Source organism: Lygodium microphyllum, chromosome 13 (genome assembly GCF_053477565.2).
Source record: "Lygodium microphyllum isolate KBCC chromosome 13, Lygodium_microphyllum_v1.1.10, whole genome shotgun sequence".
NCBI lineage: Eukaryota > Viridiplantae > Streptophyta > Polypodiopsida > Schizaeales > Lygodiaceae > Lygodium > Lygodium microphyllum.
Genome location: NC_141147.1, coordinates 14,371,125 through 14,659,482, shown reverse-complemented (window position 1 = coordinate 14,659,482; position 288,358 = coordinate 14,371,125). Strand labels below are relative to the sequence as shown.

General features: G+C 41.8%; 3 protein-coding genes across 7 annotated transcripts; all 3 read right to left on the bottom strand.

Annotated features, from left to right (window-relative positions):
- Positions 1-92,203: 92,203 nt before the first annotated feature.
- On the bottom strand, positions 92,204-93,998 carry LOC148026364 (uncharacterized). The gene has a single exon (XM_087690436.1). The coding sequence runs from the start codon at positions 93,807-93,809 to the stop codon at positions 92,556-92,558; it is 1,254 nt and encodes a 417-aa protein (XP_087546562.1). The 5' UTR covers positions 93,810-93,998; the 3' UTR covers positions 92,204-92,555.
- Positions 93,999-148,358: 54,360 nt separating this feature from the next.
- On the bottom strand, positions 148,359-281,846 carry LOC148026362 (DExH-box ATP-dependent RNA helicase DExH3-like). 5 transcript variants are annotated; one of them, XM_087690795.1, is made up of 19 exons: positions 281,531-281,845; positions 253,230-253,384; positions 253,054-253,141; positions 252,707-252,949; positions 252,532-252,627; positions 252,259-252,447; positions 251,928-252,087; positions 251,665-251,795; positions 213,450-213,617; positions 213,073-213,345; positions 212,742-212,936; positions 195,596-195,799; positions 195,402-195,471; positions 175,285-175,433; positions 165,029-165,337; positions 164,867-164,926; positions 151,773-151,925; positions 151,536-151,646; positions 148,359-150,021 (listed from the first exon to the last, which is right to left on the bottom strand). In XM_087690795.1, the coding sequence occupies exons 1-19, from the start codon at positions 281,690-281,692 to the stop codon at positions 149,572-149,574; spliced, it is 3,366 nt and encodes a 1,121-aa protein (XP_087546921.1). In that variant the 5' UTR covers positions 281,693-281,845; the 3' UTR covers positions 148,359-149,571. The 5 variants fall into 5 exon arrangements, 3 of the variants coding, with proteins under 3 accessions (XP_087546921.1, XP_087546924.1, XP_087546923.1); XR_015692826.1 differs by having other exon boundaries at positions 149,883-150,021; positions 151,781-151,925; positions 281,531-281,846; XR_015692827.1 differs by lacking the exon at positions 148,359-150,021 and adding an exon at positions 150,035-150,341 and having other exon boundaries at positions 151,781-151,925; positions 281,531-281,846.
- On the bottom strand, positions 184,377-185,310 carry LOC148026363 (uncharacterized). The gene is made up of 2 exons (XM_087690639.1): positions 184,941-185,310; positions 184,377-184,860 (listed from the first exon to the last, which is right to left on the bottom strand). The coding sequence occupies exons 1-2, from the start codon at positions 185,303-185,305 to the stop codon at positions 184,377-184,379; spliced, it is 849 nt and encodes a 282-aa protein (XP_087546765.1). The 5' UTR covers positions 185,306-185,310.
- Positions 281,847-288,358: the final 6,512 nt, after the last annotated feature.

Genomic DNA, 288,358 nt, shown 5'->3' with positions numbered 1-288,358 from the left:
TTTATCTCGGTAAAACTTTTTTCACCAAAGCTTAGCTTCGCCAATAAGACAAAGGTGAGCAGTCATGGACTAATTTGCAGCAATAGTTTCAGCGGCTAGGAAATAGTTGTCCCCAAAGCCTCAATCCATGCTTCTGGATCTTGCTCAACCTTGGGTCCTTCACTGCTAAACCTAGGTGTGGTGGTGTTTGCTTGAGAAGAAACTTCTTCTCTTGATGTTCCTTGTATGTTTCGTCAATTCGCACTAATTGGCGATTCCGATTATCACACAAGCTGAATGTTAGATTTGATTTTCCAAGAGTTGAAGTACATACTCTCTCCTAGTCAACTATAGAAATTAAGGTAATCTTTATTTATCAAAAGAGAAATACAATGGAGATCATTCATGGACTTCATGTAATGGTACATTTACAAAGTAAGGGGGTTTCTTATCTATCTCTAAGGCTCTATAAACTGAGGGTAAAGGAGGGTATCCTCTGACAGAATAGCCATTTCGGGCATGTCTCATGTTGACTATTATACAATTAGGAGGTATAATTTGGATGACTTGTTCATACACCCAACGATGTGGGGTCATTATCTCCCCATTAATTGTCACATTATCATTAACCCTTCGCCCTTCAAATAAGAAGCATCGAACTAGTTTTAGTTCTTCAAGCCATTGAATTCTCTTGAGATCAATCTTGAGGTTCCCTATATGATTAGGGTTGATCATGAAGAAGTTCTGAGCTATTCTTCATGGCATTCTTCTAACCAACCCCGTTGGATTTGGGTGTAATGAGGGCATGTCTTATTCTCAAGAACTGTCATCATGGATTCTCGAAACTCAATGTTCGAGGATTGATAGGCAGTGGAATACATTATCTCAAAAATCCATCGCATAAAGTGTACTTTACCATTTATCTGTCAAAGCAACTCAATTATCATCATAAGCTCATAACGCATGCTCTTCAAAAAAATAATAACGATACTTTATATTTATGAAAAGTATTTACAAAGATATATTGATCATATTTATGATCTACCAATACACCATCTCATGGATCCTTTCCTCATGAAAAGTATCAGGGTCTATGCTCTCATATCTTGGGGGTTTTCATGTACATGGCAAACAACATAATATGGGGGTTCCTAGGGATAACCAAAACATCCTGTATCAAAATAAGGCCTTCTATGTACTACAACAACTCTCTCATGTGGTACTATTTGTAGCACTTTCTGATATACCCACAAGGTTTGAGGTATAGGCTCATTCCCAATGTCTAGTAACCGTTCATCAAAGGCACTGAACAAAAGGTATATCTTAACTATCCTTAATTGTTCATCCCATCGAATCCTCCATAGTTCGTAATGAAGAAGGATGTTACGTCCACAATATGTCCCCATATGTGACCTATTCCTTGGCCAGAAATCTCTCATGTACCATGAGTTATGATGAGGTTGTAAAATAATTGGAGGAATACAAATCATCTCCAGTATCTCAAATATAGCCTCCCAATATGAGAAATTATTCGACCCTAAGGCTACTTGATACATGATGGGAAAAATGTCCCGCAAACGTGTAGCTTCCTCATCGCTAAGTTCCTATGGGCACAATAAGTATGCTAGTGTTAGTGCAAGATTGTTAACAACAATTTTCTTCAAACAAGTATGATTATTTTATTAATTCCTTTTATATGTTGACTACTTAACCTTAGACTAAAAGATCTTTTGAAACCTAGGCTCTAATACCATGTGTGAGGTGCCTCCTCCAATAGACCCAGAGGAGTCCTCTTAGTAGTCGGCTGAAACTCGTATCCATGCACATCACCATCCCATCTCCCCATGGGAAACCTTGGACTTACTTGAACATGGGAATCTCAATTCTACTTCACAGGGGAAGCGTGGACAAGTCACCCCTAACAGCAACCTAAAGCCCACCTAAGAAAGACCACTTTGTAATCAATCAAAGGTAGGAGTGAGGTTAACACCGCACTTGGTTCAAAGAGAGTGAGAGACGGGGAAGAGTGTAACTCGATCCCCCTACCCATAAGGTAAAATCTCAGCTTTGGCCCCCCAAAATGGTGTTAAACCTGGTAACTGATCCTATCGACATTGGGAGGGTCACGATTTAATCAGCTCTATCTAGTGTTGGCCGACTTATTGAGTCCACCCAACCATAAGCATCCAATCATTAAGATTGAAGCCTCCCGCTTTCCTCGATGGGTTTGCTTAGTTTTCTAATTAGCAAAGCATACTACCACACTGTTTGGACATATAAAATCAGCTACCTTTTATTACTCTATTAAACTAGGTTCAATAAACTCGATCCTTAGCACATAACAAAAAATTTGAAAATCAGATACAGTCTTTCACCATCACTCTACATAGTGATACAAAACCGTCTTTCCACAAAAAGACACCATCCAACATTGTAGGATAGGACCTTCCAATACCTCGGAATTGGGATGTATGTGATTGCACTCCATCTCTGCCCACAATCAATAGGGAATTTACTGGCTCAGAGCCCCTCTAAGCTTCCCCGAGCCTCCGGAGACGTCCTACATAACAGGGGCACTTACCACTTGGCTCTTTGCCCTCTCAAGTGCTTGAGTGATCAAAATCAAAAACACCTGCCTCCCTCAAGAGCATAGGACCCCCATCTGCATGTGAGTTTTTCCACACTCTGTAGAGTGTTAAGGAACGTTGGGTTAGGGATCCCAACGTCCCAAACCACCATAATCCACAATTCGTCCGTCTTTGCAAGCACGGAATCATAAGTGCCATAATTCATCATTCACAAATCCAAAAGCAGTCATAACCATAAGACATTTTTAACACAACTATCAATGTATGTGATGCATGGAATATATCCCCTCCATCAATTCCCATGTTCCTTCCTAAAAAGTAATTGATAATACTAACATGTTTCTTTTGCAAGTTTAATTATGTTCTAACTTTTCGTAATCTATGTAACGGACTAGCTTATCCCTCATTAGGAATGTGTAGAGTTGATAGCTTAAAAAGTAAACATTTTCTTATGTACTAAACACAATTATCTCTGTTCGATCATCCATCGTGATTACAATTTATGGCTGCAACCTCGATTAGTTGTGGAATGGCTGGTTCTTTGCTTTGAACTTCCGCTTACGCTTCAACATCGTGTTGAATTTCCTTAGTAGCAACGGCCATTTCCTCACGTTGGGGAGCTTGCTCAGCACCTTGACGTCTCTTGGGAGCCATGGAAGAAGCTTGATGGGTTCGAGCAGCGCTTCTACGTAGGGGTGGAGAGAGAGAGAGAGAGAGGCTTGACCGATTGCAAAAGAGCTTCATTACATCAATGGTAGCAGAGAGACTTCTCCATGGATCGTTGTGTCCTTGACATGACGCTCTACCCCTGTTTATATAGTAATGGGGGGAGGGGGGGTAAAGAGAGGGCACCTACTTTTTAGCATTTTTAATGACATCATTGCGTAGGACTAAGGCGGCGACCAAGGCATAGACCTTGGCATCTTGGCCTTGGCATACTTGGCAATGGGCTATGAAGGCTTCATTGGCGCCATTGGCTATGCATGAGAAGCTCCCACTAGCTTGTGGGAAAATCTTATCGGGAGGTCACCCATCCCGGCAGTACCGTCACCCAAGTGCACTTAACTACCAAGTGACTATCCACTAGGCTAGTTCTTTTTGTTGTTCTATACTACAAATGTAGTCTTAATAAGCTAGTCTTGGGAGGGTTTCCCAAGTCTTTCTTCCATGAACTGACATATAATACCTCATTAATAATAACAATTATCTTTGTAATTAGAGATAGTTTTAAAAATGTGTAACATAAATCACTTTTCTTTGGAATCTATACACACATGAAAACAAACTAAGTAATGGGGACATTACACAGTTGAAGGTGTGAAGCTTCAAGCTTTCAAGGTTCCATTTTTCCTAGCTATTATGAGGCCATCAACACACAAGCGCACATCGAGGGCAAGCCCCACAGCCACTGCCATGATGCTAGAGAGGATAGACAATCTAGTTAGTTATAGGATGAATTTTGGGTGCCATGCAGCAACTATTTAGATAGTTGTGCATTGTAGGGGAAAAAAAGGTATGAGTATCCAAAACTCAGTAAAATCTACTTCACACCACATGAAATACTTTAGGAGTATGGCATGAGCCTTGAGGGGAAGGTTGCTCGAGACTTGACCGATGGATGCTGATCTCCCCAACGAACAATGGCTCACAGTGTTCAAGTTGTAGCATCAAAATTATGCCAATATATACCTAAACCAATCTACAATGTGAATCTTTTAAGGACTACACAGAGTGCTCTTTCGCAAGGTTTATTAGGCCCCCCATCATGTGGGGAGATCATGGCAAAGTTTGCCAGGTGCTACACATTTGAGAGGTGTAGCGTTGCAAAAGAATACCCTTCCATGTATAAGATTGCATGGGAAAAGTTCGGGATAACCGTGGTGGTAGACATATGCAAAAGCAAACCTAGAGGGCTGGAAAAGAAGGTGGACAATTAAAGTAGGGAAAATAGCATACTTTGAGATGTCCTATATGCATTGAACAGAATGACCAACTACATGCAAGATGCAAGCAACATGTGCATTAAAGAGGATAGCATTTTAATTTAGGACCTTTTAAACTAGATCACATTTCCAATTTGAAAGGCATTGTTGAGAAGGTTTTGACAAGTTGCATGTAGAAGTTGAGAAGCTTACATGAGCTGAGGGCTTTTCTCCAATGAAAGAAGGAGAGCTTATTGAGGGTTGAGGGCTTCAATGCCATGGCTAAGAGAATTAAAGATGACATTACCATGTTGAGCAATGCGTGGAGGAGCTACATTGACACCTGATGCTAAAGAGCTAAATGAAGTGGAGGCAGATGTAAATGCATCCAAGTGTGTGCTCCATTGACTTGGAATCAATGAGGATTCGTAGCTTTTTGCCCAAGAGGTGGAAGCTCAATAGGTACTTTTGTCTTACCTTTTGGCATCGTCCTTTTCTTTTGGTAGCTATTGTACTTTGTTGGCCTAGTATTGTATTTAATTTGGTGCTAGTTGTGGATCATTTTAAAACATTTTGGTACTTTTAGTACATTTTTATTGAAACAATTTTGCACATTTTAAAACCTTTTGGTAGATTTTGATATATTAGGCTTGGTGAAAGGTGAGAAGGATCGAAGCTTGCACGCGAGCTATGGCGGGAGAGCAAGAGCAAGAAAGAGAGAGACAAGAAATAGGAACTCCAACAGTCACAATGTGTGACCGGGCCTTCCTTTATTCAAACTGTCACTAAAAGAATAAAGAATAAAGTGACGTGACGAGCGCCTGGCCACCTGCAGTGTGCAGTGGCGGGTACTGTCAGTGTAGTAATACACGGGGCGGCACGGCGGAGGCGCCTTTACCCCCAACAACCTCCCACTTAAAGGCGAATCTGCCCTAGTGAGAGAGAAAAGAAAAAAGAAAAGGCAGTATAAATGTACATAGGTACAAGGGATGAGGAAAGGCAGCATCTCATCCTATGCCCATCAATCTCCTGAGGAAGGCAAAGCGCTCAGTAGTGAGGCTTTTCGTGAGCAGATCTGCAGGATTCTCGTCAGTGGAGATCTTGACAAGGTCAACAGACTTGTCCTCCACAACACCACGTATGAAGTGATACCTCACCTCAATGTGTTTTGTCTTCGCATGGAGGACCGGATTCTTAGCCAACTGAATGGCACTCATAGAATCCGAATGCATTGTAGGTATAGCATCAATCCCAAGGTCAACAACTAGACGGCCTAGCCATATGGCCTCCTTGCAAGCCTCAGTGGCTGCAACATACTCGGCCTCAATGGTAGACAAAGCCGTACACTTCTGAACCCTGGACATCCAAGAGACAGCCCCTCCTGCATAGGTGAATACATAGCCAGAAGTGGACTTCCTACTATCTGCATGTCCTGCATAATCGGAGTCAGTGTATCCCATGACCCCTGTATCCTGGCTGCCATAGCAAATACACATATCTGTTGTGCCCTTCAGGTACCTCATGATACCCTTCACGGCATCCCAATGTCTGCTGCCAGGTGTAGCCATATAGCGTGCCACAACACCAATTGCATGCGCAATATCTAGACGAGTGGCTATCATGGCATACATCAAACTGCCCACGGCTGAAGCATAAGGGATCTTGGCCATCTCGGCCCTCTGCTCATCTGTCTGCGGACAATCGGCCTGTGATACCTTCACATAAGAAGGTAATGGACAGCCAATAGGCTTTACGTCATGCATGCGGAAGCACTCAAGGACTTTATGAATGTACTCCCGCTGTGAGAGATACAAAAGCCCCTGATGCCTATCGCGCTTAATGCGCATCCCAAGTATATGTGAGGCCTGTCCCAAATCTTTCATCTCAAAGCTTTTCTTCAGCTAAGATTTAAGAGCATCTAGCTCATCATGAGCTTTCCCTGCTATAAGCATATCATCAACATAGAGTACCAAGATAAGCAAACTGCCATCACGGGCTTTCTTCTGTAAAGACACGGATCCATAGCACTCCTGCTGTAGCCCTGTGACTGCATAAAGGCATCAAACTTATGATACCATTCCCTAGGTGCCTGCTTCAAGCCATACAAGCTCTTCTTCAACTTGCACACTAGGTGCTCCCTGCCAAGTTCTGCAAAGCCCTTAGGCTGATCCATATAGATCTCATCATGCAAGTCCCCATGTAGAAAAGCCGTCTTGACATCCATCTGATATAGATCTAAGTCAAGCTGTGCAACCAAAGCCAAGACTAAGCGCAGGGTGGTCATCTTAACCACAGGAGAGAAGACCTCATCAAAGTCTACACCATGTTCCTGCTTAAAACCCTTTGCTACCAATCTAGCCTTGTATGCCGGCTTGGGGTATCCAGGGGTACTTTTCAGCTTGTACACCCACTTGCATGGCAAAGCCTTCTTGCCCTTAGGCAAGGCAACCAAATCCCAAGTCTCATTCTTATGCAGGGAGTCTATCTCAGACTGCATAGCCCTCTCCCAGGAGTGACTATCACCCCTGCGCATAGCCTCATCATAAGTGAAAGGCTCTCCTGCATCTGTAACCAAAACATAATGCATAGAGGGCTGAAATCTGTCAAGTGGACATCTGTCTCTAGCAAACCGTCTCACCGCAGGCTCTGCTGCCTGTCTAACTGCCTGTCCAACACCCTGGCCCTGTGGAGAAACTGCTGTAGGCTGTACTACTGGCTGTGCTGGAGCTCTAGGCTCCTCCTGAAAGATCGTTCTGCGGATCTCAACCACCTTCTCAGGCTACCTCTGCATCTTGTCTTCATGGAAGACGACATCATGGCTACGTACTATTTTTCGCACTTGCGGATCCCATAGGCGATAGCCCATCTCTCCTGACTCACCATAGCCAAGGAATATGCATTTAATGCTCTTTGGATCCAATTTACTCCTCTTGTCCTTGGGCACATGGCAGAATGCCTCACATCCAAAGACACGGAGATGCGCATAAGAGGGTGGCTTACCAGCCCAAACTTCCTCTGCAACCTGGAAATCCAATCCACTGGAAGACGATCGGTTTATGACATGCACTGCCGTACTAACTGCCTCAGCCCAAAAACTCTGGGGTAGGCCTGCATGGCTAAGCATAGAGTGCACACGCTCCTGAATAGTCATGTTCATGCGCTCAGCCAAACCATTCTAGGGTGGGGTGTAAGGGGCGGTCAACTAACGCTTAATACCCCTGTCATCACAAAACTGCTCAAAAGCACGTGAGACATATTCTCCCCCATTGTCAGTCCTAAGGCATTTCAGCCTATACCCAGTCTGGTTCTCAACAAGAGCAAGCCAATGCTGAAAGACTGCCAAGACATCGGACTTTTGCTTTATGGGATAAGCCCACACTTTCCTAGAAAAATCATCAATGAAGGTAACAAAGTACTTCGCGCCACCCATAGACATGCAAGGGATAGGCCCACAAACATCAGAATGCACCAATGCCAAGGGCTCACTCATGCGTGGCCTACCCGATTTCTTATGCGTAGACCTATTCTGCTTACCATAAAGACAATGATCACAGGAGTCAAAACGTGCATAGTCCAAAGGCGGAAGATACTGCAAACCAGATAACATTTTCATTCCCTTCAAAGACATATGCCCCAAATGGGCATGCCAAAGTGATACATGTGGGATAGAGCTTACTGCCAAAACATGGTCTACAGAAGACCCAGATACAACAAGAGGATAGAGGCTACCAGCCTTAGCGCCTCTAGCAAGCACAAGTCTGCCTTTGGTAATTTTCCAGGCAGAATCCCCAAAACAGACATGAAACCCTGCATCATCCAACTGTCCTGCAGACATAAGACTGCGCGTAAGTGCAGGTACATGACGTACATCCCTGAGCAAAAAGGAACTGCCAATGGAAAACTGCAACTGAATATCTCCACAGCCCACAATATCAAGAGACCTGTCATCTCCAAGTCTGACTGATCCACATACAGTACGGTAAGAGTGAAACCACTCACGGTAAGGCGTCACATGGAATGACGCACCTGAATCCAATAACCAGCACTGTGCATACATACTAGATGTCTCAGTCAAGTGTGAAGCATCAGAAGAACTAGCTGCAAGTATAAACTCATCACCACCATCGGACTCCTCAGTCTGCGTGACATTAATTTCCTCAATCTTGATGCTGGACTTCGCAGGTACTATGCTGCGATCAGAGGACTTCTCTTGCACTTTATCTTTCCCCTTATCCTTGCGCTTCTCATTGCGCAACTCATGACACTGTGGTCTAATATGGCCCTTTTTCCCACAATGATGACAAGTGACATTTGCATTGCGCCCACGCGACTTACTACGCGACTTGCCACAAGATTTAGACCGACCCTTCTGCGAGTCACTGCCTCGGCCATTACCACGGTCATACCTGTCATTCCTGCCTCTAACTGTCAAAGCATGACTACCACGAGAGGCATCCAAGTTTTTGCTATTCACCTCTTCCTGAAAAAGAGCACTCTCAACATCTGTCAATTTTAGAGTAGCACTAGAGGCACAAAGAGCAGTGCGGAATACATCCCATGACTCATTCAGAGTCCCAAGCAAGAAAAGAGGAGTTACTTCCTCTCCAAAGGTGATATCCTGCGAAGTCAGGTTCTTCAGTATAGCATGGAACTGGCTCAAGTGAGCAGACATAGTCGCATTATCCTTCATGCGCAGATCCATAAGCTGCTTCAACCAGTACATCTGACTCGCCGAACTTTTCTTATCATAAAGATTCTTGATCTTATTCCATAGATCCCATGCACTCTGTGCTTCCTCAAATACATTATAATGTACCTGTTCAGTGAGAGACAATACAATCGTGGACTTGCATAGCTCATCAAGTTCAAGCCAGTCGTCATTGTCCATAGTTTCAGGCTACTCCCCACTCAACCGAAGTGGCTTAATCTGAGATTTCTGCACCAAAACCTGCCATATTTGACTCTTCCAATAAGAGTAGTTGGTACCATCCAACTTTGTAATGTTAAAGATGGCACTATCATGCGAAGATGACGCCATTATGCAGGCTGGAAATGCCCAAACAGTCCAAAACTGCTTGTTGTTTTACTGCAGAAACTGCCCAAAAATGACCAAAACGGGGTCCAAAGGGCAAGCAAAGTGTGCCAAAAGTTGCTGCCCACTTAGTACTAGGTGCGGTACATCAAATCAGGATATTTCAGCATGAAAAGTACACCTCAATCCACAAATAACTGCTTGCTGTAATAAATTGCAGGTATGCAGTCTAGAGAGCAAACTGTCCCAAAATAGGATCCAATGTCAAGCAAACAATGCTAGGTCCAAAGCCGGCATGAAACGGACATAAGCAAGGCCAATGATAGTGAAAAGAACATGAGGTCAACACCGAAGCATGTCAAAATAACATCTGCCAGTGAAAGGCACACCTCCAGACACTCTAGGCAAAGTGTTCCTGTAACTGCCAAAATCTGACACAAATAGGTGTCTGCTCAAAGAGAAAGATCCAAATATGAGACTCAGCTCATAAGCATCCTGTGAACCAAGAGTACATCAATGCATATCCATAAAGATCGGAGTATGATCCCAAAGTCTCAATGCGTATGTAGCTGCTCAAGACATAAACTGCTCCAAATACATGTAAGTGCTCCAATAGCATGCAACTGTCAAAGGTCAAGCAAGCATGTAAAATGCTCCCACTGGCACAAAAGGCGTACAAAGAAAGCTCAGAAGCTCAAACAACCCAAGAGAAAGCACCAATGATAAGTGACCCTGTCAATGCATCAAGTGCATCCAAGAGAGCATGACATACATAAAGCACCGGTCGTATTAACCATGAAGCAATACATAAGCCCAAATAAGCTCTCGGTCAACTCAATGACATCCAAATAGCAACCAAGATCAGTGATCAAGTAAGTCGGGAATGCTCAAATACATCCAAATCCAAGCTCCAAATGTCGGTATGGCATACACGAACCAAATAGCATATGTCACGAACCAAAGCATGTAATGCAAAAGCCTAACTGTCAAGCAAAGACATGAGGCATAGGCAGTCCACAAGCATGCCAAGTCGGTCCAAATGCTAGTGAAGACGGAGCTAATGCGAAGCTCAAAAGCATCCCATAATCTCATACATATGCTCCAAGTCGTCCCCAAATGTCAGAGACATCATGCCAAAGCTCAAAGCATACATCCGGTATCTGTAGATAAGTGCCAAAGCATGTAAAGTATCTTCAGCCCACTGTTATTCCAGCATGTATTTATTGTTCTAAACAGTAGATTTCAGTCCCGTATTCAAGCCAAAATCGCTCCAAGTCGTCCCCAAATGTCAGAGACATCATGCCAAAGCTCAAAGCATACATCCGCGTAGGAAGTAGACCGCATACGGGCATCAAATAGCTCCAATGGAATGAGGCATAAGCAACAAATGTCAATGTCAGGGGTGCTGCCCTGTTTCCAGCACTGTTATGCAGTGAATGACAGTTTCAAAACTGAGAATGATCAGCTCCCAACCTCAATGTCAAGCCAAACCATCAAAATGACATCCAAAAATGGCTCAAATGCCCTCCAAATAGGCCAATGATGAGTGCTCCATGAGTAACAAAGCATTCAGCTGTAAAACGTGGAGGTCAAAGTCTAAAAATGGGCGCCATATTCAGCGTGTTGAGGCCTGGAGTGCTGCTTTAATCACGTGGCTGAATGTTGAGTGTGGGGGGGCTCAATGATGGCCCAAGGTAGGCACATACCAAGCCATGAAGGCCCAATGCAAAGGGGAGGGAAGATATGAGCTATGGAGCTCAAGAAGAGTGGCTGCCCTTTGTTCCTGCCCTGTTTCAAACTGAGAATACACTCAAATGCCTGCAAATGCTGAAGCAATACCTCAAGGGCAAGGCCCTGATGAAGCTCAAGAAGGCCGGGATGGAGCTCGGGAAGCCGGGGAGAGTCGGGAGCTCGAGAGGTTGGCTATGGCTGTCGGGATGGAGACCCAATGCGTGAAACGAGTCGATGCGAAGGTCGGGAAGCACCGAGTCGAGCTCGAGCAAGAGAATGCCAAGCTTTGATACCAGTTGAAAGGTGAGAAGGATCGAAGCTTGCACACGAGCTATGGCGGGAGAGCAAGAGCAAGAAAGAGAGAGACAAGAAATGGGAACTCCAACAGTCACAATGTGTGACCGGGCCTTCCTTTATTCAAACTGTCACTAAAAGAATAAAGAATAAAGTGACGTGACGGGCGCCCGCCACCTACAGTGTGCAGTGGTGGGTACTGTCAGTGTAGTAATACACGGGGCGGCATGGCGGAGGCGCCTTTACCCCCAACACTTGGTGTTGATCCTCATGTGCACTGAAGGTCGTATGGGTCACCACCAAGTGAGGGAGGTCCCTCAATGTGGCAAAGGACATCCACATCACTTGGTGGTGACTCTCATATGCATCGAATACCCTACAAGTCACCATGAGGGAGTCCCTCATTGGGGCAGAGGGCCCTTTCATCAATTGGTGGTGGCCCTCATACACCAATCATCCTATGGGTCACCATCACATGAGGGAGGCCCCTCATTGCGGTAGAGGGCCGCCCATCGCTTGGTGGTGACTCTCATGTGAACTTTTTCAGAGGACTCCCCATTGCTTAGTGAAGGCTTATCGCTTGGTACTTTTTTGATATTTTTGAAACTGTTTGGTACTTTTTATTTTTGAATATCAAATATTGTTTGGTACTCGCCATCCCCTAGCGAAGGACCCCCATCTCTTGGGAGAGAAGCTTGATTTCTTGCTAATTTTTTATATTTTTTGATATTTTTGGTACCAAGGGTGAGAATCACGAGTGACAAGTATGATACAATATTGTGGGGGTGGTGATACATTATGATCTTTAGGTCCCAAAACCACCGCCAAATCAAGCTGAAAGCAAGAAGTACTAACCAAGTAATGAGTTGTCCATAAACTCAATGCAAAAGATTGTGAAATGGAGTGACTACTCGCATGAATAGTGCAATAAACTACAATTATAGTATGCTAAAAATGAAGTACAATAGTAAAAAATCAATGCCAAAGAAGGGCAATCACTAATACAAGACAAATTACAACTGCCATGAAATAGCTACAACTAGCAATGAGTGAATATGTGACTATTATAGATAACTATTAAAGGATCAATATATTAGGCTGAGATACATCCCATACGCATAACCAACATGCATAGAGTAGGTCTCATGCATAACAAAAGAGACCAACCAAAGGTACAACGGAATAAGAAATATAATGAAAGCTAAATATATAGCCAACCAAGATGCATACATCACTAAGTGTGACAGAGATATCATGAGTCCCATAGTCTCACTATAAGACCCTCAAGCCCAATTACAAAACCAAATGCTCAATGTAACATCCAAGTGTCAACTAGGCTCAATACATAAAGCCCAATAGCTCCCATTGTGGAAAAAGTGGAATGCTAGATGAGCAAACAAGGTTCAAAACATCATGTGGAAGGTAATCATATGCCCAATATCCAAGAGCATCCAACCCAAGTAACTTACAAAGCTCCTATTGTAGCATCCAATGACCATACATAACAATGAATGCCAACCAATGTCAAGAGTCAAAGCTCTAATCTCATCTCAAGAGCATGTAAAGAGAATAACAAAGCATGTAATATCAATGGCACTAGTGTAGCATTTAAAGTGCTCAAGAAGCATCCAATTATATTAGGCATACAAGATCCTTGATCAAATAGTATTCAACCTTGTGTATTCAAACAAGTAAAACCTCTCTGAAATTGAGCAAATGGAGGCTCAAACCAGGGTCAAAATCATCTCACATCAATTGCATAGTATCCCCAAACATGATAGCATCATGTAGGCATGAATAGGTATCATATGACCATCACCAATGAGCATGAAGCATGAAGACAGGGTGCTACCCTATTTCTCATAGCCTGTGGACTATTATTCATAGTCAATGAAGCTAAAGTATGAGCTCAACCTCAATGCCAATGTAATATCCCTGCATACGAACTCCCCCCTACAATTTTAATAAATTTAGTTTAATTTTTTTCCCACCCCCTACCGCCGCAGAACAGGTGGCGAGGGGAAGGAGGATGACACTTGATGACGAGGAAGGAGTGGAGAAAGCTTACACGTGGCGGAGGAAGATGATGATGGCGATTATCACGAGAAGGAAGAAGACAACGTGGACAAGGAGAAGATGTAGATGATGACGTTGGCAAAGAAGACAACAACGACGTAGGTGTTGACGATGATGTCAATGGGCGGAGGGAAATACATGTGCCACTTCTCTCCCCCCCACTATCTCTTTCTTCCCCCCAACATCAAGTGCATGGTGGCAAGACAAACCTAGCCGCCCAAGTATAGGGAAGGGCCTCCATATCACGCAATTCCCCCCCCCCCCCCCCCAATAATACCCCACCCATCCCTTAAAAACCCCCCTCCCATCATAAAAAAAAGGAGGAGATACCACATCTTCCCCCTGCTATCGAACTAAGGAAGAGACAGAGACACAGAGAGAGAGAGAGAGAGAGAGAGAGAGAGAGAGAGAGAGAGAGAGAGAAAGAGAGAGAGAGAAGAAGAAGAAAGAGAGGTGAGAAGAGAGAGAAGGAGAAGAAGAAGAGGCAGAGAGAGAGAGGGAGGGAGGGAGGGAGGGAGGGAGAGAGCCTTTTTGAAGGATCTCCTTCTTTTCCCCTCCTAAGAGGGTGGCCAAACGCACCAATATTTTTCCCTTTTCTGTGAGACTATTCTCCATCCGTAGCTTAACGATTGGCCCCACTATTTGAAAAGGAGATTGCTGAAAATCCCGTGGGAATTGTGCCTGGAAAAAAGGGACGTTCGTGAATGGCCCCCAAGCAAAGAATGTCGAGTGCAAGTGCAAATTCCACAATCTACACCGAAGCCTCGGGCAAGGGCATCACTGCCAATCCAACTGCGGTATCGGTCGTAAGTAATGTATTTCTAACTTGATGGATGATTGTTTTAGTTTTACATGAGACAAATCAGGCCCATACTGTGCCACACGAGAATGGGTTATTGAAAATGATAAATTCATCGCAAATATTCGAAAGATGGAGTTTGCGAAGTGCATGTATCAAGCAAAGTTAATTGCACCTAGTTGCATATTGCTTATTCGTTGATAGAGAAATTACAAGGAAGAATCGACCAGGGATTATGAATGGCATAATTGTAAAAAGAATGACATTAAGAATTGCGCATACAAGTGTTAAGTAAATTTTTCATAGAATCGCTCCTTGATCCCAAGGGGGAGAGCGAATATGTGATGGAATTGTTGTCACGTCTATTATTGCATTGTTTGGAAAAATGCTATGTGGCATTGGAAGATCCTATTCTAGATCAAGAATGGAAATCATGGTGCCATGTGATTTGGATCAGGTACTTCTACTCGGCAAAAGGGAATATATAATTTCTCTTGTATGGGCAGAAGATAAAGATTAACTTGAAGATAAGTTAAGGAACTTGCTTGTCAAAAGGATTGCTTGCTCTGTATTCGTCTCTGTGCCGTAAATTACGCAAATGAACCCCGTTCCCTAAAAGGCCTAATTAAGGAAGATGATTTTGAATGTCACACATAAATGTGATAGGACCTAATTAAAAAACTAAAGCTATCAAGGGAAGCAGGTGGGCGGAACCCCCGACAAGTCTATCCTACGATAGGGTAGTCCTAGAGAACTGGGAGGCTTCTCACAAGGTTTTATTGTCATTCAACCTTTAGGTATTGATAGGTTAGAACTCGATTCATGCCATTTTAGGGGACCGAAATGGGGCTATGCCCTACTAGCACAGAAGTTGAGTGGCGCGTACCTCTCGTTTCCCATTCTCTTTGAACCAAGTGCAGCATGGATCTACTTCGGCTTGGATATCTCTGCGTAAAGTAGGATGTCTAGGACCTTTGACACTAGAATGTTGTCAAGAGAACTTCACCCCTAGGAACCCAAATTTCATGTCAATCATAGTGGGTTTGCAGCTGCGAATGTTCCATTGTGAGACAGCCTCGCAAAACCTTAAGCAACAAACCCCGAAACATTCCATGGGAGTGTCGGGCAGTGATGGTTAGATGAGTTTCTCGATGGACGGCTAAAGCATGCTTGGACATCCAATAGGCAGGAACATTACAGTTGGTATCAAAGAAAAACTTCGTAATGCTACATGATTGATTAATGTATGGTTCATAGACATGTCCTAAACAAAATAACCAAAGTGGTATGGCTTGACTATCAAGCACCTGCTGCACCCACAAATGCTGACGTGCAAGAGAAGAAATTCCTTCTCAAGCAAATTAAGACACCCGAGTAGAAGGGATAGACATCGTAGTAGAGGCGGAGATATGGATTGAGTCAATGGATGATTATTTTTTGCTTTGGGAACTGCCTCTTCCAAATCAAGCAATGATAGCCAAACTTAAGTTAGTTGACCATGCTCGGATATGGTGGAAAAAATTGTGCAAAGATCAAGGTATTTCTGAAGCCACTGTCACTTGGGCTCAGTAGAAAGATGTTGTACATGGATGATACCTTACATCAACCTATCAGACTTTGAGGATGAATGAATCCTTCAAGCTCAAGCAGCAGGAATCAACCTTCGGAGCCTACTACTCAAAGTTTGTAACCCTATTAAAATACGCACCACCTATGGATATTGCGTAGCAAGTATCCAAGTTTTGCTATGGCCTAAACACTCCTCTCTGAACCACCGTCTTGAAGCAATGCAACCACAGACCTGCAAGATGCATTACTTCGAGCGAATCCAATTACCCAAGAACTTGGATCGGGAAATTGTGACAAAGATGACTCTCGAGATCGGGACAAGAGATGGCACATGGGCAGAGAGATAGGCCACATCCATAGGAGATGTCCCTACCGTCAATGCTTCCACTGCAATGGGCTAGAGCACGTCCAAACTGATTGCCCTGTGCGGAAGATATTGAGCCTCCAGGAAAACTAAGTTACACAAGTGCAGTCTTCAATTATATAGAGGAATCAAATGAAGACAAAGACTTAGAACCCACTACACCTCTTCAAGATGATTAGAAATCCTAGAAATTTTATTGGCATGAAATAGAACTTGTATTGGAATAAACTTTACTCTTGTAACTACAATTAACTCTAGTAATACGAGTTGCATCAATTTTGAGCCTAGAACTTACAAGTGATCAGAGATACTTTAGCAAGGAATGATAGTTATAACTTACAATGAATTTCTCCTAAGTTGTTTCTTCTCAACTAATATAGATTGGGTTAGAATATCAAAGCTTGGGAGTATTCTGTAGTATTACAAGCAAAGCCGATTGTCCATGGAGCTCAATCCGAAACTAAGAAGAGGACAATCTGGAAACAGAGTGGAACACTCTGATCCACTAAAAGGATCGTAGGGCAATTTGGTCTAAAGAAGAAAATCCTGCCAAGAACAACCAGGAATCTTGTGACCACAAATGATAAAGCTCTGCATTGTTTTTATTGCAGGGAGTTAGGTCATTTCAAAAGGGAATGTCTAAAGCACCCTAAACACCGATGCTTCAAGTGCCACAACATTGGGCATAACTACGTCAATTATTCCAACAAAACTCCAAGAAAACTTGAACTTACAAGGAATGAAATTGTACAAGCTCCACTGATCCAGAATATACCAGACACTTAGGAAAACCTTAGAAGATATTCATGAGATGTAACTATAATAAACTTTTCTCTTGTAATCTAGACTCGCATATATCTAATACAATAAGTGGTTGTTTTAAAAGACCATATGCTTATGAGTAATCAGAGTATGGAAACGAATGTGTCATGGGTCCTACCCCATAGGTTCCAAAATGAAATCCCCAATTCTTCCGAGATGAGGACATCTCGAGTTCTCTAAGGGGGAGAGGATGTAATATCCCTGCATACGAACTCCCCCCATACAATTTTAATAAAATTAGTTTAAAAAAATTTTTCCCACCTCCCTGTCACTGCCAAATAGGTGGCGAGGGGAAGGAGGATGATGCCTAATGACGCGGAAAGAGTGGAGGAAGCTGACACATGGCCAAGGAAGATGATGATAGTGATGATCATGCAAAGGGAGAAGACGATGTGGATAAGGAGAAGATGTAGATGATGATGCTAGGGAAGAAGACAACGACGACGTAGGTGTTGACGATGATGTCAATGGGGGGAGGGACACACGTGTGCCACCTCTCTCCCCCCACTATCTCTTTCTTCCCCCATGTCAAGTGCATGGTGGCATGACAAACCTAGCCGCCCAGGTGGAGGGAAGGGCCTCCATATCATGCCGTTCCCCCCCCAATAATACTCCACCCCTCCCTTATAAACCCCCCTCCCATTGTAAAAGAGAGAGAGAGAGAGAGAGAGAGAGAGAGAGAGAGAGGTGACAAGAAGAAGAAGAAGAAGAAGAAGAAAGCATGGTGAGAAGAGAGAGAGGAAGAAGAAGAGGGAGAGAGAGAGAGAGAAAGAAAGACAGAGAGAGAGAGGGAGGGAGAGAGCCTTTTTGAAGGATCTCCTTATTTTCCCCTCCTAAGAGGTGGCCACACTCACCCACCTTTTTCCCTTTTGTGCGAGACTATTCTCCGCCCGCAACTTAATGATTGGCCTCACTATTTGAGAAGGAGATTGCTAAAAAACTTGTGGGAATTATGTGTGGAAGAAAGCGACATTCCTGAATGGCCCCCAAGCAAAGAATATCGGGTGCAGGTGGAAATTCCACAATTCACAACGAAGCCTCGGGAAAGGGCATCACTGCCAATCCAACTCCAGTACCGGTCGTAAGTAATGTATTTTTAAATTGATGGATGCTTGTTTTAGTTTTGCATGAGACACATCAGGCCCGTACTGTGCCGCACGAGAATGGGTTATTGAAAAGGATAAATTCATCGCAAATATTCGAAAGATGGAGTTTGTGAAGTGCAAGTATCAAGGAAAGTTAATTGCACCTATTGCATATGGCTTATTTGTTGATAGAGAAATTACAAGGAAGAATCGATCAGGGGTTATGAATGGCATAATCGTAAAAATAATGACATTAAGAATTGTGCATACAAGTGTTAAGTAAATTTTTCATAGAATCACTCTTTGATCCCAAGGGGAGAGCAAATATGCGATGGAATTGTTATCACGTCTATTCTTGCATTTTCTGGAAAAATGCAATTGGTTTTGTGGGTTGATCAAACAACATCCTAAATGCTTTTACAATAAATTGATTGTTGGATTGTGGTTTGGATGATTATTCCAAGTGCTTGTGATTATGTTAAATGCATAGCAAAGGACTGTGATGACAAGCTGCCATGGGAATAAAGGAATGTTTTTTGAAAGATGATATTAGGGTTGAATGCCTTGTTTGTGCTTGTTTCCTAAATGGATTAATTAAGGAAAGGATATTTTGCACAAGTGGATCATCTCCAAGATCTCACCATAGATTAACCTGAGAGGGCATTGCTTGATTCATGGGCCGAAGGTCAAGTGGTGAAAAGGCCAACCACAAAAATTGTGTTTCACTCCTAGGTCACTTGGGGTCAAGTGGACCTCTGGACACCCCTTGCCTAGTCCGGAATGGAGTTGAAGACTACCATGAGCCCAATGTCTATAGCCTTGAAAGATCCTATTCTAGATAAAGGATGAAAATTATGGTGCCATGTGTTTTGGATCAAGTACTTCTGCTGGGAAGAAGGAAATATATAATTTCTCCTGTATGGGTAGGAGACAAAGATTAACTCGAAGATAAGTTAAGGAACTTGCTTGTCAACAGGACTGCATGCTCTATATTCGTGTCTGTGCCATAAATTACGAAAAAGAAACCCTTCCCTAAAAGGCCTAATTAAGGAAGCTGATTTTGAATGTCACACATAAATGTGATAGGATATAATTAGAAAACTAAAGCTAGCAAGGGAAGCGGGTGGGCAGAACCCCCGATGGGTGTGTTTTACGATAGGGTAGTCCCAGAGAACTGGGAGGCTTCTCACAAGGTTTTACTGTCATTCAACCTTTAGGTATTGATATGTTAGAATCAGATTCATGCTGTTTTAGGGGACTAGAATGGGGCTATGCCCTAGTGGCAAAGGAGTTGCGTGGCGCATACCTCTCGTTTCCCACTCTCTTTGAACCAAGTGCGCCATGGATCTACTTCGGCTTGGGTGTCTCTACGTAAAGTAGGTTCTCTAGGACCTTTGATGCTAGAATGTTGTCAAGAGACCTTCACCCCTAGGAACCCAAATTTCAAGTCAATCCTAGTGGGTTCGCGGCCACGAACGTTCACTTGCGAGATAACTCGTGAAACCCTATGTGACAAATCTCAGAACATTCCATGGGAGTGCCAAGCAACAGCGATTAGATTTGTTTCTCGATGGACCGCTAAAGTATGCTTGGACAACCAATAGGGCACATTAGAGTTGGTATCCGAGCAAAACTTTGTAATGCTACATGATTGATTAATGTATGGTTTATAGACATATCCTAAACAAAATAACCAAAGTGGTATGGCTTGACTATTAGGCACTTGTTGCACCCACAAATGCTGACATACAAGAGAAAAAATTCCTTCTCGAGCAAATTAAGAGACCCGAGTTTGATGGAGAAGGGATAGATGTTGTAGCAAAGGCGGAGATATGGATTGAGTCAATGGATGATTATTTCTCTGCTTTGGGAACTACCTTTACCAATCAAGCAATGGTAACCAAACTTAAGTTAGTTGGCCGGCTGGGATATGGTGGAAACAATGGTGCAAAGATCAAGGTATTTCTGAAGCCGTTTGTCACTTGGGTTGAAAGATATTGTACACGAACGATACCTTCTGCCAACCTACCAGACTTTGAGAATGAATGAATCCTTCAAGATCAAGCAGCTGGAATTAACCTTCGGAGCCTACTACTCAAAGTTTGTAACCCTACTAAAATACACACCACATATGGATATTCTGCAGCACCTTTCCAAGTCTTGTTATGGCCTAAACACTCGTCTAAACCACCATCTTGAAGCAATGTGTCCAACAAACCTGCAAGATGCATTACTTCGAGTGAATCCAATTACCCAAGAACTTGGATTGGGAAATTGTGACAAAGATGACTCTCGAGATCAGGACAAGAGATGGCACATGTGTAGAGAGATAGAGCACATCTGTAGGAGATGTCCCTACTGTCAATGCTTCCACTGTAATGGGCTAGAGCACGTCCAAGATGACTGCCCTGTCTGGAAGATATTGAGCCTCCAGAAAAACTAAGTTACACAACTGGAGTCTTCAGTTATATAGAGGAATCAGATGAAGACAAAGACTTAGAACCCACTACACCTCTTTAGGATGATTAGAAATTCTAGAAAGTTTATTGACATGAAATACAACTTATATTGGAAAAAAGTTTACTCTTGTAACTACAGTTAACCCGAGTAATACGAGTTGCATCAATTTTGAGCCTAGAACTTACAAATGATCAGAGATACTTTAGCAAGGAATGATAGTTATAACTTACAATGAATTTCTCCTAAGTTGTTTCTTCTCAACTAATATAGATTGGGTCTTACGAGAATGTCGAAGCTTGGGAGTATTCTTTAGTATTACAAGCAAAGCCGATTGTCCATGGAGCTCAATCTCGAACAAAGAAGAGGACAATCTAGGAACAAAGTTTCCGAGATAAAGGACCATTCTGATCCGCTAAAAGGATCCTGGGGCAATTTGGTCTAAAGAAGAAAATCCTGCCAAGAACAACTAGGAATCTTCTGACCACAAGTGATAAAGCTCTACACTGTTTTTATTGTAGGGAGTTAGGTCATTTCAAAAGGGAATGTCCAAAGCACCCTAAACACCGATGCTCCGAGTGCCACAACATTGGACATAACTACGTCAATTGTGCCAACAGAAATCCAAGAGAACTTGAACTTACAAGGAATGAAATTGTACAAGCTCCAGTGATACAGAATATACCAGACACTTAGGAAAAACCTAGAAGATATTCATGAGATTTAACTATAATAAACTTTTCTATTGTAATCCAGACTCGGATATATCTAATACAATAAGTGGTTGTTTTAAAAGACCGTATGCTTATGAGTAATCACAATGAGTAATCATAGTGTCACAACAAATGCATGATGGGTCCTACCCCACACACAAGTTCCAGAATGAAATCCCCAGTTCTTCCAAGATGAGGACATCTCGAGTTCTCTTACGGGGAGAGGATGTAATATCCCTGCATACGAACTCCTCCCCTACAATTTTAATAAAACTAGTTTTAATTTTTTTTTCCGACCCCCTGCTGCCACTGAGCAGGTGGCGAGGGGAAGGAGAATGATTCTTGATGACGAGAAAGGAGTGGAGGAAGGTGACACATGGCAGAGAAAGATGACATGGATGAGGAGAAGATGTAGATGATGACGCTGGGGAAGAAGACAACGACAACGTAGGTGTTTACAATGACGTTCATGGGAGGAGGGGCACATGTGTGCAACCTCTCTCCCCCCCCCCACTATCTCTTTCTTCCCCCCAATGTCAAGTGCATGGCCACAGAACAAACCTGGCTGCCTAGGTGGAGGGAAGGGCCTCCATATCATGCTGTCCCCCCCCCCAATAATACTCCACTCCTCCCTTATAAAACCCCCCCTCCCATCGTAAAAAAAAGGAGATACCACCTCTTCCCCCCTACTATCATACTAAGGAAGAGAGAGAGAGAGAGAGAGAGAGAGAGAGAGAGAGAGAGAGAGAGAGAGAGAGAGAGAGAGAGAGAGAGAGAGAGGGAGGGAGGGAGGGAGGGAGGGAGGGAGGGAGGGAGGGAGAGGTGAGAAGAAGAAGAAAGAGAGGTGAGAAGAGAGAGAAGAAGAAGAGGGAGAGAGAGAGAGAGAGAGAGAGAAAGACAGAGAGAGAGAGAGGGAGGGAGAGAGCCTTTTTGAAGGATCTCCTTCTTTTCCCCTACTAAGAGAGTGGCTACACGCACCCATCTTTTTTGCTATTCCGCAAGACTATTCTCTCTTCTCGTAGTTGAACAATTGGCCTCACTATTTCAGAAGGAGATTGCTGAAAATCCCATGAGAATTGCACGTGGAAGAAAGGGACGTTCATGAATGGCCCCCAAGCAAAGAATGTCGGGTGCAAGTTGAAATTCCACAATCTACAATGAAGCCTCGAGCAAGGGCATCACTGCCAATCCAACTATGGTACCCGTCATAAGTAACGTATTTTTAAATTGATGAAAGCTTGTTTTAGTTTCGCATGAGACACATTAGGCCCGTACTCTGCCACACAAGAATGGGTCATTGAAAAGGATAAATTCATCGCAAATATTCGAAAGATGGAGTTTGTGAAGTGCATGTATCAAGGGAAGTTAATTGCACCTAGTTGCATATGGCTTATTTGTTGATAGAGAATTTGCAAGGAAGAATCGGTCAGGGGTTAAGAATGGCATAATCATAAAAAGAATGACATTAAGAATTGTGCATACAAGTGCTAATTTTGCATAGAATCGCTCTTTTGATCCGAAGGGGGAGAGCGAATATGTGATGGAATTGTTGTTGCATCTATTCTTGCATTGTTTGGAAAAATGCAATTGGTTTTGTGGGTCGATCGAACAACACCCTAAATGCTTTTACAATCAACTGATCGTTGGATTGTGGTTTGGATGATTATTCCAAGTGCTTGTGATTGATGGTAAATGCATGGAAGAGGTTTGTAATGACAAGCTGCCATGGGAATAAAGGAATGTTTTCTAAAAGATGATATTAGGATTGAATGCCTTGTTTGTGCTTGTTTCCTAAATGGATTAATTAAGGAAAGGATATTTTGCATGTGTGGATCGTCTCTAGGATCGCACCATGCATTAACCTGAGAGGGCACTACTCGATTCACGGACTGAAGTTCAAGTGGTGAAAAGGCCAACCATGGAAACTGTGTTTCACTCCTAGGCTGCTTGGGGTCAGATAGAGCTTTGGACACCCCTTGCCTAGTCTGGAACAGAGTTGAAGACTGTCGTGAGCCCAACATCTGTGGCATTGGAAGATCCTATTCTGAATAAAGGATGGAAATTATGGTGCCATGTGATTTGGATCGGGTACTTCTGCTCGGTAGAAGGGAATATATAATTTCTCCTGTATGGGCACAATATAAAAATTAGCTTGAAGATAAGTTAAGGAACTTGCTTGTCAAAAGGACTGCTTGCTTTGTATTCGTGTCTGTGCCATAAATTACAGAAACAAACCTCGTTCCCTAAAAGGCCTAATTAAGTAAGTTGATTTTGAATGTCACACATAAATGTGATAGGACATATTTAGAAAACTAAAGCTATCAAGGGAAACAGGTGGGCGGAATCCCCGACAAGTCTGTCCTATGGTAGGGTAGTCCCAAAGAACCGAGAGGCTTCTCACACGGCTTTACCGTCATTCAACCTTTCCATGTTAATAGGTTAAGACTCGATTCGTGCCATTTTAGGGGACCAGAATGGAGTTATGCCCTACTGGCAAAGAAGTTGAGCGGTGCCTACCTCTCCTTTCTCATTCTCTTTGAACCAAGTGCAGCATGGATTTGCTTCGGCTTGGGTATCTTTGCGTAAAGTAAGATGTCCAGGACCTTTGACGCTGGAATGTTGTCAAGAGATCTTCACCACTAGGAACCCAAATTTTAGGTCAATCCTAGTGGGTTTGCGGCCGTGAACATTCCGTTGCAAGGCGGACTCAGGAAACCCTAGGTGACAAACCCCGAAACATTCCATGGGATTTCCGGGTAGCAACGCTTAGATTTGTTTCTTGTGAGCTTGGACAGCCAATAGGTGAGCACGTTATAGGTTGTATCAGAGAAAAAATTCGTAATGCTACATGATTGATTAATGTATGGTTCATAGACATATCCTAAACAGAATAACCAAAAAGTGGTATGGCTTCTTGACTGTCAGGCACCTTCTACACCCACGAATGCTGACATGTAAGAGAATAAATTCCTTCTCAAGAAAATTAAGGCACCCCAGTTTGATGGAGAAGGGATAGACGTCGCAACAGAGGCGGAGATATGGATTGAGTCAATGGATGATTATTTTTTGCTTTGGGAATTGCCTCTACCAATCACGCAATGATAGCCAAACTTAAGTTAGTTGGCACATGCTCGGATAAGGTGGAAACAATGGTGCAAAGATCAAGGTATTTCTGAAGCCATTGTCACTTAGGCTCAGCTGAAAGATGTTGTACCTAGAGGATACCTTTTCCCAACCTATCAGACTTTGAGGATGAATGAATCCTTCAAGCTCAAGCAGCTGGAATTAACCTTGGGAGCCTACTACTCAAATTTTGTAACCCTACTAAAATAGTAGCACCTATGGATATTGTGCAGCAAGTATCCAAGTTTTGCTATGGCCTAAACACTCCTCTCTGAACCACCGTCTTGAAGCAATGCATCCACAAACCTGCAAGATGCATTACTTGGAGAAAATCCAATTACCCAAGAACTTGAATCGGGAAACTGTGACAAAGATGACTCCCAAGATCGGGACAAGAGATGGCACATGTGCAGAGAGATAGGGCACATCCGTAGGAGATGTCCCTACCGTCAATGCTTCCATTGCAATGGGCTAGAGCACGTCCAAACTGATTGCCCTGTGCGGAAGATATTGAGCCTCCAGGAAAACTAAGTTACACAAGTGCAGTCTTCAATTATATAGAGAAATCAAATGAAGACAAAGACTTAGAACCCACTACACCTCTTCAAGATTATTAGAAATCCTAGAAATTTTATTGACATGAAATAGAACTTGTATTGGAATAAACTTTACTCTTGTAACTACAATTAACTCTAGTAATACGAGTTGCATCAATTTTGAGCCTAGAACTTACAAGTGATCAGAGATACTTTAGCAAGGAATGATAGTTATAACTTACAATGAATTTCTCCTAAGTTGTTTCTTCTCAACTAATATAGACAGTCTTACGAGAATGTCGAAGCTTGGGAGTATTCTTTAGTATTACAAGCAAAGCCGATTGTCCATGGAGCTCAATCTCGAACAAAGAAGAGAACAATCTAGGAACAAAGTTTCTGAGATAAAGGACCATTCCGATCCGCTAAAAGGATCCTAGGGAAATTTGGTCTAAAGAAGAAAATCCTGCCAAGAACAACTAGGAATCTTCTGACCACAAGTGATAAAGCTATGCACTGTTTTTATTGCAGGGAGTTAGATCATTTCAAAAGGGAATGTCCAAAGCACCCTAAACACCGATGCTCCAAGTGCCACAACATTGGACATAACTATGTCAATTGTGCCAACAGAACTCCAAGAGAACTTGAACTTACAAGGAATGAAATTGTACAAGCTCTAGTGATACAAAATATACTAGACACTTAGGAAAAACCTAGAAGATATTCATGAGATGTAACTATAATAAACTTTTCCCTTGTAATCCAGACTCGGATATATCTAATACAATAAGTGGTTTTTTAAAAGACAGTATGCTTATGAGTAATCAGAGTATCGCAAGGAATGCATGATGGGTCCTACTCCACAAATTCCAAAATAAAATCCCTAGTTCTTCCGAGATGAGGATATATCGAGTTCTCTAAGGGGGAGAGGATGTAATATCCCTGCATACAAACTCCCTCCCTACAATTTTAATAAAATTAGTTTCAACTTTTTTTTCCACCTGGCTACCACTTTCGAACAGGTGGCAAGGGGAACGACGATGATGCCTGATGACGAGGAAGGAGTGGAGGAAGCTGGCACGTGGTTGAGGAAGATGACAATGGTGATGATCATGCAAAGGGAGAAGACGATGTGAATGAGGAGAAGATGTAGATGATGACGTTGGAGAAGAAGACAATGATGATGTAGGTGTTGACAATGATATCGATGGGGGGAGGGGCACACGTGTGCCACCTCTCTCCCCCCCACTATCTCTTTCTTTCCCCCAACGTCAAGTGCATGGCAGTAGGACAAACCTAGCTGCCCAGGTGGAGGGAAGGGCCTCCATATCACACCGTTCCTCCCCCCTCCCCCCCCAATAATACTCCACCCCTCCCTTATAAAACCCCCCCTCCCATTGTAAAAAAAAGGAGGAGATACCACCTCTTCCCCCTGCTTGGTTGCTGGACTAAGAGAGAGAGAGAAAGAGAGAGAGAGAGAGAGAGAGAGAGAGAGAGAGAGGGAGGGAAAGAGAGGTGAGAAGAAGAAGAAGAAAGAGAGGTGAGAAGAGACAGAAGAAGAAGAATAGGGAGAGAGAGAGAGAGAGGGAGGGAGGGAGGGAGGGAGCCTTTTTGAAGCATCTCCTTCATTTCCCCTACTAAGAGGGTGGCTACACACACCCATCTTTTTTGCTTTTCCGCGAGACTATTCTACACCCCCAGCTTAACGATTGGCCTCGCTATTTGAGAAGGAGATTGCGGAGGAATAAAGGGACGTTCGTGAATGGTCCCCAAGCAAAGAAAGGTGGGTGCAGGTGGAAATTCCACAATCCACAAGGAAGCCTCGGGCAAGGGCATCATTGCCAATCCAACTATGGTACCGATTGTAAGAAATGTATTTCTTAATTGATGGATGCTTTTAGTTTCGCATGAGACACATCAGGCCCATACTATACTGCACGAGAATGGGTTATTAAAAAGGATAAATTCATCGCAAATATTCAAAAGATGGAGTTTACCAAGTGCATGTATCAAGGGAAATCAATTGCACCTAGTTGCATATGGCTTATTCGTTGATAAAGAAATTACAAGGAAGAATCGGTCAAGGATTATGAATGGCATAATTGTAAAAATAATGACATTAAGAATTGTGCATACAAGTGTTAAGTAAATTTTGCATAGAATCGCTCTTTGATCCCAAGGGGGAGAGCGAATATGTGATGGAATTGTTATCGCATCTATTCTTGCATTGTTTGGAAAAATGCAATTGGTTTTGTGGGTTGATCGAACAACACCCTAAATGCTTTTGCGGTTTGAATGATTATTCCAAGTGCTTGTGATTGATGGTAAATGCATGGCAGAGGTCTGTGATGACAAGTTGCCATGGGAATAAAGGAATGTTTTCTGAAAAGATAATATTAGGGTTGAATGCCTTATTTGTGCTTGTTTCCTAAATGGATTATTTAAGGAAAGGTTTTTCTGCATGGGTGGATCATCTTCAAGATCGCACCGTAGATTAATCCGAGAGAGTATTGCTCGATTCATGAGCCAAAGGTCAAGTGGTAAAAAGGCCAACTAGGGAAATTGTGTTTCACTCCTAGGCCGCTTGGGGTTAGGTGGACCTTTGGACACCCCTTGCCTAGTCCGCCAGAACGGAGTTGAAGACTGTCATGAGCCCAACATCTGTGGCATTGGAAGATCCTATTCTAGATAAAGGATGGAAATTATGGTGCCATGTGATTTGGATCGGGTACTTCTGCTCTGGGAAGAAGGGAATATATAATTTCTCATGTATGGGTAGGAGACAAAGATTAACTTAAAGATAAGTTAAGGAACTTGCTTGTCAAAAGGACTGCTTGCTCTGTATTTGTGTCTATGCCATAAATTATGCAAACGAATCCCGTTCCCTAAAAGGCCTAATTAAGGAAGCTGATTTTGAATGTCACACATAAATGTGATAGGACATAACTAGAAAACTAAAGCTATCAAGAGAAGCAGGTGGACAGAACCCCCGATGGGTGTGTCCTACGGTATGGTAGTCCCAGAGAACTAGGAGACTTCTCACAAGGTTTTACCATCATTCAACCTTTAGGTATTGATATGTTAGAACCTGACTCATGCTGTTTTAGGGGACTTGAATGAATGTGGCTATGACCTAGTGGAAAGAAGTTGTGTGACACATACCTCTTGTTTCCCATTCTCTTTGAACCAAGTGCAGCATGGATCTACTTTGGCTTGGATATCTTTGCGTAAAGTAGGATGTCCAAGCTCCGATGCTAGAATGTATTAGGAGACCTTGACCCCTAGGAACCCAAATTTCAGGTCGATCCTAGAGGGTTTGGTCACGAATGTTCCATTGAGAGGTGAACTTGGGAAACCCTAGGCTACAAACCCCAAAACATTCCATGGGAGTGCTGGGCAACGATGCTTAGATTCATTTCTCGATGGACTGCTAAAGCATGCTTGAGGCGGGCATGTTATAGCCAAGTGCTAAGCAATGCCAAGTATCAATGCTTGAGAGTCCAAGAGTGGTTTCAAGTGCTCAATCAACTACCACTGAGGAGGAAATGTTGAAGAAGTTGTGCTACCCCAACCAGTCTGAAAACATGTGTAAAATGGCATGATGCTACTATTGACCCACTTGAGGGCCCATGTGTGGATGCTTGATGAGTTGGGAGGATAAGGGGGGCACTAGGAGTACCCAAGGAAGCTTTTGGCTAAGTGCAATTAAGCTTGGAGCAAGCCAAGACTTCAAGATAAAGCATAGGTGATAGCTACTCTTGTAAATGACCTATTGAGCTAAAAATTAGCTCTGAGATGAGCTCAACCTAGGCCTACTGCTGATCCTCTGAGCAAGATCCAACAAGCCATGATGAGTGCCAAAGAAATAAGCGATCGATACAAACCTCAAGGAGTAGAGCTATGACTGCCAATGGTGAAACCTTGTTGTAGGTAACTCAAATGGAAGCTGAAGCAAATGCTAGATTGGGCTTGAGCTCTTAGGAAACATGGCTCTAATACTAGTTAAAGGGAGTGAGTCATGAAGTGGAAGCATACAGTGAAAGCAAGAGCTATGGTGGAAAAACCAAGAGCAAGAGAAAGAGACACACACAAGATGCGGGAACTCCAATAGTCAGAATGTGTGATCAACCTTCCCTTTATTCAAATATCACTGAAAGAATAAAGAATGAAGTGACAGTGATGGGCACCTACTACCTATAGTCTACAAGTGTGCAAGTAGCTAATACACACGGTGTGGGTACTATTAGTGCAACTAATACATGGGTGGCTAGACACATGCATCTTTACCCCCAATAATAGCCACATGCAAACTCAAACACATAAGCACACCAAATCAACTTTGTAATCCACATGTAAAATAACCATGATGGATAACCATGCACACTTACTCTTCACATTGCAATGCCCAATCATCCATACCTTTTTCACTATAGGTACCACAACGTTGCATCCTTCTTTCACACAAAACCCACTACTATGTAAAATTGCATTGAAATAAAGGGGGCAATATTGATGTGGACACTCAAGCATGAAGCTATCCACGATATGTGCCACTTACAGTGACTCCCCTCCACATAGCACAAATGCCAAACACATTGATGGTATTATATTTATCTACAATATGTGTCCTCAAAAAAAGAGGGTGAATCTCTTTCCCTTCTTCACATCAATGATCATTTGGTTGACAAAGTCCATATGGACCTACCCCTCCTTGCAAGAGGTCTCTAGCTTGTCATATTGTGAGTGTCAAGTGAAAGAAATAAAGAGGATTAAACTTATAAAAACAAAACATCATAGGAACCAAGCAGCAAGTACCAAAACTTCCAACCATAATACAATTATCACCATTGTAGCAATGATAGCCAATGTGCCAAATATACTAAAGAGCACCAAATGTCCACCAAAAGATACCAATAATAGCTACAAGAAGTAGCACCAAAGGAAAGCTTTGTATCAAAAATAGCACCAAAAAGTACCAATAAACACCAAAGGTACAAAAGAGTACAAGAAAACACTTAATACCAAAGGAACAAAAGGTACCAAATGTAGGAAAATCAACTACCTAAATCATGTACCATAGAGCTTGAAGTACACCAAAAGTACAAGAACCACCAAATTATACCTAAAAGAGATTGAGGTAGTACCAATTAGCTTTTAATGAAAACAGTTAGAGAGTACCTACGAGCTCCAAATAGTACTCGAATAATTTTCAAAAGTAACAAATGTATCCAAAAATGTAAAATTCTACATAGAAATTAAGAGAAAGTGCCAAAAAGCACTAATTGCACCAAAGGTTCAAATACCACCAAAAATCACCAATTGCACCAAAGATTCAAAAAGAATGTACCAAGTTCTATCAAATGCTTCAAGTACTAGAGAGCTTAAAATATAGCAAAGAATACAAGAACCACCAAAATATCTTGAAAAGTGTATGATGAGGTAGTACAAGTAAGCTTTTTAGTAATAAGGAGAATACCGAAAGAGAGTACCAAGAAGCACTAAATGGTACTAAAAGGGTTTTAAGAGTACCAAATGTATCAAAAACGACCACATGATCCAAAAGAAAAAAGAGGCAATAAAGCACCAATTCCAACAAAGGTTCAAAAAACACCTTACAATTCCAATGTACCAAAAACCACCAAATGCACCCTACATTTTCAAATTTACCAAATGCAACCCCTAAAACCAATGCATCAAAGAGAACCAAATGTATTAAATATGACCAGATCAACCAAATTCTTTGAGAATGTACCAAGTTCTACCAAATGTTTTAAGTACCATAGAGCTTAAAATGTACTAAAGAGTATAGAAAATACAAAATATACCAGAAAGAGCCAAAGTCTCTACTAATAAGATTTTTAGTAAGGATAATAGCCAAAGAGTTTTGCAAGAAGCACTAGATAGTACTGAAAGGATTTCAAGAGTAACATGTGTATCCAAAACCACCAAGTGCTCCCAAAAGATTAAGACACAGTACCAAGGATAAACCAAGATAAGGTACATTGAGTATATCTGTTCAAATTCAACCTCTTGTCTGAGCCATTTTATGTTCTCACACTGACTATAAGATATTGCAACATTCATTGGCTTTCTCCTAGGTTATCTTTCACCTCATTCACCCCTCAACATCATTACACAGAATTTGTTGCCGAAGCTCTTGGAGATGCACTTCATACACTTTAATGTTATCCTTTATGCGTTGCCGCTAGTGAAATAGAAATAGGCTTGAAGGTTAAGTACTTGAGGTTAGATGGAGGAGAAGAGTACCTCTCTAATGAGTTTAGTGACTTTTTGAGGTCTCATGGGATAGAGAGATACTTTGCTTGTAGGTATATTCCACAGCAAAATGGGTTTGCAAAAAGAAAAAATAGACATATTGTAGAAGTTGCACGGGCATTGATAGCTGAAAAGAATATGCCGCCAGAATACTTTTGGTCTAAAGTTGTCCATATTGTTGTCTATATTATGAATAGAACTTCCATAGCTACAATTCATGGAATGATCCCCAAAGAATGCTTTACATGCAAGAAGCTCAATGTGTCACACTTGAAAATATTTAGTTGTATTGCATATATTCATGTGTCAGATGAGCTACAAAAGAAGCTTGATCCAAAGATTGAAAAATGTATTTTTATTAGACATTCTTTAGAGTAGAAAGGGTATCATTGTTATAACCTTGTCATAGGTAAGTTTAGAGTGAGTAGAGATGTTATATTTTATGAAGTGAAAAGTTGGTATGCATCTAGTGGTAATGCATTGGATGATGATCATCATCATCATGATAGTTATGTGTAAAAAGAAAATCAAGAATCACAAAGACTTAGTAAGCCAAAAACTTAATTTGGGACTACATTTATAGTTAGCCCTTAGTTTGGGAGATTAGGGAGTAGGCCCACATCTTCAAGTGTATCTACAAGTATTGCAGGTAAAGACAAAGGGAAGAAGAAAGTGTCAGATGGTAATGATGCATCTACTAGTTATTTGGAATTTTATGGACATTCCAGTAGTTCAGAGAGTTTGGATGATGAGCTTGATATTCCTTTAGTCAGGACACCAAGTGTACAAAGAGCACATGGTAATGTAAAGGCTCCACTAAGTGATCTAATGAAAAGCAAGTCTAGTAGGGTGAGATACCGTGTTAAAAGATTTGGTTTGGAAGATTATGTACCTCACCATTATGCTTATATGATAAAGGTAGTTGAGGATGTTGATCCCACCTGTTTTCATGATGTTGTTGTTCATGCTTATTAGGATGCAGCAATAGATGAGGAGATGGCTACATTAGAAGCCAATAAGACTTGGGAACCAATGTCTTTGCCTAATGAGAAGAAAGCTATTGGATATAAGTGGATCTACAAAATTAAGCACAATGCAAATGGTTTTATTAGCAAGTATAAGGCTATGCTCAAATATATAGTATAGATTATGAAGAGACATTTAATCCAATTGCTAGGATGGCAATGGTTAGATGTGTGATTGCTTTGGCAACAACCAAAGGTTAGAGTTTGCAGTAAATGCATGTCAAGAATGCCTTCTTACATTGAGAATTACAAGAAGAGGTGTATATGGAGTAGCCCCATCAGGTTATGAGGATTTAGAGCATCCCATATATGTGTGCAAGTTAAAGAAATCACTCTATGGGCTGAAGGAAGCACCTAGAGCATGGTCTGACAAGTTCAAAGAGTATTTTGTCAAATTTGGCTTTATGTTTTTTCTGCTAATCACTCACTTTATGTGAGAAAGGGAGACGTAGGTTTGGTTATCATAGTCATCTATGTGGATGATTTGATCATTACAAGTGACAATGATAGTGGGATTGCTAAAGTTAAGGACCTTTTGAGAAGAATTTTAAGATAAAGGATTTGGGTGAGTTAAGGTACTTTCTTGGTATTGAGATGATTAGATGTGATGATGGTATATGACTATCCCAAAGGTAGTATGGCTTGGATATGTTGATACTTGGAATGAAAGCATATAAGCCTCTTTCAGTGCCATTGGAGCCAAATGTAAAGTTGAGTGCAGATGTTGGAGATGAGATAGAAGATCCTACTATGTTTGGGAGGATAGTAGGAAGTCTAATTTAAATGACTATCACAAGGTCAAACTTGAATTATGATGTTGGCCTTGTCAATCAATTTATGCAGATGCCTAGAAAGCCTCATTAGACAACTAGATGCATATTGAGGTATGTAAAGTCCACTTTGCATTATGGACTTCTTTAAGAGGTAAGTAAAGATATACAAGTGTTTGGATACCAACAGAAGATCTACCAATGGATTCATGTTTTCCCTTGGTAGTGCGGCAATTACATGGACCAGCAAAAAGCAACCTATAGTTGCTTTATCGACTACAGAGGTGTTGCTATGGTAGCACGTGAGGTCGTATGGTTGCAAAAGTTATTGGGTGATCTAGATCTGTAGGGAGATGGTCTAGTTGTCATTCACTGTGATAACATGAGTAGCATACAATCAACTAGGAACCTAGTATTCCATGCTAGGATAAAACATATTGAGGTGCATTACCACTTTATTAGAGAAAAGATACTTGAAAGAGAGATTGACTTGGTATATATCAGCACCACACAAGATCAAATAGCTAACATTTTGGTAACATGCCCCACTGTCTAGGCACGTTTTCAGCTATCCATTGAGAGACAAATCTAAGTGATGCCACCTGGCACTCCCATGGAATGTTACGAGGTTTGTCACCTAGGGATTCTCGAGTTTGCCTCACAATGGAACATTCGTGGTTGAACCCACTAGGATCGACTTGAAATTCGGGTTCCTAGTGGACAAAACCTCCTAACAACATCCTAGAGCCTAGGTCATGGACATCCTACTTTACACAGAGATACCCAAGCCAAAGCAAATCCATGCCGCACTTGGTTCAAAGAGAATGGGAAACGAGAGGGATGCGCCGCTCAACCTCTCTACCTGTAGGGCATAGTCCCATTCGGTCCCCTAAAATGGCATGAATGGGGTTCTAACCTGACAATACCCAAGGGTTGAATGACGATAAGACCTTGTGAAAAGCCTCCCAGTTCTCTGGGACCACCCTACCATAGGACAGACCCATCGAGGGTTCTGCCTGCCCGCTTTCCTCAATAGGCGTTCTTTAGTTATCTAATTAGGTCATATCACATTTATGTGTAACATTTAAAAATTAGCTTCCTTAATTAAGCCTTTCAGGTAATAAGGTTCATTCCTGGAATTTATAGCATAGACACGAAAACAGGGCAAGTGGTCCTTTTGACAAACAAGTTCCTTAACTTCTATTCAAGTTAATCTTTGCCTCCTGCCCATACATGAGAAATTATGTATCCCTTCTGCCCTGCAAAAGTAACTAGTCCAAATCACATGGCACCACAATTTCCATCCTTTATCTAGAATAAGATCTTTGAACGCCACAAACATTGGACTCATGGCAGTCTTCAACTCCATTCCGAACTAGGCAAGGGGTGTCTAGAGCTCCACTTGACCCCAAGCATTCTAGGAGTGAGACACAATTTCCATGGTTCGCCTTTTCACCACTCGACCTTCGGTTCGTGAATCGAGCAGTGCCCTCTCGGGTTGAAGTGTGGTGTGACCTTGGAGATGATCCACTGCGCAAAATATCATTTCCTTAATTAATCTAGATAAGAATCAAGCACAAACAAAGCATTCAGCCCTAATATCATTTTCCAAGAAAGCATTCCTTTATTCCCATGGCAACTTGTCATCACAGACCCATGCCATGCATTTACCATCAATCACAAGCACTTGGAATAATCATCCAATCACATCCTAACAATCAGTTTAATGCAAAAGCATTTAGGACGTTATTTAATCAATCAACAAAAACAACGGTATTCTTTTGCAAACATTGCAGGAATAGTCGCGATAACCTTTCCATTGCGTATTTGCTCTCCCCCTTGGGATCAGGAGCGGTTCTATATAAAATTTACTTAACACACCCTCCTTTTAGCTAAGGCATATGTTAAGGTTTCAAACACTGTACAAGACATAAGTTCTATTAATCACTTACATTGATCAATAACCCAGCCTTCTTCCCAACAAGTACAAAAGCATCGGTTTCTTTGACTTGGGGTTTCCTAATCCTTGAGCTCTTCATTTTCCCTGGAGTTGTTGTTGCATCTAGCCCAACCTTGAATATGATTGTTAAACATAGTATCTATTGGACAGATCTCAAGGCATCTTACTTTTAATCCTTATGATTTTTATTTGTGTTAGCTACGAACAACATCAAGATCCCAATGAACTAATAGTTCGAGATATCAGCAAGAGCTTGGGCAAAGATCTTAGAGTTTCAAGATTGAATTTCCTCTAGGCTAGATTACTTACCATGCAATCCATCAAGCATGCGAGCTACAACATACTTTCAATGTGGTGAAATACATGTCTATTATTTTCATGAAATCAATCATTTAGTGTGTAACCAGTCTCATAGTAGATCATGAGTGTCTCAAACTCTGTGTGTGTGTGTGTGTGTGTGTGCGTGTGTGTGTGCGTGTGCGTGTGCGTGTGCGTGTGCGTGTGCATGGGCGTGGGCGTGGGCGTGGGCGTGCGCGTGCGCGTGCGCGTGCGCGTGCATATGCGTGTGCGTGCATGCATGCGTGCATTCTAAAGTAACTTTTGGGCATTATTTGTTGAACCTTGCTAGATAATATTTTAGATTTTGAAATCACATATCCACAATTTTGATTTATAAGTATTTATAATGTTAATGATCATGAACATTTAATCGTTGTGAAGACTCTTAATCATTTATTATTAAATATCATTTAATATTCCATTAGTGGAGGAGGTTACATATTGTCCTCCTCTGCATGCAAGTGGGTGCATGGAGGCTTGCTTAGTTCATCCTAGGTAAGTCAATTATTATGTAAGATACAAACATGGAAGATAGAAGTCTTTAGGAAAGCAATGGAATCTCGGTGAAGAGAGAAGCTTGATTGGCATCCCACTAGAGAAAGAGGAGTGAAGATAAGGTGCAATCACCCCAGTTTAAAGATAGAGTGAATGAAAGTGCTTCATCACACAGAATTGTCTCCATTACTTCACAAAAAGACTACAATCTTAGGATCAAAGAGAATCCATTTGGTGTTTGAGATCATAATCACAATCTTTGACGAAACATGAAAGAGAAAAAGAAGCTATTAAAGGGTGGAATGGGATGCTAAGAAGAAGTATAAAAACATGCTCCATCTCAGCTCTAAGGAAAGTTGATCTTTGTCATGCTCTACGAGCTTGATTTTGAGACTATAAATAATAAGTGATAAGTCAATGGCCATGTGAGGATCATACTAACCAACCATCAACGTGCTAAATGTAGATGTGCAAACCTATCTAACTAGGTGGTCCACCATTAATGTTTGCATGTGTTGAGCTTGCCATCTCAACTCTCCTCCTCAAGCTTAATTGCATCTTTGCAACTCCAAGTAAGCTTTGAAATTTTCAAAGCTTCTCTACACCCAATGACTTGGTGAAAATGTCGACTATTGAGTAAAGTTTGCATATACATGAATAGCCTTTTCCATTAGTTCTCATTCTTTTTGTACAAGAAAAGAGTTTATCCATGTCCCTTGGGCATCATGTCCCTTTCATGGCCTTTCTAACCATCATCGCTCCTATTCATGATTCTAGACCTCAATTTTTAACCACAAATTAACCAATACAAATGATAACTTCAAAGTATCAACTACTTGTTATAATTTGTACAAATAGAATCCTAGCTCTCAACAAAACAATAACATAAGCTATTACAAAATCGTTTCTTTTTCTAAAATTTATAGGCCCATTTTCTCTCTATTCTCTCCTCCTAGATGAGTGTGAGTCCCATTACACTTACATGAAAGGTATAGGACTACTACTGGCAAGAGACTCTAAGATGTCCCATGATGGATCCTAGTGGGAAAGGATGGTGTGTTGTTGTAGAAGCACCCAAGATTAGGGTCAAAGTAGTAGTGCCAAAAAACCCGATGCTAGCTAGGTTATCTTGAAGAGGGAAGGAGTAGTGAATGGGACCAAGCAGTAACTAAGTGCAAAATGTCAGCAATAGTAGTCTCTAAGATATCAAAAAATATTTGTGGTAGCCAGTCTTCATAAGGTATTGCTAGTTGTTGCAAAAGTTTGATGAGTTTGAGTTAATTACATGTGGAGAGAAGGATGGTGATAGTTGCTAAATTCATTTACAAAATTACCAAAACAAGAGATTAAGTCGGCATGCTAGAATAAGTAGATTTTCTTGGTGTTGATTACTCCGATGTTAGAAAAGTTATACCTACCATGTTCATTCTCGTGATACTATTCGCCATGCCTCCATGGCCAAGGATAGAGGTAGGAGAGTGGATCTTCTCGCTCTTCTTTTTGAGAGTAAATAAAGGATTCCTAAGTCATGTTGTTATTTTCCAAAATAGGATAGCACCATTCTAGTAAGCTTGGCCACACTTCATTGGGCTTCATCTTCAAGTACCTCTCCCTACTTCCTTGAGTTCTATAGGATTTTTGATAAGCAATGATGTCTTGGGATCTAACTATTTCATTGCAACATTTTCAACTATTCAAATGAGTAGCCATACCCCTATTGATACTCTGATTTCTACTTTTCATGCAATCTCATCTTAATTCTTTCCTCATTCAACTCAAAGTCTATGTCCATTTTTGGTTCATGTCTAAGACTTGCTTGGATAGTTTTTCTATGTCTTCATTGACTCAAAGTGCCTCATTTTTTTGTCAAATCTCAAAATCCTTCTCTTATAGCTCTTAGTCCTTTTCCTTGATCTAAGATTAGAGGTCTATCACTTGTTCTTCTAACACTACTAAACAAAACTTCCTATAAGCTTCCAAAGTTTCATCCAATCCTTTTTGCAAGTCCTATCTCACCACTAAGGCTTCATCTTTATCTCTTCTGAGCTCCTCACATAATCATTCCAAGGCTTGTACACTACTTGTTGCACTTTGTCCTCCTATAGGTGGTTCATGGGTGCTTTTGGATTATTCCTCTAGGCATCGTCCGTTATCCTAACTTGTCATTGCAATTTTCTTTATCTTAGTGAGCTCATCAATATATGCTTTCATAGTCCCCAACTAAGTCATTAACTTTTTATGAAGAGTTGTTGGTGACATTTTTGAGAACCTTTATTTTTATTTTGAAGAGTTAATGCTTGTCTTCTTTAAAAGCATGTTTGTATTATTCAACTTAGTTTCATTTTTTTTACTTTATTTATTTTTAGTTTGGTTATTAAGGAAATATCTTGTGGTAATATTTTATATGAATTTCTCAGTGTGTTATTTTGTAGTTTTTCTTAAGATGGCTATGTCTATTTTCAAGTGTTATTGTGCTTTTGAATACCAAAAGAGATTTCAAGAGACGTTACATCCCACTGCCTAGGAATGACATCATTTATAGAAGCCTAAGAGGTATAGAGAGGTTGCTTATGATCACTTTATGGATACGAATAGTCCTTGTTTATATAGACTAGCTACTACATCTATGTTCAATGCTATCACCTACACACACACACACACACACACACACACACACACACATCTCATTATATTAGTGTTTTGAAAATTAATTATTCATAAATTATAAAGGTATAGAATGGTTTCATATACTCATATTTTAAATCACATTGTACAGTATCTATCTTAGAACATATAATTTTTTATTTTAAGCTATATTATTCAATAGAAAACTTATGATGTGATTTTTAAGCTACATCTCAATAATGTTCTTCACCACTATTATTCAATAGAAATCACATTATACAAAAGCTAAGGCACACACTTTAGTGCATGTATCACATTGTGCTTCATACATAGACCAAGCTTTTGTGCACCATTACAAAAATTAAATGGACTTCTCACCTTTATATTAAACCATGTATTAAAGAAACCCTAAGCTAAGGTTTCATATTTACATGATCATCAAAATATTTTCTCATTAATAACAAGTGTCAACATGATAATCACCACATTTGATTTTACTTGATCACCTTTTCCTTGGTTGTTGCCAACCTGGTGACTTGCAAATGCTTGTTGAGATGTTTTCATTTCCCACCAAGATCTTGTCACTATTTTTACATATATTGATAGGATCTCGCTAGAGTTGTCAAAATCCTCAACGGGCTACACACACAAATACATACATGTATATGCACACATATGTGCATGTATGTATGTGTAAGATCTTCCAAGAGTTATAGTTTAGGCCCCTAGGTGAGCCTTCACTTCAAAGATCACATACTCTAGGAGCAACACACGTTTACCAAAGTTGTGTGCTCCACCTTGACACACATCCATGCTAGCCACTCATGTGTGCAAAGAGGTATGCATTCGCAACTACATGCTAGTCACTTGTATGTGTAGAGAGGCATGGATTTACAACTACATGCCTACTCTATGTGGTGCGCAAATCGAATATTGTATGCATATATAGCGAGCGTCGAAAGGTCCCCAAGAACAAAGAACTCTACTTTTGGCTCAAATTCCAAGAGAATAGACTTGCACGACATGAAGCCAAAAGACCAATTGGGTACAATCTCCCCCCATGCCTTGTGTGAGTGCTCCACAAAGCATGTATTTAATATTTTATTCATCTACAAGCTCAAAAATAGCCCAAATTTACAATTAGCATGCTTTAGCTTTTGTGTTTGCTTTTGTCTAAATAAAGAATAAAGCAGTTGGGTGCCCTAAGAGTCGAGTTGTGCCCAAATACAACAACCAATAATGAATATTTAAATCGTGTGTCCATGTGCATACAAAATAATTAATATATGTCGAGTGCTTCAATAAATAAGCATGTCAAAATAAATATTGGCGCCACGCCTAAGATGCGCGCCCATCAAAAATGATAATTTCTTCTAAATAACTTGAATACACGCTATCGCCCAGTGCTTCCCAGCGCCACCACCGCTTGCTCTACACATCAACTGAAACATTCACAATTATTAGAAAATAATAAAATTAAACTGACAAAAGTGAATATCTAGCAGTCTTCAACTACAAAATAAATAAATAGGTTGAAACTCTTTCTTAACCTTAATTTAATACGAGTACGCACTCTAAAGGCATAAATGTCCATTAATTTAAATATGTATTTTACAGAATCACCCGTTGCTTTGGAGTCGCCCACGTGCACATTAAATTAAAATGACACCCGAAAAGGACAGGCGTCCCCGTCAACTTCTCGCACAAGGAATCCACCTTGTGTACGAGCCCCGCCAAATAAATATAATTTTACGGAATCCACTGCAAAACCTCATGGAATCCACCATGGAATATGCCTCCTAGCATCATATCCCCGAGGTGGGATAGTAATTGTCCTCAATTGCTATTTTCCTCAATTGCTATTAGCTCAATGTGGAGCGAGCAGTGAGGGGTAAGCACTTAGGTCACGAGCGTGCATCCATTGGGCCTCTTCAACATGATGAATTTTTAAATTTCACCAAATATCTAGAATATTGACAGCTAGTTCTAGTGGTCATAAAGTCAATATCTAGAATAGTCTCATGTTCAAGGATTTCAGTTTCTTCTTCTAACAAAGGAGGATTTTCAAAAATAGGGTGGACATGTAATTGGCCTTTGAAAGGTCGTAACAAACTAATATGAAAAGTATTGTGGATTTTCCAGTGTTGGGGTAGTTCTAATTTGAAGGCATTGTCATTGATTTTGTGAATGATTTTGGTGTTTCTCAACACTTTGTAGTCTTCGCTTTTCAATACGTAACAGAACATAATCATCAACTGTGAAATTCATAGCTTGTCTTTTCTTGTTTGCTTGTTTAGTATATTATTGCTGGGCTTTCGCAATCATATCTTTAACTTCATCAAAAATAGTAGCATGCATATTGGCAATATCATCAGCAGCTTTAACTTTGTTTAATAATAAAGTAGTAGGTATAGGCAATCTATATCCATAAATGATTTCAAAAGGTGCTTTTCATGTAGCTATATGTGGAGTGTTATTGTATGTAGATTGAAGTAAATGCAAGTGTGTATCCTATGTTTGTGGTTTTAAAATTGTGTATGCACGTAAAAAATCCAAGATTGTATTGTTTGTAGCTTTTGTTTGTCCATTTGTTTCAAGATGAAATGCAGATGAAAAATCAATCTTTGTTCCTAAGTTTGCAAACAAAGTAGTCCAAAAATTATTGTAGAATCTAGAATCACGATCAGAAATAATAACTTTTAGTAAACCATGGTTAGTGAAAACACTTTTCATGAGCAACTTGAGATGTAGTTAATGTTTTCTTGCATGGAATGAAATATGCTTGTTTGCTAAACCGATCTACAATAGTCCAAATCATATCGTGATTAGCTTGAGTGTTAGACAAACCAGTAATAAAATCCATTGAAATATGTTCCCATGGTCTTTCAGGAATTGGTAAAGGCATTAACAAACCATACTGCTTACCATGGTGTCGCTTAACTCTTTGACAAATTAAACACTCAGATATAAAGTTAGAAACATCAAATTCCATTTGTGGCAAGTAAAAATCTTCAATTAATGTACGTAAAGTGGAAATAATACCTCTATGGCCTTGATATGGGGGACAATGAATTTCATGCAACACAAATGATCTGAATGGAACAATTACACACAACATTTTCTCATAAAACATAAATCCATCAGCATAAGACAATGAATCAATTGGAATCCAGTTATTGGCAATTAATTTATTCCAATCAACTTGAAAACTGGGGTCTTGATCATAGGTATCTTTCATATGGATAAGGAAATCAAAAGAGATCACATAGATATTATGAATAGTTGGTCTTCTACTTAAGGCATCGGCAACAACATTTTATTTTTTGGGTTGATATTGGATAAGTGGATGAAAACTTTGAATAAAACCAACACATTTAATATGTCCGTCAGAGATTTGTGGTTGACTAAGGAGATGTTTGATACTTTGTTGGTCAGTTTTAATCATGAATTAAGATTCCATTAAATAGTGTTTCCATTGACGTAAAGCTTGTACTATAGCTAGCAATTCCTTATCATAGATAGAATACTTAAGTTCAGAAGGTTTAAGCTTGCAGCTAGAGTAGGCTATGGGATGGGAATCTTGCATAAGGATATCTCCTATTCTAGATCCACTAGTGTTAGTGACTACTAGGAAAAATGGTCTATTAAAGTCAGAGAGTTGCAATACATGAGCATGTGTTAAGGCGTGTTTTAGTAAATCAAAAGAATTTTGCTGATTTTCAGACCAATGATACACAATATCTTTCTTTAATAATTTTGTCAAAGGTAATGCAAGCAATGAAAATTTTCTCACAAATTTTTTGTAAAAGCTAGTAAGACCTAAGAAAGAACGTAATTCATGCACATTTTTAGGTATTGACCAATTCAAAATTACTTCTATCTTTTTAGGATCAACTTTAATACCTTCAGATGAAACAATATGTCCTAAGTATTCAATGTGAGTTTGGAAAAATTCACTCTTTTCAGGATTTGCATATAATTGATTCTCTTTCAATAATTTGAAAACCAAAGATAGATGTTCATAATGCTCGTTCTCATTCTTACTGAAAACCAATATGTCATCAAAGAAAACAATGACACAATGCTAATGCTTTAAAAATATGCAATTCATCATACGACTGAATGTGGCTGGTGTATTAGTTAAACCAAAAGGCATAACAAGCAATTAATAATGTCCAAATTGAGTTCTAAATGCAGTTTTGAAATTTTCAAATGTGTCCAGTCGTACTTGATGGTATCCATATTTAATATCTATTTTGATCTTATTTAGGGCACGATAATCAATGCATATCCTATAGATGTTGTTTTTCTTTCTAACTAATAGGACAAGTGTACCAAATGGAGAACTAATGGGCCTAATGAGTCCTCAGGTTAACAATTCTTCAACTTAAGTTTGATTTTCTTTCTGTTCAATTTGATTATGTCGATAAGGTGCTTTACATGGTGGTTGAGAACTTGGAATTAAGTCTATTTTATGATCTTCAGGACGTATGGGTGGTAAACCAAGTGGTAAGTCAGTAGCAAAATAGTCTTTAAATTGTGAAAGAAATTATGCATGCCTACGATGCATCTTATTTTCCTTACCTTCAATTTCATTCACCCAGATTAAGTAGGATTTGCTACCTTTTCTTAATGCACATTTAGCTTATGTATGACTAAGCAATTGAAAATTATTAGAAGTGTGCATACCATGCAATGTGATTTACTTTCCATTAGAATGAATCTTCAATGAATGTATAGAATAATCTATATTGGGATTATACTAATGACGCCAAGGCATTCCTAAGATAATGTCACTAGATTGCAGAGGCACAACTAAGAAATTTCTACGTTCAACATAATCACCAATTTTAATTTCTAAGTCATGCACTTCTTGTGTTCCATTATATCAATTTGCAGAAATAAAATCGTGTGTGCTCCCATCATGATGTAAAACAGTCTTTTATTTACCATGCACAAGACATTTCATCGTTAATAAAGAATGAGGGTTTGGTATACCTGGTAAAGTATCTGAAGTAGTGCCATTATCGTCATCGTCTTCCGTGAAATCTACATTTCTTCATGGTCTTCATCTTCAGTCACTCCCAAATAGTTGATGTGAATAGTTGGATTTTTGGATTGACAATTTACTGCTAGATGTCCAAGTTGATGGCATTTATGATAGACTATGGATTTGGCTTTAGAAACATTATTGGTAATAGCGGGAAGTTTAGGAATGTTGGGATTTGGCTGAAGAGATGGCTTAGGATTTGGATTTGTGTTTGATGGTAAAGCAGGGAGTCATGTACAAGATTTAAATAATGAAGATGAAACAAAGTGGTTTTGATTAAATCTTCGAAAGTTAGAATTGAATTTCTTTGTACCGAAGTTACCATTGTTTGAGAATTGTTGTGGTCACTTCTCTCATCCTCGAATTTTGTCTTCATCATCATAGGCCAAGGAAATCGCATCCTCGAGCTTGAACATGTTCACTTCCCCATAGAAGTGACCAAGCAAACTAGACATAAACTTGTGCTTATGGGTCGTCTCAGGTACATCTTCGAGCATTCAAAGTTGCAATAAAGCATTCCAAAAACGCTCGGTATATTGTAAAATAGGCTTGCGATCTCTTTGTTGTAGAAGATCCCACTGTTTGATTGCTTTTTTGTGGAATGGGGTGGAAGAAAATTCTGCAAAAATTTCTTTTGGAAAGTCTCCCAAGTAGTAGGACAATCAATGCTTTTATGAACAACAGTCCACCATAGCGATGCTCTATCCACCTAATGATTAGTGACAAATTTAATTATGTATTTTTTGGCATATTGTTCTTCATGGAAATAATCATCAAACTGACTAATGAAAGCAAGAATAGTCTTTCCATCACATCACCCATTGAAAGTACGAAATTTGAAACTTCTTTTACTTATCTTGGCTTCTTTCCGAATAGATTGTGCTTCAAGTGTCACATCAATCATGCTCGTATAATATCTTCAGGTTGCGGTTCATCTTGATCCGCAATAGATCATTGAAGACTGACCAATTGGGCTTGCAAAGTTTGACGTGCTCTTCATTCCTCTTGAAACTACATCATAATTAGGTCCAGTTTTTGCTCCATCGTTGGTTCCGGTAAATCACCTTCGGCCATAAAATCTTCCATATTTTGATCGTTCATCCTGCAAAATTTCAAATAACCTCACACACTCAAAATCTTGTTAACGGGATGAGCGTAGCTCAAGGTTGGGTTTACAAGGCTTGCTTTTTTTTTAAAAGTGGCTTTATAGCAATCTTTCTTCTTCACTGTTACGAAAATTAATGTTAGTGTTCTTCCAAGCGGATAGTCTTCCGTATAGTCCGAGTGTGATTCTCTGATTGCTAGAATTCATCTCTTTCACAACGCACGTGTGAACAGGGGCTTGCATAGAGGTTAAAAACCGGTTCGTGAGTTATTGTGTGTGAACTCCTGCTATGGGAGAGATTGGAGTTTTGAAATTTTAAGCTTAAAAGCTTAAAGAGTTTTAAGCTTTATCTTTTAAAACTTAATTAAAACGTTTTTTTCTAATCAACATGACCAAGATGGCGACATGTGGTCAACGTAATCGACGACGATCAGAAGATACTTTCGCCGTAGACGTTTGAATTGATGAAGATAAACTCTTTAAGAAAGCTTATTAAGCTTTTAAACTTTAATCTCTATCTTCTCTCTGCTAATTGAGAAAAAAAAATGTATTGATAAGAGAGCTTCCCATGTGGTCCTTCGTTAGTAGAGGGGCTAGTCCTTCGCAATCCAACTACATAGCAGGGGGTTCTTCACCTCCAGGAACTCGTTGGTATTGACGAATTGTTGCGAGATTGACTGTGGAGCCTGTTCGTTCCAAGAGCTTTGCCTTCGCGTGAGATGGTAAGTGATTGGAAGCCCTCGATCTCAGCTTTGCTCTGATACCACTGATGCACAAATCGGATACTGTATACATACGTACCGAGCACTGGAAGGTCCCCAAGAACAAAGAACTCTACTTTTTGCTCAAATTCCAAGAGAATAGACTTGCACGACATGAAGCAAAAAGACCAATTGGGTACAATCTCCCCCATGCCTTGTGTGAGTGCTCCACAAAGCATGTATTTAATATTTTATTCATCTCCAAGCTCAAAAATAGCCCAAATTTACAATTAGCATGCTTTAGCTATTGTGTTTGCTTTTTTCCAAATAAAAAATAAAGCGGTTGGATGCCCCAAGAGTCGGGTTGTACCCAAATACAATGACCAATAATGAATATTTAAATCGTGCACCTATGCATATACAAAATAATTAATATATGTCAAGCGCTTCAATAAATAAGCACGTCAAAATAAATATTGGCGCCATGCCTAAGATGCGCACCCATCAAAAATGATAATTTCTTCTAAATAACTTGAATACACGCTATCACCCAATGCTTCCCATCACCACCGCCGCTTGCTCTACACATCAACTGAAGCATTCACAATCGTTAAAAAATAATAAAATTAAACCAACAAAAGTGAATACCTAGCAACCTTCAACTACAAATAAATAAATAGGTTGGAACTCTATCCTAACCTTAATTTAATACGAGTGCGCACTCTAAAGTCATAAACATCCATTAATTTAAATATGTATTTTGTGGAATCACCCGTTGTGGAGTCACCCACGTGCACATTAAATTAGCATGACGCCTGAAAAGGACAGGCATCCCCGTCAACTTCTCACACAAGGAATCCACCTTATGTACAAGCCCTGGTAAATAAATATAATTTTATGAAATCCACCACAAAACCTCATGGAATCCACCATGGAATATGCCTCCTGGCATCACTATCCACACAATCACACACACACACACACAAGACATGTACTTCTCATGCACTTACAGTTAATAGTAGACATAATAATAGAGGGAATAACGACTACTATGGTAGAGACTCACAGCCCAATAGGGGCAAGTCTAAGTCTAGTGGGTAGTTAGGCAGCAAATCCCATGATCCTAAGTCCTCTCTTAGATGTCATTATTAGAATAGTGGGGTCGCATAAAATTTGATTAGATCATATTTAGTGATTGACTAGTCCAAGGCCATAATCATTAGAGTGATTGTAACCTTCTTCAAATTTTCTACATCGCAAAACTCATGCTTGTCTAATTTAATAACTAATTTGAGAATCCTACCATTCTCCTCATGATGAAGCTCAAATAATAGAACAACATACTTTTGAAAAGATTTAAGATCAATAAAAATATTATTGTATTGATTATAAATTTCCTACCTATTACTAGAACCAAAGGTGGCTTTGATACATATTGGTGAGCTAAGGTTGTTCAATACCTCAAACTTACATACTTGGCACGCAAACTTGACTTGCATTGGTTTCAACAATCATGATCCTTTATCCCTTGACATTTCTTTGCTATTGCTTTGAACATTTTAGCATATCCTTTGACAAATGCTAGCCTCACTCAATATTTATTGCACCTAACTCACATCAAGCGAATTCTTATTCATGAAGAAAGAGCCTTCTTCTCATCAATGTTTACAATATGGTTAGGCACCTTCACATATGGAAAAGACTCCCCCCTTAAAAAGTAGTATTTTCCACTTGAAAAGGTGTCTAACCATATTGTTTACAATATGGTTGGGTACCTTCATAGATGGTGTCATGAAGGGACCTAAGAGGAGAGAGAAGATCGCAAGAAAGAGAGAAGAAGAGTGCAGAGGAGGTGAGAGAAAGTCTAGACAAGGAGAGAGAAATATATGAAAGAAGGAGAGAGATGGTTGGCAGCCATGGAAGGACAAGAAGAGCTTGAGAGATGAAGCTAGAGTTCAACAAAGTAAAATTTAGTGTAAAAGATTAAGTTGTCTACAAGCTTCCCTACACTAAAATAGGGTCATAGATGACCAGCCTTCAACCAAAAGAGCCCACCAAACATAAGAAATTTCTTGCAATATGGATGCTAGTCTAAATGAGGTCCCCCAGCAATCCATTAACCTCCTAGATCAAAAGGTATTCCATCATAATAATGATTATCTAATAGAAGAGAATGGCCATTAATCACCTACTCCTATCCACCCAAATCAAATGAATACAAGGAAGTATCCCCATATTCAAGTCCATAATCACATACATAATCCCTCGAGTCATAGGAAAACACAATGCCATCTTCATCTTCATGTATACCCACATCATGTGTTGCATCATCATCATACACATGCAAATCATCGTAACCATGATCAAGATACTCGTTATCAAATGCATTCAATGGTTGTTGTAAACCTTGATTAAGTGTAAACCAATGCTCAATAAGTTCATCATGAGGTTGCTTCAAGAATCCAAAACCTTTAGCATAACCATCTGTACCTATGAGTGCCTCATGTAATTCTTCAACGAATATGTCATCAGCTTGTAATCTTGCTCTTCATTGTCCCCTTCTTGTAGACATACTTGGTCATTATGCTCTTCTTATTCATCTTCTTGCTGATCATCTTGCTTTTCATGTTGCTCATTATCCTCTTCTTGTTCTTCAGCTTGCTCATTTCCCTCTTCTTCATCATCAAAACCTTAAAAAGAATTAAGCGTTACATTTGGGTGATCATGATGTTCAAACTAATTGCGATGTAGTATATCATGGTAGTTATGAGCTTGTTGATGATCAAAGCTGAAAAAGTACTGATAAGCATGTCCATTATCATCATGTCCATAAGAACTAAACTATTGAATCAAGGAATGCTCACAATCATCACTATGCTATTAAATAGATGGATTCTCATAAGCATAATCATGTTGCCCATAGTAGCCATACTATTGCCAAAGTTCACTGGAATGCTACTATGCATTATGACATGGTATATCATATCTATAAGCATTAACATGATCTCTAGATGCACTTTCATACTACTCATGTTTGTTGCATACTACTGCCCATATTCATAAGATGCATATAGATCATATTGTGCACCATTAGCATTCAATCCATACTTGATTGAAGTCTTGATCTATTCTCTCTATCCACCTTCATAAGAGCAATATAGCAATCAATTAAAGCTCCAAGTTTATCAATGTTAGCCTGCTATTGATCTTGGTTGCCATTGTAATCAAGTTGCTGCTACTATCTCTATTGATGTCCTATTTGGCTAATCTGACAAGTATTTGCTTGATGCTTTGTATAACAAAAGCTAGATGCATGAGAGCAATGGCGTGAACACTATGATTGTCTCTAGCCCTTTTTGCAACAAGGATAATCTATCTCCTGCAACTTGCTTTGCAACAAGGACAATTTGTATCGAAAGGAGACTTTTCGCATTGTAGTACTTCAAAAACTAGTTTAATTTTCAAACCGGTATTTTCAACTAGCATAGAGTGATTGTCTATTGTAGAATATTTGTTGTCATTTTCCTATTCATTTGATGACTTGCCACACCACAGTAAGCTCTACAAACACTTCTTCGAGGGAATATTTAGCTTCTGAATGGCTCATGAACATGTCTATATGTGAGAAAAGTTATGTTTACAACTTTGGCATGGTGATGCGAGAGGTTATATGTGGTCACAAGAACTATGAACCATCTGTACCATCAACTTCTCAATAGAGACAAAGCCTTAAGCCCACAAATGTTGGACAGTATGTCAAATGATTCTCTAAAGCCTAGTTTGAATGCATGTCTGGGTAAATATTCTTTCCACTTATTGCAAGCTTGTCTTGCATAGTTCACATAGGCAGGATCAGGTGGCTTTCTCTATGCCCCTACCCATTTCAACTCTTCAGACTTTCCTATGTTGGATGCACTTCCGATGTCGGATCTACATACATAGAATGTTATGAATGCACTATAGGAGTTCACCAATAAAGATCATGCTCTTAGTGATGCCCTCAGATAGCTAGTTGTACCTTGATGGTACAGCAAAGATTTCTATTGAATGATCCGCAGATGCAAAGATCATGCTCTCAATGATGCCCTCAGATAGCCAATTGTACCCTGATGGTGGCAACAGTAGAGATTTCTCCTAAATGATCTACAAATGCAAAGATCATGCTCTCAGGTAGCCAACAGATACCAAGAGAGATTTCTCCTGAATGATATTAGGTTTTAGCCTGTACTTCTACTACATCTTCACCATCCACTGCATTTGAGCTACCTATTGTTGTAGAGAGTATAAAATTGCAAAAATCAATTACATTAGGTTTTATCCTACACTTCTCCTACATCTTCACCATCCACTATATCTAAGATGGTTGTTATTGTAGAGTACAAAATTGCAAAAATCAGTTACATTAGGTTTTAGCTTACACTTCTACTACATCTTCACAATACACTAGGTTCCTTACTCCATCCTACAAGCAGCAAATCATCTTACAGAACTCGCATCATCATCAAGACTACCATTGGCAAATTGAAATGACATGCTAAACTATTAAAACTTTCACTAGATGCAAGGGAAAAGGATAATTTCAAGGGCTTTCAAAAGTGCTAATACTCCAGATGTAGGTGCAACTAATCTTCCAGCCAATATGAATACACAAAACTTCATTCAACTGCAACTACTAAACTAACCCAATTGAATTATTTTACCATGGAGATAAATCCTTAATACCATGATTAGGCCTAACATAAGCAAAGAATTTTGGAAGAGGTTGTTGTGTTGCCATGATGAATGCAAGTGTATTTTAGTGCATTTTCAAAGATCTCAAGTATGCCTTTGCAATCCCCAAAGAATATGTGGAAGCTAGCATCACCAAGCTCAAACAAGGCACTACACTTTCTACACTATTGTTGTGGATTTTCTTGAAAACTCTGAGGATCTTTATGGGAATGTTGTCCCAAAATGAAGAAGAAATAAACCAGTGGCAACAAGATACTCTATAATTTAGATTGTTTTGATGTTACTGAATTGGAACAAAGAAAGCCTTGTGGACTCTCTAATCAGAATTTGAATACAATGAGGGATGTGTCAATCCAATCCAAGAAATATGAGAAGGTAGTGAAGTATATTGAATATGGCAATTATTTCTCATATGAACAAAAGAAGCAAGACAAAAGTGTGAAAGTGAGATGCTATCTTAACAATGTTGCATGTAAGCTAAAGCTGAAATACTACAAGGAAGCTGCAAAACCATGTACTAAAGTGCTTGAGATGAACTCACAAAATGTTAAAGCTTTATATAGAAGAGCACAAGCATACATTAAAATCTTGTAGAAGTGGACATTTAAAAAAATCATTGGAGATGGACCCTCAAAACATGTGAAGCTGGAATATAGAACCCTCAAACAAAGGCAAAGTGAATATAACAAAAAAGAGGTAAAAATGTATGGAAACATGTTTGCATGCTTGAGTAAGCTGAAAGCATTGGAGACAAAGAAATCACAACCAAAAGGTATGGACGTTGATAAGTCAACTACAAATGCATCTAAAGAAATGGCTGTTGATTCCAACACATGATATCATATTCACCATGATAGAGGTCTTTCAAGTGTCCAACTTGCACAACCAAACTAGCCAAAACCCATGGGAAGTTTTGGTGTACATGGGAGTCCCTACATGGATGATGTCGTTACAAGAAGTGGATCTAGCATTGACAACAAGGACTCACTCCTACTGCAGCACAAAGATTCTAAAAGAGGATCTTCATTCCTCTTCAAGTTTAAAAGATGAGAAAATGGTTCAAGAGTAAGAAAGAAGCTTTTCATGGCTGAAAGATTGAAGCAACGCACTATTATAATAGTAGATCGTGATGCATGTGGAAATTGTAATGAATCTCTAGGAAATGAAGTGGAGAAGCTTATTGAGGAGTTCACTGGCCTAAGGCTAGGGTTTGAAAGAAATAAATAAATATTTGTTGGTTGCCTCCATGAAAGTTGTTTGAAACCTTAAGAGAAGGAAAAGAGAACCATTAACTTTCAAAACTAGTAACAACTCATAGCATTTGCTAGCCCCTATTAACCTTCTTTCCCCAAAATGCCTATTAAAATGACTGAAAATTGGTCCATGACCTACTATTTTGGCCATCCACCACCATATCTATCCCTTGTTACTACAAATATCTCTAGACTTTGTCTTCTTCTAGCTATAGATATCCTACAAGTCATTGTCCATGGCTTGTATTTGCAGTACATACTTGTCTGAAATAGGTTTTTTATGATGAAAATTTTGATTGAATATGAAGAAAAATATGAGAAAATGGATCAAAGACCAATGCTCTGATACCACTTGTTAGGAAGGACCTGAGAGGAGAGAGAAAGAGCAAAGAGAAGATTGCATGAAAGAGAGAGGAAGAGTGCATAGGTGAGAGAAAGTCTAGATGAGAAGATTGAAATATTGGACATGGAGAGAGAAATATAGGAAAGAAGGAGAGAGATGGTTGGTAGCCATGGAAGGACATGAAGAGCTTGAGAGGTGAAGGACATATTTGTATTATTGTGAAAAAAAATATGCTCTTGTACATATGTCCTTTGCCCTTTTTATATGACCCTACCCACTCTCTTACAAATGGAAAAGACTCCTCCCCTTAAAAAGTAGCATTTTCCATCTATAAAGATGTCTAACCATATTGTATATTCATCTGAGCATTTTTCATGCTTTATTACCTAATGGAATCTCTTAGGGAAATAAACAAGTGTAAAATAAAAGTGGATTTGCATCTTCGTGTGGATGAGGAGCATTGACTTTTGTTTCAAAGGCCTCTCTTCAAAACATTATCATTATTTGGTGACAAGGTCCTCAACTTTAGATGTATATTATCATTGATTACTATATACCTATGTATGTGTATTTGTGGATATCCATATTTTTCCTCGATATACTTTGGTATGGATGTCTATAGATTTTCTCTATAGAAATAGCCATTTTAGGTTATTAGAACTCAAAATTATACCAAAATTTTCAATATTAGGATATCATTATGATTTTAGGGGCTCAAAAATGACCTTTTTACCTAATTTGTTTGGAGAACCATACTTTTAGCCTAAAATGTGGAAATTTTCCTAAAATAAAAAACATTGATGAGGAGTACGCTATAAAAAAACTTCTTACAATAAGCATAGCCTAGATGCAACAACAACTTTCCAATATTATGCAAAGGAAAACAAAAATATCTTTGGGTTGAGGGTTCCTTGTATCCAAATGACCTTGATCCTAGCCTAAATCCTCCTTTTAATTTTATATCTTCACTACTGAGAATGATGAACATAGTCTATTAGTTCATTATAAATACTCAGTGATAATATTAAGATGCATCAATATCACCAATTAATGTTATAAAATGTGTCAAGATTGTGGGAGAGAAGGAAGGAGTCTCGCTTGAAGCTTTCTTGCTTGCACAATGGGGGAAGACACACAAGGGTGGAGGCTGAAAACAGTTTTCCTCTTCTTAGTTGTGTAAGCCAAAAGAACTCAAGTACAAAGAAATAGAAGAACCCTATATATGGGTCTCAAACCAAACTCAACTAACTAAGGTGGCATACTAACTGAGCCACGAACTAGAGTAGATAAGGATAGCTATCATGTAGCTATTATTCATGGGCGGTGTACCAACCGCGTCTGCAACTGACAAGTCGGTGACATAAATATACAACGGTCACCCTGGCGTATCACGAGTGGAGCTCGATATCTCAACACTCCCCCTCGAGCTCAATCCCAATTCCTGCACACCAAGCAGGTCTCTGAACTTGCGCAGCTTCTCTGCGCCCAATGCCTTCGTGAATATGTCAGCTACCTGATCCTCTGTGCTGACATAAACTAGATCAATAAGACCTAGTAAAACCCTCTCTCGCACATAGTGATAATGCACCTCAATGTGCTTTGTTCTAGCATGATAGACTGGGTTATTTGCCAAGTGTATACTACTCATGTTGTCACAACAAATGACAACTGGCCCATCTGTAGACTGATGCATATCATAAAGTAGCTTATGCAACCAAGCTACCTCACATGCAGCCATTGCTGCACCCCTGTACTCAGCCTCTGTGCTCGACAAGGCAACTGTAGGCTGTTTCTTGCTGCTCCAAGTGACTGCAGCACTCCCAAAAGAGAATACATATCCACTGGTAGATCGTCTATCAGAAATACTACCAGCCCAATCAGCATCAGTGTATCCATGCAACTGTATCTGAACCCCAGTCTCATAAAATAGTCCATACTGCAATGTGGACTTCACATACCTAAGTTTGCGTCTAGCCGCATCCAAATGTGGTTTCCTTGGAGCCTGCATAAACTGACTTACCAATCCAACAGCATAGCTCAAATCTGGCCTGGTAATAGTCATATAAATCAAACTTCCTACTATGCGTCTGTACATAGTAGGGTCTTCTAGAAGCTCACCTGCATCTGTGCTCAGCTTCACATTTTGCTCCAAAGGAACTGAAATAGGCTTACAGCCTGTCATCCCATATTTGGACAGCATGTCCAATCCATACTGCCTCTGCAAGAGCTGTATCCCACTTGGTGATCTAATCACCTCAATGCCCAAGAAATAACGCAGCTCTCCCAAATCCTTCATCTCAAACTTCTGCTTCAATAGCATTTTCACATGAAGGATATCTTCATCACTGTCACTTGTCATAATCAAATCATCAACATAAATGACAAGCAGCATAATACCTTTCTCTGTTTTTCTCACATAAAGTGAGAAATCTGCCTTGGAAATCTGAAAGCCAATAGTGACAAGATACTCTCCTATCTTGTCAGACCATGCTCTAGGTGCTTGCTTCAAGCCATACAAGGCTTTCTTCAACCTGCAAACAAACTCAGGATGAACAGCATGCACATAACCTGGTGGCTGCTCCATATAGACCTCTTCTTGCAAATCACCATGCAAGAAGGCATTCTTTACATCCATCTGATGTAAAGACCATCCCTTTGATGCAGCCATAGCAATGACTGCTCTTACGGTTGCCATCCTTGCAACCGGACTAAATGTTTCTTCATAGTCAATGCCATATGTTTGTGCATACCCCTTGACTACTAATCTTGCCTTGTATCTGTTCACAGAACCATCAGCATTGTGCTTCACCTTATAAACCCACTTACAGCCAATTGCATTCTTACCTTTAGGCAAAGGTACTAACTCCCATGTAGCATTTGCTTCCAAGGCATCCATTTCTTCATCCATGGCTTTCTCCCATTTTTCTTTTCCCATGGCTTGCTCAAAAGATGTGGGTTCTGGTTCCTGTATCACTTTGACCATATATGCATAGTGAATGGCTGTAAATCCATCATATTTCAGCCTATCCACAGGATACCTAGCTCTTGTAGACCTGCGCAAAGTAGGTTCACTCCCAGGTGCTCTCAAAACATCCCTGGTCTTCCTTACTCCAGGTGTAACAATAGAAGGAATACCCAACTCATCATCAATGCTCTGTTCTGAGCCACTGGATTCACCATCCACATAAGAGTGACCTGCATTCACATCAAACATGGGCTGATCAACCTTCTCTTTTCCTTTTCGTGATACCTGCATACCACTATCTGCATTGCTTTGAGAAGATTCTCCTGATCTCAATCTGCCTGTCCATGGCGAAGAATGTGAACCACTGCTAGAGGACGCTCCAGGTCCACTAATATTTTGTGACTGCTGCTGTGAATTCTGTGTAGCATTACCATTTTGTGCATCTTCATCATCAATCACATTTACTGGTTTATACCAGCTACTCATCTCATCAAAAACAACATCTCTGCTCACTGTAAACTTACGAGTAGAAGGGTTATAGCATCTATACCCTTTTTGCTGCAGAGAGTAACCAATAAAGATGCACTTCTCAGCTTTTGGATCCAACTTGGATCTCAGCTCATCTGGCACATGTACATAGGCAATGCAACCAGAAATTTTCAAATGAGAAATATCTGGTTTCCTACCAGTATACCTCTCCTCTGGAGTCAATCCATGTATTGCTGCAGTGGGAGTCCTGTTCATTATGTAGACTGCTGTAGCAACTGCTTCAGCCCAATAAAAATCTGGCAAGTCTTTTTCATTGAGCATGGCACGAGATACCTCTCCAATATGCATGTTTTTCCTTTCTGCAATTCCATTTTGTTGTGGGGTATAACTGCATGAATATTGCTGCTTTATGTCATGCTCCTGCAAGAACTTTGCAAACTCATTTGAGAGGTACTCTCCCCCTCCATCTGACCTTAGGCATTTTATCTGCAAGCCTGTTTCTTTTTCAACCATAGCTTTAAGAGTTTTGAAATGCCCAAAAACTTCACTTTTCTTTTTCATAAAATACACCCAAACTTTTCTGCTATAGTCATCAATAAAACTGACAAAATAATGACAGCCTCCAAGAGATGCAGCTTTAGTTGTCCACACATCAGAGTGAATTAATTCCAATGGCTTCTCACTCTCTTGAACATGTCTAGGAAATGGTTTCCTTGCCTGTTTTCTAAACTGACAGGCTTCACATACCTTATGCATTTCTGCAACCTTGAATTTGGGCAATCCTGCAACAATATTTTGGGCCTGCATTGATTTAAGTCGCTGTACATTAACATGACCAATGCGTTTATGCCAGATATCAATATCTGCAACTACACCGGTCCCATGTGCAAACATTGCTGCACTCAATTCAGACATGTCTGCATCCAATGTAAACATTCTGCCCTTCTTCTTTCCTTTTGCTATCAAGCGACCTTTATTTTTCATATCCTCAACAAAGCATCCATGAGGATTAAATCTGACCTGCAAGCCCTGTTCAACCATTTGACCAACTGAAACCAGATTCTTGGTAATATTTGGGACATGAAATACATCGGACAGGTATTTCTTTTTCCCTCCCTGCATAGACAAGGGAATTTTTCCAATCTGCACAATAGGATGTGCAGTATCATCACCAGTCTCCACAAATCCTGGTTTTTCCATTTTCCTTGCATCCTCCATCCATTCTGCATGACCTGTCATGTGGTTTGATGCACCTGAGTCAACATACCATACATCATTGCTTTCTTCTGCACTTGTCATAGAATTGTTCATGTGCTGCACCATGAACAAATGCTCATTTCTGTCATCACCCTGTCTACTAGAAGATGCATAATTCCCTTGTTGCAGTTTTCCATTCATGATGTCATTCTGCTTTTTATAGCAGTCTTTAGCCATATGACCCATTTTACCACAGTAGTAGCATTCAACATTACTGTTTGCATTTTGGCCTCTTTGCCATCCACCACGACCTCTTTGGCTCCCCCTGCCTCTAGAGTTACCACGTCCTCCTCCATAGGACTGGTTTTCTTGAGTTTGCTGCATATTCTGATTTCTGCCACGGCCTCCAAATCGGCCTCCTCTACCTCTGCCTCTACCTCTTCCAGCATTTGAGTAGAAGACAGCTTCTTTTGAAGTTCCTCCTGAAGAAGATGCACCACCATTTCTCTGTTCCTCAGAAATTAGAAGAGCAATCAACTCCTCAAAATCAGGAAATCTTTCACGAACTGAAATGGATGTCCGAAACTGTGCATAATCCTTTCCTAGACCATTCAAGGTCACGGAAACTAAATCATCATCTTCCACTGGCGACCCAATGGAAGCAAGTGCATCTGCAATCTTCTTCACCTTCATGTGGTAGTCGTTGATGCTCATACTTTCTCTTTGCACATTATGCAACTCTTGCTTGAGCTGCATTTTCCTGGCTTGCGTATTTGTGCTATACATTTTTGACAAAGTATCCCATGCCTCCTTTGGCGTACTTGCATCCTGAATATGCACAATCATAGAGTCTGAAATACTGATAGACAGCCAATACATAACTTTCCTGGCTCTCTCATGCCATGTTTTAAATGCCTGCATTTGTTGTTGATTGGGAACATCAGGAAAAACTGGTTCTTCTTCATTTCCTGCAACAAATTCCCAATATCCTTTTCCCATAAGAAAATTCGTCATTCTAAACTTCCATGCCTGGAAGTTGTTCTTGTCAAGCTTTTCAGTGACAATCTGTGAAAGAGAATCAGACGCCATTACAGAATACTGCAAGAAATTCTGTCACTGCAAAAAACACAGCTTCACCCTCACAAGGGCAAATCTGCAAAACTGGCGAAAGTGGTATTTGACCACACAGTCACTTCCTAGTGACGATTTTGCATAAACAGGAACCAAGGATGATTCTGAAACTCCCAATGTCTCTGCGCACAAGCATACGATGCAATTTCTACAGTAACTTTTCACCGACCTGTAGAACAGTGGTCGCACAGCATAAAACTGAGCCTTTTCTTGAGTGCGTGCAGAAAACTTCCGTCTGCAAAACAGGCCTCGAAATGGCCTCAAATCAAAAAAACAAGGTCGCCAAGGGCTAAAGGCCTCTCCCGCAGCATATACTGCCCTCTTGCTTCACCGCGAAGGGCGTCTCAACCTGAGACAATGCACTCCTGCAATTTCCGGCTGTGCTACCTGCAGAGATCTGCTCCCAAAACAGGAAATGAAAGCAACACTACTCCTCTTACCAGACCACCGCGATCTTGGCTTGCTTTCTTGAGCTCCTTACCACGAACAAGGCTCTGATACCATGTCAAGATTGTGGGAGAGAAGGAAGGAGTCTCGCTTGAAGCTTTCTTGCTTGCACAATGGGGGAAGACACACAAGGGTGGAGGCTGAAAACAGTTTTCCTCTTCTTAGTTGTGTAAGCCAAAAGAACTCAAGTACAAAGAAATAGAAGAACCCTATATATGGGTCTCAAACCAAACTCAACTAACTAAGGTGGCATACTAACTGAGCCACGAACTAGAGTAGATAAGGATAGCTATCATGTAGCTATTATTCATGGGCGGTGTACCAACCGCGTCTGCAACTGACAAGTTGGTGACATAAATATACAACGGTCACCCTGGCGTATCACGAGTGGAGCTCGATATCTCAACAAAATGTTCATCAATCTTTATTGCAGCCACAAGGTTCTTTGAATGAATTTCAAAAAGCCTTGCATAACCAAGGAAATTAAGTGTTTAAGTTAGAAGGAAAAATTAAGCAATACAAAGGTAATCTCCAACACAAGAAACAAGCATCCTTGTAGGAGGAGAATGCATCATTGAAAGAAAGCATCAAGAAAGTTGAGATTCTATAAGTGAAGTCGCAAACACACAAGCAAACTCCCATGGGCTATAAGGAAAGAAAAAGTTGATTACTACTAATGTTGTCTCTATCAATGAATGAGGGAGCCCAAAAGAGACATATACAAGCATTGTAGTTAATAATATCCCATTATAGACTCTCTTGATTTACTATATACCTTGATGTTGTCTAGTTCATGAAATTTTTTAATGATGTTGGTTCAATAGTTCAAGCTTCTAAAGGCATTCTTAAGATGCAAACATCTTATTACAATTTTGAGAGACCCTCATCGACATCAACCACTATGCCTTGCTACTTGAATGAGCATTTCCTAGATATCCTTAATAGTTAATCCATGAAAATATATCCATTTCTAATTCAACAAAACAATTACTTTTTATCAAAAATAAAATGGAGGTGGAGAGAAGTGAAGCCAAAAAGATTATTTTCATGAATATGATGAGTTCAATAATATCTTTATTGACCTAGTTAAGTTGAATATGCCATGTCTTTGTCTGTACTACAAGGTGTGGCTCAGAAGGTATTGACTTGTTGTAATATATATTCAAAATTTAATATGATACGACTATTTCTAGTAAGTTGGTGCCAACTATACTTGCCAGGTGATGTTTTAACTTTTGAGTTTGTTATTGAGCTTGACAAATATTAAATCGTGAAGGGACTCGAGGTGAAGAGAGTAGGTCTTACATTCATAAATTATGCAATGGCATATACAAAAGATGCACTTGTCCCTCCATTTAATGTGCACTTGAAAAAAAAATGGTGACTACTAGCAACTAAAGTGCCAAGAGAACCACAATGTTCTCTCAAATATTCCAACAAACTCCATATCAAGCAATAATTTATAAGTAAGTAGGTGGCAAGAAGCTCTACATGGAAGGAGTCGAAGAATTCAATGTTAATTGGTACTTGGATAATGATCTTAAAATATTGAAGTGTATATCCAATTATGACACTAATGTGTCATAATTGGATAAGGACACTAATGTGTCCTTATCCATTTTTCATGAAAGCAAATAATTCTTCTAAGGCCTCACATGATGTAACAAGGAATGGTAATTTGGCCTACAATAGAACCTATAATAGGCACCACCGTAGGTGTACATGGAGAAAGGGTTAAGATTCAAAAGGACTACAAAATATGTAGTACAAAAAATATCAACAAGTGGAATGAAGGTGAAGAGATTCCTAACCAACATGATTGACTAGCCATCTAAGTTAAAGTGGAAGCTATGGGAAGATCTGTGCAAATGCAATACAAATCCAATACATCACCCACTACATGGTATGTCTTCAACTTTATTACTTATGCATTCTATAATTTGGCATTCCAAATCTAATGTCAATAGTTCATAATTTTGCAACACATATTACATGCTTATGGATCATATTTTTGGAGAACTATGGGTCTTTGGAAATATGGAACATCCAAGCTGGGAAGAAGTCTCATTATCAAGCTCGTGGTATAGATCCCATGGAGATGGTTGTCTCAAGAGAAGCTATCTCGTAGAAATGTTCAATTGGTTTTACAAATACATTTGGCTACTCCATCACATTGGAGAATGCAAATGCTACCATATTAACTAAATCTCTCATGTAGGAAAGTCAAGTGTGTAACAAAGAAAGGTGGCAAAATATATTTTCAATGAATACACATGTAGCATGGTGTATGACATGTGAAGGGAATGGTCAAAATGGGCATACATGTGAGATTGTGTACAAACCCATCTTAAACCCTTCTAAGAAAATTTCATATAAATAGAGCTTCTTCTTTAGTTAATTCTTTATTTCACACTTCCATTGCTCCCTCTATCCCCTTCTCATCTAATCCACCCCATGGCCTAACCCAAGAAAATCGTGTGACAACATCCATTACTATGCCAAAACCCAAGGCAAGTGTTCACCAATGCACCATGGCTAATCAAGGAGATTGCCAATTTCACCCACACGAACCAACTCTAATATCACAAGTTCCTCATCTAGTTGTCCTCCCTTCCCTCTCGAACCAATGACTCAAAGACCCTGTCTCAATCAACCTTGGAGACTTTGATAAAACCTCATGAGAAAGAAGACTCTTTTGAAGATGAAAAACCAAGCCACAACGAGGAGGAGGATAACAACAATAACCACGAACATACCAATGAGGGCAACACCTCTACCGATGAGGAAGGTAACAATAATGATGGCAAGAGCAACAATACTAGTGACAATAATCATATTGAGGGTAGCAATGGTGGTGGAGGTGAAGATAAGGAGGAGGAACTTCAATACTGACATGCCTCAGAATGGGATCGATAGGCATGAGGTGAGTGCAACCATAACTAGAGGACACTCAACAAGTGGCAAGGGCCCCATGCAACACCGCAAGCTACAAACCAAGGGACCTAGAGCACTTCCTCCTCCTCCTCCTCCTTCTCCACAAGCCATGACTACCAAGGTTTCTTAGGGCCTCTATGGCCTCTCTTTTTTTTGTTACCTTATCATTTTAGGGTAGAATTAACTTGCCTAGATAAACCAAGGGACCTAGAGCACTTCCTCCTCCTCCTCCTCCTTCTCCACAAGCCATGACTACCAAGGTTTCTTAAGGCCTCTATGGCCTCTCTTTTTTTTGTTACCTTATCATTTTAGGGTAGAATTAGCTTGCCTAAATAATCAAATAATAATTTTTTTCACTTTATTTTTTTAATTTTAGTTTTTGTTATTATTTGCCGCCACTAACATCATTATTACGTTTAACATGTAACTTCAATTTTATTGTTCACCACTAGTATCATTACCACTCTTAACACATAACTTCAGTTCATAAAAAACTTTCACATTATGCTCAACTTGAATACAAAAAATGCAAAATATTTACAACAAATAGATTGTATAGAAAATATCTTCTTATTAAAGGGTAGATTACAATGGGGTGTTTTTTCCGGGGCTCTTGTGATTTTTTTACAACAATACAAATTTTATTTTATTTTCAGGTGCTTGATTCTTTCTTGGGGGTGCTTGCATCTCTTCCTGGCCCTCTCACTCACCCCTATGGCCCTTCCAATAACCATAGCTTGTAGCAAACTCCCCCCCCCCAAAAAAACAAAAGTGTGTGCCAAATACGTGTTTCAATAGCTCCTTCATAAGAATTATCTTGTGTGTTTAAAGTGATTGTGAAAGCCCATATAGAACCTTCAACAAGGCCTTCAAAATGGATAGTTGTGTCCACCCATCCAATGTGAAATTGACATATGTGTGATAGCAATATCGCTAATTGGGATCTGGTCAATGCAATGCCCCTATTGGCATCATTTCTAAAAGGTCATCGGCCCTTCTAGTGACTTGTGAATTCATCGATGTCAAGCACAACTTACATTGACAAGAAGTTAGCTCAAAATAGTATGCAAAGTAAAACAAAATCTCTAGATGAATGATTGTTATACTCCTTACTCATCATTGATAGCAATCTCTGAGGGTGCATGGCCTATCAACTTTCGTTGCTTCAAACTCTTAGAGTCCAACTACATCATGCTCCATTGAGTTGATGGCATGATTACGCCATGTACATCTTCATGCTGTAGACTATTGTCCTCCATAAACATGTCCTTAGACATTAGGAAAAATTCATTGGCAATTGTTAACATTGACAACACCTCATTCCCCCTCACTCCAAAAAAATTCTTCACATCATGGAGAAACACAAATTCATTACCACATCAATGAAGGCCTTCCTCATGTTGTCAATGCAGCACAATCTCTACATCAACCATAGATGGGGTATCCACTTGTTCATCTAAGCCGCTCCCCATGCTAGTCTCCACAACCACTTAGCTCACTTGACCATAAGGTCTAGAGCTTATTGTTCTTCTGCAACATCAGCTTCTTCTTTTGCCTTATCCAATGGTAAATGGCTTTGGTTCAAGGTCCTCCTTTAGCAATTATTCCACCTACTCTTCAGCACTCATTGTAACTGGAGGGGGATCCTCATGTTCATTGAGTAGCAACACAAAGGTGGCTATCCAAGAGAGCGAGCCAATGCCATATTAATCAATTGTGTATATGTTGGCTTGCCCAAGGGTGAGCTTCTTGAAGTAGATAGGGGTGAGATTTTCCAAAAAAAAAAAAAAATGCCTAGCTGTTTGTGAAAGACCATCATATTGTTAGTATACTTAAGAAGGTTGTAAGGCACCTAATCACCATTAGAATTCTCAAAGACCGCAAGGTCCTCTCGATAGTAGGTATCCATGTATTGGACAAGGTGTTGTAAGCTTGAAGCATGCCACAAGATGGTATCCTAATATTTGATGTTGGAACAAAAGACATGATACTGGTCCAATCTTCATACGAACTTTATGCCTTAAATAAATTATATGAAGTCAAAAAATGCATGATCCAGGAGGGAGAGGGGCTTGGGGTCTATTGTGGAAGAGGGGGTTTGAGCAAAACGCAACTGCAATGTATGTTTGCGAGAGAACAAATAGTTGGAGAGTTAGAACGTGAAGATGAGGACTAGTTATTGGTTTATATGGGCAATGGACTTTAAGTATTGTAGAAAAAATCTATCAATTTTTAAAAATATATCAAATTTTTAAAATTAAATTTAAAAATTACAAGATAGCCCAAAATATACAATGTTAATGAATCACAAATGCATATAAGAAATAAAAAATAAAATGCCTTACTCTATTCTCATGAACTTTTGAGTTATCATTTATCTCCCATATAATTTTTTATTTGTTGCAAAGCACTTAATACCGTAAAATTATTCTCTATTCTTTTACCCATATGAAATAGAAAAAAATATTTAAAGATATAATCATCCCAACTCAAATAAAACAACACTAATCTGAAACAAGCTTATAAAATACACACACCACCCCCTCATATTGGTCCATCTCAAATCTCTTGCAATTAGACAAGTCATCAACTTCTAAGTTAAAGAGCCCTTTTCAAGTCCATCGTTTTCCTAATATTTTAAATGCATCTCAATACGTGCATTATGAAAATTTCTCCTTAAATATTTTTCAATGCGCAAATTTGGGTCATTGTAAGATCTTTTCAATTTTATCTCCTTGCTATGCTAAGTTTGCACTTCTTAGAGGATTCAAAAAACAAGCCATATTTCTCCTAATGACTTGATTTTTTTTGTTACAGTATATTTTGGATCATCATTTATCAAAAAGATCAAATGAACATTAATAAATATCATATCCTATAGTAGCTTTTCTCTACATTGGATGAGCTTACTTCACTAAAAAAAATAGAAGACTACTTAGCTTGTAACTATTCAACATAAGTAGCTCTTCCTTATCATCTTTAAAACTTCATGTTGCTCAAAAAGAAAGAATGGTATATATGATCAATTTCCATTTTCCAAGATTGATACTAGTTTTGATTAACCAGAAGGCTCAAAGATCTCCAACCACATTGATTTATCGAGTGGTTATTACTATATTTAGGTCATATCTTAATATGTTCATAAACTTACTTTATACACTTCATTTCACCTATAAGGCTTTCTTGTAGCTCCATTTGCACGCATGCTCTCATGAATATAATCTCATAAAGTGATTCTCAAACACCTAAATATACATTTACAAATCACTTCTATCAACCCAACTCTTAATCAATGATTTAAAAAAAGCTATTTATAAAGAGATAAATTGCATTAGTAATATTCTCTCTTTAAGTAGTTCAAATGAGCCCCAATTCAAGAATTGTACTATCTTCATGATGTGCATGAAGTAAGATCTTTTCTTGGCTTATGGTCATATGATTGATGTGTCATCAAACCCTTAATGATCTCATAAGGAAAAAGCACCCTTTTTAAATGGATAAAGATTGAAACTTCAAATATAGCCTCCAAAATCTTAAATCAACCTCACTATTGGGCCAATTTTTATCATTCCAAACTTCCAAAAACCATTTATATTTAAAGCAAATGCTTCTATAAATTGGATTGTTGCAATACATCACTAATAAGACCATGATATATTATACAGCATATCACTATGTAACAAAATAATGGTCATGGTGAAGTTTAAGAAATGGGCTTCATGTAATCACATCACTTTTGCCAATGAAAAAAGATGTGTTTGTTCTACTTAGCAAAGCATGAGATTGCACAATCCTCTCCACCTTGTTTCAATTGGAGCTCACTATTGTCCGAACAAAGAGTTCTATGCAATTGCCCATGCAAAGAGTTCAATATATATTCTCCAATTTCTTGATACATTTGATAACAATGGTTGAGAGGGAAGTAATGGTGGGATGCAAGGTAGAAGCTATGGAGTACAAGAGGGTTGAGAAAGATAAGAACACAAGATTAAAGTGGATACAAAAATGAAAGGTACTCTTATTCTTTGTTATCTTCTCTTTTGTATGACTATACAATGTGTACGTGTACAAGGGGTGCCCGCCCAACTATTGGCCATTGGTCTTTATCCCAATAATCTCTCACTTAAAGGCCAATACGCCTTTATGGGAGTATAAGAAGAAAGTAAAGATACTATCCAATGGCCATTAGCACTCTATTGTGTGCAAAGCACCCAAAAGGTAAACTCTTCATGAGAAGATCTACAATTTTATTATCTCTATTTGAATCTTGACAAAATGCATTTGTTCTCAAGCATCTCCCTAATGGAGTGATACTTCACCTCAATGTGTCCATCTTTACATAAAAGTCAAAGTTCCACACGAACTAATTGGCACTCTAACCACCACAATGTAATGTAGATACCTCTTCTACAATGCCCAAGTCTCCCACTAGACGAGTAACCCATATAGCTTCCTTGCAAGCCTTAGTAGCTGCAATAGACTTTGCCTTTGTGGTAGATAAATCCGTACATAGTTGTAATTAAGAGATCCAAGAGATTGCACCACATGTAAAAGTAAAGACAAAACCTATAGTCGATGTCCTGGAGTCTACACTTGCTACAAAATCAACATCTATATATCCAAGAACAGGTGCATCCTTCCTCTTGAAGCATATGCATATAGGCCTAGTTCCATTCGTGTATCTCATAATACTCTTTACTTCCTCCTAACACTTCTTGCTAGGGTCTACCATATACTTGCTAACTACCCCCACTGCATAGGCAACATCTAGACGTGCAATAACTATGGTGTATATCACATTACCAACTACAAATGCATGGGAAATCTTGGCCATTTCAAGTAGTGATCATTTTCTATATGCCTCTCTTCTTATTACAAAAATAGCAATCTACTTTCTTTTTTTTTGCTATGTGATTTACATCTTGATTTCTCTCTTCTGGCATCTAATAATTGAGCCGTCTATTTTTCATTTTTGGAATAGCTAACTATTTCCATCATGATTACTTTCATTTTCTTCACCAACTTAGTTCATGTCCAAGAGGGAGCAAAACTCATCGTGCTTTATTCTAAGATGCTTCTATGAAAATGCACACTTCCAAAGTATCCATTAGATAATAGCCTAATCTGGTTCGATATGTGGTCTAACTACAATCTAAGAGGATGTCTTCGTAATTTTTGTTTAGGCCATATCATAGTACTCACATTTACACACTATATTGGGTGGGGTGGAGGTGGGTCGACGAGGGGTTTATACTCTCATATCTTGAGGCAGTAGACTTTTGTGGGTTTATTTCCTAATGTTCGCCAATGCACCATCTTTGGCACCTATGGTATTCTACTATTGTAGAGAATATCATTTGTTTAAAACTGTGACTCTCAAGGCCCAAGGAGCACAGTGTCATAGCAAAGGTTTGGCTTTGTGAGGGCATCCTATAGCATGTTGATGCCTTTAATTGAATAGTCTATTTTCCATTATTAGAATAGTTGACTATTTTGATTATGATTAGTTTCTCTTTCTTCACCACATCAATCCATGTCCACAAGGGAGAAAAACTCATGGTGTTTTATTTTGAGGAGCTCCTAACAAAGTGCACTATACCAAAGTATCCATTAGATTACTAAAGTTCATGTCCGCAAGGAAGAAAAACTCATGGTACTTTATTCTAAGGTGCTCCTAACAAAGAGCACACTACCAAAGTAGCCATTAGATAATAGACTAATCTGGCTCCATATCTACCTCGTCTACAATCAGAGAGGGTGTCAGTAATTTTGGTTGGACCATATCATAGTGCTCACATTTATACACTACTCTATGGTTGTTAAGTGCACGCTCCACGACAGTGTGTGCCTACATACAATAATGGGACAAATTGGTGACACAATTGTGCAACTATCTTATCGGAAAGAGACCTGAGCACGTTCCTCATGGGATCTTATCATGCGTCAAGTTGACCACTGCTACTCGATCGGTGTTCATTATCCCAATCATTGCATCTCCGGTGTTGTTTGATACAACATACTCTGATTAAATCAACATATGCATGCTTTAACCATTCTGTGCTATCCTAACAACATTTGCCATGTGCAGTTTCGAATCTAGATAACACTCCTAGCAATGGCATTTGTCGTTTGATGAATGATCCCATTTGTCACTCTAAGTACTCGAAGAAAATCATTAGCCATTCTATGCTCAGCATGAGAAAGCACAGCCACCTTTTGAGTACCATCGAGGGTTTCAACTTTCTTTTACTGGCTGGCACTATGAAGAAAGTCAGGGCGCCTATAACTTCATTCAACCACACGTCACTATCAACAATCAGTATCAAACTGCTCCCAAGTGTTTGAACATAAAGCCAAGCACACTGCCACCGCCAGGATAATGCCAGATGCCCCATCTGACAGCAAATAGTATGGAAGAGCATCTGATATGGTGGAGAAACCTGTTCCATATCAAGTACCAAGATTCAGTATCAGTTTGGTCACGAGTCTGAACATCAGAGCATCATGTTGCCATGGCCAGAATTGTGCACCACACAAGACTATACTGACCACTACGAAAGCCCCACACGATGCAGTACAGAGCCTCCAGTCAAGCAAGGCATTTCAATAAAGTGAGGATGCTCTTCCAAAATGAGTGGATACGAGACAGGTTTTTAGCCTAAGATAATTAAGTTCAGGTGCATGTAACAGGTCGAACAACAGCATTAGGGAAACATGAAATCAAGCAAATCAATGAAGAAGAGGAAAAAGAAGTTGAGAGAGAATATTTCGGATCAACAACAGGTAAGGTTGCAGACCCTTCATGTTTTGTTTCATCTTCAGTGTTAGTCAGCTACTTTTGCACCTTACCAACTTGGATGTTAATGTGCCCACTACAGTCTTTCCCCAAGCATTGACCACCTTTACAAAAAGTAACATCTTGAGTCTTATCACTTTCACTGCCATTCATTTGCTGACCTCTCCTGAAGAGTTTGGATCTGAGCATTCTACTCAGCAAAGGTCAGACCATATAACCACCGGCAGTATTGAAAACTTATGTCCTAATATGAGATTATGAGACATGAGCTAATTGCAGCACACCATACTGGTTCAACAAGTCAAACCCCACGTTTAGTGTTTTTTGGCTTATTTACAGATGCTCACCTGAGCATCTACCACAGAACATTGAATTTTCAACCAAATCTAACATGTAAATTTCTAGAAACTCCTTGAGGCCAAGATTGGTCATAGATACAGAAGGCAAGAAATGCTCACAAAACTGCATGCCAAGGGCTAAAGCTTCTCTTACATAGCATTGAGAGAGTAACAAACTTAATCACAAAAGACTTTTTTAAAACGAGAACCACTGATCCAGGAAAGTGAATATGTTGATCAACATGTTCTGATCATGAATTACAAAGGCTCATTCTGCAGTTCCAAAAGTACATAAATCCCATAAGTCGCTTGAGAAGAAGTACTACAACATTGGCTGATGCACTCCCATAGAAGTTAGGATCACAAGAAACCTAGAACCCTGGGGATGTGTGAGGCTCAAGAAGAAAAATCACAAAATTGGCTGATGCATTCCCAATCCTAGAATCCTCGGGGTTTGAATCACCATGCCATTCCTGTTTGAATACATACTATTGAGTTGGCAGGTTAGGAGAAGACACTTCACTTTCAAAAAGGTGATTCAAACATAATAGCTGCAGTCATTAAATTCCTCCACTCTAGCACTAGGGTGTCCATGTATTTTGGCACCCAAAAGCTTGAGGAATTGGCCATGGCTGTTAGATCATGGTTCTACTCAGCCACCATTCCACAACCCATTAGCTTCAAAAAATGGCTGATCAGAATACCTAGAAAGTATGACAGCCTAGTAACAGAACACCTCTCACATGCAAGGGAGGTACTGTCACAACTCCTAGCCCATTGTTTAATAAAGCCCTTCATAGAATCCAATAATACCATAATACCAATCATAAAAGCCAGAGATCCTGTGGTTCCCATTTTAAGTATAGGAACATCATGGTTGGCATGTGCTAGCCAAGCTGTATGGATCCATACTAGAGCATGAGCAAGATGCACAAACATCAGGTGTCACCAAAATGTGAAAGAATTAAATTTTTAATAATAATACATTAATATGTTTAATTCAAAATGTTAAATCTGGAACCCTGAGCTCTTGGGCATTGTGTCTAGATGCATAGTCAATGGAGCTGTGTGGCTCAAAGGCTCAATGGACATTTGACAATGTTCAGAACTACGTGGCTCAAAGGTGGAACCAAAGAAACTGTCGGGAGTTGTGTAGCTCAAGGACAAAAATGAAAGGAACTTGGAAGATATGCATTTCTAAGGTTGAAATGCAACTTACGAAAGTTTCGCCCAATAAGTAGTTGTGGGTTTATGCCTAAGCAGGTGCCTCTGTGACTTCTGAATTTCAACCAAACCCTTCAAAGTTGAGCAATGAAAAGTCATTAGATGCATTAACAATTAGTTGTAGTGCATTAATTCCTAATTTGGTCTTGTCACTGCTGGCAATGCTGCATTTGGGTCCTCCAGGTGCTGCCAAAGGCTGCCCAGCCTGCCACAACCTGCTCCAAAGCACCATCAGCTGCAGGTGACCATCAACAACCTTACATTGACTGATTTATGCTGCCACCCAGCATCTTCTGAAGCCTCTCCAGCTGCCGTCTTGCTTCCACTTGCCCAATACAGTCAGCAAACAGGCCATCCTGCTGCAGATGTATTCAGCATCAACACCAGCTCTGGCACACTAGATGATTGAGGTTGAGGTTGAGAGTAGAATCCTTTACCCCTACGTTGAAAAGTCTATGTGATATTATTAGAGGCCAAATGCACAAGAATCAAACAAGCTTCCTGGGCAGCATGGCATTCAACCACAAAAACCCAAGGAGCATCCTTAGACGCCCGACCCTGATAGGCAGGACGCAACTCACCAACAAGCCCAACCTAAAGTGAATTTGTATTAGCATTTCTATGCAAACCAAAAGGCATTGGGGGAGGAACAGATTGTTGCAGCATAGCTTGGGGTTCACGCTCCTGCATATCCACCTTAAGATCCAAACCACACTGCAAAAACTTTGGAGCATGATCACACTCAAAGACAAAATGACCCAACTGGCCACATTTGAAACAGTATCTTGCAAAAGTTCCCCATTTTAGCTCAAAAACCAGCGCATACAACCCTAGTGCCTCAAAATAAATTTTATTAGACCAAGGTTTTCCAGTATCCTAAAGTACGCATGCTATGTTTCTCTTCCAAGAGGCCAAACAGAGCTCCACCAAGACTTGACTAAGAGATCTCAATACAAGAGAAGGAAGCCACCAAAGGTGAGAAGGAAAATCAACCACTTCTACCCAAATCAAGCATGCTATCTAAGAATATCCTCAAATTCCTCGATGGCCCTCCATGGGACAGCATGAATGAACTAATGATCCAGATGTTAGCAATCTAGTTAACTCATGTGTGAGTCTGTGTTATGCCTGACAATACTAGGAACTTTAGGTATTTTTTTGTGGTCATGTTGATGCTTATTTTGCCAATTATTGCTGGCCGACCTGCTGCCATTTATGGGATTGTTTTTTCCTATTTATTCCGGGCTCCCTCAATTAGTCATTCATCATCTGAGGTTCTATTGGAGAGAGGGAGCCAATGCCAATGCCCACACAGCCAATGACTTACTGTTGTACGCAATTGTCTCATGTTTGGTATATGGATTCCATTTCCCGAGCATTCTTCTAAGTTCTCTTCTTTGTAGTGTTCTTCTATGTTTTTCTCTTCTATCCTTGTGTTCAGCAGTTTATTACAGCATATGTTTATGCTTCCATTGCTGCATCCACTTCTGATATGGTATCAGATTTCATGATCTCCGTTTTGCATGCTGATTTCTCCTGATTACAGATCTGTGAATTCCATCTGCTGATCAGGTGGCTGTCTATTGTTGCTGGGCGACTGATTTCCGAGCAATTTCAGCCATCAGACATCTGTGTTTTTCTACTGCATTCCTCCTACAAACTGAGTTGACTGGATTTAATGCCCCACTGCCCGCGTTTTTAATTTTCTGACTCATTTGACAGCTGGCGAATGCATTTAATGCCTCTCCTGCCTCTGTTTTGACCTACAGCTCTTGCACATTCAGCCTCTTGGGCTCCTGTGGGCTGGACAACAGCATTTTCAGCTTCTGTCTGTTTTCTTCTAGTTGATTCTTCTGGTTTTGTTGCAAATTTTGTGATCCAACGCTGCGTGTGAACTCTATTTTGTGCAGTCTGTGCTGTTAGTTAGCTATACTCTCTCTCTCTCTCCTCCTCTCTTTCCTTTGTTTCTCCTATCCTCTCCAAATTGCTCCCCCCTATTGCTCCATTGATGACAAGTTACACCACCCTGATTATCTCACATGAAGTGCTGTTATGAAAGCTTGGTTTGTGTAGAAGCAGTTATGGTACGTTGTATCTACAGCTTGTGAGCGTCCTAATCCTCTTGTAGCTAATTTTGAGGAGGACAATTATGAAGTGTTGAGAAACCACTTCTTCAATTTACATACTTCAACGACATTGATTTGTGGCTACCTTCACCCTTCCTCTCCTGCTTCAAGCGCCATGTTCCACATTATCAAGTTTTGAGTTTTGGAGCTTCTTTTTGCCTGGTATCAGTTCTACACAACTAGCAACAACATCCACCTTGCGTTTTGCATCTCTAGAGCACCTCCACCAACAGACGTCATCTTCTTCCCATCTAACATCATCCTAGTATCTGCGTATTGCAATTTGGAGGGCTTCACACATTTTGGCGTCATCATTCTCCTGCTTGGCGTCAAGTTTCCTACACATGCCTCAATCTCCATCTACTAGCATCAACATTCATATTTTCGTTTGGCAGTCAAGAGGAATCTAACATTTGTGTTTTGCATCCTAGCTCACTCTCCAACATTTGAGGACTATGTTTTGCTCCCTCGACAACTAGTGATCATCTTCCACATCTCTAATGGCATCAAAGGACTGTGGTTTGCTTCCTCAACAATTATTCTTCACCTTCCAGTGATTACTTTGATAGCCCAACGCTTGGAGGACTGTGTTTCGCTCCCTTCAGTATGCAAATTTCCACAAGTATTGCCGCCTGATTCAGACAAGACAGTGCAGTTATCTTCTGAGCTTCAACTCCATTGTATCAGCTTTTCTTCTCATGGCATGATTTAGTGCATCATCACCGTATTCTTCTTGTGTTTTTGTGTTTCTCTTCCATCTCAATGTTTGCCATACACATTGTGTTTCTTCCTGCAAACCCTATGGTCTCTCTATTCTCTTTGTCATTTTCTTCACATGAAGAAGTTGTGCTCACATGGGATATTTACGATGCCCGTGTGTATTCTAGCCTTCTTCATTGCATCTTCAAAGAGGTTCTTTCAACAGTCACCACTTGCAAGACTTCTCTTACGATTTGGGTGAAGCTTCAAATGTTGTATGAGAAGTTCGAGCCTAAGGACACTATTCAGTCTTTCTTACTTCACATCACATAGGTACAAGACCAACTTCAACATATGCAATCTACCATTCCAAAGGCTCATCTTGTGGAGATTATGCTCTACAAGCTTCCTTTTAAGTTTGATGGAGTGGCCAATGCGTCATCGACACTCCTCAATTTTCTATAGATGTCCTCAATGCTCTTGAGCATGAGACATCTTTGCGTTTACAAGAGTGGCTTCCATCACATTTTGGTGGTTCCAATTATTAGAGATTAGTCCTCCCCTAGATTAGCATTTCTCAAGTTACCATTGGTGCAATCAGTTATCTCAGAGGTACTTTCGGAGGGCATTATTCATTATTCCTATCAATTAGTCGGCATTTTTAGCACACACAATGTATGGGCAGTTTATCAAGCAAGTGATTATGCCATGTGGCAACTAGAGGATAGATCGCTGATTATTTTATTCATTTCTACAACAATTCGCAAGTTTTTTATCAAGTCGACCGATTTTGCCAGCGACATACATTATTTTATGGCATTATTTCCTCCTATTTAGCCTCCAGTGGCAGCCTACCCTCCTCACTTGCTTTTCAAGTGCTAGTGGGAGAGATATTACTTGAAAAAATACATCGACAGACCTTGTATATCTGCCCTCTTCATTTCAACATTCACTGATGGCAAATTTTGGTGTTCTTTTATCTCCTTTCTCTCTCCCTTTCTCTCGTGTTCATTGTCTTTTAGTCTTGTCTATATGCTTCCTCATTCACTATGCTCTAACGCGATATCAGAGTAGCATAGAAGGGCTAATTGATTGTGGGCAGACCTAGTTGGAAGGATTCTTTGTGACAAAAGTTTGAGTGTTTAGCCTTTGGAGGCTATGGTGAACAAGTTGTCCGTAGAGAAAAAGTGAACACTATGCGCAGGGTTAGAGGGGGCTGCCCTTGTTTTTGTGCAAGTCATTCCATTTACAATATCGACCGAAATTGACATGGAGTTTTCGGCTATTATGGACTGTAAGGTCCCCGTGTTGCTGACTCTTCCTTCAAATCAAAAGCTTAATGGGGAGAATTACTGCATATGGCATGTAATGATGCTTGCCACCTTAGAGTCTTATGATTTAGCAGAGCTCATGGCCAAGGCTATAGACCATCCCACAACTTATGATGCCTCCAAGCTTTCTTTAGATGAGAAAGCCGAGTTAATGAAGGTATAGGCACATTGGGACAAAGTGAATGCCCGCACCTATTCTTTTCTCTCTCTTGCACTCCAGCCATCATTGCTCACATCAAGCACTTGACCATGGCTTAAGGCATATGGCCGGAGCTTAATTAGATGTACAATCAAATAACTGTGACAAAGTGGACGTCTTTGGAGGTTTAAATAAGGACTTTGAATCCTAACAAGTCTTCCTCTATGTGGAAGTATGTCCATAAGCTTCAACAATTGTGGATGCAAGTTCAAAACGCAGGGAAGGCAAGTACCTTGGAGGACATGGTGATAACTCTTCTTTCTCAGTTACCATCCCAATTAAGTGAATTTTACTCTGCCTTGATTGCTTTAGGGCAAACAGAGACTGTTCAATGGGAAGAGTTGGTTCCTATGGTTCTGAACTAGGAGCAGAAGGCATTGACAAGTCAATCCTCTCAAAAGAAGGGGAAGAACCAAAAGGAGAAGGACAAAGAAAAGGATTCCAGTTGTCAGATTTGTGGCAAGATAGATCACTGGATGAAGAATTGCCCTAACAAGGAGAAGTCTTCAAAGGATTCAAGAGCAGTGGTGGCTACTCCCTCATCAGTTGCCTTCCTCCACTTGGAGGTCATTGAGGCATCAACCCCTAGGGCTTCTAATACTGCGTTGACAGCCCCACATCCTTATGAGTGGATTGATAACAGTGGTGCCTCTTGACTTATGACTAGTTCTACAACAGATATTGCCCATTTACAGCCCTCCCATGGGCATATTCAAGGTAGTCACGTACGATCTGTCTGATTCGTCCAATCCATGGACTTAGAACGGTATTGAACGTACACAAAAAAATCTCAAATAAAATCCTACGTTTTCTACAATCGTTAAAAAATACATAGAGAATTAAGGATTAAGCTAGTAAATATTACTTGTTTTAACAGAAGAGTCGCTACCCATAAGATAGAGTATCACAATGTATTATCCATCCAATACTAATATAGTTTACAAACCACAAATATCTTTGCTTCAATTTTCAACAACGAGTCATCAACGTGATGAGAGATTGAGACAAAATGTAAATCCAAGACTCTAGTCACAAATAATTTCCAAGATTCAATTTTACTTATAAGATTGAAAACGTATACAATTGATCAAAAAAGAAAGCTAGCTGCAATGATGAATCATGGTTCGTGGATCATGGTATAGCAAGTCAAACTTGCCAAGTAGCAAGTACAAAAAGTAGTAGATAGTACATACAAAAAGAAACGTAAGGCTAAGACTTAAGCTGAGTTATGTATAATGGGAAGGCTTCATAAAGAGACTTAGGCATTGTAACTTGTAAGAGAAGTAAAGAATATAGAGATATAGGTAGAGGCAAAGGAAGGAAAAGAAGAGAAGGTAAAGGAAGAGGAAATAGAAATAGAGCTATAGGGGATGAGACACGAGGAAGAGGAGAATGTAGAGGTAGAGTCTAGAGAGAAGAGGATGGAGGAGAGAGAAAAGTAGGGAGCTTGTAAGAGAGAGGTAGAAGAATACGAGATGGTAAGTGAGGTATAGATAGAGATCAATGAGGAGAAAGAGAAAAAGGGTACAACAAAAAACAACTTTTCTTTAAACACCAAGTCAAAAAAAAAGAAACAAAAGCTAGATGGATCGTATACGTCCGATTGGATTGGACGGATCGTACTTTATGGATCCATATGCGGACAGAATGCAACCAAGGGAAAATTCTCATTTGGCGATAGCTTATCTGTTCCAATTTAGGGGAGGGATAGCATGCAACTTATTCTAGATGGACAGGGTGGTACCCATACTTCAAAGGTACTTTATGTACCAGGCTTGGATTACCATCCGCTTATGGTACACAAGATTTGTGCCCTTGACCTCTTGGTTGAGTATGATGAGGATTCCTTTCGGATTCTTGATCGTGGATCGAGACAAGTACTTACTTCTAGTTACGAGGAGAATGAAGTCTACAAGGTAAGGTTTCCTTCTACCTTAACCTCTCCTCTTTTTACCTCTCAGACACAATCCTTTGGCATGCTCGATTACCTTCGAAAGGCTTCTAAGGGATAGCTTGTTCGAGGTATGCGGACATTGTGGTGAGCCAACAACTGTGAGTACCTTGCATTTGTGAAAAACGGTATCTTGATGTCATTCCCAACAAGGCTTCAAGGCGGTCTTCAACACGCTTGAAGCTTATTTCTACAAATATTTGTGAATCTATGAGAACAGAGTCCCCTAAGGGAAGCTTGTACTGTTAGGAGTCAACTCCCTGCCACGTGGCAGTTTTGCCACATGACAACAAATGGACTGTCCGACCTGCCTATTTTGGGCATTTTTCGAGGCATGCTTTTCAGCCTTTTAAAGGCTGAGTTTCCAGCAAACTTCATCACTTGTATTTGACAAATTTCAGCCTGCTAGTGACGGAGACAGCACTCAAGGCTGATGGAGATTGAGATCCTCAAGGTGGAGACATATGCAGATATTCTCTCTGCACTCGTGCATAATTCTGCATCCTTATATAGCATTCTTCACTGCAGATTTTTCTGCGTTTCACTGTCTCTTTCTCTCTCTCTCTTCTCTCCCCGTTCACTCTTTGTCATGGTCATTCGCTTCCGCATTGTTTCACTCTGACATGGTATCAAAGCATTGAAGGACTGACCTAGGGTGAACCTAACTGAAGAGGAGTTCTCAACGCGACACAAGGCTGCGTTTTTAGAGTTCAAGTGCAAGCAGTTGGGCTGCGTATCAGAACAAGGCTAAGGCGAGTGTGGGCACGCGAGACAACAGAAGATTTGCTAAAGTTGCTGCTGTTTTTCTGTTGTTAGAGAAGGAAGAAGGTTGTGTTTTTTGCCTTCAAGTGCAGATTTTATCTTTTCATTGCCTCTGGCGGCTGAAGAAGGTTCGGAACTCGGAGACAAGAGCCCTAGCAGGCTACGTTTTCACAGTCAAAGGGGGTTTCTTTTGCATTTGTGCAAGCATTGCAGCACAAATTTGACAAATTTCAGCCTGCTAGTGACGGAGACAGCACTCAAGGCTGATGGGGATTGAGATCCTCAAGGCGGAGACATATGCAGATATTCTCTCTGCACCCGTGCATAATTCTGCATCCTTATATAGCATTCTTCACTGCAGATTTTTCTGTGTTTCACTGTCCCTTTCTCTCTCTCTCTCTCTTCTCTCCCCATTCACTCTTTGTCATGGTCATTCGCTTCCGCATTGTTTCACTCTGACATGGTATCAGAGCATTGAAGGACTGACCTAGGGTGGACCTAACTGAAGAGGAGCTCTCAATGCGACACAAGGCTGCGTTTTTAGAGTTCAAGTGCGAGCAGTTGGGCTGCGTATCAGAACAAGGCTAAGGCGAGTGTAGGCATGCGAGAAAACAGAAGATTTGCTAAAGTTGTTGTTGTTTTTCTGTTGTTAGAGAAGGAAGAAGGTTGTGTTTTTTGCCTTCAAGTGCAGATTTTACCTTTTCATCGCCTCTGGCAGCTGAAGAAGGTTCGAGACTCGGAGACAAGAGCCCTAGCAGGCTACGTTTTCACAGTCAAAGGGGGTTTCTTTTGCATTTATGCAGGCATTGCAAGTGAAGATGTCTACTGAGACTGACATGGAGTTCTAGGCAATCATGGACCATAAGGTCCCTATCTTACCAGCTCTTCTGTGTCAGATCAAAAGCTTGATGGTGAAAATTGCCGCATATGGCATGCAATGATGTTGGCCATATTGGAGTCTTATGATTTGGTGGAGCTTATGATGGAGGAGATCAACCGGCCCTTGGTGAGAGTGAGTCCAAACTCTCTTCAAGTGCTCATGCATAGTTGACCAAGGCCCATTCTCATTGGGACAAACTGAATGCCAGGATTCGTTCTTTTCTTTTTCTATCTTGTACAACAGCCATGATAGACCATATAGAGCACTTGACGGTGGCTCGAGAGATATGGCTGGAACTTGATCAAATGTACAATCGGATGACCCTTATGAAGAGAGTTTCTTTGGAGGTGCAAATGCGGACCTTGTCCGTGAATAAGTCTTATTCGCTTCGGAAACACATCAACAAGCTTCGGCAGCTTCAGATGCAAGTTCAAAATGCGAGGAAGCCCATTTTCTCCAAAGACATGGCAATCACTTTATTGTCCCAGTTGCCACCACAATTCGGTACTTTTTATCCCGCTCTTATTGCTTTAGGGCAGGAATCGACTCTTCGATGGGAAGAGTTGGTTCTTATGGTCTTGGATCAAGAGGAACAATTGAATGGACAAAATGCTTCCAAATCGGAGGCATTGGTTGGTCAAGCCTCTCAAAAGAAGAGGAAGGACCAAAAGAAGAAGAAGGACAACAAATCCAAGATGGACAAAGAGAAAGAATCGACATGCCATATTTGTGCTAAGACCGGCCATTGGAAGAAGGATGGCCCTGACAAGGACAAGAAAGACACCAAGAAGAAGGATACGAAGGATTCTGGAGTGGTGGCTGCACCCTCATCAGTTGCTTTTCTACACTTAGCGATCATTGAGGGCCCTACACTGAAGACTTCTGAAACTATGATGATAGCTCCTCATACTCGAGAGTGAATCATGGACAATGGTGCCTCCCTGCACATGACTCCTTCGACAGTAGGTGTTGCCCATTTGCGACTATCGCGTGGGCAAATACTCATAGGAGACAACTCTTCTGTGTCTTGCTGCACGGGGTGAGATGCAGCCGATTCCAGATGGACGTGGTGGTACCCACACTTCCGAGGTGTTGCATGTGCCACATTTAGGGTATCATTTACTTTCGGTACATAAGATTTGTTCTCTTGGTCTCTTGGTGAAGTTTGACAATGATGCTATTCGCGTTCTTGATCGTGGATCAAGGAAGGTTCTCTCTTCAAGGTATGAGGAGAATGGCATCTACACATTAAAGTCTTCTTCCGCTTTTACCTCTCTTCTTCTTACCTCTCAGACACAATCCAAGCTATGGCATGCTCGGTTTGGCCACCTGAACTATGAGTACCTTCGAAAAGTGTCACGCGGATCGCTTGTTTGAGGTTTGTCGAACATAGTGGTGAGCCAGCAGCCATGTGTCTCCTGCATTAGTGGAAAGCAGCATAGGGATGCGATTCCCAACAAAGCTTCGAGATGATCTACTTCACCTATGGAGCTTGTATCTACGAATCTTTATGGCCCAATGAGGAATGAGTCCTTGAAGGGAGCTTATACTTCATGTTAATCGTAGATGACTACAGCAAGATGACATGGGCCTACTTCTTGACGTTGAAGTCGAGATTTTCTCCCACTTCAAGGATTGGCTTCTCTTCGAGGAGAACCGATTTGAACGGAGATTGAAGACCTTACGCTCAGACAAGGGTGGTGAATTTGTTTCTAATGAGTTTGCTCGTTTTTGTGCAAATAGGGGCATTCACTAGGAGTTTGCTAATATCAACACTCCTCAAGAGAATGGTATTTTGGAGAGGAAGAACCGAAGTGTGATCGAGATGGCACGCACCATGATGGAGCACCGACAGACACCTCAATTTCTGTGGATCGAGGCAGTGGCTACGGCAATTCACATCCTCAATCGATCTCCCACTTTGGCCGTTGATAGAATGACACCTTTTGAGGCTTACTTTGGGACTAAGCCTGATGTCTCTTATTTCAAGATCTTTGGGTGTGACGCCTATATGCACATCCCGAAGATGCAGCGTGACAAGTTTAAGGCGGCTTCCCAACGACAAGTCTTTGTTAGCTACAACTCCCAATCCCAAGGTTATCGCTTGTTTGATACTGTCAAGCGGGATGTCTACACCAGCTGAGATGTGCATTTCATGGAAGTTCGGGCCACAGAGGGGGGTAAGGAGCACCCCGTCCTTGGAGATCCAGATGAGAGTTGGGCTCCCACGACAGTTCCTTTGGAGCCAGAGCCTCTTGATGGAGATTCTTCCTCAGATTTTGAGTCTTCTCTTCCACCGGCCACCCCAATGGAGATTCCGACGGTGGATGTACCCGAGTCTTCAGTAGATAGAGAGCATCGAGGAGAGATTCGGCCTCCTCCTCATTGGGCGCATGGCACCCTCTAAGATTCAAGGATCGAGGGGATCCTTAAGGAGTGGAAACCGCAAGACGAACCGTGAAGGTCATGAAGGCACCAGGCACATACTACGGAGCTTGATTGCTCTAACTATTGTTTGATGTCCCGTGTTATGCAGGATAGAGAGCTTACATCAATGAAGGAGGCTTTACAGTCTGATCATTGGCGGAAGGCGATGAAAGCCGAGTTGGAGGCTATTAAGCGGGAATGGCACTTGGTTCCTTGTGCCTCGTCCCTCTTATAAGAAGGTGATTGGTGTCAAATGGGTCTTCAAGACCAAGTACCATAGTAATAGCTCTTTGGACAAGTATAAGGCTCGCCTTGTTGCTAAAGGTTTTGCACAGCACCTAGGTGTTGACTTCCATGATACTTTTGCCCCTATAGCTCACAAGGCGACTATTTGTGTTGTTCTTACCTTGGCTAGTCATAGGAGATGGCTTGTTTTTCACATTTTATTCTTTGTGTACCAACACATTGTTGGTACACTCTAATCAAATTGTACTTGACTCTATTCTCACTCTTGCCCTCCAGCCGTCACACTCTTATGCTCACTCCTGCTCGACTTCCACCTCTCCTGTGCTCTTCTTCCAACAACTGGTATCAGATTTTAAGGCTCTGCGCACTTTCCGAGATCAAGGTACAGTCGAGTGACTACGGGACAGGGCTGATGTCCAACGAGCAGGCCCACTGACGAGCTGACAACCAGCAGGCAATAGGAGACAAGTAGCGGGCACAAGCCTTCTAACCAATCGGCATGACGGCTGAGATTTAACCAATCAGCGTGACGGAGTGCAGGCAATGCTACGGCTGAGGTTCCTGGCGACCAACGTGACGGAGTGCAGGTGACAGCTATACAGTGCGACGCCAGCTAGAGTTTGTTGCGGACCTGCTACCAGCAACAACCAACGCGAATCAAAGGGCCGACGTGACAGGCGTCGCCAATCCCGCAATGTGACGCCTGTCGGTGGGTCAACAAACCCGTCAATTTTTTTCGTAAAATCAAGAATCCTTATTTTCTTTTCAAATCCTTTTTGGAAATTCCTTCTCTTAGCGGCAGTTCACCCATTGGAGGCAAAGGTCACAGATCTGTGCAGATCTGGCCCAAAAATTTGGGGCTTTTCCTAGATTTGACATCGTTTATGCTTGTCAGTGTTTTTCGAGTCAAAAATTGCAGACATTGCGAGCAATGACCTCAATTAATTTGGGGATTTTGCCAAATTAGTCAGAATTTTGCTTTTTTGAGTAAAATTTCTTGACATTGGATCTCAAAAAGTTGGGGCTTTTCATGTATTGGCAAAATTTTGCTCAGTTGTGTCAGATTGTTTGACATTTATGCAACATTGGACTTGAAATTTTAGGGGTTTGTGCAGAATTTGGTAAATTTCTGCATTTTTGCCCGTGTGGTGGCTAGTTCATGTACAGATAGCAGAGATTTATTCCTGGTTGAGAAGAACAGCAGTGTATTTTATTGGTTCAGCTTGTGCTTCTGCAGTTTAGTGCATTTGCTCGTGTTCATGATAAAATGGCTGCAGCTTTTTCCAATTCAAACATCAAGAGTTTGATGGAAATCAAACGGTTTGATAGTCATGGCTTTGACCTTTGGAAAGACCGTATGCAAGGCATTTTGTTCCTAAAGGATTGTGAGGATGCTTTGCAGGAAGTTAAACCCGCAGTAATGTCTGATGCAAATTGGGCCAGAGTAAATAAGAAGGTTGTGGCTTACATAAAGATGGGTGTCACTAATGACATCTTGACAGACATTAAGGGTTTAGATACAGGTTATACAATATGGGAGAAGCTGAAAACTACTTATGAGATCACCTCACCTGTTAATCAGATACATTTAATGCACAAGTTGGTGAATATGCGACTGGATGAGTCAAAGCCTACAGCTGAGCACTTGAGTGCATTTACAGGGATTCTAAATCAGCTCAAAGATGCAAATTTAAACTTTGATGATAAGTTGAGGGCGATCTTTTTTATCATGACATTGCCCGACTCTTGGGAGACCTTGGTGGTTTCACTCAGCAATAACCCCAATCTCTCATATGATGGGGTGAGGGGTTCTATCTTGAATGAAGAAATTAGACGTATGTCTAGTAGAGAAGGCAGCAACTCAACTTACAATGTAAGAGGCAGGGCTGAAAAGAAAAATGCAAATGCAGGACAAAGAAACAGGAGCAAGAGCAAAGGAAAGGATAAAAGTGACATTACTTGCTATCATTGTGGTCGGAAGGGCCACAAGAAACGTGATTGCAGGTATTACAAGAAGGACCAAGAGAGAAAAAAGAATGCAGGAGATAAAAAGAAGAAGGAAGATAAGACAGATGCGTCTGAGGCAACCAAAGGTAAAGAAAAGGCCAATGTGGCTTGTAGTGTGGTCATAGAGGAGCTTTCAGATATAGAGGTTAATGTATTATGCGCAATTGATTATGATGCCCTTGTATGTCACATGCAAGATATGCAGATTACCAAGGCTGATGTGATTGATGCACTCTTGTCAATTGATGATGGTGTCACTCAGACTTGGATTGTAGACTCTGGTACCTCTTTCCATGTAACTCCTTGCTTGGAGTGTTTTGTTGGATTCAATGCAGGCAGTTATGGAAAAGTGTATCTTGGAAATAACCATGCTTGCAGCATTGATGGGATTGGCATTGTACACTTGTCTTTAGACAATGGTTAAGAGCTTGTGTTGAAAGATGTCAGATATGTGCCTGGATTAAAAAGAGTTTACTTTCTGTTGGTAAGCTTGACTTGCATGGCTACACCACACTGTTTGGTGGTGGTTTGTGGAAAGTAAAAAAGGGTTCCATGCTGATTGCAAAAGGAACCAAGAAGGGCACTTTGTGTTGTTTACACTATAGCTTTGAATGGCAAGTTTCTTGCACTTGCTGAAATTTGCAGCCACTTGGAGTTATGGCATAAGAAATTAGGCCTTATGAGTCAAAAAGGACTTGATGTCCTTACCTCTCTGAAGAGGGTTGATGGAAAAGACTCTAAACTTGACTTTTGTAATGAGTGTTAGTTTGGAAAGCAAATAAAAAATTTATTTTACTCTGGTGTCTCTTGTAAGTCCAATGTCTTGGACTTAGTGCATTTTGATGTATGTAGTATGCCCATGAAATCGTTGGGTGGTGCTACATATTTTATCTCCTTTATTGATGATTGTTCCAAGAAGATTTGGGTATACTTGTTGAAAAAGAAGAGTGAAGTGTTTGCTGTTTTTAAAACTTTTCATGCATTTGTAACCACTCAGACAGGAGAAAGTTGAAATGCTTGAGAACTGATAATGGGGGTGAGTTCACATCGACTGAATTCAAGTCCTTTTGTAACTTGCATAGTATTAAGAGGGAGCTTACAGCCCCTTGTAGTCCTTCAAATGGGGTGGCTGAAAGATATAATAGAACTTTATGTGAAAGAGTGCAGTGCATGCTGTCCACTGCTAACCTCCCTCATGAATTTGGGGAGAGAGACTCAAAACCGCGGTTCACATTTGCAACCGCTCTCCAAACAAGTCCTTAAATAATGGCATCCCTGAGGAGGTTTGGTCTGGCAAATCAGCTTCATATGACCATTTACGCATATTTGGCTGTGATGCTTTTGTGCATGTTAGGGATGAGCTGAGGAACAAACTTGACCAAAAATCCACCAAAGGCATTTTCATGGGCTATGGTGATGAGGGTGAATTTGGCTACAGAGAGTGGTTACCTCAGTCCAAGAAAATTATTTGCAACCGCAATGTTGTGTTTAATGAGGTAAAATTGCTGAAAGGTACTTTAACCTCTAATGAAGATATGAAAAAGGTGAATTTTCAGAATTTGCATCCACCTATTACTTCAGAAAATGAGCATCATGGTGTTGTACCACAGGCTGAAACTGATGATCAGCCAGTTATTTTTGAGCCACATGATGATGGACAACAAATAGGAGCACAAGGGGGCCACGGACAGCAACATAGGCTTGCTGATTATGAAAATGCAGGTTCTGGTAATGAAAATGAAGGTGCTGTACAGCGTGAACAGCATGCTGAAAATGGCTTACAGCAGCCAATAAATGCTGAAAATAATATAAAACCAGATGTAGACCCAATTCCTGAAAATGTTGATCATTGGGTATGCAGATCTGCACGCGTAAGAAGGCAACCACATAGACTTGACCCCTCCTTTGCATTATATGATGCTTACAAATGAGGGTGAGCCTCTTACATACAAAGAGGCCAAGTCATGTGAATTCAGCAGTAAGTGGGATCTTACTATGCAGGAAGAGATTAAATCTCTATATGCAAATGATACTTGGGATCTTGTGTCTCTAACCAAGGAAAGGAAGCCACTTCCAAATAAATGGGTGTACATAGTAAAGACAGTTGATGGGAAACCCAAGTACACAGCAAGGCTGGTTGCCAAAGGGTATGCACAAAAGGAAGGGGGGATTGACTTCCAAGAGGTCTTTTCACCTGTTGTGAAAATGACCACTCTACGTGTGCTTTTTGCTCTCACTATTGTACTGGACTTAGAGCTGTATCAAATGGATGTATAAACAGCTTTCTTGCATGGTGACTTTGATGAGGAAATCTACATGAAACAGCCCAAGTGTAGTTCCTGGAAAAGAGCAAATGGTGTGTAAACTAAAACGCAGCTTGTATGGGCTGAAGCAAGCACCACAGAAGTGGTACAAAAAGTTTGACACCTTTATGCTATCTCATGAGTTTACACGCAGTCATGCAGATCATTGCTTGTACATGAAAAAGGATACAGATGGCAGCCCCATCATACTTGTTTTGTATGTGGATGATATGTTGCTGGCTGGGAAAAGAAAAACTAGCTTGGATGCTCTCAAAAATCAGCTGAAATTAGCCTTCTCCATGAAAGATTTGGGGAATGCAGAGCATATTTTGGGCATGAGGATTCATAGAGATAGAATGTAGAAATTCGTTGTTTTTATCTCAAGAAAAGTACATTGAAAAGGTACTGGACAGATTTAACATGACTGAAGCTAAGCCTTTTGGGATACCCTTACCTCCTTATCTCAAGCTTAGCAAAGCCAACAACCCAAAAGATGACGTGGAAGCAAATGCTATGAAGGGAGTCCCTTATGCATCAGCTTGTGGCTCTCTTATGTATGCTATGGTTGCTACTCGTCTGGACATTGCTCATGCAGTGGGAGTTGTTAGCAGGATTATGTCAAATCCTGGCAAAGCACATTTGGGAGGCTGTCAAGTGTATTCTTTGGTACCTTAAGGGTACACAAAGAAAGTGTATTTGCTATGGGCAAGGTGCACTTAGTTTGCAAGGTTATTGTGATGCAAACATGGCAGGTGACTTGGAAACTCGTAGGTCCACCAATGGGTATGTCTTCACAGTTGCTAGTGGAGTTGTTTCTGTTAGCAGTCATGTTTGTCATGCCTCGTCATCTCCTGCCTGTGAGCCTTAGTCTGAGTCAGACGAGGACTTTAGGAGCTCTGACTTGTCTATCACTTGTTTTGATAGAGGAGGTAGCTCATTTTAGAGCACTCAGTTTATTGCATTTCAGTGCATTTTCTCCTCCAGTAGGGATTTTATGTGCATTTCCCGGGGCAGTTTCTGCATTCTTCAACCTGCCTCACCCGCCGGACATTGTCCACCCTTTCCGGGATTTTTCTGAGCATTCCTGGCATTTTTACCAGCACTAAATGCTGGTCGGATCAGCATTAAATGCTGGTCGGACATATTTATGGCCTCAACTTTTAGGGCAGTCAGTTTTTGGGTTTTTTGGCTATTTATAGCCATTTCCCACTTGGCAGTCAGTTGTATTATCATCTTCCCTCCTCCTTTGGCATGTGCACACTCCGACTCCATCATCTTCCTCTGTCTTCGATGCTGCCGTCATCATCAGCCTAATCTGGTGCCCTCACTGACGCTTCGGGCTGCGTGCAAGGACTGATCAGTCCATTTCAGTGTATTCAGCATTCATTTCAGTCAGTGCAGATTTTCTTCCTTCATTTTCTGCTCTCTCTCTCACTCCCTCTGTGTTCGTGTTTCTTCTTCCGTTGCGCACTCTCACATGGTATCATTGCCTAATTGAGAACACAGAGGAGAGCTTCCATTGCAGAGGAGGACACCATCAAGTGCAGCCTTTCTTCCCTCCTTTCCAGCCCTTGGCGGTGCTGTCCAGGCTGAAACGCAGCCTTTCATACCTGCGTTTTGTTGTTTTGCAGCATCAAGAGGAGTAGGCGACAGTTTTCTAGGTGTTTGCAGCCTGCGTCTGCATCAAACGCAGCCAACAGGAGGTGGTCAACATCAGCAAAGGAGAAGGCATCATCATCTGGAGGATAGGCGACAGTTTTTTTTTTCTCCAGGCGGCAGCATTTTCTCTCTCCTCTTGCAGGCAACAGCATCTTCTGGGTCTTTTCTGACATAGGCGGCTCCATCTTGACTGTCTGTTGGTTGCTGATTGTTTGGCGATTGCACATATATACGAAGATGTCTTATCACCAGTTCTTTGCTGATTCAAAGGATGAGGTCTCTATTCCTTCCTCTGAGAGACGGAGAGACTTTCGTGCTAGTTCACGCGACGACCGGAGGTCACCTAGCCCATTTGACCGAGATCTCTCTATTCCCCGTTCTCTCCATGTTTCACAGAAGGCTCGTTCTGTTGGCCTTCATATGCCTTCCATGGCACCCTCTATACAGGTGCCCGTACTCCCTTCTTTGCCCAAAGAAGACCGGCTTGATGGTTCCAACTACTCGCTTTGGTCGTGTAAGGTGGAGTGTATCCTTGATACCTTCGATCTTTGGGAGTTTGTTACCCACCCTATTTCCCGTCCAGTGGAGGATCCCACCGTTGGATCATCGATGGATCGTGTGGCCTTATGGGATCAGCTCAACTCACGAGCTTGATCTTTCCTCTTTATGAGCTTACAGGATTCTGTCCTAGTGCATGTGCGCAGGTTGCGGAAAGCAGCGGAAGTGTGGACAAAGCTTGCTTCTTTGTACCATCAGAAGACTTTTGCCCGTCGGATTACTCTCGAGAAGAAATTAAGGATGTTTGTTGTTGATGATTCTTCTTCCATGAAGGATCATATCAACAAGTTGGAGGAAATGAGGAATGAGCTTGCGTCCCTTGACAAGATGATCTCTTCCGAGGATATGGCTATGATTCTTTTGACTCAGCTGCCATCTCCCCGTTTTGATATCTTCTACACCAGCCTTCTTACATCGAGGACCCGTGAGAAGCTTCTATGGGAGGAGCTTGCCCCGCTTGTTTTGGAGCATGACGAGCACGCCAAAGAGGTAGCTAGTGGATCCACCTCCATCAAAGCTTTTGTTGCAGGTTCGAGAGGGGGGACACAAAAGAAAGGGAAGTCACAGGCTAAAAGACAAGAGAGTTCTTCAGGTTCTGTCTCCGACTCGGAGAAGCCTAAATGCCCATACTGTGGGAAGGGGACACATCCAGAGGAGAAATGTTGGAAGAAGTACCCTCACCTTCGTCCAGGAGCGAAGGATGGAGCTAACACATCCGAGCCTTCTACCTCTACTCCGGCGGTTACCCATGAGTCAGTGTTCCTTCATATTGTTGACTTGGAGGAGCCTTCTTCAGTGGTTGCCTCATCTTCTGAGAGACCTTGGCTGGTTGATAGTGGAGCTTCTAGTCATATGACTCCCCGAGGTGATTTGTTGCAGGATCTACGCCCTTCTGAGGGTTCAGTCACTGTTGGTGACATTGTTTCGGAGCCTATTTGTGGTGTTGGCACTTTGCCTTTATTTCCCGACCGCGCGTCGAGCTCCCTTTCCCAGGCTCTTTATGTTCCTGACTTGGGCTTTCCACTCCTCTCAGTCTATGGCCTTACTAGGCTTGGTACCCAGGTTGTCTTCACCGAGCAGGCCGTTTGTATTGAGGATTCTTCTACAGGGGCTGTTATTGCGACAGGTTGGCAGGAGAGCGGGCTTTATAGGCTCCATTCCCCTTCTCTTATACACGGTCCTCCGAGGCAATTATCTATTGCTACACCCGTTTCCACTTGTGCACCCTCTTTTCCATAGGTTCCTTCCCATCCCCCACCCTCTCCTCTGGTGGTTCCCTCGTACCCCCCATCCCTTTCAGAGGGGGACGATCTCGATGATGCGGCTGTGGATTTCCTGGCCCCTACTGTTTTAGAGGGGACTTCCCAAGATCGCGAGGAGTTTCTTCATCGGCAATCTTCATCGACGGACTTCATCGACCTTGGCATTCCTCTTGCCACCCCAGGATCCGTTTCTCCCTTGGCCTTCCGCCACATCCAGGATCTGAGAGGGGGTGTTAGCAGTCATGTTTGTCATGCCTTGTCATCTCCCGCCTGTGAGCCTCAGTTTGAGTCACACGAGGACTTTAGGAGCTCTGACTTGTCTATCACTTGTTTTGACGGAGGAGGTAGCTCATTTTAGAGCACTCAGTTTATTGCATTTCAGTGCATTTTCTCCTCCAGTCGGGATTTTATGTGCATTTCCTAGGGCAGTTTCTGCATTCTTCAGCCTACCTCACCTGCCGGACATTTTCCACCCTTTCTGGGATTTTTCTGAGCATTTCTGGCATTTTTACCAGCACTAAATGCTAGTCGGATCAGCATTAAATGCTGGTCAGACATATTTATGGCCTCAAATTTCAAGTCGGCCAGTTTTTGGGTTTTTTGGCTATTTATAGCCATTTCCCGCTTGGCAATCAGTTGTATTATCATCTTCCCTCCTTCTTTGGCAGGTGCACACTCCGACTCCGTCTTCGGTGCTGCCATCATCATCAGCCTAATCTGGTGCCCTCACTGACGCTTCGGGCTGCGTGCAGGGACTGATCAGTCCATTTCAGTGTATTCAGCATTCATTTCAGTCAGTGCAGATTTTCGTCCTTCATTTTCTGCTTTCTCTCTCTCTCCCTCTGTGTTCGTGTTTCTTCTTCCGTTGCGCACTCTCACAGTTTCTTGGTGTTCCAAGTTGCAGAACATCGTTGCATTGAGTACCATTGAAGCTGAATACATATCAGCTACTGAAGCTTCTAAGGAAGCTATATGGTTGAGCAGACTTGTAGAAGATCTCGGCATGTCTATGGGTACTGCAGTTTTGGGATATGATAGCCAGAGTGTTGTGTATCTGGCTAAGAATGCCATGTATCATTCACGCACAAAGCATATAGATGTTCGATATCACTTCATCAGACAGATTCTGGAAGATGGTTAAATCACATTGACCAAGATTAAAACACAAGATAACCCTACAGATGTTCTCACTAAAAGTCTAAGCAAAGCTTAGCACGAGCATTGCATTCGACTAGTGGGAGTTGGTTAGCTAGAGGTTCACATCAGATCTTTAAGTGGGAGGTTGTTGGGATAAAGGCCCGATTTAACCCCTCGTGTATAGTACACGTACATTATACATGTGAATGCACCCTTTACGTGCCCTAAGTATAAATACATTTTATTCTTTGTGTACCAACACATTGTTAGTACACTCTAATTGAATTGTACTTGACTCTGTTCTCACTCTTGCTCTCCAATCGTCACACTCACGCTCACTCCTGCTCGACTTCCATCTCTCTCAACTGTGCTCTTCCTCCAACAATTATTCTCACGCTTGCTCTCCAGCCGTCACACTCACGCTCACTCCTGATCGACTTCCATCTCTCTCATTTGCGCTCTTCCTCCAACACCAAAGAGGGACATCCCTGACGCATCGACCAAAGTCTCACAGATACAAATCCTAGAGCTAGGATTGACATCCAGGTTTATGATGGGCTGGTTTTTTGACAGAGAACGGATGGCTTTCGTCTCGAGCTCACGTGAGGGGACACTTTGGCAGTCTCACCAAAGAAGGGAAATCCATGGTCATTTATGCGCTACAGGATTGGTGATAGGCTAGTCAAGTGTGTTACTTCAAAGGCATTGTTGACAAACATTGAGAGCTACTATGATCTTCTCTATTTTTCAAAGCTGGTATGATCGACATCGACATCACGTTCTCTCCGAGGCACCTTGGTGGTGGCTTAATCACCCACTACTTGGGTATCCATGGTTCTACTTGGTGGTTCTATGTTGTATGGTTTCTGATTCATTCTCATTGTACCATTGTATTGTATCAGATCACCCATGATTTGAGAGAGGGTGTTAGCAGATATATCATCTCATGTGTGAGTCTAAGCTGCAAAGGCTTGGGCATATTATTTAGGTTATTTAGGCATTTTTTATTGTGTCATTTTATGGTCATATTTGACATTTATTGTTGGCCAACCAGCATTAAATGCTAGCCGACCTGACATATTTTATAGCATTATTTGTGCCTATTTATTTTGAGCTCCTCCTTCTCAATTGGTCAGTTCACCACCTGGAGGTCCCGCGGAGAGAGAAGCCGATGCCGGTGCCCACGCAACGAGTAACTCACTGTTATATGCAACAATCTTGTGTCTAATATATGGATTCCATTTCCCGAGCATATATCTAAGTTCTCATCTGTATTGTGTTTTTTCTTTCTCTTTCTCTTTTGTCTTGTGTTTCAACAGTTTATTACAGCTTATGTTTACACTTCCAATTGCTGCTTCACTTCTGACACATAATCAAATCATAAACTAGTCATTTGCCGATCTAAGAACTGATCACAAACTACTGCAAATGTGACCCCAAACTGATCACAAACTCATTGCAAAAATTAACCAGCAATCAATCAAAACTGATCCCAAAAGTGATTATAAACAGTTCTCAAACTAATCATAACCTGACGCAAAAGTACAGTTTCAGTACCGAGATGAAACTCGTACTCATCTACATACATCTCACAATGACTAGTATACTAAGTAGTAACCTCATGGCAAACATACTGTCACCACAATACCTTGAATGCATACTAAATACATCAGAGATCCACTATATACGAGAGCTATCCATAACTAGCGAAGTGGAAGTGCTACCTTCCCCTTAAGCATTAAGTAATACTCCAAACCCCTGCTCTGCTAAACCTAACTAAGTCCGAACTAAAGTCCACTCTAACTAAAAGACATTTGAGTAAAGCTGTAACAACTGAGGATCGTCTGCCAAGTCATCTTCTTCCATTCATTTAGCATCCATTGGTGAATAATTCTGAAATTTTACCAAGTATCTCCTAGAAACTTTACCTTTAACCTTTATTTCCTCATATGCAAAGATCTACTCAAGTGCCAAAATCTTATCCAGCTCCTCAACCTCAAGCTAAATTCCAGCAAACGTATCCTCTTGCAAATCACCATAAAAAGATCTTAACAAACTAACATGAAAGGCATTGTGTATCAGCCAATTTGGAAATAATACTCTCCAACACCTAGAAGAGTCCATATTATCTCATACTCAACTTCAGATACAATATTTCTCTTCATTTCATCTTTTTTAACCTTACATTTCAAAACATGGCAATACATAATCACCCTCTGAAAACTGCAAAGCATGTCTATGACGATCAGCTACCCTCTTATGCTTTCCCTATGATCTCTGGAGTGCATATTATATATTTGCATAGACTGCATTCAAGTTTTCCACATAACGGTAAGCCTCAAAGATGGATGCACATCTATCTCATGGTGTACAATGTGTCATTTCTTACACCAGCTCCGGATTGAGACAAGTAGATATGACGCAGACTTCCTCCCTCGCAAATGCCCAATGAACTACAAGATCCGAGGGGGCTTGTCTCAATCCGGAGCAAGTGTGAGCAATGGCACATCGTACACCTAAGATAGTGGCCTTGGACATAACTTGGGAAATCCATAACCTTAGACATTGCCAAAAAGAGATGTAGAGCCTACCACCCACATCCAACTAATCCACGCTCTCATAGGAGACACCATCTGCAGATACAGAGGATACTACACCATCACAAGGGAACCCTTCCTCATTTGCACTCATCAGCTTCAACATTGTTTATTTTCCATTTAGATAGTCATAGCATTAGATGTCAGCTATTTTGGGACATGGAAATTTTCCTTGAATTTTCAAGTGTAACATTTTGGTCTCATAGGCCGATTTGGCCTTTAGCAAACGTCAAAATATCCCTCTCTCTCTCTCTCTCTCTCTCTCTCTCTCTCTCTCTCTCTCTCGTGCCCCCCCCCCCACATTTGAATATAGTATACGTGCATGTGTTTCAAATGTATCTACATTTTGTCTCAAGCACAAAATGTTATTGAAAGGATATAAGGAAGAAAATGTTATATGTCCCATAGACTCATATTGCCCTTTATTGTGCTTTTAGCTACCTTCAGACCTGATGTACAGCATATCACACTTCTCTTCCTGAATGAATGCAAGCCAAAGGACAAAAGAACACCAATCCAAGATCTACAATAAAAGGTCACAAAATACCTAATTCAGCAAACAGCCAGCTGCATAACTTTCAGCTTTGGAAAGGTTCACTAAAAGCATACACAACTAAATCTTCAAAAGAACCTAACCGGGAATTTATAAAGGTCTTCTCAAGCCAATATTGGTCATGCATACTGAATGTAAGAAGTGCCTACAAAAGTGCAATGGAGATAACAGAAGCACCGACCTTAACAAGAATGAAATACAAGCAGGAAAATGGTTTTTTCTTCACTTTCCATAATCATAGATCCCACATTGGGCTTAAAAGAAACATAAAGCAATAGTCTTAAGCAGTCATTAAGTGTCTGAACCAGTTATGAATGACTTTATGGTGCTTATCCAAGTAAGGATAGATCAGGCCTGTTTTGCCTCTCCAAAAAAGACTACAACCTCCACTTCCAGCTTCACAAGCAAACAAAATGCCCACATTCAGACATTTCTTCAACCAGATTGCATTGCTGCTGACAAGGGAGACATAATGGCATAAAACCATGTTATCTCTTTCCCTTGAAACATGAGGTAAGGGTTACATATGAGCATTTACAAGAAGAAAATGGGTACATAGAAACATCACTAGAACAATCTAGTGTGCATCAGCTATCAAACCCTTTCGAAGCTGTTGGATACCATAGAACAATTTTCTACGTGAACCGACCGCACTTATCCCCATATCTTTCAAGTCATCCAAGGTTAACAAAGGTAAAACTTCAGTGTCTACTTCGTGAGTGTCAAAAAGTGGAGCATATTTGCCTAGGCCAAGGCCCTGTAGCCATCCTCTTACACCACTTACTAGAAAGGAATGCACCTGGTGTAGGGCTGGGCACCGACCAAACTGTTGTCCAGCATTCTCACTTGTATACTCCCTGTCTTCCACATTTCCATTTGCTTCCTCTGCAACCTTAGCCTTAATCTCAGCTGCAATCAGCTTCACATCTACACCAGAACTGTGCTCAAGCACCTCCCTTACATCAACCCTACCGTCTACCTGGTTGTTGGCAGTTTCTCCCTTGTCTTGGCTCCTTTCCACTAGCTCTTCCTCTTGCTCCAAAGCATTGCCTGGTGCAGAATGTGAAGATTGGTAATCTTGTTGGTGGTCAAGAGGTGACCTGATAGTGTAAGGATGTGGAGATCCAGCCTCTAGTGAGTTGCTAATCTCTTTGGCATCTTTTGAATATTCAGTGGTCTCAAGGTCAGAATCTCTAAATCCTTCGGGCAAATTAGCATCATATCCCACATCTGCTTGGCCATCTGCATCATCATTCATGATAACATTTCCCTTGCCATAACTATCAATCTGCTTGTCAAAAGATGGCTTTTTGCCACCATCACCGGCATTTGTTCCTTTAAGCCCACCAGGTTTGCGAGTCCAGTTTCTAACTTTCTTATTGGCTGCCCTCACAAGATGTTGAGCTTTGCGACCGCTGTTGGCATATGCTGCTAATGGAGACTCCCCAGTTTTTGCACTGTGAGAACAAGAAGCATGATGCTGTGCACCCTGTCCATACACATCCTCGCGGATATAGTCATCATGGTTGGGATCCGCAAGAACCTGACCCTTGCCGTTTTTGAAACCCTTGGGTTTGACGTCTAGGGCACCATTCCCGTTCGGATGCACAGCATTGTGAGCAGCATTGTCCGCTTGATTGACAGGGGTAGGAGGGGAAGTAGCATTCATCTTTTTGCGTTTGAAAGACGATTCAGACATAATGGCGGCAGGCAGGTCACCGATCTCCCCCAATCGGACACTGGGGCGTCGGTGCCTTTTGACACCTAGAAGCTCCGAGGAACTGGCCATGGCTGAGTGATCATGGTTCCATTCGGCCATACCGTTCCACATACCCTCGGCCTCGGGCCGGACCACCTATCTCGCCGGCAGAATATCCACAGCAAATGTGCTAGCAAGCGGCAGAGAACACGGACCTCGACAAGCAGGCGTGACGAATCCCTTGCAGTCTGTGTGTGTGTGTGTGTGTGTGTGTGTGTGTGTCTCTCTCTCTCTCTCTCTCTCTATCTCTCTCTCTCTGAGTCTCCCACTTGCTTTGGAACTCCAGTCAATTTAAGTCGAATGTGTTCAGAGGAGGAGGACAAGCGTCTAAATCAAAGTGTCCTAGGTCCTACACTCTAGTCTTCCACATACCCCTCCCTAGGCTCTTCATGCCTGGATTGGGCGGGCAGGGTCACACAGCCAGGCACGCAGACGTGCCATCAGGCGAGCAAGGTCACGTGGGATTGGTCGGGCGGGCAGGCATGCAAGCAAGGTTGCACAAGCATCATGTGGCACTACCAGAAGGTTTTCCAGGGCAGCTCTACATGCACTTGCTTGGCCCCCTTGCAAAACCTTCTAATAATAATAATAAAAGATAGAAGATTCATTGTAAGGAGAAGCTTGCACGGTGCTAACTTGTTATCCAAGTCTTGAGTTCGAAAGACCCATTCACCCAAGCACGATATGTTTTTGACATTTCCCCATGTTGTTTGTCCACGTAGTGTTTAAGGTCATGAGCTTCTACGAGGGAGGGATCGCATACCTAGCTAAGTGCAATTGCTTGGGGCTTCAAGGTTGACATTTTCCCATGTAAGAAAATAGACTCTCTTCCCTTGTTTGTGCTGCTAGTGTCCAATGTCATGAGCTTAGGCATGGGGTCACTCCCTTGTTTGTGCCTACAGTGTCCAATGTCATGAGCTTAGGCATGGGGTCGCTCCCTCTCGCTCACAAAAGCTCTTGATGCTAACGCTAGAGCGCCAATCGCACCTAGTTAGGTATGTAATCCCTCCCTTGCACACAAAGCTCATGATCTTATAATTCAAAATTTGTGAACCATAATGGGAGCTTGTCTAAAACTTCTTAAGAAGGTTAGGATCCATCGGCCACATCAACCCATCCAAAGGCTTTAAACTTGTCCCCTATGAAAATTAGGTTACAAACCTAGTGACAGATGCCCACTTTGCAAGTTCTTTTATTGGTCAAGATGTTTATTTAAGGCTTGGGTGTCTAGTCTCCTTTAGAATTAAAGAGGACATGACCATGCTATGTACTTACTAAACCAACAAATTTTTCCACCCACTTTTGGACAAGGAGTCCCCCTTGCCCACTTTACAAAGTGATGGATAAGGATGCACTCTTTACATGTGCAACCAATCAAAAAAATTTCTACACCACACTCTGGGTAAGGGTTGGGCATCTATCACTTGTTGTGTAACCACCCTAAGAATCCTAAATTAGAGTGAAACACAAATCAAAATTCTAAAATCTCATGGAATGGTAGAGTTGAAATTTGACTATCCTAAATGAAGGAAATGTTAATGGAATTTCAAAGAAATGCATGTCCAAAACAAGTTTTTTTATTTTAAATATGATAACTTTTACGATATATCTTATAAGTTGATATGTTACACAACTTATGTATCATAAATAATAACATATAAACCAACTATGTCAACATAAATATTGTTGTTATAGTATAATCTAGTGTTATAGGTGATGAGGTCACCTGTACTATAGTACTAGTACTATAATAGCTTTAAGCCTTGGAATTTTGGAAAGTTAGAAACATTGAAGTTGAATCTCGTTTTTTAAATAATTTCCGAGGTCTAACTAATCAAGATTCGAGATAGAGACCAAGTCTTACTCTCACCTTGCACGACCTCCCCACTTTGGATAGCCCAAATCCAATCATAAATGAGCAATAATGCAAAGGAAACATAAATCTTTCATAATAAGGACAAAGAATTGCTTCAAGGGGAAGGATAAGGACAAAGAATTGCTTCAAGGGGAAGGATACATGTTCTTCTTAGCAAGATCTTTGTAACCACAAAGAGTTTCCGTGGACATTAGTGATGTGGACAACTTTGGAGGTTTTGTCTCTAATTAGTTTAATGTGAAAGAGGCTTTTCAAAAATGAACAAGATCAAAGATATGTTTCAAAACCAGCTTTCACTAGATAGCTTGAGTTTGTAGATGCTTGTTGGCTTGAATGCCCCTGCAAAAGGAAATGCTTTGGAGTGAATGCTTTGAAAAGTATGAAGGATAGGAGAGTTGGATCACTAAGGACAAAAAAAATGTCCTTTTCTTACTCTTGATTGATGCAATGCTTTAGTGCTTTATGCAAGTATTCGGATTCATTCATGTTTTTGGTCTTACTTTTTAACTTGTATTTATGCCATAGTTTGCCAGAAACTATTATTGGACTATGTAATGTTTTATGCAAACATTTTTGGTCCATTTTACTTTCCATTAATCATGTAATATACTTGTGAAATGATATAATAATAATTTACCTTTGCTCTATTTTTTCTACTAATTATGTTTGTATTAAGCATGTGTAAAGTTTTAAACTTTTACTAAAAATTTGGGGTTGGTGGAATACAAGAGAATCGTCAATGGATTCACAATGCCATATTTTGAAATTCCTAGGGAGTGGACAAGCTTGGAAACACATGCCCAATGAAAATCTAAGGCATATGTTATCATAACATTGCATTTAGGATATTCATTCAAGCATCTTATTTCATGTAAAGACCAACTATTCTCCTCTTACACAGTTGCCAGCTCAATAAAGTGACCTTTTCTCCTTGGGTTTTTAGCTTGTTTTAGTAAGACCTTAAGGATCCACTTGTTTTTTTCTATGATAGCTTTTGAACCATTTTGTAAATGTTGCTTAGTTTTTCAACAACACCTTAAGTCATAAGAATATGCTAGGTATTAATGTTGTGTTATGCCATTAGCTCTCTCTCTCTCTCTCTCTCTCTCTCTCTCTCTCTCTCTCTCTCTCTCTCTCTCTCTCTCTCTCTCTCTACACACACACACACACACATGCATACATGTATCTATATGTAATACATGTGTATGCATGTGCGCGTATGTGTGTGCCCACAGATGCACATAAATACATACATATGTGTCTATGTACATGCATATGCATGCATACGTAATAATATGGCCTATCTCACGTAGTTAGGTATCAAAAACTCATATGTAACTTATGAAATTGATTCACTTGTGCCTTGCATACTTGTATATGATAATCAACCATCAATGCCTTAACATATATTCAGAAATCATAAGATAGAGTTGCAAAATTTTCTATCTCAAGATGAAACAAAAACACATATGCCCTAGATGGACAAGGTGAGATTTACTATGCACACACTTGTATGCTCAAAACACAAATTTTAAAGCTTGTATGTACAAAATAAGCCTAATATCCTAAGTAATATTGCCCTAACCTTATTGTTCCCTTTGTTATGTCTTGCCAAAAATAACTAATAAGATCCACATTCTTCTCTTATGCAAGGACAAATAAAATAGATATAATTTGCTACAAATAAAAACAAGCCTAACATCACAAGGCATCTAAACTTTTGATACATAATACTAGTCTACTTAAAAGTACCACTAATTGTTCTCAATTACTAATACAAGCTTACATCAATGGTATTCAATACACCATTTTGAAACATAGAAATGTAATAAAACTCTTAGTTTTAAATTGAGACATATTGAGGCAATATATTGAGTTGCAAGTATTAAAAATAGACTTTTGTAGTCACATTTTGAGAGTTTAGATTAATCTTTGTTGTTGGTTAATTAAACCATTTAAGCATTGGGTAGAGGACAAGTTTTGTACAACAAAGAGACATTTTCGATAATTTACATATCTCAAAATGATCTAGTGCTAATACTTCAATAAAAGTGACTTCGAGTATGCAATCGCTTAATATAGGAGAGCTAAGACACTTAGGCATCCAAAATGTGGAAATAGAGATTGGACATGTGATTATGTTGGTTAGTGCTTAAAAGGAGGGCCCCAACCACCAAAACAATACATTGTGCAAAAGGTCAAGAGAAGGACATAGAGGGGAGGCTCTATGGCCATGCTTTAATGTCTTCATCAATAATGCCTAGTCAATCTCCTCCAAGTCCCATTCTTCCATGCCTATGTCCAAAAATACTAGTCATGTAGTAGCACTTGGCAATAGAGTCAATCATCAAAGATAAAGCCAAGCTATTTTGACTTGAAAAGTTAGGAATGTAAGTCAATCGACGCTTAAGCCTCTCCTATTGTGGTTGATAGCACCATCCCACCTATAATGCCAGCCACTTCCACTCTTTTCACTTTCACAAACTATCATAATAAACTTAAACATCACCGATGTTAAAATCAATGCCACCATATCCCCTTCTTCCTAACATAGATGCATCCCCTACTATACGTGCAACTATTTCACATAGACTTCTTGGATATTCAATCCATTGAGGTATCAAAACAATTTTGCCAATATTGGAGTTATGATGGGTCATGTAAGGCATGTGTGCATGCATGTGCACACACAGACAGAAGCAATGTCTTTCGCACCTCATAAGCCAACCTTGATGGTGGATGTATCATGGGTGCATTAAATACCACTAGCATGCATTACTAGCTATCAACTTCTGGAAACATGTGAGGCTACACAAACTTGTTTGAAGCACGAATGTCTATATGTAGAATTTTTATTTTTGCTTGTAGTATTTGATTTTTTTCATGAAAAAACAATGTAAGTTTAAGTTTCAATAGTTATGGAAATTGGATTTGGAGTCATGGAAGGCAATCATGTAGAGTTGCTAGGCATTTGAAAGCTTGATAATTAGCTTTGAATCATTGTCTATGATCTATTATATATTTTAAAAGGAGTGCACCAAAACTAACACTCTATACCACTAGATTTCAACCAAGCCTACATACCACCATCCTAAATTTTCTCTCCACATAGGCTATTTTATCAAATAGAGAAATCAATACTTACAAAACAACCCACTTCTATATATGGACTATCCTAACTCTTTTGCTATCTCATGTCATTGATGCTCATGGAAAGCTAGGTGCCAATTTGATAGTTGGTTAGAGGCACAAGTGCGAGTACCACAATGGATATGATTTGCATAATCTCTTTCCTCATAACCAAATCCCTTCCTACATATGGTTTATCTTTTCTATCTTTAGTTCATTAATGCTTATCCTCTTGACATATTCCAATTGCCTGAGCTACAACACTAGCTCCAAGTCTTGATAGTTGTGCCCTATTTGTGAAGTATACATTAATCACTATGAGCCTCATCAAGACCACTTCCACCTCTTGTAGGTTGCCTTGAGTCTCTAGACACCGACATGGCTATTGAAGAGTAGTAGGGCTACCTCATTGTTATGTGGCTACATCTCCACCATGATGAGTGTGAACTCTAATTAGAAGACTATTGACATGATCCACTATCAACATCTTGATGCCATCCAGACTGGGGTGAAGACACAACTACTCGAAAGTTTGTCAAGGTCCCAATCATCTTAATTGTGATGTAAGTCAAATGGGCCCTTGAAAGAGCCAAAATTATATTCGTAAAATTTTCAACGAGGGCATGAGTCACTCCACAAAGCTACTAGGTGGTTGGGAGGCAGGTTATGCATTTAGAAGAGAAACAGGCAAGAAGAAAGGTCCAATCTCTCTCTCTCTCTCTCTCTCTCTCTCTCTCTCTCTCTCTCTCTCTCTCTCTCTCTCTCTCTCTCTCTCTCTCTCTCTCCACTTTATCACAGCCGACAGTTGTTACATATACACATCGCACCACTTTATCACAGCCGACAGTTGTTCCCCTATCACAGCCGACATTTGTTCCCCTTTTGTAGCCATTATCTGGAGTACCAGAGCTACATACGCACATACACATACACGACACTTATCACACTCACAGCACCGTATTTTCAGTTTCCAGTTTTTAGCTTTTCATTCAGCACTTTTATTTTGGATAGCTGGACCTCATCAGTTGTATCACACTTTGTCTCATAGGCCAGTTTTGGTCTTTAGAAGACGTTAATATAACTTTCTTTCTCTCTCTCTCTCTCTCTCTCTCTCTCTCTCTCTCTCTCTCTCTCCTGCTTCCTGCTCCTACTCCCTCTCCCTCCCTCCCCCACCCCCCCCTCTCTCTCTCTCTCTCTCTCTCTCTCTCCCCCCCCTCTTGCTTCCTGCTCCTACTCCCTCTCCCTCCCTCCCTCCCTCCCTCCCCCCACTCTCTCTCTCTCTCTCTCTCTCTCTCTCTCTCTCTCTCTCTCTCTCTCTCTCTCTCTCTCTCTCTCTCTCTCTCTCTCTCTCTCTCTCTCTCTTGCTTCCTGCTCCTACTCCCTCTCCCTCCCTCCCTCCCTCCCTCCCTCCCTCCCTCCCCCTCTCTCTCTCTCTCTCTCTCTCTCTCTCTCTCTCTCTCTCTCTCTCTCTCTCTCTCTCTCTCTCTCTCTCTCTCTCTCTCTCTCTCTCTTGCTTCCTGCTCCTACTCCCTCTCCCTCCCTCCCTCCCTCCCCCCCTCTCTCTCTCTCTCTCTCTCTCTCTCTCTCTCTCTCTCTCTCTCTCTCTCTCTCTCTCTCTCTCTCTCTCTCTCTCTCTCTCTCTCTCTCTCTCTAGCAAAGAAAGGATGACAAGCAAAGGCATATGAGGAGGATCTAACACCAAAGCACTTGGAAGAAGGTGGTGGTGGCATTTGATGGGGGGGCTTCCATAATGAAGATGGCACTACAATTCTATGTGGCATCAACTATTATTTTTGGAAACATAATTATCCACTAATAATTATTTTCAAGACTGTACACAAAATTGTAGACTCCTAATCATATAGCCTATACTTACACGATTACTTTGATATCACTATGTCTATCAAGATGTACAACACTAGTCCATTATGTGTTCCATGTGAGAATTTGTTGATTATCCCTTTGATTTTCACCATATAAGTTATTGAAAGTAGATAAATACATGTCCATGAATTTACTTCCTTACCCATACACACATGCATTTACAACCCTATTTAACCTCATGCATGCATAGGCATGTGATCCGATGCACAAATACCCTCTCTCACATTGTTAACCACCATCGCATGCTAAAGGTGAGCTAAAGCGGGGCTGAAGTGGAAGCAAGAAGGGCTAAAAAAGATTGAAGGATGCGAGAGTCCAATTTTTTTGAACCACGATCAACTTGAAGTGAGTTCAAGGTGTTAAAGCTCAAAGTTTCATTGATACATGGATTGCTTGAGCCTCATTAGACTTGAAAAGCTTAAAGGCATCTAGAAGAGGATAAGGTGGTGTAATAGTAGCCAATGTGTCTTCTTCTCCTCCTCTTGGTAACCCTATTAGACACTTCTAGTTCCATAGGTTGTGGATCTATAATAGATAGCTTTGTTCTCCTCCTTGTAGCCTTAGCTCCCCTAGTTGCATCATGCATTAGTCCATTCATTGCACTTTTATGTGCCATGATTTTGAATCTCGTTTACTAGCTCCTCTTGTGATGATCTCTACTCTAGTCCAACAAGATTAACTCCTTCTTGTCATGTACTTGGACATGTACATCCATTTCCATCCATATTAGCTCTTCTTGCATTCCTTTCTAGTCTAATAGGATAGATTCCCTTGGCCTCTTTCATCACAATTAAAGCACTAGATCATTATGTTTCTCCGTGGCTCATGTCTTCTTTTATTTTGTTGGTGCAAATTATGACTTTGTTATTGAATAGCCTATATTGCAAAGCTAAGATTACCAAACTCCTCGACAAGCCTATGAATATCAACATAATTGAGATCCTTTAGTAGGCTCTTAACGTCTTACCAACACCTTTTCCATGGAGTTCTTTAGATCTACACAAAGGGGCTAAAATTCTTGCTTAGAACCAAGAATCCTTGCCTCGTTGTCATTAGGTTCCAAGTCCTATCTCTTATTGTTGTTTTTCCACTACTCTATCGCAATCCTTCTTGCTTCCTCATAAGTAAATAGTTCTTTATTCATCCCTTCTAATGCTAGGATGGAAAGAAGCCATGAATTTCTCCTTCTTGGTATATGCACCAGGCTAAGCTGCAATTTTTTCTAGCTTCCTCCATACATATTGGTCTACATCTACATTTTCTTCCTATGCCACTCTAACAACTTCCTTACATACCTAAACCTTTTCTCTTCTTTCATGTTGAGCATCTAAATCCACAACCAATCTAGATCAACTACCCCTTGTAGCATTATCCTACATCACCTCATGCCATTCCCTTGCTTTGCCTTCCAACAATAATGCACCCAAGTTGGATTAATGCTTATTTGCATTCATATTGGTTTGGAAAATCATCAACTCAATCTTTCTCATAAACTAAGCCACACCTTCATTCTTAGCTCCCTTGAATTGCAGTATGTATCTAATATGCCATCATGAAGCTTGACATGAAATCAAATCAGGCTCCAACTTGGCTCAAAAGATCCAAATCCACAGTAGTTAATCCCCCTCAATGAGGGCACCAATAGATATGAGGAGTTGGGACATGCCCTTCCTAATTAACACAAATTAGAGCCACCAAAAATCATCATGTCTTAGCCTAGAGAATGAGAAATTACAATTAGTAGCAAGCCCTTAAAGTAGCCTACACTGGCAACTGCTTTGGGCCTAGGCACCCATATATTTCTTGGGTATAAGTCTTCGCATAACTTATGATAGCAAGCTAATTGAAAGAATAGAAGCTAAGATCCATATTCCTATGTGCAAGAAAAATATCAATTTCTAAAACTATCAAGCTATGTTTTCCACCAAACATATCAAATGGATAGTTCCAAAAATGATATGTATGTATGTACATATGTGTGTGTGTGTGTGTGTGTGTGTGTGTGTGTGTGTGTGTGTGTGTGTGTGTGTGTGTGTGTGTGTGTGTGTGTGTGTGTGTGTGTGTGTGTGTGTGTGTGTGTGTGTGTGTGTGTGTGTGTGTGTGTGTGTGTGTGTGTGTGTGTGTGTGTGTGTGTGTGTGTGTGTGTGTGTGTGTGTGTGTGTGTGTGTGTGTGTGTGTGTGTGTGTGTGTGTGCACGTACGTACATATGGATGTATGGATGGATGGATGTATGTATGTATAACATCTCACACTTTGATTGCAACTATTTCATTGCTCAATAGTTTGGCTCTTCTAAGCACCATCTATTAGATTGAATGGAACCAAATTCTTATAGATGTGTGAGTAGGTTGTATGTATTATTGGTGTTGATGATTGTGCAAACCAAATGTGTCCTTTCCCAAGACATATTCAGAAAGTTTTTTAGTTTCTTACTAAATCTACAAAAAAATAATAGCATTAAGAAGAATAGTGACATTGTGTACTGGACATCCATTGCACTGTTGTAGGCAAAATTGACTACACAAAATCGAAATGCAAATACAACCACAAAAAACTAAAATGACACACAAGTTTGACTAGACAATAGAGCATAAGTGGCAATAAATGATCACCTTCAAAAAATAGGTAAGAATTTGAAACCTTTGTCCCTAAAGTAGATCGCACAAATGTGGGCTATTTTAGCCCTTCCAACTTGCTGCTTTGAGGGTGGAATCAAAGCTCTTCCATTGGTCGAGAACCTCCCAAAACTTTGTCTGCTCATGCTTTAGCCCATCCATTGGGAAATGCAATAGAAAGGTACTTGGTAAAGCCTAATAACCAAAGCAACAAATCTAAGTGACTTAGAAAAAAGGTAGCCCTTGTTTCGATCATCATCTCTCTAGTAAGACCAATAAGAGGTAAAGGGAACTCGTTTCCAACAAATTTCAAATTCCCAAATCTCTCCTTTTGTCTTATTCATGTCACTAGATCCCCTTGACTACTCAATTGTGTTTGCCCATTTGTATCTCCCTGCACATGCCTCCCTATTTGTGGCCCTTCACCTTGGTACCATTTGATTTTATAACCATTGCATTGCTTTTTACTACTCCATGAGATACCTTTAGATCCCAAAGAAAAAACACAATTGCTAAGGGGCATTGTCTAGTTCTTGAGCCTAATCTAAACTGGAGGAGTCAAGCAAAGTACATACATTGTGATAAAAGATACTTCATTACCCTTGTTGTGATTCTGTTTCCCCTTCTACTTACATAGTGGCTCTTTAGACCATATTCTTGTTGGGAACCCTTAAATTTGGAGCTAATCTATTCTTTAGGGGCTTGTTTTTATTATTGGAGCTTTCCCCATAGCAATAAGTAGATAAGCTTATGGATAGAAAGATTTTGCAATGATAAGACTAGATAGAGAACAATGAAGCTTTTTCATCGACCACCAAAAGCAATTTATCGATAAATCCAATGTCCTTGAAATCATGAAGCTGATGGTCCTAGATCACCCTATGCCAATGTGGGCTAATTGTTTATTTACTATGTTGCTTGGACTCCCATGCTCCCATAATAGAATAACATTGCTCACTCATAGAATAACATGAAGACTCACATAAGAGTAGCAATGAAATGGCATGTCAAGAACCATACATTGAGGGCCTAGAGCACCCAACCCTGGCTCGGGATGATCTACGAGTGTCGATTCCTTGTGTACAGCTCTAATAACTCCTTGCCTCATAACCTTTGACGACTCCCAAAATCCCCAAAACCGCACAATATATTGATTCACAAAAATATAGTCCAGTTGTAGTGCATTTGGCTTCAACTAAACTAATGTATTCCTAATAAATTTGACTAATGCATTAGGTTTCACCAATTAGAATAATGAACTATAAATCACCAAATTAGACTAATGAACTACAATTAATACATTAGAATAAAATAGACTAATGTTACAAAAAATTTAGTTGCACTTCCTTAAGATTTCTAAAAAGATAAGGTGTTACAAATTGATGCAAATGTTCATAGATTTTGAACCTTATAAATCACAATACTTGCTCCATGCTCAAATTAATGGTCATGATTCTTGAGATTAGCTATCTCTAAAGGACAACAATCTATTGTCATGGATCAAGGCCTTGCATCTCCATGCTCATAACAATGACTATAGGTCTAAGGGTTATGTAGGTACGACTGAGACAATCATCTTAAGAGGTCATGTATGTGTTGTAAGCATCTCTAAACAATGCTTGGAGCAAAGGAAAAGTGGCGATGAGGGTACTACATGGAGATTCTAGGGTAGCCCATGTCAACATAGGCTACTCTAGCAGGCATGGACAAAGCCTTGGTGAAGGTCATGTAGGTACCACTAGCATCCACATTTTTTGCATGCAATGTCATGCAAGTAGGAAGATAGAGTGAGCTTTCTTAAAGGTGGCTTGGGAAGTTATCTTGCTTTTTTGCATGACCACTTGCTTGGATAGATGTGTTAGACAAAAGAACAAAAAAAAGGTCAAAGTGGATGGAGCTCTTAGCATCCCCCTAAAGTAGTCCCCCGGCTACGTTATCTAGTGCAAAGTGCAGGTATATTCACACAAATAATCAAGAGGACAGCGTAGGTACATTAGCGCGTAAACAATTGTTGCCTTGCTAGGTTAAGGGGTACTTGAAATTTTACACTTGATGAAGGGTTCTAATGAAGAATGGGTAATAGATGCACAACTTGTTTTGCCCTAAAATGACTCTGAATGGAGGAAGTTGATGACGGATGCCAATTAAGGACAGTGTGCATAAACAAGTCAAATGTTGCACTGACAAATGTAGAGATAGGGAAAGTCAAAGAGCTCTCTCTCTCTCTCTCTCTCTCTCTCTCTCTCTCTCTCTCTCTCTCTCTCTCTCTCTCTCTCTCTCTCTCTCTCTCTCTCTCTCTCTCTCTCTCTCTCTCTCCCTCTCCCATGTAGTGAATAGAGAGGAAAGGATGAGGAGTGCTTGGTTGTGGTTGTGACACAACTCAAGTCCTTTGGTGTATTAACTATACCATGACACCCTCCTAAAGAGCCATCACACACATTGCCATGTGAATAATTATCATTAATTTTTAATTCCTTTTAGTTATATTTGTGGTACATGATAGTTGTAATTCATTTTGATTGTATCTATAATACAAACACTAATGAAAATGAACGTTTGTCCTCATTGATTATGATTGAGAATCTCACCTCTATCTTCATGTGACCCAAGTCTTTACATAAATCCCTTTGCATGCTTCACTATACAATCATTCCATTATGCTTTGCATAAGACTAGGAGCCTCTTTTATATCTTCCAATCTCACATTAACTTCTCTATAACTTTGCAACTTGGTGGCAACCTTATATCTCTTCATTCTATCTTCCACTACATTGGAAATATGTCTAAGTGTGTAAGCATGTATGGCCTCTCTATTGGTACTAATCTCACCATTTACTCTTCTACAATATTTATTGAAGGTGGGAGATATGAAATCCTTGAACACATTAACATTTCTTGAGTCCCATTTTCTTTGCTTCTTGATATGATAAAAGATGGGTGTGTGAAGCTAGAACCAATGACTCTAAAGGATGGTTTTGATGGATTTGTTCTAGATGCAAAAAGCAAATCCCTCTACAAGATAAAATTGGAGACTATCAATATTGTGGTCACGGAGGATGAGGATGTTGGACAAAAGCAAAAATACGTTCTACAAGGAGAGACCTCCTCATTAGCTTCATTTATGAGTATCTTTGAATTTCATGTTACATTTTAGAGTGCATAGATAATAATAGGTATTGATGAGCTCCCATCAACCTATGATGGCTACATTGCCTTTGAGTTTCCACCTACTAGAAACTTCTCGCCAATGATGGAGCATATATATGTGGGGCATCTTTCGACAAGCTATGTAGCTTGCACGTGTGATGGCTTTCCAAGTATAGTTCAACTAAGTCATTGCATTAGTAATTTGCACTGCTTTAATTTGGATTGTCCATACATGATGTTTAGAACAATTGTTAATGAAACTCATTGTGTTGGCAAGTTGAGAAAGTGTCCACCAATTGGTAATCTTGGGGTGGATAGTAGGTCTCATTTGTAGCCATTGCAAACTTCTACTTGAGTGTGTGCAACAATGTCCTTTCGCGATTTATTATTTTGTTCCTAAAGATCAGAAGAAATATACAAGTTGTGCAATACACATAGGATTTCATAAACATGATTATGCAAAAGCAATGAATCATGGAAAGAAGAATATTGTTGAGGAGGAGGTTTTCTTTAAAACTACCAAGTGTAACGAACCATCAGGTGACTCATGTATCAGGGTGGCTCTATGGTGGGGACTAGTCTATCGTAGGTTAGGCCCACTACTGCTCAACATGACAAGATCCACGGGGGCCTTGGAGTGGCACAATGGAATCCCCTTTGGAGGGGTCTCGACACAAGCTACATCATGGAATGCCCTGCGTGGAAGGTAACATGGCATGAAAGCAAGTAAGTAGGCACAAGATAGCAATAGTAGGCAAAGAGAGTTGAATGGTTCTTCTTGGGAGCTATCACATTATGAAAGAGAGGTACAAGCCAAAGGCACCTACATAGAGGGGCAACTTGGAATTGGGGTTACGAGTGAGGGAGGAGCTATATATGTGGATTCGTCATGACTCAACACCATGGGGTGAAGGACTAGATCAAGAGAGATCACTGGATTTTCCACATTCAACTTACAAAAAAGTCGAGGTGTCTATGGCCCAAGAGATGGTGCTTGAAATGCTAAAGAAGAATATCACCCAAAGGATGTGGGGTTTGGTGAGCAAGAGTTCGATGAGTTGCTTAAAGTTGTCACACCCTTGAATAATAAAAAGATGATAGAACAATGTATTTGAGAGGCCAAAGGAATGAATGGAAATGGATCCAAAGGGATGCAAGGAATCCTTGATTTGGAAAATAAGATAAAGTACCCTTTCATATATAGTATTCCATTTCTTGGTGAGCTAGGCCCAAAAATGTCCAACCACATGTCTTTTAGATGTCAACATTGGGGTTGAGTAGTGGTATAGATCTTGTCAATAAAATGTGGCGAGGTGGTAATTTACAACATAGGTTGGTCCACTCTAATCATGTGAATTGTGTATCAAGATGGTTAACAATGGGAGCTCATGTTTATGATCCCATTCTTTAGGAGTTCTTAACCATTTCCACTTGTGAGTTAAAGGTCAAACAAAATAATGCTAAGAAAGGATTTTGGGAGATGTTGAATGTTGTGTTTGTGGACAATGGGTATGATAAATCAAAGTTCAGGAGTTTCATGGCAGATGAAGCTGGTGCAAATTGTAATGTTGTGTTTTCTATTTATTTTTATGGCAAGCCTCAACCAACAAGGATCAATCTTGCTCCTTCCATTGGGAGAAAAGCATGCTAAAACACACAAAGTGTTGTGTCAGTTGTTTGATGTGCTTGTCAAACCACATCTTCCGTCGTGCTTTCTCACAAATTAGGGCATGGGTGGCTGGGAGCCAAGTCTCAATGAATCATTCCAATTCCATGAGACAGTCGGTCCAAGCTTCCTTCCCTTCCCATCTCTCCTCTAATACTATCCGCAAGCTAGGGACAAAGAATTCTAATGGCAAGATGGCCTCATTCCCATAGGTCAACCTAAAGGGCGTCTGTCCCACAACTGTTTTATAGGCTGTCTGATAGGCCCACAGTGCTACCATAAGTTTGTTGTCCCAGTCACTTCGTGAGGTGAAAACTACCTTCGTAAGGACATTGACTAAGATCTTGTTTGTGGATTCTGCTTGGCCAACCACCCTTCCATGAGGAGCACAAAGTACTTTGTCAAAGATGGAGAGATGTAGATTCAAATGTTGTAGCAATGAATTGCAAGCATCCTTTGCAATAAGGTTGGAGAAAAGGTCATGTAATTGAGGGCAAGTTCCTAGCCCTCGAGTCTTGGCTTGCTTGGTGGGAGGTTTTGTCATCTCATTGGAGCTCATGGTTCTTGACTTAGGAAGAAAATGGTTCATTTCTTCCAACAACAAATCTAATAGAAGTGAAGAACTCTGATATGAAAGCAACTATTGGGTATGCAAAGCACTTGACTTTGTATGATGCAATTGATCTCCCCATGGTTATATTACAAAATGCACATGCTAATGTGCACTTAGTGGATAGGTATACTTAAACTAGGCTAGGCCTACAAGAAATAAAAAATCACTTAAGGAGAATCATCTTCAATCAAGCAACTCATTGACGACCCATAGTGCAATGAATGAGGTTGGGATTGCCAAACAAAGGACTATTTAAGAATCGAGTTCTATAAGGCATAAGTGCCTTGGTCTTTCACCTCCTAGCATTGTGCTAGATGATAATAACCATAGATTAAAACATATAACAACCATAATGAACAAGGGAATGAACAATGAGAAAACAATAAGGTTGGTTGTTGGGCCAAGATCTTTAGTGCCAATTTTGTCAAAGAAAGAGTGATTGCAAGCAATTAGAAGGATAGACCCAAAATCAAAAGTCACATGGTTTGGGGTTATTGAGGGATGAAAATAGTGACCCAAAATAGTGAGTGCCTAGCATGGTTCACAACATGTTGGGGTTCTCACACTTTATTTTTGGGATCAATGCACCTTTCCTCTATCTACAGGTGACCTTGGGGATGTTTGTGAGGGATTTATGTGGTTTTGTGTGATTTTTTGTTTCATATTATTGGAGTGTAGACACCACTTGGGTGATTGCATCACCTAGGCCAACTCTAGGTGTATGGTCTATTGCTAAGGGTACAAACCTAACATTGGAAGAGGTGGAAGGTTTATAGAGAACATGGTTCACTAGAGAAGGATAAGGTTTGGAGAGGATAGGGTTTGCTATAGTAGGATATTTTGTCCCTTAATGATGTCACATGTTGCAATGGGGGCGTGCTCTTCTCAAAGAGGAATACGTCCTTTTAGGCCTAAGTATCGAAGTGGAAAAGCTATCTGTTGGTGTTCCAAACTCACTAAGGATTTTAAAGACAATATAGAGAAGAGTCATTCTATTGTTCCCTCTATTAAGGTAGGAAATTGTCATTTTCTTTATGAGTGTTGCATGTTTCATGTGAGTATATAAGGATCTCAGGCAACATGGGTGCATTACATAGTGATGTTTTTTGAGTTTTTGAGTTGCTTCTATCTAGATTTCCAAAGAGAGAAGCAAATCATACAATGCATCTCCCTTACAAGCACATATACTACATCTTCTTGTAAGTTTTGAATCTTGATGAAGTTGTAGATGATTTCATGCACTAGTAATCTTTAACAAAAGTTGAGATTTTTCATTCATCATTAGGCCATTGCTATCATGCAAACTTGGCAATGTCATGATGGTTTGTGATGCTTTGATACATGGCAACAACAAGGTTACTACTAACATTGTCGCTTGTTATTACATTTTTTGGAGTTTGGAGGTCATTATATATGAGAACGAGTTTTTTGAAATGTGATTTACTCCTTGTTAGAGATAGAGTGTGTATGTGTGAGCTCCTTCTCCTCTACATCCAAGAGCAGTTAGGAGTTATGCAATGAAGAAAACACTATATTCTTTTGATCTTGCTGATCGATCTATTGTAGTTTTTTTCCTCAAGAAAGTCATTTCTTGTTTTTCTATTCTATCCAAGACTACATTTTTTGTTCACACATCTCACTATTTGTCTTTTTTTTTTCTAGCCTTAGATGCCATCCTCTAAGGATACTTTAAGTAGACTTGAGTACAATTGTGCAATTTCTTAGTTGATGTGTTTGGGATTACAGTTAGTCATTCCTTGGTTATGCTTGTTCTCTCTTGCTTGTGGGATGGGAATCCTCTCCTTGGATGTTGAACACAAGATTAATCAAGGATTGGGGCAATGGTTTAATGTTTTTAGGAAATAAGATGGTCACAGTTTGCATAGAAATGGAAAGATCGAAGAACACACTAATTGATTTAGATGCGATCTCCAACATGTTCAAAGGAGATTCAAGCTACCCTTCTATGTATAAGCATATCTCTTCCTTTAAGGATGAATAAGAATAGATGCATATTCTTGCAATGTTGGACTTGCCATTCATAGACAAGGGAGAGGATCAAGAAGCTCATGATGGAACTAGTCAAAAGGAGATGTAAGAGACCATTACGTACATGATCAAACCTTAAAAGGAAACATTTTTCTTTAAGCCAATCAATATGAATTCCAAACCATTATAGTATCCTAGAACAAAAGGGTTTTGCATCTTCTTTAACAAGCTTAAGCTTTGAAAGATAATGTACGAAGTGGTGATTGTGCCTCAAGGATAACCCCAAAACAAATCAATTCATATTTGAAGAGATGCTAGAGAGTCCTAATTGGCAATGGGCCATGCCACACCAAATGCTATTTGATTGCCATAATAATGTAGTGGTATATGTATTGTGGACAACACAACATCAAATCGAAAGATGAATCATTTGAGTATGAGGGCACAAAGGACACAAAGAACAAGTTTGTTAGCTTTGAGGATAGATATGAGAACTATAAAGAAACTACTAGCATGCCCAAGACCCTCAAAAGTTGAAGGTTTGCTTGTCAATGCTCACATAGTCAAGATAAAATTTGAATTAGAATTACCTAAACATTGAGGGATCTTAGATCATGAACAATTAGGGTATAGGATGATAAAATCCAATCTAACTCTTGAAGTCCTTACGACTAAAAGAGCACAAAAATTGACTCCCTAAAAGAGTTAGACAAATCAAGGTCAAAGTCAAATTATAGCATAATACTAACCTCGAGATCCCTCAATTAGTCAAGATGATGTAGTGTACAAAGAGAGATAATCCTTTTCATCTAAGAAGTCAATGATTGAAAAGTATTGAGAAGGATACAAACTCTAATCCAAGAAGTGAAAAAAACCCTCACACTTTCCCTAACTACTTCTCTAATTGAAGGGGGATTGTGTTATTGTGATGCTTGGCACAAAGAGACAAGTTGAGCTTAATGAGCCCATCTAGAGATATATAAATTCTAGTCTAAGAATGAAAAGAAGCCCACATGATATCCCTAACCACTTGACCAAATTCAAGAAGGGGGATTGTGTTATTATGATGCTTGGCACAAAGAGACAATTTGAGTTTAGTGAGTCCATCTAGGGATCTATGAATGTCAATGGGATAAACCTCGTAGAAGAAGAAAAGACACAAAAATTGGTGTAGATTGTGGATGGCATCATTAAGAACGATGAGCACAACCTCATCAACTTGTGCAAGGACTTTTGAGATGTGTTTTCTAGGAACTACATGAAACTCAAGGGCGAATCCCAACCCATGCACTAATAGATGCAATCCTTGTAGACCTTGAGGCCAAGCAAAACCAAATGACGTCTATACATGATGAATCCTCAATATGCATATTTTGTTTAAGAATATATAAACAAGAGCATTAAGTGATTCATCTATAAAATTGAGCATATAGACTATGTATCACCCATTGCCATTGTACTCAAAAAGAGCAAGAAAACTTTGAGTACACATGAATTATAAGAAGGTGCAGTCAGCAAACAAAGAAAGACCACTATACACTAACCCATGCCATACACATGATCGACTGCATGATAAGCAACGAGGCATATATATTCCTCTGATGGATTTTCAATTGAATGAAAGTCCATTCAAATGATCAGTAAAAAAAAAACTTGTCCACATGGTGGGGAGTATTCATGTACATTGTCATGCCCTTCCACTTAATTGATTGCTCTTTATAGCACTTGATATGTTACAAAAATGGCTCAAAGTTTTCATGGACAACTTCTTATTAGCTCCAATTGGAATGAAAACCTAGAGAAACTAAGCCTAGTTTTGAAAAGTTTAGGAAATATCAACTGCCAATTCAAGGTAAAGCATGGATGGATCTTGGATCATGTTGTGTCCAATATTGGTGTTGCAACTGACATCGCCAAAAATTGAGAAATCACGAATCTACAACTACTAGCTAACCCAAATGGGATCCACGGCTTCTTAGGCCACATCAAGCATTATAAGTGATTAGTGCTAAATTACACCTTGATAGTGAGATTCCTCGACAAGCTTTGTATTATCTAGAAATGGATGGAGGAATGTCAAGCTACCTATGAACCACTAGAGAAGGCTATAATCACAATACCTATCATATGAGCCCTAGATTGGATAATAATGTTCCATGTACATATTAATGCAACCAAAGTCACCATCAAGTAGCATTGTGTTAAAAGGTGGAAGGGCTAAGCAAGAATGAGAGCCCAAGTGGAAGAAGCAAGCTATGTAGGTTGGAGCAAGAAGAGAGAGAAAGATAGTATGTGGAAACTCCAGTAGTCAAAATGTGTGAGTCACCTTCCCTTATTCTATTGTCTTAGTAAAAATAAAGAATAAAGCGACAATGATGGGCAGCCACCACCTGTAGTGTATAGGTATGCGGGCAATAAGTACTAGATAAATGTAGATGGCTAGGCACATGTGGCCTTTAACCCCCAACAAACTCCCACTTAAAGGCGAATGTGCCTGAGTGAGGAGAAAATAAGAAAAAAGCGACAAAGTATAATGTGTAAATATATGTATAACTAGATAAGAAATAGAGATCATCTCATCCTATGCCCATCATCTTCCTAAGGAAGGTATAATGTTCCATTAGGAGACTTTTAGTGAGTAGATGAGTAGGATTCTTATCTGTAGAGATGTTGAAAACCTCTATTTTTTTGTCCTCAACCACCTCTTTGATAAGGTGGTAATGGATCTCAATATGCTTGGTCTTCCTATAAAAAACCAAATTACGTGTTAAATTGATGGCACTCATAGAGTTCCAATGCAATACAGAAGTCATATTTGCAATATTAAGGTCTATAACTAAGCAACATAACTGTAGGGCCTCCTTGCAAGCCGTAATGATTGCAATGTACTTATCAATAGTAGACAAGGTAGTGCATTTCTACACCCTAGACATCTAAGAAATAGCAACTCTAGCAAAGTTGAGGACATAGCTAGAGGTGGACTTTCTACTACCTACATGTCTTGCATAATTTGATCTATGTAACCTAATACTCCAATGTCCTGGTCACTGTAGCAAAGGCACAAGTTTGCAGTGCCCTTAAGGTATCACATGATATCCTTCACGGCACCCCAATGTTGCAAGTTAAGTGTTGTCATATAGGGAGGCACAAACTCCCACTGCAAATGGTGCATCGAGTCTATGGCTATCATGGATTATATCAAGTTTCCCACTGATGTGATTGTAATGTAAGCCTTAGTAGTAGACAAGGTAATGCATTTTTGCACCCTTGGACATCCAAGAAATAGCACCTCCAGCAAATGTGAGGACATAACTAGAGGTGGACTTTCTACTACCTACATGTCTTGCATAATTTGAGCCATGTAACCTAATACTCCAATGTCCTAGTCACCATAGCAAAGGCACGAGTTTGCAGTGCCCTTAAGGTATCACATGATATCCACACGACACCCCAATGTTGCATGTTAAGTGTTGTCATATAGTGACGCACAACTCCCACTAAAAATGTTACATTGAGTCTAATGGCTATCATGGATTATATCAAGCTACTCACTGCAGTGATTGCAAAGTGATTGCAATGTACTTAGTCTCAGTAGTAGACAAGGTAGTGCATTTCTGCACCCTAGCCATCCAAGAAATAGCACCTCCAACAAAGGTAAAGACATAACTAGAGATGGACTTTCTACTACCTACATGTCTTGTGCATAATCTGAGCCATGTAGCCTGATACTCTAATGTCTTGGCCACCATAGCAAAGGCACACGTTTGCAGTGCCCTTAAGGTATCACATGATATCCTTCACGGCACCCCAATGTTGCATTTTAAGTGTTATCATATAGTGAGCCACAACTCCCACTGCAAATGCTACGTCAAGACATAACTAGAGATGGACTTTCTACTACCTACATGTCTTGTGCATAATCTGAGCCACGTAGCCCAATACTCTAATGTCTTGGACACCATAGCAAAGGCACAAGTTTGCAGTGCCCTTAAGGTATCACATGATATCCTTCACAGCACCCCAATGTTGCATTTTAAGTGTTATCATATAGTGAGCCACAACTCCCATTGCAAATGCTACGTCAAGTTTAGTGGCTATCATGGATTATATCAAGCTGCCCACTGTAGATGTATACGGGATCTTGGCTATCTTGTCCCTCTCATAATTTGACTAGGGACAATCTGCTTGTCTCACCTTCACATGAGAAGATAAAAAGGTATCAATTGGCTTACCACTATGTATGTGAAATTGCTCAAATACTTTTATAAATGTACTCCTTTTGTGTAATAAATAGAGGAGTTCCTTAAAGCAATTGCATGTAATGCATATAGTAAGTATGTAAAAAGCATGCCCCGTATCCATCTCAAATCTCTTCTTGAGCTAAGTCTTCAAAGTATCTAACTTAGTGTGAACACTCCCAGTAGTCAACATGCTATCAATGTATAGTACCAAAATGGTAAGGCTACCATCATGGGCCTTCTTCCTATAGAGACATGGATCCATATCACTATTGGAATAACCATATGAATACATAAAGACATCAAACTAATGACACCGCTCCCTAAGTGCTTGCTTAAGTCCACGTAGACTCTTTCTCAACTTACACACTAGGTGTTCCCTGCCCTTTTTCACAAAGCCCTTAGGCTACTGCATATAGATATCCTTATGCAAGTTCCCATGTAAGAAACTTGTCTTAACATCTATCTGGTACAAGTCAAGATCCATTTGTGCAAAAACCAAGTGAAGGGTAGTAATCTTGACTACAAGAGAGAGATCTCATCAAAGTCAACTCCTTTTTCTTATTTAAAACCTTAGTAACCAAGTGGGCCTTGTATGTTAGTTGACAGTAACCAAGGGTTCTCTTCAACTTATACATCCACTTGCATGGCAATGCATGTTTTCCATTGGGCAATGGAACCAAATCCCACATATGATTCTTATGTAATGAATCAAACACATTGCATGGCCCTCTCCCAAGAGTGACTATCACCTCTATGTATAGCCTTCTCATAAGTTAAGGGCTTACCAGAATCAATCACCATGACATACTGCATAGAGCGCTTATAACAATCAGGAGGATGTGAGGCTCTAGTAGAGCATCTCAAGATAAGTTCGTGGCCTTTACATCTTGTCCTCTTTGTCCAACATCATGATCCTCCACAACATGTGGATATTAGTCTAACTAGGGATGGTTGTATAATAACAGAAGGCTCCTCTTGAAAGATAATCTTGCAAATCTCTATCATTGGCTCTGATTTCTTATGCATTTTTCCCTCATGAAAGACAACATCATGGTTGCAAATTATCTTTCATGCATGCAGATCCCAAAGGCGGTAGCCCATCTTATCCACGTCACCATATCCAAGAAAGATGCATTTGGCGGACTTTGGATCTAGCTTGTTGCATTTGTCTTTGGGAACATGGTAGAATGAATCATATCCAAAGACTCACAAATAGGTATATGAGGGAGGTTTCCAAAACCAAACCTCTTCTATAACTCTATCACCAAGATCACTACACGGGGATTTATTAATAAAGTGAATAATAGTAGTAACTATCTTAGCCCAAAAAATATCTGATAAACCTACCTAACTGAGCATACTATTAATAGTCATACTAATATGCTCTACAATACTATTCTAGGGTGGGGTGTAAGGGGTAGTTATCCAACTCTTAATACCTTGCTCATCACAAAACTGCTCCAATATCTTAGAGATATATTCACCCCCAATAACATACCTTTGGTATTTTAGCCTATACCCAGACTGGTCCTTAACCATAGTAAGAAAGTGGTGAAAAGTAGGCAAAACTTTTGATTTCTACTTTATGGGATATGAATGAATGTAATGAAATACTTTGCACCACCCATGGACTTATAGGGCATGGAATCACAAAGCTCTAAATGAATAAGAGCAAAAGGCTCACTTGTGTGTATAGTGCAAGACTTTTTATGCATGGTATGAGTCTAGTTGCCATATAAATAATGATTAAATGAATCAAAACATGAAAATTCCAGGGGTAGGAGATACTACAAATGAGTCAATGCTTTCATTCCTTTTATGGACATATGCCCAAGAAGGTGATACCAAAGAGATACACGTGGAAGATAAATCACATCCAAAACATGATCAATAGTACCAAATACAAGTAAGGGATAAAGACTGACAATCTTGGGACTTGTAGCCACAATGAGGTTGTCATGAGTGATTTTCCATGCAGAATCGCCAAAGGAAACATGTAACAATGAGTGCATGAGATGTGCGCACAACATCAATATTCTTCCTATTTACTTTCTTAGTAAGAAAGAGGCACTCTCTACATCTTTAAGCATAAAATCATTTGCAAGAGCATTAGTACTTATTATGGTGTAGAAAGTATCCCAAGACTTAGGGGACAGTGACAAGCAAGAAGATAGCCCTAGCATTTTTCTCAAAGGTAATCCTCTACGAATCAAGTTGGCTAGAAATGGAATGAAACTCATTTAAGTAAGCAAACTTAGCAGTGCTTTCCTCCATATCTTCCAAGCACCACCCTAAACTTGCTTTGACAAAGATCGTTTGTTGACAAATATTAGACTTGCATACTCATCAAGATCAACCCAAGTCTCTATATCAAACTCTTTAGGCTTTATGCCTTTGCATTTTAATGGTCTAATTTGCATCTTTTGAATCAAAACTTGCCATATTTGGGTCTTTTAATAATTGAAGTTGTTGCCATCCAACTTGTCTATGTTGAAAATGGCACTATCCCTAGAAGTAGATGCCATTACGATTGCAAAGCAAAGAGTGAATGGGATGCCCTAATAACAGTAAGCAAGTCCCAAGCTTAGCTCGAAATTGAATGTGAGAGGTGGACTGCAATACAATATATGGTTGTCCATAAAATAAATGCACTATAATGCTTAAACCAAGTGTTTGACTCTCAACAAATTGACTCAAAAATTGAATTGCAACATTGTTATCCATACAATTGTAGTAAAATATTACGTAACTATAGGCAAAAATCCAAAGTAATAAGCTCCCATTGTCAAGGAAATCTGGGTAGTAATCTTGATATACAATGCAACTAGCAATGTCAAGAAAGAGCATAAACCACCAAGGTATCAAATATTGTCAAAGACCTAAAGATGTGAGGTACACAGATGCATTCCCAAGTGAAAGAGTAGCATGTACATAAGCCAATTGTGTATAAGAGATCTCCAAATGCAACATAGATCACCAATATGCAACTGATTCACTGCATATAAACAATGAAGCTCAAGTACATAACCAATCATGCATCTAAAGCTGACAAACCCATCTAATAGGAGGAAACATTGGGTGTACAAATCAAATCTAAATTATTCCATAGTCATCAATGTCTACAAAGATAGTGTATGCATAAACCAACTAAGCATATATACATAAACAAGAACTTCCACTATCTCTAATAAGCCAAGCTCTATAATGATAAATGTCAAGATACTCCCAATGGAACAAAATTAAGAATAGAAGGAGCAATGCAAGCTCAAGACATAGGTGTCATAGCATCCATGATCTCAAGAAGCATCAAATGTATATTTGAGAGTATATGTATAACATAAGCAACCAAGCCTGCAATTGACTGCAAGTATGTAAATATCCGAGCTCAAGATCAAGGATCGCAGCTCAATGAGAGTATATGTAAGCATGTACTTTAAGTAGCTAGCATCCATAAATCCATATAGCATCCTTGGGTAGCATGTAGGCATCAAATATGTTAGATACACAAGCATTCAAGTTGTATGCTTGTTGCCCATAGGGTATTATAGTAATAGACCTTCCAAATGTTGAGCAAAACAAGCTCCAGTCAATCCAATAAGATTTCCCATCATCAATACATCATTCATGCATCACAAACCTGCCCCATAAGCATCATGGGAGCATTGAACATTCAAAAGTATGCTACCCAAACTGTGAATAGTAGTCTATCCTATGTAGTAGTGAAGCAATGGCTGACTTCAATCTCTATGAATGGTGCTCAAGATCAAGCCAAAAGTACCTTGAATAAGTGCCAAGTTCTAACTTGAGTGTGAGGAGCCCATGCAATGGTTGGTGGAGATGGAGTGTGGGTTGAAAATGACTAAGGAAGATCAACTTGCACAATAGATACAATTAACATGAGCTATTAAGGAGGGGTTTGAAGCTACTTTGAAGCTCAATGATCACTTGTTGAAGCTCAAATCATTTGGATCAAGGTACATATCAAGGCTAGAAGGTATGCAAATGATTCGAGGAGCAATGGGAGTGATACATATTGCGATGAGTGGCTACCACGAAAGCTATGAATGAAGCTCTCTTCTTGGGTTGAAGTGAAGGTTGATAAGCTCTGTGAATGCCCACTTTGATACTAGTTGAAAGGTGGAAGGGTTGAGCAAGAATGAGAGCACAAGTGGAAGAAGCAAGCATGAGCTATGGAGGTTGTTAACCCCAAGTCAAGATGGCAAAGCCAAGTTGCCAAAAAATGGAGGAAAAGCAAAGGAAGATGAAGAAAAAGAGCGAAGACATGCAAGCGGCCCCTAAAAATGGAATGGGGCAAAAAGTGCAACCATAAAAGAAAAGGTGCCTCAAAAAACTCGAAAAATCTTTGTAAAAGAGTGCCAGGCTCCCTCCTATGCCCATTGTAAAATATTAGACGGGTGTAGGCTAGAGGCACGGGGCTAAAAGAGGAAAATGGAAAAAGGACCTTGCCACAATGGCCGGTCATGTAAAAAGGGATGGGTGCCCATGGGATTTTAGGGTTTGTATATAAAGTTCAAAAAATGAATAAGAGATCATTCTTTGGTGTGTGGCAAAAGGAGTCTTCTTCTTCTTCTCTCCTTCTCACCTTCTTGCTTGTGTGTGCTCTTGAGAGAGGGAGTGTGAGAGTGTGAGGGAGTGAGTGTGTGTGAGAGTGAGGGATCAAGAGGGTGAATCTCTTCACCATCTCCTCTTCTTCTTCTTCTCTCCCCTTCTCTCTTCTTGCGCGCGTGGCTATGGAGGATGGAGCTTGGAGGTGGAGGAGGCTTGAGGATGCTTGAGCTAGCATCTAGGATCGTGGAGCTACTGGTGTGTGGAAGAGAGGAGGCAACTCATATCGGCACTAAGATAAGCTCACTACACCCGTAGGATTGATGGCGCGTCGGCTAGGTGAGAGATAGCCATTGGAGCTCGCTTGGAACGCTTGAAACAATAAGCGGTCCGTGGGTCTTGGCGGTTGAGCGAAAGCTCCCACATTTTGGTTCTGTTGCCGGGACCAACGGATTCAAGCTTGAGCACTTGCGCGCCTCATATCGAGCATCGAAGTAAGGGATTCATCCCCGAAACGGAGCTTGAGATAGGTAGGAAGTTGGGTGTTTTTTATCTTCAAAACAAGTAAGTATTTTGGGTTATTTTGTTCGTTTGATGATTAGGAAACATGGAGAAATCAGTTCAGTATTTGGCTTTCGATTCGTGTTGCATTTAGAGTAGGATAGGATTAGGAAATCACACTGGAGAAGGGTAGGGTTTATTGTTGCAAAACATGGCAAACAGGGCAAAAGATCGTGTAAAAATGGTAAAAAGCTCGCTTGCGATGCTTAAGAGTGGTAAGTGAGTGATTCGGGGCATCAACACCATACCTGGGAAAGGGTATAAGAGCCAAAAGGCCAAGGAAACACTCATTTGCAACAGTTCAGTGTGAAAGAGAGAGAGAGAGAGAGAGAGAGAGAGAGAGAGAGAGAGAGAGAGAGAGAGAGAGAGAGAGAGAGAGAGAGAGAGAGAGAGAGAGAGAGAGAGAGAGAGAGTGAGGGAGAGAGCTATCGGCCGATTCGATTCGATCGCACCAATGACAAGCCCGTCACTCCATCCAGGTATATGAATCCCTTCTCTTACTTCCCTAGGTCGGATCTGGAAGGTTGTGCCTGGTATGATTGAGTGAAGCACGAGAAACGATCGAAATCGAGTTTTCCCTGTTTACATGCGCCGCGCTCAGCCCATCCGAGTGACCACTCCTAGGCCGAGTCCCAGAATCGAACCTCGGCCACGTATCAAATTCGGCCCATCTGACCAAAATCCTAATCGGCCCGTTCAAGTCTATAATTCGGAGTGTGGACAAACTCGGCCCTCGGCCACATGTCAAATTTGACCCTCGGCCCACTTGCTTCTGCCTGTCCGAACAACCTTGTCTGAATCAACCGCTCGGCCCGTCCGAGTGACTCCGTCCGAGTCCACCCTGTCTAAGTCCCCAGATTCGGCCCATGTGCCTTGGCTCGTCCGAGTAATCAATTCGGACCCTGCAATTCGGACCAGTTGGGCCGATTGTAGATATTTGCTAGACCTTCAGAAAATTTACATGACCCAGCTAGGACTCAGCAGCTGAAACTGTCAAGAGCCCGTAGGGCACTCAGAACTTGATTCTGGCATGCGAAATAGGCAAATAGGAGAGCGCCGCTGCTTAGCAGCTAGGAGTGGGCAGTTGCGAGACCTAGAGGCTTAGACGCGACCCACTAAGCTGTAAGGCTTGATCGGACCAGAAACGAACAAGGCAACTTCTTAGGGAAACCCTAAACCCTGACAAGATGGCCAGGAACAAGCCTATTCGGCCCAAAACAACGCGAGAGTGCATAAGACGACTAGGAAGTGGTTGCTGCACTCACCTTGAATTTTTGCACTTGAAGTACACTTAAGGAAACTGAAAGCCTGATTGAGCACAAGTGCACGAGGAAGGACACATTGAGTGGCCATGAATTGAGGACTGTATTAAATAACTGAAGGAACTCACCCAGATAAACCACTCAAGGAACCCACCAATAGGAGAAAACCCAATACCGAGACAAACTATCGACGCTCAGAGGTAGGACCAAGCAAGGGATGCCGACGAAGTGGATCTGCCAAGCCTACTGAACCTAATCGATAGCTTGGTGGAGCATGACAACTCGACAATGTCAGAGGAAAGTTCAGACCACAGATACAACGAGGAATTCGACTTAGGAGCCTTTCCAGATCCAGTTCAGCAGAGCTGGTCAGTAGTTACGACGCTCATGCTCGGTAAGAGCACCGCAGTAGGATGGCGGACTCTATCATTGCAGATCTAGAAGAAGAGAGAAAGCTGGCCCGCAAGGCATTGCAAAGCATGGATGAGTACAATAGGGATCAGCAGGCGAGGAATCAAAGGCAAGGCATGGAGTACACCTAAAGGACGCTGAGCCCATCATAGAGGATGGGATCGATGACCTCTCCAGCATAAGTACGCCAACCTCACTCCCATAACCAAAGTTGAGAGAAGCAACTCCACCACAAGCGGTGCCGTTAAGGCCAAGCCTCGACGATGCTACAGGGTCGCGGTTCAGTCACGGCCACTGGTCAGGACAATCCAGGTTAGGAGAGAGACGAATACCCAATGATCTCCTAACCACGCTAGTGACTACCCCTGTAACACTCAGTCTGGGAGATCTGCTTAGGCAGCACCCCACCCTATGGCAGGACCTTAAGCAATGGGTTGAAGGGACACAAGAGCAGGTCACGATAGACCCTCATGACCATGAGGTAGAAACGCAAATACCGAGTTTGACGCTGCACACTGTGCCTAAGTCCTTGCACGTCAATGCCTTTTGGGAAGGCTCCGAGATGCATGCAGTCTTGCCAGTTTTAGCCCTAGGCGACACAACGAGGAAGGGAATCATAGACACAAGAGCCGGGGTTAGTGTGCTTAGCCACACAGTGCTTCAGACTTGGGGAAACCCACCTGTTGAGACTGCTAGGTTTAATGTCACACTAGCGAATAGTATGAGAGTTAAGCCATTCGAGGTGCTTAAGAATTGGCCAGTGAAGATTGCAGGTGTCCAATTCTCCATTGACTTTATAGTCATGAAGGGAGTGGACTACGACATCCTATTAGGCCGCCCCTAGATGCGCAACGCTAGGGTCATCGAAGATTGGGGCAACGGCTTGATCTTCCTTGGCAATAGGATGGACGCTGTGAGAGTGGAGGTGGACACTTGGAAGACTTCATCCGTCGACTTAGATGCCATCTCTGCTATGCTCAAGGGTAATGCTCATGCCAAGAAGTCCTACGGGCCCTTGACCAGGTATATCCCATGCCCAGAGGATGAGCGGGATTGGATGCATGTCCTTGCTACAATCAACCTGATGTTCTCTAATCATGAAGCATATGAGCAAGCCATCAAAACAATCGGCAAAGCTGACGACACACCCTCCGTGCCAGTCTGCATGATGGCAGGAAGCCTTCAAGGGAAGTCGAAGCCCGTCAACTCCCACGTTCCAACCAACAAAAGGGAACTCCAGGAGATGCTGGAATATCTATCGGACAAGCTAACTGGCAATCCAGCTGCAAATCTCAAACCACTCCAGGACCTCTTAAATGAATCCAAGTGGCAATGGACCAAAGTGCATGACTTAAACCTCTTGTATAATTGGGCCCTGGTGCCTGACCAACGACCAAGGATAGACCGAGTCCTAGGAGATGACGAGCAGTCTGATGAAGGAAATTCAAATGAGGAATACGAAGACTACCAGTCCTTTAGTGATGAAAGTGAGGGTGAGGTAGATACTGTGGAATACGACACTGAAGGACAAGAAATAGAGCAAATACGAGTAGACTCCAAGCCGCAGAGAAGGAGTATCTTCCGGAGGGAACGAGGAGTCATGAGCGTGGAATGTGACCACGCCTGGTTGGAACACGTAGGAGCCATAGACCTTGAGCAAGCAGAACTAGCCCAGCCAGGAATGATGTCGGTATTGAGAACTGAATCACCATTTGAAGTGCGCCCACTAGGAGAAACCACCTCTTCTAGCGAAGGAGGGGGATTCGACTCTGAATCAAATGTTAGCTCAGAGAGTGATCCAGAGATCCCTAGGCCGCCCACAACCAAATGCACCAAGGGGGACCTACCGGTCCACCTGAGGCGCAGGCGGTTGAGACAGGAGAAGGCAAAACAACCCAGGAAGAACAACGGAAGCCACAGGACCTCCCTAAACAGTTCACGAAATTAAAAAAGGGGGATAGGGTGGTAGTGTTGTTAGGTGCCAAACATCAAGCATAAACAAGCGAACCAATCGGTCAAGGAGGTGGACCTAGCCCAAGAGGGGGAACCACCCCGACCAGTCTTCATTGCTGATGATTTGACTAATGAAGAAGAAACGAGTCTTGTCGCTCTCTTGCGAGAGTACATAGACGTGTTCGCCTGGTCCTTAGGAGAGCTTAAGGGGGTAGACCCAAATGTCGTGACCCACAACATACCCATGACGCCGCCGGTCAAGTAGTGACCGTACCCTATGAATCCTAAACATGCTCATGCTGTCAAGGAGGAGATTGATAAGCTAATGAGAGCATGATTCATTTATGAAATTGAGCACACGGGCTGGGTATTGCCCATAGACATCGTGATGAAGAAAAATGGAAAAATTCCAGTGTGCGTCAATTACAAGAAGACAAACGCTGCCACCAAGAGGGACAACTATCCGTTGCCATACACCGAGCACATGCTGGAGAGAGTGGCAGGCAAGGAAGCCCACAGTTTCCTAGATGGCTTCTCAGGGTACAACCAGGTGCAAGTGCATCCTGCGAACATGCATAAGACTGCCTTCGCTACTGAGTGGGGTGTCTTTGCTTACATAGTCATGCCCTTCGGGCTGACTAATGCCCCTGCCACTTTCCAACGCCTCATGTCCACCATCTTTAAGGACATGCTTCGCAAGGAGTTAGAAGTCTTTGTCGATGACCTCTGTGTCCACTCGACATGGGTTGAACACTTAGACAAAATTCGAGCAGTCTTTAAGCTGTGTCGTTTATACCGCCTCTCCTTGAACCCCTTAAAGTGCTAGTTTTGGGTGAAGCATGGATGCATTCTAGGGCACGTGGTGTCAAAGAACGGCATTGCCACTGACTTCTCGAAGGTCAGGGTCATTGTTGACCTTCAACCCCGAGCAACTACAAAGGAGTTCAATGCTTCCTTGGCCATACCGGGTACTATCGGCGGTTTGCACTCAATTATGCGCTGATCGCCAGACCATTGTACAAGCTGCTTATAGTCTTCGAATGGATTGAAGCATGCCAAAGGGCATACGAAGAGTTGAAGAAGGCTCTAACCACAACACCAATCCTACGAGCCCCCGATTGGACCATCACCTTCCACGTGCATATCGACGCTTCTAAGTTTGCCGTGGGGGCAGTGTTGTGCCAGCCGGGCGAACACAATTTAGACTATCCAGTGAGCTTTGCTATCAGACAACTCACTGAGACAGAAATGAATTACTCAATGACAGAAAGAGAAGGACTAGCCATGGTATTCGCAGTGAAGAAATTCCAGCATTACCACTTGGCCATGCCCTTCACCTTTTTTGTGGACCATCAAGCCTTACTATATCTAGTAAACAAACCTTGTGCTATAGGATGCATAGCTCGATGGCTCCTTCTGCTTTTAGAGTTCAACTTCTCCGTAGTGGTACGGAAGGGAAAGCAGCATTACATGGCTGATCACATATCGCGCATCCCCACTGGAGAAGCCGCTGGACAAGGTATTATTGATGAACTACCCGACGCCCATCTGTTTAACCTCTCCAGCGAGAGAGACCTGTTTAAGGATGATCTAACACCGTATTGGGCAGATGACATAGTCCAAGTGCTTGAGCATGGACTGCCTGACCGACCAATAGAAGAAGCCCGGCTTAGGAGATTAATCCTTAAGATCCAGCCCTATCAGTTGATTGCAGGCCAACTCTACAGGCTGGGGCAAGACAGATTGTTGCGTAGATGTGTGTGCGAATATGAGGTGCACAATGTGCTCTCAGAAGCGCACGGCGGCATTGCTAGAGGGCATTTTAGCGGAGACACGACAACACAAAAAGTGTTGCAGTCTCAACTGTGGTGGCCCACGCTTTTCTGCGACACATCACGATTCGTCAAGCACTATGACGAGTGCCAGCGGACGAAGGTCCCAATTCGCAAAGATCTAATGGAATTAACCTCGGTTATTGCTCGACAACCCTTCGAAAAATGGGGAATTGATTTCATTGGGCCCGTCAGTCCTGCAGCACAATATTTGCAGGCTAAGTACATCATTGTGGCCACGGATTACCTCACTAAGTGGGCAAAAGCGCGAGCCATACGAAAAAACGACGGCTAAGTTCTTATGGGAGCAAGTAATCTCACGATTCGGTTGCCCCATCGAACTGGTCAGTGACCAAGGCACGCACTTCATCAATGAAGTGATCGCATACCTCCTATCCACCTTCCTCATCATCCATCGTAAATCCTCGCCGTACTACCCTCAGGCAAATGGCTAGGTCGAATCAACAAATAAGGTTCTCATCAGTGTCCTAACCAAGGTCGTTTCTGCTTCACGTAGCGACTGGGACAACAAGTTGATGGTAGCTCTGTGGGCTTACCGAACCGCCTATAAAACGACTGCCGATCAAACCCCCTTTAGGCTGACATATGGGACAGAAGCGATTCTACCGGTAGAGTTCTTCGTCCCTAGCCTGAGAATAGCGCTTCAAGAGCCATGGGAAGGGAAGGAGGCATGGACGCAACGACTAGTTGAGCTCGAACGTCTCTCGGAGACTCATCTTCTTGCCACCCATGCACTGATCTTCGAAAAAGCCTGACGCAAGAGCTGGTTTGACAAGCACGTCAAGCAGCGCGAGTTCGAGCAGGGTGACTTAGTGCTCCTCTACTCAGTTAAAGGGCATAAGCAAAAGATGAAATTTAGAGGTCTTGGACCATTCAAGGTTCGTGCAATCAGCCGAACAGGTAATGTTGAACTCGAGACCTTGAACGGTGAAGGAATAGGCTTCTTCAATTGCAACCGTGCTAAGAAGTACTATCCTCCTACGCATCCTTTGCATGAACCACCGATGTTAGAACCGCTTGTCAAGGTCCGAGTAGCCACAATCATTGAAATCGACGACGAGGACGAGGAAGCTGTGGAACCCACATATCTTGTATCACGGTCACGGCCAAACAAACATGTGTTTTCACCGCCTTGATTGACGAGGGAGCAGACTTCAACATCCTGACCTACGATCATTGGACTCAACTTGGTAGCCACAACTTCAACCCACCACTGCAAAATTAAGCCCATATGGGGCTCATTCCTATGCACTACTCGGCAAGTGCAAGGTAGTCGTTTCTATAGAGTCTGAGACTGTTCCAATGCTTTTCTACGTGCTGCCAAATGCTAAAAATGCAAGTATAGAGTCACTACTGGGGCGCACCTTCAAAAAGCAGACTCACTGCAATGTCGACTACGCATTGCAGTGCATCCACCTAGCAATAGGCAATGTTTGCATTGTTACAACTTTCAACAAGGGCTGCGCGACCTCATCCTGGGCCATCCAGCCAAACCGATAGAAACACCCGTAGGTAATTCTAAGGAGGGGGTGGAATGCGGCCGCCACTCCTCGAGTCTCATTGCCCGCAACCCATACCAGCCCAAGCTAAGGCCCCACAATCCCGCCTCCAATGGGTGCCTAAACAACCGCAAAAAACAGCCGCCTAGGAGTCGACGCTCCTACCCTCAGAAGACCATAAACTCTAAACCTAGGAGGCCCAAACGCAGCCATAGGAATAGATGTGTAATCAGTCAGAGATGGGTCCCCAAGGCTCTCTTGCATGCACAAGGCTACTATGAAGGCAATGCTTGGCTATGGATACCTAAGGCCCACGTGGCCAGAGGCACCACTCGCACGCCAACCTCAAGCTCGATCATCCCAAAAACCGTAAGACCTCAAAACCACGAGCCGCAGAGCTTCCCCGATCCGCAACCATCGAGTCCATCCGCACACGAACCAACGTGAATCACCCAAGCCTGTCAGACCAATCAACAACCGCCAGCTCGAGCATCATTACAAGCAGGAAACGATCCGGTTTTCCAACTCCATCCGAAAAGCAATAGGCCATCATGCGAGGCTGCTATTAACCTAGCTTCCATCCCAGCGACCCAATTGCAAGCTCCTGAAGTCCTACCACAGCAACTCTCAGTAGTCAAAGGCTCAAGTCCTACCAAACCCCAACCACCCGCAAGCCTTAGGCCCTCTTACGAGAGGAAATCCTTTCTCTCACTAGTAGCTAATTTAGCCGAGGAAACAGGGGATGATGTGGTGGATTGCATTAAATGACTGGACGCTACTTTTGTGCCACTAGCTTTGAGCTACAACCGTCTTGACTTAGGCCTATTGGATGAATCCTTCGCAGCTGAAGTTCAAACGATGCCTTGTTCTTGGGAAACATTTGAATTTGCATTTGCAAAAGCCCCTACCTCCGCTACTAAGTTGCTCAGCGGCAAAATCTCAAAAGAGCAAGCAATCAAACAACGCCTCATCATGTCGTATGATCAGCGAACCACCTCCGCCATCACTGACCAAGAAGTGGCAGAGTTGTCAAAACTGGCTGAGACGAAATCTAGTTCTTAAGGCATTGGTACGATCTTAGACTGCAATGGGAAGTTGAAGGATGGCGAGTAATGACCAATGCCGAGCAGCGACGCGCTATCAAAATGGCAAAGTACGACCCCACATACGTCACGCTGACATCATATCGAGTGTTAACCATGCTGCAAGGCTGTCCTATAGAAGACCACATCAAGGGACACCCCTACCTTGACCGCTTGTTGGACTGAAGAAGAGTTACACATCGCTAGCCAAGTCAACTCAGGCGACTTGCTAACTGATGTTCTCACATACATCACTCAAGTGGGGATTAAACCCTCTGACCTGGACCACGAAGCCCATTTGGAGTACAACCCCAATTTCTATACTTGGCTCCTTCACAAGTAGCCGTCCAAGCCGAAAGACCTACACCTTCTAACCCTCATCCTAGGAAGGATTCTTCTCAGACTAAAAGGGGAAGGGGTAAGGTGAATTAGATCAGAAGTAATAAAGGAAATTAAAGCCATGAAGTATGTAGACATACATTGTGAAAAATGGATGGGGTAGGAAAGAGGACACAAAAACTTTGAATTAAAAGGCAAAAAGTCAAAGTCTGAAAAGCGAACCTGCACTAGACTTTAATGAGCTCATTCAGAAGCATAAAGTTTTTTCTGATTTAGCGATTACCATGTCGTAAGCACTAACGAAAATTACGGTTATGATAGGAACAAAAGATGTCGCAGCAGGACCGAGCCCACCGACTCCCCTTCACAGAGGAAGAGAGAACACAGTACAACATCAACCTGGAGAACCGCGCCTATAATCAGCTGAAATTCTGAACTATCCACAACTTGGAAGAATTAGTGGCCAAGGAGGAGACGGCCAGGAGCATCGTGGAAAGTTGCAACCTTAAAAAGTACCTGGAAAGTTTCTCACGAGAACCTGAGCACACGAGTTGTGTGGAATTCCTCAGGACCTACAATCCTAACAGAGAGTGCGGCACTGTCACAGTGGGGAGAGGACAAAATGCTAAGCAGGTACTGGTCCATTTAACCCCGGCCTTGTTGGAGAAGGCACTGGGGCTGGAACTGAAGGTGGAGAAGAAGCAAAAGAGGGACGTATATGCCATGCTGGGGATGAGGAAGGAGGAGGTGCTGATGAACGATGGCATTAGTATCCAAGACATCCCTAGCGTAGAGACCAGGCTACAAGCGAAGCTCGTACATGCGCTCTTCTCCAATCAGCGCTATAACGCGCTGATGCACAAGATCAACGTACCAATCTTGGAAAATGTAGCGGCCCAGACCCTGCACGAAGTCAACTGGAACGGCTACGTGCGCAAGACTATCGATTAGGCAGCCCGAGCTCTAGCATTAGGAAGCTTGCCAGCAGGAGGAGAATCACCGATGTCGAAGGCCGCAGAAAGAAAAAGGGCTTCCTCCAAAGCCTCATTCATCGGATATGGGGGCATTTTAACAGCTCTTATCCAGGAGGCCGTAACGGAAGCAGAGGAGGGGAAGGGAGAAACACCTGACGGATCGCCACCCCATCAACACCAGGACAGGTCTAGCGATAGGACGGAGACAGAGGAAGAAGGGGAAGAGCAAAAGAGCAAAAAGCAGGTTAAGGAGACTAAGAAAAAAGCAGCACAGAAGAAGAAGAAACAGGATGAAGGCCGTAGAAAGGAGAGGGAGGACTTGGAGAAACCGAAACGAAAATCCCTCAAGGAGGTAGAGGAGAGCGAAAGGAAGAAGAAGCAGGAAGAAGAAGAGACAATAGAACAAGTAAGGCATGCTAAAAAGGCGTCCAAGCGAGAAGCCCAAAGGAGAAGAAAAGAAGAGCAGGAGGAAAAAGAAAAACTAGAGGAAGAATACAAAAAGGCCAAGGAGGAAAGGAAAAGAAGAGTCACGGAGGAGGATGAGGAGTTAAGAAGAAAGGAGGAGGAGGACCTGGCAAAAGCTACCCACCGGTCCATCGAGCAGCAATGCAAGGCAGATGACCTAGAAGCCTGGAATCAGCCCAGGGAAGAGAGGCCTAGCTCCAGCATGCAGGCCCCAGAACCCGCGCCCCCCGCAGCTCCAGAAGGAAAAGGCAAAGCACCCCTGCATCCCATCCCCACCCTCATGGCGCCCCCCGCTGAACCCACTACGCCCACCCCTAGCATCCCCACCAGCTTGGAAGTGTCCAAGCTAATGGCTTGGATGCAATACGTCATTAGCAAGGAAATGGCCTAAGGAAAAAGCACGGAGACGATGACCACGTGACCAAAAAGGCCAGCTGTAGATGCTGAATCAAGGCAGGATCAAAAGCGCCTGCGCATGGAGGCCTCAACCACCCCCACCCACACAACAATGATGCCACCAGTCTGTTACGACGACTACGTCACTGAGCTGCTCTCCCAACTGGAGAGAGCAAAGGAGGAGAAAAGGATGGCTGTTGGCTGAGTTGATGGCAGAAAAAGAGTCAGTGGCGGCTTTCCAATTGGAAAAAACCCGCATCATCGCCATGCAGCAACGCCAAATCTTCGAACTCAAGCAAGAGTTGAAGGCCAAAGAAAATAAGAAAGAGAGTTACAAGCAGCGGTTGGAGGACGAGAGCCAGGAACTCGTGTAGATGCAGCGGGAGTACAAACTCCTCCTGATGCAATATAAGGAACTGGAGTCAAAGACCGCCACCATTGAGCAGATGATGGGGAAGCTGAACGCCAAGGAAGAGGAGAGGAGCCAAGAGAGGGAGCAACAACGAAAGAAGATCGAGTCTATCTCCGATCAGCTACATCTCGGGAAGACAGAACAAGACAACATGAGCAGAGAGCTCAGGGCCTAGGAGCAGAAGCTCGTAACCCTAGCTCAAAAGTAGGGGGAGAGCATGGAAGGAATGAGCAAAAGGGTCGAGGAATGGGCTACGCAGAACGAGGCACGGGTGAAGGCTCTGGCACAATGCCTCACCTTGACGGAGAAGGAAAAAATCTTGGCAGAAAGCAAAGCGGGAGCCATCCAGACAACCTTCACCGCCCAACAACAAGCCTTCCTCAATACACTGCTGGATACAACTCAACCAGAGGGAGCGGAGCCGTTGGAGGTGGTAAAGAAGAAATTAAGCATTGCACACAGAGCTCTACACGCGGGGCTGTAGATGCCACCCCAACCTGCAGAGGTAAGGTTGGGCCTAGAGGAGCAGCGGAAATATCTACTACTGGCCGGCCTAACTCCCCAGGAGGTAGATGCCCTCGGCTTTGAGGAAAGAACACTACAAGAAAACCGGCAGGGGGAGGAAGTCGAATTCAGAATTGACATGAACAGATTCAGAGAAGATGTAATCCCGCAGCGCCCCTCGCCGCACGAACAAGATCAGCAATAACCCAGCCAGCCCCTGGACAGCAGACAGGCCATCCTTAAAGAGCGGCGGAAAAAGCTGGTGGAAGAGGCCAGAAAATGGCTGCAGGCCAAGCCCGTCGTGCAGCCATCCGCTCCCCTCCCACCATGCCCCGAAGACCTACCTATGCAATTCCACGCAGAACTGGTGGTCTGGGAACGGCAAGAACTGGAAAAGGACCCTTTCTCCTTCAGTTTCCTTATGCCTGATAGTCTGAGAAGGGTCCTGTCGATAAAGGCGATGGAGGAGGTGATAGTGACTGGCAGCCGACTAGGCCAAAGATGATTGGAGAACAGGGCAAGAACCCCCACCTTGTGGGGCACGGAAGAGGCCGAATTCTGGCAAGACAAGATATACGAGGTGCCACACATGGTGAGGGGCTACGACTGCCAACCCCTCTAGAGGAGGCGAATATGTAATACCAATATGCTCACCTGGATGGCTTTTTATAATACCCTACCCCACGAGCAGAACGACCCCACGTTTATGGTGTATCCCTGTAGGGTAGGTGTGGATTTTATCGCCACTCTCCATGGGAGGCACGACTTCCCCGTTATCTATAATGCCAATGCCACTTTCTTTGAAAACGCTCTACTTTTTGATCTAGGAAGCCTGCCTGCCTCCATGACGCATTTTCTTGCGAAGTTCTCCTCCTGCCCAGATCCCGCATTCATAACCACCTGTAATTACCTTAGGCTCCTTAAACTCCTACTTAAGCAAGAATCGGCACTGCAAGAAAGCGGCTTGCCTCCCCTCTTTTTTGATCCTAACACTATCAATAGTTGTGCCATGACCCGCTTAATGATGCAGGCTAGCCTTCTACCTTCATTTTGCCTAGTGCTCCTAGAGGATATGAGCGAAAGTCAATTCACTAGGTGCAACCACCCCTTCCTATCCACCACCTCTCTCCATGTCCGCATGAACCTGAAAGGGTACATGTAGAGCCATCAATTTTTACACAAATCCATCCGCCCGCCCTCCCCCCCTCATTCTGACGACGAGAGCTAGCCTTGGCTGTCCTACTCCTCATGTAATACTATCCCGCAATGTTAAAAAAAAAAAAAAGATCACTGTACCTAGGGGTCCTTAAGTTAGGCGTGTCCAGTGACCTCAGTTGGCTGGCTCCACTCCTAACCCCCTAGCTCTTTTTGATCCCCCATGTCACGCTTAGGGCACATCAACGGCAGGACACACCTAGGGAAGTAACAATCCCCTATGGTTCGACCTGTCACCCTAAGCCACTAGCACCACTCCCCCTTGGCACAAATGGGGTCCTCAAGTGTGGGACATCACCTGGGCCGCCTGCGGTTAGACCCACTTCCCCATTTCACTAGCATGGGCACACCGCACAAACACGCTGACGACAACACCCCCCTAGGTAGAGCACCGCATCTTCTTCTTCAGGTACACCACTTCCGCCCAACCACCAACTTCGGAGGCCCTCGTCCACCCATGTAATCCATTGAGCTGCTCCGACGACCATCGTTCTTGAGTTTCCAAAAACCCCTGAGTTTACATGTGGCCCTTAAACTTACACCCACGCCAAAAGTGCCATGGGACTGGCACCCGTCTAGGAGGGGGGTAATGTTAACCCCAAGTCAATATGGCAAAGCCAAGATGGCAAAAAATGGAGGAAAAGCAAAGGAAGATGAAGAAAAAGAGCGAAGACATGTAAGCGGCCCCTAAAGATGGACCGGGGAAAAAAGCGCAACCATAAAAGAAAAGGCGCCTCAAAAAACTCGAAAAATCTTTGTAAAAGAGCGCCAGGCTCCCTCCTATGCCCATTGTAAAATATTAGACGGGTGTAGGCTAGAGGCACGGGGCTAAAAGAGGAAAATGGAAAAAGGACCTTGCCACAATGGCCGGTCATGTAAAAAGGGATGGGTGCCCATGGGATTTTAGGGTTTGTATATAAAGTTTAAAAAGTGAATAAGAGATCATTCTTTGGTGTGTGACAAAAGGAGTCTTCTTCTTCTTCTCTCCTTCTCACCTTCTTGCTTGTGTGTGCTCTTGAGAGAGGGAGTGTGAGAGTGTGAGAGAGTGAGTGTGTGTGAGAGTGAGGGATCAAGAGGGTGAAGCTCTTCACCATCTCCTCTGTAAGATCTAGAAAGCTAAAGCTCACACCTCAAAGACTCACTTATTCTTCAAATTTTGCTACCCAACATACACATGGCTACTATTTAGCCAATCATGGAACCTCAAACATATGAAGTGTGTGCAAAGTAAGAATGGATTTCAACACTGGATGAAGAGCATACTTCTCTCATGAAGAATGATACATAGCAACTAGAACGTCTTCTCAAGGAAAAGAAGGTTATGCAAATGGGTTTACTGCATGAAATTGAACTCAAATGGATTTATGGAGTCTTGCCAATTAGTAGCTCCCATGGAAGACAATTTGAAGTTTGTCAAAGATGATGGTACAAATCTCTTTGATGCCAACTTATATAGGCAATAGGATAGTTGCCTAATCCATTTATTATCACAATACTAGATCTCTCATTCTCTATGAGTATTGTAAGTTAATTCATGTAGGAACCTAGGTATTCTCACTACTTGATAGCCAAGACAATTCTCAAATAAATCAAAGGTACTACACATTATGGGCATTGGTTTATAAAGTTGATCCTTCATTGAGACTATTTTGTTATGTTGATGCTTATAGGGCTAGAATCATAGAAGATAAAAGGTCTATATTAGACTATTGCTGCTCATTTGGAAGTGGAGTTATCAATTGGTCTAGCAAGAAGCAACCTATATCTGCATTGGTTTCTATTGAACTTGAATATATGGATGTAGCCAATGTTACATGACATGAAATCATATGGCAAACCAAAGAATTTCCATCGATGGCCAACATGGAGGCATAAGTGGTTATAAGAGGGGATTGAAGTAGGTAAGGCAAGACAAGGAAGGAGGTTGTTGTTATGAGTTTCTTGGACATAGAGAAGGTAAAGTCGATGCACAGTTGACTATTGTGGGTGTGGCAAAAAAGTTGGTACTTGGGAGAAATTGGTTGAGGTGGCCTCCCCTTCTCTGAAACCTTCTAGGCCCTATTGTGTATGATTGGAAAGCAGGAAGTTTATGATTATTTAATGGTAGTTGGTTTTTTGTTGTCAAGGGTATGATTTCTTTACAAAAATGTATTATCTCTACAATTGGTTTCAATCATGCAAAAGTTTCAGACCCTACATTCTATATAAAACCATGTATCTAGTTGATATAACAATATAATGAGAGCAATCTAAGCCTAGTTTCACACTCATCTTCCCACATCCTCAATTAAAAGTAACCAATTAAATTTGAGAAATGGCCTTCATTGCCTTCACACTTGTTTGGATGACAACCTTATAATATCCAATGTGGAGTGTAAAAAAAAGTACGGCCCACCATAAGCTCGTTTGATTGCCTTGGCCCTGGACCCAAAATACCTCTAGTAATATTTATTAATCAATATTTTTCATTCTTGAGAAACACTTGCAAGGTAAAATTGATCCAAGATCTCTATGCTACACATTAGCTACCTAATCGTTCGCACAATTGGACTTGTGTGAATGGCATGCAAACACAATAAAAAACAAAGTAGTAGACAATGCATTCTAGCTTCCTTTCATTGGTTAAAGGAGTGTAAAGCTAGCCTACAAGAGGTGAGAGTGAGTTGGTGTGAGCCTTACTAATTTAGTACCAAGGATGGAGTCGATTGTCATTCTATTAAGCCACCACAGTGTATTCAAATTTTTGCAATCTTATTTGTGAGATACAACCTTTCTTTACTTCAATCTCTTTGTTTCAATTAATTTCTTCTATTCATTAGTCTTTGGAACATTTGTATTTAGTAAAACTCAATCTGATATCGATTCATAAAGTGGTTTGTATATATTGCTAGTTGATTTACTATATTAGTAGTGTTTGCTTGTAGTGATAATGAGTCTATGACTACATTTCCAACACCAGTTACACTTATACATATACTTTATCACTACACTATTAGTTAGATACACCCCCAGGGAGAGGATAGCTTCTACGCAAGTGAATTGAAGGTGAAGCAATGGTATTCCTCAACATTGGTGGTCATCTATTCCTCATTAGCAACAACCATCCCTTACACTTACCTATCATTCTATGAATTCCATATGCTATCCTGATCTGGACCTCCATAGAGAGACCATTTTACCAACCAAATGAGCGTACTATGGGACTAGTTAGCAAGGAGACAAATGTCAACCCTCACAAGGGAAAGACATCTAAAGGTGAGCTAAAACAAAAGCAATAATATTTGAAGGATACCAGAGTCCAAAATTTTCAGACCATGACCAACTTCAAATGAGCTCTATGTGTCAATCTAGGCACCACACACACATAAGGTGCTAATGCAATATTTTCAATTGATTACTTATGGAAGAAACAATATTATTTATTGTAAATATTTAGTGAGAGCCGGGCTCATTTTTGTGCAAATTGTAACATCAACTAGAGTTACATTTAGAATACCCATAATTGATGAGAATGTTGCGAGCTTGTTGGGCTCAGTGAAAGCTTAATAGTGGGACATTAGATGACACACACTCTCTCTCAATTCCATAAAAGCCAAGAAAGAATGAAGAATCAAAGCTATAGTAGTCTTATCTATTACTCATCTTCTCATTGTAGTCCACTACCAAAGGGAGAAGTAGATTGGAAGTGAACGATTTCTACAAAAGGAAAGCATTTGGTTTGCTGCTATTGTGCTTCTCTCTAAGATGCTAAGAGAATGTCCACAAGCAAAATAGGAGAAGTAGCTTCAATGAAAGGTTCCTCGCTCTCTCCGTCCCTCACTTTGTCACTCATTTGCTCTCAAATGGATATGGATGCTTCAAGAAGCACATGTATAGAAGATAAGAAGAAGAAAAGGAGATGAATGGAATGCAAGAGAGGTCTCCACTCTCTAAGTTCCTCACTCACTCACTCACTCACTCACTCACTCACTCACCCACTCACTCATGACGAAGAAAGAGAAGGAGAAGAAACATTGAGCTCACAAAGTTGTTCACACAAGAATGAGCTCTTTGTTTACTCTTTCACCTTTTATACATTAATCTTAAGGTTATGATTTCCATTGTGTGATAAGGAAAATCTTTGCATGGTCATCTAGGTGTATATTAAAGTGGTTGTACCCATTGAAGCCATCCATGAAGCTATAGAGAAAATGGATTGCCATGTCTTCTAGTACTCTATAAATATAAGTTGAAGGAAAGTTATTGATGATGGCAGCCTTATTGAGTAGGTAGATTTTTGATTCTTGAGACCAATTATAATTTATGAGAGCCACTCTGAGTTCTCAATGGAGTGATGCTATTAGCACAAAGCACCTTATCCAACTCTTGAGGGCAATTATAATTTGTGAGAGCCACTCCGAGTTCTCAAATGGAGTGATACTATTGGCACCAAGCACCTTGTCCAAGTCTTGCTTGACCTCAAATGCATATTTTGGGTTCTAGCTTATACACTATGTTGATGCCACTTTGGACTAGAATGTGGTGTTGGGCATAATGAATGTGAATTCCCAAAAGATTTTTGTAGGTCCATGAAAAAATGCCCCAGAAGGAGTGGGAAAAGGATTTTGCCTTTGGACATGGGGAGGGAATTCCATGGCCATGTGGCTAGCAAAATGGCTTTTGATACATCAAGATTTCCAAGATTAAACTCACATAATATGCTTATAAGTACTCTAATTTGAATGGATTGCCTTCTTTCACTTGCTTGAAGGGTAGATATAGGATAGTGGAATAGGGTATCGGTAGCTTTTCTTGTTGCAAGTGTATCACTAAGCTTGAAGGGTAGATGTAGGATCACAAACTAGGGTATCAATAGCTTTTCTTGTTGCAAGTGTATCACTAAGCTAGAACATTGGCAATGTACCGTATTCCACATGTATGTTTAGTGAACCAAGTTCTTGACTTATGATGTAAGAAGTTTGGATGGAAACATAGATGAAATATCCTAGAGCGATTTCTTGTAGATTTAGAATGTAAGATGAAGGGGTTGGCCTCCCTTGCCTTTAGGTTGATTGAAATGAGGAGTGTGTAAGCTCCCAAAGAGCCTTTGTGTCTGCTGTTGGACATGATTACTTAGATTTGCAAGAATTTTTTTACTAAGACAATTGTGGTATTCTAAGTTTTCCTCAGAAAACTTCTTTTGATGCCCTTATTTTTAGTTGTCCCTATGCACTTGGATTAGTTTAGATATTTTGATGTTCTCTTTTTTGGGAGCCAAGATACATGCAAACACCTAGAAGTGGGGTATCTCCCATCCAAATACTAGTCAAGAGGAAAAGAAGGTGTGGGGGTGGGGACTTTCCTACTCCTCCCCTCCACTTAGCCATAACTTATCATCTCTTTTAAACAATCATATATTTAATAATATCTTTTAACTCCCATCTACCCCCTTTCATGCTAACACTCACATACGCATTGAACACACATGAGCTTGCTATATTTAAACTTGTGCATTCACACTCTCTTGCCTCTAATACTCACAAACATAATGGAATCTAAATTGACATGTTAATTGATGGTGTAAAAGTTTAAAATTTAGATGTCCATCCAGGGCCTCATCCTCTTCTTGATAATCATTCTTATAGTTTGACTTCATAGATTTCTTTCATCACATCTTGTTCTATCTCATGCATAACATCCTTTTTGACCACTAACATCATGTAACAAGCATTTGCACTCTTTTGTCCATGATCTTTTCCTTATATATAAAGTTATTGGATTTAAGGTTGCAAAAGTTTTGAAATACTCACGAGGCAGCAAAGTCTTTGTGAAAATATATGCAAGGTTGTCTTGTATTGGCATATACACCAAGTTGATCTCACCTATAGAAAGTCTCTCCTTGACATAATGATAATGAACCACCTCAATGAAACACTAGGTTCCACACAATTACCAATGAACTTTGAAATTTAGGGAAAATGGTGGTGGTAAATGGCTGCCCAACACCCAAATTAGCTAAAAGGCTTCTGAGCCAAGCACATGCAAGTATAGCTATTGCTTGATGCTTTGATTCACACCTAGAAGTGGGTACAATGGGTTGGTTCTTGCTTTACAATAATAGGAATCAATTGCCAAGCATGAAGAAAACCACTTGTGGGTACACTAATGTTGTAACAACAAGCCCATTCAAAATCTAGAAAGCATAAAATTTGATGGTAATGATTCACCCTTGGGTTAAAATAATATAAGTTGTAGACTACCACTCAAACAATGAAAGGTACACTTCATTGTATACCAATACTTGGTGCTTGTGGTATGCATGAACTTGCTCACTTATGAGATGGAAAATTGAATGTCAAGCTTCACAATGCATACATAAATCAAGCATCCAAAATTTAGCTAATAGAGAAAGACATTAAAGTAGCCTCTGATACCATAACATCTCAACTTCTAACTTATCTCCATGGAGTAGCAATAGGCTTGCAATCTCACATTCAAATCTCAGCAATAATGCCTCAATATACTTTTTTTGGCATAAACCAAAACCTCCATTCAACAATAATGCCTCAATATACTTTTTTTGGCATAAACCAAAACCTCCATTACACTAGGTATGTTAGTTTGGGAAACAATCTAGACTCCCATTTCCAAAGCGGGGAGAATTAGTGCATACCCTTTGGAAATGGTACATTTAAATATACGGGGTCCATGTCAAAACATGTCATTGAGTGAGAAATGCAAATTTTACATTACTTTCATTGATGATTCCATTACAATGACTTGGGTCTACTTTATATAGCATAAAAATGAGACATTTGAGAAGTTTGTGGAGTTGAAAGTAGTGGGAAAAAAAAAGTTTAGGTTATACATAAAATGTCTTCTAAGATCAAATAATGGGGGTGAATATATGTCTAATGAGTTTCTTCACTACTTAAGAGATCATGGGATCAAAGGGTAGGCTATATGTCGGTATACACCACAACAGAATGGTGTAGAAGAAAGGAAGAAAAGTTGTTAGAGCCATGATGAATCAAACACATATGTGATTGACATATTGGGCTGAGGTACTACATACTATAGTTCACACTATGAAAAGGACACCTACAACACTTATGCATCATGTGTCACCTTATGAGAAAATGTATAGCAAAGCGATTATCAAAACACTTGGCATTACCTTGGACTTTTCCTTTGCCTTTTTCATGTCTAATCATTGTGCATTTTATGGAATTGTGGCCTTATATGACCATGTTGACCACAATAATGACAAGTAAGAGAGGACTTAAGGATCATGGGATTTACTGCTTGACTATCCATGAGATGTAGACTTGCCCCTATTGGGCTGTGAGTCTCTACCACGATGATCATTATTCCCTTTACCATAATGCCTACCTCTAACTATAAGTGCATAAGAATTATGGGATGCATCAATGTTCTTCCTATTCACTTCTTCTATAAAGGCTCTTTCTACATCAGAGCATTTAAAGCCATCTTCAAGAGGATTAGCACTCATAGTAGTACATAATGTATCCGAAGACTCAAGTAGTGTAACAAGTAAGAATAAAGATTTAATGTTATCTTCAAACTGAATGCCTCTGAGATAAGTTGGTTGAAAATGAAGTGGAACTCATTCAAATGAGTGGACATGGGAGTGCTTCCTTTATACGACTGTCCACAAGCTTCTTCAACTAATACAATTGTGAAGCATGACTTTGCTTATGATAAAGATCACATATCTTTTTCCATAGATCATACGCACCACCTTCTGTTGCAATAACCTTGAAATAAACATGCTTGGACAAAGACAAGATAATGGTAAACTTGCATAGCTCATCAAGATTTTCCCAATCATCTCTATTCCAATCTTCTAGATTTATTCCAATGGTTTTCAATGGCCTTACTTCTTTTGCACCAATACTTGCCAAATTTGGGTCTTCTAATATTGGAAGTTATTCCTATCCAATTTCTCTATGTGAAAGATAACACTATGATTGGAAGCATTCAAAACACCTTCCATTATGTCTATCAACTAAAGATAGTATGGGCTAGTGTAATAATAGTGAATCAACCCCAAAACTGAGCCAAAAAGTAAGAGGATGAAGACTGAGCCAATACACTATTGTCCACAAGTAGGAAGCAATAGGGTGTGCAATACAAGTGTCTACTATCAAAGAAAGTGCTCAAAATTGAATTTTAGAATGGCTATCCATGAAGCTATAATAAATGAATGTATACTTTTAGGCAAAAAATCAAAATGCAAAGCTCCAATTTCCATGGATATTCAAGTAGCAGTTGGAATATAAGATCCAACTAGCAGTGCAAGGTAGAGCATAAACCTCTAAGGCACCAAATTTTGTCAGAGACCTAAAGATGTCAGATACATAGATGCAACCCCAAGGAAATAAATAGCATATACATAAGCCAACTATACATAAGATATCTCCAAAATAAAGATCCCTTAATTTGCAACTCGCTCACTACATATGAATAGTGAAGCTCAAGTACATAACTAGAGTGCATCCAAAACTAACAAAATCGTTTGAGACAGGAGGAAGTACTAGGTGTACAATCAGCTCACAATCATCAATGTTTGCAAGGATATTGTATGCATAATCCAATAAACATGTAAGAGTCTCCCACTAACTAAAGAGTCCAAGCTCTACAATGAAAATATCAAAGTGTCCCCATGAAATAAAATCTAGAATATCTAAGAGCAAAGCAAAGCTCAATACATGTATCTCATAACATCTGGGTGCCCAAAGACATGAAGTAATACATTCGGGAGCATATACCAATACTAAGGCATCAAGCTCGTAAGTGGAAATCACTGAAGAAAATGGCCACTGAAAATATACATCCAATGGAGCTCAAATCCAAAGCTTAGAGCTCAATATAAGTATATCGCATAATAATCAATGGCAAGTAATAATACATTCATGTAGCATCCCTAGATTATTAGCTAATCAAATATTTGCTATCCAAATGGTGAATAGCAGGTCTATCTTGAATAGTAGGTCAATGGCTAGCCTTAAACACTCCAAATGATGCTCAAAGTCAATGCCTTCAATGTTTGGTAGGATGGTAAGTAAGTGACCACACTAATCCAAAAGCTCAGTAGTAGTAGGAGCTAGAGGAGATGAATGATGTCAGCAAACGGGGGCAGCCAAATTGGCACAATCCACACAAGATGGGGTCCTGTAGGGTGTGGTTGAGCTCAAGGATCACTTGACAAGACTCAAGAGGTTTAGAGGAAGGTCCAGAGGAAGTCCCTAATCAATGCTAGAAAGGGTGGAATGGATTAGGGAAGTAACAAGATTGATGTATACCTCATTGAGTGGCTACCATGAAAACTAAAAATGAAGTTCTCTTCTCAAGCTGAAGTGAATGTTGGTGAAGCTCCTTGAATGCTCACTTTGATACTAGTTGAAAGATGGAGTGAGAGTGAGAGCACAAGTGGAAGCAAGAGGTATGGAGATTCAAGCAAGAGAGAGCAAGACAATTTGTGAAAACTCCAACAATCACAAAATGTGACTTGCCTTTACTTATTCTACTATTAGAGAAAGAACAAAGAAAAAAATGACAATGATGGGTGAGTGCTACTTGTAGTGCATATGTGTGCGAGCATTGCATACAAAGTAAATGTAGGTGACTAGGCATAGATGACCTTTAATCCCCACCACAAAGTGTTGCAATATTTTGATTTAGAGGTTTATTTGAAAAAAACACTCATTAATATGTGCATGGAGAAGAGGTCTTTGATGTCTAATCACCTCAATGGTTTCGCCACTATTTTTAGCCAATGGAAATCTCAGAAGATTGTCTTTTATAATTTAGTGAAAGCTATATTCTTGTCAGTCACCTTGCTTAAGACTTGGGATACTTTCAAGATTGTCATTAGCAACTTTGCACCTGTAGGTTGTCTTACAAGTGCTAACATTGAGAACCATTTTCTCATTGAGTAGATAAACAAAAATAACAATGTATGATCAAAGAGCTCCAATGACTTATGGTGAGAGGAAGGTCGAATGCCAAGGGAAACTCTTGTGAGAGAGGCAAGTCACACAACAGAAAGGTGTAGAATGTGCCTCTTGAAACAAGAAAGGACACATAAAAAAGGATTGCCACAAGTGGAAAAATAAGAAAAAGAGCAAAATACCAAGTGAGGATGATGGCAAAAAGAAAGAGAGAAGCAAGGCAAAGATAGGGGAGATAAATGCATACAATAGTGATGGTGGTGATGTTTTGTATGTATCATCTTTGGATGTCTCAGAATTGGGTTTTAGAATTTGGAGCATCGTTTCATGTTACCCAACATAGGGAGTGGTTCTCTAATTATAATACTAGAAAGAGAGGATACATTTGCCTTAGAAATAACTATACATGCAACATTATTGGTATCTAGTATAGGATATCCATATGTTTCTTTATGGCATTATTATTTAGAGCACATGTTAGTCCATTAGAATGATAGCGTATATCACTTGCATGATCTTTTGTCTCTAAATTTTTTTGATCTTGGTTTTTGTGGGTTGAGGTGGCAGTGCCACGAGATGGTGGACAACGTCATGTCTTTCAAGGTAGATAGGTGGAACATTTAGAGGCTCATATTAAGCCAATTTTATGTAGGTCTACAAGGGTTTCTAAACTAACAAATATATATATTTCATCTTTAGACTATGTCATGGTCATGAATTGTGGCGAGTCTTCTTATTATACAGATGTTATAATTAGGAATGAAAGGCATAAGTGGAAGAGGGTTATGCAATTGGAGATGGATTCTTTGGAAAAGAGAGCTATTTGGGAGTTAGTTTCTTTGCCTAAGAGCAAATATGCATTGCCATGGAGAGGGGGGAGGCTATCGGTGTTCCATTGCCTCCATATTTGAAATGTAGTCAGAGAACAATCACAAGTCAGATGAGTAGAAGGTTGAAATGGCCAAATTTCATTATATACCCATAGTTGATAGCTTGATATATAACATGGTTCCTACATGTCTAGACATTTCCTATGCAGTGGAAGTAGTTAATAAGTCTATGACAAACCTTGGCAAGAAGCATTAGGAGATAGTAAAAAGCATCATGAGATACTTGAACATCACTAGATCTATGCACATATATTTAGAAGAAAGGATGCATCGATTCTTGCATATGTAATCCAACAAACACATATAAACAAAGTTAATATGTTCACTCCAACACCTAATACGATTAAAAAAAAAAACAAAAAATGCTACTAAAAATATGTAAGCATGAGAAACCACAATCCTTATTGAAATGCACGAGTCTCATGCATACAAATACTCCTCTAAGAGGTCTTCTAAAGACTCAAGCTAATTAAAAATTTTGTAGCTCGCATTACCAAGTGCTCTGTTGCTCCCACACGAAAACTCACCATCTACAACCAACTTACTCCTATGGTTCTTGTACACCCCAATTGGTTTTGAATAATAGATGGTCATAGCTAATAGTATTGCCTAGAGTAAATCTACTACTCTCTAGTTAGTTGAAAATGTAGATAGCTATAGTTACCAATGCTATCCAAAGCAATGTTTCTCACATTTCTTGTTGGTCTAAAACATGCTCCATGCTAACTATTGATGTCATTAGCATGTATCTTTAACACAAATCTTATTTGAATAGAGCCAAATGTGGGCCATGCCCTATTTGGTTATATTCAATATAACATGTGCATATGATATTGAAATTGGATGGGACACTACAAATGTTGTTAGATGATAGAATCAAAAGATTAAAAAAAAAATCAAATAAAATGCACTATCTAAACAAATTGGAGTTTCAAAAGTGTATTAGCAAAATTAAAATAGCACTAAGAAAAGTTGTTTGAAGTCATTGAAAAAATTGACAATTTTTATCAAACTATGATTTTCTTGTGAGAATACATTGTGTATATACGAAACTATCCATAAAAGTTTTAGCCTATTAAGAAAAATATTTGACATGGTTGTTATTAAGAATAATAAGTTTTTTTTGGGGTGCAAAAATGGTCTAGAAGGTGGCTATTACCCACACACCTACACAAATTACTAACTTTTGGGTGCTTTTTTAAACACATGCATGGTGTAAAAGTTTAATAACTATATATGCTCATATATATTGTTAAAATCTAATGACCATACATGTCCTACAAATATTACATGTACATTTTTTGATGGGTAATCTAGTTTACAAGCTTGCATATGCATTGAGGTGTGTCTAAACATAGTTGTGAGAAGATAGCGAAGTAACTATCATATTGTGAGATATGTTCTACTGAATCTAAAATTACATTCCTTTTTTGTATATGCATATTATGTAATATGTATGTATGTATCTATGTACATATGTATCTATTTGTGTATGTATGTATTCACGTATATATTTATGCATGCATGCATGCATGTATGTGTGTATATGTACATATTTACGTGTATGTATGCATGTATGTATGTGCATACGTACATATGTATATACATACTTATGTGCATACATATGTATGTATGCATGCATGTGTGTATCTATCTATCTATCTATCTATTTGTCTGTCTATCTTTGCCACCATGAATCTCCTAATAATTAAGTTTGTTGAAAGACTACTAGTGACATTGCAAGGTGCTGTGGTAAAAATAATTTATGTAAGCTTAGGTCCACTAAGTATGGAATAATTAAAATGAAGGCAATACTCCATCTAATGAGCCTCACATGACTATGCTCGTAGAACTCAATGAATACATGCATATAATTAACCTAATAACTATGATACTAGAGGTTTCTTTCCCTTTACTCATGAGAATCAAAATGCTGTCATTACCTCTTATGCCTAGAGAGTGTATGTACCTTTGTATGGCTACAACTTAATCATTATAGGCAACTCTTTATGATTGAGTGCACTTGCATCCAAACTTCAAAATGGATATGAACTAAGTTCACTTTCACTTTTGATCATATATAGTGTATTCCATGGGACTACCTCTATATGGGGAGGTGGTCCTCTTGTTCTACCTCTCCTAGACATAGATTTGAAAAACATAAATGGTACAAGATGTTTGTGGGACTTCCCTTTTCTCTGCACATAATGGTGATGATTGCTATGCAAGGGTCAAGTGTGGGAACATATCTCCTTCATGCTAATTTCTTTGAGAACACACATCCCACAAACTATAAACCTAAGCCTGAGAATTATATTAACATATAACCTTTTATTACGACCTTAGTCACCTAGGCTATTACAATATGTGAGAGTAGTAGTGCTTTTTGTACACAAGCCTACAAATAGCATACATAACTAAAAGGCCCTCATTGATGAGGAATGCCAAGAGCTTAAAGGCCAAAATGAAAAATGAGAAGCTCCACGGTTTGCTTATGTAGGATAAATTTGGGCTTGTGACCGATTGCCAATATCATCGAACCTATTGAGTGATTATGGTAGTCACTTGTTAGGTATGTCACTAATTCAACACTTATTGTTTGTTGCAAACCATGAATGAATCTCAAGCTTGATAAGGCTTGATTCTCCTAAAGCACTTATCAAAGCATTATTCACCTTCAACATGTTACCTTAAGCATAACTAGTAAATCATTAAACTCTAGTTTTTTTTTCATTCTTTGAAATCCATCACTCAGTACTCTCGAAGATTGACTAGCAAGCACTCTTCAGTATGTCATAAATACTACAAACGAGGCCCAATGGTTGGGGTGGCTAAAAGTATCATCCATTCAACATGAACAAGGTATATCATTGGATGTGGTGAAATAGATGACAACTAGGTTGTGCATCTAACAACTACAACCACATAGGTTAACTTGTATTACTACTCACTAATCATCCACTTAGTTGGCTTTGCAAGTCATAGATCCAACCTCTCCATTTGTTGAGTAATTTTGAGCTCCACTCATACCACCTTCAATATTCAAGGGTGTGTATGTGGAATATGGAAGAAAGTTTCAGAATTTGTTCAATACTTGATAATATATTGCTCAAGATGAGCCGATTATGTTACCTCTTGACACGTGGAATTCATCCTCTTTAACTCTGTCTCTTCATGGAAGAGTTGGCATCCATAGAATATCAAAATTGGTGTGCAAACATCTAATTGTAATACAAAGATTATGTGAATGTTGAAGATGTACATGACAAATGCACATTCGTGTTTTCTTACTTTTACCAAAAGTTGTTAAGTATAAGAGAAAGTAGACAATCTTGATAGAAGGCCATATTTGTTCGCAAGGATTGTGCCAATCTTTGTCAAAACCTAAATATATCTAAATTGAGTCTTACTTAATTACATGGTTCTACTCATGATAAATATCCATTTGCGTTACCTTGGTCTACTTCGACTATTATATTGATGATGAATGCTTTGGTTTATGTTTCTGAAAATCCATCACTTAGAACCTTGTGAGATTGACTAGTAGACACCCTTCACATAGTCACAAGCATTGTAGAAAATGTCCAACAATTGGGGTGGCTAAAAACATTATTAATTCAACATGAACAAGATCTATTGTTGGATATGGTGAAAGGGATGGATTGACTAAATCCAAGTTCCTAATTTGATACTAGGGTCACCTAATAGCTTAACTAGCATCGGCCCTAAGCTAAAAAAACCAATGTCACACTTGGTTCATAGGAATTGAGAAATGAGGGAGAGTGATATGCATCAACTTCTCTACCTATAGGGTATAGTCTTGACTTTGGTTTCCTAAAGCAACATTGACTGGGATCTAAGAAAATACACCAAGCAATTGGCCACTTCTTAATTCTAGTACCTTGAAGGTAAATTCTTGGCTTATTGAGACCACCCATCTATAAGACGAGACCCGTTAGAAATCTCACCCTCTCGCTTTTCTTGAGGTTATGTTTTAGTTATCTAATTATCCTAACACATTTATGCTTGACATACAAAGATAGCTTGCTTAATTAACAATTAAACATTGGTTCCTTCATGCAAATTATGATTATAGACGCAGAGACAATGTCAAACAATCCTTGAAAGTAGTTACAAAACAATACATTTATCCTACATCTTCTCCAACGTGCAATGCCAACTCAACATTCCATCCCTTAATCCAAGACACGTCTAAATCTCAAGCATGTGATCCACCAATCTACCCTTGCTTAGTATGAGAGCTTTCCAAGAAATCTATCCTAGGCTCCTAAGAATTAGTGGGTTTGCAAGTAACATGCATAGCCTCTCTATATCTTTCTAAGCATCTAGTTTTCTAACCTCTAATTTAGATAAATTTATGTATCTTAGCAACCCCTTGTGTGGGATCTTATATACCCCTTGTGATGCAAAGCCTTCATCCAAATAAATCCATTAAACTACACCTCTAATCAATTAAATTTGTAATGCATAGTGTTATTGCAATTTAAATTGCTTTGTATTGACATTGACACTACCACTGTAGATGAGCAAAAACCAATCAAGAGATCCTTCAATCTTTTTAAGTGTCAACTATCATAGGCTTGAAGGAGCCATGATAAAGCAAGCAATTGATTGGAGACATAGATGAATGTGAAATTTAAGAGAAGAAGTCTAGATTGGATGAAGATAAGCAAACATGTTGGGACATGTATACACGAATCAAGGACTTGTTAGTTACGGGCGTGCTTTGTCACTCGTGTGAAACTACTGTGTAGCTTTGAGAAGAAATGTATTTTGCTTGCAACATTGTAGTATAAGTACCAAGTTTATAGCTAGTTTATTTTTGTGCATATGCAATTGAAGGCATTTGCTTCACACCTGATGATAAACTTCCCTCTTTTTTTAATGTTTGTCTGTCTTTGGAAGTTCCTTGCAAGGCTAATGTTGTACTTTGCTGTTACATGTAACATGAATAACAATGAACATAAGCTTGTTATGAGACTAGCCCACTAATGAACTTTGTGTCCATGTAAATTCTCGAGAGAAGCGTACCTCTCCATTGGAAGTGTAATAGGATTGTGTTCTGTGCAATGACAAGCTGTGGAAAGAGTAAATGGGAGCACACAACTCGTTTGCACCCTGATCTAATGTCATAATATTCAAGCTTTCCAAATTTACATAATCGTTAAGATGACTAAGCTGCTATCGCTACTATAACTAAAGTTAATAACAACAGTATCTAACATAACGAATCACAATGCAGAGTGAAGCCTTAAAGAAGAAAACAGTGCCTTTGCATACGGCTGTTACTCTTATCTGAGAAAATCTAAACCTGATTTAGATGAGAGAGAGAGAGAGAGAGAGAGAGAGAGAGAGAGCTGTTCAGATGTTGGAACTTGCAAACATGATGGGGATATAATACAGATCCTGGACTCCTGAAGTCAATAAATATACCCAATGTAGTATCACCTGTTTCTGGCATTGGACAAATGACTGAATATCTGATGTACGAGTTCCCAGTCTTGATGTTGAAGATAACAAGATATAAGTTCAGGTGATCTTTATACCCTGTATAGTGATGTGATGTTTCATAAGCATACCTATGTTACAGTGCTCCGAATTCACGCAAGTTTCGAGTTTGACACTGGAAATACCCAGAAGCAACCATATGATTGCAGATGACTTCATTTCAGAAGATTTGGGTTTGATATTTTAGAACCCATTGGTATGCAGCAGGTGCGAATTAGGAGCTGAACCATATATATGTTACAGTTCCCTGAATTCATGTGACTCGAGACCTTGACACAGGAAACTCTGTCAATATCCAGGAGCAACCACAAGAGTAGATCATTTTGTTTCAGAAAATTTGCCATTGTTTTTCTAAATCCATTGCATGCAGCAGCTGAGAGCTCACAGGTCCTTCCACGATAAGGATCCTGCTAACTTCAATAGGTCAATTTGATCAAGAAACTTGCATTGAACATCTGCAGAAGTGTGGTACCTTCATCAAACATCTTAGCTCTACTATGATTTTACTTCATCCAAAAAGCTAATTGCTGCAATTGTCTTGGGAAGAGGACAGCAACTAGTACCCTGTGATTGCTTCAAAGACATTGAGCTTGTGTCACATATGAGCATTGCTTCAAACTCAAGACAACTGTGCATATATGCCAACTATGCCATCTCCAGCATAAAATTCTTTCTGCTGCTTTGCAAATCGTTATATACAAGACAACTGCTCCAATCCTGTGGCAACCTGCCAAGTCATGCGCTGTGTTTCTGCTGAATACAAAATACCAGTACCTTTGCAATCACTTCATGGTATCCTGTAAAGCCCTCTCACCTTCCTGGTTCTTTCCAAAATCCAGCACGATGCACTATCACACTAGTGTGCCTGACTGAAAAATCCTCATCTTCCTGGTCCCTACCAGTAATTTCAATCCTGTCTAGCCATTCCAATGCTTCAGCAGCAGCATTTTTCTCTGCTTGTTTTTTTGTCGCAGCTACCTTACCCCTAAAGCACTTTCCCCTCAAACTGACAGTGGCTTCATACGTTTTATTTCTAAATCCTTTCACATCATACTGGGGCACCTTATATCCGGCCTTCAGCAACCTATCATGCAGAGCTCCTTTCACATTGACTACATCTGCAGCTGACTTTTCAGTTTTTCCAGGAGGACTTTCAGGGAAGGCAAATCTTCCCTCATTCTTATCACCATGCAAAAGGTCAAGCACTGCAGTGAGAAGTCTCTTGTCCATTTCCCAGATGTCAACATTTGGATTTCCCAGCTGATCAGTAAGGCAGATGTTTAAAAAGTGCGCACGCACACCCACACCCACACACACTCACTCTCTCTCTCTCTCTCTCAAATTTCCCATAAAAGGGTAATTGAATTAATTACCAACACATAATCTCAAAAGGATGGCATGACCAAGGGCACAAAGATACAATATGACCAAAGGTACAAAGGGTCTATAGAACCAATAGAGGGCCGAAGAAACTGCAGTGTGCCAAGAAAACAAATCTTGTTGAGGGAGAATATCTGCCAGCTCAATCATGTCAAGCTGCCACTGAAGGCCTCTCAAACGAACTATGTAACTCTGCAATCCTAAAGAAGAAAAAAAAAATGAATGCATTCCGCATAGATCATGCTTGCCAACAACTCCAGAAGTGTAAAAAGTGAAAAAGCATTTTCATATCAGGCTGGACAGGATCCCAGAACTTGGAATGTCCAAAGACCAAGTCCTTCGGGAGCATTGATAACCCTACCACACAAGACCATGAGGCAAACAACAACAACCAAACTTTCCTCGCCATTGGAAAAGAAAGGAACTGATGATGGGAAGTTTCCACAGATGTCGTACAAAAGAAATAGCAGCCATTCAAAATATGGCATTTGGACTCAAATGGTTTTGATGATGATGATGATAGTGATGCCTCATCATAGATTCATATGACATAGGTCTTTTTTTTTTTTTTTTGTATCAAATATACTAGACTGTAGTTGTATCGCACATTTTGCACAACCCATGCAACCACGATGGTCACTACATGTATTCATCTTATTCTGTAATGAAATGGCTATTTCCACTTTAAACATGTATTCAATGATCGATCATTTAATGATTTATGATTTTTGTTATTTAAAAAATCATCTTAAATTTTTTTCGTACTAATATTGTACAATACCTTATAAAATCATAAGGTACCATTTAGTACCGTATTTTATCATACCGTACCGTACCGTACCTTTCGTACCTAACAACTGTGTGTGCATGTGTTGGGTTGTGTGAAAATGCTGCCCCAAACTAGTTCAAAATACCTAGAAAACCCCCCATGTAACGTAACCCAAGCTTGGGATGTGCCTCATACAGATCTTGCATTCCCCTCTCAAAAATCTGCAGCACTAATTGATCCCAGAAATATTGCTTCAGGGTCTACAGCTGCTGACTGGGGCACCTCCAAGCAGCTCACCTGACAGTTTGCAGATGTTAATCATTGCTAGGAGGGAAACAATACTTTTTTTCAGATGGTTGTTTTCAAGGCTCCCTGCCCAATGGTTTGACTCATTATACCTGTCCCATGAGTAACTTTTGGCTCCCTCCTAAACAGTTACTTTTGACAAGTTCAATGGCCTTTTAGATGTTATTTAGTGAGGTCAACCTAAGAGTACTGTGCAAGTAAAGACCAAAGTGTAATCATGCCAACAATAGGCAGGAAAATTGTTCCAAAAATACACTAGTGTATTTCTCTTTGACATCTTCCTTAATATTTACGCTGCTTAATTAAACTTAATAAATACCTTTCGGAATATAATTTCTTCGAGTTCTTCTCTGAGTAACAAGAAAGTTTCAGCCAACCTAGGCTGCATTGAAAATTCCATCCAGCCATCGCTCATGTGCAAATAACCAGCCTGCTTGAGTGCACAGAGTACAACACCAAAATGTTAGAAGCTTAAACCAACCCACTAAACTAAAAAACCAAAATTTCAAGATCACAAGACGGTAATCAATAAGACACATGGAAACTTCAGACAGACCTTCTCACTTTTTTCCAATTTTCCACCAAAGAGGAGCAGCATTGAATCAGATACTCCAGTAGCATCCCGAATGGAAATGTTGCCAGTTTTGAGTTTCTCATGAAACGTGAGCCATGGATAGGTAATCTTCTCAGTCTTTGATAAAATTGAGCTCTACTATCAAAGAAGACAAGATTAATTACAAAGTATGCACCCTCCTTCCCTCCCTGTAACTAAAAAACTATCCAACAAACCAGCCTTCCTACTTCCTCCCACCCCCTCTTAAGATTACAAGAGAAAAAAAGCTTATGTGATCCAGTATTAGTAGGCGTCCAACCAACTAGTGCACGGCAATACCTTACATAATAGTGAACATGTTTCACTAGCTTCTTAGGCTGTAGATAGAGTCTTGGGTTGCATGACTATGCTTACTCCACATCTTATTATCTCTATGCTTGTACCACATTATAAAATTAATCAATCAAGTAATTTGATGGCCATACAGTCTCAGGACGAGCTGATCCATAGGCTGAGCTCGATCCTACAACTGTGCTATAAGCTGGGATTTTGCCACCTGTCCATTCTCCCAGCTCCTGCCCTCTCCCTGCCAGACCTGCTGCTCCCTCAGGCCTCCACCTGCATCCCACCCTTGCCTGCTCTACCTGAAAATGTTGCCAGCAAGCTGTTGCCCTTCCTGCCTGTTTTCAGCACACTCTACCTGCCCACGAGCCTCTAGCCCCTTTCACTCTGCCTTCACTCACAATGGATGCCACAACTTCACTGGCAGCTCTCTTCCATGCAGTGGTCTCCACCCTCTCCTCAATCCTTATCTCCCTCCCCTCATCTGATGTCACAATATTAGCAAGGCTCAGATACTCAAGAGATGGAAGGACCTAGACAGCAGCAAGATGAAGGAGAAAACTCGATCTGAGAGACAATAGCTAGTCTCTTTTCCTCCTCAAGGGACGCCAATGTGGCCCCCACAACTTCCACGCTGACACTTTCCCGCAGATCCGGTTTGATCACAATATATAGCTGGACATAAGAGAGAAAATAGCGGCCTAGGAAGTATCATCTCTAGTGTGCCAATTGGTAGGTGATCCCCTCCAGGTGCACTCATTGAAGGACATGATATCGGCAGCCCTCACAACCACCCCTACAAGGGTTACAAAAGCTATTGTGCAAGGGAAGGGGTGTATTAGGCCTCCAACATTAATTATAGGCCTTCAAATTATATGTATATTTTTTTCCCATTGGATGGCGTCCAAGATTTATTAGTTTGATTACTACTCTACTAGCATTAAACAGTACTAATTGGATGCCATCCGACATAACAACCATGGTTTAAGGGTCAACTTTAACACTATGAAGCACATTGAGTGCAGTGATTGCCACCAGCTTGCTAGATAACCACACCACCGTAGCCTTTTCCAGTAGATTGGTTGATGGCAAGGACTATTCTGATTTCCATGCTTAGTGATGGTACACTTATCACAATCCACTTCCCCAGCCTCGATGAGTACTTTACATTCCATGTTGCCCAAACTAGTCGATCTTTTAGGTGTGTTATTAGGAGGGACAGGACCTTTGCAGATGTGATGTGGAGGGGTGCACTCAATACCCCATCAGTTAGGGTTAGGGTTCCCACTTCGTCACTAGACTCCTTTCCTCAAGATATTAGGATCTTCCTCATGCATGGGGAATATATGCTAGAAAAGATGTACCATACTAGCAGTAGCCCAGCTTGTAGTGGACTCTCCTAGAACATGTCATAGGAGAACAGTTGTTTGGCCTCAGATAACCTCCTTTCAAGATGAGGAGCTAGGATCCTTGTATCGCATGAGGAGGGAGAAAGGGCAGTAAAGGAGATGAACCGCCAGACAAAGATGAAGGCAATGATAGAGAAAAAGAGTGTGACAAGTATAAAGGCAACAGTGAGACAGACAATGTGCTCAGAGAGATGCAGTTGTAGCTACGCCATTGACATTAGTGGCAGCAGAGATAGTTGTATCCAAACCTCCCTTTCCTAGGCCATCAACAACTGAGGGACTCTTAGCTCAGTCACCTGCAATAGTGCCACACGCACCAGCACCTTTACAATATGTGGCAATAGGGATAGTTACACCTGCATCTTCTCCTAGGCCATCAATGACTGAACTACTTCAACCCCCTCATTCTCCCCCTCAATCCCCTACGGTAGTATTAGGTGCAGTACTGGCATTACCACTGGCTGCCCCACTACCAGGGCCTCCACAGATACAGGTTTATTACTCTCTCAAACCCCTGACATTTAGTAGGAGGGTGGGATTCCTCTTGTGCACAAAGTGGACTTGGTTTCTTAGATCCCAACTATCCAACAGGAGGTGGAAGGGAGTGAAGTTGAGATGGATGCAGCGTCAAATAATTCTCTAGATTCTGTTGATTTCCCTTCTCTTCAAGAAGCTGGGTAGATTGTAGAAAGGAGAAGATGGACCACTGACATAACCACCCATGACCTTTGATAATAACAGCATCCTATCAAAACCAACACCAACCAACCCAACTGCAAAACAACAGCTGGGTAGTTTGTCAAGCACACCAAGCAAAGCTCATAATAAACATGTTTGGGTGACTCCATAGTAAGTAATGCGTCTTTTAGGGCTTCATATTCTTTAGGTAGGATCACAAGTAACATGGCTATTACATCTTTTTCAACTTCAAGCTGATTGATAATGCTCTTTAATTTGATGTTTATGATGGAAGCCATTAAATTCAATCTTTAAGTATATTTCTTGATATTTGGAAATTGGCTTATAGCTCCAAACATTTATGTTCAAATCATCCCATACTAGATGTAGCCCAATAAGATCAAGTGCTTGTTCATCCTTTCCAAGCCACTTATCAGTGATCTGTGGCATTGGCTTATCTCTGCTGACAGGCCACAGCTTTTTGTACACGTCATAAGGAGGGACAAAATTTGGGTAGCCCATGTGTGAAATTATCCCCCATGAAAATTTTCAATGATAAAAGTGGTGCTTGAGCATGATGCCAATAATAATTTTAATACTCAATGGAGAGGTCTTACCAACATTACAGGTGATGCTCAGTAGTGTCTTATTCCGTAGTACAAATGAACAATAAAAGAGAATTTTCAAGATTTACAAATAGTACATTCAAGCTTAATAATGTTTTTTATTTGAGAGAAATAAATAGACAAATTCAAGCTATGGAAATTTGATGGAAAACCTCAAAACCAACATGGCTTTGGTCAAAAATTTTCTGATAAAGACGCCTCTGAAAGTTTCATAGAGACAACCTCTTTTGTGCCTTCAAAAAGGCTAGTTCTTTCTGCCAATGTGAAACCAGTTTTGTGAGCTTGGGCTGTTTGAACTAGTTCAGCCAGGCACTCTGTGAACACAGCTTTCCTTAAAACAAGTTTAGTTTTACCAAGTTCATTGATTTGCAAGTGTGAGCAGAGATCTTCTAAACCAGTTCTGAGCTAACCGGTTCCATGCTTGCAGTGTAAAACCCGATTTTTCCTAGGCAGCTCAGATTTAAATAAGCTTATCTCTTTCTTTCTACGCAGCGTGATGCCCTCTGCTTGTGGCAGCTGAAACGGAGTCCTGGTAGTGTGCTAACTATGGTGCCACCTGCTGCTCCGTTTTCTACTGTTGCTTCTTCTATACTTCTTCCGCTATTGTATCCTCTTCTGCTGCTGTTCAATGTCATTAATGAAGATCAAAGGCCCTTCATGGTGTGATGTTCTTGAAACTCTCAAAAATAGTCACCAGTGATGTTTACCATTCGAACACTTGACAACTGTGGACTTTCTGCTCTGCTTTGATCAGCATCGAGCTCTTCACCACTGTGCTCATGTTTTTGTAGTGCCATTTACTACCAGTCACCCTTGCATGCTATAAAAAGCTATGGAGGCTCGACATAAGAAAGAAGAGTGGATGGTTGGTGAGTTTGAGAGATGGAGAGGATGGATGAAAGGAAGAGGGTGTGTCTGGCTCTGCTACTAATGAAGATAAGGCTAAGGTGGTTGTACATAAAATGAGCAATAAGTTTAAGAAAACAAGTAGACAGAGTTGCATTACTAGTGCCTCTTTAAATAGGCGAATTGATAGAAACAATACAACACAAATGCAGCCGTATGCAGGGCTGGATCAGCCAACACAGCACTGTATGGCGACAAAGTCTAAGGGCTTGTAATGACAAGAAGAAGCAGGATGATGAAGTTAGACAACCAAATGACAGCAGGTTGTAAGGGCCCTAGATGCAAGAATGATGATAAGGTGGTTGTGTACAAAGCCCAAGAGAACATAGTAATGGCTATGGTGGATGGAACTCCATAGTTAGTGACAAAGGAGAGAAAGGAAGAAAGAAAGAAAGGTATATCAACATCTCTGCTGAGGCCGAAATCGGCCTATGAGACAAAACTATGTACAATGGTAACAGTAACTGGCTATCAAAGTGTGATGTGCTAAATAATAATCAGTGATATATAGTGCAGAGCAGAGTGTTAAGTGATGTACAATGCAATGTCCATATAGAAATACACTAGCAAATGAGGGAGGTGGGTTCGTGGAGCTCTACGTGATTGAATGTGTAACTGAGTAATGATACAATGACACTATGTGACACCATTTGGCCCAGCTCCATTCGGTCAGGATCGGTGGTGGGTAGAGTATGGCATACATCCCTGATGAGAGTGTACAGGTAGCATCTAGGTAGGACCCTCAACGCAATAAAAGATAGAAATTCAGCCTTTTCTTCAGAGTTGATTAGTACATTGACGTGGCTTCCTCTTGATCTTGAAGAGAAAGAAGAGCTTCAAAATCAGGTTTAATGAATTTACAAGCCTATTGTCCTGTAAAACAATAGCAAGAGAAGAGGGAAACTAAGCACTTTGATGATGAAGTGGCGGATGGTAGAGGAGATGCTTGTCCAACTTTGGGCCTATCTTCAGCTGCTGTACATGAGTTTATCACAAGGAAAGCTAATGTAGAATGAGAGGAAATGATACCAAGACAAGTCTCCTATCACATGTCATCAAGTGGAATAAGTGGCGGGACATGTGAAAAGCTTCAAAGATAAGTCTCCCCACTTTTTTTTTTGGCAAGTAAAATGTGGTTGATTATATTACTCAAAAAACTGATTACAACGGAGTACTCATGCTCAACAGACAAGCTGGAGCTGATGAAAGTCACAGATACATCATATATACAAGCCTCTCAAGGCAGTTTGGGGGGGATGGGGGCAAGAACCCATGGAGGGGGGGTGTATCACCATTTGGAGCTGCCTGCTTGCATCACAAGAACAGGTCTTGGCAGCCCCAAGTGCGCATGAAATGACATCGGAGCTCCTCACGAGCCCTGGACTCGCCTTGCACCTGATCCCATCGGCCTCGAAGGGAGTGGATGATGGAGGTCCAGAGCTCTGCTAACGTCGCCTGTGTAGAAAGTCTCTCTCCGCCGAAAGCCACCTGACACCGCGCCTTCCAGATATGCCAACCAATAAGACTCCCTATGATTTCCCATACCTCAGAGCGGTCTGTTGTGGGCTCCAGTACTTGGCGGATGGGTAGAGCCTCTAAACCCACCATTGTGCACGACCCTGCCTCGATAATGAATATCGTATCTTGCATTCGGACCTCGTACAGAAGGTGACGGCCCTGGCTACCGCCTACCACCAAAAAGCTCCCCAAGAGATACATCCAAGGCTGGGTGCTATGCGGCGAAGGATGCAGCATACTCCTCTCCACACGAGTTGTGCCGCCTCACATGACCAAAGGCAATGCTTTGGGGTTTCCATAGACTGATGTGTGCAGCGCTTACAAACTCCCTTTTGCATTTGGGCAAGCCAGCTTCCCACCGCCAAGCCTCCATGTGCCACCAACCATAAAAAATACAATACCCTCCTCGGCCTCCAGCTATCCCATAGGAGGCACCAGAAGGTCCGTCGGAATGGCTCCGTGATTCTATGCTCCACCCAGTGCTTGCTACATGACGGAGCCCAATCCATATCCTCCTGCATTAGTATGTGTCTGCCAATCTTAGCGGTGTACTCCACGAACCTCGGTGGCTTCTTGGCGACCAGAATGGCCGATCAAAGCCACTCTCCCGGATCCCACTCTAGCTCATCAAGTGGCCTTCCTTCCTAGATCCAGAGGCGCCACTCCCTGAGCTCCTGCCAAAAGACCAAAGGGTCCAGCTGCCATGTCTTCCCCTGAAGACCAATCACTCGGATCCTCTTCCATGAAAGGACAGCTATCCCCTCATCCTGCAGCCCTCAGTCAAGAGCCAGACGCCCCCCTCCTAACTGTGAAAAAGGTCCCAAGTGGATCACCACCTACTCTTCCTGCCACATGTAGGGGGATGCCTGCAGGTGAAAACCTAGCGGCCCATACCTCCCCCAGCTCTATCGGCTCTCGTATCGGGGGAGCAAGCCACTCATGAGGTATTGCTATGTCTATCTCCCTTCTCCTCAGCTCCACTCCTCACTGGCAGCCTGATACTTGTTGCAGCACTTCCTCCTCCGCCATCCTGTACGCCTCCCGCCATGTCCTGATGGTACGAGCCGGGCCAGCCTCCCAACCAGCCCACTGGATGTGGGGGCGCTCGCAAATTTGTGCCCCTTCTCGATCCCCGACCTGGGGGTTCCAAATCACCGACTGACGGCCCTGCCACACGCGGACCAAGTTGCGCAGGAAGGGTGATCAAAGGGGGGTGATCTGGGCTGACATGAAGATCCATCTCAGGGACGGCCTCCACTCACAGCCAAGCCTCGGTCTACAGTCCTAAAAAGACCCTCCTGCAATAGGACCTTCCAGGTCTGCCCTCCCGATGTGAGGCCGCGGATAACTAGCTTGCCCAAGAGGGCCATACTCTGATACTCTGGGTCTATGATCCCAAGCTCTCCCTCTGACCAATGTTGTATGATGGTCGCCCACGCTACCTTGGCCAGGGAGTCCCTGGAGCCGTCTCACCCGGACGAAAGGAAATTCCGCACTAGGCGGCGAAGCTGCATTACGCAAGAAAAGGAGAAGCACCAACACGAGGTGATCTACCAGGCCGTCGCTAGGAGGACTTGGTTAACCACCAAGGCTCGGCCGGCCAGTGAGAGACGAGCCAAGCTGGAGTAGGTCAACTTCCTCCGAATAGAATCGAGGACTGAAAGAAATTGCTAGGCGGGAGTGATGTTGAGTCCCACCTAGAAGCCTAGGTACTGGACGGTCTGTCCTCTGTTCACCCATCTAAATCCCAGGTGGACGCCCCAATCCGTGCTAGAGTTTGGGTCTGTGAGGAAACCAACCGACTTTCGCAAAGTTGATTTTTGCTCCCGCTATGGAATAGAACACCTCAAGAGCCCGCCTCACTCTCTCCAGCATTAACTCGCCATCCTCTATGTAGAGCGAAGTATCATCTGCATACTCTGAGTCTAACAACTCGGTCTCCTCTCTTACTGGAAGTCGGAGGCTACGTAAACCGCTCGCACGTGACTTGAGGAAGACATCGCCTCTGCAAAGAGAATGAACAGGTACAAGGTCAAGGGGCAGACCTGTCAAACCAATCTCTCCAGCCGAAACTCCTCCCCTCACCTACCTCCTATGAGAATCCTGCTGGTGGTCGATCTGTAAAGTGCAGACACCCCGTAAATCCAGACCCGGGGAAAACCCAACCTACCATGGTGCCCTCTAGGAAATCCCAGTCCACCCTGTCATAGGCTTTCTCAAAATCCAAGAGTAGTATGGCTAGTCTCTGCCCACTGGGCTAGGCCCACTCTGTCGCCTCAAAGAAGATGAATACATTGTCTAGGACGCTCCTATCCTAAACAAAGTCTGTCTGTGTCATGGATGATGTTTGGAAGCATGGGGCGTAGTCGACTACCAATCATCTTTGCCAACGCCTTATAGGCCACAGACAATAAGGTGATCAATCTCCAATGGGAAAGCTCCAGCTGGCCTTCCCCTTTGGAGAGAAGACTGATAAGGCTTGCCGAAAGACTCCTTGGCATCTGTCCTGAAGTAGCGATGCGTTTAGAGACTGATCCTTATGATCGAAGTTACATACTTTATAATGTGGGGCTTATTCATACAAGTAATGGCAAACACGCAAAAGCCTTGGAATATTACTTCCAAGCATTGGAACGAAATCCGTTTTTGCCACAGGCTCTTAATAATATGGCTTGCGTGCTCCTACTGCCAGTAGAAAGACCTCCCATGCCTCCTGCTCCTCCTCGATCATGCCTTGGTAGTTTCTCCCTCTGCCCTGCTGGTCCTCCAAAGACTCTAGGTTGTTGAAGTCTCCTTCAACAATCCAGGAGTCCACCTCTGGGAGTCCTTTCGCGATCTCTACCCAGAACCTATTGCATGCCCTAACCTCCGTAGGGGCATAGATATTAAGGACTCCAAGGCACGAGTCCCCAATATCCAATCTGATCCATAGCACCCTCCCTTCCACTATCGTCCCGTGGTCTCGTACACAAGCGGTAAGACTCGGACCAATAGAGATGCATACGCCTCCACTCTTGCCGTGGGCACCTATGGCGTGCTCCCAGTATGTGTGCGAGCTGCTTGGGAGTACCTTCCCTACCCATTGGGCATGGGTGGGGGTGAGCTTATGCTCCTATAGAAGTAAGATGTCGATCCGTCCGGAAAGGCGAGGCTATAGCTCTTGCCGAACAATCAATTTCCTGGAACCACGTGTCCCACTATAGTGGAGGCTATTCACATTCCACGATGCAAGGTGTAAGCTCATGGGGAAACCTGTGACTGACCGAACAGGTATCTATTCGGTGTGGAGGCTGCTGATGAAGAGGAGAAGCTATGAGGCATGTAAGTACGCTTTGCCGCCGGTCTGGATGGTGAACTCCAATCCCCAATGGTGGCCCTCGGCCGGACTATAGATGTGATAGATGTTCCAGGTGGTACTATCAATGCATCAATCAGCCATGCTGGGAGACGGGACTCTGTGCATTGGTAGAAACAGGCCGCCTGTGCCAGGGGCCACTCGATCACATTCCTCCGAGCTCTCCACTGCGGAGGGGCTCGAAAAATAATGCTCAGGTGAGGGATCTCGGCACCGGCCCACCACTTAATATCCATCATGCAACCAGGCCACTGTTGTGCAAACAATGCTAGTCCCTCTTCTCCCATCCACTGGGAGATGTGGTCCGCTACCTGACTCTTGAACTCTTCCTCTATCTATGTTGTCGTCCACTCCCCTGAGTGAGAGAATTGAAAAAAAAAAAGCGTAGTTTGGTCCATTCGGTGGTGCTAGTACATGGAGCTTGCCTCACCTTGACTTACGAACCACGAAGATCCCCACCTCTAGAGGTAGTGGGAGCTCTCCGCACTCCGCAACTCTCAAGTAGGACCATGGGCCACTGCGGAAAAACTCGTGGCAACAGGTGTGCCTGTCTCGGGAAAGTGTGACGGGCGGTAGGGGTGGATGAGCTGGTGGTTGTGTGGGAGGAGGAGGATGTAAGTGCGTGTGGCTCATCACCTCCTATGGGACGGGGGGGGGGGGGGAGGGTCTCAGGGGGATCACCTGAACCAGGTGCGGATCGGGGGGGGCGCTCGGTATGGGGGGGATGGGGGGGAGGATGATCAAGGGATGGTGGGATGGACGGAGGTACATGACGGGTGTGGGAGGGGCTAGTGGTCTTGGAAATGGGGGGCTGTGGGCCAGGGTCAGTGGGGGGGGGGGAGGTGGGTGTGGGGGGGGGGGGGGTGGGGGACTCAGGAGAGGTAGTCAGTGGCGCAGGTGGTGGATGTGGAGGGTTGCGGTCCTGTCGGGTGGTGGGGGTTGTGGAGTGCTTTGCTGAGGGGGCGTTGCTTGCCCACTTGCTCCCTCCGTCGAGGCTGGGTCTGAGACGGTGGCTGTGCCCTCCCCTACCATCTCCCTCTTTGTCATCTTTGGACCTGTGTGAAGCCATCAACGTCCACCTACGGGCCTGTCGGCGAAGCCATCTTGGCTTCGAAACATGTGCAACCTGTTCCCTGATGCCCAAAGTCCTAGTAGCGCAGGCACTGCCCTGGCTGCCCCGTCACAATGACCTGCTGCCTAAAGGAGTGCCCACCCGCCTCAATCTCTAGGAATTGTGGGATATTCTTGACCTCTTTCACTGCGACAATTTGGGACTCCTGTAGCTGTCACTGCATCCGCGAAGGACACGGGAAAGATAGTGCCGAAGAGCTGTTGAAAGTCTTCCACCAACTAGCGATACTCTATCGCCAGGCTAGGGAAAAGAAGGGTGACCGGGTGCCGAAGAAACCTGTTGTGGAGTGCAAATGCCTTCACAGTAAAGCCATTGTACCAAGGGACCATGTATATAACCCCCTTCGTGGACGCATATGGTGAACTGGCAAGCAACTCGCGAGCTGCGTCTGCCGAGCTGAGCCTGACCATGAAGATCTCTTGGCCCATTAGGACCACCTTCATGATTTGCGTTGTGCCGATGCGCAGCGTGGAGTGAAGCCAGTCCCGAAGCTGAGCCCTGGCTGGGGAGTGTCCTACTACCTGACCATAAATTGTTGTTTCTTTTAGCTCCAGCTCCTTAGCTCAGACGGCTAAGAGCTGCTCCTCTTAGAGAGGACGACACGCAAGGTGTTTGACTGGGGGGCACTCGCTGAGTGCGCCAACGTTTGACCAGAGGTTTCAATTGCGCGTCTCTTCTGAGAAAACTACCAATCACGTCGCGGTGCTACCTGAAGGGGGAAAGTTGCTACAGATAGAGGGAACAACTGGAGGGTGGGGGGGAACAATGGCGAGGGAGGGGGAGGGAAGCTGTTGTTTTTGGCAGGGGAGTATTGAACACCGTGGATGGAGACAGCACGCTGGGGGTGGGGGGAACAGCAGGGCGAAGGGTGGATATGGCAAGGACAGCAGGGCGAGGGGCGGGCAAACTGTCAAGGCGGGGGAGAAAGACGGGCGGTAGGAGGAGCGGACTATCAGGGCGGGGCGAAAGACGGGTAGGCGGGGCGGCTATTGCAAGCCATCGGGTGGGGGGGGAGTCAGCGTGGGGGGGGGCGAGCTCACGAACGGGCACTAAAGAATGAGCGCGATCTATCTAGGGCAGGTGATCAGACGGAGCAGGGGCAGCTGGCGACGGGACGGGCGTGAACACTTTCGATTCTATATATACCTAGGCATCAGTTTACCAAAATGGAGGAGATTTTTCCATAAGTCTCCCCACACTTGTCTCTTCTTTATGGCTTTTCTTTTTGGGCTGAGAGCTTTCAAGTAGAAACAACCAAATTTAGCGAGAACTATTCAAATATAGTCTTCATATTTTTGGAATGGCATCTCTATTTTTTAGGATTAGTATACGATAAAAATGTCTTATTCTCTCCTAAAAGCTACTTAAAACCTGATTTCTTTTGATAAAACAAGGCAGAGAAGTAGTTTCAATGTTTTCAATCTCAAACAACACAATTCTATGAGAGGATTACATTAGCATAGAATGAATTTAACTCATCCCAAAGTGCCAATCAATTTAGAAAAGAAATATCCATTAAGTTGGTCCTTTGTGATACTAATGAATACAATAGGGCATCTATAGTATAGTATAGTATGAATCTTTTCCTGTGTGGTACCAGCAAAACCCCCCCGCGGCGCAAAATCAAAAAAAAATATGGACATTATGTGAAAGCTCTTTCTAAGTACATTACAAAGGCAGTCTTAGAATGTAGTCTAACTTTCACCCTGCATTAAACTTTTCATGATCATGCCATCATCTCATCTTCCTCCGCCTTATCACCTTTGTAAAAGTCTGTTGCCTTGCTTGTCGTAACTGTCTAGTCTGATAGATCTAGCCCATAGATCAAGGCATTAGTCCTTTCTATGTGTGAGTCTATACACTATCCTTCTTCTAACCCATTGTGTGGATCAACCATAACTTTGTGACCACTCTTCAGCAGCCAACTCTAATGCACTTTTATAAATATGTACTAATTACATAAGAAACAAATTCAATTAATCATTGACTATGTAAATCAATTAAAAAGGATATAAGGTATTCTCCTATTATGCTGTAACACCTAGCTTGAAGTGTAAATCTACATAAGTGGTGGCCAATAATGTGAAATAACTGACTCCTTTGAAGTCCTCATACCCACATGCTAGGCCTCGGTCCTTGTAAAAAGCTAATGCCCCTATGTTGCTACCATAGTCTCAATCGTGCATGAAAGACAATCCTGAGGTCTCTCCTATGCACCTCTTGAGCTATGGGATGATCTAATAGACCAACCCTCTAACAACCCGCATCTCACACATGCTACCAGGGCCCTATCATAGCCAAGACAAATGTGAGCTGCCAAATTCCTACGAGCTACAAGTCATAGGAAGAATCAGATCTCTTGGGACTCTTCCACTCATAACTAACTGTAGGAGGTGGAGCCTAATGTTGACCCCCTACTCTTCTCATTTGTAAGGATCTTTAGGCTAGTTAAACTATCACGTTTGTCTAGTCATCTGTAAGGATCCTTAGGCTAGTCAAACTAGAACCTTTAGGCTACTCTTCTAGATGGGTCCTTAGGATAGGCTAAGTGGAATCTCTAGCTACACATCTTGTGGGTCATCATTTCCCTTTTCCTACTACACATTCTTCAGGTTTACTTGCACCCTTAGCCTTGCACCAAAAGCATCTCCATATTAAGCATCGGTACATAAGTCATCATGTAGCACTATGTAGTACTATGGTACTTACATGTTGTACTCGTATTCCAGTTAAGGGCTAACATTGCAAGGATCTACAAATTTTGATTGTATTCCATTCTCTGAGAACTCATTTGTTGTGGTGTCGTTTGTACATTTCTGTTCACACTGTCAGCCTTAGTGTTCTCACTTGTGGTACCAGAGTTCAGATCCTCACACACACATACAAGACACAATTTCTTCCCTCTGAATTCTGCACACTAATTGATTGCAGTAGAAGACTAAGCTCAAACCTAGGAAGTACAAAGCTCTCAATTGTTTCTTGCTAGCATAGCCAGTCCTGCTTATTTGAGCTTGAACACAGCATTAAATAATTATCAGCAAAATTCCAATAGATCATTGACACTAGACTTCTATGAATCAAATGAGACACCAGAAATTAGATATAGTGAAACAAGTTCATATTAGACTTACTTGATGTAGAACCACCTCACCATCCTGTACCGTTTTGAACTTTTTAACTCCTTCAACAGTCTGAAGAACACATACTTTAAAACTGGTTATTATACATTGGACAGTATATTATGCATTGAAAGGTGTATTCACATTTGCCAATCTTCAGCCAAAACCACTTACCCAGACAGAAGATATTCCAGGAAATAGACCAGAACAAATGATTGCTCTGAGAAGTTCAGAATCCTTGCTATTTTTGTTACAATGATCTGGAATTTGATTCACAAACCCTGCTTGTCTAAGCAAACCCTCAAACTGTCGTCGAAGAGAACTCATAGCTTTGAGAGCAGAAAATGAGAGAAAATTTTTCCAACAGTAGTTGACTGCATTTCCAGAATCCATTGCATGGGACCACCCATCATAAGCACGAATTAGTGCAATATGATCACTGCCATCAGCCTCCCCATATTTGCGTTTTGCTGCTTCTGCAACCTGAAGGGTGTTATAACTTATTAATGATCAAATTGTTTATTTTTGAGCGATGACATCACCAAAATACTGTCCCTTTTCTTTTACTTATCAGCATCCAATTTTAGCAGACTTAGACCATACATTCAACCACACAAAGAAAACTTACATCATAGCAGCTTCAGTTATGATTAGTATTTAGTCCCAACAATAGGGATACTCCAACTGTTAATCAAACCAAATACAAAACCTGAATATGAAGATCACAAAAGCATAAAATGAAATGCTTGGCCACTCTCTGAGATAGTCAAGTGATACAAAAATACATGGTGTTAAAGCTCATGATGTTTTATAGGGACTTATCTTCTTGCTTTCCACAAAATTAGAAGGCCAGCTGGCATTCTCCCTGACCTTCTACCATGCTGATTGCCAAACTCCCTACAGTGACACCAGATGAAAATCATTGGGCAGGAGCTGCTGGAGGCATACTATTCTCATCTTGATGTAGTGGGCATCAGCTGTCCACATGCACAATCATATAATAGCACCAACAATTTCCGGACAGAGAGTTGCATAAGCATGTATCTGCTCAACCTAGTGTCGGATATTTGCAAAACATTGGGCAGATTTGAGAGAATGTCTAGTAAGGGTCCTCTTCTGGTGCCCAATGTGATCACCATAGAGTAAGATGTACCAAGAAGATCTGATGTGACATTCAGCATAGTGCAACAGACCTGACACAAGCTGTCTACAGATCATGGCTTTTTTCGTAACATACGCCTCAGCCACAAGTCAACCTCAAAGATACGCACTAGTGAAAAAGCAAAAAGTTCTTGCGAGGTCAATTCATTAAAAAAGTTACAAGGTCAGTCAAATCATCATGACCTACAAACGCTTCTGACAATGTTGGCTGAAACAATGTGTTGTAAATCAACTTGGAAGAGAGAGTATAGAAAGCTAGGAAAATAAGATCAACTAGTGAAAATGCTACTTCATTAGTGGAATATTCACCCTGCCAATTGCACATTGCCCTCAACTGGAATACTCGTGAAAAATGGTACATATGTCACAAAATGCTCAATCGGGGAAGCATCTCTCTCACGTACCAAAGTACTGCTGAGTTTGGAGGGTGGAACATCAATTGAAAGTCTATCTGCTACAGTGGAGCTGAATCAAAGATCCTCAGGGACTCAAATTTTGAAGTTAAAAAGTCATGAAAACTCCCCTATTACGTTTGTCAGTGAAGGCTAGGTGTTGGAGATCTGCGTGAAGGAGTGTTACTGATATTCCCCAGTATGCTAATTCTTACTTCTGTTTAAATTGGCTCTATGTTTTGGCTTTCAAATCCACTTGCAATCCACTTAAATCTGTAGGAAACCAGAAACCAGATTTGGCTCTGAGTAGCGTGAGTCTAATGGAGAGGTACAGACTGGATCTACACAAAAAGTAGAGTTGTCAAAACCCCACAATCAAAGAAGATGACCTCGCCACTAGCTATAAAGAAGCAGGGAAACCATCGATAAAACTTTGTTGCTAGCTTCAGCACTTCCCTGATGAATTATGCAGCTTGGGGAACACCCACATCATGCTCATGATCACTAGAAACCTCTGGAGTGTCCTAGTGAGAGTACTTGGGTAACCTCAACAACTAAAGGGAAACCTATTATAAGGCTGTCAGGTTGTTCCATATCAAAAGCACAGCACTTTCAGCCTGGATTGGAGAAGAGAAACCTGCCACTAGTGCACACACAAATCTTTATTTTAAATTAGAAGAGATGACAAGCATAAAAGTATGTCATTGATGTTTGCTTTTCAATGGCCCTGCTCAAGCACATTGTTTTGGCTCCTACTGATGTTCTCATGTCCAACTGAGCTTACTCTATGTGGCTTCTTTTACATATTATTCCTTTTTGGGCTGCGATCAAGGCCTTCAGAGTTGGTGTGCCACATATCTTCTAAGCCTCTCATGGATGTCCGAGTGATGCACCCAGTATGGATGGAATCTGCAACCCCATGATTATAAGCCCAAGTTTCAGCCACTAGACCATTACCTTTCAAACCTTTTTGGGTGAGTTTGTCATCTATGAAGGTCCTCATTTTTTTTTTTGCAAGTAAAATGTGGCTGATTATATTACTCAAAAAACTGATTACAACGGAGTGCTAAAGCTCAACAGACTAGCTGGAGCTGATGCAAATTCACCAATACATCATGTATATAAGCCTCTCAAGGCAGTCTGGGGGGGATGGGGGCAAGCAGCTGTGTGTGGGGGGGGGGGGGGGTATCGCCAAATGGGGCTGCCTGCCTGCATCACGAAAAACAGTCCCTAGCCGCCTCAAGCGTGCATGAAGTGACATCGGAGCTCCTGACTCGCCCTACACCTGATCCCATCAGCCGCGGAGGGAGTGGATGATGGAGGTCCAAAGCTCTGCTAAGGTCACATGTGCTAAAAGTCTCTCTCCACAGAAAGCCTCCTGACACCGCGCCTTCCAGATATGCCATCCCGTAAGACTCCCTACGATTTCCCATACCTCCAAGTGGTCTGCTGTGGGCTCCAGTACTACCTGGCGGATGGGTAGAGCCTCCAAATGGACCACTGCGCACGACCCTACCTCGATAATGAATATCGTGTCCTGCATTCCGGCCTCATACATAAGGTGACGGCCCTATCTAATTGCCTACCAATTGAACGCTCCCCATGAGATACATCCAAGGTTGGGTGCTATACGGCGAAGGATGCAGCATGCTCCTCTCCACATGAGCTGCGCCTCCTCACATGACCAAAGGCAGTGCTTTGAGGTTTCCAGAGGTTGCTGTGTGCAACGCTTACAACCTCCCTCCTGCATCTGTGCAAGCCAACTTCCCACCGCCAAGCCTCCATGTGCCACCAACCATAAGAAATACGACACCCTCCTCGGCCTCCAGCTATCCCATAGGTGGCACCAGAAGGTCCATCGGAAGGGCTCCGTGATGCTGTGCTCTGCCCAATGCCTGCTACGTGACGGCGCCCAGTCCATATTCTCCTGCATCAGCACATGTCTACCAATCTTGGAAGTGTACTCTAGGAACCTAGGTGGCTTCTTAGCAACCGCACAGGCCGGCTATAGCCACTCTCCTGGATCCCACTCTAGCTCATCAAGTGGTCTACCCTGCCAAATCCAAAGGCGCCACTCCTTGAGCTCCTTCCAGAGAACATAGGGATCCAGTTGCCATGTCTTCCCCTGAAGGCCCACCACCTGAATCCTCTTCCATGAGAGGGCGGCAATCCCCTCATCTTGCTATCCTCTGTCAAGGGCCAGACGTCCCCCCTCCTGAATGGCGAAGAAAGTTCCCTGCGGGGCGCCACTCACTCTACCTACCACCTAAGGGGGATGCCTGCTAGTGAAAACCTAGCTGCCCATACCTCCCCGGGCTCTATTGGCTCTTGTATCGAGGGAGCAAGCCACTCCGGAGATATTGTTGCGTCTATCTCCCTTCTCCTCAACTCCACTCCTCTCTAGCAGCCTGATACTCGCTGCAACACCTCATCTACCATCCCGTACACCTCCCGCCATGTCTTAATGGTACGAGCCGGGCCGGCCTGTCACCCAACCCACTGGATGTGGGGGGTGCTCACCTATCTGTGCCCCTTTCCGATCTTTCACCTGGGGGTTCCAGATCACCAGTTGACAGTCTATCTCCTCTTGGCAAGCTGGGGGGCTCTAGATAAGGGCCTTACAAAGGCCTTGCCACACGCGAAGTAAGCTGCGAAGGAAAGGTGATCTTTGGGGGGGTGATCTAGGTTGACATGAAGATCCATCTCAGGGACGGCCTCCACTCACCGCCAAGCCTCGGTCTACAGTCCTGAAGGCCCTCCTATAATAAGACCTTCCACATCTGCTCGCCTGATGTGAGACCACGGACAACTAGCTTACCCAAGAGGTCCATACTCTGATACTCTGGGTCTAGGATCCCAAGCCCTCCCTCTGACCTATGTTGTATGATGGTCGCCCATGCCACCTTGGCCTTGGAATCCCTGGAATTATCAGACCCTGATCAAAGGAAATTCCACACTAGGCGGCGAAGCTGCACTACACAAGATGAGGAGAAGCACCAACATGAGGTGATATACCACGCCCTTGCTAGGAGAACCTGGTTAACCACCGAGCTTGTCCGACCAGTGAGAGATGAACCGTGCTCCAATAGGTCAATTTCCTCCGAATAGAATCAAGGATAGGAAGAAATTGCTGGGCAGGAGTGATGTCAAGTCCCACCTGGAATCCTAAGTACCGGACTGTCTACCCTCTGCTCACCCATCTAAATCCCAAGTGGACGCCCCACTCCGTGCTAGAGTCTGAGTTTGTGAGGAAATCAACCGACTTTCGCCAGTTGATTTTCGTTCCCGCTGCAGAATAGAACACGTCAAGAGCTAGCCTCACTCTCTCCAGCATCAAGTCATCGTCCTCTATGTAGAGGGCCATATCATCTGCATACTCTGAGTCTAACAACTCAGTCTCCTCTCTCATTGGAAGTTGGAGGCCGCGTAATCCACTTACATGTGACATGAGGAAATGAGACATCACCTCTGCAAAGAGTAGAAACAGGTATGGGGCCAGGGGGCAGCCCTATCGAACCGATCTCTCCAGCTGAAACTCCTTCCCTCACCTTCCGCCTATGAGAACCCTGCTAGTGGTTGATCTGTAAAGGGTGAAGACCCCACAAATCCACACCTGGGGGAATCCCAACCTCACCATGGTGCCCTCTAGGAAGTCCCACTCCACCCTGTCATAAGCTTTCTCGAAATCCAAGAGTAGTATGGCCAATCTCTCCCCATTGTGCTGAGCCCACTCTGTCGCCTCAAAGAAGGTAAACACATTGTCAAGGATGCTCCTATCCTGGACAAAGCCTATCTCTGTGTCATGGATGATATCTAGAAGCATGGGGCATAGTAGCCTACCAATCATCTTTGCTAGTGCCTTATAGGCCATTGATAATAAGGTGATTGGTCTCCACTCGGAATGCTCCAACTAGTCTCCCCCTTTGGGGAGAAGACTGATAAGGTCTATCGAGAGACTCCCTGGTATCTATCCTAAAGTGAAAATCTCCTGGAAGGCCATCGGTAGGGGGTCCTTCACCACTTCCCAATAGGTAGTGAATAAGGCCTTGGAGAGGTCATCCTCCCCCGGGCATTTCTGCCCATCCTGTGTATGGAAGGCCTCCTCTAGTTCCTTCTCTCTGAAGGGGGCTAGGCGGGAGCGACCCATCTCCTCTGTAACGAGGGACAGGGTGTGATCACATAACTGTTGTCTACATCTCTATTCTCTAGCTAAAGCTGTCTCTTACAGGAAAAGGCGCGTGTAATAGTCGCTCGCAATCTCCATCACTTCGTCTAGGCTAGAACAAGTCCTCCCATATTGATCACGAAGGCTGCGTATCTGCTCTCCTACGGTGCGAGATTGGTGCACTTCGAAGACCTTCCTGCACATCGCATCCCCCTTCCACGCCCAGAAGGCTGCTGAGGTTCAAAAAGAGAACTCCAAGCGCTTGTCCTCTAGGCTAGCAATGGCTGCTCTCGCGCGCACATCGTGTGCGTGGAGGGTGGGATTCCTTGGTGCCTCCTGTAATAATCTTTGCGTGGCTGCGAAGTCCTGCTGGAGTGCTCTCTCCTCCTCCCAGCTCTACTGCCTGGCCTGTATGGCTGCCTCTTGGCAGATTCTGTTCGACTTTGCTAGGACCTCTGCAACCTTCTCTGCTATCCGGTTCTGCCCCACTCTCTGGTCCAAATCTACTCTATCTGTCTTGTCACCTCTTCCCTCCCATAGATCGAGTCAGGGATCTGACAGGATCGTGTGTCTAGGGTGGATGCTGGGGGGTCAAGTGTCATGAGAACTAGGCGATGATCGGACAACATGTTGCCTGCCAACTGCTCAATCTAGCCTCCACGAGAGCCTCCCCACTCTCCCACATAAAACCTATCCAACCGCTCCAGCAGGACTCCACCTAGCCGCCCGTATCCCCAAGAGAAGTCCAACGATCTCTTCCTCCTGTGGAAGGCAAGGTCTCTCCAAGCATCGCGTGCTCCGACTGCCAGCAAAAAAACCTCCCATGCCACCTGCTCCTCCCCAACCATGCCCTAGTAGTTTCTGCCTCTACCCTGCTGGTCCTCCAAAACCTCCAGGTTGTTAAAGTCTCCTCCAACAATCCAGGAGTTCACCTCTGGGAATCCATCCGCGATCTCCACCCAGAACCTGCTACGTGCCCTAACCTCCATAGGGGCATAGGCATTTAGAACTCCAAGGCATGAGTCCCCAATATCCAATCTGACCCACAGAACCCTCCCTGCCACTATCGTCCCATGGTCTCGTACACAGGCAGTGAAACTCGGGCCAATAGAGGTGCATACGCCTCCACTCCTGCCGTGGGCACCTATGGCGTGCTCCCAGTAAGTATGCGAGCTGTCCAGAAGCACCTTCCCTACCCGCTGGGCCTGGGTGGGGGTGAGCTTGTGCTCCTGTAGAAGCAAGATGTCGATCCGTCCGGCCAAGGCAAGCTGCAGCTCTTGCCGAATAATCAACTTCCTGGAACCACGTGCCCCACTATAGTGGAGACTATTCACATTCCTGGATGCTAGGTGTAAACTCATAGGGAAACTTGTGACAAACCGAATAAGCATCTCTTCGGTGTGGAGGCTACTGATGAGGAGGAGAAATTGTGAGGCATGCAAGTACGCTTTGCCGCCGGTATGGACGGCAAACTCTAGTCCCCCATGGTGGTGATAGATGCACCAAGTGGTACTATCAATGCATCTATCAGTCATACTGAGAGTCATGACTCGGTACATTGGTAGAAACGGGCTGCCTGTGCTAGGAGCCACTCGATGACGTCTCTCGAAGCTCTCCACTGTGGAGGGGCTCGAAAGATAACGCTCAAGTGTGGGACCTCGGCACCAGCCCACCAGTTAATGTCCATCATGCACCCAGGCCACTGCTGCGCAAACAATGCTAATCCTTCATCTCCCATCCATTAGGAGATGTGATCCGCCACCTGACTCTTCAACTCCTCCTCTATCTGTGTAGTCGTCCACTCCTCTGAGTGAGAGGACTAAGCAGAAAAGGCATAGTTTGGTCCATCCGGTGGTGCTAGTAGATGGATGTTGCCCCTCCTTGACTTATGAACCATGAAGATCCCCACCTCTAGAGGTAGTGGGAACTCTTCGTGCTCCGCAACTCTCAGGAAGGACCATGGGCCACTGCGGAAGAACTCGTGTAGCAACAAATGTGCCTCGGGAAGGTGTGATGGACGGTAGGGGTGGATGAGCTAGTGGCTATATGGGAGGGGAAAAACTACTAGTGCGAGGAGGAAGTAGGCGTGTGTGGTTCATCACCTCCTGTGGGAGGATGAGGGGTGGGTCTGGGGGGGACCACTTGCACCGGGTGCAGATCAGGGGGGGTGCTCGGTACGGGAGGTGGTGGGGGGGAAGAGGATCGAGGGATGGTAGGATGGACATGGATGCATGGCACGTGTGGGCGGGGACTGGTGGCCGTGGAAAAGGGGGGCTGTAGGCCAAGGTTAGTTTTGGGGGGGGGGGGGGAGGAGGGTTGGCATGGCATGTGGAGGGGGGTGGGTGTGGGAACTCAGGTGAGGCAATCTGTGGCGCGGGTGGTGGATGTAGGGGGCTGCAGTCCTGCCGGGTGGGATGGGCAGGGGGAGCTGTGGAGTGCTTTGCCGAGGGGGCGTCGCTCGCCCACCTGCTCCCTGTGTTGCTCCCCCTTGCCATCTCCCTCTCTGTCGTCTCTGTACTCGTGTGAAGCTGTCTGCATCCACCTGTGGGCCTGTTGGCGGAGCCACCCTAGCACCGAAGCGCGTGCACTCTGCTGCTTGTTGCCGAAAGTCATGGCAGGGCAAGCACTGCCCTAGCTGCCTAGTCACAATGACCTATTGCCTAAAGGAGTGTCCACCTGCCTCAATCTCTAGGAATTGTGGGATATTCTTAATCTCTTTAACTACCATCCGTATCTTTGAGACTCCTACGGCTATCACTGCGTCCGTGAAAGACACGGGAAGGACCGTGCCAAAGAGCCGTCCAAAGTCTTCTACCAACTGGCAATACTCTATCGCTAGGCCAAGAAAGAGAAGGGTGACCAGGTGCGGAAGAAACTTGTTGTGGAGTGCAAATGCCTCCACAGTGAAGCCACTGTACCAAGGGACCATGTATATGACCCCCTTCGTGGACGCATAGGGTGAGTTGGCAAGTAACTCACGAGTTGCGTTTGCCGAGCTGAGCCGAATCATGAAGATCCCTTGGCCCATTAGAACTGCCTCCATGATTTGCGATGTGCCGATACACAGCGTGGAGTGAAGCCAATCTCAAAGCTCGGCCTTGGCTGGGGGATGTCCTACTACCTGACCATAAATCGTTGTTTCCTTTAGCTCCATCTCTTTAGCCCGAACGGCTAAGAGCTGCTCCTTAGAGAGGACGACGCGCAAGGTGTTTGACTGGGGGGAACTCGCTGAGTTCATCGGCGTCTGACCAGAGGTTTCCATTGTGCTTCCCTTTTGAAAAGCTACCAGTAACGTTGCGGTGTTGCTTGAGGGGGAAAGTTGTTGTGAATGGAGGGAGCGACTGGAGGGTGGGGGGGGCAACGAACGCGGGGAAAATAGCAGTGTTGCGGGGGAGGGGGGTGGCGGGTGTCCCAAGACGACAGGCGGGGCGGAAGAGCACGATGGCAGAAGCCAGATGGGGTGGGTGCGAGCTGTCGGGGCGGGGGGAGCTGTCGGGGGTGGCGCGTCTTTAAAGTCTGGATTAGTGATGAGAGTGGAATAAGAGATAGCCATTCCTAGAGCAATATCCATGCATTCCCTTATTAGTACAACATGAAATCAGGGAAGAGGATTATGATAGAGTATGATCTGTGCTTCTTTTACGGTTATACACAACTTAGACAAAGGCAGTTTGCCATAATTCCTTACATATTTTGGTGGTAGTAGCATCTTGGGCTGCAGTCGCCTAGGTTATCGACAGAGAACCAGTTGGTAGTTATGAGAATACACAGAAGAGCATATGATTCTTTATTAAATCTGCAAAGGAACCAAAGGCCTTTCCATGTCACTTGGGAATCAGCTTCTCAACCCACTTGTCTCCCTTGAGGGTGGCCACCTCAGGGCCCTGTCCTACCTCCAGTTTTTCTTTATTGATGCCTTTATTGGGATGTCAAATTCTTCATCTTGACCCACAGCCATCCTCCCACCCTGCCTGTCCCCTGCCCCATCCCCTTATGAGGAACACCTAATAAGGTTTTTTAAAAATCAAAAAAGTTTTCAAAAAAAGAAGTTTCAATGTGTCTTCCCTTTGTCTTTCATCCACACACATAGATGCAAACTCAAGTCTCACACTCATACAAAATTGGCCCATCTTTAACAGTCTATCAATACATCCACAATAAGTCAACATCTCTCTTAACAGACGCCTACTCATTCTTGCACATATAAACACACTTGTACAATCATCTAACACTAATAGACCATGGTGTAACAGAGGTATCCTAATGCATTATGTGGATACTGAAAATGATAAAAACAGGGATTGTATGATGCTGAATGAGAACCAACTACATCTATGGTAACCCAAGATCAACCTTACATAGGTTGGGAGATAAATAAGAACCAGCAACAGAAGTGACCTTAAATGCATGATGCAAATATTGAAACCAAGAAAACAGGCACTGTATAATGTTAAACGAGAACCAACTATATTTGGACTGTGAGAAGCATTTCTAATAGATATAGATTGGCATGTGTATATATATTATTACACAACTCTTGAGATCAAATGGTATTTATGGTAAAGCATTCCATATTGTGGATATGCATGGTTATCTATCACCTAAGAGGGTAAAGCTAACATGAACTAGAAAACAGAAAATATCTGCACTAATCCCTCATAATCAACAAGTACTCAGGATCCACAATATTTCAAATGTACAGCCAACCTTACATTTCTCTTCTCTGTAGGCAATACAAAGGGATCTCTAATTGTAAGCCCTGCTGCAATTGTCAGCACCGGATCAAGACAAGAAAATATTGCCCCCATGATTAACATTTTGCCAATCCTTGGCTCAACAGGTAGGTTAGAAAGGTGGATTCCTGAAAAAGAAGAAAATGTTGCTGTTTCAGTAACCAAAGTCTAAACAACCAAAGTAGATGGGCAAGGACAAAACATGTTGATCGTAAAAATGTGACATAACACTATAAGAGAGAACACATATTTAGAGCTAGATAAACATCAGACCATACAAACTGACAAATTACCTATACAAAAGGTAAACAAGCTTAGTGTGAACTGACCCTTATGGTATAGAATATGGGGTTGCCAAGAGAATACTAATTGCTTTAATAGAACAAAGACTTGCTAGTATATTCCCTCCCATCTAAAGACCAAAACTAGAGATCTGAGAAAGAGTGCTGCCTCAACTAGTTTCATAAAGTGCTGAGGGGAAAGAATGGCTCCTGCTATTTAAGATCCTTGGAACTAGACATCATTCTGTGAAGACAGTCCTTCTACAGGAAGGTTCTGTGAGCAATCACCCCATCATCTCATCTTTAAGAATGCAGGCCAGTTAAAAACAGGTTGGGCAAACTCACAACATGACAGAAAAATAACTTGTGTTCTTATTAATTGATTTGCATAGCCAATTGCTTATTATGTTAGTTAACTTTGTAATTAAGAGATATCTAGAAAATAGCCAAGTACTTACTATGATTGTTAACTTTGTAATTAAGAGATATCTAGAAAATAGCCAAGTACTTACTATGATTGTTAACTTTGTAATTAAGAGATATCTAGAAAATAGCCAAGTACTTACTATGATTGTTAACTTTGTAATTAAGAGATATCTAGAAAAGTACAAGTGAGGACATGGCCATTCAGCACCCTCCGACATCGAGCAGGGTAGTTCAAGTAGCTTGCAAGCATATGTGAGGCGGGGCTCTAGTAGCTCCTATCCCATGCCTCATAATGATATATCCCCCTCCCTGTAACCGGCCTGTTCATTGGGAAGGGCGGTAGTGTACAACCAAAATATATAAATGCTTTCACCCAATTTACAGTCGTCCACTTTACCTGAACTTAAAGACACAGAATCAAGAAGACATACAGGAAGCTAGAATGCTCCTGTTGCAACACATACACCTTGTTGGCCCCTAAGTTAGGCGCCCCTTGCGGTATTTCTTTATTTTTAAAAAGGAGAAAGTACAAGGGGCTGTCTTTCACCTGTTCTGGGTGAAATTTGGCAGCATAACAGTACAATTACTGACCCAAAACAAGCAGACCAGGAGGGGAAACTCTGCCCAAGTCTGAAACTTCTGGTTGGAGTGACCATTTCAGCCTGCTGTAATTATCGGTTCAGACCTGTTGTGAAACCTGTTTTCAGTTCATACTGTTCCCTGCACTATTCAGCCCACTGTAATTACTGGTTCAGACCTGTTCTGAAACCCAATTTCAGTTCATACTGCTCCCAGCACTGTTCTGCATCATCTGTGTCAAGTGCCCCTTGATTCTGACATCAATTGGGCTCTGAAATAACCTCTGAACAGTCCAAAAACAGTACTGATTCAGTGCTGTTTCAGACACTTACTTGGTGAGGTTACCACCCTCACCTGCCCCTGCTGGGACAGCAAACAACTGCTCCTGTTCCTGGAGAAAGGAGGTTCTTGCATCATGCAAAATCAGCATATTCCACACAGCTGTACTTGAGTCAGAAGAAAGGCCCTTGATTCTGCAGCATAACCATACTGTCAGGGAAAGAAAGAGAGAGTAGGAAGCAAGCTCAGCCTCTTGTGCATCATAGACAAGGTAGACCAGCTCTCAAGAGCTCTCCATCTACAGCAATCCATCTCCCTTTCACAAAAATGAGCCCCCCATGCATTGAAACTCGTTTTTGTGCTGCCCTCTCTCTCTCTTTTGGGAATTTATGCCCAAATTGTGACACATGGCATACATGTAACAATTTTCCTGTTTAAACCTTTCGGTCTAAAATTCTCCATCCTCGGTTCAAAATTTGACCTCAGCACAGACCAGAGGATTAATCCTCGTGCAAAAACGAAGATAATGACACGAACAAATTCTAGGGTCCAAAAATAGTAACTTCCTAAATTTTAGGAGTTGCTTCCATTGCATCCCCACTAGTCTTCTGACCATCTTTGCAGACTATGGCTACATCCAAATCTGTAATGTAGCTCAACTGAAAGTGAATTTCCACTGATGACCCCACATGGACTAATCTCTTGAAGATTTGTCCATCTTCACTTTGAACTAGTCTCTTCCAGGCTAGTTCTTCAACACACTTGTCCATATACACTTTCACAAGTCTCTTCCAGGCTTGTCAATCTACAGTCCCATCAGTCTCTTCCAGACTTATACTGGACCTTAACTATCCAATCTTGACTCACTAGACATTCCTGTCCGTTTCACATATTGGCCATGCAACTCAGGCGTTTAGATTTCAAGAGGGATCCTTCCAAAAAGAAAAACCAAATAAAATATATAATAAAGAAATCAACAAAAAGGTAATAGTTGTCACAGTCTTGTGACATACCTCCCTCTCGAAATCGCGAACGTCCTCATTTGCATGAACGTCATACATGCTTCCAGCTAACCCAGTGAACTTACACTTGGCAGCACATGTACAACACATACATGCTATCAGTCAACATTGTGAACTGAACACACTGTTAATACATGTATATTCTAACTGTGAAACATGGCAGACTATCATCATGTGACTCCACATCACTGTTTCGAGATATAGTGGCTGGTACACCACAATGATATCCCCATAGTGACAGACTCTCATTTGATGACTCCACATCACCCTGACTAGAGATCTAGTGGCCGGTACATCAAAATGATATCCCCACTGAGTCAATTCACACAATACATGCCCAATCGAGTAACCATTGTTACAACATGTATTCAATTCAATAGAATTAAAAACTGTATTCCTGCAAGCAATACTAACTTCTTTAGCACTCAGAAAACCATATGGACACAATAAGTGTTAACCTGTACAAAATCTGTTTCTGTACATAATTTCTTTCTTAAGCAATTGTCACTTTGACAATCTATTTCAGCTTAGAGATACAAGGGGTCAAGGTAGGTTGCAAGCGAAATGCTTCAAGGTGGATAGTTCTTGAACTTAACCAAATACCTTCTAGCAACTTTGCCTTTCACTTTTCCTTCCTTGTGTGCCAATACCTGTTCTGGAACAAGAATTTCATCAAGTTCCTCAACTTCGGTCTGTTCCTCAACTGGCATATCTTCTGGCACATCACCCACATAAGGTCTAAGAGGACTTACATGGAAAGCATTATGAATCTTCCAACTGTCAGGCAATTTCAGCCTATAACTAACATCACTAATCTTCTCTGTTACTTGAAAAGACCCATAGTATCGCATACTAAGCTTAGTGAAAAGACTTTCCTTGCCTTTCCGCTTCTTTAAGTGTTCCTTTTCAAACCGCAACAGTACCCAATCACCAAGTGAAAATATCAATTCACGACAGTGATGATCAGCAGCTTTCTTTTGCTTTGCCGGAGTCCTTTCAAGGGCATGCTTAACTTTCTGATACATTTCACCCATACTCTGCACATACCGATCTGCCTGAAAGATCTTATCCTTTGTATGCAAAATGGGAGGAACCTTTTTACCACCTTCAACAATTTCAAAAGGGGCTTTGCCTCTTGATGAATGCACATTATTATTGTATGCATACTCGACCAAAGGCAAATACTGCTCCCACTTTGACTTGTGCTCTGACACATAGCACTTAAGCAGATCCAAGACAGTAGAATTTGCCTCTTCTGACTGTCCATCAGTCTGTGGATGAAATGACGATGAGAACTTAAGCGTTGTGCCCATGTTCTCAAATATGCCTCTCTAGAATAGACTTCTCATCCGTGGATCACGGTCACTGACAATAGACTGTGGCATACCATGATACTTGAAGACATTGCACATAAACAAAAGTGCCATCTCATCTGGTTTTATCTTCTTCCTGACAGGAATGAAATGAGCCTGTTTGCTAAACCTGCAAATAATAGTCCATATCCCATCATTTCCTGTCTATGTCCTTGGAAGATTAAAGATAAAATCCATAGCTATGCTTTCCCATGGTTTATCCCGAATAGGCAATGGCTGTAAAAGCCCTGGTGCTTTTTGCTTGTCAAACTTGACCTTCTGGCAAATCAAACACTGCCGCACAAAAGCATCCACGTCTCTTCTCAACGTAGGTCAATAAAATGATGTCTCTACTGCTTTGACTGTTGCATCAATACCACGATGCCCTGCATACGGTGGAGAATGACTCTCTGTCATAACTTTCCGTCTCAATGGCATAGTCACACATAGTTTACCATGCATCAACATGAAACCATCCTTGAGAAGATAATGCTCATGATGTTGTCCATTGACAAGCTGATCAAAGATCCTTGCAAAATCTTCATCATCAGCATATTGTTCCTTCATATCATCAAGCTCATGATGATAAGGAATTGACACAGCTGAAATTTGTGGCTTCCTTGACAAAGCATCAACCACAACATTCTTTTTGCCTTCCACATGCACAATCTGAAAATGGAACATTGACAAAAAGTTTGCCCAACACATGCTTTTCTGACAGCTTAGTTTGAGTTAAGAAATAACGCAATGTCTGATGATCTGTCTGCACAACAAAATCTGCCCCAAGTAGGTAGTGTTTCCAGCAAGAAAGCGCATGAATCACAGCCAACAATTCTTTCTCATAGACCTGCATAGTCTTTTTTGGCCCTCGCAAGATTTTGCTTTCATATGCCACTACCCAGCCATCTTGCATTAACACTGCACCAATGCTATTGCCATAGTAATCACATTGGACAACAAATGACTTCCTAAGATCTAGCAGGATGATCACTGGACTAGAAGTCATCTTTTCTTTAAGAATATTAAAAGCTGAAATCTCTTTCTATGTCCATTGGAAAGAGACTCCTTTCTTCTGTAAAGCATGTAAAGGTGAAGCAATCTCTACAAAATTGCGAATAAACCTCCTGTAGTAATAACACAAACCCAAGAAGCTTCTAACATCATGGACAGTCTTCAAATCTGGCCATGTTCTAATTGCTTCAACCTTAGCAGGATCCATTCGGACACCATCCTTTGACACTATGTGCCCCAGGAACTGGATTTCTTCCAAGAAGAACTCACTCTTCTTGCCATTGATAAGCAACCTATTATTGCAAAGCTCATCAAAGACTGCTTTCAAGTGTTCTCTATGCTCTTGTTCATTCTTTGAAAAGACAATCATGTCATCAAAGAATGTACCAACAAACTGCCTGTATGGACGAAAAATCCTATCCATCATTCAATTAAACGTAGCAGGAGCATTAGTAAGTCCAAATGGCATTACCAAGAACTCATAGAGACCAAACGTGGTCCTAAATGCAGTCTTATGCACATCCTCTTGCTTAATTCTGATCTGATGGTATCCTCTTCAAATCTATCCTGCTGAAAATTGACGCTCCTTCCAAACTTTCTAGGATGTCGTCAATCCTTGGAATGGGGAACCTGTTCTTGATGGTACTCTTGTTCAACGAACGATAATCTATGCACATGCGCCAAGAGCCATCCTTCTTCTGCACTAAGAGCACTGGTGAGCAAAAAGGAGACGAACTTGGCTGAATCAGCTCTTTTTCCAACAGCTCATTCACCTGGCTCAATATCTCTTTCTGTTGGGCTGCACTAACCCTATACGGAGGTCTATTTGGTGGGCTATTGCCTGGCACCAAATCTAATGCATGATCCTCAGACCTCTCTGGTGGCAACTGTGATGGTAATGAGTCAGAAAAACAATCACTGAACTGAGACAAGAAAGCAAACCTGTCTCTATCTAACATAGATAAATTTGACTCATCATTTTCCTTGACCTCACGTGCAAAAATCAAGTACGCAGAAAGATGATTCTTTATTACAGATGTAATGGCAGAAGCCGATACAACAGGTACACACTCTTCTTTAAGCTTCACATCAAGCATATGAGTCTTTCCCCTATGTTCCAAAGTCAATGTCTTGTTAAAGGCATCCATCACACCATCCTTTCTGAACATCCATGGCATTCCCAACAAGACATCACAGCCTTCAAGTGGCATGATATAAAATTCTTCTGCATCAACATAAGACTGTATATGAAGACGTAGCTTTCCAAGAATGGGTGTCACAGACTCTGAGTGGCCAGGACATGCCAAACCTCCCTCTGCTGTGTAGCCCATCTCATCTGCTCTGATGCCCAAAGTAGAAGCCAACTCTGGTGCGATAAAGTTTGTCTTAGCTCCAGGATCAAAGAAAATAAGTACATGTTGATCCCTAACTTTACCCCAAGCTCTGCAAAGCTCATTAGCATCCGAGTGTGGCTTGTCTCCCAGCATATCTGGCACTAAACATGCTGAAGGTTTGGGCTTCTTTCCTTTGTTGTCCTCTTTATCATCATCAGCTGATCTCTTATTCTTGTCCGGACAGTTAGACGCAATATGACCAGTCTGCTCACAGATAAAGCACTTCCTCTCAGCCATTAAAGCCCTTCTCTCTTCAAGAGACTTGCGCACAAAAGGTTTCTTCTGGTCCTTTGGCTGTTGTCCAAAGAACTTGGCTGGCTTCTTCTTGAACTGCCAAGATTTACCTGTACTTTGAGAAATCTGGCAAACCTGTTTACCAAATGGCTTCTTTGCTGAAAATTTCTCAAGTTTGTCCTGTTTAATGCTGCCCCCAAAACCACTTGACTATCCCAACAATAATGCATTTCCTGTGGTAGCATTCTCAATTAACTGAGTCAAAGTGGTGACCTTTGTCTTTGTACAATAATTCCGAAGTTCCTTGGGCAGCCCACAACAATATTTCTCTATCTGCTCGATCAATGGCACAACCCTGTAAGAAGTGACTGGAAGCAAAGCCTCCCAAAACTTCTTGTTATAGTCTTCCAGATCCTTGCATTTAGATGCATCCAAATTGTGCCAAGCTGACATAACATCGATCTCAAATTCATTGGTCAACCAAGCAGAAACAAATACTTGCTTAAAGTAAGTCCAAGTGGCAGGAGCCTGTCCTTGCATCAACAGTGTACTCCACCACTGACTAGCATTGTCTTGAAGAAAAGTGGCAGCTTTTCGGACCTTAGAAGGCTCTGTAAAGTTCCCTCCTGCAAATGCGGCATCAAACTGCTGTAAGAAAGAAAGAGCCTTAGTCCTATCTTCAAATCCTCGAAAGATGTCAAACTGTATGCTGCACCACCTTCCTTGTATGGCTTTGGCTTCTCATGAGCCATCAAAGGATCCGTAGGATATGCCTGTAACATAGGAACACTAACAGGTGGCATAGGAGTAGCCAAACCACTGACTACAGGGCTTGTAGACACAATACTTGCTTGCTGATTTTGATAACCAGCCATACCAAAAGTGCCCTGTGGCATGCCAAAACTGCCCTGAACTCCCTGAAATCCAGGCTGCATGCCTATATTGCCATACATGGGGTTTGGCATAAAACCCTGTGCACCCTCAAACACTGTTCCTAGTACATAAATCTGATTTCCAGGTGCATAACCAGCCATACTTTGAAATACAAATCCACCTCCAAAGTACCCAGGATGTACAGAGGTCGGTGGGAAAACCTGTGGTAAAGCCTGAAAACTGTTTCCTTGTCCATTTAAACCAACATTTGGCTGCTGTAAAGTGGCGAGCTGAACTGGCAATGCTTGTGTAACTAGCGTTTCCACCACCTGCTCCTAGACAGTCGGAACCAATCTTTGGAGTCTCCATTGACTCCGCAAGCTGCCTTGGTGTTTCCACTGAATCTGCAGCATGCTTACCCTTATCCTGGACCTAAACTGGATCCAAAATCTTTGCGGATTGCCCAACTTGCTGTAAAGAAAGGGAAGGCTGCAAAAATGCCAAAAGCCTTGGATTCTGCATCACTTGAGTAAACATACTCACAGCAGCAACTAACTGAGTCTTGAAAGTGTCTTCATCCATAGAAGAAGCCGTAAGAACTTGTGGCTCAACCATAACAGGAGGAGTAACAAACTGTGGAGGTCTAGAAGACTCTCCCACTTCGTGGGAGAGTCTTCCAGACCTCCACAGTGTGCCCCAGGAACTGGATTTCTTCCAAGAAGAACTCACTCTTCTTGCCATTGATAAGCAACCTATTATTGCAAAGCTCATCAAAGACTGCTTTCAAGTGTTCTCTATGCTCCTGTTCATTCTTTGAAAAGACAATCATGTCATCAAAGAATGTACCAACAAACTGACTATATGGACGAAAAATCTTGTCCATCATTCGATTAAACGTAGCAGGAGCATTAGTAAGTCCAAATGGCATTACCAAGAACTCATAGAGACCAACGTGGTCCTAAATGTAATCTTATGCACATCCTCTTGCTTAATCCTGATCTTATGGTATCCACTCTTTAAATCTATCCTACTGAAAATTGACGCTCCTTCCAAACAGTCGAGGATGTCGTCAATTCTTGGAATGGGGAACCTGTTCTTGATGGTACTCTTGTTCAATGCACGATAATCTATGCACATGTGCCAAGAGCCATCCTTCTTCTGCACTAAGAGCACTGGTGAGCAAAAGGGAGATGAACTTGGCTGAATCAACCCTTTTTCCAACAGCTCATTCACCTAGCTCAATATCTCTTTCTGTTGGGCTGCACTAACCCTATACGGAGGTCTATTTGGTGGGCTACTGCCTGGCACCAAATCTATTGCATGATCCTCAGACCTCTCTGGTGGCAACTATGATGGTAATGAGTCAGAAAAACAATCACTGAACTGAGACAAGAAAGCAGACCTGTCTCTATCTAGCATAGAAAAATTTGACTCATCATTATCCTTGACATCACGTGCAAAAATCATGTACGTAGAAAGATGATTCTTTATTATAGATGTAATGGCAGAAGCCGATACAACAGGTACACACTCTCCTTTAAGCTTCACATCAAGCACATGAGTCTTTCCCCTATGTTCCAAAGTCAGTGTCTTGTTAAAGGCATCCAACACACCATGCTTTCAGAACATCCATGGCATTCCCAACAAGACATCACAGCCTTTAAGTGGCATGATATAAAATTCTTCTGCATCAACATAAGACTGTATATGAAGACGCAGCTTTCCAATAATGGGTGTCACAGACTCTGAGTGACCACGACATGCCAACCCTGCCTCTGTTGTGTAGCCCATCTCATCTGCTCTGATGCCCAAAGTAGAAGCCAACTCTGGTGAGATAAAGTTTGCCTTAGCTCCAGGATCAAAGAAAATGAGTACATGTTGATCCCTAACTTTACCCCAAGCTCTGTAGAGCTCATTAGCATCCGAGTGTGGCTTGTCTCCCAGCATATCTGACACTAAACCTGCTGAAGGTTTGGGCTTCTTTCCTTTTCTGTCCTCTTTATCATCATCAGCTGATCTCTTATTCTTGTCCGGACAGTTAGATGCAATATGACCAGTTTGCTCACAGATAAAGCATTTCCTCTCAGCCATTAAACCTTTCTCTCTTCAAGAGACTTGCGCACAAAAGGTTTCTTCTGGTCCTTTGGCTGCTGTCCAAAGAACTTGGCTATCTTCTTCTTGAACTGCCAAGATTTACCTGTGCTTTGAGAAATCTGAGAAACCTGTTTACTGAATGGCTTCTTTGCTGAAAATTTTTCAGATTTGTCCTGTTTAATGCTGCCCCCAAAACCACTTGACTGTCCCAACAATAATGCATTTCCTGTGGTAGCATTCTCAATTAATTGAGTCAAAGTGGTGACCTTTGTCTTTGTACAATAATTCCGAAGTTCCTTGGGCAGCCCACAGCAATATTTCTCTATCTGCTCGGTCAATGGCACAACCCTGTAAGAAGTGACTGGAAGCAAAGCCTCCCAAAACTTCTTGTTATAGTCTTCCAGATCCTTGCATTTAGATGCATCCAAATTGTGCCAAGCTGACATAACATCCATCTCAAATTCATTGGTCAACCAAGCAGACACAAATACTTGCTTGAAGTAAGTCCAAGTGACAGGAGCCTATCCTTGCATCAACACTGTACTCCACCACTGACTAGCATTGTCCTTAAGAAAAGTGGCAGCTGTCCAGACCTTAGAAGCTTATGTAAAGTTCCCCCCTGCAAATGCGGCATCAAACTGCTGTAAGAAAGAGAGTGCCTTAGATCCTATCTTCAAATCCTCAAAAGATATCAAATTGTACGGCTGCACCCTCTTCCTTGTATGGCTTTGGCTTCTCAAGAGCCATCAAGGGATCCGTAGGATATGCATGTAACATAGGAACACTAACAGGTGGCATAGGAGTTGTTGGACCATTGACTACAGGGCTTGTAGACACAATACTTGCTTGCTGATTTTGATAACCAGCCATACCAAAAGTGCCCTGTGGCATGCCAAAACTGCCCTGAACACCCTGAAATCGAGGCTGCATGCCTATATTGCCATACATAGGGTTTGGCATAAAACCCTGTGTACCTGCAAACACTGTTCCTGGTACATAAATCTGATATCCAGGCGCATAACCAGCCATACTCTGAAATACAGATCCACCTCCAAAGTACCTAGAATGTACAGAGGCCGGTGGGAAAACCTGTGGTAAAGCCTGAAAACTGTTTCCCTGTCCATTTAGGACAACATTTGGCTGCTGTGAAGTAGCAGGTTGAACTGGCAAAGCCTGTGTAACTAGTGTTTCCGCCACCTGTTCCTGGACAGTCGGAACCAATCTTGGAGTCTCCATTGACTCTCCAAGCTGCCTTGGTGTTTCCACTGAATCTGCAGCATGCTTACCCTTATCCTGGACCTCTACTTGATCCAAAATCTTTGCAGATTGCCCAACTTGCTGTAAAGGAAGGGAGGGCTGCAAAAATGCCAAAAACCTTGGATTCTGCATCACTTGAGTAAACATACTCACAGCAGCAACTAACTGAGTCTTGAAAATGTCTTTATCCATAGAAGAAGCCATAGGAACTTGTGGCTCAACCCTAACAGGAGGAGTAACAAACTGTGGAGGTCTAGAAGACTCTCCCACCTCATGAACAACAGGGATCTCCTGTGATGCAGACGCTTCCTCTCTGGTGTCTTCCTTTCTATCAGCCATGATGCAGAATTCTGTGTCTACACCCAAACAAACCCTGGCTCGCTCTTTAGGGAAAAAGTTATTCGATCCCGGCAATGGAACCATGTAACCAGCCTGTTCACTGGGAAGGGCGGTAGTATACAACCAAGATATATAAATGCTTTCACCCAATTTACAGTCGTTCACTTTACCTGAACTTAAAGACACAGAATCAAGAAGACATACAGGAAGCTAGAATGCTCCTGTTGCAACACATACACCCTGTTGGCCCCTAAGTTAGGCGCCCTTTGTGGTATTTCTTTATTTTTAAAAAGGAGAAAGTACAAGGGGCTGTCTTTCACCTATTCTGGGTGAAATTTGGCAGCATAACAATACAATTACTGACCCAAAACAAGCAGACCAGGAGGGGAAACTCCGCCCAAGTCTGAAACTTCTGGTTGGAGTGACCATTTCAGCCTGCTGTAATTACTGGTTCAGACCTGTTGTGAAACCTGTTTTAAGTTCATATTGTTCCCTGCACTATTCAGCCCACTGTAATTACTGGTTCAGACCTGTTCTGAAACCCAATTTCAGTTCATACTGCTCCCAACATTGTTCTGCATCATCTGTGTCAAGTGCCCCTTGATTCTGACATCAATTGGGCTCTGAAATAACCTCTGAACAGTCCAAAAACAGTACTGATTCAGTGCTGTTTCAGACACTTACTTGGTGAGGTTACCACCCTCACCTGTCCCTGCTGGGACAGCAAACAACTGCTCCTGTTCCTGGAGAAAGGAGGCTCTTGCCTCATGCAAAAACAGCATATTCCACACAGCTGTACCTGAGTCAGAAGAAAGGCCCTTGATTCTGCAGCATAACCATACTGTCAAGGAGAGAAAGAGAGAGTAGGAAGCAAGCTCAGCCTCTTGTGCATCATAGACAAGGTAGACCAGCTCTCAAGAGCTCTCCATCTGCAGCAATCCATCTCCCTTTCACAAAAATGAGCCCCCCATGCATTGAAACTCGTTTTTGTGCTGCCCTCTCTCTCTCTTTTGGGAATTTATGCCCAAATTGTGACACATGGCATACATGTAACAATTTTCCTGTTTAAACCTTTCGGTCTAAAATTCTCCATCCTCGGTTCAAAATTTGACCTCAGCACAGACCAGAGGATTAATCCTCGTGCAAAAACGAAGATAATGACACGAACAAATTCTAGGGTCCAAAAATAGTAACTTCCTAAATTTTAGGAGTTGCTTCCATTGCATCCCCACTAGTCTTCTGACCATCTTTGCAGACTATGGCTACATCCAAATCTGTAATGTAGCTCAACTGAAAGTGAATTTCCACTGATGACCCCACATGGACTAATCTCTTGAAGATTTGTCCATCTTCACTTTGAACTAGTCTCTTCCAGGCTAGTTCTTCAACACACTTGTCCATATACACTTTCACAAGTCTTTTCCAGGCTTGTCAATCTACAGTGCCATCAGTCTCTTCCAGACTTATACTGGACCTTAACTGTCCAATCTTGACTCACTAGACATTCCTGTCCGTTTCACATACTGGCCATGCAACTCAGGCGTTTAGATTTCAAGAGGGATCCTTCCAAAAAGAAAAACTAAATAAAATATGTAATAAAGAAATCAACAAAAAGGTAATAGTTATCACAGTCTTCTGACATCCCCCCTCCCCCCCCCCCTCCCCCCCCCGCCTACACAATCAACACCTAGGGAGCCATCATTTGATGATTATGGTAACCTCATCAGTGAGGATGAGTATGAGAGTGTCTCATAGGTTACCATAATCATCAAATGATGGCTCCCTATGCATCGGTTGTATAGGTACGGAGGGGGCCGAGAGGGGGATATCACCATGAGGCAAGGAATAGGAGCGACTAGAGCCCTGCCTCACATATATCTGCAAGCCACTTGAACCACCCCTACTCAATGTCGCCTACTCAAATGGTTATGATGATGATGATCAGAATCATCATCATCACCATTTGAGACTCTCTTTATGAGCACGCAAATGATTTCAATGATAATGATGATGATAGTGATGCCTCATCTCTTTTTGGTATCTACTATCATTATATCCACTATGATCCATCATCTATGTGTTTACTAAACTCTACTTGTACTACCATTTCCTGATGCTGCTTTTTGTTCCTTTGATTTTGCTTATTCTTCAAGTTCCTTTGCCTCTACCTATGTCTCTTCTTCTTTTTCTTCTTCTTCTTTGTATCACATGTTGTGCACGGCACATGGCGCATGGATGGTAAGGGCCAAGGTCCACCCTCATGTATTCATCTTATTTTGTAATGACTTGGCTATTTTCACTATAAACATGTGTTCCATCATTTAATGGTTTATAGTTCTTTTAAAAATCAAGTTAATGGGAGATTGCATGTCTGAGGCTATAAACGGGACATGGCATGTTACCCTATAGTCTAATCATGAGGGGGGGCCAAAGGGTTTGAAGGAGTGGCTGTATTGTACAAGGAGGAGCTACAAGATGCTCAAATAAAGTCATGAGCCTACTTACACTGGACACACAACAAGGGCAGCCCCTTTAAGTGCAATGTAGCACTTCTTTCATTGATTAGGACTGCATAAAGATACACACAACTTCATTGATGTTGACGTTATCTACCTATCAAACTCCAAGTATAACAAGTAGAAGACTTCAAGATTCCTATAATCTCTCCTAATATCTAATGCTCCATGGAAATTTGTCAAAATGAATTTCATGTGAAATACTCCATGAACACCTCAAGTTTATGACATGATTTGCAGCACAATTGACAGATTCACTAAGCAACCATTCACTATTCCATGTTCAGAACATGAAATCCTTACAAGTGCAAGACTTAATATTCAAGAGATCTTAAAATAACATGGTATACCTTCTGAAGTCATCTCACATAGAGATTCCAAATTCACAAGTAGCTTTTGGTGTGCTTTATTTGAGAAATTGGGAACCACTTTAAAGTTCTCTTCAACTTTTCATCCTCAAAGTAATCGGCAAATAGAAGTCAGGAATCTCTTTCTTCTATTAGCAAACGCGTGTCTTGTCCCGTCATCTCCTAACCTATGAGCCTCAATCTAACTCACACAAGGACATTAGGAGCTCTAACAACGTCTTTGTCTTTCATTTTATGTGCTTTAGGCACTTTAGATGGAGGGTACATTAGTGCAATTCTTTCTAGGCACTGTAGACTGTCTTGGTCACCCAATTTATGGTCATGGCAACTTGAATACCACTTGTGGCCCCAATTTTCCTATTTATAGGTGGCCTTCTCATTAATCCATCGCATCATTGTGATCATTCAGCCATCCCTCGTCATTCTCTTTCATCCCCTGCTACCATTTGGCACCCACACCAACCCTCAATGCTGCGTATTGGGGCTGATTGCTACAGCCTTGTACCCTTTCAGCCATTGCAATTAATTGGTTCCTTCTTTCTTACTTTCACTCAGTCTCCTCTCGGTGTTCGCTTTCCCTTTCGTTTTCCAAAGTCTACAAAGAGAAGAAATCTCTCATAATTACTAGCCAGCTAGACACAATCTTGGGAGGGCTGCAAACCTATTACTAAACATAAGTCAAACAAGGAGAATACAGAGAGAAGGAGCTTCAGTCATACATATTCAAACACTTAACTTTGTTACCAGCCGACAGGACGCCATATTGGGAGGGCTGGAGTTTCTTACAGCCTTGAGCCTGCTCATTGGAAAATACAAAATGTTTCCAACATTAAGTGTATTATATCCTTCAGCTTCCTACTCATTGAAGAATATATAATGTTTTCTGTGTAACTTTACTTGAGACTTACATGGCACTAAACCAAAGGAACCTCTAAAGATCTACTTGAAGTTGAAGAAACAAAAACAGCTCTTTGAACTTAAACATAGTTTGTTTCACAATGATTGAACCACAAGAAATGGTCATGTGACACAAAAATTCTTACTAAAATTCAAAGAATTTCCTACAACACATATGAAGTGGGGAGATGAACGATTGCCCTAACATGCTTCGACCATATAAAAAACTTTTCACTTGAGAACAATTGAATAAAAGCCAAAGGGCTATCATAACACAACAGAAAAGAACTTGTATCCTTTTAAAATTAATTTGTACAGTCAATTACTTATTAACTTAAAGAAAAGAACTTGTATCCTTTTAAAATTAATGTGTAGTCAATTACTTATTAACTTTGCTGTCTATGTGATTGATACATATCTAGAAAAGTAAATTAGAGCTGGCCATTAATGAGTGGTCACAAGTTATAATGGACTCACACAATGGGTATGATGGACCCACCCAATGGGTTAGAGCAAAGATAGTGCACATTTCCACCTACATGACCCAATTGGGCACCTATGATTGAAACTCGAGCATATCAAAGCTAGACTTGCACATAAGAAAAATTAATAACATGGAGTGTGGGCAAGATACGCAAGAATAGAGACTTACAATGAGCAAGATGGCATTATCATGAAAATTTGTGCAATGTATATGTGTAGACTGAAAGTTTAAAGTGCCCATATCTCTACATAGTATCTCATACTAAGACTCTTGTTTTTGCAATGTTAATGGGAAGAGCTTTCATATGATATCCATACTGGAGACCCCTAAATGTAAGAGGATCCCTTAGCGATGTCAACAAAATGAGAAATGAACTTAATAATTTGATTAAAATCAACTCTAAATTTGGTATCCCTAGCTCTCACCACCATGCCCATTGCATCTGCAATGAAAGATTTGACATTGAACATGTGTGTAAGGGCTACACAGTACACAAGAAAGGCAAAAGGAACTTAAAAATTGTGCAATGTTTCTAAGGTTTAATGATCATTTAAACATTTTATAAACTAATAACTCACTTAAGTTATAAAGCATGCATGGTGCTTAAGTTTCATCCAATGAGTAGCTTACTTATGATTAATCACCAAAGCATCAATTAACCCTTAATCAAATTTGAATTTCAATAAATGAGCAACCGATGACTCATTTTGAAAGCTAATTTAGCTATTTAGGATCTCTTTATCTCTCATTTGAGTAGCCCAAGTTTAGAGATAACCATTCTTCTCTTCTTTGCCGCAAAAATCGTAGGTTCAAACTGTAAAATACAAGCTAAAAGCATGTCTGGAGTAACGTTGTAGCCAATCTTTGTAAAAATTACACAAGCAACAAATTGAATCTGATCAATGAATAGAGACTATACAACAAATATGATAAGAACAAAAACTTCTTTTACTCCAAACAAGCTGATACAAACATGGCTTTGTCCACCCATGTGCTTCCATTGTAAAACTTAGATGGCGATCTGGACACATCATAGGTGAAGAGCTTAAGACTAGCTAGAAAAACTTTGATTGGGCAAAAGATAGATTATGGCTTTGGAGAAGTCTTCCTTTTATAGCACAAGAAAGTAGTCTAGTTAGCATATCAAACCAAGCTATGAATCTTCCCTAGTTGGCCGGGAAATAGGAACCCTAATAACTCCCACACCCCACAATTCGATGCAATGTGCCTCAAGTTGCAATTAGCTCAACTACTCTATCTAATCCGAAGGCTAGACCCACAAAGGTCATATTTTTGCCATCTGGTAACATAAACCTCATCTGACATACAAGTTGGGACCCCTGAGCTCACACATGCCTTCTCCCTATAATAGGGGCCTTACAACTTTAAGCACTATAGATCATTGGTGGTATCGGGTGGGAAATTAAGCATATCTAACAATCTTCTCCTCTCAGCATGAAGAACATGTTGGGCAGCTCTTCAACTCCATTTGCAATAGGTATTGCTGATGTTGTTATCTAAACATCATAAAAACTCATTAATACAGCACAATGGACTGAACCTCCTTCGAATTCTCAAGCCTTCTATATATTCTAGACAACATTGTTGCAAAAGAAAGTGAATTTCTTGCAATTTCATCGCACAAAATGCATTTGTTTTGTGAGAGGAAAAGTATGGGATTTCATACCACCTATTAAAGACACTTGTTAAGGCAAATGCTCCACAAAATTGGGTTAAAATGCTGGCTGACATTTTTAGGGTTTGGCAGATTGAAGTGTTCATTTGCACTTTTGAGTATTTTAAAGTTGACTGGAGACCAACGTTGAAGATGACAAGGTCATTGAGCACCTATGGTTAGTTGTGTTATGTGAATTGCTGAAAATACAGCCATTTGTACTGATTTGCACAAAATACATTTGTTTTGTGAGAGTAAAAGTATGGGATTTCATAGCACCTATTAAAAACAATTGTCAAGGCAAATGCTCCACAAAACTGGGTTGAAATGCTGGCTAACATTTTTGGGGTTTGGCAGATTAAAGTGTTCATTTGCACTTTTGAGTATTTTAAAGTTGACCGGAGACCAACGTTGAAGATGACAAGGTCAAGGTCATTGAGAACCTATGGTTAGTTGTGTTATGTGAATTGCTGAAAATACAGTCATTTGTACTAATTTGGAGCATATAAAAATGAGATTGCAACTCTTCTATCACAAGAAATACATAGGAAATTCAAAGAAATACAAGACCTAACCTAATAAAATGCATATAGCAAGGATCAAAGCAGTTGTCCTTTCTTTTTGGGCATGAATTGAATGTTGGTTTATTTGTGGTAGCAATGCAAGTTTGGATTTACTCAGTTGATAGTGAATTGGGTGTGCAAAGGTTAGGGCAAAGCATTGGGATTGATGAATGAACACAACAGAGGCTTTGTACATCAGATTGGATTAGTTTGGAATTAAGATTTCTATGTATTAGACATTGTTTGTCATGCACAGCAATCTCGAACCAAGTTAACATCTCTGATGACACTTTTCCAAGTCAACTGGATTGAGAACATGTATTCATATGCCCTACACTCATTAGAGTGTGAATGGACATATTTCTTGCACATTTCATCAAGGTTGGTAAGAGCAAATAAAGACACTGCACTAGAGACGAGTCCACGTTGATTCAAAAGCAAGTGCATGGAAATCATTAGCAGCACAAGAGAGCTACTTTGTGATGGCAAGTCATTTATAATTCGTGCAAGCTTTGAATAATGATAAGAAATTATAATAAGAAACACCAAGAGCATTCTAGCTCTTCTCTCTATCCAAATCCTTGAGAGAGTCGCTACAATGGATACATCCTGCAATATATATAGCATGGCTGCACCTCACCGTCCAAATGTACCAAGCAATAATACTAGCAATCAGCTCCCATCTATGACAATGTCCTTGGGTCCACTATGCCTATGAGTAATTTGGAGTGAGGATCCTACTCAAACATTGTCCAATGACGAGGAAAGAGAGGCCGCCATAGACATTCTATTTCCACATGTTGGGCCTCTATCTCTGACCCAAGCTACAATCCCCCAAGTTGTGACTTCATACAAGAAGTCTCACATGAAAATATATTCCATGGCTTAAGGAACTTCAAAAAGTGTTCTAGAAGCATCATCATTCTCATTCCTATTCCACAAACATGCATAGTGTGATGAAGCTATCTCAAGGTGTATATCAGTGAAATCCTAAACTTAAAATCCCTTCTTACCCTTGTTCCCACTTCAACAAGGAGTCTCATTCCATCCATACATTCCCATTGCATCTGACTATGAGATCCTGGTTGACTCAGTTCTGTGCCTTTCCATCAAACCACACCCTACTAATCCTGTGCATACAGTAACCATACCAAATATTCTTGGTCACCATGCCTCTCTCATCAGCATGGCAGCTTGGGGCAGTGAAACATCCAGAGAGCACTGTTGATAATACGAAACAAAGAAAAGTTTCAGGGCGCACAATCCATCTGATGGATTAGGACTGCATAACATGATTGCAAAACTCTAGGATTGCATAGGTAAAAGCATGCATTTAATGTATTGTACAATTTAATATGTGCAATAGCAGCTGGCCTGATTTGCAGAGATAAACTCATTCTAACAGCAGATATATCACAGGCAAATCAGTTCCAATGTAGCAGGTTTCACCAAACATGCTGATCAACACAACACATATGGATCACCCTTGCTAATCTTGCTGATTTCATAATCCTCAAAGTTTTTGCCAAATCTGTATGATGCAGCTGCAAAAAGACCATACGTGAATGTAGAGAAGTTGAAAGCATGCAAAATAGAAGAGGGTTCTCACATATTGTTTTTTCCTAGAAAACTAGTCGCCACATCAAATTCAATTCCTATATCAAATTCACTTCAGCTATAAAGTAAGGTTCAAAAGTACATACCATAGAACCCAATCACAATAGAAATGTGCAGACAAAAAGTGGGGTTAGGGCAATCTCCCTTCCTATATCAAATTCACCTCACCCATAAAGTAAGGTTCAAAAGTGGGCTTAGGGCAATCTCCCAGGCTGCCCACTTTCAAGGGAGGAAATCCTGTGAACTGGACTTGAGAGAAATCTAGTCAACAGGTCTGTCATATCAAGGCATGGAAAGATGACCAGAAGAAAGTGCCAGAATCCCAGGTCACTAAAAAAGCATCCTGTCTTTATAGTCAAACTGCATGCACTGAACAGACTTCTTGACCCAAAGACAGTAGATGATTCATTGATACCATTAAGGCTTGCTTTGTTCACAGTTTGGCAATAAAAGTCAAATCAATGGGCTAAACAATGTCTTTCAAGAAATTCAAATAATTGAGAGTAGTATTGTAAATCAAAATCTTTCATTTGTAGGACTATTTGAAAAACCAAAGTGACTTTTTTTTGTGAGAACTATCACAATGAATTTAAAATTCATGCTTCATAAATTTTCCAAGGTACTCATCAAATCTCCCTTACACATTGAGCCCCTACAGGACATGACGTGCACCTGAATGGCACATAAAGAATGACTCAAAATCCATTTCTTGAAGGTCAATAAACTCATGTACCAGACAGAACAACAGCTATTCAGGTTTCTGGATACACTTGGGCATGTCTAAGACATCAAATTAAGATTGAAAATTGGACCAAAAAGGTATATGCAAACTCACCGAGAGTAGTCAATTCTTCTTTACTATCCAGAGCTCCAATCGTTTTCAGAAGTTCCACAGCATTATGAACCTGGATAAAAAGAACACATTGAAAACTTTAACACTTATTAACAGCAAAGGTTCCACTCACAACAGTGAGATAAAAAGCACATAATGCAAAGAGGAAGACTATAAACAGCAAACGGTTTACTGACCGACAGTGGATCAGGTGGCTGTAAAGCCTTTGCTAGAAAATTTCTGATTGTTCCAAGCTTTAAGCTTTTAATTTGCAGACAGAGTGAGTGCAGAGGGGTCCTAAGAAGCTCTGCTTCCTGATATTCTGCAAATGCTTCATAAACCACTCTTGGATACAAGTGATAACATTCACCAGGTTGCACTCGTCCAGCACGCCCTCTCCTCTACAAAATATGTGGATCATTGCATTAGAAAATCTTCCACATTAGTGTTCAGTTCAGGTTTTTCCATACCTGGTTATTTAAAGAGAAATTTTCTGCAATTGGAAAGTGGCTAATCATACTACCCAATAACCACAATATAAATGCAAGGTGGAATAGCATGACTTCAGCTAAAAGGGGAAGACTCAAAAGCAGGGCTGGAGCTCAATAACATCACAAGGCTACTCAGACCATATCATATAAAAGGCCTTGTAAGTATACCAAAACTCAAAGTGAGGCCTGCGAATTGGAAAGGAAGGGTCTCCCAGATAAATGACCTGAGGATAACAGCTGACATGCATACTTCAGATAGGCATAGTGAGCCAAATCAGGGACCTGAATAGCTAAATACATCATAGTACAATAGCTGAGTGAACAGCCAATTTGGTGGGCTGTGTTGCCAAACCGTGTGAGGTGCTAAATGCAAGAAGGTGCTGGAGTCCCCATGTCCACATAGAACAATCTCTCCTTCTCATCTGCTGAGGATCACCTTGAAGTCTCTCTCATCTCCCAGCAAGTATGAATAATCTTTGTCCAGATCCTAGAGAGTCTGAGGTGAAGACATCCTGAAGGTCAATAGGTGGCTACCTCTTGCAGTCTAAATACCAACTGCGGAGGACAACACTAGGATGTCAAACACAAGGATGCAAGGCTTCTAGATGAAGTTGCCAACTGAAGATAACTGACATGATGGTGCAGAAGAACCACAGATTGCCAAATGCAAGCATGTGCAAACTGAGGAAGCAGTTGCCAATTGTGAAGGATGACGCCAGCACAGAAGGAAGAGCCTGTCACCATAAACACAACCTTGTAGATGGAGACTGATGCCTCCCAGCAAGAAGGGTTGTAGATGGAAGGAGAGAGAAGAGATGAGTGTCTGATGAATGAACGAAAGAAGTGTGTGTGAATGAATGGGTGGTGTTGTATATATAGGCACAAACAAGCTTGCATTTCACCCACTGAAGTCTGTGGAGTGGCACTCCAACTCTCTTGGAGACCAGAAAACCTTTTTGAGACTGGAAATGGAGACCAAAAATGGGAATGAAGAAGGGAAACTGTACTGAATGGTGCAATTTCTCAACACCCCTCTTGGGCCCAAAAACGAGCACAAAAGAGGAGTGAGAGAGAGAGAGAAGAAGATCCACCTTGTAATCCAAGAATGCCACTTGAAAGAAGACCTATGAAGAAGAACAAGAAACTGGATGAGCGGAAGAACGTAAACACATCCTCGGGAGAGAAGCCACAAGCTTTGTGACTCCAAGCTAGAAGCAATACAAAGGCCTAGCAACCAAGTCTCGGCTGAAAATCCAAGGCCCCAATCGAGGTAGATCCTTTAGAGATTGGGTAGTAGAAGTACAAGAAACAATTGCTAGAAAGAGAGCCAATCATGGAAAGTAAATGGTGGTGGATGAAGATTTTTCGGGCAAGTAGGGACCCTCTCTAAAACTGGAAAAGTAGGAACCCCATCTAAAGTCCCAAAAGAAGTAGAAGCCCCCTTTGAGGGCAAAGAAAGAACAGCCCCCTTTGAATCCCCCACCCCCTCTGAGATAGATAGTGAATCCAAACACTCATTGATCATAGACTCTGAAATATTTGATGACGAAGGAAGTACCGTTGGAGGTGTTGGGAATAAAGGGCCATCGTGCCTTTCATATGTGCACAGGTGTGAACACACCCTTAGCACATTTGTACTTTCATATATATATATATATATATATATATCTAAAAACCTAAAGAGGTACACTTGTCATTGTACTCACCCACAAGTCATGATCACTCTCCTCTCTACTCTCTACTCTCTCTCTTTCTCTCTCTCTCTGCTCTGTGAAAGCAGTGCGTGTCTCGATCCTCATGTGCCACAAGGCATAACAAACTGGTATCAGAGCGGGCAAGGACTGCACGCTTCTCGAGACATCAAGAGTGAGGCATGTGAGAAGGCGACAATTGCTGTTGGATAGCAGGCAGGCATGACCAGCAGAAAGTGACAGGCGAGTTCTCAACAAGTAGAAGACTGTAGGCGGGTAGCAAACTGACAGCCGACAAGTCCATTGCGGGCAACAGGGCATGTCGGCAATCAGCATACAGTCATGCGTTAGGTCGCAGCCTAGGCGGGAAGTGTCATAGTGGGCAGTGTCACAGCAGGACTAGCGGGGCAGTGTCATGGCGGGACCAACGGGGCGCAGACGAACGGGGCAGTCGACAGGAGCCACGTGACAGACTGGTGACGACCGACAACCAGGCGGCGACCTAAATGGCGCATCAACGGACCCCCCCCCCCCCCCAAGTCATGTTTCTTTTTTTTTTCAAAAAAAAAATCAGTTTTTACACCTCTTTCCTGACGAGGTTTCGTGCGCATAATCAAAGAGCTCAAATTTGTGCAATCTTGGCCCGGAAATTTGGGGCTTTTCTCGGATTTGGGGATTGTCATGCAGAGCAAGACCATTTGTCTCGAAAATTGCACAAATTTGTGACATTTCGCCTTCGACATTTGGGGCTTTTCATGTACATACAAGAATTGGGATGAAATTTACCCAATTTCTCAACATTGACGCACATTGGACCCCGTGCAATTTGGGGCTTTTGCTGTTTGGGCGAAATTTGTGCGCCATTTGGTCACTTTATGTACATGCGGGTTTAATTCCATGCAATTTGGACACCTAGCACTTGAAAAAATTTGGGGGTTCTGCTAAAGTTGCTCTATTTTGGCAAATTTGGCCTATTCTATGCATGTTAGAGATAGTGCAGATGTATGTTTGATGCTTTGAGCACAAAAATTTTGGGGCTTTCGACCGTGCATGTCAAATTTTGTGCCCATGGGTGCATGTACAACAGAAATTGCAGCCAAAATTTGGGACTTCTCATGTAATGTGATGTATTTGCCCTTGAAACAGCTATAATCAGTTGTGGAGTGCTATAGCACAAGGTTTAGTGCTTCTGAAAATTTATTTGCAGATCTGAAATTTTTGCTTCTACATGGTTATTTATTGCTGGTTGGTACTTGTTTGTACCTTGGTTACTTGTGTGCAGTTTGGGCCTGCATTCGCTGAAATTTTTTGTCACATTTGGGCTGAAAATCATGGCTAGCGTGGTTCTATCTTGACACTTCAACATGTACGGCATGTACCTCAGCTCAAGAAGAGCTTCATTAGCACAAGGCAACTAGATGAGAACGGATTTCGTACCATCTTTGGTGATGGGAAATGGAAGATCTGTAAGGGATCTAGAGTGATTGCCAGACGTTGTAAAAGTGATACCTTGTATCCTCTCCATGTATCTAGTGTGAGTGATCATGTTGTTGCCGTAATCAAGCAGCCAAGTGTTTCTTTGTGACATGGCCGATTGGGACACATGAGTCAACCTAGAATGAAAGTGCTTTCTCGTTTCGATTACTTGCCTTGTCTTCATTATGTTGATTTTGACCATTGTGATCATTGTGTTTATGGTAAACATGCACAGATGTCTCATAAGAAGTCTCTTTCGTTGAAATATTTCCATCTAGAGTTAGTACATTCTGATGTATGTCAAATGCCAGGGTTATCTTTACGAGGAAACAAATACTTTGTCACCTTTGTGGATGATGCTACACGCAAGGTATGGGTTTACCCTATTCGTAGCAAGGACGAAGTGCTTGACAAGTTTCAAAAATCCTTGGCATTGGTTGAAAATCAGACTGATAAGACACTTAAGTATCTTCGCTCTGACAATGGTGGGAAATATGTGTCCAAGGCCTTTCAGGCATTCTATGACAGCAAAGGGATAAAGAGAGAGCTCACTACCCCTCATTATCCACCCCAAAATGGAGTTGCAGAGCGTATGAATTGGACCATATAGGATAAGCTCCGTACAATGCTATCTCATACTACATTACCCCAAGGTTTTTAGGAAAAGGTTGTTATGACAGCCGTACGCTTGATTAATCGGTCACCAAACAGGTCTTTGGAAGGGGGGGGTGGGGGGGTGGGTTCCCCAAGAAGTGTGGTCGGGCAAGCCACCTTCATATGCACACTTGAAAGTGTTTGGTTGCGGCTTTTGTGCACATTCGTAAAGAAGACCGCAACAAACTTGAGTCAAATTCTTGTTAATGCATTTTCCTAGGATATGGTGACGAGGGTAAAATGGGGTATAGATTATGAGATCCCGAGAAAAGGAAAGTAGTACGCAACAATGATGTTATCTTTCAAGAAGATCACATGCATAAACAGTCCGAAAAGACTGAGGAGGTTCGTAGGGTTGTATTCCGAGAAGAAATGCCTTTTGGACAGCAAAATGTGCCTGTTGTAGAGCAGCAAATACCTACTGTAAATGAACCTGCAAATGCAGAAAATAATGCTGCAAATCATTAGCCAGCTATTGCCCATAATAATAAGCCACTGGATGTGCAGGAACAGCGAAGACAGCAAGCTGTTAATACTGATTTGCAGACTGAAATGCTAGGACAGCAAGCTGAAAAAGAAATGCAGACTGAAATGCTAGGACAGCAAGCTGTTAATACTGATTTGCAGACTGAGGAGGTTCGTAGGGTTGTATTCCGAGAAGAAATGCCTTTTGGACAGCAAAATGTGCCTGTTGTAGAGCAGCAAATACCTACTGTAAATGAACCTGCAAATGCAGAAAATAATGCTGCAAATCATCAGCCAGCTATTGCCCATAATAATAAGCCACTGGATGTGCAGGAACAGCGAAAACAGCAAGCTGTTAATACTGATTTGCAGACTGAAATGCTAGGACAGCAAGCTGAAAAAGGAAATTTGCAGAAACAGCCAGCAAACATAGATCATTAGATTAGGAGATCGTCTAGGGCTACTAGAAAACCTGATAGATTTGTTCCTTGTGCAAACAATGTGGCTGATTATGTCATGTTGACAGACTATGGTAAACCGTCTTACTTCAAGGAAGCAATGGACGGACAGGACAGCAAGAAATGGTATAGAACCATGTTGTCAGAGATGGAATCTCTTGAGAAAACTGGCAGTTGGTACTTGGTGCAGTTGCCTAAAGGGCAGAAAACCCTTCCATGCAAATGGGTTTACAAGATGAAGGTCACTTCTAGTTCCTCGCCAAAGTACAAAGCAAGATTGGTTGCGAAGGGGTACAAGCAGGAACATGGAGTTGACTTTGATGAGATTTTCTCTCCTGTAGTCAATATGACTACATTGCGAACCATTTTGGACTTGGTTGCAGCTGAAGATATGGAGCTCATACAGATGGATGTAAAGACTACATTCTTACATGGTGATTTGCATGAAGACATATATATGCAACAGTCTAAAGGGATTGTGGCAAAAGGGAAAGAGAAGATGGTATGTAAACTCAAAAGAAGTTCATATGGGCTGAAACAAGCACCAAGAGAATGGTATCATAAGTTTGATACATTTATGTAGTCTCAAGGTTTTCATAGAAGTCAAGTGGATCATTGCTTGTACACCAAGAAGGCAGTAGATGGAAGCCTGATTATCTTGGTTTTGTATGTTGATGACATGCCAATTGTTGGCAGGAATACTCATGCCTTGGACTCACTAAAGCAAAGTCTTCATGGCAGCTTTGACATGAAGGATCTTGGTGATGCAAATCACATTCTGGGCATGCGAATACTCAGAGATAGGTCAAAACGATTACTCTATCTATCTCAACAAGTGTATATCTCCAAGGTTTTACAGCATTTCAATATTGAGGGGGAAAAAACAATTGGGGTTTCATTGCCTCCATAGGTGAAACTCAGTGCAGAGGACAGCCCTACATCTGATGATGAGAAGGCTGAAATGGCCAAGATACCATATGCTTCAGCTGTTGGCAGTTTGATGTATGCTAGGGTTGCTAGACGTCTTGACATTGCCTTTGCAGTGGGAGTGGTTAGCAGATACATGGCAAACCTTGGTAAAAAGCATTGGGAAGCAGTGAAAGGTATTATGAGATTCCTCAAAGACACAAAGGATTTGTGCATCTGCTTTGGAAAGAAGAAGGCATCTGTCATTGGCTTTACGGATGCAGACTATGTTGGTCATGCGGATTGCAGAAAGTCCACTTCTAGGTATGTGTTTACCTTCACAGAAGTAGTCTCTTGGATTTTCAGGCTACAAAAGTGTGTTGCATTGTCTACTACAAAGGCAGAGTATATGGCTGCCACTAAGATATATAAGGAGGCTTTATGGCTTTCACGTCTAGTGAGAGAGCTTGGCATTACAAAGTTACATATTCTCCATTGTGATAGTCAGAGTGCTATCATGCTTGCACGGAATCCTGTCTTTCATGCAAAGATGAAGCACATACAAGTGAAGTATCACTTCGTTAGAGATGTACTTGACAGCAAGAGCATTGAGCTTGTCAAAGTGCATATAGATGATAATCCTACACATCTTCTCACGAAGGGTCTTCCACCAGAGCGGTTTGCTCATTGCCGACAGATGATGGGAGTTGGATAGATATATGTATTTCAGCTTTGTACATATCTAGACTTAGCTCATTCTTTTCTCCTCTTAAGGCACATTGCCTTTAGATGGGAGGTTGCTGGGAATAAAGGGCCATCGTGCCTTTTATATGTGCACGGATGTGAACATACCCTCAGCACATTTGAACTTTCATATATATATATATATATATATATATATATATATATATATATATATATATATATATATATATATATATATATATATATATAAACCTAACGAGGTACACTCGCCATTGTACCCACAAGTCGTGCTCACTCTCCTCTCTACTCTACACACACACACACACACACACACACTCTCTCTCTCTCTCTCTCTCTCTACTATGTAAAAGCAATACGTGTCTCGATCCTGCTGTAGGAGGTATCTGGAGCTGCAATAGAACTAAAGTTTGAGAGCAACTAGAGGTATTCTCTTGAAGGAGAAGAGAGTGGAGAAAGGTGAGGCTCGCACTAAGCCAAGGGTGGGCAGTAGTCGACTCCAGTGAGGGAGGGAGAAAAGGTTGAGGTCGATAGACTTCGGTGGTATAACCATTCTTGCCGTAGTAAGAGCACCCAATGGACCATTTGTCAAGAGAAGCCATAGCACCAGAGTGACAACTTGGAAAAGGAAGGGTGGGAGGGAGAAGAACATCCCAATGATGCAACAAAAGTAGCAAGATAATTTAGAAGTTGATGCCGATGTTGCAACCTCTCTTTGCCTTCTTCGATATAGAGGATCTTTGTGGCTCTCTCAGCACGTCTCGCTCTAATATCATACCAAGAAATGACTATTGTGAAAGCAAACCAGAGAGACAATAGGGTTTGCAAGAAGAAACACATAGAATGTGCACGGCAAACACTAAAAGAGAAGAGAAACTCAAAACACAAAAGAAGATGATGTGGCACTAAAGCATGCTAACTGAACAAAGCTAATACAGTGGAGACGAAGCTCAAAAGATGACTGCAATGTCCTATCTGAATCAAGTGATAGTATCTACAAGGAATCTACACTGTCAAGGGAACCAAATGCAATCCTCCAGGTAGTAGGTTGTCGAAGTACATGTATAGAGGGAGTGAAGCACAAACCTTAGAAGCCGTTAGAAGAAGATCACTGTCAACTGACTATCAAAGACTCATGCCAAAGCCAGGAAGAGTGCAAAATTACCAAACACAAGTAGCAAGATGACGCTTGGAGCAAAGAGACTATTATCTAATGGAGAAGAGCCTGTGAGTCTGCAAACACAAACATAGCTTACACTAGCTGCTATGGAGTGACGCCACATGAAGGATAAGGGTCAAACTACCCAAACGCAAGCAACAATGGCCTCTAAGGCTGATGCCAATTGGAGGGGGATCACCAATTGTGGAGAACAACACCAAGATGTCAAATGCAAGGATGCACAGACTATAGATGAAGTCGCCAACTAAAGTTTATCGATGCAAGGGTGGAGAATAAGAATAGACAGCCAAATGCAAGTATATGCAGTTTGAGGAAGTAGTCACCAATTGTAGAGAATCACGCCAACAAAGAAGGAAGAGGCTATCACCATAAACACAACCTTATAGATGGAGACTCGCGCCTAGCAATAGAAAGGGATGTAGATGGAAGGAGAGAGAAGAGACGAGTCTCTTATGAATCAACAAAAAAAGTGTGTATGAGTGAATGGGTGGTGCCATACATATAGGCACAAACAATCTTGAGTCTCGCCCACTTAAGTCTTTGGAGTGGCACTCCAACTCTCTCAGAGGCTAGAGCTTGGCAATAGAAAGGGGTATAGATGGAAGCAGAAAGAAGAGATGAGTGTCTCATGAATGAATGAATGAATGAAGTGTTTGTGAATGAACGGATGGTACCGTATGTATAAGCACAAACAATCTTGAATCACACCCACTCGGCCCACCAAATCAAGGAATTGAGTGGTATCCCGGCAATGAAACCATGTAACCAGCCTTTCTTCCGTGGATGGGTAGTAAATCCCTGATTACAACTTAATTACAACAGCAAACAATAAATGCAAATCTGAAAATACAAATTTGCCTTGGCTTTTATCTTGTGGTGTGTTGTCTTTGGAGCTACGGATCGAGGCCGATCACCCAATTCACCTACCAATGTGCTTGAAGAAGAAGTTGATTTACGATGGGATTCTCCCGATCCCCTTCGCAATCCAAACTCCCCTTGCTATCCAAAGTGACCAGCAAGTCTTCAATCTGATTTGCCCCTTGATTCGAACACTTAATTGACCTTCACCCACTTCATAGACGATCGAAATGCCCCAAATTCAATGCATGGCTAGTCCTCCACTTGAATTTAGTTGAAATTCACCTTCAGTCCTGTTGAATCCAAGTCTTTGAGCTTCCAATTTTTGGCACGCTTCCCAAGGCTGCTGCTAAACCCTAATTTTTGCTGTGACTTAGAACTTACAACAAAGAAATTTGCAATTTCTCAACCTCCAAGGGTCCAAATGCTGAGATGTTCGGAGCAAGGCTCTGAAATGGCTGGAAGATGAGAGAGAAAGCTGTAGAGAGAGAAAATTCAGAGTTTTGTCACGAAGAATGACTGAAAATCAATCAAATGCAGCTGCTCCCTGCCACAACAACTTGTAGATGCAAAGAACTGAAGAAAATCCGTCATTTACTGTTGCTGCCCTATCTCAACAGCCTCTAGATGCTATCACCTACTATTGATTGGTCTTCTCCTGCCCTTGGCTGCCTCAGAAGGTCCTCCAATGGCTGCAAATCAAACCAGCAACATCTCCTCCCTCTCTCTTGTAGGCTGAATACACTAAAAATGCCTCTCCAGCCTCTAAAGACGTTTGTCAGTCTTGCATGGTCATTTTTGACAAGTGGCAACTTTCCCAAATGGTTTTTCCAATATTATTCATATTTAAATATTAATTTTCAGTCCTTAAATACTGAAAATTAATCTAATAATTATTTTGGTGCCCTGAAAAATAATCTGACTAGCCAATAATTAAATTGGCTAGGCATCTTCCACTCCCGAGTGTCTCTGTGCTATCTTTGACCATCAAATTGGTGTTAGGTACCATTAAACGCCACTTCTCTAGTGTCACCAAACTGACTGGCCAAATGAATGACCTAGGCCAACAATTGGCACCAAATACCACCAAGTACCTGTGCAGCATAACTTATAGCATCTTTTGCCTTTGACATCCAGTGATTTCCTCAGGTCTTAGGCTCGTAAATTTACTTGAACCCTAGTTGCACCTCACATGTGCAACATTTACTTAATCATGTGATTAAAAATTAATCCACATGTTAAGTGAAGTTTCAAAAATACATGTCCTCATGACAATGATTGAGTTTTGGCACTTCTTGTGACTTGCCGACTAAATAGTGATTCCTAGCTACACATCAACATTCAGCCAAAGCCTCTCTCTCTCTCTCTCTCTCTCTCTCTCTCTCTCTCTCTCTCTCTCTCCAATCTTCCTCGTCATCTCATGGCATCAACATCCTAAGCACAGGGTAACTACTCTCATAAAGATGGTCATCATAGTAGAAGAAATAGGAGGTCTAACACATGGTCTTGGTGGAATGAGGTGCATGCTGAGCATCCCAAAAGTAGTGGAGGATCTCGTGCATGGATGTGCAAATTGTGCCCATATCATCACACAATTGGAACAACCAAAATTTAAGCTCACTTCTTGTGCATCAAAGGGTATGAAGTGCAATATTGCCCAATATGACTCTCAAGAAGAGAAGAGAGCTTACAGAGAAGGATGCAGAGCTATGGGCCTCATCTTCAACAAGAAGAGCACCACGTCCGCCAATCGTTGGCCCTACTGCATTTGCGATGACATCGACCTCTCAAGTATCACGCACACCATCTAGTATTGATCCTAGTCACACATCATCTATTCAAGATGCATTTAGAATAGTAGCATCTGTTGGGCAAGCATCGATTGATCCCCTTAGGCGACAAAGCACTCTTAAGATTGTCTCGAATCCTCCAAAAAAAGAGGAAGTTCATGCTACCGTTGCACTGTTCTTTTTTCATGATCGCATTGCATTCAATATTGCGAGGTCATGATATTTTAAAGCAATGCGCAAAAAGTTTACGGAGTATGGTTCAACTTATACTCCTTGCTCAAAGACCTTGTATACCACATTGCTTGAAAAGGAAAGGCAAGTGGCGGAGCAAGCACCTGAGAAAACCAAGCGTGCATGGCAAAAGACAAACAAAAAAACCAAAAAAAAAAAAAAGTTCATGTCCGGTAGTAGTAGGGATAGCCCCTTTAAAAAGCCTTTGGGTCTACCTACTCATCTCCCATCCATTACCTAATCAACCGCCACCTCCCCTTTTTGAAACAATCAGCGTCATGCTTTTTAAAAAAAGCATACACACACACAAAAACAAACAAACAAAAAAACTAAAAGAAAAGTTCATTGTGATTCCATCCGCCTTTACAAGACTTGGTAGACCACTAGGCAGTCGACGTGCACCCTTTGTCCGATACCCTTGCCTCTCTGGAGTGACCACCTAGACTCCCTTGGTAAGATAGCCATCACCTCTATAGTCTAGGTAGGCCATTGGGCAACAACCGTGCATCCTTTCTCCGATGCCCTGGCTACTTTGGGGTGGGATGCCTTAGGGTAAAAAAACCTAGAAACTAAAACACTTTAAAAAAAACAAAAACCCTTGCGTTGGACTTCCTTTTTAACTCAATTTTTGGGCCTAAGAAGGTATATTGAGCTAACATGAGCATTACATGCTGGCTTAGCCACTTAAACCGTCCCAAAAATGCTTAATTAATGAAAACCCTAAAATGGCGCACAATCCGAGAGAGTTTTAAAATGGGTACCTTCTATAAATAGGTAAGCTACCCTCCATTCAGCCCAATCTCGTTTTTTGCAAGTTTCAAGCCCTCTAGCTTCGTGGCCCACACCCCGTTCGTGAAGGGAATCTCATCTAAAGCGGCCCATTGCAATCTACATCAGTCTGGTGCCTGTTTCCTGTGGGCCTTGCTGTGTTTGGGGATCCATTTAGAGTATGACACACAATTCAACTCATTACCTTTGTCTTGGTCCTTGAGACACACAAGTTTGAGGTTCAGTATTCATTCACTACATAGCGTGTTTGCCGCATGAGCACTGTATTTTCAATAGACATTCAATTCAATATTCTCTATGTTCATTGTCTCTAAGTTACCCTAACCCTAACTCTGTTCTATCAGTTTGTGCTTTTATCATACAACTCATTTTGTGTTTTCTGTCTTTAGAGCATTTCTTCATAGGCGCTTGTTCTCTACTGTCCACCCCTTCTGATGAATATCTTAGTTCCAATTTGCTGTTCATCAACTGGTGCTTGCATCCAACCCTTCTTCATCAGCTGGTAATCGGTCCTCAGCTCCCCAAACCCAGCATTTGCTCCCAAGAAACAATCTACAGCCTGCTGGTGGCTGTTTCCAACCATGGACGTCTATCGAAGTTTTCGTACCTTGTGTTTGCTGCTGCCAGCAGGGGGTTTACTATCTGCATTTGCTGCATTGCTGCTGATATCATCACCTACAAGTTTTGCAGCTGCTAGTTTGTCGCCTATGTATTCCAAATATTTTTCAGCTGCTGCCCACTACTGTCCTAGATGTATTCGAGCTTGATCCAAATTCTCCAAGTCTGCCTTTGGTGCTTCCATACACATTCCGAGGTTGTCTACTACATTTCGGGATCTGTACAGAGCATGACACACACTCTATCTCATACCCTCTGCCTCAACCCTCGGTCCTTTAGAGACACAAGAATTCGAGTTCCAATATTCACCTTGCATAGTGTGTTTGCTGCATTGAGTATTATATTTATTCATTTATCTTTCATTGATCTTCATTGTTCATTGTCTCTAAGTTACCCTAACCCTATTGAGTTCTTTATTAGTCTATGCTTCATTGTACGATTGTATTTATATTCTTTGTTCAAGTATTTCTTTACATCCTCGAGCTTTGCCTTAGACAATGCACCTTCAATTTGCTACCAAATTGAAGTACTTTGAAACTCGTAAATATGTTTTCCATAGACCCTAATCGTTGAGATGCATTTGCCCTAAGATTGGGTGCTGAATTTAATGCTTTCAATGGCTGAAGACTGCACTTGCATGTCTGGAAACATTTTCCCTAATATTTACCCTTAAACTTCAATGATTTGGAGACCCAAAAGAAGGGGCAAATTGGGCATTTTGGTTGTAATGTCTTCAGCAAACAGTTTCACATCTAGAATGACTAATTTCTACAAACCCTACCCACTGATCTGGTATAAACAGCAAACCCTAATCCTGATCTACTGCAAAACAGAGTTTACATAACAAACCCTAATTCAGATCTGATGTAAAACAAAGTTTGCACAACAGGCACTCACTTTTTATTTGCTATTAAACACAGCTTGAACAGCCTCTGAGAGAGCAAGAAGAAATTAAGAATTGATTCCCGGTTGTCCAATACTTCGCGATGGCTACAAAACACTCTCTTCCTGCTCTTCACTATGAAAACCAGCAGGCATGCATCTCCTCCTGATTGGGGACCTCCACATGCAAATTCAAGCTGAATAGCCTTTTGACCCTCCCAACACTAAAGTAATAATAAATGAATACTGAAAGGGGTGCCAATCTTTGGGGTCTATTGTGTGTTGCCTACTATTCAAGAGCATTCTAGCTCTCCTATTTGATGAGTATTTTGTGTATTTGCCAATTTATTTCATGTGTCTAAGTGAGGTTTATGATCACTGCTCTTTAGACTATTTTTCAGGACCGATTTTAGTGACACGCTATTCTAAGCAACACTCAAATACCTCTTGAAGATGTGCATTGCTATAGAGACTGCCTTCGCCCATAGGGTGTGAGAAGGACCTCGATGATCCAACATCAAATAGGTCATCTCCAAGATGGTTCCATTCCATCCCTCTACACTCCATCTTTATCTTGTGTTGCTTCCAAACAAGTACTAGATATTTGGCTTTCCCTAAGAAAGTCGTCCTCATAGGTCCACACAAGTCAATATACACCAACTCTAATGATGTAGAAGCCCGTTCGGTAGTTGCCTTTGGTAAAGGATGGTAACATTGTTTGCCCCTTGAACATCTAGAGCCTAAAGAAATGATGGAAGGGAAATCCACTAGACCCTCAACAACTCACTTCTACGATGTGTGTTGTAGTGAAATCTCACCTGACGCACTTCTAAGTTGCCTGTGGTTTTCCATTTCCTCTCTTGATCATAAGTGTGCCTTGTATAATGTCACATTATAGACACATGCTCCAAAAGCCAAGCTTGTGAACATCAAATTTGAAATACTCACAACAGAACATGCTATTGATTGGTCAAGTTTACTAGGTATCGGTATTGTCATTGATAGCCTGTAGTGGTTTAGTTCTATTCCTGGTCTCCTGTAGGATTCTACTGACTCCATGGGACACAACAGAGCACTTGCTAATGCCCAAGCACTCCCTCGGAAGGGCTCAAATGTAGAGTCCGAAGAGTGTGGAGGAGAGAGGACATCCTTGCTTCACTCCTGCAGTAGTAGGGACCTCATCCCATAGTCCTCTTAGATATCTCAGTTAATCAACCACCCTCTCATATAGTACATAGATACCCCAAATCATATCTAACGGTATCTCTAGTGTCTGCAACCATAACAATAGTTTATCCCATGGAACTGTGTCAAAAGCTTTGCGGAAATCCTTAAAGCAGCAACAAAGTGCTTCTTTCTCATCTTCACTTGCTCCACCATAGTCTTGAGGATGAAAATGTGATCAAGTGTAGAATAATGGAGTTAAAACTCAAGCACCCGTAGTGAGCATGCCAAAGTAGCCCAACAGCCCGACAAAGATATGGTTGCTAGGGTCGTGAGCTTATAGAGCCCACCCTCTTGTGTACCTACCCATAATACATCTCTACTGGTCTTGTGCTTGACAACAACGGCCTCCTGAGCAAAGACCACATGAGTCTCCATCTATGTGAATTCGTGAACAGTGAGAAGGTTAAGCCTAAATCTAGTACATAGAGGACTTTGGCTATGTCCTATCTACCTAGAAGAAGGAAAATATTTCCCAATCCTTGAACTAGCACCGATCAAACACGTCGTTCCCAACCTAGGCCAGGATTTCCAAGTACTAGGATCCCAACTACCTATAGATAACAATGATGAGATCTTTGAGGGGAGGAAAGCCATGAATAGAGGTCAGAGAGCCCATATTTCCTATCGAAAATCTAGTTGGAACCAATGGTGACGTTGCAACCCCTAGAATGGAGGTCCTGGATGCAATCCCTACCATATGCATATGAGAATCCACAAGACAAGGCTTCTCCAATGAGAAAGAAGCAAGAATAGTGTCCCCAACCTCAAATAGATAAACAAAGATGGACTTTATTGTCATGGCTGGTCGGCACGGTAGCCTTTGAATCCTTGGTACCATTCTTGGCTCCATGCATCAAATGGGGATATTCCAGCCAACATTTGTCTTCATGGTGTATGCCTTATTCACATCAATCTTCCTTTTCACTTCTCATCCCACTTCTCCTACTACTCCTTGTTATTGCCTTTCTTCTCCTCCTTATTGCTCCTTTCCAAAGACAACCTAGCTGCAAAAGCAATACTAGTAGTATTGGCTCCGCTGAGACTAGCCTCCTTGTCTCTAGCATCCTACTCCAATATCATCATCAGCACAAGATACTCCCATGTGATGGTCTCTCAAACTTTGAAGGTAAGGAGAAAGGTGTAGAAAACATCATGTTTTCAAGACGAAAGGTGTGCCAAGGGTGTCATAGCCATATCTTTAGTCGATATTTTCTTGCTGAGGGATGCAAGCTCATCCTATATCTCCTCCATTTGGTTGATGCGGTCCTTCATAGTCAGGTAGTAAGCTACAAACTCATTGACAATCGATCCAATACAGGGATCTACCGTTGGATGGTGCATGGTGGCGATAATGAAGTCTTGTAAGATGAAGGTGTCTAAGATGCACTTCACTTTGCAAGAGCAAAGGGAGTAGTTGGAACCACCCAAACACTCCTCAGGAAGTGAAAGAAGAGAAGAACATGCACTTACATAGAGGGTGCCATGATGGCCAAGTGAGGACCTTGAGTAAGAGCCCTCCTAGAAACAAAGAGAGGAGGAGGTGATTGAGCCAAGTACACTTCGAAATATGCTCTAATCATTTTTCCCTAGCAAATTGACCATCTCTGTTGGATTGCTGATCAAACTTTGGTCTTCTTCACATTCATCCCCCTGATCTTCTCGATTGTGATGGTCTTCCTGGCAATCAGCCTGACAAGAATGTCAGACTTCAGACACACAATCTGCAGCTTCATTGGTCATCACCATCCTCATCAGAACCATCAGCCCAAATGAACTGGCATGCCATCTATCCTTCCAGAAATATCTGCAAAACAGACAAGCGCACATAGAACAATGCTGTGTATTGATATTTTGCTGCACAGATAGAGAAGAAATCAGCTACAATGCTGTGTTTTGATGCAAAATGGCATGTAGATGCTCCACAATCACTGGACCAGTCACGAACAATGCCAAAAATGCTGTGTTTTCAGGTTGCCATGCTGGACAAAAGCTGTCACCAGTCGTTCAGTCTTCAAAGGTTGCAAACGCAAGAGACCTGGGTGCTATTTCCTCTTTGCAGATGCTCTGCGCCCTCTATTTTTAGCTCTGACTAAAGCACATTAGCAAATAATTGGAGGCCACTATAACAAGGTAGTAATGAGGAGAAAGGTAGTACAACCACAACTTTGAATGCCAACAATGAGGAGAGATGCACATAAGCTCACAAAATAATGTGACATATGCTATAGTATTGGCCAACCCAATGACAAGGATGTGATGCCATTGACCTCTACGCATGCTTAGTTTCTACGTTTTGGTAGCATCACTACCACAATTAGTCAAGGAAGTGACATAGGCTGTACAAGTGACTAAACATATAGTCACTATTGAAGCTTCACAAGCAACACAAATGTAGAGTTGTATGGGTGACATCAATAAATTGTAATCAATGCATTTAGTTTTACATACTTGCCATATTCAATACTATGTCCGCATTCGCAATGTTATCAACAATGTGTCTCCATGGTATAAATCCATACTGAGCTGGATGCAAGCCCTCGTTTGAAATATTTAGACTTTAAATTCTTACCTACTAGCATGTTGGGAAAATGCTTGTAAATGACTAGCATCAGTTCCACGGGTCTCTTTAACATGAAAGCCTCACAAAGCTCCTTTTAAACAGCAACCCGACAACACCACACTTCCATGAAGCAAGCAAACAATGATTTTCCCAGAAAAGCTAATTATCTCAGGTAAATTGTAGGTGGTTGTTGCCAATCTAATTACTCAACTGGCTATCCTGACTCATGCAGTATTCCAGCCTTCCTGGAATTCTACTACAAATAAAAGGAGGATGAAAAATGCTTATTCGTCAAGTTCCAATTACCCCAATTTTAAGAAGCAGAAACCTCATGAAAGACATACTTGACGAACAGAAGCCTTCGATATCCAAGTCGGGGTCAGGCAAGGGGTGTTGTTTAAGGCATCATAAGACGTCACTTTTGCCTTGCCGCAATCCACTACAAACACGACATCATTAATAGTGATGCTTGTTTCTGCCAAATTTGTGGCAAGTACAATCTTCCGAACATTTCTTGGTGCAGGTTCAAAAATCATTTTCTGCAAAAGAAAGCATATACTTTTAGTAGAAAAACTAGAACACTGAAGCATTCAGCATCAATAGAGCAGTTGTTAACTGCAATTGCTCTATGCTATAATCATTTTTGTCCATTTGATGAGTCAAGTATGAGGTTACCTGGTCTGCACTTGCCATGGCACCGTGGCACAAAAGCATCAAAACGTTTTTAGAATCACCAAGAATAGGGTTCTGTTTTAGGTGGTCTCTTAAGGCATTGATATCCTCCCATCCTGTCATGAATACAAGCACTGCCCCTTCTCTTTCATAGTTGCAGATATGACAAAGCACAGCTTCAATGAGATTGAAACCCAAGCATTCTGGATTCCACTGAGAAATGGAGTATTGAGTTGCACCACTGTAATTCCTTAAGTCTGCTTTCACTAACGCACCCTTTGCAACCATATAGTAGCAGCATAAGCATTTGGAAGTCCAACTCAATAATAGTATGCATAATGATTCCAGCCAAAATAGGATAAAAGAAAGCATGTACTTACCTCAGCTAAATTAGCAACAGAACCTTTTTTTCGCCTGTTCATCTGTTGTTGTGTTTTCCACTCTTTATCTTGCCCGTAGTCATCTATTTGATTCTCATCACTAAATCTATAGCCTGTCATCTCTAAGATGTCTTCCAAGAAATGTATATTCACTGGATATGTAAAACCCTGTGCAAACAGCAGGACAAGATTCCTAATTTTATGTTTGGCAGGAAATATTATCAGTTGAAGATGACAATACCAATGTATTAAAGTAAGCAAAAGAAAGGACAAACACAGCCTAGTTAATAGCATCACACGTCAACAAGTAGACAAGAGTCTATATAAGTAAGAATTAAAAGCAACAATCTGAGACTATAAAGAAAGTTATCATGTTATTGTGAGGCTGTACATTGTCCATCACCTCCTCTGCTCTACTTTCTCTCACTGAATCCTTTGAAACAAATAACTTTAAGACATGTTAGTTGGAGGTCCTTCCCACCTTTTGCGGCACTCTCTCAGCTCTTTTGCATGTCCATGATGAGTAGCATGTCTAGGCAGCCTATTTTACTACATCCAAGCAGGCATTTTCAGCCACTTTGGGCAGAGCAGACATCTTCATTTCCAGTGGGTGTCATGGATGCTCAACCTAGAAAAGGCATGGTTCTCTCTTGCATTTTGAGTTTTTGCATTTTGTGCTTTACATTTTGCAATTTGAGTTTTGTGCTTTGTGTTTTGCGTTTAGGGTTTTCATTTATTGCATTATTGTCTCAATAATTATGTCTTAGTCGTGTTCCTATATTATGTGTTTCCTTAGTGCAAACCCTAGCATATCTTCATATGGTATCAGAGCCAACATTCTTTTAAAGTGTATCCTATGGTATTGTGGAGGCTTGGTTCTGTACAAGATACACAGACAACGCGAAACATCTTCTTCTTGGGATCCTGCAGTGTCTTTTCACGCTTCTTCATCACTGAAGGCCCTAAGGAGGCATTATGGACTTGACGAGGAAGGTGACGCTTCACCTTCACTTTTTTCTCCTTTTCCTCAACTTCATGACAAATAAGGAGTTTGGAGAATTCATGCGCAACAAATATGGTCCAACTTACCTCTCTTTTACCAACTTTTCTACTACATCTAAACCAATTGGTGAGGCTAGCCACCTCTCCGATCAAGCAAGACATACGACATTTGAGACCACTAGTGAACCATCTTCTTCATCTTTGCCACATCCTTAAGTCTTTCCTTCTTCAATCTTTTGATGCATTTACTCATACATACACCCTCATTGCATTGTTTTTCATTTAGCTTTCATTCTCTGTTTTATTTTGCTTTGGAGCATCCTGCTACTAACCTCTATTTTGCAAATTTTGATCTCTTTGTAGGGTTTTGTATCTCAATGTTGGTCTAACATGCAAGTTTGCGACAATCCTTCCTAGCCTGGAGGCATCATGTGTTTCACTGGCAATGACCTTTTGATGGATGTATGTAATGGTGGCCATATCCTTAGTCTTTCCTTCTTCAATATTCCGTTGCATTCACTCATACATACACACTCATTGCATTGCTTTTCATTTAGCTTTCATTTTCTGTTTTGTTTTGCTTTGAAGCATCTCACTACTGACCTTTGTCTTGCAAATTCTGATCTCTCTTTGTAGGATTTTGTATTTCATTGTAGGGCTAGCGTGCATGTTTGCAATAGTCCTTCCTAGCCTAGAGACATGGGATAGGCACCATTTTGTGCTTTCATCTTAGGAGTTTTGCTCTTCTACCAATATGCAAGCTTCCCCTCCCGAGGCAAATCATGCAACATCTCTCTTGATGCTACCATGGCAATGACCTCTACCTTGCTCTTCCAATTAGGGTGCTTCATCTTCATCTTTACCTATCATCATGGTTCTCGGCACCACACAAAAACTATCAAGCTCCTCTTTCTCCTTCGGCATTGACATCCAAAGTTGAGAGGGGATTCCGACCCTTTCATGGTATTCTACATGTTTTGGCACTTGTCTCTGATATTGGCCTCCACCCCCCACCCCAATTGTACCTTCTCCTTTGCATTGCATGATTTCATTATCTTTGTAAAGGGCACTTAGACAATTGAACAATTTCTCCATAAGGAACATTGTCCAAGTGGCACTTGTTGCATGCACATTCTCATCTTGTACCACACTACTCTATGCTCATCATCAACACCCTCAAGTGGTTGGGTTAGCTTGCTTGTTTTGAGATGTGTTGGATCTACCCATCCCTTTTCATTCTCCCCATGAGACACAATTACTGGCCATTGGCCAGCCAACGAGTATCCTTTGTCCAATACCTTGGCTATCCACAATCCATAGGTGGAGGATGTCTTAGCTAGGGCTGTTGCCCATTGTTGTCTACCATCCAGCACCTGCATTCAGCACTCCATCTGCTATTGGTGACTACTACCAACCTGTCTATATCAGTCAGCTGGCTGCTGTATTTTGCTGCTGACCACCCTTCCCGGCCTGTTCTCACCATTGAGCACCCAGACTCCCTGAGTTTACTACTGTATGATCCTTCCAGCCTGCATTTGATCATCGGAGCTGGTGACTGTCTCCAGTGCTGTGTCTTGCTGATCAGCCCTGTCCTACTACTGCCACATCATCATTTACTGCTGCATTTCAGTGCTGCAGCTATCCCCTGCTCATCTTTGACAAAATTCCACTACCTGCACTACCTTTCTAGCTCTTTTTCTTGCATGGCTTCTCTGATCCTAGCTCTACTTCCTCTCTTTGTCTTTTTCCAACTAGATTGATTTCCTTCTTGGATAGATTGCAGCAATTCCTCACCCACATCACTAGAGTGATCTCCTTCTTGGATAGATTGTGGCAATTCCTAGCCCACATCACTAATAGTAGCTTATTTTCCTAACTAGATAGAATTGTAGCATGTAGTAGCTTATTTTCCTAACTAGATAGAATTGTAGCATGTAGTGTCTCTTCTACCATAGCAACAATATGTTCAAATAGTCCCACAGCCATCATGATGCCTCTAGATAGTGTGAGGTTGTAATTGACTATGCTCTCCTTTGGTTTAGCCACAAAGGAGATTTGTAATTGAATATACCCTAGATCGCACACTGCCATTATTGAGTATGTTCTTCTTTGGTTTAGCCACAAAAGTTTTCTCCGCAAGGGCCCTATGGAGCACCTTATGAGCATTGGCAAGTGACTCACAAACTATCTCCATCCGAAAACCATCGTCAATCAATAATCCAGCCTTCCTAAGCTTCATTAGCTATTGCCTAACACCTTGGGAGGCTCGTTGCACCATTCTGGGATCTGTCAGAGTATAGCACACTCTTCCACTCATACTTTCTGCCCCAATCCTTGAGACACGAGAATTCAAGGGTCAGTTTCCACCTTGCATAGTGTGTTTGCCGCATTATGCATTGTATTTACTCATTCATTATTCAATTTCATTATCTTTTGTGTTCATTGTCATTGTGTTAACCCTAACCCTAACAATGTTTCTTTATAAGTCTATGCATTTGTCGTACAATTGTGTTTGTATTCTATAGACGAGCATTTCTTTACATGGTATCAAAGCTAGATACTCACTAAAAAAACTTAGTCCCTTTATCGAAAAGCTCCATCTTTGGAAACAAGAACTATTTTATAGGCCATTTTCTGCCTTAATATATCATTTTTTATTTCTTTCTTTCTTTCTCCATCTTCATTCTCAAGATTTGGGCAAGGACAAAGGCATAATAAGAAGAAAACCAAGTCACTATCTTTGCTTGAACAGAATATTAAATCCAATATTAATGATAGTTTGCGTAATCCTCAATTCATGAGTTTCTTTGTCAATTTCAAATCTTGTATGGTTGAGACAATCATAAAGGAAAAGAAAAGATTCAATTTGCGGCTCTAGATGCGACCGACCTAGCCTACACTTAGTGGACGGGTTTAGAAAATGATCATTCTACCCCAAAGTCTTGGAGGTACTTCATTCATATGTTACAAGGCTAACTACATCCTGTTCATTTCAAATAAGACGTAATTAAATATGGAATGGGATCAGCTCTACTAATGAAAGAACATGCAATCTGATGATTACACAAAGGTGTTTTGGGAGCTACTTTTGAAGGTTCAACACTTCACTAAAAACAACAACTCTGAAAAGCTAAGTAAGTTTCAAAAATGTTAGCATTTCAAACTTCATACTCCTCCTAATCATTAGCATTGTTCTAGTCTCAAGAAACTCATTGATAATGTTGAGACATAGGAAATGGAGCATAATGGCAACAAATCATTCCTAAAGAATAATAAGAAGAGGCCGATTGATCACAAGGAGGATTCAACCTTCAACCCCCAAAGAAGGATAAGAATAATAACAAAAGAAACTATCAAATTGAAAGAATATGAAGCTTGTACACCTCCAAATGCTCCTCAATTCTGCTTCAATCTATACCCACAAGCCAAGCAACTTTCTAAAGAAGACAAGCAATGCTTCATGAAAGAAGAGAAGTGTCTTAAATGTGGACAAACATGACACAGAGCGAAGCAATGTTCAAACAAAGGTCAAAGCAAGGTTTCTCACATAATACAATGGAGTTTTGGAGTTAGGGAAAATGGAAATGGCAATAAATAGACTTTCAAAGTTTCAACTAGTTTTGGAAACGGAGGGAGAAGTTTTCAATTTTAGCATTAAATCCATTCATTGGTACTTCTATACATCAATATCCACATGAATGTTCACTCAAATTTCACACAAAACTTCAACCCTTAATGCCACATAATTCATGAAGTTTGAATATGTTCCAACTAGTATCATACATGATCATTACAAGATTAAAGAACACAAAATATTGACTTACAAACAATGAGCATTAATTGCACAATAGGGCCGCAATCTGCGTAAATATTCAAAAACCGAAAAGACCATTAGGAGTACGTCATGCATAATAGCAAAATTATAGATCCCATGACCCAAATACCGATATCCAAACTCAAAACAAAGAAATGAATCATGATGCCAAGTGGCAAGTCCAAGAAACATAATAGTAGAATCAACATACATGTAACATCATCTAATCAAAAATCTATATGCATCTACCATCATAGAATGATAAATCATAGTCGATAGAACATGTATAATAACAATATGGCAAATGTCCATGCACCACCTAAGGACCCATGCATCATTTGAAGAAAAAGAAAGAAGAAGAAGGGAAGGAAGAAGGAAGAAGAACACCGAGGAGGGGGACAAGAACAAGGGGAAGAAAAGACTGCTACCTACGTGGACAAGAGATGAAGCGGAGAAAGAATGCACAAGCGGATAAGTAGAAGAGAAAATGAGAAGGGAAAACGCTATGAATAAAGCACACTAAAGCATACCCTCTCTGTAACAAACTCTGACTAAATCTATTGAGAAAGAGGAAGCAATATCTTTTACCTGCTACAGGAAGCCTACCCAAGATTAACAATAGAGTATTCAAGCATTATTTTCAGTTCTGAAGTTTCAAATTTCAATCTCGTTAATTGCAATGGATAAATCAAAGGAGAAGAAAAATAGGTGCAAAGTTTGTTTTGAGTTTGGACATACTTCAAAGAATTGTTCTTATGTTCATGGGTCCTGTGAAGAAGGAAAATCCTACAAGTATTTCTGTATGTTTGATATATGTAATGAGTTTGATGGTATCCCCAAAAAGTTTTCATCAACAGCAAAGAGGGGTGCAAGTTTGAAGATGAATAAAGCATGGGAGAAGTTAGATTCTTTTGAGGATATTTTTTTTATGCTTATGAATGGCATGATAATCATGAAGGCAAGAAAGTTAGGTCTTTTCAAGTATTAAGCATATTGGGAGATTACTTATAGCAGTTGAAAAGCTCAAGGAAATATATAAAGAAGTTTTGGGTTCCAATTCAAATTCCGATTCAAGTTCACGTGATGATTGCCCCAAACCCAAAAGAGCAGCTTGCCAACGGGAGAGTGGATCATCACATGCTTTACATCAATAATCTCAAGGTATTTTCCATATTTTGGTATTTTTCAAACTAACATAATCAATCTCCAATCAGCTTTAATCAAGAAAAAAACAAGCCATAAGTTATCAACAATTAAGATGATCGGATTGGTAATCAAGAAGATCAGTTACATATTCAAGAAGATGATGTTGTTACGAATGATAAGTTCGAGGGTTATGAATTTCGCAATGAGGATGTCCTTGTGGAAGATTTTCTTAGTTCTCTTATTGATGCTAAGGAAGGTAATGCAACTACTTGTTGGAAAATGACAGCCAACTATGAAGGAGAGAAAAGAGAGACAATGAGAGTGTGCTAAAGCAAAAGAGTAGAGTGTACTTGCTAAACTAAAAGAATAAGAATGAAAGGTACAAGATAGGTCTAAGATAGACATGGCTCTAACTCAACTAGAATTAACTGACTCTTAACTCTAAGAGTAGTGACACAACTTGTAACTTTAGTTGTGTTCATACTAAGAACTGAAAAAGAACTAAAGACTAAAACACTGGGTACTACCTATAGAATTGGCAAATTCTAACACCCCCCTGCAGTGCCAATGTGGTAAAGTACAGGAATGATCGATCACTAAAGGGTAGCAAGTTTAAGGACTTCCGAAAAGTCTCAAACTTCTCACAAAGTTGTGCCTTGGTGCAAAATGTCTACAACATTTTCCTGTGTAGGAACATACATCAAGCTAATCTCTCTTGCATAGCATCTCTCTCTCACATAATGGTAATGCACCTCAATATGTTTCGTGCGAGCATAAAACATAGGATTTCGTGCCACTACAATAGCACTCTGACTATTAGAAAGAATGGGTGTAGGACCCTCTGATGGTAAATGTGGATCAGCCTACAATCTGCGCAACCATACACATTCCACGGTTGCCATGAAGACTGCCCTATACTCAACCTCACAGGACGAGGTAGTCACACTGTAGGTTGTTTCTTGCTTAGCGATGAAATGCATGAACGGCCCAAAAAGAAACAATGGCCACTAGTAGACTACCTACGCTCTCCTGTGTATATATTACTTTACACATGTGAACTCACCCGTGTAAGTGTATCGTATCCTAAGTATAAATACATTCTTTTATTATTTGTGTGCACCACACTGGTACACACCTATCAATCGATTCTCACTTTCACTCTCTCTCTCTCTGTTCAACATCTCTACTCATGTGTGTGCTCTCTCTGCTTCCGCTCATACTCATCAAACTGGTATCATACCTGATGATACACACAGGCAGCTAAAACATTGACAAATATAGGCAGTAGTCACCAGTTGCAGGCGACATTCACACTTGCCAGCTCCAGGCGACAACCACAAGACCAGGTCGACAAAGAAGCAACAGTCGTCAGGCAGAGACTTGCAAGCAACACGCTACGTCAGACGATGGGCCAAGCTATCGAGACCAACACGTGTGCGTCAACAACACACGGCGTTAGACGATGGGCAAGGTTGTGGGGAGACTAGCACACATGCTTCAAACGCACACGGAGTCACACGGTGGCCAAGTGGGCAAGACTTGCACTAGTCGACCAGCACATGGCATGTCAAGTGTCAAATTGACGGAGGCTAGGCGGTAGATGGGACAGGCAAGTCAACCTTTTTTTTTTCCGTGAATTTTTTTGTTTTTCTCTCCCATTCTCTACCGGGCATTCGCATGAGCAAGTACAAAATACAAATCTGTGCAAATTTGCCACTGGAAATTTGGGGCTTTGTAGAATTTGCAAAATGTCTGCAACATTTGCCCACAATTGATGCTCGAAAATATGAATTGATGCAATTGGGACAATTTTATTATGAAAATTTTGGGCCTTTATACATTAGTGATGTATTTTTTAGTTGATTTGAGACCGGACAATGAAATTTGCAGCAAATTCACTACTGAGTGGGAGATTTTTGAGCTTTGGATGCTTCAAATTTGAAAAATGGCAACTTCTCTTGGTATATGTATTGTTGAATACTCACTATGCAGTAAAACAGTGGTAAATACAACATTTGGATCATTGCATTTGGGCATTATGGTGATGTATTATTGAAGTGGGAGTTGTCATTAATGCAAATATATCAAATTTGATTCGTGTATATGTTGTTTGCTTCTTGGACACATTGGAACTACAAGAGTGTGTAATTGTTGTTACATTCAGCCCTTTATTGCAGTTGTTTATTGCTGAAGATGGCTAGCAATACATCTACATCTGACACAAAGAATCTCTTTGAGATTTGTAAATTTGATGGCAATGGTTTTGATCTTTGGAAAGATTGCATGCAGGGTATACTCTTTCTAAAGGATTGTGGTAATGCTTTAGCAAAACATAAGCCTGTTGCTTTGTCAGATGAGGATTGGGCTTAAATGAATAAAAAGGCAATTACTTACATTAAAATGGCAATCACAGATGATATCTTGGTTGATATAAAGGGGCTTGATACTGCCTATGCAGTTTGGGAGAAACTCAAGGCTACTTATGAGAATGCAACTCCTTTCAATCAGATACATCTCATGCGAAAGTTGGTCAACTTGAAGCTTGATGAGTTTAAGCCTGCCTCAGAGCATTTGAATGCTTTTACTGGTATTTTGAGTCAGTTACAGGATGCAAGTTTGCCAACTTTTGATCCTAAATTGAGGGCTATCTCCTTGCTCATGAGCTTGCCCGATTCATGGGAAGCATTGGTTGTGTCATTGAGCAATAACCCCAACTTGACATTTGACAGTGCTCGTAGTTCTATTCTCAATGAAGAGATTAGACGCAAGGCAAGTGGAGAAAATAGTGGATCAACCAATGTAAAAGGAAGAACTGAAAAAATATCTAAAGCTACAAATAAGAATAAAAATCGCAACAAAAGCAAGGAAAAACAACAAGATGTAACTTGTTATCAATGTGGTCGCAAAGGGTATAAAAAGCCCAATTGTAGATACTTTTAAAGGGAACAAGAACGCAAGAAGCAATCTAATGCAAAAAGCAAAAAGAATGGTAGCTCTATCCCTAAAGAGACTAAAAAAGCAAATGTGGTATCTAGTATTGTTATTAAGGAGATAGAAGAGGATAAAGATGCTGCTTTGTTGGTTGCATTTTCAGATCCATATGCTATAACAGTGGAGGACATGTATATTACTAAAGCGGATGTGATAGATGCTTTGTTGTCGACTCATGATGGTTTGTCACAATCGTGGATTATTGACAACAGTGCTTCATTTCATGTAACTCCGTCTTTAGAGTATTTTTCTTCTTATGCAAAAGGTAAACTTGGAAAAGTCTACCTTGGCAACAATCATACATGTGATATTGAAGGAATGGGCACCATACACCTAGCTCTGGAAAATGGTTAGGAATTGATCCTTCATGATGTTAGGTATGTACATGGCATCAAGAAGAGCTTGCTTTCTGTTGGATAGCTGGACAGCAAAGGTTACTTCACAACTTTGGTAGTGGAATATGGAAAATACAGAAAGGGTCTATGCTGGTCACTAGAGGTGGTAAAAAGGGGACTCTATATTATCTCTCAAGAGTCCATACTCTCGTGGAGCCTCTACTAGGAAGGCATGTACCTTGGATTTAGTCCCATTCTGATGTATGCACCATAAAAACTCATAGTGATTTCCATTATTTTGTGTCTTTTATTGATGACCATTCTTAGGCATTGGATGCTTTTAAAAGGTTTTATGCATTTATTAGTACTCAAAAGGGCTTAAAATTAAAATGCATAAGAATAGATAACGGGGGAGAATATGTATCTAAAGAATTCAATAAATTTTGTGATACAAATGGAATTAAAAGGGAGCTTACCGCTTCTTATAATCAATCATCTAATGGTATGGCTGAGTGAATGAATCGCATGTTATGTGAGAAGATTCAGTACATACTATCCACAGCTAATCTCCCACAATTATTTTGGGGAGAGACACTTAAGACCGCGATGCATATCTACAACCGATCTGCACATCATGCACTTGAAAGTGGCATTCCTGAAGAAGTTTGGTCTGGAAAATCTGCTTCATGTGACCACTTAAGAGTTTTTGGCTGCAAATGCTATGTACACTTGCCTGTTGATAGCAAAACCAAACTTGACATGAAATCTCATAAAGGTATCTTCATGGGTTATGAAGATGAGGGTGAAATGGGCTATAGAGTTTGGGTTGCAAGCATAAAAAGGGTGCTACGCAGCTGTTATGTGGTATTTAATGAGTCAAAGCTGCTGAAAAATGTCACATCTAATTACTCAAACAAAAAGGAAGTGAAATTTCAGCATGATCAGTTACTTGAACAGCCATCAGCCACTGAAATTTCAGCTCCTTTTGATGCTGATTATGACAATCAGCGTATCATTATTGAGCTAGATGAAAATGGACAGCAAGGGGATGCTGATGAATATCAGCTTGAGCATCAAAATCAGCATTCTGAAGTAGACTTATACAAAGATTTGATCCTTCTTTGGACGTCATTTTGCTCACAAATGAAGGTGAACCTCTTACGTAAAAAGAAGCTTTATAATGTGAATTGAAGAAAAAGTGAGAGCTAGCTATACAGGAAGAAATGAAGTCATTGTATCTAAATGATACTAGGGATTTGGTTACATTGCCCAAGGATAGGAAAGCCATTTCTAACAAATGGGTCTATAAAATCAAATGTGTGGATGGCAAACCCAAATACAAAGCCAGACTTGTGACTAAGGGCTATACACAAAAGGAGGGTATTGATTTTCAGGAAGTGTTTTCTCCTGTTGTCAAAATGACCACTCTTCAAGTGTTATTTATCATTGCATCATCTATGGATCTTAAACTTGATCAAATGGATGTTAGAACTGCATTCTTGTATGGTCATCTGCCAAAAGATGGTAAGGCAACCAACTTTATAAAGGGTGTTCCTTATGCTTCAGCTTATGGCTCACTCATGTATGCTATGGTTGCCACTAGAACTGACATTGCTCATACACCGGGCGTTGTGAGTAGGTTTATGTCAAATCCTGGCAAAGCATGTTGGGAAGTAGTGAAATGTATTTTACGGTACCTTAAGGGCACACAAAGAAAATGTATTTGCTATGGAAAGGGTACGTTAGATCTACAGAGGCATTGTGATACAGACATGGTAGGTGACTTGGATACTCGCAAGTCTACTAGCAAGTACATATTTATCTTGACTGGTTAGGCAGTTTCTTGGTGCTCTAGATTGCAAAAGAAAGTAGCTCTCTCTACCACTGAAACTGAATATATTTCAGCCACATTGAAGCTTCAAAAGAATCAATTTGGCTTGGTCGTTTGGTCAAGGATTTTGGGCTGCCCACCAAAACACCTGTACTTGGATGTGATAGCCAAACTTATGTATGCCTAGCTAAAAATGCTATGTTTCATGCACGTACCAAACATATTAATATTCAGTATCATTTTATCAGACACATTCTAGATGATGGTCTAGTCACACTAACTAAGATCAAATCACAAGATAACCCTATAGACATTCTTACTAAAAGTCTTGCAAAGGCTCAACATGAGCATTGCATTAGACTTGTGGGAGTCGGTTAAAGGTTCGCTTAGGACCTTTAAGTGGGAGGTTGTTGGGTGTAAAGGCCTTTTACACTCTCCCGTGTATCTCCCATGTATATATTACTGTACATGTGAACTCACCCTAGCGGGTGTAAGTATACCGTAGATATAAATACATTCTTTTATTATTTGTGTGTACCACATTGGTAAACACCTATCGGTCGACTCTTACTCTCACACTCTCTCTCACTGTTCAACACCTCTACTCACGTGTGTGCTCTCTTTGCTTCCGCTCGTACTCATCACCTAGTGTCTGCATCACTAGCCCAATCTAAATAATTATAAGCTAGTAATTGCAAGTCTTGCCCCTTGGGAAATAATAATACATGTGACTGAGTACCTTGCAAGTATCTGAAGACCCACTTAACAGCTTGCCAATGTATACTCCGTGGGCTATGCATATACCTACTCACCTGAGATACTGCATACTGAATGTTAGGGCGTGTATTGCAAAGATCAATAAGATAGTCAACAACCTGGCTGTAAATTGCAACATCTGAAATCTCTTCACCATCATATATAGACAGCTTTAAACCTACCTCCATAGGAGTGCACATAGGTTTGCAATCTTGCACATTAATCGTATGTAACAACTTATCCACATACTATGACTATGACATGATGATACCATGCTGATTTTGGGTGAACTAAATCCCCAAATAATAGTGTCGACAGCCCATATCTGACATAGCAAATGCATGTTTTAATTCAACCTTGAAATCTGTAATTTTTGCTTCTAAAGGTCCAATCAACAACATGTCATCTACATAAAGAATGATAATCAGCAAGTTTTCCCCTTCATTCTTAATGTATAGAGTGGGAGCAATTGGATTGTTTTTGAACCCTTTGTTAGTCAAATATGCATCAATTTTAGAGTACCACGCACGAGGAGCCTATTTGAGACCATAAAGAGCTCTGGTTAGCTTGCATATCATGTACCGTTTCCCCTTAACCACAAACCCTGGGGTTGTGATACATAAACATCCTCGTGCAAATCCCCACTCAAGAATGTGTGAAAGCTGAGGATCAAGGTACAGCAGAGATTCAGTAGACAGTGTGAGAGTGTGAGAGACAGAGTTGAAGCACGACACCCAAGAGAATAGACTGAATGAGTGTAATCTGAAAGTACAAAGTACAACCCTTAAACCTTAGGGTTGTAGGGGGGTATTCACACCCGACACACACTAAGTGCCTAAATGTGTGTAACATAAGCACATAAGTACATACGATAATAAGACCATAAGTCTGGGGAAAAAACCTCTCCTACCGAGAGTAAAAAGTGCCCCAGTGTCCTACTGATCACCGACACTCCCATATGAGCGTAGGCGTAAGTAAGGCGTGAGTAAAATACCCAACAAACCCCCCTGGAGTGAAGAGTGATCAAGAGTACAAGGATCATCCACCACCAAAGGATATCAAATTTAAAGCATCGCGAAATGCTTCAAATTTGTCACAAGGAAGAGCTTTGGTGAAGATGTCTGCCACATTACTGGTGGTAGGACAATAGACAAGGCTGATATCACCTGCATGTAGCCTCTCTCTGACAAAGTGATAGTGAATCTCAATGTGTTTCGTGCGAGCATGAAACACTGGGTTCCGTGCCACTGCAATGGCACTCTGACTGTCAGTGAACAAAGGAGTAGGCTCAGTAACAAATACATCCAAATCAGCTAGCAAGCGTCTAAGCCATACGCATTCAACTGTGGTGGTGAAAGCTGCCTTGTATTCAGCTTCACATGACGATGTGGCAACAGTGGATTGTTTCTTGCTAAGCCAAGAAATGCAAGAAGTGCCAAGAAAGAAACAATTGCCACTAGTAGAGTGACGTGTATCAAAATCACCAGCCCAATCAGAATCACTGTAAGCATGTAAATGCAGTGGTCCCCCCTTGGCATAAAGCAACCCAAGAGAACGAGTACCCTGCAAGTAGCGGAAAACACGCTTGACAGCTTGCCAATGTGACATACGTGGCTGATGCATATACCTGCTCAAGGCTGAAACTGCAAACTGTATGTCCGGCCTAGTATTGCATAGATAGATAAGGCATCCAACTGCAGGAGCATATGTATGTATATCAAACAAATCACTGTCATCATGTAATGACAGTTTCAGTCCAGGTTCCATGGGAGTACAAACTGGCTTGCAATCCTGTAAGCCAAATTTCTCAAGAAGCTGCCCAATATACCTTGACTGTGATAACCCAATACCTCGAGCAGTATGTATGAACTGGATGCCCAAGTAGTAATGCGAAACTCCCAAGTCAAACATGTCAAAAGTTTGCTGCAAATTTTGTTTGAATGCTGAAATCTGATCAGCATGTGTTCCAGTGAGCAAAAGATCATCAACATAAAGACATAAAATCAGCATAGATCCCCCTTCTTTACATACGTAAAGGGTAGACTCAGATGAACTGTTTAGAAACCCCTGACCAAGCAAGAAAGCATCTATCTTTTCATACCAAGCTCTAGGAGCTTGTTTTAAACCATATAGTGCCTTTTTTAGCTTGCATACCAAATGTTCTAAGCCTTCAACTGCAAAACCAATGGGTTGCTGTACATAAACTTCCTCCTGAAGTTCCCCATGCAAAAATGTAGTCTTGATATCTAGCTGATGAACTGTCCAACCATCATGTGCAGCCAAAGCAATCATAGACCTGATGGTCGTCATACGGGAAGTAGGAGCAAATGTCTCCTCATAATCAATGCCCTTTTTCTGTGCGTAGCCTTTAGCTACTAGCCGTGCCTTGTATTTATCTATGGATCCATCTGCTTTTCTTTTCAATTTGTAGACCCATTTTGTTCCAATGGCTTTCTTCCCAAATGGCAAGGACACCAAATCCCAAGTGTGATTCTTATTAATAGAATCTAATTCAGCTTGCATGGCTGCCTTCCAATGCACACTGTGTTGTGCATCCTCATAACATTCAGGCTCTTCATTATCAAAAGTACTTGCTGCCATAATAAACTCCATAGTATGTGCTGAATCATGCAAACGAGTTTGCCTTCTAGTACGACCAGCCATGGGTGCATCCAAAGGACTATCTTGCATAGTCTGCAAATACCATCTAGGTAGCTGTCTAGCATCCTGGCTATGTGCAAGCTCTTGCTGAATTTCTGTTTCAGCATTATGCTGAGTATTCCGATCAGCCAATGGCTGAATTTCTGCACTTTCCATAGGAGCAGCTGGCTGAACATTAGGTTCATTTTGTGAACCTTCAGCTGAGTCACCAAAAGTAATGGGCAACAGCCCTTCAAAAACATCACGGGCAGCCTGATATGTGTCCAAACCAGCCAAGGATAATTCTGATTTTTCATCAAAAACAACATCCCTGCTGACAAAAACCTTCTTAGTAACGGGATCATAGAGTCTGTAGCCTTTGCTCTCATTGCTATATCCCATAAAAATGCACTTAACAGCCTTGTTGTCCAATTTTCTTCTAAGTACCTGTGGAATATGGGCATAGGCAAGACACCCAAAGGTACGAAAGTGACCAACAGAAGGTTTGCGGCTGTTCTAAGCCTCAAATGGTGTGATGGTCTTCAAGGCTTTGGTAGGGCATCTGTTCAAAATATGGCAAGCACACATGACTTCTTCCATCCAAAAACTATGAGGCAAGCTCTTTGCCTTCAGCATACATCTGGCCATCTCCATGAGTGACCGATTTTTCCTCTCTGCTACCCCATTCTGCTGTGGAGTATAAGCTGTAGTATACTGATGTACTATGCCCTTCTGCTGCAAAAAAGAATTCAGCATAGAGGACATGTATTCCCCCCCTCGGTCCGAACGGAGAGTCTTAATGTGGCATCCAGATTGGTTTTCAACAAGTGCACTGAAAGCCAAAAATGCATCATACACTTCTGACTTCTTTTTCAAACAATAGACCCAGCAAAAACGTGTGAAGTCATCAATGAATGTCATAAAATAATAACAACCACCCAATGACATGGTCTGCATAGGCCCACAAACATCTGAATGCACCAACTCCAATCTGGTTGTTGCCCTGAAAGCAACATCACGAGGAAATGAGAAACGATGCATTTTCCCCAAAATGCATCCCTCGCATAAGTGCTCAGGAGGTCTCTCCAAGAGAGGTAAGCCATCCAGCATCTGAGTACGCTGTAAAAGCATCAAGCTGCCAAAGTTTACATGCCCTAAACGAGCATGCCATAACTCTGCCTGTATCATAGCAGGAATAAGAGTGGATGTCAAGTATGCTGACTGATCTACTGAAAGAGCATCCAACTCATATAAACCATGACACAAAGATCCTGTCAAGACCAATGTCATGCATTCTTTTTCTCGAACCATGCAACGGTCATCATCAAAAGTGACCTGCATACCACAACGTGCCAAAGAAGAAATAGAAAGCAAATTCTTCTTTGGCACAAACAAAGCATCCTGCAGGCGGAGAATAGAGCCATCAATGGCTGTGAGCTAAATCTCCCCAATACCACGAACAGGGTATGATGCATTATTGGCACACTGTACCATTTTCCCAACGGGAGGTGCACTAACTGAAGCAAACAAATCTCTGCGAGATGTGATATGCCTAGAAGCACCACTGTCAAAGAACCAAGTGTCAGCATCCTCTGTAGAGCTAAGTGCTCTATCGGCCCAAGAGATATCATAACTGCAAGTGTAAAAACAATAGTCCCAGTCCACAACAAAGGACGCGGACTCACTAGCAGTGGAAGGAGTAGAAGAAACAGACATTCCTGACTCCTTTTTCTTCTCTTTGGCAATGCGCTTTCTGCACTCAGTGATATAGTGGCCGGGCTTCTTACAATAATGACATTTTCCTTTCTTTGCTTGCATCCCCCCTTGTGACTGAGTCTGCGATGTGCCCGAAGTGCCAGAACTCTGTGGAGCATTTTTCACCTTGCTGTTCTTGCCTTTCTATCTTGCCACAAAAGCCTGCTCAGAGACTATAGCATCCACACCACTATTTTTCCGTGTTTGCTCCTCCTCTAGAAGCAAGCTAACCAGCTGAATAAAAGTGAGTGGGTGCTCAACAATCCTCATTGTGAGGTTCAATGCAGTATGAAAAGACAAGTACGAAGGAGGTAGGGAATTCAAGGTGGTGGATATCAACTGTGCATCCGAAAAATACTCATCTACATTCATGAGCTGCTCCCTCAAGTCCTGAATCTTGTTTAAGTGATCCTGCATAGAATCACGTTCATGCATCTTCAGAGTTTCCAACTCTTTCTTCAAGAAAGAGATCCGTGTCTCATTTTTTCCTGCAAACATATGCTCCAAAGTCAACCATGCATCTCGTGAAGAAGATGCCGAACAGATATGAGGTATGATGGACCGCTGAACTGCCAAAGCAATCAGCGACAAGGCCTGTGCATCATGGGTATCCCAAGCTTTTTGAGCTGCAGTTCTTGGAGGAAGTGGCTGAGGTGGAGCAGGCTGAGGTCCCCGCTGTCCACGTGCGCCATGGGGAGGAGGAGTAGCGGGAGCTACAACTCCCGGCCGAGTTTCCTCTCCACTAACATAATCCCATAAATTCTTGGCCACTAATACATTTTTCATCATAAATGACCAAAGGGAATAGTTGTTTCCGTCCAGTTTGTCCTCTTTGGATACATACGTAAAAACATCACCTCCCTGATTTGCCATGATGACAAATTTCCAAAGACAAAATGACAATGTCAAAGAAATTTGAACTGGAAATCTGCAAATTTCCAGAAATTGCAGCAAATACTTTTCTGCAATTGATGTGCAAGGGCGTACTCTGTCAGAAAACTGTCCTTTACTGCACGCTTCCCAAGGTGCAAACAATGCAGTGCAACACTGTTATGAATAAATCCCCAAAATTTTTGCCAAAATCTCTGTCAAAAACAGTCGTTCTATGACTGTATCAGTAGTTTAAATGCATCTGTCCTCCAAATACACAAAAGCCCCAAAATTTCTGACCATTCAGTCCAGAAATTTGCATGAAATTTACTTTTCCAGTAGATCTGTGCCAACCGCGTGTGAACCGCCGCTTCCAGAATTTTATTCTGGGCTGGAATAACAATTTTACCTGGGCGTGAAGCACATCGCGAGCTGCTGACGTGACAAAGGCAGGCGGGCAGGCGGGAGCAGGTCGTCAGACGGGCTGACCAGTCGCGATGGGCAGGCGGGCTGCACGTGGTCAAAAACGGCGGGCAGGACTGTCGAAAACTGCGCTGTCGAACAGCGCGCATGCTGACGTCACGTGTCGCTGGTCGCTGGTCGTCAGGCGGGCTGCGACTCTGACGCAGGTCGGAGAGCAGTTCGTGGTCACGAGCGCAGGGCAAGCTCGTTTGCAGGAAACAGGCCCTGGCGGATTGAGGCGGATTGCTGGTGCTGCTCGCGAGCTGCTGACGGACGACTACGACTGCTGACGTGGACGACTGCTGACGGGCAGGGTACTGGTGGAGGCTGGCGACGAGCTGTACTGTGCTGAGGCAGCTCTGTGGAACGGCGCCTGACTACTGACAGAACTGACGACAGGTTGTACCTGTGCTGTCGTGACGTCTGACGCTGGAGCAGGACTGGCGTGTGCTGCAGAAGCTGAGTTCAGAGCTGAGCTCTGATACCAAATGTGAGAGCTGAGGATCAAGGTACAGCAGAGATTCAGTAGACAGTGTGAGAGTGTGAGAGACAGAGTTGAAGCACGACACCCAAGAGAATAGACTGAATGAGTGTAATCTGAAAGTACAAAGTACAACCCTTAAACCTTAGGGTTGTAGGGGGGTGTTCACACCTGACACACACTAAGTGCCTAAATGTGTGTAACATAAGCACATAAGTACATACGATAATAAGACCATAAGTCTGGGGGAAAAAACCTCTCCTACCGAGAGTAAAAAGTGCCCCAGTGTCCTATTGATCACCGACACTCCCATATGAGCGTAGACGTAAGTAAGGCGTGAGTAAAATACCCAACAGAATGTTGTCTTAATGTCCACCCGATGTACCTTCCAACCATAATTTGAAGCCATAGCAATTACACACCTCGCCGTACTCATACAGGATGTAGGAGCAAAAGTTTCTTCATAATCTATGCTCTTCTTCTGTATATAGCCTTTTGCTACCAACCATGCTTTGCACCTGTCAATGGTACCATCAAAATGGAAGTGGTTCTGAGGGACAAGAGGCGATCCAAGCTTGCCATGGAAGTAGTTTACAATCCCCCAAAATAAAAATTTGAAAATGAAGAGGGAATATTTTGCTTAGATGTCTAGTGGTACAAAGTGGTGATGGAGGCTCCAAGTACAACTATTCAAAGGATACCTATGGGATTTGTAGAGGTGGACTTTGCAAAATTTTGGACAAACCTGCACAACACCTTTGTGATCCCTAAGCATTGCGAGTAGGTTCATGATCCTCACTACCATCAACTTTTTAAAGCCACATTTACTCTATGTAACTTTATCATATAAATTATTTTGTGTACAAGTTTTTTTTTATCCTTATCCATTATCAACCTTACGTTTGAGTTTAGAAACCCATTTTGTGCCAATGGCCTTCTTGCCAAGTGGTAATCCACAAGATCCCATGTAGAGTTAGTGGCAAAAGAGTCTAACTCATCCTGCATTACCTACATCCAATGTACATCTTGCTAAGCTTCGTCCAAGGAGGTAGGCTCATCATCATCCAACAGTAAGCTTATAAATACATGCTCATCACAATCATCTGCTTCCTTGAAATCAGCCAAATGGACTCCCCCTGCATCATGTGCTACATGTCTAGCAACCCTTCTAGTGCGTTGAGCTAAAGGACCATCCATTTTACTCTCCTAAAGAGATTGTAACAGCCATCTCCGGACTGTTTTTGCTGCATTTACAGCAACCCTTTCATGTTGTACTACATGTGGCAAACCATCATCAATATCTACCGTTCACGCCCGTATGGTGCAACAACAACTCGTTGTATTATGTCTGTTCGGCCATTTACAACATGCACAGACTTCAAAGATAGTGGCAAGAGACCCTCAAAGACATCACCAATATCATGGGTGGCTGGCATTTGAAACCCATCATGTGAAAATGCAACATTTTTAGTAAATATAATATCCCTACTCAGAAAAACTTTATTTGTACATGGGTCATACAAGCAATAGTCCTTGCTTTTTGAACTATAGCCAGTAAATATGCATTTTAAAATCTTGTTGTCAAGCTTCCCACGAAGCTCTTTCGGAACATGTGCATAGGCTATGCAACCAAACACTCAAAAGTAGTCAACCTTGGGTTTCTTACCATGCCCGGCTTCAAACGGGGTGATCGTCTTTAGTGCCTTAATGGGTGCATGATTCAACACATGATTTGCACACTGAAGACCTTCTAACCAAAATTTATGAGGCAACCCCCTTGCTTTTAAGCATACAACGAGTCATCTCCATAAGAGTGTGATTCTTCCTTTTAGCAACACCATTCTACTGAAGAGCCATTCTAACAGTGGCTTAATGCGTAATGCCATGATTAAGCAAATGTCTCAAACGCATGAGACATGTACTCTCCCCTCTATCCGTACGAAGTGTTTGCACTTTCAAGCCAGTTTCAGCCTCGAGCTTTGCAAAACAAGACGTTTAAAATGCATAAATACATCAGATTTTTATTTTAGTCCATACACCCATGTATACTGAGAGTAGACATAAATAAATGTAACCAAGTAAAGATGACCTCCAAGTGCACGTGTCCTCATGGGACAACAAACATCAGAGTGAATAAGCTGCAATTTCCAGACAACACGCACTACACCATCCTTTTTTAAAACAAATATGTGCATCTTGCCCAAAATACATCCCTCACATGCATGAGGAGGTGGAGTCTCCATTGGAGGCAATGCATCTACCATATGACACCTTTGAAGGGTCATCAAACTCACAAAACTCATATGTCCATAGAGAGCATACCATATCTCCGCATTCTTCATAGCGGGTGATAGAGTAGTGATTGCTAAATCATCATGAGGCTGTGCACCATAGGTATCCAACAAAAACAAACCCTTATATAGGGTCCCACATAGCCTGAGTGCATAATCCATCTCCCAATCTGTGACAATGCATTTGTCATCCTCAAAGATGATCTAAAAGCCATGCTTGTTAAAAGCAGAGATAGACAATAAGTTCTTTGTAATGCCGGGCACAAAAATAAGACATTTAGAAGCATAAAGTCAGAACCATCTACAACAGTAATAGTAACTATCCCAATGCCACAAACATCATACTTGCTGCTGTTTGCACATGTAACATGCTTCCCAACAAGGACTAAATGCAAAGAGAAAAACAAACACCTCCTAGAAGTGATGTGCTTTGAAGTTTACCAGACAATTTGATGTTGCTTTTGATAGTGAAGATTATACAAAAAAATCAAAAATTAGAATGGTTAAAATGTATCTGAAGGATGCCACTTTGAATTGGTGGCTTAAAGTTGTTCAAGAGAAAAAGGAACTCGAGTCTTGGAGAGAGTTTAAGAAGATGTTCAACAAGAAGTTTTTGCATTCATCCTTTGAAGCCAATGTGCAACAAAAATGGGATGAGCTGAACCAAAGCCATGGAGATAATGTTGCAACATATATCAATCAACAGGTTTGCAGCTGTTTCTCTTAAGTTTCCATCTCTTAATGAAGTTCCTTCCAATATGGAGATGAGAAAGTTTATCCATGAATTACACCCGACAATATGGCGAGTTGTCAAGATAACAAAGCCTCATACTTTAGAAGCAACCTAAGATGCAGCCTTATAAATTGAAGGACTACATATGCAATGGATGCTTGGTAAAGCCTCAAAAGAAGAACCACAATGGAAGAAGATCAAGATGTTTAACCAAAAGAAGGCAAATAAACAAGAACCAAAGCATAAGGATGGAGGTAGACTACCTTTGCCATCCAAAAAGAAGCTAACATATCAGTAGTAAGTAGAATATACAAAAGATGGACAATGTTTCTCTTAAGGAGAAAAAAACACGTGGTTAGTCAATGCCCTAATAAAAGAAAGAAAAACCACTGCTTTTTATGGCTTGGGATAAGATTACTAATCAACCTATTCTCGTTCATTTCGATACATGGACTACATATCATTTATCCATCCTTAGATTATTGAAGCTCTATATCTACCAAAGGAGAGGTTTGGAACACCAAAAATGTCAGGTGTTGCTTTTCAAGGAATGGAATCTAAAGTTACTCCAATTCTTGAGAAACTACGAAATGAGATAGGACATTATGTAGATCATGAGAGTTTTGTCATGAGAGATCTTAGTCATTGTGATGTTGTATTAGAAATACCTTGGCATAGAAGAGTAGATCTAACCATTGATTGGAATCAAAATAAGTTTAGATTCCTTTTCAAGGGTAAAAATGTATCTTTTGATGTGGGGGTGAAAGGAAACTCTATTCTCATCTTATCCCATGTACAAAATTGTTGGGCTAAAACACGTTGTTTAGCTAATTAGCATTCTTAAACAGTCCCAAAACACACTTAATTAATGAAAACCCTAGAACGGGGAGCGGTCCGAGATAGTTTCTATGGTCTCCCAAAAACCCTTTTTCTTTGGGGCACCCTTCAACATCTATAAATAGATAAGCTACCCCCATTCAGCCTTATCCCTCCCATGTAGGTTTCTCACCCTTGTGTGCAGATCTCATCATTTAGTCTCCCACCACATGGTGGTCCGACTGCGGCATTTGACTGTAGCATTCTACTGCTACGTTTTGCTACTTCGCCCACATTATCAAGCATCATCCTCTACAGTCGCCTCAATCTCCTCACACTCTGGTGATCAACGTTTGGTGTTTCTCTCACTCCGTCACTCCGATTGGTGGTCACAACACTTGGGATCCATTTCCGATGGACGTTACTCTCCGACACACTACTCTGCCCTTGAGTATCTGTATACTCTTACATTCATCTACAATATTCATTCACTTCAGAGTTGTGTTCTTCTCTCCCTTCTTCTGTTTGTATTTGAGTTTCTATGTTTGAGTTTTGAGTTTTGTATTTAGGGTTTGAGTTTTGCTTTCTATATCTATGTCTATGTCTGTCTCTTTGTATTTCTATCGTGGTCGTACACTCTGTGTTTCCTCAATGCAAACCCTAGCGGTTTTCTTCGCATGGTATCAAAGCCGGTACTCTTGTAAAGAGTATCCTGCGGATATTGTGGAGAGCTAGTCTTTGTGCGAGACACACAATACGACTCGTAACCGAATTACAACGTCCCAAACACCTTCTTCTCCAATTCCTATGATGTCCTATCAAGCTTCTCCATCACCGATAGCCCTGAGACGGCATTATGGACTCGGTGAGAAGAACGACACTCCACTTTCATCTTCACCTTCTTTTTCTACTCCTATTCCAGATTTCACTAACATGACAAAGGAGAACTTTAAGGAGTACTATCGCAACAAGTACGGTAATGCTTATATCCCTCCTACAAGCTACCTTCTTTTTCTACTCCTATTTTAGATTTTACTAACATGACAAAGGACAACTTTGAGGAGTACTATCGCAACAAATACAGTAATTTTTACATCCCTCCTATAAGCTTTGCTACCACATTTGGACTGGTTGGTGAGGCTGGCCACCTCTCCAATCATGGAGGACATATGGCATTTGGAGAGTCTAGCAATCCATCTTCATCATCTTAGCCAGGTCCAATGTCAAGCTTGTGCAATCCTTTTTGAGTTGCAAGAATCAAAACCCTCGCATGTTTCTTCTTTTGAGGTGCAAGATCCGGATGGCTTTGCGTATGTGAACTTCAATAGAGGGGGTCACAAAGCAGACGGAATTCAGGTACATCTACAGCTTCTGTTTCATTTAAGCATGTAACATACACTTCTTACTTTCCTCCCATCTCACTCTCTTCTATCTCCACCCTTGATCATCTCTCTTCATCCTTTCGAAATCTCAGATTACACTCCACATCCGCTTCACACACACTACGGATTCGATCTTCCTTCTCTGCTCCTAGCACCTTCTCCTTCTCTACCCCATTCTCTACCTCTTTGCACCATGGTACTTCATTAGGGGGGATGCCACCCTTTAACACAGTGCCTCTCACCTTTCCACAAATAAGCACACTCATTGCACCTGGGATGGCTGTGTTGGGCATCCCTCTTACTACCCCCAAATTCACCTCTCACATGACCACTCAGATACAAGGGATTCCATCCTCGGCTTATGGTGCATAATCCCACTTACCTTGGGTTACACCTACGCAGGGATTTCCATCTTCTGCTCCACGTGTTTCCATCCCACCTCCACCATGGGCTACTCGTGTGGCTCCCATGCCCATGCCTAGTCAGTCCATCCCTACGTATGGATCCACCTTGCACACTCACAGTATGCCTAGTGGGCACTCTAGGACCCATTCCCAAGTGTACTCCACTCCCCCATCCTTACCACATTACCCTTTCCCCCACTACCTATCTCCAAGCACTACCTCTCCTGTTGCAACGGCCAAGAATGCCTTCACGGATAAGACTCGTTTTAACGAATTAAATTTCACCACTTGGTCGAATTTCATGCAATAAGTGCTTGAGTCTCAGGGTCTTTGGGACCTCGCCATTGGTCTAGAGTCTATGCCAGACCCTTGTCTAGTTCACCTTGACGACATCCGTCAATGGAGAGCCCGCAATGCCATCGGCCAATGTTGAGCTGATGCAAGGATTACTTCCTGAGTTTCACTCTTAGTTGTTATAGCACTTCCCACTCACGTCAAAGCATTGGAGTCACCTCCCGTTATGCGGCCCAAGATCGTACTTGGCGCATAAATCTCAACTTTGAGCTTCAAGAGTTCTCTATTAAGGAAGGGGATGATTTGAAAGTTAAGCTGGTTGAATATAGGCACTTGCCAAGTTCCCCACTACTGGCTCTCCAAAGTCAAACAACGATCAAGTTACGTTCCTTTTGAATAAGTTGCCCAAAAAACACTTCAATTTCATTCAACACATCATCTCACAGCCTCGATTGCCAACCTTCTATGAGTTTGAGTGCCAGTTTTTGCGTTACGCGAGGCTGCATGATCAAGTCCACAAGAAATCCTCATCATAGCCTTATTCAAAGCAAAGGAGGTTGGTTGCCTCTTCTTCGGGAGGGAAAACCAATAGTGGCAATAACTCACAAGATGCAAAGGCAAGCCAATCAAAGGGTGACTCCTCTTCCTCAGATGGAACCAAAGAATCTAGACCTATCTAGTAGTAACTCCCTAAGAAAAACCAATTTTGTACACATTGCCAAAGAGCAGGCCATGTGGACGAGGAGTATCGCTCCAAGGCCCAAGATCTTCCATCTAAAAAGCCTCAGCAAACTGTTGCAACTGCACAGTCTAGTGGGGCTACGCCTTCTGCTACTACTTCATCTACTCCTTCAGTACGCGTTGTTGCTGCTGGGCATATGGCTCGAGCACAGCCTCAGCACACAATCTCTTTCCCTACCATTGAGGGACTGGTTGATTAGTCTATAGATTCCGATCACGTTGCACTTCATGCATCCATCTCACCTTCCTCTCCACCTCGTCAAGCGTTCCCTTGGCAAAGCCCTGCTACTGGACATACACGATGGTGAACACCTTCTTAGACTAGCATGTCTCTATGTCCTTTAGGATACCCTAGGTCAGTCTAGCATCCATTTTTCACACTCTTAGAGTCGGGCCCATAGGATTCATTGTCCTTAGCTTTTCCATTTCTAAGTCTTCCACTGCATTCGCTCACACATATACACATTCATTGCATTGTCTTTTCAGTTAGATTTTCTCTCTGTTATGTTTTGCTTTCAAGCGTCTCACCACGAACCTCTGTTTATAGATTTTAATCTCTTTTGCAAGGATTTGTCTTTTAGAATAGGGCTAACTTACAAATTTCTTTGGTCCTACTTGAGCTAGAGACGTGGGATGCACACCATTCCTTTCATGGTTTCATCCTAGGTGTACTTGCTCTTCTTCCAGCATTGAGGTTTCCCCTCCCGAGGCGAATTGTGTAGCATCTCTCTCGATGCTATCCTGGCAGTGACTTCTACCTTGCTCTTCCAACAAGGTGCTATATCCACTTCATCTTTTTCCATTGCTGATAGTTCTCGGCACCACACAAAGACCGATATCAAGCTCCTCTTCCTTCTTCAACATCTACATCCAGGTTGAGAGAGGGTTCCTACCCTTCTTGGTATTCTACAGGCTTCAGCACTTTGTCTTCGACATAGGCTTCTCCCCCCTGTTGTACCTTCTCCTTTGCATTTGCATGATTTCATCATCTTTGTACTAGGACACTTGGACCAGTGAACAATTTCTCCACAAGGGACACAATCCAAGTGACACCTGCTGCATGAGCCTTCTTCTGTAGCATACTTTGCATCTCATTGTGCAGAGCACCACTTGATCGGATCCTAAGTTGTTTCCACCAACAGCTGTTGTCACCACACCACCATACTCTTTCATCACATGGATACCTCATCACCTGCTTTTCCTTGTCATCGACACCCTTGAGTGGATGGGTTAGCTTGTATTGTTTTGTGATGTATTGGGTGTACCCTCTCTTCTCCCGTCTTCTAGGTTGCTATTACTGAATTGGCCGCATCCAATAAAATTTAACTCTCACTTTAAAAAAAGAAAAAAAAAACAAGTTCAATGTGGTTGTATCCGCCTTTGTAGAGCTTGGTAGGCTACTGGGCAACCGACGTGCACCCTTTGTTCGATGCCCTGTCCTCTCTAGGGTGACTACTCGGCCTCCCTTGGTAAGATAATCATCCCCTCTGTAGTCTGGGTAGGCCACTGGGCAGTCGACGTGCACCCTTTGTCGATGTCGTGGCTGCTTTGGGGTGGGACGCCTTGGGATAGGTAATAATCAAAGTGGTTGGCCTAACCTTTCCGCTCAATTTTGGGCCTGAGAGGAGATGTTGAGCTAAAACACCCTTTTTAGCTAATTAGCATTCTTAAACAACCCCAAAACACACTTAATTAATGAGAAACCCTAAAAGGGGAGTGGTCCGAGAGAGTTTCAGTGGTCTCTCAAAAACCCTAATTCTTCAATATCTATAAATAGACAAGCTGCCCCTATTAAGCCTTATCCCTCCCATGTAGATTTCTCACCCTTGTGCGTAGATCTCAACCATCAATCTCCCACCACGTGGCGGTCCCCAACCTTTGCGATTGCTACCATCACCTCGTTCTACTACGGCGTTCTACTGCTGTGTTTTACTATGGCATTCTACTGCTATGTTTTGTTGCTTCGCCCACATCATCAGGCATCATCCTTTGCAGTCACCTCAATCTCCTCACGCTCTAGTAATCAGCGTTTGGTATTTCTCTCACCCTGTCACTCTGACTAGTGGTCACAGCACTTGGGATCCGTTTTCACTGAACATCACTCTCCGACACACTGCTCTGCCCTTGAGTATCTGTACTTTTTTATATTCATCTGCAGTATTCATTCACTTCAGAGTTGTGTTTTTCTCTCCCTTCTTTTGTTTGTATTTGAGTTTTTGTGTTTGAGTTTTAAGTTTTGCATTTAGGGTTTAAGTTTTTCTTTCTATGTCTGTGTCTGTCTTTGTGTTTTTGTCGTGGTCGTACACTTTATGTTTCCTCAGTGCAAACCCTAGCAGTTTTCTTCACACAAATTTGTAAAGCAATGAAAAAGTCTATTTCCTCATAGTTGATTTTTATCAAAGATTCTAACAAAGAGTCTAGAATTAAATAGTCTATCTCAGATATGAACAAGGACTGAATAAGTTTCTTAAAGAAGTAGAAGATTGTTTTGCAGACACTTTACTTCACGAGTTACTACCAGAGAAGCCAGAAGATCATCATATTGATCTCATTCGTAAGAACTCACTTCCAAATAGACCACCCTATCGTGTGAGTCCAACACAACAAGAGGAGATTATAAAGAAAGTGAATGAGCTCTTGAAGAAGGGTTTAATAAGACTGAGTTCCTCACCTTTTTGCTATCCAGTCATCTTAGTATAGAAGAAAGATATCTGGCATATGTGTGTGGACTACAAGGCCCTCAACAAAATTACAATTCCAAATACGTTTTCCATTTTAAGAATTGATGATATCTTGGATAGATTGGATGGATCCAAAGTTTTCGGCCGTATTGACTTTAAAAGTGGCTACCATTAAATAAGGATTGCTCCTCAAGATATTTATAAAATAGCATTCAAAAAAAATTTTGGTTTGTATGAGTTTCTTCTCTTACCATTTGGTGTCACCAATGCTTCTGCAACCTTTGATAGAATGATTAAAAGAATCTTTAGTGCACACTGGAAGTTTACAGGTATTTTCCTTGATGATATTTTGGTTCATTCAAAAGATGAAAAAAAGGATAATGAACACTTGAAAATAGTATTTCAAAAACTCTATAAACACAAATTTTATGTAAATGGCAAAAAGAGTAATTTTTATCTAGAAGAGATTCACTACAAAGATGGAATCCGGATGGATCCAAAAAAATCTAGGGTATTATAGAATGGCCAGAATTGACTAGCATTCATGAAGTTCAAAGTTTCTTGGGATTATGCTCTTATTATAGGAGATTCATTAAATGGTTTGTAGTGATTGCTAGACCATTGAATAATTTAACCAAGAACGTAGTGGCATTCCAATGGACCAAACTAAAAAAGAAAGCTTTTGAAGCTCTAAAGTTCTATATCAACAAAGGACCTGTTTTGATTATACCTAATTTATTGAAACCTTTCTTTGTTGAATGTAATGCTTCAAGAGACTGCATTGGTACAGTCTTAAACCAAGAAGCACATGTAGTTACTTATGCAAGCAGAAGGTTGCAAAGCAGAAAGAAATGCTGCTATCTATGAAAAGGAGTTAATCGCCATCGTTCAAGCTTTAAAAGACTAGAGACGCTATCTTTTAGATGAAGAATTTCTCATCAAAATAGACCATGACAGTTTAAGACATTTTCTCAATCAACCAAAGATTTTTAAAAAGCATATTCGATAGACCAATTATTCAGCTCAACTTAACTTTCAAATAAGAATACCTTAGATTCATGCAATATTCATGATTCATCATATAAATTTCACTAGTATAAGAAACATGTATACTTTTGATGAAGATTTTAAAATCATCTAGGAAAATTTACAACTTGGTAAAAGAGTAAACTTATATTATCAAAGATGGATTTCTTATTATGGAGAATAAGTTATGTGTTACTAAAGATTTTAAGCCTAAAGTAATGGAAGAATGCCATGCGGCACCTTACATGGCTCATCGTGGTATTCTAGCTACCCAAGGCTCTTGAAATGTATTTCTTTTGGCCAAGTCTTCGACAAGACATTGAGCAATTTATCAAAGAATGTCTTGTGTGCCAAAAAATTAGGTTTGATTGCCAAAAGTCTGCAAGGCTTTTGTAACCATTACCAATTCTGAGTCAACCTTGTGAAAGCATTGCTATGCATTTCATTTTTAACTTGCCAAAATCAACAAATGGCAATGATGGCATATAGACTATTATTGAAAAGTTTAGCAAACAAACTCATTTCATTTCAATCAAGAAGACTATCAAGTCTTAAAGTGTAGCTAGAATAGTTATTCAACAAATCTTTAAGTATCATGGGTTACCACAGTCCATTATGGGTGATAGAGATCCATCAACCACTAGTCTCTTTTAGCGAGCTCTTTTTGAAAATTTATGTACAAAGCTTACATTTTCTTCTTCTTATCATCCTCAAATAGATCTCACAATATTGAATATACTAAAGTGCTATTGCCATAAAGTCAATCAATAATGGAAAAATTATTTGTCTTTGATAGAATATTCCTATAATAACACAATTTATACTTCTACATGTAAAGCACCATTTAATATCATATATGAAAAACCACTCTTATTACCTATTCCCATGGGATATTTTATGCCGATAAGTTTATGCATAATATGGATACAGCTTTCGCCCAAGTTAGACGAGCTATCCAAAGATCTCAAGAAAAACAAAAGAAAGCAACAAATAAGCATCAAAGGCAATTGATTTTACAAGAAGAAGAATGGGTGTGGTTGAAATTCGACAAAGCTTGTCTAAGAAACTCTAACAAGCCTTCATCCCAAGTCACTAAGCTTGCAGTAAGAAATTATGGGTCATTTCAAGTCACTGAAAAGATTTATGATGTTTGTTACAGGTTATAACTTCCAAAGCATTGGAGAATTCACAATGCTTTTCATATCCATCTTTTGAAGCCTTATAAAGGGTCTCCACCATTGAAACCTGCAAAAGAGAATCCACCTGAAGTAGATAAACAATAGGAGATACTTCAACCAGAGCAAATAGTCTTTTATATAATCAGAAAACAAGAAAAAAGCATTTTTAAAAAATTAAAATTAAAATTTAAAAATTATTCTCATTTAGATTCTAAATGGATGCTAGAAGAGTATTTTAAAGACTATCGAAAAATACTTGCAACGTATAAAGAAGCTATAGGATCAAAAATACTTCAAGAAACATCTTGAGAACTACAGATTTCAAGAGGAATTGATATAACAAACCTTTTGTATATCAATTGTTACCGAGACCAAGACATATTAACTCAATGATTCAAAATTAATTTGATGCTCATATACTTTGAAAGGCGATTTGTATTATTTAGGTATTTTAAAATATGATTAAATATTTATCTTTCTATTTAAGGGTGGCCAATGGCCAAAACGCCCTATAATTATACTTGGATCGTCATTGACGAGATACCCAAGAGAAATTAAAAGTTTAATCTGACAGTCAGATTGACTAAAAAGCTCAGATAACTAAGACTTTTACACTCATATAATCACATTGACTAGAAGCCTATATAATGAGTGGTTTCAAAAACTAAAACCCGATGCTCATGATCGAAGCAACAAACCATAAAATATTGAACCGATATAATAAAGCTCTCAAAAAACTAAATTTAAAAAGTTTTGAAATTTAGAAGGTTACTATTTTTGAAAGTTGCTCAAATGGAAATTCTATTCGCGTCAAAGACTCCAAAATTTCACAAGGAACAATTTTATCTTCAGCAGCTATCTCTAATTCTTAACCATTTGAGAGATTTTTAGAGTAAAAGGTTTGTAAGTTTCTTTCTCCAAAAAAGTCACATGTGACATCTAAAAAAGGACATGTGTCATTTTAAAGAGACAAGTATCCCTATACTTATCATTTTTAGCAAATACTTATCATTTGTAACCTCTACTTTGTTGGGAATAAAGAGTCATCGTGCCTTTTATGTATGCACGGGTCTGAACACACCCTTAGCACATTGTACTTTCATACATATATCAATCTAAAAACCTAAAGTGGTACACTCATCATTGTACCGAAAAACGTGTTCACTCTCTACTCTGCTCACTCGTACTCTATCTCTCTCACTGCATGTAAGGTCTATCTATCTCGATCTCCATGCCTAACCTTTCCCTACAAACTCATATCAGAGCCACAAGATTCGCTCAGGCCACAAGCATTGGTCGCCACTTGCAAGCCCGACAGACGAGAAGCTGTAACCAGAGGCTATAGTCGCACGAAGAAGTCGCATGCAGAAGACCAATGAACACGTCGTACAAATAGCCAACGAACAGGTCGTAAAGAAGACTAGCGCGCGTGCTCACGATTAGGCAGCAAGTCCACTAGGGACTAGCCGACAGAAAACGGCAGTGGGAGTACGTGGAAGCTCAGGAGGCTCGCGTGACGAGCTGGCAGTTTAGCGAGAGCGACGTGGGCTTCAGGCCAGCGAATGACAAGGTCTAGTGAGGGACCAACATGGGGGCGCATGTGGCGGATAGGCAGGTGTGCTGGCCCGGATTGCATGGGCCGACTGTACGTGGAAAGGTGAACAGGCGCACGACTGACGGGTCTGTTGACCCGTCAGATTTTTTCAAAAATTCAATCTTTTTTTGTTATTTCTTTCACCCACTGACAAGGTTTTGCGCACGTAAGCACAAGATCTCAGATCTGTGCAAAATCAGCTCAGAAATTTGGGGCTTTTCCCGAATTTGGGAAATTTGATGCAGGATAAGCAAATTTGTCTCAAAATTTGCAGGAATTTGTGACATTTTGTCCCTGACATTTCGAGCTTTTCATGTACATGCACAAATTGGGCTGAAATTGACCCAATTTCTCGACATTGAGGCACATTGGACCCCATGCAATTTGGAGATTTTACAATTTGGGCAAAATTTGTGCAGCATTTGGTCATTTCATGTGCATGCAGGTTGAATTCCACGCAATTTGGACATCAACACTTGGTAAAATTTGGAGGTTTTGCTGAAATTGCTTTATTTTGGCAAAATTGGACAGTCCTATGCATGACAGAGGAAATGCAGATGTATGTTTGACGCTTTGAGCACAAATAGGGCTTTTCACCGTTTGTGTCAAATTTTATGCCCGTGGGTACATGTACAACAGAAATTGCAGCTGAAATTTTGGGATTTCTTATGTAATGTGATGCACATGCCCTTTGGAATAGCTGTAATCAGTTGGATAATGCTGTAGCACTTGGTTTGGTGCTTCTGAATACTTAATTACAGATCTGAAATCTGTACTTCTGCGTGGTCATTTATTGCTGATTGGTACTTGTTTGTACCTTGGTCACTTGGGTGACAGTTTGGGCCTGCATTTACTGGTTTTTTGGTCACATTTGGGCTGAAAACCATGGCTGGCAGCAAGGGACAACAGTAATTTGATGCATATAAAAAAGCTTGAAGGCGCACATAATTTTGCACTATGGCAAAAACAGTGCTACAATATCCTGTTACAAAAGAAGCAGGCAAAGCCGATCAAAACTAAAGGGGCAAAGATTGCGAACATGGATCAGGACGATTGGGATGAGTTGAATGAGCTTGCACGCTCAACCATAGAGCTATCCATTTCTGAAGCCTTGCTCTTCAACATTGAAGGTTTGGATTCTGCATATGCTATATGGACTAGACTAGAAGAACTATATGCACAGAAGAGTGCTGCAAGTAAAGTGTATTGGCTGAAAAAGCTTATGGATTTGCGTATGAAAGAAGGTACAGCTATGTCTACTCACTTGAGTGAGTTTAACTCCATTTTCAGCCAGCTGGTTGCCTTGAAGTTCATGATTGATGAGGAATTTAAGGCTACTTTCTTGCTTTGCACTCTACCAGAGAGTTGGGATACATTCACAACTGCTATGAGCAATTCTAATGTGATCCTTTTGTATGCTGATGTAGAGAGTGCTCTACTTATGGAAGAGATGAATCGGCAGAACAATGCATTCAGTAAGTCTTCCAGTACTTTGCATACTAGGGGCAGATCACAGCAAAAGGGCAAATATGATGGCAAGGGACACAGTAAATCACGTGGCAAAGATATTGAATACCATCATTGTGGCAAGAAGGGTCACTTTAAACGTGACTGCTACAAATGGAAGAAAGAGAAAGGAAAAGGCAAGAAAACAGATGACTGCAAAGAAGAGAAGAAGGACAGTCACCCTAAGAATAGCAATGTAAAAATTGAAGAGGTGAATGTAGTCACTCATGACAGTGACAGTGGGAGTGATGTACTCTTTGTCTCTTCACATTTTGGTGCACATGCTCTACTTGCAGATACAGATGATGACATGCATACCTGGATTCTTGATTCAAGTGCTTCCTTTCATGTCACCCCTCATCATGAGTGGTTTTCCGCCTATACAGAGGGTCGACATGGTGTTGTCTATCTTGGGGACAACTATGCATGTGAGATTGCAGGTATTGGCAATGTGCAGTTACAGTTTCAGCATGGCTCTGTCTTTACACTTAAGCATGTACGGCATGTACCTCAGCTCAAGAAGAGCTTGATTAGCACAAGGCAGCTAGATGATGATGGTTTTCATACCACCTTTGGTGATGGAAAATTTAATATCTGTAAGGGATCTAGGGGTATTGCCAGAGATTGCAAGAGTGATACATTGTATCTACTTCATGTATCTAGTGTGCGTGACCATGTTGTTTCCGTGACCAAGCAGCCAAGTGTTTCTTTGTGGCATAGCCAGTTAGGACACATGAGTCAAACAGGAATGAAAGTGCTTTCTCTTTTGGGTTACTTGCCTTGTCTACATTATGCTGATTTTGAGCATTGTGATCATTGCATTTATGGCAAACATGCACAAACGTCTCACAAAAAGTCTCTTTCTTTGAAATCTTCTCCTCTAGAGTTAGTACATTCAGATGTATGTCAAATGCCAGGATTATTTTTAGGGGGAAAGAAATATTTTGTCACCTTTGTCGATGATGCTATACGGAAAGTATGGGTTTACCCTATTTGTAGCATGGATTAAGTGCTTGACAAGTTTAAAAATTTATTGGCATTGGCTGAAAATCAGACAGATAAGACACTTATGTGCCTTCGCTCTGACCATAGGGGGGAATATGTGTCCAAAGCCTTTCAAGCATTTTGTGACAGCAAAGGGATAAAAAGGGAGCTCACTGCCCCTCATAATATACCCCAAAATGGAGTTGCAAAGCGTATAAATCAGACCATACAGGATAAGGTCCGTACGATACTGTCTTATGCTGCATTACCCCATGATTTTTGGACAGAGGCTGTTATGACAGCCATTCACTTGATTAATCGGTCACCAAACAGGTCTTTTGGAGGGGGAGTTCCCCAAGAAGCATGGTCGGGCAAGCCACCTTCATATGCTCATCTAAAAGTGTTTGGCTGCAAGGCTTTTGTGCACATTCGTAAAGAAAAACGCAACAAACTTGAGCCAAAGTCTTGTAAATGTATTTTCCTAGGATATGGTGACGAGGGTGAAATGGGGTATAAATTATGGGATCCTGAAACCGGCCTGTTCACTGGAAAGGGCGGTAGTGTACAACTAAAATACATAAATGCTTTCACCCAATTTACAGTCGTCCACTTTACTTGAACTTAAAGACACATAATCAAGAAGAAAAACAGAAAGCTAAAATGCTCCTGTTGCCACACAGACACCCTATTGGCCCCTAAGTTAGGCGCCCCTTGCAGTATTTCTTTATTTTTAAAGAGGAGAAAGTACAGTGGGCTGTCTTTCACCTATTCTGGGTGAAATTTGGCAGCATAACAGTACAATTATTGACCCAAAACAAGTAGACCACGAGGGGAAACTCTGCCCAAGTCTGAAACTTCTGGTTGGAGTGCAGAATTGACCATTTCAGCCTGCTGTATTTACTGGTTCAGACCTGTTCTGACACCTGTTTACAACTCATACTGTTCCCTGTACTGTTCAGCCCACTCTAATTACTGGTTCAGACCTGTCCTGAAACCTGTTTTCAGTTCATACTGCTCCCTGGACTGTCCTGCATCATCTCGGCCAAATGCCCCTTGACTCTGACATCAATTGGGCTCTGAATTAACCTCTGAACAGTCCAAAAACAGTACTGATTCAGTGCTGTTTCAGACTCTTACTTGGTGAGGTTACCACCCTCACCTGTCCCTGCTGGGACAGCATACAACTGCTCCTGTTCCTGGAGAAAGGAGGCCCTTGCCTCATGCAAAAACAGCATATTTCATACAGCTGTACCTGAATCAGAAGAAAGGCCCTTGATTCTGCAGCATAACCATACTGTCAGGGAGAGAGAGAGAGAGAGAGAGAGAGAGAGAGTAGGAAGCAAGCTCAGCCCTCTGTGCATCATAGACAGGGTAGATCAGCTCTCAAGAGCTCTCCATCTGCAGCAATCCTTCTCTCCCTTTCACAAATGAGCCCCTAACCATCAAAAAACTGCACGCCAACCCTCTTTTGAAGAGGTAAGTGCACACATGTGTGCCAAGTGGCAACACTGTAGGATATTTCCCGTTCCAACCTTCCGATTTAAAATTCTCCATGCTCGGTGCAGAATTTGACCTCGGCACAGACGAGAAGATTGATCCTCGTGCAAAAACGAAGATAATGACACAAACAGATTCTGAGGTCCAAAAATAGTAACTCCCTAAATTTTAGGAGTTGCTTCCATTGCATCCCACTAGTCTTCTGACCATCTTTGCAGACTATGGCTACATCTAGATTTGCAATGTAGCTCAACTGAAAGTGAATTTCCATTGATGACCCCACATGGACTAATCTCTTGCAGATTTGTCCATCTTCACTTTGAACTAGTCTCTTCCAAGCTAGTTCTTCAACACACTTGTCCATATACACTTTCACAAGTCTCTTCCAGGCTTGTCAATCTACAGTGCCATCAGTCTCTTCCAGATTTGTATTGGACCTTAACTGTCCAGTCTTGACTCACTAGACATTCCTGTCCGTTCCACATACTGGCCATGCAACTTAGGCATTTAGATTTCAAGAGGGATCCTTCCAAAAAGAAAAACCAAATAAAATAGTAATAAAGAAATCAGCAAAAAGATAATAGTTGTCACAGTCTTGTGATACATCCGAAGAAAAGGAAAATAGTACGCAGCAATGGCGTTATCTTCCGGGAAGATCACATGCACAAACAGCCCGAAAAGACTGAGGAGGTCCTTTTGGACAGCAAAATGTGCCCGCTGTACAGCAGCAAATACCTGCTGTAAATGAACCTGTAAATGTAGGAAATGATGCTGGAAATGATCAGCCAGCTATTGCCCATGAAAATGAGCCATTACATGTGTAGGAACAGCCAAGACAAGCAGCTGTTAATGCTGATTTGTAGGCTGAAATGCCAGGACAACATGCTTAAAATGGAAATTTGCAGGAACAGCCAACAAACAATGACCATTGGGTTAGGAGATCGTCTAGGGCTACTAGACAACCTGACAGATTTGTTCCTGGTGCAATTAATGTGGCTGAGTATGTCATGTTGACAGACTATGGTGAACCGTCTTGCTTCAAGGAAGCAATGCACAGACAAGTCAGCAAGAAATGGTATAAAGCCATGCTATCAAAGATGGGATCTCTTGAAAAAAATGGCACTTGGGACTTGAATGATGATGGCCACAACTAGTTTAGCAACAGTGGGCAGCGAAAGACAGTAGCCAGATGTCTCTTGGAGACAGGGCGCCAGTAGGTTGGAAAATGCAGCAGATCTTCATGACAATCAGCTGGGAACAATGGCACTTGGAGCCGATATGATAATGACCAGTATGTGAGATGTTCACCAGCATCAGCAGTTGGTTGCCAAACTCTAGAAGTGAAAGACGATGGTAGTAGAAACACAGAGATGGCACTGATGAAGTCTGGTAGCAGAAGTTGGCAATGAAGAATATGGCGACAGCAAAGGGCTGATGGCAACTAGTGAAGTTGTGGAGACAAAGGGATGAACGAATGGCCCTGCCCATGATCTCCTTTTACGGAATTTTTTGTGCTAGTTGTCCTACCAAAAACTCTTGGAGTTTCATAATTTGAACAAGTTTTATCTAGATAATGTTGGGGTTTGTCGGGGTTGTGTGAGAGCTGAAAGAAATTAGCCCTTAATTTAGATTATCATTTGCACTGACAAGGAGCTTAACATGGGAGAATGGGAATCTACACGATACATGCAAGCAAAGAGAAGCGGAGCTGATTTCACTAGGCCATCACAGTAAGCCAACAAGTAGATGTGGAAGAAGCAACAACTTCATCAATAGAGTACTCATAACTGAGAAGTTAAAAAGAAATACCTTCACAAAACTACATGGACAGATAAGTTGGGCTGCTGCCCAGAGGATCTCCACCAAAACATAGGTAGGTGGAGCTGCTACAGATGGTTGACACAAGTATCTATAGCTGCTACAGATAGATGTCCACACCAAAACACAGTTTTGGCATGATCCTCCAGAACCAAATATTTGTGATAAAAAGCACCACCAGAATAAGGGAGACAGATACCAAACTGTTGGAGGAAACACAGCTACTACATGCCATACAGCAGCAAAATGCAGCAGGTCTTGTGCCCTAAAGGCACACTGATGATGGCACAAGGATGGGGTGTCCCTCACTGACTCTGTGCATGGCTCACAACCAAGAGATGACCATGACTGCTGACACATGTCACCTCTGGTAAAAGAGAATAATCTAGGGTTGAGAAGTGACTATGTCTGCCCTCCAACCTGGGAATACTCCCTCTACCACACCTCTATCATGGTCTTGGCTGCCCTGAGGCTTTGAGGCCTGTCTGTAGGTCTCAGGTGGTAAATCCAAAAGCAGTGTATATGTGTAATAACTCATGTAACCAAGTGCCAGGATCACTGAACTTGAGCTAATTTTCAAATAGTAGCTTTAAAACCTCTGTTCTAAATGCTATTTTATTAGATTTATTTGAAATAAATAGAGTGCTGAATAAAAAGTAGAACTATAAGCCCCACAAACCCACTTAGCATAGGGCTCACAAGTAAGAGATGCCCGATTTAGCAACAGAAGGGAGAGGTGAAAAACTAGCACATGGGTGGCTGTGAGCCTAGCAATGCCAGCTAGGCAAGCGGAAGGCAAAGAGAGCAGTTGGCCAAAGCCACATTGGTGGCAGTACAGGCAAAAGGGTGAGGGCACAAGGAGCTGCCAATGAGGTGAAGACAATGGCAATAAGGGTGTGAAGAAGGCAAGGAAAGCAACAAGGGTGAAGAAGGCTAGTGACAAATGAAGGAGAAATGCAGAAGATAGCAACATTTGTGAAGGGGAGCCCTAGTAAGTGTGCTGCAAGCATGTCACAATGTCCATCCTTGCATGCCTTGCTGGAGCTCTCTATCTCAGTTCAATTCACAGTTACAGCATTCGATATATTTCATTTTTAATATATTTCATGCAGCATAATGGAACTGTTTATATTTTTTCAATCTGCTCAATTGAAATTGAACAAGAAAAGTTTTCCAAGATTGTATACCTGAAGATGGCACATAGGTGCACCACCAAAAAAGGACGAAAATAACTTAGCATTCAGAGTCGCACTCATCAACACTATCCTGAGATCTGGTCGGCGAGGTAAAAGGTCCTTCAGAACAATCAGCAAAAAGTCTGTCACAAAAATTTGAAGAAGAATAACCAATTATGAAGGCAAACTCTGAGTTGTGTCTTTAATTGCAAACAAATGTTTCTTTACAGTCAATTTTTTACCACTAGAAAATATACAAGCTAAATGCTGCAAACCTTCATTCATGCCCCGTTCATGTATTTCATCGACGATGACATGACTCACTCCCTTGAGATCTGGATCTGCCATTAATCTTCTCAACAAGATACCAGTTGTGCAAAAAAGCAACCGTGTGTTTACTCCTTTTACTCCCTCCAAACGAACTTTATAGCCAACCTAGAAAACACAGAAAATCCACTTAAACACGCTTGCCTAAAGGAGGCTCGTAACACAAAACCAGCTCCTGAATCTTGGTTCAGACATGCTATGCTTATAGAAGGCCTAAAATTAACCAAAACAACAGCTTAGAAATGTCAGGGTACACATGACTGTAGACAAGCTCCTTACAGTTTCACCCAGCTCCTCTCCTCTCTCTGCAGCAACTCTTTCTGCCACTGATATAGCTGATATTTTCCGAGGCTGTGTACAGATGATACTACAAGAGCCTCCATGACCAGTTTCGATTTCAGATTCCAATATATATTGGGGAAGTTGAGTTGTCTTTCCACACCCAGTCTCTCCCGATACCACTAGTACCTTTGCAAAGGTCCAAATTTAGGCCTTTCACATAATCTTTAGGCTGCAGTCATCTCAATGCTAGAAAATGTAAGGCTATGCTACCTGATGCTTTTTCACTGCTGACAGAAACAAATCCCGTTCATTGTAAGCTGGAAGACTTTTCCGAAATGTCTTCATTTTTTGCCCTTCTGTTGACTCCTACATGGCACTTTGAAATGTCAAACAGTAACAAAGGTACATTAAGTGTTGAAGATACAGAACCAGAGAAGCTCTAAACCTGCCAAGCTTGTTGTTTATCTCTGAGATGCATGCTTCTCTTCAGTAGGAGCATATCATCTGCAAGCACGGGCAGTTTTGCCAGATTCTCAACAGAGGGAAGATGGTCAGTAATAAACGGCTCCTTGTTGTCATGGGCTGCAATACTATCCCTTGGTGTACTGAATCTAAACAAATCCTTGCGTTCAAGATGCTCAGTCAATAATTTGCTTACTGAATGGTAAACTGCTGATGGGATTGATACCTGCAAAAGCCTCCAGTTCAAAACCTTATACAGACTAGAAAATGTTTTCATTTTGTTCCTTTACTAAATAAAACCAAAATGCCACCTGGCCAAAAATGGCTAACCTTTCTTAGAGGTCGTTGATCATCCATGTCTGGTCGATAATTTGGCAAGGGATCTTTGCTGAAAACCATTGCTTTTCCATATGACTGACTGCAGACAGACAAGCAGGTTCCATTCAGCATGTGGCTTATGAGGGTTATTGCACTATGGACATTTCAAAAAAACCAACTCCAATCACCTATACAAGCCCATCCTTTTAGCAAGAGATGCAAGGCATTGATAATCTCTTTTATCCTTTTTTTCACGTGTGATTATCTCACGTTCAATTGGATTCTGAATAAGCACACTTAGTTTCCATTTCCAACCATCTATATTAGCATAACTCCGATTGCCCTGTATTCACAAGCATCCATGTTAGTGAACATTAGTAATATTATACTGAGATCTTGCTGCTCATAAATTTAAATAACTCATCACACACATTGAACCTGTCATGCAAATTCCAAGACAAGCCTTGTAGTACCTGAACTCGTTTCCCTCAACACGTATCTTATGTAGACAAAACCATTTCAGATGGCTCTATCAACATCTTTCAGTATGGAAATGGCTCAAGAACTAAGAGGAAATGAAAATGCATGCTCCATATACACAAAGTTGTTGACAAATTCTAGACTTAGCCTATGGTTCTATTGTGCATTAATCAAAGCAAATTCTGGAGTTGAGTAAATGCTGTCAAGGAAAGTGACACGAACTTCACATAGGCAAGGTTATGGAAATGATGTGACTGACACCTAGAGTGATGACTTGTAGACTGGCCATCTCCATAATGTCCACATGGGACTTTCTGAATTTGGGTGGACTTCAAGGGATGATCTTGATTACTAAAATGTAAGCTAATTGTGATATGCACCCCGACTCGGGCTATTGTCATGTTATAAACCATGAACCAGCCCTGCAAAAGCACATCATCACCATGGATCCCTCGCCTTCAGCAAAACCATCCAAGTGTCCCCTCAAGTGAGAACAAACTAGGAGCAAAAAGTGCTTTCTATCTCACCTCCGATCATGAACCTAAAAGGCAAACCAAATCTTAGGATTTGAATTTGCCAAACTTCATTGGTTCATGTAGAAAGCCATCCTCAGGGTCCACTGCACCTACATATGGATAAGGCTAGTATGCCCCACCACCACCAGCTCACACTCCCTCTCTGGCACTAGAGGGGTAAGGCTTGATGACACCACTAGAGCTACAAGACCGATTCCATGGTCACCACAGCCATCGCTGCATGAGTGTCAAAATTTGAGGATGGTGAAGGTTAGAGGAATCCTTGCTCTTTTTTTTCTTGTTTCCGCAACATTGCTAGCTTCTTGCAATCCTTGTCGAGGTGCCCCTTCTTGCCACAAGAGTAGCAATAAGAGTCTAAAGATGACTCAAAGTGCTTAAACCTACTTCTTCTTCTTCTTCTTCTTATTAGCCTTTTTGTCCTTCTTGTTGCCCCCTCCAACTTGTAATAAAAGCTTACGTGGATCCATATGTTCCAATCTCCTTGATTCATGCATCCTGTTCCAAAACAAGCAAGGTAAGCTCCTCCTAGACAATAGTGTCCTGAACTTTAGAGGTGAGTAAACTAGTGTAGAAGACATCATACTTCATAGATGGGAGATAATAATAGAAATCATTGCATATCTTCGGATGATATTGTCCTACAAAGGGATGCAAGCTCATCCCATACCTCCTCCATCTTGTTGATTTGATCCTTCTGTTGAGAAACACTTCATCCTTCACCAGCAATTTGTGTTTTTGCATTTAGGGTTTGCAACCCCAAAAAGGGGCGCCTCCCTAGACTGACTATGCCTATTTATAGGCGACTCTCTCATTCATTCCTCACGGCTGATTCATTCAGTCCGTCACCTCTTCTCTCCACCCTCTCCACTACCCTTACACCCCTTCAGGAGGACATTGCAGTTCGTGGTTCATGGCTATCTTCATCATCTTCCTTGTGCTGCGGCCCCTTTGTTCCCTTGTATCACATTCACTCCATGATTCTGAACTTCATCATTCCATTCATCAAAGTTTCTTCTCTCTTCTCTTCTCTTCTCCATGTTTGCCAAGTTCACTTTGTGTTCCTCCCCGCAAACCCTACTGTCTCGTTGGTACGTCATCTTTTGACATGGTATCACAGCTAGATCTACTCAAACAACGGCAAAGATCCTCCACTCCAGTGACGGCAAAGACCGGTGGCGAGTTCAGCATCCACTTCTCTTCTTCTTCCGCTGCATCAAAATCTCGTTTTTGCACGTTTCAAGTGTTTTCAGCTTGCTGCCCACACCCCTTTCGCAGAGAACATCACAATCTCAGCTGTTCCTTGCTGTCATCTACAGTCTAGCACCTATTTCCAGCCTTCCACCCACAGTTTGCAATTGTTTACAACAGAGTGACTATTGTTGATCACTCTCCATTCAGAAAATAATCTCGTTTTTGTAGATTTCACGTATTTCAGCTTGTTGCCCACACCCCGGACGCAGAGGACATCATGGTCCAAGCTGGCCATTGCTGTCTACAACAGTCCGGCGCCTGTTTCCAGCCTACCACACATTGTTCAGAGCTGATTTCAGCATATTGACTACTGCTGGTTTTTCTTGAGTTTTTAGTCTTTCTCTCTCCTCACCTACGTTTTTAGTCTTTCTCTCTTCTCACTTGCATTTTTCTACTAGTTGCAACCTCTTACCGATGGTCGCATCCTCCCATTGAAAGCTCACTTCCAACCCTTCCACTACCCTCCCACCCCTAGCGGCGGACATTGTGGTTTGTGGTTCGTGGCTAACCCCTTCCACCTCTTCCTTCTTCAACAAGGCACACTGATACCCATGGCTTCTTTACCAACAGATGACCAGACTATTGGGTGTCAAAAGATGGCATACCAGTGAGACAATAGGGTTTGCGGGAAGGAACACGGAGTGAACTCAGTAAACATAGAGAAGAGAAGAGAAGAGAGAAGAAACTCTAATTAATGGAATGATGAAGTTCTAGATCATGGAGTAAATGTGATACAAGGGAACAAGGGTGCCGTAGCACAAGGAAGATGATGAAGACAGTCACGAACCAGCAGGTGCCACTTGGACAGTGTCCCTCGTAGAGAAATTGTTCACTTGCCCAAGCGCCCTGGTACAAAGATGATGAAAACATGCAATGCATAGGAGGAATGTCAACGGACTTTGTGTGGTGCCAAGAACCGTAAGGATATGCATGTACTCGATCTCGAGAGGTGGCTCCATCCTGACCAAGGGACGAAGAAGATCCACCTTGTAATCTAAGAATACCACCTGAAAGGAGACCTTTGAAGATAGCCAAGAGACTGGATGAGCTGTAGAACCCGAAACTCAACCTCGGGAGAGAAGCCACTCTCATCCACCACTTGAAGGCCTTAAGTGTGAGGCTTACTTCAAGGGCTCTAACAGAATTTGGTGTAGAATGTAATTGATGCAAATCGCTCCACTATTGTAAAAAAGTGTTGATTACATCCTTATTATGATTTCTTTTCTCTCCTCGAAACACAAGTGGCTTCATATCATTTTACATATCATTAACCTCATGTGTAGCAAGAGAGTTAGAGGCCTTGGTGCCTTGAGGTAGCCTTGTTGATGGAATAGCTCCAGGAGAAACCCTATATTCAAGACGTATATTCATGATGCTTGAAGCTTGTTGTACTACCAATCACTTCAAAAGCTCCGAGATCTATGTAATTTTCGTTGAGAGTAGTTTTTTTTTTTTGGAATATATGTGAGAAGTGAGATTTTGTGTGAAATTTGTGCAGAAGAAGGTATCTGGGGCTCGGACGAAGAAGCCAAAAAGCACCCAGAAGTGGCCTCTCGAACCTGAGTGGAAGAGGGTGGGAAAGCAGGAGGCTCAGGATGAGCCAAGGGTGGGGAACAATCACGGGCCCTCAAGAGAGTGGACTGTGGAGGAGATATGGGCCGTGGAAGCCACAGTACCCAGAAGTGGGTGGGAGAAACCTCCTCGCAATGGGGTGGTCTCCAAGAGGACTTATCGCCTCGTAAGGTCTTAGAGCCTCCATGTGCTCGAAAGAACTTAGTGCGCATCGCATGCGGCTTATTGCCTTGAGCATAATACTCTAATAGCCAATGTAGAATGATCTCTATGGCCCAAAATGGAGAGATGGCACAAGGAATGCCTGGTGGAAGACTCATGTACTCTAGAGGGGTGGGGAGCAAAGGTCGATATCAAGTCATCGGTGGAATGACCGTTCGTGCCGCAGTAGGAATACCTAGTAGAAGGGCAATCTGTCAGGGGAGACGCCATGGTAACGGTGAGGTAAACTGGATAAGGGAGGATGGGAGGGAGAAAAAGGATATCTCCCAATGCTCGACAGAAATGATAGAGAAATCAAATGTTGATGCCAAACCCGCCACCGGTCTTTGTCTTCTCTGATGAGGAGGGTCTTTGTGGGCAAATGCAGCCAAGGAAGGCTGGATCTGATGCAAACGACAATGCAAGAGAGAGAAAGACTAAAAACGCAGGTGAGGAGAGAATGACTAAAAACATAGACTCCAAGAGAGAGAAAACAGCAAACGCAAGCTGCAAGAGAGAGGGAGACTAAAAAACGCAGGAAAAACAGCAATAGCAATCCATATGCTGAAATCAGCTCCGAACAGTGTGTGGTAGGCTGGAAACAAGCGCCAAATTGTTGTAGACAGCAATGGCCAGCTTGGACCACGATGTCCTCCACGTCTCGGGTGTGGGCAGCAAGCTGACATACCTGAAATCTGCAAAAACGAGATTGTTTTCTGAATGGAGAGTGATCAGCAACAGTCGCTCTGCTGTAAATAGCTGCAAACTACGGGTGGAAGGCTGGAAACAGGCACCACGCTGTAGATGACAGCAAGGGACAGCTGAGACTGTGATATCCTCCGCGAAAGGGGTATGGGTAGCAAGCTGAAACACCTAAAACCTGCAAAAACGAGATTTTGATGCAACGAACGAAGAAGAGAAGTGGATGCCGAATCCGCCACTGGTTTTTGCCGTCACTGGAGTGGAGGATCTTTGCCGTTGTTTGAGCACATCCAGCTCTGATACCATGTCAGAAGATGACGTACCAGCGAGACAATAGGGTTTACGGAAAGGAACACGAAGTAAACTCGGCAAACATAGAGAAGAGAAAAGAAGAGAGAAGAAACTTTGATGAATGGAATGATGAAGTTCTAAATCATGGAGTGAATGTGATGCAAGGAAACAAGGGCGCCGTAGCACAAGGAAGATGATGAAGACAGCCACGAACCATGAACCACAAACCACGAACCGCAATGTTCTCCTGAAGGGGTGTGGGGGTAGTGGAGAGGCTAGAGAGAAGAGGTGATGGACTGAATGAATCAGCCGTGAGGAATAAATGAGAGAGTGGCCTATAAATAGGCACAATAAGTCTAGGTAGTACCCCTTTTTGGCGCTACAAATCCCTTTTTGGGGCTACAAACCCTAAACGCAAAACGCAAAAACGCAAACTGCGAGTAAAGAGTGAAGGGTGAAGGGTGAAGGGTTTTTCAACATTAGTGCTACTGCTGCAGCACGAATGGTCATCCCATCGAAGATTGCTGACTTCGACCTTTGCTTCCCATCTCCCTGGAGTATATGCGTCTCCCACTTGGCACTTCCTGTGCCACCTCTCCTTTCTGGGCCACAAAGATCATTCTATATCGGCTATCAGAGTACTATGCTCAAGGCAATAAGACGCATCCAATGCGCACTAAGTCCTTTCAAGCATATGGAGGATTGATTGGCACTACGACCTCCTCGAGATCATCACAATGCCAACAGCAATCTTCTCCCACCTATTTTCGAATACAATGGCTACCACGGCCCGTGGTTCTATAGTCTGCTCTATCGATTCTATAGTCTGCTCTATCGAGAGACAGTGATTGTTTGATACCGTCTCCTCGTCACTCCACTCCTTTAAGAGAGAGTGGCTGCTCGACTCCTTCCTCTTCTTCAGCTTCATGGTCTGCTCCGTTGAGAAGCAGAGACTGTTGCCCACTCGTTGCTCAATCTAAGCCCCACCCTTCGCCCTCGCCTACTCAGGTTCGAGAGGCCACCTTTGGGAGTTCTTCACCACCCCAGATACCTTCTTCGGCACGACCGGCAGTACTTCCTTCATCCTCAGACATTTTAGAGTCCGTGATCCATGAGTTTTTGAATTCCCTATCTATCTTAGAGGGGGATTCAGAGGGGGATGATCTTTCTTTGCCCTTTGAGGGGACATCTACATCTATTGCGACTTCAAAGGGGCTCCTATTCCTCCAGTTTCAAAGGGGATCCCTACCCACCGTTCAATCCTTTGTACACCCTGGCGGAGGCCTTTTACCTTCTTCTTCTACCCTTGGATGGGATGGCTTCCTTCCAACGATCATCTCATCTATTAATGCCCAAGATCTCGAGAATCTACCTAGATCAGGGCCTTGGAGGTTTAGCCGCGACTTAGTGACAAGACCTTTGGATTTCCTTCTTGCATGGATGCACGGAGCTAGTGGCTTCTCTCTCGAGGTTGAGTTTTGGGTTCTCCAGTGCGCTCTGTCTACTGTTATTTACTGCATGTTACCTTTTACCTGGAAATCTTGGATCTTAGGGATCCTCTACATCTTCTTCCTCGTCTTCTTTTTGCCTTGGTCACTTGGTCAACATGGAGCCAACTCTTGAGATCGAGTACGGGCATATCCTTATGGTTCTCGACACCACACAAAGTCCGACATTCCTCCCATGCATTGCATGATTTCATCATCTTTGTACTAGGGCGCTTGGGCAAGTGAACAATTTCCCCATGAGGGACACTATCCAAGTGGCACCTGCTGCATGAACATTCTTCAACGTGTAGCATTCCATCTCCACCTCACTCTTCTCTTCTTCCCCTTTTTGGGCCTGAGAGGGGGTGTTGAGAAACCCTTCACCCTTCACCCGCACTTTGCGTTTCTGCGTTTTGCGTTTAGGGTTTGCAGTCCCAAAAAGGGGGTGCCACCCTAGACTAATTGTGACTATTTATAGGCCACTTTCTCATTCATTCCTCACGGCTTATTCATTCAATCCATCACCTCTTCTCTCCAGCCTCTCCACTATCCTCAAACCCCTTCACAAGGGCATTGCGGTTCGTGGTTCCGTGGTTGACTTCATCATCTTCCTTATGCTATGGCCCCCTTGTTCCCTTGTATCACATTCACTCCATGATTCAGAACTTCATCATTCCATTCATCAGTGGTTCTTCTCTCTTCTCTTCTCTTCCCCATGTTTGCCGAGTTCACTTCGTGTTCCTCCCCGCAAACCCTACTATCTCGTTGGTACGTCATCTTTTGACACCTTCATGGAAGGAGAGACATCAATTGATAACATTTGAAGCTACTTCTTAGTGATGATTCAATGAGTAAATGTCTTAATCTCATACGAAGAAGACAACTTTGTCCTCCATTGTGATCCAAATTCCATGAGCATGAATAAGAATTAAATCCTAGAGAAGACAACTCTATCCAAACCTCCATTGTGGTCCAAATTCTACGAGCATGAACAAGAACTAAATCCTAGAGGCTCATGAAGAGAAAAGGTCAAGCTCGAGAGTTGAGTTGATCCCAAAGAGCTACCATGTTGATAGTAGAACCAATATGACGATCCTCCATGGGACAAGGTATCGAGATATTCACAAAAGCCCATAGATCAAAGGTATTCAATATGCACTCCACTTTGCATCACCAAAGGGAGTAGTTGGTGTCGCCCAAGTGATTCATCTCAAGCAATGTAGGGAAAACAAGCACCTAGATAAATGGTACCACAAATAGGCAAACCAAATCCATCTATCGGACCTTGAGTAGAGATGAAGAGAGAAGTTGGAGAGGTATCAAACCTTGACTACTCCAATCTTTTAGATTGGTCAAAGTGCCAATCTCAGTGGAATTAGGACCCTAATCTTTGGTCATCCGCTTTCGCATAGATCTTCATGATCTTCACAAGCATGACAGTCTTTGCAACAATCGGACCAACAGGAGTGTCAGTCTTCTGAGTGACTATCCTCATCTTCATCATCAGTCCAAAGAAGCTAGTGATCCATTCATCCTTCACAGTATCTTCACCCAAAGCACACACAAACACATACAAATACTCCCCCAAGAAACTGCTGCATTTAGATGTCACGCTAGCCGAACAGAGGATAATCCAACTAAATTGCTGCATCACAAGGTGTATATGCTCACACACATCAAAGAAGGCCCAAACAATGCAAAAAATCTGTGATCTTTGTCACAAATTAGCACAAAATAGCAAGTAGATATGGCCTCGGTGAGAGTGCACAACGGAAGAGGCACACAAAAAAGGAGAGAGACAAGAAGAGAATGACTGCAAAAGAAGAAGAGAATGAAGTGATAAATCTGTATTGAAGCTGAACACAAAAGAGTGGATTGATCAGTCCCTGCATGTAGCCCAAGGCGTCACTAAGGGCACTAGTTCAAGCTGATGACAAAGTTAAAATAGCAGCACCAGAAATGGAGGAGAGGCTGAAGTTGGAGTGTGTTGTCCAAAATCTGCAGAAGCACATCCATGAATGATAGCAGCCACCACCAAATTGCCCTGCTATAAATAGCAAAAGAAGCTGAAAACTAGTCCTGATTAGGAAAGAGGCCAAAATGCTGGGCGACCAGCAAGAAAATAATAAAATAATGCTAATGGCTAGGTAAAATGCTGATCACAACATACACATGCTGATTGCCACTTGAGCAATGTGAATAGGTCCTCCAACCACTAAAAAATAAATGCAAAGGCTGGAAAACTCTCCTCTGTCAATGTGAACACACCCAAAACTCACTGAAAAATAAATGCACATGAAGAGAATGGGTTGAAACAATCAGAGCCCCTATTATCTCCATCAGACTTTGATGAGTTTGATGCTGCCTATTCAGGGGAAAACTTCACTGAGTCCTCGAAGATTCGAAAGGCAGCCACTTTCTTGAAAGGGAATGCATTCCAGTGGTGGTCCACTCTTTTGATGCAAGGTAGAGCACCATCAACATGGGTACAATTTAAGCAAATGTTTGCATCAAATTAGTTGACAAGTACCTTTCAGGTGGACACTGTGACAGCTTGGAATAAGCTGGATGCTAAGGAATGTAAGAATTTGGAGCAATATAATAAGTAGTTTTGGGATGCATTGCTGTCTATTACTTCTTAATCCCCCTATATTCCTTCATGAGCAAGTGGAAAAATATGTTTGTGGGCTGCCCAAAGGAATCAAGGATTATTGCATTAAATCCACCATGTCTAGCATGTATCAACTTATAGAGACTGATACCACAGCCGATGTTTTGCTACATGGGAAGGATTCAGGCTTCCTAGAGAGTGGGGAGAAGCCAATTAAAAGTTATTTAAGGCTGAGAAAAAGGGAAGATCTGAAAAACAACTTGAAAAGTGCCCAAAATAGCAAAGAAAGGGCTCGAAAACATTGACACAATGTAAGGAATTGATGGTTGCAAATAAATGTTTTATTTGTGAACAAGAGGATCACATTGCAAGGGACTCTGTCCCAACAGACAACAAGCTGGAAAATCAGAAAATCAAGGAGATTCTAAAGGAAAGAAGCACAAAATTTCAGTGGGATTGGTGCCTGATGTTGTTAGTGATCAGTCCAATGATGATGCTACTAAGTTGTGCAAAGCATGGGGCAAAATTAGGGATTAGCATGCATTGATTTTCTTTGATAATGGTCCACGAACCAGTTTCATCTCTGTTGACATGGCCACCCATCTAGGCATCAGAGAGGATGAGATGGGACCCATGGGGGAAGTTAGAATGGCATGTAAAGGCCATGCAGAGCCTGTCACACTGCTCATTAGAAAGCTTCAGTTTCATATACAAGGATATGTGAATAGCGAAGAGTTCTTCATTGCTCCACTTGAGGGTTGTGATGTATTGCTTGGTATGCCATGGTGTCACCATATGCATGCAGTGATTGATTCTTGTGCAAAAAAGATCACTATTCAGCATAAGGGAAAGGCACTCACATTTGATGTAAAGTTGAAAGGTGAATCTATCCCTATTGTATCTACAACTGCCATTTCTAAAGTAACAAAAAATCATCTTTCAACGTACTTGGTTTTTACTAAGGATAAAGATGATAGTGAGAATGTTGGGAACATGTCTAAGTTAGAGAAGGATCGCATGCCATTTCTGAAAATGTATGTTGATTGCTTCTCCTAGTCACTTCCAGGGCAGCTACCGCTTGAAAGGCCAAAAAATCATATTATAGATCTTATTCCTGAAAGTAGCCCACCTAATAAGCCACCATACAAAGTCAATGCAGCCCTACAAGAGGAGATTATAAGTCAGGAAAATGAGCTGTTAGAAAAAGAGCTGATTCACCGTAGCTCATCTCCTTTTTGTTCTCCAGTGCTTTTGGTGCAGGAAAAGGATGGTCCATGGCATATGTGCCTTGATTATCATGCTTTGAACAAGATCACAATAAAGAATCGCTTTCCAATTCCTTGAATCAATGATGTTATGGATAGATTGCAAGGGGTAGCCATATTCCATATAGATTTGAAAAGTGGGTATCATTAGACACGCATTAGACCAAAAGATGTGCCTAAGACAGCTTTTAGGATATCTTTTGGATTGTATGAGTTTCTTGTTATGCCTTTTGGACTTGCGAATACTCCTGCCACTTTTAATTGGATGATGGATCATATCTTCAAGCCACATAGAGGATTTGTGGGCACTTTCTTTGATGATATGATTGTCTATTCAAAGAATGAGGCAAAGCATAGAAAACAATTGGACATTGTGTTCAATAAACTACGTGAGCATAGGCTAGTTATCAATGACGAGAAAAGTGATTTCTTCTTGCATGAAATCCACTTTTTGGGACATATTGTATCGGTTGATGGTATTCACATGGACCCTGCAAAGGTTGAGGCAATATGATCATGGCCACTTTTGAAAAATGTGCATGAGATCCACAACTTCTTGGGTTTATGTTCTTACTACAGGAAGTATGTACACGGATTTATTGAAATCGCATCTCCATTGCATGCCTTGCAGAAGAAAGATGTCCCATTTAGATGGACAGCACAGGAAATTTCAGCATTTGAAAAGTTGATGGAAAAGATGACTTCAGATCATGTGCTTGTGTTGCCCGATCTAAGGAAGTCATTCAAAGTTCAATGTGATGCATGTGGTAACAGCATTGGGGTCGTTTTTATATAGGACGGCCGAGTTGTAGCTTATGAGAGTCGAATTCTCCATGGTGCAAAAAATAATTTGCAAGTCTATGAGAAGGAGCTCTTGATAGTAATTCATGCACTTTCTACGTGGAAACATTATTTATTGGGGGCTGATTTTACAGTGCAAATAGAAAGATTTGTTGGGGGCTGACTTTGAGGTACTTTCTCACACTAACAAAGTTGTCAAAGAAGCAAATGAGATGGGCAAATTTTCTCTCTATGTTTCATTTTTAGATTGTATATATTGATGGTAAAAAGAATGTTGTGGCTAATGGACTATCACATAAACCACAAATTTCAGCTGTCAACATGGTTTATCACACTAAGTTGGATGAGATGAAAGAGCAATGTGTTGCTGATTCGGACTTTATTAATGTTTATGATCAGGTTTACAATGGCCAAAGGCATGAACACTTTGTGCTAAGAGATGGATTTCTGATGATGTATAAATGACTGTGTCACAAAGCAGTTAAGGCCTAGAGTTATCAATCACTGAAAGCCATGTTCTTCCATATGCAGGACACAGAGGTATTGATGCCACGATCAAGGCAGTGGAGCATTTCTTTTATTGGCTAGCTTTGAGGCATGATGTAGAACAATTTGTTAAGACATGCATCGTATGCCAGAAGGTAAAGCATGAAAGGCAAAATATGTCGGGTTTGTTGCAACCCTTGCCTATTCCAGATAGGCTTGGGCAGAGCATTGCAATGGACTTTATTTTTGAGCTTCTTAAGATACCTACAGGGAATGATGGAATATGAACTATCATTTGCAGGTTTAGCAAACAAGCCAATTTCATTCCGATGAGGAAGAAAATAAAGACTGATCATACAGCTCCTGGCACGATTGTTTTTGCAACACATCTTTAAGTATCATGGTATGCCAGAGTTGATCATTAGCGATCGAGATCCCTCAATGACCAGTTTATTTGGAAGGGGTTGTTTGAGAATATAGGTACCACACTGAAATTCTCATCGTCCTTCCATCCACAGATAAATGGTCAGTCTGAGGAAGCAAATTCCACAATGTTAGATCTTTTGAGGTGCTATGTTTCAAACCACAAGACACAATGGCAGCAGTATTTGCCCTTGATTGAGTTTGCTTACAACAACACAGTGCATAGTTCTACCAGAAAAGCTCCATTTGAGGTGGATGAGGATGGCAAGAAGATACCACCTATTCTGCAAACTAAGGAAGAGATCTTTGAGGCTGATCGTTATGTGGAAAAATTGGATGCAGCCTATCCAAAAATAAAATATGCACTTCAGAGATCGCAAAAAAAGCAAAAGAGGGTAGCTAATCGCCACTGACGTGCTTTGCAGATTGCAGAGGGTGATTATATATTGCTGCGTTTTGAAAAGGCAAGGCTGAAAAAGATGAAAGGAAGAGACAGATTGTATTAGAAGTAAAGTATGAGATACTATGGGCCCTTCCGAGTGTTGGAGAAGATCAAAGATGTGGCATATTGGCTGAAATTACCTCCACATTGTTGGGATAAAGGCCCGTTTGACCTCCGTATAAAATACACGCACATTATTTAACTGTACATGTGAATGCACCCTTACGTGCCCTAAGTATAAATACATTTTATTCTTTGTGTACCAACACATTGTTGATACACTCACATCTAATCGTACTTCACTCCCCCTCTCTGACTCTCCCTCTCTGACCCTCTCTAGTTGTCACTCTCACTCCTCGAACTATTGCATCCAACTAAGCTCTCCAACAACTGGTATCAGAGCTTGAGGTTCTGTGCACGCTTCCCCAGTCAACAAACGTCAACAAGCGAACAATCCAGGCGGTAGTCGAGAGACCAGGCGGTTGGTCCAACGTCACGGACCTCAAATGTGCAACGTGACCAGGACAATCCAAGCGATGTACATGACGACAAGGGACCAGGCATACATGCGATGAGACAATGCGACGTCACCAGCCAGTCAGGCACAAGCAAACAAAGCGAGCAGCTGACGAGCGCCACGCAACAGAACGCCGCAAGTCCCATCACACGACCCGCCTAATGGGTCAATGGACCCGTCATTCCTTTTATCAAAAACCATTATTTTCTTTAAAATCCCTTTTGAAATTCCTTTCTCTAACTGAGGTTCATACACTAGAGACACAGATCTCAGATGTGTGCAAAATCGAGTCCGAAAATTTGGGGCTTTTCCCAGGTTTGATCTCGTCCATGCCTGGCAGTGACACTCACGTCAGAAATTACAGATATTGCGTGTGGTGATCTCAATTAAATTTTTACCAAATTTTTCAGAATTTCGCTCTTTTGAGTAAAATTTCTTGACATTGGATCCTAGAAAATTGGGGCTTTTTATGTATTGATAAAATTTTGCTCGGCTAGGTCAGATTGGCTGACATTTATGCACTTTTGGACCTGAAATTTTGGGGCTTTGTGCAGAATTTTGTAAATTTCTGCATTTTTTGCCCATGTGGTGGCTGGTTCATGTACAAACAACAAAGATTTATTTTTGGTTGAGGAAGAAAAGCAGTGTGTTTGCTTGTTCAGCTTGTGCTTTTGCATTTCAAGGGCAGTCACTCTTGTGTTCGTGATAAAATGACTGCAACTTCTTCCAATTAAGACATCAAGAGTTTGATGAAATCAAACAGTTTGATGGTCATGGCTTTGACCTTTGGAAAGACCGTATGCACGGCATATTGTTCCTAAAGGATTGTGAAGATGCTTTGCAGGAAGATAAACCCGCACTAATGTCTGATGCAGATTGGGCTAGAGTCAACAAAAAGGTTGTGGCTTACATTAACATGGATGTCACTGATGACATCTTGACAGACATCAAGGGTTTAGATATTGGTTATGCAATATGGGAGAAGCTGAAAACTGCCTATGAGATCACCACACCTATGAATTAGGTGCATTTAATGCTTAAGTTGGTGAATATGCAACTGGATGAGTCAAAGCCTGCAGCTGAGAACTTGAGTGCATTTACAGGGATTTTAAATCAGCTCAAAGATCCAAATTTGGACTTTGATTGAGAGCAATCTTTTTTATCATGACAGTGCCTGACTCTTGGGAAACCTTGGTGGTTTCTCTCAACAATAACCCCAATCTCTCATATGATGGGGTGAGAGGCTCAATCTTGAATGAAGAAATTAGACGTGTGTTAAGTAGAGAAGGCAGCAACTCAGCTTATAATGTAAGAGGCAGGGTTGAAAAGAAAAGTGCAAATGCAGGACAGAGAAACAAGAGCAAGAGCAAAGGAAAGGAAAAGAGTGACATTACTTGCTATCACTGTGGTCGCAAGGGCCACAAGAAATCTGATTGCAGGTATTACAAGAAGGAACAAGAGAGAAAGAAGAATGCAGGAGATAAAAAGGAGGAGGAGGATAAGACAGATGTATCTGAGGCAGCCAAAGGCAAGGAAAAGGTCAATGTGGTCTCCAATGTGGTCATAGAGGAGCTTTCGGATACAGAGGCTGATGTATTATGTGCAGTTGATTACAATGCCCTTGTATATTACATGCAGGATATGCAGATTACCAAGGCTTATGTGATTGATGCACTTTTGTCAGTTGATGATGGTGTCACTCAAACTTGGATTGTAGACTCTAGTGCCTCTTTCCATGTAACTCGTTGCTTGGAGTGTTTTGCTATGTTCAATGCACGCAGTTATGGAAGGGTGTATCTTGGAAATAACCATGCTTGCAGCATTGATGGGATTGGCATTGTACACTAGTCTTTAGACAATGGGCAAGAGCTTGTGTTGAAAGATGTCAGATATGTGTCTGGCATTAAAAAGAGTCTACTATTTGTTGGTCAGCTTGACTTGCAAGGTTACACTACACTGTTTGGTGGTGGTTTGTGAAAAGTGAAAAAGGGTTCCAACCTAATTGCAAAAGGAACCAAGAAGGGCACTTTATATTGTTTGCATTGTAAAGCTTTCAATGGCAAGTTTCTTGCAGTTGCTGAAATTTGCAATCACTTGGAGTTATGGCATAAGAGATTAGGCCATATGAGCCAGAAAGCACTTGATGTCCTTACCTCTCTGAAGAGGATTGATGGAAAAGGGTCTAAACTTGACTTTTGTAATGAGTATCCATTTGGAAAGCAAATAAAATTTTCATTATGCCCGTGAAATCGTTGGGTGGTGCTGCATATTTTGTCTCCTTTATTGATGATTATTCCAAAAAGATTTGGGTATGCCTGTTGAAAAAGAAAAGTGAAGTATTTGCTGTCTTTAAAACTTTTCATGCATTTGTGACCACTCAGACATGTAGAAAGGTGAAATGCTTGAGAACTGAAAATGGGAGTGAGTTCACATCTATCCAATTCAAGTCCTTTTGTGACTTACATGGTATTAAGAGGGAGCTTACAGCCCTTCTTCAAATGGGGTGGCTAAAAGATATAATAGGACTTTATGTTCTCCCTCATGAATTTTAGGGAGAGGCATTCAAAACCGCGGTTCACATTTGCAACCGCTCTCCAAACAAGTCCTTAAATAATGGCATCCTTGAGGAGGTTTGGTCTGGTAAATCGGCCTTATATGACCATTTACGCATATTTGGCTGTGATACTTTTGTGCATGTTCAAGATGAGCTAAGGAACAAACTTGACCCAAAATCCACCAAAGGCATCTTCATGGGCTATGGTGATGAGGATGAATTTGGCTACAAAGTGTGGTTACCTCAGTCCAAGAAATTATCCGCAGCCGTAATGTTGTGTTTAATGAGGTAAAATTGTTGAAAGGTACTTTAGCCTCAAATGAAGATATGAAAAAGGTCAAATTTCAAAGTTTGCAACCACCTATTACTTCAGAAAATGAGCCTCATGGTGTTGTACCACAAGCTGAAACTGATTATCAGCTCGTTATTTTGAAGCCAGATGATGATGGACAGCAAATAGGAGAACAAGGAGGTCATGGACAGCAAGATAGACTTGCTGATTATGAAAATGCAGGTGCTGGTAATGAAAATAAAGGTGTTGTACAGCATGAACAGCATGCTGAAAATGGCTTACAGCAGCCAATAAATGCTAAAAATAACATACCTCCAGATGTAGGCCCAATTCTTGAAAATGTTGATCATTGGGTACGCACGTCTACACGCATAAGAAGGTAACCACATAGGTTTGACTCCTCCTTGCATTATGTGATGCTTACAGATAAGGGTGAGCCTCTTACATACAAAGAGGCCAAGTCATGCGAATTCGGCAATAAGTGGGAGCTAGCTATGCAGGAAGAGATTAAATCTCTATATGCAAATGATACTTGGGATCTTATGTCGTTGCCCAAAGGAAGAAATTCTTTTTCAAACAAATGGGTGTACAAAGTAAAGATAGTTGATGGGAAACCTAAGTACAAGGCAAGACTGGTTGCCAAAGAGTATGCACAGAAGGAAGGGATTGACTTCCAAGAGGTCTTCTCACCTGTTGTGAAGATGACCACTCTACGTGTGCTTTTTGCTCCCACTGCTCTATTAGACTTAGAGCTGTACCAAATGGATATAAAAATAGCTTTCTTGCATGGTGACATTGACGAGGAAATTTACATGAAACAGCCCAAGGACTTTGTAGTTCCTAGAAAAGAACAGATGGTGTGTAAACTGAAACGCAGCCTATATGGGCTAAAGCAAGCACCACGGCAGTGGTACAAAAAGTTTGACACTTTTATGCTATCTCATGGGTTTACACGCAGCCATGCAAATCATTGCTTGTACATGAAAAAGGATACAGATGACAGCCCCATCATACTTGTTTTGTATGTGGATGATATGTTGCTAGCTAGGAAAAGAAAGACTAGCTTGGATGCTCTCAAAAATCAGCTGAAATCAGCCTTCTCCATGAAAGATTTGGGGAATGCAAAGCATATTTTGGGCACAAGGATTCATAGAGATAGAATGTAGAAATTGCTGTTTTTATCTCAAGAAAAGTACATTGAAAAGGTACTGGACATATTTAACATGGCTGAAGCTAAGCCTTTTGGGGTACCCTTACCTCCTTATCTTAAGCTTAGTAAAGCCAACAGCCCAAAAGATGACATAGAAGTAAATGCTATGAAGAGAGTCCCTTATGCATCAGCTTATGGCTCTCTTATGCCCTCCTTAGAGAAGATTAGTACACTTGCACTATCTATGTCCTCCTTAGGGAAGATTACTACACTTGCACTATCTATGTCAGTAGAGATCTCTATATAGATGCATGTTTACTTCATAAGCGTATTACAAACTTGTATATCATGAATCCCAATTGTTAATAACATTGACTTGCTATCTTTATCAATTACTAGGCACTTTGGTCTAGTTTCTCCTTGCACTTGCGCCGATATTCTCAAAGAACTGCTATTCTTCGATGCTTCACATCGAGATTCGAAGGCGCATTTCCAGAGTGTTGTGAATCTGGCTAAGAATGCCATATATCATTCACGCACAAAGCATATAGATATGCAATATCACTTTATCAGACAGATTCTAGAAGATGGTCTAATCACATTGACCAAGATCAAAAGACAGGACAACCCTACAGATGTTCTCACTAAAAGTCTAAGCAAAGCTCAACACGAGCATTGCATATGACTAGTGGGAGTTGGTTAGAGGTTCAATTCGAACCTGTAAGTGGGAGGTTGTTGCGATAAAGGCCCATTTGACCTCCATGTAAAGTACACGCACATTATTTAACTGTACATGTGAATGCTGTTAGCCTGCTCTTTTATCATTCTCAGTCTGTCATCTCCTGGTTGTGAGCTCCTGTCAGAGTCTAACAGGAGACAGAGGAGCTCTGTCAGTCTATTAGTTGCTGTTTTTGTCAGTCTTCAGCCTTCGGGAGACACACAGCCCATACTCAGTCTGTCATTCTCAGTCTGTCATCTCCTGGTTGTGAGCTCCTGTCAGAGTCTGACAGGAGACAGAGGAGCTCTGTCAGTCTATTAGTTGCTGTTTTTGTCAGTCTTCAGCCTTCGGGAGACACACAGCCCATACTGGGCTGTTTTTGTGCAGTCGGCCCAGTTTTCTGGGCAGGTCGGCCAGATCTGGCCAAAGTCGGCCAGATCTGGCTGGTCGGCCAAATCTGGCCAGGTCGGCCAGTTTACTGGCCCGGGGCTATATATAGCAGCCCCCGTCATTCCCAGCATTGTATTCTGCAGGTTCAGCACTGTCTCCGTCGTCTCCCGCTCCGGCATTGGTGCTGCCATTGCCTTCAGTCTGTTCTGGTGCCCTCACTGATGCTCCGGGCTGCGTGCAGGGACTGCTCTGTCCATTTCAGTGTATTCAGCATTCATCTCAGTCAGTGCAGACTTTCTTCCTTCATTCCCTGCTTTCTCTCTCCTCTCCTCTGTGTTCCTGTTCTTCTTCCGTTGCGCACTTTCACATGGTATCATCGCCTGATTGAGAGCACGGAGGACATGCCCTCTGGAGAGAGATACCTCACTGCTGCTGTTGTATCATCGCCTGGTATCATCGCCTGATTGAGAGCACGGAGGACATGCCCTCTGGAGAGAGATACCTCCCAGCATTGTATTCTGCAGGTTCAGCACTGTCTCCGTCGTCTCCCGCTCCGGCATTGGTGCTGCCATTGCCTTCAGTCTGTTCTGGTGCCCTCACTGATGCTCCGGGCTGCGTGCAGGGACTGCTCTGTCCATTTCAGTGTATTCAGCATTCATCTCAGTCAGTGCAGACTTTCTTCCTTCATTCCCTGCTTTCTCTCTCCTCTCCTCTGTGTTCCTGTTCTTCTTCCGTTGCGCACTTTCACATGGTATCATCGCCTGATTGAGAGCACGGAGGACATGCCCTCTGGAGAGAGATACCTCACTGCTGCTGTCATCTGATCAGCAACTGCCCAGGCGAATCTTCTGGAGGCTTTTCAGCCTGCGTTTTCTGTACACGCTGACTACAGAGGCTGCCACCTCATCCAGCAACACAACAAACCAGCGTTTTCCACCAGGCGGCACATTTCCTGCTGGCGACTCATTTCCTGGCTGTTTCCTGGTGCTGGTGGTCTCTTTTCAGGTGATCGTCATCAGTTATCTTTGCGTTTTGCAGATCCAGGTGTTTGTAGGCATTCTCAGCCTATGTCTTGGTGGTTGGTGACCACACTGCTGGTCATATTTCGACATCGGCACAACTTTCTTTGGTATTTTGTAGATTGGAAGATGTCTTACCAGTTTTCAGGCTTTGATGACTCAAAGGATGAACTTCTTTCTCATCATTCCTCTGAGCGGAGGCGGGATTATCACGAGGTTCGACGTCGGGAAGAACCTCCTCGCACTCGTCCTTCTTCAGTCCATGCATCTCAGAGGGTTCCATCTACCGCGAAGGTATCTTCCGTGAAGACTGCTTCAGATGTGCGGATGCCTTCCTTGATTCCCTCTATTCAGGTGCCGATTCTCCCTTCCTTTCCGAAGGAAGATAAGTTGGATGGTTCCAACTACTCCCTCTGGTCGTGCAAGGTGGCCTGCATCCTAGATACATTTGACCTTTGGGAGCTTGTTTCTTCACCCATCGACCGTCCCCCCCCCGGATTCATCCGATGGCACCTCTATGGACCGTGCAACCTTATGGGATAGGCTCAACTCTCGGGCCCGTTCCTTTCTTTTTATGAGTCTACATGATTCCGTTCTTGTACATGTTCACAGGTTACAGACCGCGGCGGAAGTGTGGAAGAAGCTTGCGTCTTTGTATCAGCACAAGACGTTTGCCCACAAGATTTCCTTGGAGAAGAAGTTGCGGATGCTCAGTCTTGATGATTCTCTTTCCATGAAGGAGCACATCACGAAGATGGAGGATATGCGAGGCGAGTTAGCCTCTCTTGGTCGTATGATATCGTCTGAGGATATGGCGATGATTCTGTTGACTCAGCTGCCATCACCCCGTTATGATGTCTTCTATACCAGCCTCATCACCTCGAGGACCCGTGAGACACTCCTATAGGAGGAGCTTTCCCTGCTTGTCTTGGAGCATGACGAGCGACTCAAAGAGGTGGGAGCCAGTGGCTCCACCAAGGCATTTACGGCCGGTACAGGTGGCAGCAAGAAGAAAAAACAAAAGAAGGACAAGGCCAAGGACAAGAAGGAGGAGGACAAGAAGGATGCGAAGGAGAAGAAGCCCAAATGTCCCCATTGTGGGAAGGGCACTCATCCCGAGGAGAAGTGTTGGCAAAAGTATCCCCATTTGAAGCCTAAGGAGAAGGACTCGAAGGCGGCCCCAGCCACAACAGAATCTGCGTTTGTGCATGTCTTTGTTGAGGAGGATACAGCCCTAGCTTCTACCACTCAGGAGAAGCCTTGGCTCGTCGACAGTGGAGCATCTTCACATATGACCTTCCGCCAGGATTGGCTTCAGGATCTTCGTTCCAGAGGGGGTACAGTCACCATAGGTGACAATTCTACAGTCCCTGTTCGAGGCGTAGGGACTTTACCTATGTTTTCTGACAGGTGGTCTTCCTCCGCCAAAATTCTCTATGTTCCTGATTTGGGTTTTAACCTATTATCTGTGCATGGCCTTACTCAGCTCGGTACCCGAGTCATTTTTACACAGGATGCAGTCACAGTGGAGGATGCTTCTACAGGTGATGCTCTTTGGACAGGTACACAGGAGGGTGGGCTTTATACGCTCACAGCCTTGGCTGCGAGGACTTCCCATGAGCTTGGGCTGCTTTGGCATGCTCGGTATGGTCATTTGAACCTCGATTCTCTTTGGCGGGCTTCTCGGAGGAAGATGGTGGAGGAACTTCCAGATTTCCCTCCTCTTCACACTTTGTGCCCTAGCTACTTGAGGGGCAAGCAGCATAGGCAGCCTCACCCTCACGTTGCCTCTAGGAGGGCTACTTCTCCGCTTGAGTTGGTTCACACCGACCTTTGCGGACCTATGGGCACGGCCTCCCTTGGGAAGGCCAGGTATTTGATGCTGATTGTGGACGACTTTAGTCGTTATGTGTGGCCTTATTTCTTGGAGTACAAGAGCGAGGTGTACTCCCATTTCTGTGTGAGTGGCAGGTGTTTGTAGAGACTCAAACAACTTCCAAGGTTCGTGGCGTTCGAGCTGATCACGGTGGCGAGTTCACTTCTCTCCTTTTCTCTCAGTTTTGCAGGGATCATGGTATTCGGGTGGAGTATTCACATCCGAACACACCATCTGAGAATGGTGTGGTGGAGCGTGCGAATCGGACCATGGTGGAGATGGCCCGATCTATGCTGGAGCATAGGAGTCTTCCTCATTTCCTTTGGGGTGACTTCGGCTTTACAGGACATGACTCCTTATGAGGCTTTCTTTGGAAAGAAGCCTTCCTTGTCCCATTTTCGCATCTTTGGGTGTGATGCTTTTGTCCATGTGGACAAGAAGAAGAGGAAGACGAAGTTCGACTCTAAGTCGCGCAAGCTTATCTTCGTGGGTTATAGCACGACCACGAAGGGATATCGGCTCTACGACCCTACGACACGGAAGGTTGAGGTGAGCAGGGATGTGATCTTTGATGAGGCTTCGGCCTCTGAGGATCCGATTAATGGTTCCATTACAGGTGCTTCTTCGTCATCGACGGACCCCCCCCCCCCCCCACCTTCTCTTCCTTCCAGGATACCCCTTAGCACCCCCCCGATTCCTCCTTCGGCTACCCTTTCCCCTTTGGTGGATGTGCCTCCGTCTTCTACGAGCTCTTCCACCTCCACTTCGGGATCTTCACGGGATACACAGCCTTCTTCCGATGCAGAGGATCTACCTTCATTTGGTGAGGGGGAGTCCCTCTCCGATTTGGGTGCTTTGCAGGTTCCGGAGACCCCCCGGTCTCCCTCGCAGCAGCAAGAGTCTCTCAGGATTCCCTTATGGTATCGCCGCCTCATGCAGGACTCAAGTGTTACACACTTTCCTGCTTCTTCTACAGGTCCACGACGCTCAGCTCGTTTACCGGCCCAGCGGGATAGTTCACTATGTGTGAACTATGCTCTTATGTCACAAATTCTTCAGGATTCCGAGCCTTCCACTGTGGAGGAGGCTCTTGCACAGGATATTTGGAGACAGGCTATGCAGGCCGAGCTCGATTCCATCGAGCGAAACCATACTTGGGAGCTTGTTCCTCGTCCCGAGAAGCAGAAGGTGATAGGTGTGAAATGGGTCTTTAAGACCAAGTATCTTGCAGATGGCTCCTTGGACAAGCATAAGGCTAGGCTTGTTGCCAAGGGTTTTGCACAGCGCGCAGGCTTGGACTACTTCGAGACTTTTGCTCCTACAGCTAGGATGTCCACCATTCGAGTTCTTTTGGCTCTTTCCGCTCACCACCGTTGGCCTGTTTATCAGATGGACGTCAAGTCTACTTTTCTGAATGGCGTCCTTGAGGAGGAGATTTATGTTACACAGCCTCCTGGTTTTCTTGTGCAGGGAAAGGAGGATCATGTCTACAGGCTGTGGAAGGCTCTTTATGGCCTGAAGCAGGCTCCTCGTGCTTGGTACCAGAGGATTGACCGCTTCTTTCTACAGAGTGGCTTTGCGCACTCCGCCCATGATCCCAATCTCTACTTACGGGTTGTGGATTCCCTTTCTGTTTTCCTTATCTTGTATGTGGATGATCTTATCATTACAGGGAGCGACACTCAGCAGGTGGAGCATACTCGGTCCATTCTTCAGCAGAGTTTGACATGACGGATCTAGGGATCCTTCACTTCTTTCTAGGACTGGAGATCTATCAAATGGCACAGGGCATCTTTATCTCGCAGCACAGGTATATCTCCGAGCTTCTTTCGGAGTTTGATATGGTTGCATGTCGGCCTATCTCATGCCCCATGGACCCAGAGTCCAAGCTTTTGACAGATGGAGTCCCCCTTACAGATGCCACTCATTACAGGTGCCTTGTCGGCTCTCTCATCTGGCTGCTTCACACTCGGCCGGATATCTCTTTTGTGGTGGCTTTATTGTCTTCTTTTATGAAGACTCCTACACAGGATCACTGGCAGGCAGCCTTGCGGGTTCTTCGCTATTTACAGGGGACTCGATCCTTCGGGATCATGTATGGAGATGGGATTACCCTTTCTGGATGGAGTGATTCTGATTGGGCAGGTGATGTGGATTCGAGACGATCCACTACAGGTTATGCTTTCACCCTTGGATCCGGTGCTGTCTCTTGGAGCAGCAAGAAGCAGCCTACTGTGGCACTTTCTTCTACAGAGGCTGGTATCGAGCCCTATGTTCGACCGCTATGGAGGCAGTTTGGCTCCGTCGCTTACTAGCGGAGATTGGCTTTTCCCAGACCGGACCTACGGAGCTGCGCGTGGATAACCAGAGTGCTCTTGCTCTGGCCAAGAACCCGGTGTTTCATGCTCGCACGAAGCACATTGAGGTTCAGTATCACTATGTTCGAGAGCGGATCGTGGATTCGGAGCTGGTGGTGGTCTATTGTCCTACGGCAGCCAATGCAGCTGATCTCTTTACGAAGCCTTTGCCTCAGGCTTCTTTGCTTCATCACATGCGGTTCTTGGGTCTTCAGACCCTCCCAAGATCTGAGAGGGGGTGTTAGCCTGCTCTTTTATCATTCTCAGTCTGTCATCTCCTGGTTGTGAGCTCCTGTCAGAGTCTGACAGGAGACAGAGGAGCTCTGTCAGTCTATTAGTTGCTGTTTTTGTCAGTCTTCAGCCTTCGGGAGACACACAGCCCATACTGGGCTGTTTTTGTGCAGTCGGCCCAGTTTTCTGGGCAGGTCGGCCAGGTCTGGCCAAAGTCGGCCAGATCTGGCTGGTCGGCCAAATCTGGCCAGGTCGGCCAGATTTGGTAGGTCGGTCAGTTTACTGGCCTGGGGCTATATATAGCAGCCCCCCAGTCATTCCCAGCATTGTATTCTGCAGGTTCAGCACTGTCTCCGTCGTCTCCCGCTCCGGCATTGGTGCTGCCATTGCCTTCAATCTGTTCTGGTGCCCTCACTGACGCTCCGGGTTGCGTGCAGGGACTACTTTGTCCATATCAGTGTATTCAGCATTCATCTCAGTCGGTGCAGACTTTCTTCCTTCATTCCCTGCTTTCTCTCTCCTCTCCTCTGTGTTCGTGTTCTTCCGTTGCGCACTCTCACAAATGCAACCTTACGTGCCCTAAGTATAAATACATTTTATTCTTTGTGTACTAACACATTGTTGATACACTTAAATCTGATCATACTTCACTCTCCCTCTCTGACTCTCTCCAACCGTCACTCTCACTCCTCGAACTACTACATCCAGCTGAGCCCTTCAACACACATTGGCGGATACACAATACCTTTCATATCAGTTTATTGAGGCCTTTTCATGGTGATGTGCCAAAGGATATGTCTGCTGAAATTCAGCCTGAGGTTGAGGAGTTGCATGAGATTTTGGACCCGAGTAGATTTTGGCGCATAAGGAAAGAAAGGTCAAAGGTAAAGTTTCTAGGAGATATTTGGTGAAATTTAACTTGGTAGACCATCCTCAATTGTTGCAGCTTTACCTAGATGCCTTTCAGTTAGAGCCGACTTTAGTTCGGGCTCTGACGTTCAGTAGAGTAAGGGTCCAAAGTATTGCCTGATGCTCGAGGGCAAGGTAGCACTTCCACTCCTCCAGTTATGGACAGCTCTCGTATGTAGTGGATCTCAGATGTATTCAGCATGCATCCAAGGTACTACATTGACAGTATGTTTGCCATGAGGTCACTACTTAGTGTACTAGTCACTATGAGATGTATGCAAATGAGTATGAGTTTCACCCAGGCACTAAAACTATACTTTTGCATCAACTTATGATCAATTTGGCATTAATTTTGCCTCAATTTTGAGACAAAAATTCTGATCTGTTTCAGCTCAGTTTTTTATCAGCTTGATAACCATTTATGGTCCCTTTTGGGATCAGTTTTTGCATTGATTGCTGGTCAATTTTTGCAATGAGTGTGTGATCAATTTGGGGTCGCATTTGCAACAGTTTGTGATCAATTCTCAGATCAACCAAGTGATCAGTTTACAATTAAATTATGCTCAATTTTAAATGGTTTACATCCAGTTCCATGGACAACACCATATGTTATGATGCCATTAATGTTTTAGCTATGGTTTATGCTTGGTTATGCTATGCTATGGTTTGGTTTTGACAGATGAGTTAAGCTCATGAAAAATAGACATGTCACATGATAATCTAGCAATGTTTTTAATATTATTTGTAAGTCTTTTATTATATTATGTTGGCTGGTAATTTTCAGCATATGTTGGGCATATGGAATGGTTGAGCAACAGTGCGCAATGTTGTGTTAACTATGATGCCTTGTGAAAATTCCAATCTACTATTTTGCTTTTGATGCATCTGGCAATGTAATCGAGGACGATTGCAAGGATTTTAAGAGGGAGGGCTGTCATGAGGACATATATTTTTGAAACCTCACTTAACATGTGGATTAATTTTTAATCACATGGTTAAGTAAATGTTGCACATGTGAGACATAACTACGGTTAGAGTAAATTTATAAGCCCCGGACCCAAGGAAATCACAAGATGTCAAAGCCAAAAGTTGCTATAAGTTATGTTGCATACGGAATTAGTGATATGTAGTGCTAGTTGTTGGCCTAGGTCATTCATTTGGCCATAAGTCTCAGTTTTGGTGACACTAGAGAAGTGGCATTTTTAATGATACCTAATGATAATCTGATAGTCAAGGATGGCGGAGAGACACTTGGGAATGGAAGTTGCCTAGTCAATTTAACTATTGATCAGTCACATTATTTTTCAAGGCACCGAAATAATTATTAGATTAATTCTCAGTAATTAAAGACTAAAAATTAATATTTAATTATGGATAATGTTTTAAAAACCATTTGGGAAGGCTACCACTTGTCAAAATTGCCCATGTAAGATTGAAAAACGTCTTTAGAGACTGTAAGAGAGGTATTTTAGTGTATTCAGCCTACAAGAGGGAGGGAGAAGATGCTATTGGTCTGATTTGCAGCCATTGGAGGATCTTTTAAGGCAATTGGGGACAGGAGAATACCAATCAACAATAGGTGACAACATCTACAGGCTGTTGAGACAAGGCAACAGCAATAAATGACATTTTCTTCAGATTTTTGCGAAGAAAGTCTAAATTTTCTTTCCTCAACATTCTCTCTCATTTCCCAGCCTTTTTACAACCTTGCTCCGAAGATTACAGCATTGAGATCACCAGAGGCTGAGAAATTTCAGATTTCTTTGTTGTAAACCCTAATCTACAACAAAAATTCGCAATCAAATTCAGGTGGAAGGACCAACAAATCAACGAATTTGGGGCATTTTCCATCTCTATCAAAGCAGGTGAAGACTAATTGACTCATGAATCAAGGGGCAAATCAGATTGAAGACTTGCTGGTCATTTTGGACAGCACCTGCAACCTGATAGCATAACAAAAGTAGTGCAACAATGAAAGCATAGCAAGTGCTGAAATAAATTGTTGAATACAAGACAGAAGAGAAAGAAAACAAAAGAACACTGCCAAAGAAGAGAACTCAGAGATGTGCTCCCGGAAATGGAATCCATATACAACAGTGAGTCTCTAGCTCCAAGACACTAGCACCAGCTCTCTCTCTCCACAGGACATGTAGGTGGTGATGTGACTGAATGACAAGAAAGCCTAGTATATAAAGAAGAAAATAATGCCAAAATAGGAGCAGATTGGCCAACATTGAATATTGGTTAACCAGCATAAAATGCCCCAAATAAGCATCATAATAACTATAACAAAATGCCTAAATAACCTAGTTATGCCCCACATAGATCAAACTCATACCTAAGCTATCTAAACTGCTAACATTTTCTTCGTCATCGAGGCACCATTCCCTGTCGCTTGACCCTTGGTCCTTGGTATTTCTATGCAACTTACAACACCTTCGATAGTTCCTCACTATCGTCTCATAGTTGGGTTCGAGGCTTCACTCACCCATCCTCGACTAGAGTTTTTTGGAGCGATCCATTCGAGACCTCTCCATTTCCATTACCCTTTCGTCGCCTTCCACCTGATCAACTGTTTATATGGAGAGGGGATCTTGCTCCTCAATTGGCTTTCTTCATCCACGAACTACACTGGCATTGGCACTCTTCCTACCACCCTTGGATCCGCATCTCCTTTGGCTTTCCGCCACATCTAGGATCTAAGAGGGATTGTTCGCAGTCGTGTGTCTTGTGTAGTCATCTCTTGACTGTGAGCCTTAGTCTAAGTCAAATGAGGACATTAGGAGCTTTGACATTGTATTTGTTCATCATCTTATGTGTTTTAGACACTTTAGGTAGTAGAGGGCACATTAGTGCATTTCCTTTTGTGCACTTTTGGCTATTTTTTAGGGATTTGATCACATTTAGAATTTTTCCTCTTTTTTATCTATATATAGAAAACCTGCCCTTCCACTTTCATTATCCATTATCCATCATTGATCCTTTGTGATTAGCCAACCCTCCTCGTTCTCTCATCCTCTTGCTACCTCTAGCACCCACACTGACACGTAGAGCTACGTGTAGGGATTAACTATTGCATTTTTTGCATCTTCACCCATTACAATCGCATTGTTTCTTCTCTCTCCGTGTTCACGTTTCTCTTTCCATTGCCCACTCTCACTGGCTGACCCCTTGAAAAGTGGTTTGGTCGCATAAATTAGATTCATAAGGGGAAGAATGAAAGCATGTGTTCTAAAAAAAATCATCCATTTTATGGAACGAAGAGCATGACATTTACTTCATCCCATAAAAAGCTTTTGCAAGCAAAAGACCTTACTCACATGGTCCGAAAGAGTGAATCTGTGTGGCTGTCCAAGTCCTCTTTATATAAGTCTCCATTTAGAAAGGCACTTTTGACATCCATCTAATATATAGACCATCCATAGTGAGATCCTAATGCAATTAGCAAATGTGAATGATATCAACCGTGTAGTCCGTGCAAGGGTTTCTTCATAATCAATACCATGTTTTTATTATAACCATTAAAGTACTCGCTATGAATCGTCAATAATCAATGCCCATGCTCTTGGACTCAACTCAAAGGCCATGGAAACTAACCATAAACCATGAATAATGGATATAGCTCCTTTGAGAATATAGAAGAAAAACAACTATTTAAAAATGTAATATAATATATATTTATATAGTTATCAATATAAATTTATATTGGGATTAATATGTATAATTTAATATTGCACTTCTGTAGTGTTATTGCTAGATAGAGTCTAAACTGAGTATTTTTTATTCCTAATACTAAAAGTCACTGTAAGGATGTAGGGATTGTACTCAAGACGTCACTACAGCCGTTTGCTCTCTCTCTCTCACGCACACTCTCTCTCTCTCTCTCTCTCTCTCTCTCTCTCTCTCTCTCTGTGTGTGTGCGACGCACCTGTCTATCTTCGAAACCATACTCGTCGTCTGAAAATTCGTCGACGGCAGACCCAGCAAAGAAGCGCACGTACCAACCACGTTTCCAGAGTGCTTGCGACTCGCTACTGATTACGAAGCCCCCCCTTCCAATGGACCTCGTAGAAGCGAGCAATCGCTGCATTTCGAGCTCGCTTAGGGTCCAGACATGGCGCTCCCACAGGACTAACCAAGACAGACAATCATGCCCAAGGGGCAAGGGAGACGTTGGAAAACCTGCATAATCGGACTGGGAATTTGTGGACCCGGGTGTCAAAATTGATTCACGAAAAAAGTGTGAGACATTTTGCCCATACGCTTGCTATTACGAGATGTGGCTTTGAAGGTACATTGGCTATATTGTAATATTTTTATCAAGTATCTCTAATTATAAATAAAAGTATTCATATTGAGAGGTCAAAAGAGTGATATTTGAGGATGTATTATTTTAGAGTTTTACAAAATTTAAAATATATTAAAATTGCCATGGCTCAATTGTTTGACTTTGTTGATTTCATCAATAATTTAGAAAATTTCTTATCATAATGTTAAGTGGATAAAAAAGCCACTTTTTTTTTTGCAAAATTGTCTCTCAATTGCGGTGGGGTGTGTTTTCCTTTAGGGAGGTGCCATTTTATTGGCCCCTTTACCATAGCTCCCCTATGGAACTCATGACCTTGACATTGATACATTGGAATGACACACATGCTCTCTCTCTCTCTCTCTCTCTCTCTCTCTCTCTCTCTCTCTCTCTCTCTCTCTCTCTCTCTCTCTCTCTCTCTCTCTCTCTCTCTCTCTCTCAATCTAGGGAATGACTTGCTTCGCCTCTTCAAAGCAACTTCATAAATCAATGGGCCAACTAGTCTCTCAAATTAGGGAATGACTTAGTCTTTTGATGTTGCGACTTCTATGTCGATGCTATTTTGTTCCAAAGCTCCAACATAGCTTGCTTCATCTCTTTAAACCGATCATGTGTCATAAATCAATGCTTTAAAATATGTAGCACAGCATCCCATATCACATAAATCTAAAAAGAGATCACATTTAAGGGAGAATAAGATCATGCCATTGAGCCAATCACTAGCAAGCACAATGTGCTCTCATTAGCTAACTACCCAAAAAAGTAAAATATTACTGAACAATAATTGACTTTCAATTGAGGGGCAATTATCTCCTTCTAGGAGGCACTATGTTACTAGTACATCTACCCTATCATAGCCTAACTAATTTTCCAAGATAGAGCCACACACCCATAAGGAGGGAATCTTTCTTGCAAGTATTTAACAAAGAAAGTGGGGAGGAGCCATGCTAGCATTGTTCATATAAACACGTGGGATAGCTTGTAACTCAAGTGAACAATTCTTCTAAGGAGTAGATCTACCAAGTAGTAGGACCAAGTAAGCATTCGAGGGAGCAAGAACCTCAATTGTCACAAACACACCATGTGCATATAAATGAAGTAATGTATCTTATTGTGAAATGGTTCTTCTACTTTTTTCAAAGCTCTCAAAGCTTAAAAGTACATAAATTAGTTTGCTATGGGATTTTACCTCAAACTTGGATCTTCCATGTATAGATAATATTTGACTCTTCTACTTTCTTCAAAGCTCTCGAAGTTCAAAAGTACATGAATTAGTTAGCAATGTGATTTTTCCTCAAGTTTGGATCTTCCATGTATAAAAAAATACAAGCATTAAATTATGTTATTAATCAATTTTAATGATTGGCAAAAAAGTATTACTCACTAAAAGTAGCAGGTACTAAAGTCCAAACAATTAAAGAAGCTACTAGAGGCATGTGTTACTAGAAGCACCATTTTCAAAAGTTGCCAAAATAGTAGATTCCCAAAACTATAACTATTTGGAATAGTAATTACTAAACATAGTAAGTGAAGGTCACCATTCTAAAACCTTGAAACTTGAGACCTAGCATTTGGTCAACACATTACTTATTCCCTCTATCCCTCAATATTTTTTTAAAAGATCTTCACTTCTTTTTTTTTTGCCTAATATAGAGGCCTAATCCTGGGGTAAGAGATTAAGTGAAAAGTTATGTGTGAGGGAGAACTTATGAGCGAGAGCAAGGGACCAGTTAGGCAAAAGCTCTTATTCTCCTTCTTTTTCTCTTAAAGCAATGGAGTTGTTATGGATGCCAAGAAGTTGAGGTGGTAGCTTGAGGAGAAAAGCATCATTTGAATCATGAGACTATATATGAGCATTCAAGCTTTTGAACTACAATGTGGGAAGTTAAGCATATGAGTTATCTACAACATGGAATCTCTTGGTTTCTTGCTTTCACAAAGCAAGGCCTACAAATTGACAAACTAGAGCTCCGATATAGCAAGACAATAGAACAAGTTGCAAACAACCAACCCAAAGCATAAGAAGGCAAAAGAATTGTTGGTGGATGTCAGAGTAGTTAAAGTGAAGTCAAAGCTAGAATGGCTAGAATCTTTGGAAGTACTTAATCATGAACAAACTGGATTCAAACCCACGAACTTGCTTTCTACTCAAGTCCTTGCAACTATGGGATAACATGAATACGCAGAAGACTCACCTCAAGAGTCCACCTCAATGGATTTAGAGTTTGAGGCGAACACAAATACAAATCTTGGAGTCCCACCACCTAGCAAAGTTAAGAGATTAAAAAGAGACTTGCTAATATACTTGAGGAGGTAGAGATTGATTGACCAAACAAACAAATCAAGAATTTGATGAGGAAAATCAAAAGAAGCCACTTGATCTCCCTAAATGCTTCACACGATTTAAGAAAGGAGATTAGATATCGTAATGCTTAGCACCAAGTTGGAAATGAAAACTAGTGAATCCTTAGAAGGACCATCCAAGGTCAAGGAGGTGAATCTCACAAAGAACAAAACCTCATAAAACCTACCTAGCCTAAAGTCTTCAAAGTCAAAGCAATCACAATTAGTGATTTGGATAAGGATAGTAAATGAGTGGTGCCATTGGCATATCTCAACTTGTTGTTGGCAAAGAGGCTCTTGTTGATGCTCCCATTGATGAAGGCTTCAACTACAACATGCTACCCTATCAATAAATATAAGTTAATGGTGACAATAGAAATTGAGGGTATTCCCATGTTGTTATGTGTCTTGTTATAACAGGGAAGGCATCAAACATAAAATCATGTTAGGGTAGTTATTTAAGTTCCAAATGAATTGTCAAGTTGTTGGCTATGTAGAATAGCAAGTCTACTTGAGCCTTCTAGGAGAAAGGATAATTTTAAACTTTTAGCAATGGGATTCAAGCCATTGCACCCTGCTCCCCCCCCACTAATAAAGGCCACACAATCACCTATATCTACCAAATAGAAGCACGTCCTATTAGAGCAACTACTATCACCCAGGAAAGGAATCTAATTCATGTGAGCAAATCCCTAATCAACAACCCTAAATAGATCCTAGGCACCTCCAATGGTGCCCAAAAGTGTAGAAGAAAATTTCGAACACCCTAGTTGGGACATGCAAATAGCCCAAGGGACACAAACAAGGCTGTGTTTGATGATACAAATCCACCTAATGGGTGCCCAAGTCCCTCGTAGATGCAGAAGGATATTATAAGGGCAACGATTACACTTGGAGACACAAGTGAGTCCCTCTAGTCCCACAAGGTTTGTAGCCTATAGCTCATGAAAAATGGTGTAGAGTATCTTGCAAACATGCCACCTCCACCAAGGCAATGGAGACCATAGTAGATGCCAAATAGCCCTCAAGTCAATGGGGACCAAAAAATGACATACAATATCTCACAAACATGTTAGCTCCACCAAGCTTATGGGAACCGTAGTAGATGCTAAACAACCCCTACAAGTTTACCCTGCCCCTATAAGTTTTCCTCGTGTAAACCAAAGTTGACCCTTCACACTTCCCAATGACCCGTGCTCTTGCAACCCTTCACACCTCCCAATGAGCCATTCTCACGCACACACCAATAGGATACATCTAAACCCTTGAGTTGCATTACAAAGTTGGCCCCAACACTAGTGAACTAGACAATCAAACCCATGGTCTCTACCCCAAATCCACACCTTTAGAATGCCCATGAGGTTGATTGTTAACCCAAAGCCGAGAAGGCGGAAGAATGAATGAAAAAGCAGGAAGAAGATGGAAAAGGAGCAAAGACACGCAAGCGGCCTCTAAAGCTAAGCCAAGGCCAAAAGCATAATTTTAAATAAAAGGTGCCTCAAAAACTCTTGTAAAAGAGCGCCAGGCTCCCTCTTGTGCCACTTGTAAAAGAATAGACGGGTATAGGCTTAGGGCATGAAGCAAGAAGAGGATATTAGAAAAAGGGACCTTGCCACAATGGCCGGTCATGTAAAAAGGGATGGGCACCCATGGGATTTTAGGGTTTGTATATATAAAGTTCAAAAAGTGAATGGAAGCTCATTCTTTGGTGTGTGGCTAATTAGAGCTCTTCTCTTCTTCTCCTCTTCTTGCTTGTGTGTGCTCTTGAGAGAGGGAGTGTGAGAGTGTGAGGGAGTGAGTGTGTGAGAGTGAGGGATCAAGAGGGTGAAGCTCTTCGCCTTCTCCTCTTCTCTTCTTCTTCTCTTCTTTTCTTCTTCTCCTCTTCTTGCTTATGTGTGCTCTAGAGAGAGGGAGTGTGAGAGTGTGAGAGTGAGGGATCAAGAGGGTGAAGGCCTTCACCATCTCTTCTTCTATTCTCTTCTCTTTCCTTCTCTTGCGCGCGCGGCTATGATGGATAGAGCTTAGAGATGGAGGAGGCTTGAGGATGCTTGAGCTAGCATCTAGGATCGTGGAGCTACCGGTGTGTGCGAGAGAGAAGGCAACTCATATCGGCAACAAGGTAATCTCACTACACTCATAGGATCAACGACGCGTCGGCTATGTGAGAGGTATCCATTAGAGCTCGCTTGGAACACTTCAAACAATAAGCGGTCCGTGGGTCTTGGTGGTTGAGCGAGAGCTCCCACATTTTGGTTCCGTTTGCCAGGACCAACGTATTCAAGCTTGAGCACTTGCGCGCCTCGTGTCAAGCATCGAAGTAAGGGATTCATCCCCGAAATGGAGCTTGAGATAGGTAGGAAGGTTGGGTGTTTTGATCTTCGAAACGAGTAAGTATTTTGGGTTAGTTAGTTAGTTTGATGATTGAAAAATAGGGAGAAATCATTTTAGTTTGTTGCTTTTGATTCTTGTTGCATTTAGTATAGGATAGGATTAGAAAATCGAACCCGAAAAGGGTAGGGTTTACTATATTGCAAAATAGGGCATAAATCATGCAAAAAATGGCAAAAAGCTTACTTGGGATGCTTAATGTTGGCAAGTGAGTGATTGGGAGCACCAAAGCCTTACCCGGGAGGGGGTTTAAGAGCCAAGAGGCCAAGGGAGAGTTCATTTGCAACCATTGCAGTGAGAGAGAGAGAGAGACCGCAAAGATTTGATTCGATCTAGTCATCGGAGAGCCTACCGCTCACCCCAGGTAAACCAATTACTTCCCTTGGTACCTTAGTTGGGATCTGGAAGTTTGTGCTTGGAGTGATTGCCTGACTCGTGAGATTTGATCAAAATCGTTGTCGCGCGGCATTCGTCGCACCGCGTTCGGCCCGTCCGAGTGACATTTGTTAGGACGAGTTCCTGACTCGACCCTCGGACCCTACCATTCGGACCTCGACCCTGCCATTTGGACCTCGAACCCTGCCTTCCGGACCCTCGGACACTACCATTCGGACTCGGCCCCCTCGGACCCTACCATTCGGACCTCGACCTGAAAACCCTAATCAGCCCTCGGCCCTTTGTCCACTTGGCCCGTTCGAGTGACGGCACTCGGCCCTTTGACCAACTCGACACTCGGCGCGAAGTCCACTCGGCCCCATTTACCAGTTCGGCCCTCAGTCCCGGACTCGACTCGGGCCTCGGCCCAACACTTGACTCAACCCGTTTGAGTCATGCCACTCGGACCTTGGCATGTGAAAGACTTTTCGTACTTGGACCAGTGCGATTCGGCCCGTTCGAGTCGCCCACTCGGCCCTTGCAATTCGGACCATTTGGGCCGGATGTGTATTTGCCTCAATTTCTCAGAAATTTGACCTGACCCAGCTAGAGCTCAGCAATGCAAACTGTCGCAAGCCCTCCTGATGCTCAGAACTTGTTTTTGGCGTGTGGGATAGACAAAATCATAAGGCGCAACCGCTTAGCACTTTGAGTGGGCTGTGGCGATACCTAGAAACCTAGAGACCTAGAGGCAACCTGCTAAGCCATAAAACCTCGATTGGACCCAAAAATGGGCAAGGCAACGTAACAGAAAAGCCCTAAATCTCGTCAAGATGGCCAGAGAATTAATCGACAAAGCTTATCAAGCCCAAAACGAGTGAGGGTGCGTAAGATGCTTAGAGACTGTTTGCCGCACTCACCTTGAATTTCCGCACTTGAAGTGTACTTAAGGAAAATTGAAAGCCTGCTTGAGCACAAGTGCACTAGAAAGAACATACTCACTGAGTGGAGATAAATTGAGGACTGTATTTAATAAGTCAAGGAAATCACTCAGATAAGCCATTCAAGGAACCCATGAATAGGAGAGAACCCACAGACAGAGACAAACCATCAACATGCGAAGTAGGACCAAGCAAGTGGCGCAAACGAAGTGGATTTGATAAACCTACTCAATCTAATCGATAGCTTGGTGGAGCACGAGAACTCGACTATGGCAGAGGAAAGCTCAAACCATAGGTCTAATGAGGAACTCGACTTAGTTGTCTTCCCAAAGGCTATTCAGCAAACAACTGGTCAACAGCTACGATACGCACGCTTGGTACGAGCACCGTAGTCGGACAACAG

Bases quoted from the DNA above. Each gene is read 5' to 3' on its own strand.
- LOC148026364 (XM_087690436.1), bottom strand. From the start codon at position 93,809: ATGTGGAACGGTATGGCCGAATGGAACCATGATCACTCAGCCATGGCC.
- LOC148026363 (XM_087690639.1), bottom strand. From the start codon at position 185,305: ATGGATGTTATGTCAGCTTGGCACAATTTGGATGCATCTAAATGCAAG. The intron at 184,861-184,940 runs GTTCAAGAAGAA...AGTCTCTTGAAG, and splicing joins AGCACAGGTAAATCTTGGCA to AGAGAAAGGTTTAATGGCTG.
- LOC148026362 (XM_087690795.1), bottom strand. From the start codon at position 281,692: ATGCAGCGATTGCTCGCTTCTACGAGGTCCATTGGAAGGGGGGGCTTC. The intron at 252,088-252,258 runs GTAAGGAGCTTG...TGTGTTTTCTAG, and splicing joins GAGAGGAGCTGGGTGAAACT to GTTGGCTATAAAGTTCGTTT. The intron at 212,937-213,072 runs GTAACCTCATAC...TTTCTTTTGCAG, and splicing joins CCATGGCAAGTGCAGACCAG to AAAATGATTTTTGAACCTGC.